This window comes from Monodelphis domestica, chromosome 6 (genome assembly GCF_027887165.1).
Source record: "Monodelphis domestica isolate mMonDom1 chromosome 6, mMonDom1.pri, whole genome shotgun sequence".
NCBI lineage: Eukaryota > Metazoa > Chordata > Mammalia > Didelphimorphia > Didelphidae > Monodelphis > Monodelphis domestica.
The window spans coordinates 32,266,706-32,555,063 of NC_077232.1; the positions used below are offsets into that span (position 1 = coordinate 32,266,706).

At 39.9% G+C, this 288,358-nt stretch overlaps 2 protein-coding genes and 1 long non-coding RNA gene across 8 annotated transcripts; 1 reads left to right on the forward strand and 2 right to left on the reverse strand.

Moving 5' to 3' along the window:
* Window positions 1–2,789: 2,789 nt before the first annotated feature.
* Window positions 2,790–126,978, reverse strand: TTC17 (tetratricopeptide repeat domain 17). 3 transcript variants are annotated; one of them, XM_007497339.3, is made up of 25 exons: window positions 126,700–126,978; window positions 94,167–94,256; window positions 90,956–91,125; window positions 89,463–89,574; window positions 89,086–89,217; window positions 86,874–86,983; window positions 85,318–85,462; window positions 84,439–84,578; window positions 82,462–82,622; window positions 80,952–81,064; window positions 76,657–76,803; window positions 73,564–73,679; window positions 73,264–73,429; window positions 70,021–70,098; window positions 69,637–69,861; window positions 65,432–65,618; window positions 37,045–37,218; window positions 25,470–25,729; window positions 24,230–24,395; window positions 11,768–11,888; window positions 8,945–9,104; window positions 7,651–7,734; window positions 6,873–6,992; window positions 5,442–5,585; window positions 2,790–4,048 (listed from the first exon to the last, which is right to left on the reverse strand). In XM_007497339.3, the coding sequence occupies exons 1-25, from the start codon at window positions 126,874–126,876 to the stop codon at window positions 3,917–3,919; spliced, it is 3,630 nt and encodes a 1,209-aa protein (XP_007497401.1). In that variant the 5' UTR covers window positions 126,877–126,978; the 3' UTR covers window positions 2,790–3,916. The 3 variants fall into 3 exon arrangements, with proteins under 3 accessions (XP_007497401.1, XP_007497402.1, XP_007497403.1); XM_007497340.3 differs by lacking the exon at window positions 37,045–37,218; XM_007497341.3 differs by lacking the exons at window positions 89,463–89,574; window positions 90,956–91,125; window positions 94,167–94,256; window positions 126,700–126,978 and adding an exon at window positions 86,588–86,652.
* An 11,343-nt stretch (window positions 126,979–138,321) lies between these two features.
* Window positions 138,322–173,156, reverse strand: API5 (apoptosis inhibitor 5). 2 transcript variants are annotated; one of them, XM_007497342.3, is made up of 14 exons: window positions 172,931–173,156; window positions 160,121–160,282; window positions 159,037–159,130; window positions 157,199–157,264; window positions 156,461–156,612; window positions 154,825–155,031; window positions 153,488–153,592; window positions 151,491–151,580; window positions 150,335–150,516; window positions 148,644–148,737; window positions 147,377–147,433; window positions 143,023–143,099; window positions 141,985–142,121; window positions 138,322–140,509 (listed from the first exon to the last, which is right to left on the reverse strand). In XM_007497342.3, the coding sequence occupies exons 1-14, from the start codon at window positions 172,997–172,999 to the stop codon at window positions 140,487–140,489; spliced, it is 1,515 nt and encodes a 504-aa protein (XP_007497404.1). In that variant the 5' UTR covers window positions 173,000–173,156; the 3' UTR covers window positions 138,322–140,486. The 2 variants fall into 2 exon arrangements, with proteins under 2 accessions (XP_007497404.1, XP_001362630.2); XM_001362593.5 differs by having other exon boundaries at window positions 138,322–140,514.
* Window positions 173,157–216,776: 43,620 nt separating this feature from the next.
* On the forward strand, window positions 216,777–271,407 carry LOC103097846 (uncharacterized). Of its 3 annotated transcripts, XR_001623137.2 has the most exons (5): window positions 216,777–217,727; window positions 229,280–229,373; window positions 237,647–237,788; window positions 262,199–264,439; window positions 266,863–271,407. It is a non-coding gene; the product is annotated as an uncharacterized LOC103097846 (long non-coding RNA). The 3 variants fall into 3 exon arrangements; XR_008912746.1 differs by lacking the exons at window positions 262,199–264,439; window positions 266,863–271,407 and adding an exon at window positions 241,564–243,637 and having other exon boundaries at window positions 217,190–217,727; XR_008912744.1 differs by lacking the exons at window positions 262,199–264,439; window positions 266,863–271,407 and having other exon boundaries at window positions 217,195–217,727; window positions 237,647–241,554.
* Window positions 271,408–288,358: the final 16,951 nt, after the last annotated feature.

A 288,358-nucleotide genomic window follows, 5' to 3' on the forward strand; every position in this document is an offset into this window, starting at 1 on the left:
GAGCTCTGGAAGTCTTTGCTTCTGCTTTTCCTGTGCCCAGGGCCTGTTGCCATGGTGGGGTCTGCCCTGGTGCACTGTTTTGCTCTCCATTTCCACTCTGGTGCACTAGATCTCTTGTTCTAAGTTGTTTTGAGCTGAAAAATAATTTCACCCTGTCTTTTTGTGGGTTATGCTTCTCCAGAATTCATTCTGAGGCATCAGATCATGCTTCTTTGGGGGATAATTTGGTAGAAATCAGATAGGTCTATGTACCTTCTCCGCCATCTTGGCTCTGTCCCACTCTCTTGTACTTTGGATGATGATTGAGATCAATGTCAAGGGCGCAGTTATATCCACTAGGCACACCTGGTGGAGCAGCCTAGACCTCCTGCCAGTCCAAGGAACTTGGAACTTACCCATGTATAATTAGAATCTATTCCCCAGGACTCCAATTCCCAGCATCCCACTTTTGTTCTCACCTTACATCCGTACATTTTGGAGATGAAGTTTTGTGTAGCTCTGCCCATCTCTCTCTCTCTCTCTCTCTCTCTCTCTCTCTCTCTCTCTCTCTCTCTCTCTCTCTCTCTCTCTCTCTCTCTCTCTCTCTCTCTCTCTCTCTCTCTCTCTCTCTCTCTTCCCCTGATCAACTGGGAAATCAGGCTTTATGTCAGGCAGGAGAATCTACACACGTGGGGTTGCTTTTTGTTAGATAATTAGGTTTGAACTTCTATTTTTGAGGGGTTTATTTTTTTTCTACTTCCAGTGATTATTAATAAAATTTATAAAACACAATACTTGGAGTTACTGGATATTAACTTAAATCTTACACCATCTAAGGATGGACTCAGGCCTTCTTTCTCTCCATCTCCATCTCTGCATTTTCTTTGAATATTTTCTTCTAAGCTCAACCACTGAAACTGAGGACCACATCTCCTACATTCTTGCCCCTGACAGTGCTTACCTCAGAATTGGATGGAGAGCATCAGGCCCAGAGTTGGGAGAACATGGGTTCAAATTTGTCCTCAAACATTTCCTAGCTGTGTGACCCTGGGCCAATCACTTAACCCTATTTGTCTACCCTTTACTGCTCTTCTGCCTCAGAATTGATACTTAGTATTGATTCTAAGATTGAAGATAAGGGGTTAAAAAAAACAACACCTTACTAGGTGCTAAGCATTAGGAATGCAGAAATGCAGATGCAAAAGCCCAGGACCCTGACCTCAAGGATCTCCCACTCTTAACAGAAAAGACAAAACATATTGGAACGATGACTGAAGAGGACTTGGGCAGGTAGTTACAAGGATGGGGAATGGAGCCCTAAAGCAAATTTCCCTAAAACATATCTTATTACATTTGGTGCCCCTCGATCTCCTAAGAATAATAGTGAGCATTTATATATAGGTATATAAATTATAAATACTTATATATATTTATAGATATCTATATCCATCCATCCATCTATCCATCCATCCATCCATCCATCCATCCATCCATCCATCCATAGCTCATCTTGAGATCATGGGAAAAACTCCTAACAATTAGAGCCATCTCCAAGTGGGAGCTCTTAGAAGTAGGTCTCCAAAACTTTCCAGGCTTACTGCCCATGACTTCCCTCCACACATCAGTCAGTAAACATTTATGAAACACCTACTATGTGCTGGTAAATGCACAGGCTACATTCCCGTCAGAGTAGATGGAAGCATGATCTTGGGGAAGGCACTAACAAGGTTAGGAGGACCAAGTTACTGAAGGTGGGATTTGAGCTGAGTCTTGAAGCTGGGCAAACTGAGGAGGAGGTGAAGGGGTCCTGGAGATCTCGTGAGGGGTGGGCAGTACACAGTCTTGGGGAAGAGGGTTGGGACGCCATGTTAGAATTCCAAGTAGGCCAGTGTAGTTGGATCAGCATTCGAATAAAATCTAAGAAAACAGCCAAAGGTTCAAGATGGAACAAGCTGCAAAGACCTCATGTATAAACCTGGTGAAGCCTCATGACCCAAGAAGCGGCCCAGTGAACGCCAAACCCATCGAAGAGTTATTCTTTGGCCAAGGTTGCCTGCGAAGGCCGAGCGGGAGCTCTACGTGGGAGAATCCAGACTGGTGGCTGCTGGAAGTCCTCCGAGACCCTCAGGCTTTCTTTGGACCGTCCTCCTGCCCTTTCCTGGGGTGAAAGCCCAGTAACCACATGGATGGGATGTGAGGACCAGGGAATGGAAGAACTGGCTTCTGGGGTGACTGAGCCGATCTCTCGGGGTGGCTACCCACGTCTGCCCATGGCGAGCTGGGGAAGGGAAAGTAGAATCTCTACCAGCTAAAGAGGCCATGAAGATGGCTTGTCAACCATGGCACCACACCGCCGTCTGGTCTGGTCCTCTCTGGTAATGGGAGGCTGGGGGGGATGGGGAGGCTGGGGGGGACAGGGAGATCTTCTGGGGGGATGGGGAGGCTGGGGGGATGGAGAGATCTTCTGGGAAAATGGGGAGGCTGGGGGGATAGGGAGATCTTCTGGGAAAATGGGGAGGCTGGGGGGATGGAGAGATCTTCCGGGAAAATGGGGAGGCTGGGGGGGATAGGGAGATCTTCTGGGAAAATGGGGAGGCTGGGGGGATGGAGAGATCTTCCGGGAAAATGGGGAGGCTGGGGGGGATAGGGAGATCTTCTAGGGGGATGGGGAGGCTGGGGGCTTTGGGGAGATCTGCTGGGTGCAGCTCAGACTCAATAAAACAGGGGTTCAGGGAGACCCACTTAATCCGGTATCAGGGAAGCAAGCGAGCAAACGCGCACGCAGCACCAGCACCACGAAGGGACCCGCATTTTGCTCATAAACAGCCTTTATTTTTGTTCTCAGTATGTGCCCTTGCAGATCTCTCACGGTCTGGAGGCTCTGCTCTTCTCCGGACCAAAGGGAAAAGCTCGATTTAGACTCGCACAGTTCTAGCCAGCTCGCGCGGAGCAGCCTGAAGTGGAAGGTCTCAGAGAGAGGGAGGTTACGCTTGTACCTTGTTTCTGAGATGGGTAATACAGTGAACAAAATAATCAGTAAAACAGAGACCCGTGGGTCTGCGGAGGTCGTCGAGTGTGCGCATCTACACACACATACGTGTCAGACTCTACATGTGTGTACAGGCGGCACACGCACACACGTGTGCATGTATTTTCAACGCGCACACGCACACATACGTGTAGAAAGCCTCCGCGCACGGGCTCCCGTGGGTCTCGCGATCAGAATACAAATGGCTTAGATGGTGCACATCGCTGATTTTCCTTGCCTCGGTCCCTCCCTCCCAGCCCACCCCCCAACATAAATAACGTTACAAAAGGTCGGATGTTCCTAAGGTGGTTTTTTTTTCTTTTCAAAGATTTTGATTTTTAAATCACTCCCCCCCCGCCCGCCCCGGCCCACCCCCCGCAAACTACCTCTGGGCGTGTAACACGGCAGCATGAATCGGACAAGACTGGGTAAAAGCATGGATTTCCGATGGATGGGCGGCTGGACGTGGCTTCTTGCTGTCTGGTGTGGGGATGGGTGTCTGCGTTTCCACCGACAGATGCTACGACATTAGGAAGCAGGTAATTATCGGGACTGTCCCCCCCCCCCCCCCCCGGCGGGGGCTGGTCAGACGCTGAGAAAGCCCGGAGGGTGGTCGGGGAGGCGGCGTCTGGGGGGGTTCCAGCGCGTTATTTACACAGTTTTCTGAAGCTCCATTTCCCGTTTGGAACAACCATTTCCAAAGAGGCTTCTTTCCGGAGAGGAAGGCGGGGGGTGAGGGGAGGGCGTGGGAAAAGGAACCCGAAGACCCGAACCGAACCTCCTGTCTTGGTCCCCCCACTTATCATCACACACTTGATTACGAGAAGGTACTGGACAAGGATCGGTTTCTTTCTTTAAAAGGGAAGAGCGTGAGGGAGGGAGGCAGAGGGAGGGAGGCGAGCGGGAGGATCAGGGAGAACGGCGCTCTTTTTTCATCAGTAAATGACACTGGATGGTCCGGATTCGATTCTTGGCGGGTGCAAATTCGGGCTGCAGTTTTAGTGTTGATTCGTACCACATCATGGCCTTTTCGAACTCCTCCTGCATCGGGACGGGATTAAATGTGAGCGATAAAAACGTCCCATCCCCGATGGATTCCCTCCAACCCCTGCCGAGGGGCAGAATCCCCCTTCGGTGCCTTTTCAGGGCCATCCCAACAGACCCAACGTGTGAGGTCTTGGGTGTGGCGGCGGCTGCTTTGGGGGCATCCCAACCCCCCAGCAATGAGGGACTCTGCCCCAACGCCCCAGGGGAAAAGGGTGGCAGAAGCTAGCCCCGAAGGGGGCGATGCCGGGGACGCCACTTTTTTTAAATCCTTATTTCCCATCTTAGAATCAAAAGTATATATTTGTTCCCAGGCAGAAGAGGTTTCAATATGGGTTCCCTTTGGTTAAAGTGAGAGCTTGGGATGACCTTCTACTGAAAGGCTATGAAGGGATAATGTAGCCAACTTTATACATTCAAACTCTCTAGGCTGCAAAAAGCCGAATAAAGCAGTTAGTCTTCACAACGCTGTGAGGATGTTGTCTAAAAAGGGAACGTTTGAATGAAGAAAGCCAAATCTCAATTTTGTGCTGCGGGGGTGAAGCAACCCAGTCTGAGGCCTGATTTGAACCCCCCACCTCCAGGATCTGGGTCAGGCTCTCTTGCTTGTCCCCACAGCAGCACTCTTTCATCTTAGAACCTTTATGGCCAAGAACAAGGCCACCGTTCTAAGCAAGGGCCAGGGGTGGCCCAGAATCCTCGCTGTCAAATGTTAGTGTCCGCCATGCCGAGCCTCCGCAGCTCTGAGGCAAACCGGCAGCCAACCTGGGACAGTGAGAGGAACCGTTTCGTTAGGAACTTAGAAAATGCTGCTTTTCCTTCCAAACTGTGGTTGGAATTTTAAGTGCTTTTTGGCCTGCCCACCTGTATAATTGAAAATCTGTTACCCTAAAAAAAAAGAACTACATTTCCCAGGAGCCCACTGATTTCCTGTCCTTATGTACTTCCTGTAAACAGGGGATATTAGGCAAGGACATAAAGGGTCCCACCTTTTTTACTTCCTGTTCTGAGCTTGGTGGTGGTAAGGCAAGCCTTTGAAATAGCTAATCAGCCATGGGCATGTGGTCTTTATTTTGTATCCTCTTTATTCCTTGATGTCTAATGATCATGTAATAAACCTCTAAAATAGAATACTTTTATTATTGAGATTTAATTTTAACTTTTACACACCTTCCACGACCCAGGAACAGTTCGCTGTTCTTCATCTCAATAGGGGCAGCTTTGTGGAAGAGAAAGGACCAAGAGGGCACCTTGCCCCGAGAGGAATGTTGGGCATCAACCCTTGAGAAGTGGAAAAGACGCCCAAGGGGCCCTCCTTCCGCCTCTAGCCCCATTCAGACATTATAAGCAATAGGGCCCAGAAGGAAGCAGCACCATCTCTGCTACTCACCATCGCCACGTAGACATTGGCCAGCGTGAAATGGTTCACCACGAAATGGGGGGCAATCTCTACGGCCATGGTGGCCACCACGATGGCGTCCTGCCAGAGCCTGGCGTTGTGCAAAATGTTGGCCAAGCTGATCAGGGGCACGTCCTGGGCAGAGAGGAAAGAAGAGACTCGATGATGCTCCCAAGCCAGGCCTCCACAATGCTGCTGACCTTGTGAAGCCCCCATGGAGCCCCTCACCTACATCCCTACTATTTAGAGCAGGGGTCCCCAAACTTTTTACACAGGGGGCCAGTTCACTGTTGGAGGGCCAGACTATAAAAACCTAACCCTAACCAGGCAGCAGTACACACAGTGCAGAATCCCCTCCCCCAGATTGCTGCTCACCATGCTGACGTCTTCCCCTGTGCAACCACATAATCCTTTGTGCGGCACCTCGTTCTTGTTCAGTTACTCTCAGAACAAGGTGCCACACAAAGGATTATGTCACCGGAAGTAGTGCTGTATGTGAGTGATGCTGTGCTGCCACATCCTGTGCTCCTCTCACTGACCACCAATGAAAGAGGAGCTCCTTCAGGAAGGGCGGTCAGGGTCGGATAAATGGCCTCGGGGGGCTGCATGTGGCCCGCGGGCCGTCGTTTGGGGACCCCTGCTCTAGTTGTCTGGAGAGCTGACCGAAGAGATCGGGTGGGGGGTCAGAAGACAGCGAGCCAAGGAAGGCACGAGGAATAGCGGGGCTCAGCATTCCCATCAGGACACGGGGCTTGCACGCCAGTGAAGGGGCTGGTTCCCTTCGTCCTGGTAAGGGTGGCTTGTTCGTCTGCAGTGATACCAATGAAGGGCTCCAAGAACAAAGAGAAGCCTGCTCTCCTCCACGCTCTCCCAAGGCATGAGACGAGGCCTATTTCCGGAGCAGCTTCGGGGTACGTGGGGGCGCCAGACAACAGTGGGACGAAAAGTGGGTGGCCACAACGGCTTCTCGAGTGGGGAGGGCAAAGGGCCGGCCATTCCCCACTGAACGTTCCCCAGCATGTGGATGCCGTGGAGGCGCTACTAGCCTAATGTTTCATTTCTTGTCAGCTTCCTGAGGCTCAAGGTCTAAAGGGTGTCTAAAGGATACGTGCAAAAGACAAGAGAGCTGGAAGGAACCGCAGAGGCCCTCTAGCCTGACAGCCCCACATTTGATAGAGAAAGCTGAGACCTAGGCAGGGAAAGCAAAGGACGTTCCCAAGGAAGTGTCACTGGTGAGATTTGAATCTGGGTCTTCTGACCCCAAAGCCATTGCTTTTTTTCAGTGCACGTCTGCTGGTGGAGGGAATTTTGCACACAGGGAGTTCCTCCTCTAGGTGCCTCCTCCCCCAGCCCCCAAAACAAGAGAAATTCCAAAGTGAAAATCACGCAGACACGACAGGATGCACGCACGCTGGTACTCACTTTCATATGATGCGGGGCATAATGGAGGGCCTGCCTCAGACAGTCGATGGCCTTCTTCCCTTGTCCTTTTACTCGCCAGTACAGGGCTGCCATGCTGGAGAGGACCCAGGAGGTCTGGTTCTGAAAGGGAATGGTTGGGGGAAGCTGACCTCCGCTGGGAAACATCCAAGCTCCCATGTGGCGGGGAGGGGGCTTTCTCTGAGGACCCAGCACCCAGGGATGGGCCCTCCCGGGTCTTCCCGTTGACTCTATGAACTACCCTTTCACAAAAGGTTTTCAAAAGGAGAAGAAAAGGTGTAAACGTGTGTCTCCCTCCTGCCTAACACAAGAGTCCCGCGGGACGGTCTCCTCATCTCCTTAGAGTAGCAGCTGTCCCCAGGCCGGGGGCCCTTCATTTTCCGGGTTTCACGGCCCCTTACGAGGCCTGGAGCCCCCTCCTCAAAAGACTGATTTTAACTGCATAGTACGAAAGGCGTAGAGTCACAAACAACCACTGACACGGAAATCGTGACCAAAATACAGAGTAAAAAAAGCCTCCACAAATTCACAGACTTTAGGCCAAGAACCCTTTTTTTCTCCCCTTCCCACAGCAAGTGCCCATTTGGGGAAAAAGAAAATACGATCCAGGAAACGTTTGCCATCGAAGGTCTTAAAGCAGGAGGAAGAAGAGAGGAAGAGGTTTTGAATTCCGAATGGAGTTCACGGAGGGCCCCTTTTCAGCTGAGATGCTTTAGGGTTGCTTCCTGGCAGGGGGAGTTTCCGGCCTGGGGGAACCCACCTTTTCCAAAACTTTGGCGATCCGGGTGCCAATCTGTTCAAATGACTGCTGGGGGTACTTGTCTTTGCCAAGATTCTGTAGCACCTGGAGAGGGACGAGAGAGGGTGGGTCAGAGCAATGAAGATGGGAAAAGGGAAACCCAAGTCCCGTGATTTGGGCAGGGAGACACTGGCAGTGGGGGCACAGGGAGAGCAGAGAGGTTGGCACTCGGGTTCAAATCCTGGCTATGAGACCTTTCAAAAATGGCTCTAGTTGTAGGAGTCTCCGGTTCTTAGGCCCTTTCTAAGTCCAAGACTTCTTTTCTTGTGTTAAGAGAGAAATGGCCCCATAGCCCAAGGGTCTGATCTTGTGCAGCCACCTGGCAAGGAGCAAGATGGTCTCCCTTTTGTATTTGTAGCGTGGCACATGGCAAACACTTAGAGGCTTCTTTCATTCAGTAAGTCATAGGGCCTAATTCTCCCACACAAGTCAGAGGCTAATCCTCCTACAGGCTTCTTGTTAAGGTGTCCTGTGTAAGGCTGATGGAGGCCGGGCTCCCTGATCTCGGTGGACCCCAAAGGCCCGCCGCCACCCCCATTTCTCCAAGACTTCCTTGGCCAATGGCCAGGTTGGGTCTTACTGACTTGCCCAGCCATGCAAAGGAGTCTCTGTTCGCAGAGCCTAAGGTATCATTTTGATAGGGCTCCGCAATGTATTTTTCAAGCCTTTTTCCTCATTCCTTTGTCCTGGTTATCCAGGGTATGTCCTCACATTCCCTGTCCTGGAGCAGATTCTACAGCTGGGATAATTAGGGTTGAGAATGGAAGCTCCATCCTGTCTAGTAAACAAAAACCAAGTCTTGGTCAAGATGTCTGGGGGCAGCGCAGCAACGTCCTTGTCTTTCCCATTGGGGTGAAGAGATGAAAGTTCACCTTGGCCAGGCCCGAGCTGATTTCTCCATCTGGATCAGCAAGGACGCTGGAATTCTGGGATCGGGCCTGCGACTTTCCCACCTTCATGAGGGCATCAGAGAATGCATGGAAAATGGCGACCACCAAAGAGAGATGTCTCGAGCTCTCATGAGATTCAAAGGTGGACCGAATGATTCAAGACTGAACAAAAGGTCACCAGAAGAGATCGTGGACCGACGACTTTACTGTATTGCTAGCCTAGTGACTAAACGGGTTTTTCTTACCCGGAATCCAGTTTCAGAATTTTTACTCATTGCACTGGGCCTGAAACAGGGCAGGTGGCAGGCAAGAGGAGCCTTTGTGACCCTTCCTCAAAGCCATCCCCGCCCCCATGCCCCGCTCACCTCTTTCAGCTGGCTCTCGCCCGTGTAGTGCAGGCTGGCACGGTTGGCCACTCCATGCAGGTGGTCCAAGGTGTGCATGCTGGCAGGGAGGTTGCTGTTACAGAGGGGCTCCATCGCTGGCTCCTGAAGCTGCGTAGCAAAGTCTATGTGCTCGGTGATGCTGAAACATGCAAGACCAACACAGGTCACATGGTGAGCTGAGGGGCAACGGGGCAGGCATCGCTCAATCCACAAATATGTATGGATCAGCCACTCGCTGTATGGCAGATAACACGGGGGAGACAACGTCCCCAAAGTTCTCCTGGGACGGGGGGAGACACGACACGCTCACAGGAACGTGCCAGACACACACTGGGGACCCGGGAGGTCCTCGCGGGGAAGATGCCCTGGGAAAGGCCTTCCGGGAAGGGGTGTCTGAGCCGTCTCAAGGGAAGTGAGGGATTCGAGAGCCGCCGAGGAGTTCTCAGCTTTGGACACGGACGATTCCCAGTTTTCTTTTCACACTCTGTGGAGTACGAGAGTCTTCAATCCACCCCATTTCGTCCTAGTCCTTTCCTCTTCAGGGAGGAGACAATGGACGGGAGATTCTCACGAGGGGATGCTTCTCCCTCGGTCACAACACAGAATGCACCTCCAGGGAGCTAAGAGGTAGCAAGTCACCTAAGCCCTGTGAGCCTCAGACAACTCTAAAAACCGTAAAACAGAAACCAGTATGATTTACTTTGGGGAAGATTTCCACACTGGTGAAATCCTAGGCCCTTAAAGTCCTGAGGCATCATGGGAATATCTGTGGCAAGGAGACATTCATAGACAGGAAGTACCTAAGTCCTCTTTTTAAAACAAAAAACATCAACAACAAAACCCCTTTACCTTCTCTCTTAGTATCAATTCTAAGACAGAAGAGCAGTAAGGACTAGGTAACAGGGTTATAACAGTGACTTGCCCAGCTAGGAAGTATCTGAGGCCAGATTTGAACTCACATCCTCCTGGACCCAGACCTGGTGTTCTATCTACTAGCTCTCTAGCTCCCCCCATACCTAAGTGTTGTTCTCTCTCCTAGAGGAATTTAAGATGCTTGTGGGCAGGGAATACTCTGGGCCAGGCTCTTTTCTCTTCTCCCTGTACTCTCTCCTTTGGTGATCTTATCTGTTCCCATGGGTTCAATGATCCTCCTTAGGCAGATAACTTCTAGATCTACAAATCTAGCCTTCATCTCTTTCCTGGGCGCCAGTCTGTCAACTGGGTCCATAGGCATCAATCTATCTAAAATGGAACTCATTATCCTCCTCCCTCCCCAACTTCCCTATTACTGCTTTTTATTTTTATTTTACTTGTATTTACTTATATATTTATTTATATTTATATATTTTATACCTTTTTAAAATTTTTTGATCCTTACCTTCTGCCTTTAGAATCAATGCTGTGTATTGGTTCCATAGCAGAAGAGCAGAAAGGGCTAGGCAATGGGGGTTAAGTGACTTATCCAGGGTCATACAGCTAGGAAGGGTCTGAGGCCACATGGGAACCCAAGATCTCCCATCCCAGGGCCTGGCTCTCAAACCGTATTACTGTTGAAGACACCACTTACATCTTGGTCCATGAGGATTTGCAAACTCGGCATCATTCTTGACTCCTCACAATCTCTCATCCTACCAAATACGTCCCTAAAAGTTGTCATGTCCATCTCTACAACGTGTGTTGTGTGCACACCCTGCTCTCTCCACACTTACAGCTGCCATCTTATCGCTTCTCACCTCCTAATTCACCCCCCACCTTCGCCTCTCTCCCCACTCCACTCCACTCTCCACGAGCTGCCAAAATGAATGTCCTGCACAACATGATGGACCCCAGCGGCTCCCTGTGACCCCTAAGATGACCGAATAAACTCCTATTGGGCATTTGAAGCTCTTTACCACTTGACCCTCTCCTCTCCTCTCCTTAGTCTGGGGTGTTCAGTGGAAATTGTGTACCCTTTGGACTTCCTCTCCCAGCATTCTTTTCTGGTTCCAGTGTGGAAGAGAGAGAAAGGGAAGAGCCACCTCTGTTGTATACCAACAGGGAAGAGGGAATGCTGGGAGGAGGAGAGGATGCTGGGAGGGGAAGTCCAAAGGGTACACAATTTCCACTTACACAGGGGTCTCCCCCACAATATCCCATCTCCTGCCTCGATCCCTTGGCAAACACTGCTCCCAGCGTCTAGACTGTACCCCCTCTTCACCTCCTGCTTTATTTCCTTCAAGGCTCGGCTCAAAAGCCACCTTCTGCAGGAAGGCTTCCCTGCTAAGGCTCCCTCGTACGGAGCCATTTAGGCACGTGTTCATCGTTAGAATGGAAGCCCCTCGGGCGCAGGCTCTTCCCTGTCTCCTTTCACAGGCTGGGCACACAGTGAGGCCTTAGCGAATGCTTAGCCCAGGGGTAGCACAGTCAGAAGAAGAGCCATTAAAAAAAATTCATGTTGCTGGCTCTGGAGACGGTGTGCCAAGCACGCCTGGAATGCAATCCACTGTGTAGATCAGTGAGCATTCGCTGCTCTACCAAGTGCCTGCCGTCAGCAAAAACGACCAGAAGGCAGGCCCTGACCTTCAGGGAGATGCAGGGAAGTTTCTGTGTTCCTTCAGAGACTCAGGGCAGCGCCTCGGTGGGTCCCTCCGTGCCTGGGGGACCCCGGCCAGGAGGCCCCTCCCTCCCTCCCCCCGTGCCTGGGGGACCCCGGCCAGGAGGCCCCTCCCTCCCTCCCCCCGTGCCTGGGGGACCCCGGCCAGGAGGCCCCTCCCTCCCTCCCTCCCTCCGCGCCCTGGGGACCCCGGCCAGGAGGATACTCACTCGATGTTTTTGGCGGAGACGGCGAGCCAGGTGCTCGCCACCGTGGTGAGTTCCACCCGCCGGAGCTTCACGCACTCGTCGGGGCTGGGCCAGCCCAGGCTTTCGTAATCGGGCTTTTTTCCTGAGAGGACACAGATGAGCTAAATCAGATCGGGCTTCAGACCCAGCGGAGAGGGGGCGCAGGGGAAAGCCCCCGCCAGCCACGGCTCTGCCCCAATCTGAGGTCCTCCGGTGACTCTGGCAAGGTTTGGGGAGACGCTCCTTCTCTGGAACGGTGTGGCGGAAAGGAGCAACCCTGGGAGTCGTCTAAAGCAGAAGAGTGGTAAGAGCTAGGCAATGGGGGTTAAGTGACTTGCCCAAGGTCACACAACTAGGAAGTGTCCGAGGCCAGATTTGAACCCAGGACCTAGGTCTGGCTCTCCATCCACTGAGCCACCCAGCTTTCCTCTCAATCCTATCATTTTATAGATGGGGAAACAAAGGCCCAGAGTTTTAAGTGACCTTTCCAGGATCACACAAGTATGGTGAGATTTTGAATAAGGCTGCTAGTTCCAAACACAACCTTCTTTCTAGTGTATCACACTGCCAGCTGGGGGGTAGGTGGTGTATGTGTGTTGGGGGTGGGGAATGAGTCATATTAAAACTCTAGCTCTGGCTAGTTTTTTCTCTAAAGAAATACAGCAGAGTGGGAGGTAATGAGGCTTTGAAATGAAGAGTATTAATACCTCTCATGGGTGCCATTTTGGGGGGGGGGGTCAAGGGTACTTTCCAAGGCTCATTGTCTGAACAAATAAAAGAATGAGGCCTTTCCTGAAAGGAGTTCCGAGGGAAAACACAAGAAGCTGAAGGAATTCCCGTGAGATGGGTGGAAAGCTTTATTTATTGTAAGCACTAATGAATACTCCCAGATGGTTACAGGGGACAAGCAGGGGAGCTGGGAGAGAGAAGACCGAATGGGAGCATGAGCAGGTTGGCCTTAAGGACTTAGATGTCAATCATTTCACCAACAACCCAAGAGGGACAGGTTGTCCCACCTTTCTCTTCTCTGCCATAAATTCAGCTTAAGAAACTCTGGTGCTTCCTTTTTGCCTCCAAGATAAAATACGAACTGTACTGTCTGGCCCTTAAGACCGAGCACAATCTGCCTCCAGTCCACCTTTCCAGGCTTCAGGTGTGCTACTGTCCGACCCACTGGACCGCATGCCACTGGCAATATGGAGAGGATGAGGAAAGGGGAAGAAAGGATGATGACTCTGAAGCTACAGACCTGCGTGCCTAGAAAGATGGTGGTGTCATGGACAAAGAGGGGAAAGTGTAATGAGAATCTTGAACCCTTGGCCTTCATCTCCCAGAATCCTTTTCCCTTCGTTCATGTTAGCATCCGTACATTATTGTTTTTAAATGGTGTGTAACTCCTCCCTCCCTCTCTCTTCTCTTACGACTGGGGCTGAATTAGCTCCGTTTTTACTCTAGCTTTATATGTTATTATAAATTAATTAATTATAATTAATTACTATTAAATAATTAATAATCAATGATTATTAATAAATATTATTAAACACGACACATGGAGTTATTATATATTGCTTTGACCCCCATTGCCTAGCTTTTACCACTCTTCTGCCTTGGAGCCAATACACAGTATTGATTCCAAGATGGAAGTAAGGATTAAAAAAAAAATCAGTGAGTAAAATGTTAAACTTTAGTTACAGATTAGTGAAAATCAAGATAAAATAAAAATAAAGAAAATAAAGAATTTTCACCCCCATCCAACTTTGTGGGACTCCAGGTCTAGACACAAAACTTTTATGAGTGCAGTTTTATTATTTTTTAATGATCTATATAATATATTTAGTTTATTTGGACCTTGTGGGTCATCGAAAACTCCCAGGTCTTTACTGTATGAACTACTATTAATTTAGCTCTCCTACATTTTGTATTCACCCAATTTGTTATTTTTTCCCCCATTCATCAGTCAATGAATGGCTATACTTTGGAAGTGAACCATATCCATGTTGACATTCTCACTCTAAATAAGCCCAGAAGATATGTCAAAGGTATAGCTAAATTCAAAGGACAGATCAAGGTTCTCTTGGATAAAACGGTTTCCTTTTGTACTCAAAGGCAACAAGAAATACCATTTCAAGAGGCACTTGGTCATTTCTCCTTGAAGGGCTCATAAGGAGCATGTGAATGCAGTCTCCTTTAGGGCAGACCTATTTGTGCCCTTCTTCAAATCTCCACGGATGGCAAGGTGTTCCCTACATAGTAAGCACTTAATAAATGCTTGCTGTTTAGGTGATAAGCAAATGAAGCATCACAAAGAAAATGCCAGCTTATGCACCAACATTTGCTAGAAAAGATGAAGAATTTTCCACAAATTTTTATGAAGTCTTCAAAAATTTTCTAATGAGCACTATTTATTGAAATTTGGTGACTTCCCTGCTCAAGATGGGTGTGAAGACAGCGACACATACGTAGAAAAATCTGGTTCTGGATTCAGAAATGAAGGTGGAGAAACGATTCAAAAGCCTCATGCCTTCATATCATGAGCAGGCCCTTTAATAAGAGAATTTGAAGATACTGGGCTTGCCAGGCACCTGACTATTGACAAGTAGGAAACCACAATTAATGAAGAAGTTATTCCAAATCAATTTTCAATGTTCAATCAGAGTATTAACGGTGATGCTGGAGAAGGCTTTTGGGAGTCCCTTAGACCTCAAGGAGATCAGATCAGTCAATACTTAAAGAGACGAATCAGACTATTAATGAAGTGGAAGCTAAAATATTTTGGCCACATAATGAGAAGATGAGACTCACTGGAAAGGACCCTGATTTTGGGAAAGATTACAGGCAAAAAGAGAAATCAGAGGATGAGATGGATAGAGAGTATCACTGAAACAATGAACAAGAATGTGGACAGACTTAGAGATAATGGAAGATAGAAGAGCATGATGTGCTATGGTCCATGGGGTCATGAAGAGTTCTGCCTTAGAAGACTTGGACATGACTGAATAATTGAACAACTCTCTCTCTCCCTCTCCCTCTCTCTCTCTCTCTCACCATCCATCCATCTTTGTCTCTCTGTCTGTCTCTCTCTCTTTCTCTCTGTCTGTCTCTCACCATCCATCCATCTTTCTCTGTCTGTCTGTCTATCTATAACTATTTTTCCAATAAGAGAGGCAGTATGATATAGTGGATAGAGAACAAGCCTGAGGGGTGGGGGAAATAAGATAAAGACTTTGATCAAGCAACAAGAGAAACAAGAATAATCCCAGAATACCTCCTGGGAATGGCCACAGATGACCCTGGCAGAGGATAGCTTTTGGTGCTGAGGCTTAAAACCTGATTTCCCAGATTTTTATGGAATCCTAGTGTTAGAAGGAACTTTCTCGGCCATCTATTTGAAGTCATACCCAAGGAAGATTCTCTTGACCACAAATCAGACATATAGTCTTCCTACTCTAGTTTGAAGACCTTTCAACGGGGAATGAGATTAGAGATGCATTAGCTTGGAGGTGATATCTTCCATTATCATAGAGCTCTAATTTTTCTTATATCACATCTTCATTTTCTTTTTCTCTCTAACTTCTACCTGTTATCCTGTTACTCCTTGTTTTGCTCTTTGGGGCACCGAGGAGAAAAAAGCTAAACTTTCCCCCCCATGAAAACTCTTTGAATACATGGAGCAAGACCCCTTGAAGTCTCCTCTTCTCCAATTTAAGCACACTAATCCTCATATGATATAATATTGAGGATCTTCAGCATTCTGCTTTTTATCTCTGCTCAATTCCAGCTTATTGATGCTTCCTTAAAATATGGCGCTGCTTAGAACTCAGCAAAACTCCATATATGCTTGGACCAAGGTAAAATACAACATGGCTAGCAACATCTCACTATGGACATCATGCCTCTTGGCACAGTCTAAGAGGGCATTAGTTTTTTTAACTCCCATGAAACACTATGGAAAAGATATGGCTTGTAATTTAAACAACTACAACCTAACCTATTTAAACAGCAAAGATATTTCAATAAGTGATGTAAAATAGGAGAAATAGATCTAAAAATGGATGTCAACAATGATTATAATAACTCTCTGGTTTGTTTTTAAAACCTTTACCTTTTGTCTTAGAATCTATATATTAATCTTAAAGCAGAACTGTGGTAAAGACTAGACAATGGGGGTGAAGTGACTGGCCTAGGGTCACACGGCGATTATAGTAATTTTTAAAAGAAGTTTAATTGATATAAAATAATTGCCATGAGGAAACCAAGAGCCTAGAAATCATGTTGGCTAGCAAACACTTGATGTCTTTGCTAAGCAGAGAGATGGTGGCCAAATACAAAGCTAGTTTAGAACATAAACTTCTTTATAGAGCTGGATGATAGAAAATTGTGAACTCTACAAAACAGGGAAGAATAGTGGAAGGAAAACTACACTTAATGAAAGCTTGGGGAAAGGCAAAGCCATCTCAAAGACATTTAAAGATGGAACTAGAAAGACAACAAAAGAGCAAAATTGGAAAAGACCTGCAGAAATTTTTACAATTAAGTATTTTTGTCACCATCTTTCAGATTCTATCATCACAGTCCTGAATATGTTGAGAAGACAAAAAATAAGACTGAAGAAAACAGTGCAGGAAGACTACAATATACAAAGGAAGGGACCATGCTGGCGATAATGCAATTTTGAGAATATTAAGGTATTATTTGTTGTCAAGAGAGTAAGATATCAAAGGTTTTAAAAAAATTCTGGTGCTTATTATTTAAAAAAATAAAAAAGGGAACCACAAAAAAGAAAAGGCAGCAGGATATGTAGTAAGATCAAGGAATAGTTGATGGAAAACCTGCTGACTTCTTTGGTAAGTAAACCATGTCATGAGAATGGAAGAATGGTCACCGCTATATTAGACTGTCTGAAGCAGTTTGGTGGGAGGCCATGGAGCTGTGGACATGAGCCATATATGATCGATCAGTATAGATAAGCATTGTTGGAGGGAGTGCTCACATTGAGGAAATCATAGAACCACTAGATTATTGAAGTATCACACTGCTGGTTCATACTGACATGGTCACTAAAAATAATCCCTAGGCTGCTATCTAGTCATACCTCTTCCATCTTGTACTTGAAAAGCTGGTTTTTTTAATCCACGTGTAAAACATTAATTCCAACTAAATTTTATCTTATTAGATTCATTCCCTACTAAAATCATTTGGATTCTGATTCTGTTATTCAAAGTGTTACCTATTTCTATCCACTTCCTGTCATCTGCAAATAGGATGAACACATCATTGATATCTTTATCCAAGTTATTGCTAAAAGTGTTCACTATTAATAGGCACAGGGCCAATGACAGAATCACGACACACTCTACTTCCTTCCAACTGATTTAAAGTCATTAATGACCACTCCGTGTGGTTTAACCATTCTACCAATTTTGGATTCATTTAGCTAGATCACTATTTTCCCATATCCTTCCATATTTTCCATAAGGATAAGATAATGAACTTTTTGTCAAATGATTTATTTACTAAAATTTAATTATATTATAGCTAAAGCATTTCCCTCACCTACCTAGTTTAATAACCCTGTCAAAAAAGAAAATAAAGGTTAGTCTGGCATAACTTCTTCTTGGTAAAACCATACTGGTTCCTTAGGATCAAAGTTAAGATCATTAACTTGGTTGTAGATTCTATTTACTCTCTTGCTCTTTTTTTTTTTGGCAATCAAAATAGAGACATTTGCCCTAATCCAGTACTGTGCGCTCTCTCTCTCTCTCTCTCTCTCTCTCTCTCTCTCTCTCTCTCTCTCTCTCTCTCTCTCTCTCTCTCTCTCTCTCTCTCTCTCTATCTCTATCTCTCTCTTTCTCTCTCTCTCTCATTCTCTGCATTCTTCTAAAGATCATTGTTGGTGACTTAACAAATGTATCCATGAGTTATTTCAGGACCCTAAGATACTGTTCTTCTGGACCTTACTATCTTCCTTTTTATCTTGAGTTTTGACTCTCTACTAAACATTTTGTTTTCTTTCTAGTTCAAAGATTTTTCTTCTTGGAAGAGGAAAAAGAAGCAAAGTAAAAAATGAGCATTATCATTTTACCTATCCCTTATGAGCATTTCTATCCATATTTTTTTGTTGTTGTTCTTATTTGTGCTAGCCAGGTTCAGCTCATTATGAGTTTTAGAGTTTCAGACACTGTTCTAGGAGGATCTTGTCATGTTTCTTTATATATCCTCTTATTTACCTGCCCCTCCTTCAGTCTCTGCATATGCATTTGCAAAATCTAAGTTGGTTGGTGGGTTGCCTGTATAGCCATATAATTTCCTTTGGCAACTCCCTCTTTTTTTACTCAGAATAATTTTTCTTTGAGTCTTCAGAATGCCATTCTTGAGAGCTTTCCCTGAGTGGACTTCTGCAGAGTTTGTGTCCATGAAGTTCTACTCATCTTTTCTCTGAACCCTTTGTAATTTTTTTCTTCAAAAATCTAGGGTGCATGACAGTCTATTTTTATCTATTTTTCTTAGAATGGCTAGAGTTCCCATCACATCCACCCAAGAAATCAGTTCTTCATTGTGGAGGAGAATTAGTTCTAGCATCATGGTTCTTTTGTTGCTTCTCTCCATCTTCTGAAGAATGAAATGATCACTAATGCAAGCCAAGACGATTTTAACTATTTTGCTTCCCAAACTCTTCATCTATTTCCTCTTTCAGTGCTATCTATGGCATATTCTGATGACAAATGGCTTGTGTTCAGCTTCTGTTGACTGCTCACCACCATGCTTCCTAGACCTCCTTATATGAATATATCTTCTTAAGAGTCAGCCTTTCTTGAGTGGGCTTTTGCTTTTTAGAATCTCTAGTTTTTTTTCAAAGCTTAGATCAGCTCAAGTGCAAACTTCATGAAGACTTTCTTCATCATCCTAGTTGTTTCTCTCTTAGTGAAATTATCTTTTTTTAGGTGCAGCTGGGTAGTTCAGTAGATAATCAGGTCTGGAGTCGGGAGGACCCGAGCTCAAATCTTGCCTTGGATACTTCCTAGTTGTGTGCCTCCCAGGAAGTCACTTAATCCCAATTGTCTAGCTCTTACTTGTCTTAGAACTGATACTAAGACAGAAGGTAAGGATTAAAAAAAAATTACTTTGTATTTGCTTTGGATGTGTTTTGCTTTTCTTATATGTGTGCACATTGTTTTTCTGAATATAAGCCCCTTGAGGACAGGAGCTCTTTTCTTTCTTGCCTTTGTATTCCTGGAGTTTAGTACATGCCTGGCACACAGTAAGAGCATTCCTAATTAAAAAACAAAAACAAAAAAGTATATCCCTTAAAAAGCCAGAGGGGTCCCATTCCATTAAGCCTCAGGAGATTTCTACAAGGTCAGATTTACCTCCTTATTTTAGGACAATTTATTTTCCTTGTTATTCATATTTTATACATATGGGAATAGACATCTGAGGCCATATATTTTATTGCACACTTTCTTGGATTTTTGCCTTCTGTGAATTTCCCTATCAATGTTTTTTTTTAAACCCTTACCTTCTGTCTTGGAGTCAATACTGTGTATTGGTTCCAAGGTGGAAGAGTGGTAAGGCCTAGGCAATGGGGGTCAAGTGACTTGCCCAGGGTCACCCAGCTGGGAAGTGTCTGAGGCCAGATTTGAACATAGGACCTCCTGTCTCTAGACCTGGCTCTCCATCCACTGAGCTACCCAGTCCCCCCCCCCCACCCCCCTTTACATTTTAAAAGCCTATTTGACTAGATTTTTGACTATTAGATAAAAAATTCCTCACACATACGCATGTGTGCACCCACACGCACACACACATATCTATCTATAGCTCAGCCCTTGTTAGGTTTATACTCCTAGCCTTGGCAGGAATTCATCACTCCTATATTTTAACCTCAATAATCCCTTTTCCAGACTATACTTGTAACCAGTTATTCATATCCCAAATTTTCATCTCTCTTCCAAAGCCCTTGTCTTCCACTGGTGGCAGTGATGAAGTCACTATCTGTGTTTCTTAGCGTCTTCAATTTCTGACACAAGAATTCATTCTCTTTAGTTATACTTTCTAGAGATTAAGGACCTACTTGTATAAAAAATATTATTTATGGTACCTCTTTTTGTAGACACAAAAAATTGGAAACTGGGGGGATGTCCATAAATTAGGCTGAATAACTTGTATTTTGGATTATAATGTTGTCCATTAATTAGGCTGAATAAGTTGTATTTTGGATTATAATGTTGTCCATAAATTAGGCTGAATAACTTGTATTTTGGATTATAATGTTGTCCATTAATTAGGCTGAATAACTTGTATTTTGGATTATAATGTTGTCCATTAATTAGGCTGAATAACTTGTATTTTGGATTATAATGTTGTCCATAAATTAGGCTGAATAACTTGTATTTTGGATTATAATGTTGTCCATAAATTAGGCTGAATAACTTGTATTTTGGATTATAATGTTGTCCATTAATTAGGCTGAATAACTTGTATTTTGGATTATAATGGAATATTATGGCACCACAAGAAATGATGAACAGGGTGAGTTCAGAAAAATCTGGCAAGACTTATATGAACGGATGCAAAGCGAAATGAGCTGAACCAGGAGGACAATGCGTACAGTAACAGAAATATTGTAGGATGATCAATTGTGAAGGACTAAACTATTATCAACAATGCAAGTTTCCAGGATAATTCCAAAGGACTCATGATGAGTCAAAGAAGGAGCCGTCGGAGTCAGACTGCAGATCAAAACATGCCATCTTTATTTTATTTCCTTCATGAGTTTTTTCTTGTATGTACAATTTGCATCTTCTTTCCCAGCATGAGGAATATGGAAATACATATTATATGACAGCATTGGTATGAGCCATATCAGATTATTGGCTGCCTCAGGGAGGGAGGAGGGGAAGGAGTGAGGCAGAGAATCTGAATTGCAAAATGTCAGATAAAAACTGTTAAAAATAGTTTCTGCATGTATTTTTGAAAACTTTTTTTTTTAAGTTTAAAAGATTATGTTTTCTGGATTCCTTCTGTTAGCATTGTTTATGTTTTGGAAAATATTAAACCTTTCAATAGTTAATGTCAGGCTTATAATCAATCAATCAATTCAGTACTACTCCCCAGCACTGAGATCATCAAATAACACTGTAATTTTTAGTTCTAATCTTTAATAATGATCTGTCTCATGATTGGAAAAAGTCACTGGATTTTTAGGAAAGTTATCATACACACTGTGAGGTATCTGTAAGGTATCTATCTGTTCTTTGCTTTTTTCTTAACTTTTTGGGTTGTTTCAATAATGCCACTTTTGCTTGAAAACAAAATTCTCAGTGACAGTCCATTCCTGTAAATCTACTGAAATCTAAAATCAAAATGTAAAAATTCTGATTCTATAATGGGATATATCGGTTTATTTTTCTTGGCTTTGGGAATTCTGTCCATTTGAAAAATGAGTTTTCGATGTTCTTCCCCCAACTCACTAATTAAAATGTTAAAACAGAGATGTTATACACAGAGCCTTGCTGCATACTACTGGACACTTCCCTCCTTGAGGACACTGATGGGTAAGCTTGCTCAGCCAAATGCAACTGCAAACCTACTGTTCCATCAACATAACTATTTTCAATGGCATCAGGAAATATTTTGTAAAATGTCTTACTCAAATCAAGGCATACTGCTAATCTAATTGATCTGTATAACATTTTAAAAATCCTAAACCAACAGAAAACTGAAAATTGGGTTAATTTAAAAAAGTGATGCCTTTCTTCTTATAGGCCACCCTTCTAACCCAATATTTTTTCCAGTTAAGAAAACTCTCTGAAAGTACAGACAGTACATAACCATAGCTCCCCACCTCTCTGGTCCCTTCCCACTTCTCTATGGAGAGAAGGAAAGTATTTTTATTGTTTGTCCTATAATAGCTCAGGATCAAGATTAGAAATGACTTGTTTTCTTGAACCCATTGTAGAGATTAACGCTCATCCTTCTCCTCCTCCAAGGACTCAAAGTCATTTGTTTAATAATCTACTCTAAATCTTATCTTTTCTTTGACAGGATCAATGCCCAGTTTACTAATCTGTAATTTCTAAAATCTACCTTTCCCTCCTTTCATTTATCCTCATTTTTCTTTCTTTAAAAAAAAATCCTTATCTTCTATCTTAAGAGTCAATACTAAATATTGGTTCAAAGGCAGAAAAGCAGTAAGGACCAGACAATTGGGGTTAAGTTTCTTGCCCAGGGTCACACAACTAGTGTAAAAATAGACTTGAATCCAGGACTTCAATCCCCAGAAATCCTTGCTCCACTTCCCCAGAATGCCCTCTAATCTCACTGAATTCTCACCTGGGCCGAGAGCGAGATGGGGTATTTAAACCTGGTTGTGAATAGGCTTGGTCTCTTTTGGACTTCCATTTTGAAGCAGATGCGTCTCTTTCATGATGTGAAATGAGATCTTGTCTAGGCCTCTCTGGCCTAGGCGTGTGCTTTCTTATTCTGTATTTTCTTTAATCCTTAACCTTTAATAAACCTCATAAAAATATAATACTCCTTGCAGAGAGAAACTAATTTCTACCTGCCTCAGTTTCCCTACATTTTAATCTTTACACTAGGAAGTGTCTGAGGCCACTTTTTTTGGGGAAAATTTTATTTAGTCAATTTAGAACATTTCTGAGGCCACTTTTGAACCCATCTCTAGGCCTGGCTCTCAATCCATTGGGCTACCAGCTGCCCTTTATTGTGATTTTGCAAAAAGGGCCAACAATGATTCTACAGGCACATTTGCAAATGTATTTCTCAACACCCTAAGAGTTATTCTCTTGAGCCAAGAGACTTGAACTGATTTAACGCAACTTGGTGATTTAAAAAATTATCTGTTCTTCTAGCTTTGGTTTCAAATACTTCTTAATAAATTATTCTTTCCAGTTTGAATATCTTTTTCCTCAGTGGATAAAGTGGAACTAAAGTTGACATTAAACCATCTTTCCCAAACAGTGGAGCAGCCTTTCTCTTGCTCTTTGTCTTGGTGTAAACACGGCTCCACTGCACTCCCAACTCACTTTGATTCCCTCTTATTCCCTTTTTGTTGTCTTTGGCATTTTTGCAAATCTCAGATCATTCTGGTGGTTCTAGTCTTTCCAATACTACTGGTATAAGTACGTATATTATACTTTTATATTTGTTCTTGGACGTCATTCCCTTTATTAGTTCTTGTCACCTGGTATAGCGAAATGACCCGTAGCGGCTTTTAGGAGATCAGGCTTCTAGTCTCTCCTCTCTCCTGATCTAAGGTAATTCATCTCATCTCTCTAGGGATCAATTTTCAGACTTTACTGCAGAGAATACAACTCTAGTGAGTTGGCCATGCCTGAATATCCAACGTATATATGCCTAAAAGATTACTTTAAGGAAGACTCACACAAGGCAAGCACTCAGAGAGGTAAGAAGAAGGATGCTTTCGAGGTCTCTCTGGAGAACACTGGCATAGGACTATCCTGCATGGCGCCCCCTCCTCAAAGAAGGCCCTTTGCTCCAGGAGCAAAGCAGAATTGCAGTTGCTCAAAAGAAATGCAAAATGTGCATATTTAGACAACTCCATCCCAAATGTGCAAAGGGACTATTTGAGCTCGATCTCCAGGAGAGACTTCAAAGTTTTCAATGGTCTGATCAGCTACAGTTGGACGTACTGTACGTCGACCCTGACATAGTGATGTCATTTTGGTCCTCTGAGTATGAAGGACAATCACCAACCAAGCATCAAATGCCTAAAAGAAGACTTTTCCTCCCTGTTGAAAAGACTACATCAAAGCAAAATACAAATGAAATATAATGGAGTTATTTGATGGCACCAAATCTGATTTAGTAAAGATGCCTTTAGAAAGATAAAGATAACCTTTCTTAAAGCAACTCTATCATAGGGCCATTGGCTTAAGGATGAGTAGGACCTCGTCTCTCCCCTCTTCCTTAATTCTAGTGCCCTCCTTGAGCTCATTTCCTTTAATTTATCCTCAACAGTTTGCATATAGTTATTTCCAGGTTGGCTCCACCATTAGACTATAAGCTCTCTAAAGGCAGGACCTTTGCTTTCATAATTGGTCCTTAATAAATATTTACTGAGTGATTAATTAATTGATTTGAAAAAGGAGAGACCATAAGAGAAGGTATTATTTCAGATTGGGGGAAAAACTGAAACATAAAACCATCATGTAAAAGGGAACAGAAGGCCGACTTGTCTTTTGGTCCAGATGCCAAATGTGGCCACACAATAAAATGGTGAAAATGCATGTAAATAAAGAACCGAGTTTAAAAAGCTAGTTGTAAGCACAGGTACAGAATGCGGAGTAACATTTGTTCTCACAGGCTGAAATCTTTCTTGTTGTAGCTTTCCCTGCGATGGCTGATTTGAACAGTAAATATGATAGATGAGACCGGAGACCTAGAGAACGAAGATGCTTTTACCTGCTGGTCCAGGGGCTGGTATCTTGGGGCCACTAATTTCCAGAGTCTTTTGAAAGCGGTGTTCATTTTCTGCCTGAATCTGCTCCTCGTTGTTTTTCCCAGGTGGTTCCTGAGAGTCCGAGCTTTCTACCTTGGGTTTCTTTAAACGTTTCACCTGGAATGTGATCTGAGAAAGGAAAGCACAAGGATAAATGAGAGCAGCGGCTCAGGGTCTCCTGGGGAGTGGACGGCTGACTTAGGGAAAGGATGCTGGGAAGTAAAGCAAGGCCTGTGAAATCTGAAATAATTAGTCATTGTTTTCTCCCTCTGTTAAGATTACCAAAGAGAGAATATTTAATGCAATGAGGCCAAAGCCAAAGCGGCACTGGGACATTTATTAAGAGACCTAACAGAAGAGAGACTAAGGTATCCAGGTATGTGCAATCTTTATTAAATGAATCTTGAGCCTGGATTGCATGGAGGTTCTATGACCTCCGACAAAGCCAAGGAAGGGCTCAGAAGGTTTTATCAAGGGTGCTGCTGTCCCTGGCCTCGTGACAGAGAACCATCCCCGCTGGGCCCTTTGATGTTCTCCGCTTGAGAACTCAGGTGACTTTCAGCCCAGCCAGATGTGCGAGATTTTCCCAGGGATGGACAACCCTAAGAATGCAGACAGATACAAAAGGGAACAGTGTCTGGAGGCACACTGTGCTGTCGGAGGGGTTTCATTTTTTATTTCAGCAATGCAGTTACAGTGTAAGGAATATTTAGAAAGACAAATCTGGAATGGTCATCTCTCCTTGATTTTTTTTGTTTGTTTGATTTTCATCTAATGCCTTACAGGCAGTTGGAATTGGAGTCAGGAGACCCGAGTTCAAATCTGGCCTCAGACATTTATTAGCTATGTGACCCTGGTCAAGTTACTCTGTAATCTACAGAAGAAGCAAATGGCGACCACGTTAGTGTCTCTGCCAAGAAAACCCCACAGACAGTACAATCCACAGAGTGACAAATGAATGACTGAATGACAATTTCCTCCAGCAACACGACTGGGAACAGCTGAGTTCCTGCTCCCACAGCTCCAACATCGCACCTCCCCCATGGTGCTGACACGTGTTCCTGACCTCATAAGCGTCTCATTTCACCCTTCACTGAAGGCTAAGAGTTGTATGAGACGTATACCGAGATATTCTGTTAGAAACAGAAGGGAGCCACCCCCCGTGCACGTCTCAAACGTTGCCCTGAGTTGGCTGCTTCTTACCCATTCTGTCTCATCATCGTCGTCATCTCCACAGTCGCCAAAGCAGGAAGAGCTGGCCACTCCATCCTGAAGGCCTTTCTTCAGGACCCGGATCCCCTGCAAGTCCATTCGCCGCCCTTTGACCTCGAGCGCGCCTTCAAAGGCTTCGAGAGGCCAGGCGTTCTCAAATTCATCCACCAGAGCCAACATCTCTTCGGACATCTGGGTGTCACTCAGACTCTCCAGCCCATCAGAGCCATTGCTTTCTGCAACCACCGTACCTGAAACACAAGGGCCAGCGGGTTCTTACCAACGGCACGCGACGCCCGAGACACGGCTCTCCCCATGCCCCACTGAGAAGAGATGGGCCGCCCCAGAGCCTCCATTCTGCCGGGGTCTCGTGGGGATGCTCATGAATACCGAGCTCTGTTAGGCTGGTGCGATGCTCTGCAGTCAGCAATTCTGATTAGACCAGGGGAGGAGAGTCCTGTGCAAATCAGGCCAAGGTCATGAGTTTGATTCCAATGGGGGATGTTCAGTTTTGCTCTGTGCTACAGCCACCGGCTGAGACGCTAACCTTCGTCAGCCACACTGCAAACACATGCTGTTAGTTAGAAGGGGGTGTACGGTGGGGGAAAGGGGGGAGAAGGGGAAGAGACATGGAGAGAGAGAGAAAGGTGAGGAGAGAGGGAGAAAGAAAGAGAGAGAAGAGGAGGAGAGGGAGAGAGAGGAGAGAGATGGGGAGGGGGGAGAGAGAGAGGGAGAGAGGAGAGGGCGAGAGAGGAGAGAGATGGGGAGGGGGGAGAGAGAGGGAAAGAGAGAGAGAAGGAAGGTGAGGAGAGAGGGAGAGAGAGAAGAGGAGGAGAGGGCGAGAGAGGAGAGAGATGGAGGGGGGGAGAGAGGGAGAGTGTGAGAAGAAGGAAGGTGAGGAGAGAGGGAAAAAAGAAAGAGAGAGAAGAGGAGGAGAGGGCGAGAGAGGAGAGAGATGGGGAGGGGGGAGAGAGAGGGAAAGAGAGAGAGAAGGAAGGTGAGGAGAGAGGGAGAGAGAGAAGAGGAGGAGAAGGGGAGAGAGAGAGAGAAAAGACAGAAGGTAAGGAGAGAGAGAGAAAGAGAAAGAGAAGAGGAGGAGAAGGAGAAAGAGGAGAGATGGGGAGAGAGGGAAAGAGAGAAGAAGGAAGGTGAGGAGAGAGGGAGAAAGAGAGAAGAGGAGGGGGGAGAGAGAGAGAAGAAGGAAGGTGAGGAGAGAGAGATGAGGAGGAGAGGGAGAGAGAGATGAGGAGAGAGGGAAAGAGAGAGGAAGAGAGAGAGAGGGAGAGAGAGAGGATGAGAAAGTAAGAGAGAGACAGACAGACAGAGAAGAAGGAAGGGGAATAGAGAGACAGAGAATATGAATATATCACTATAAAGGTATCTTCACTAATGGAATAAAACCCCCAACTTTAAATCTGATGCTTAATGACAGTGGATTAGAGGCCTCAGTTCCAAGAGTGAGCAGGTCAATTAGTAAATCAGCTCTGGGAGTCAAATTGTTTCTGAAGCACGGCTCACAGTACCTCCTCTACCACCATCTTGTTTTTTGGCGGTTGATCTTGGCCAACCTACTATTTGTAGAGCCCTTTGAGGTTTAACCTTTCATGTTGACAAGTTGTGTTCCATTAAATGCTGCGATCCTGGAGGGTTGGAACTCAGCTTCATAGTTCTTTACACACCCATAATGCCTAGCACAATGCCTTCCAAAGAGCAGGGCCTAAAAAAAGGTGTCTCTGCTATTTTATTTAAATAGGAAAACTGTCTTCTCATCCTTCCTCATCGTGTGGGTTTCCAAAGACAATGGCAGCAGAACCCATGCTCTGGCAAGCTCTAACCCTACCAACAGCTATGGAAACAATGGAGGGAGGCAGAGGCAGAGGACCAGGCTCAGAGGCAGGACAAGCTGGGCTCCAGCACTGGCTCTGCTGCCCTGGACAAGTTACTTATTCTCTTAGGGTTCCAGGCAACTCTCTCTGGGGTGGAGAACGGGCCAGCTTTCTTTGGAAGAGGGAGTCACATCCTCTGGGAGCTCTGCATGCCAATGAAGTTCCAGGCCCCATCCAGACCCCTCTCTCCTTAACAATAACCATTGACATTCACATAGAACAGAATGGTTCACGAAATACTTTACACACATTTTCCCATTTAATCCTCACAACCCTGAGAAGTTAAGTGCTATTATTATTATTATTATTCCTATTTTACTGAGGTCCTCAGGTTCTCTCAAGTTGGAGAGATGTCTAGTATAAGCCTGGTAAGGAAGGGAATAAATATTAATGATGTGCCTACTACATGCCAGGCTTTGCGCTGTGTGCTTTAGAAATATCTCAGACTGGTTACAGACGGTATCCCCCCCCCCCCTTTTTTTCCCCCTCTTGTCAAACCTTACCTTCTGTCTTAGAACTAATGTGTATTAGTTGTAAGGCAGAAGAGTAATAAGGGCTGGGCAAAGGGGTTAAGTGACTTGTCCAGGGTCACAAATATAGGAAACCTCGATCCTCCCAACTCTAAGCCTGGTGCTCTATATCCACTATGCTCCCTAGCTGCCCCTGAAAGCTGTTTTCTAAAGGATGTGCTTGACCATTTCAGTCCTGACCATCTTTATTCAGCTCATATAATCCCACCCACCCATGGCCCAGATTGGGGGGGGGTCATTTAAAATGCTAGGGGGAGGGGAAAGGGCAGGGGATTTTGGGGAACAGAGATAGGGCTGCTAGGAAGGGCCTTCTGTGCCTTCTCTCTCCCTTCCTTTGCCCAAGTCTTGTTTGCCCCGTAAAGGCAGTGTCATGTGGGTGGGAAGAGCCCCAGCTTTGGCATCGGGAGACGTCGGATGGATCCCAGCTCTACTATGGGCCTGAGGCCAGCCCTCAACCTCTCTAATCCCCAGAGTATTTTCATCTGCTTTAAAAGAGGGATGACATTTGCACTATGGTGAGTGGTTGGGAGAGCACTTTGTAGACTATACACTGAGCTGAGCTGAAGAAGCCTTCTCATTCTAAATATCTGATCCTATAAACGTCCTAAAGATTCTCCCCAGATACATATACTACATGTTTAGTATATGTATCTATGTATGTTAAAAATATATCCTTAATACATTCTTCTGGAGGTATCTGACAAGCAGCTGGAAATATGGAACTAGAATAATTCTTAATCACTTCAGCGAGAAGCGAGAGTGGTGGGTTATGGAATCACAGATCTGGAGCTGGAGGGGGGCCTCACCAATCCCTTATTTTATAGTTGAGGAAACAGAGGCTTAGGGAAGGTAAGAGACTTGTCCAAGGTCACAAAGGTAATAGACCCCCCTCAAGACAGCATTTGAACCCAGTTCTTCTGACTCCAGAGACAAAAATAGAAGAGGAGGTGGCAAGGAAATAAGAACTGGTCAGAGGATTAAGAGACTCAACAAAATAAAGTTTCATAGAAACCAAATGAGATACTTTCTAAAGTTGTCAACTAACTTCCTTCCTTCCTTCCTTCCTTCCTTCCTTCCTTCCTTCCTTCCTTCCTTCCTTCCTTCCTTCCTTCCTTCCTTCCTTCCTTCCTTCCTTCCTTCCTTCCTCTCTTTTTCTTCCTTCCTTCCTCTCTTTCTTTTCTTCCTTTCTCTCTCTTTCTTTCCCTTCCTTCTTTATTTCCTTTTTCTTTCTTTCTCTTGCTTCCTTCCTTCTTTTTCTCCTTTCTTTCTTTCTTTCTTTCTTTCTTTCTTTCTTTCTTTCTTTCTTTCTTTCTTTCTTTCTTTCTTTCTTTCTTTCTTTTTTTCTTTCTTTCTTTCTTCCTTCCTTCCTTCCTTCCTTCCTTCCTTCCTTCCTTCCTTCCTTCCTTCCTTCCTTCCTTCCTTCCTTTCTCCCCTTCTCTCTTTCTTTCCTCCCTGTGTCTCTCTCTGTCTCTGTCTGTCTCTCTCTTTCTCTTAAAAAAAAAAACAAAAAACAACCCTACCTTCTGTCTTAGAATATATACTAAGTATTGGTTCTGAGACAGAAGAGTAGTAAGGATTTCCCAGGGTTACAAAGTGCCCTGTCCAGGGTTACACGGCTAGAAAGTGTCTGAGAACAAATCTGAACCCAGGACCTTCCATCTCAAGGTATGGCTCTCTATCTATTGCAATGTTATATTTTCACAAAAGATTTGGGAAGATGAGGCCTGATAAAAGATCAACTATCGGATATGACAAGGAGACAATTGAGGGGAATCCTTGTAATATGGCTTTTATTCCCATTGCTCTCGCAAAGATTACCAAGGATTCCCTACTTGGAGATTGGGAAATGGAAGAAGTGAGGTGAAGCCCACATATTGAGGTAGGGGGAGCTACAGAAAGAAGAGAGGGTATATGATAGCTAAGGATTAACTAGGAGTCAAGTGAAAGTATTTTTTTTAAGGTAGGAAAGAACAAAATATATTGGAAGTTGTATAATTGAAAATCTGTTACCCTAAAAAAAGAACTACATTACCCAGGAGCCCACTGACTTCCTGCCCTTACATACTTCCTGTTGGCAGGGGATATTAGGGAAGGACGTGAAGGGTCCCACCTTTTTTTACTTCCTGTCCCGAGCTTGGTGGTGGTAAGGCAGGTGTTTGAACTGGCTGATCAGCCATGGGCATGTAGTCTTTATTTTGTATCTTCTTTATTTCTTGATTTCTAATGATCCTTAATAAATCTCTTAAAATATAATATTTTTATTAGAGATTTAATTTTTACAAAGTTAAAAGGAAAGGAAGCCATGAAAGCTTCACTTACAGGATCCCAGCTCTAGAGCTGGATGGGATCTCAGAGACCATCCATCCAATCATTTTATCTTATATGAGGAAACAGAGGTCTAGGGAGGTTACGGGATTTGGCCAAGGTTCCATAGATGGTGGGTAGCAGAATCAGGGAAAAGCAGATGCTATCAGTGTAGCGAGTGAGAGTGAGGTCTCTTTAGGGATGATAAGAGAGATGGATCCAGCAAACAGTAAATTTTGTAATCAGTTTCAGAGAGAGCCTTTCTTTTCTCAAAGAGGAGGGAAAGATGGGAAGGGGATAACCATGTTGACATACATGTAAAAGCTCCCATCAGATAATCTGAATCTTTTCTGCTGAAGAGAACTCTCCTACATATCAAAGGCTTCCATACTAAATCAAGAATATACATTATAATATTCTCATTTTGCCCCTCAGTGGCTGCATAATATGGTCTAGAAATCAATCCTTTCCTTCCTTACCTGATTTTTCAAGTAACTGATCACGGTTGCTAAAAGGTAATTAATGCTGCCAAGCATCCATCCCTCATCTTTGAGGATGATGTCATGAAAAGAAAATAGCACAGTGCTTCAAAGAGCATTTTGGTGTTATTGTCAGGAGGAGAAATTTAGGCCTGGAGCAAAGATGGATGGTTTTGACTTGTGGATGACAGAATTAGGATACAAAATAATTTCAACAGGCCTCAAACAATGGGTCAAGTCTAATAGAGGAAAATGAATGAATCGATCAATCACTCACACATTTATTAAGTGCCTATGTGCCAGGGATTGTGCTAGGCAGTAAACAAATATAAAATCTTGTACCTCGGTTACAAAAAAAACTGTTTATTTACTGGCTGACAGACAGCTCCACTACAGTCTGCTTTGGTCAGAACCCAGCTGGTATACTGCGATAAGTTCTTGGTACCATGTTTTAGGAAGGGCACTGACAACTGGGAATGTGTTTGGAGGAGAGCAACCAGGAGAGTGGGGGCCTTCAGCCTGAGTATACAAAGGCTAGCTGAAGGATCCAGGGATGTTTAGGATGGAGCAGAGGCAAGTTAGTGAGAAGACAGAGGATAGATATCTTCAAATAACTGAAGGACTGTTTTGTGAGACAGGGACTGGACTTAATCTGCTTTCCCCAGGGGGCAGTTCTATGACCAATGGAAAGTTCCAATGGAGAGGTGGGTTTGGGTTCAGCTTAAGGAAGCATTTTCTACCCACTGGAACTGTTCAAAAGTGGAGTGTGTTTCAGAAAAGGTAATGAGCTTCCTCTAAGAGAAAGTCTTTAAGTGGAAGCCAAATGATCAACTGTCAAGGATATTCTAAGAGTAGGCCATGTTCCCCATAGGAATAGGATGAGATGAACTTCCAGAGCACAGAGATTCTGATTCTATGAAATTAAAGGAAATTTAGTGAGAATGGACTGCCTGCTGAGCACCATTCTAAATAGGCTAGAAGATAAAAAGAAAGGAAAAGAAAGGGTCTCTGCTCTGTAAAGGTACTCAATTTTTGACAAATATTTATGAAAGGCAGCTGGTGGTACAGCAGATAGACTTGGAGTCTGGAAGAAGGGAGTTTAAATTTTGCTTCACACAGTTATTAGCTGTGTGACTATTGGGTAAGTCATTTATCTGATCTGCCTCAGTTTCCCTATCTGTAAAACAAAGAACAGCACCTACCTCCCAGGATTGTTGTGAGGATGAAATAAAAAGAGCTATTTATAAGGCACCTTAGAGCCCTACCAAAATACCAGCTATTTCTATAATTACCTGCAAATCTTTAAATCGGTTAAAAAAAAACAAAAAACAAAACAAAAAAAATAGGTATATTTTGCAGGGATCACAGACCAGGGAATGGCCAAAAATGCTAGCTCTGGGCCTGCTTTTTATAAGACCCTGAGCTAAGGATAATTCTTACATTTTAAGATATGATAAAACTTTCTTTAAAAATTCTTAGCTCTGGTTAGGTCATATGAAAACAAGCTGAAGATGCTGTAGTTTATCGCTAAAACAAGCTGAAGATGCAATTTATCGCTAAAACAAGCCGAAGATGCTGTAGTTTATCGCTAAAACAAGCCGAAGATGTAATTTATCGCTAAAACAAGCCAAAGATGCTGTAGTTTATCGCTAAAACAAGCCAAAGATGCTGTAGTTTATCGCTAAAACAAGCCAAAGATGCTGTAGTTTATTGCTAAAACAAGCTGAAGATGCTGTAGTTTATCGCTAAAATAAGCCGAAGATGCTATAGTTTATCGCTAAAACAAGCCGAAGATGCTGTAGTTTATCGCTAAAACAAGCTGAAGATGCTGTAGTTTATCGCTAAAATAAGCCGAAGATGCTATAGTTTATCGCTAAAACAAGCCGAAGATGCTGTAGTTTATCGCTAAAACAAGCTGAAGATGCTGTAGTTTATCGCTAAAATAAGCCGAAGATGCTGTAGTTTATCGCTAAAACAAGCCGAAGATGTAATTTATCGCTAAAACAAGCCGAAGATGCTATAGTTTATCGCTAAAACAAGCTGAAGATGTAATTTATCGCTAAAACAAGCTGAAGATGCTGTAGTTTATCGCTAAAATAAGCCGAAGATGCTATAGTTTATCGCTAAAACAAGCTGAAGATGTAATTTATCGCTAAAACAAGCCGAAGATGCTGTAGTTTATTGCTAAAACAAGCCGAAGATGTAATTTATCGCTAAAACAAGCCGAAGATGCTATAGCTTATCGCTAAAACAAGCTGAAGATGTAATTTATCGCTAAAACAAGCTGAAGATGCTGTAGTTTATCGCTAAAATAAGCCGAAGATGCTATAGTTTATCGCTAAAACAAGCTGAAGATGTAATTTATCGCTAAAACAAGCCGAAGATGCTGTAGTTTATCGCTAAAACAAGCCGAAGATGCTGTAGTTTATCACTAAAACAAGCCGAAGATGCTGTAGTTTATCGCTAAAACAAGCCGAAGATGCTGTAGTTTATCGCTAAAACAAGCCGAAGATGCTGTAGTTTATTGCTCCTCGGAACAGAAAGAAATTCTGTTTGAATTAAGAAGGAAAAATAATGAGAATGTTGATATAATAATACCAAAGAGATGGAAAGGAAGGTTGTTTAAAGGTTTTTCTGATGAAGTAAGGTTTCACCTGGATTGGGAAAGAAGTACAGCAAGTGGAGTGGTAGATTTGAGGAAGACTCTGATGCCAGGGGACGACACAAGGAAATTGAAAATTTGAGGCGATGGATTCGTCTGGGGAGCCCAGAATGGACTGGCAGAGAGACCAGGTAGGGGATAGAGGTATAACTGCCTCCGTACATATGTGAATGTTCGTGGTGTTTTTAGACCTTGGAAGAGGACTGATGACATCACAAGGTGATGTCTTGACTTGGGCAGGAATTGGATTTCAATGAGGTAGAATCACTTGAAGTTCTCTCTTCCAGAGTCATCAAAGTTCAGCAGCAAGACAAAAATCAGGAGGAAAGGACGATGGGAATCAGAGGATGATGACCCTGGTGTCTCCGATGTCTGACTAAGCGCCGAGCACTGCAAAGCAACTATATTTACATAGAAGTGTGTGTGTAATATAGACAGCTTTAAAAAATAGCTTCTGGGAAAAGAAAAACAAAAAAACAAACAAACAAAAAAGAAAAAATAGCGTCTGAGACCCTTGCGGGGAAGAAGTGGGCAGCTTCTCTTTTCTCATCTCCCCCCTTTCTGCACTGCTGGCATCCCTTATAATCAATGTTGGCTCAAAAGGAGGGGGAGTGATCGACGGCAATGGACTTTAGCAATATGAAATGAGAATCTATCTGTACTTTACATTATTTTATTTTATATTATTTTTTATATAATATATAATATTCATATATAACAATATATAATATGGTATATAATAAAAGAATATAAGATATACTATTATATAATAATATATAATGTAACATAAAATTAATATTTTATATTCATCAGTTTTAGTATTAGAAAAGCCTTTCTCCATCCTCAAACTAACTCTTGGAGGAAGGCAGTATCAAGAAGAAATGTGGTATGATGGATAGAGATTGCCTTGCAGCCTAGAAGACCCAGATTCAAGTCCCATTTTTTTTTTAAAGCTTTTACCTTCTTAGTATCAATTTTGATTGGGAAGTATCTGGGGCCAGATTTCAACGTGGGAACATCTGTCTCCAAGCTTGTCTTTTTATCCAAGCCATTTAGCTGCCCCAGATTATCCCCATTTTATAATTGAGGAAACTGAGGCAGACAGAGGTTAAGTAACTTGCCCAAGGTCACACAGCTTGGAAGTATCTAGGGCCAGATTTGAAAATCTCTATCCACTGAGCCACCTAGCTGCTGCACGTTGATCTCTAAAATATAATAGGTTAACTATCTTGCCCAGAGTTGCACGGCTAAGTGTCTGAGGCCAGATTTTAGCCTAGGACCTCCCATCTCTAGACCTGGCTCTTAATCCACCAAGACATCAAACAGCTTCATTATTATCCTCATTTTAGAACTGAGGACACAGCTGTAGACAGAGGTAAAGTGACTTGCCCAAAGTCACACAGCTAGGAAGTGGCAGAGGCTGGCACGTTCTGAATGCAAATTCCAGACTAGAGATAAAAAACAAAAAAAGATAGGTGTGCATGGGGCAATTAGGGGAGCGGGAAGCAAATTTGTCAACTGGCAAAAAGCAAAAAGACCATCAGCCAAGAAGAGGAGTGATTTTAGGATTTCATCTCCACCCATGGAGGAGCTGGTTTTCAGCTGTGTGAATCACTTGGCCCTCAGGCACTGCCTTGTGGCCAAACCTGCTTCCTGATAGTGTGGCAGGCCTGGACTGCTCTCCCTTCTCAGCTAGGTCTGTTGGCATCCTCAGCTCACTTAAGACTTGCCTCAAGAGCTGCCTCCCTGATTCCCAAAGTCACTGGGAAGCTAACTCTGTTCCCCCAGAAATCACTGTATTTTGTTTTTATTTTATGTCTATTCGTAGGATCAGAAGATTTTAGAATTCTAACGACGAGGAGTCTTAGAGATCTTTGAGTTCTGTGACCTCCATTTTAGAGATGAAAAAAACTGAAGCCTAGAAAGGGAGGGACGTGCCCAAGATCATCGATCGAGAAAAGGGGTTTCAGAGCCAGGCCTGGGAGGTGTCCCCAGCAGAAGAATGGAAGCTCCTTGGGGGCAAAGAGGGTTTGGATTTTAGTCTGTGCTCCCAACTCAAGCCTGATACCTGGAACATACTGTAGGCATGACTAGAGCTTGCTGAATTGAACTGATGAATTTCCTAACTTTTTTTTTTAAATTCTTACTTTCCATTTTAGAATCAATACTGTGTATTGGCAGAAGAGCAGTATGGGCGAGGCAATGAGGGTTAAGTGACTTGCCCAGGTCACACGAATGTCTTAAACTAGATCTGAACCAAAGTCTCTTTTTAAATAAACCTTACCTTCCATCTTAGAAGCAGTACTAAATAGAAGTTCCAAGGCAGAAGAGTGGGAAAGGCTACACAATGAGAGTTAAGGGACTTGCCCAGGGTCACCCAGCTAGGAAGTGCCTGAGGCCAAATTTGAACCCAGGCCTGACCCTCCATCTACTGAGCCTCCCAGCTGTCCCTCTCCTAACTTTTCAGGTAACCTCAGGTAAGAAGAAGCAGCAACAGGAAGAGAACGGGCCATTTCACAAAACACACGGGCATTTTTTATTTCTCATGTAAGTGGCAAGCAGACGGTTAGAATTCATTTGCTCCAGGTCAAACCATGTCAAATTAGAAAGCCTCTGAGGCCAAGCTGCTTTTAAGCCCCCAAACACCAAAGCCATGGCCCACGAGCATGCTTTACAAGACTTGGGGGGATGGCATGGGGGGGGGTAAAGAGAAGAAGTAAGAGCTGGGATTACTTTATCATTCACCACCCTTAAAGATTAGTGAAGACTGTGCCTAAGGGCATGCAGATACTTTATTTATTTTCAATCCTTACCTTCTGTCTTAGAATTAATACAAGTATCAGTCCCAAGGCAGAAGAGTGGGCAGGACTAGGCCATGGGGGTAAAGTGACTGGCCCAGGGTCACCCAGCTTGGAAGAGTCTGAGGCCAGAGTTGATTCACTGAGCCATCGAGCTGCCCCCAGATACTATATTAAATTTTTTTTTGCCTTATCATCTTCTTTAATTATCATTATTAAGTGCTTGAAGCACAGTTGCCTTAAAGGAGCTTTCTTTCTTTTTTTCCCCCCAATAAGAGCATAAAGAGACAGAAACACAGTTACTCTGTTTTCCTCTTTTAAACACACTTGGGTAAAGTCTAGCTGTTAAGCCACAAGTCTGCAAACAAGGCACCACCATCCACCGGATGGCAACTTACCCTCACTGCCGGCCCACTACCTAGGAGGAAATAGACATCCTGGTGAGTGTCGGGTGTGAAACCCCACAGGGCAAGTCTGGCAAAGATGCCGAGCCTGGAACCCTGGTCCTAGGGGCAGTCTGGGGAAGAGCCCTGGCCTGCGGGGGAACGAGGCGATTTTGTCCACTCTGGGCTTACAACTTTGCTCTGCAGAGCCTTTTCTGGCTTCTTCAATGAGCTGCGAGGGAAAAAAGAGACCTTTTCAAGCCTGCTTCAGGAGGGAAGGATGCCTGAAGCCCAGGGTGGCCCTCCTGCTCGTCCTAGTCCAACAAGAGAGACAGTGGGCAAACAAAGACTGAAAGGAGGAGGAAGAGGATTTTTTTTTTTGGCTTGACTTCTGTTTTGTCCTGACTGGCCCCCTCCTGCTTCACACGGCACGGTGCGAGACTTCCATTGAGAAAGCAGGACTCAGAGCTTGGGAACTGACTTCTTCTCACAAAGCCCCGCTTGAAAGGTGAAGTTCAACTTACTTTGAAGTCTAAGGGGATCTGAGTCTCTCCCTGAATTCTCAATGGAGATCCTGGGGTGCTCCTCTCTTCCTTTCCCAGAAGGCTCATCTTCAGTAGCGCCCAGGGCCTCCTCAGGCTTGTCAAAATACTTTTCTCTGCCATGGAGGCTGTCCTGGTTACTCTCATGACAATGACCTCGAGGACAAGAGACACACAGACACATTAGAAATGACCCTCTGCGGCGCTGCCGGACGCCACGAGGCAGGAACCAAGAAGGGATGATGCCCTGTCTTTCATCTCTCTTTCAACAGACGCTTTAAGGGGACCAGATTTTCTGGTGGGGCCCAACTTGTGGGAAAGGAAGCCATGGGGAGGGGGGGGGTTGTCATCCACAAAATTTTGGGCCCCTTGATCGGACCCCTCCCTCCAATTTAGAGTGACATTCTAGGCCAGATTTTCTTAAAGCTGAAAAGTTTTAATACATTTTTTTCTCTATTTCTCTTTCTTTATTAGAGACGAGAAGTCAAAAATCAGCACAGAAACTAGAGAAAGTATGATGGATTAGGAAGCGGAAAGGGACTATTTTTTCCATCCTAGAATGAAGCACAGAACAACAGACTTGGGGATGAGGTCTGTGTCATATTAGCTGCTAAACTGCAGTTATTGTATGTTTTGCACAAATTCCCATGTAGACTCAATATCCTACTGCTTGTCTTCTCAAGGGTGGGAGGAGCAGGAGGGAAGGGAGAATTTGGAAAAAATGAACATTAAAATTTTTCTGCATATACTTGAAAAATATTTAATGAAATAAAAAACAGATTTTAAAAGCCACAATTACTCTAAGAAACCCAGGTGGATAGATACTAAAAAAATACCTAAACTCTTAGCTTCCACTTTAAAATCAATACTGGGTATTGGTTCCAAGGCAGAAGAGTGGTAAGGGCTAGGCAATGGGGGTTAAGTGACTTGCCCAGGGTCACACAGCAAAGGAAGTGTCAAATTTGAACCCAGGTCCTCTCAACTCCAAGCTTGACGCTCCATCTACTATGCTACGTAGCTTCCCTAAAGAAGTATATGTCTGACTCTGGAGGCACACCCCAATGAAGGAGCTGGATTCGGTGGCCTTGGAGTTTAGTTTTAGTTTTAGATCTATCGTCATAGAGCTAAGAAGGACCACTTAAGAGGCTTGGGCACTAACGGGAAAGGATCTCCCCTTATTGCTTCGTTCAATGGCTATGACCAAAGATGCAAAAGAATACTGTATAAAGTCTATTAACTTTGATGGAGATCTTATGCCAACTGCTTGGGTCAAGTCTTCCCAGCAACACACACTGATGTCCCAAGAAGACTAGGCAGGATACGGCAGACGAATCCCATAAAACCAGGCCCCTCTGAGGGAGCACCGAGACCAGCCCCCCGTTTATCTTCTCCCATGACTACACTGCCAAAAGTCCAGTGGCAACAGGCTCGGTTAAGAGAATGAGGGAAGAGAGGCCTCCCAAGGCAGGTTTTTTATATTTCTTGATGAAGAGCTTCCCAGCATTCTTATATGGAGTGATGGCCTACGAGAGGGGCAGAAGCTCAACTCCAGCGGAAACTTGGGGAGCTAAGATGAGACACTCTTTGTTACTTCTTGTATTTGGGGTTCAATTTTGAGACTTTTCAATGACATGCTCCATGGTGGGAGGATCCCTGACGATGTGAACCAGGAATCCAAGAATTCTGAATCTCTAGTCCCAGGGGCTTAACTTTTCTAGCATTATTTAATATGCAACTACAAGGCTGAGCTGGTGGTGTGAGCATCCCTATTTTTGTGTGTATTCAGGTACAACTGAAAAAAAGAAAAAAAGACTTTTAGGCCTAACGGTACCAGGAATTGTGAAAAGAGCACCAGACTCATCTTCCTGAATTCAAATCTGGCCTCAGACACTTACTGGCTGTGTGATCCTGGGCAAGTCATTTAACCCTGTTTGCCTCAGTTTCCTGAACTGCAAAATGAGCTGGAGAAGGAAAGGGTGAATGATTCTGGCATGTCTGCCAAGAAAACCCCAAATACGGTCACAAAGAATGGCTCACTCCCATTATACCAATATGAATATATTTACAAGTATACAAAAAAGTACTAAGTTAATACAAGTTAAGTTTTTGGACTTTTGTCAGAACAAATTATATTCGGGGTGTGTGACAGATGAGGGTTTATTAAGACTAAGGATTTGGTCTACTCAATTATGTTCCAGATTTCCTCAGTGCAATATGGTGGGGGCAGAAGTCACCCATCTGCTCCCTCTACTATACGGTAGCCCCAAAAATAGGTACAACCAATAAATAGGGCTAGAATCGAGAGTAGCAGTTCCAAAGATGAATGAATTAATGTCCCCTGGAATTTGGGGGGTTTATTCTATGAAGGTCAAGTTCAGTGGAAGAACTCATTCTATCTGACCTCTATGCATCTTTTGAAACAACAGTCTGCACCTGGACATTCTCTCCTCCCCTAATGCTCTCTTGGTTTTCACATCTGTAGTTTCTCAGCTTTCTCTGCTGGATTATCTTCTCTTGACTAAGCAGTATCCTTCATGACTCTCTCTGGGCCCATTTTCTTCTCTCTACGCTCTCCATTGGTGATCTCAACAAATTCCAGGGGGTTTAATTCCTTCAATAAATATGTCTCCCAAACATCCCATGCCTTCCTCCAGAACTTCAATTTGACATCACCAGATTACTTGCTGGACATTTCTACTTACAAGGCCAATAATCACCCCAAAGTCAATATATCTAAAGTACGACCCGTATCTTCTCCTTAACTTCATCCTTCCCCATTTCTGTTGAGGATATCAACCCTGCTCAGAACTTCAGAGCCTTCTGGAATCTCTTTCCTCCTTTCCTATTACTTGCCAAATCTCATCAATTGGACCTCAACAACTAGTTGATTTTTTTTGTTACTTCTTCTTGTATTTTTGGTCTGACAACCATGTCAACTGAACTTTTAACAACATGGCTCTCCTCCCTCTCCGTCTTTCCAATCACACAATGACCATCCTAGCCTAGGCCCTCATCATCTGCTTCCAGTCTGTCTCCTCTCCAGTTGTTCTTCTCATAACCAACAAACAAATATGTCCAAAACAAACAGATCTGACTGTGTTGCTCTCTTCTCAAAAATCTATGTCGGCTCTCTATTGCCTATGTAATAAAATTATGCAAATTCCTCTCAATGTGGTGCTTAAAGCCTCCCATTTGCCTTTCCGGACTTATTTCACATGCTATCCCTCCATAACTTCTTATGTTCCAATTGGCCGATCCATATCCCTTGAATTCAACATTCCATCTTTGCTTTTTATGCAAGCCCTTTTCCATGCTGGGACTGTGAAGATTGGATTTACCTATCTCCTGATTATAACAATGAAGATACTTAGCTCTTTCTTTATTGGGGATAAAATTGTAATCTCCTGATTGTAACAATGAAGGTACTTAGTTAGCTCTTCCTTTATAGTGAACCTAGAACTGTAAGTTAGAATCTGTTTTCAGATTTTAACTCCCAAAAGGTGTTAAGTAACTACAAAAGGTGAACTTAGCAAAATAGGTGTTAAGTAACCCAAAAAGATATAATCTAACCAGAGAAGGTGAGAACTAAACAGTGGGCAGTCCTGGAGAAAAGTGTCTGTTATTGGTAGATGTGAAAATTTAGGGGAGGTGACACAAGAGAAAAAGATCTTTAAAAGAGGACCAAAAGGCAGAAGGGGATTCATTCATCTGGGCACTAACTCAGAGGAGTGACCAGAAGGCAGACATCTAGACTTCTTTTAGACTGTCACCATTGGTGAGTGAAAAGCTGACTTAGTGACCCTGCCTTTATGGAGGCATGGAGCCTCCAGGTAAGGCCCATCTTCTTGAGACTCTCTTCCCCTGGCTGGGGCTTAGAGATTCTAACTGGTATCAGAAGAAGCCAGAGTTTTTTCTCTCTCTCTCATTCTTTAATATCTTCCTTCTATTGTAACTATTATAAATAAACTACCATAAATTCCATTTTACTTTATTAATTCATTTTGGGATTTAGAAATTAAATCCCTGGCAACCACCTATATAAATAATATTCAGAGTCCAACCACAAAAAACAGACTGTATTCCCTCCTTTATGGCTCAGCTCAGGTGTCATCTCCTAGAAGAAGTCAATTGCTACCCTTAAATTATCTTGTAGATACTTATCTCTGTGAATGTACATCCCTCTTGTAGGGAATAAGTTTCCTGAACGCAGTGTGTGTTTCATTTCTTTGTACATGTTGTATGTTAAATGCTTGTGGTTTTCTGGTTATGGGAATTCCCTCCTTCCAGGAGGAACCTACTGATGCCATCAGGAACATGCTTTCCATCAGGAACCTACTAATGCCATCCAGTCTTAGAGAATTTCTGAGGCACAGGGTTTAGCTGACTTGCTCATGGCCTTCCTCAATCCACATTCAAAACTCTTATCCATTATAAATCCCCAATTGGCATGCACATAGCAGGCATCTGATAGATGTTCACACAACTGAATCACTGAAGGGACAAACCAAGTAGCCATTTTAAAAATGACTTGCATTCCTGAAGGAATGGAGAATTGAATGAGGAGTGAACAGGTCTGGAGGTGCTCCTGACCACCCTCCAAAGGAGGGAGGGCCTTAGGTAAGTCACTTCACACCTCTCTGGGCTTTTTTGGGGTTTTCTACTTATAAAAGGAGGAAGTGCCTTCCAGGCATGAATCTAAGATCCTAAGATTTCTTGGGGAAGAATTTCACACTCCTCAAAGATAGATCTTAATCAGAGGCTAGTAAAGTGGAGAGAAAAGAAGAACAATGACAATCAAAGACATGGTGCCCTCAGGGAGAGTTAGCTGTCTTCTAGCTCTAGGAATTTTCTCAGGAAACTCCCTTACAACTGGACATGGGTTCACAGAAACCAAAGAGCCCCAGCCACAAAGGCAAGACACCCACTTTTAGCATTAGCACTCAGTGAAATACTTTGCTGGTCTTGCTGTCTGACTCTGCTGCCAGCCTGCCCTCCCCTCCTCTTCTCGCCATGAAAATTTAATTGGTTTCATCTTTTAAAATCTCTGCAGTATGCACAGCGCTTCATGGGTAATTTATAAGCTATGATGCGCACAGGACCCCAAAGCTAAAATTAGCTGTTCTCTCTGACATCAGACCGGGTGCTTTTTGATGTAGGCCTGCTGCATTCTAAGAATGCTGCCCTGGAGGGGGGAGGAAGCCTTTCCACCCACCCCGCTGCCAGCCCTCCCTGCACCTGTCAGAAGAAGGCAGGGCGACCGGCTGGGGTGGAATACAGGGTGGGGGACAAGCAGGAGAGGGAGCTGGTTAAAATCAATCACTTTAAAGAGTCCAGAAATAGGCAGCCCTAAAATGGGAGGAAAAATAAATCCTTCAGGGGGAAAATTTACATGCCCTTAAGATGAGAAGAGTTAATATTAACTTTCTTACGCTGACAGCTAAAAAGAGCCTGGGAAAGAGGTCTGGCGTGCTTTGGATGAGCAGAGAGCTAAATATAGAAAGCCAAATTGCCTAATTCTTTAATTACTCCTTCTCCTTCGTTGTCTGATTGGAGAAATGAAGCCCCAAGTTCCTGGCACTCGAGCTCTCCGGGCAGCCCTGGCCTCTGTGGTCAGAAATAAATGTGCCTCCCTGGGTGTCCGGCTCCCCAGGGGGAGGGAGGAGAAGCAGCAAGGACACCGGCAGAGCCAACCATTCATCTCAGACACATGTGACCGTCTGTCTGCAGACTCGACTCTTCTGCTGGACGTGAGAGAAATGGCAGTTTGGGCTCTTTTTAGGTCTGGACTTTCTGGAATAATTACTCAATTCCTAAGGAAAAAAATCATACTAAATGAATACTCTAATATTATTAGGGGGCAAATAGCCATGCTTGAGTAGACATCCTGCACCCCATTTGTCTTGAACCCCTGGCAGAGTGGTTTTCTTTAGGAATAGGACAATACGCTGCAACGCCATTCGTGTCTTGATCTCCAAAATAAGCATTCTAACTCTGGTTCTGGGCACTACACTGCTGTGTGAGTAAGAGCACAACACGAGACCTCTCTGGACCAAAGTGCTTCTTTCATCCATCCAGCATCCCGCCAAATATACTTTGGGAAGTTAAATACTTGGGATCCCAGACTTAGATCTGAAAAGCACCTCAAAGTTCATCTAGTCCAATTCTTTAATTTTTTTACTGATGAAGAAACTGAGGCGCAGAGTTTGGGTGACTTACCCAAGGTCATGCAACTAATAAGGAGCAGAGTTCCTCTGGATTTTCTAAATCACTATGTTGCTTCTTTTAAATTATTCTCTCAAGGGGCAGCTGGGTGGTTCAGTGGATTGAGAGTCAGGTCTAGAGACAGGAGGTCCTGGGTTCAAATCTGGTCTCAGACATTTCCTAGCTGTGTGACCCTGGGCAAGTGACTTCCCCATGGTCTAGCCCTTAGCACTCTTCTGCCTTGGAACCAATACACAGTATTGATTCCAAAATGGTAGTAAGGGTTTAAAAAAAATAAAACAAAAAAATAAAGTACTCTCTTGCAAGGGAAAGAACATGGATCATGTAGCCATGGAAAAATATCCTAAATTAATGAAGTAAATAAAGTATTCTCTTGGGGGAAGCTGGGTAGCTAAGTGGATGGAGAGCTAGGCTTAGAGACAGGAGGTCCTGGATTCCAATCTGGACTCAGACACTTCCTAGCTGGGTGACCTTGGGCAAGTCACTTGACCCCTATAAACTACCTCTTACCACTCTTCTGCCTTGGAACCAATACCTAGTATTTATTGATTCTAAGATGAAAGATAATGGTTTAAAAAATAAATTAAGTACTCTCAATAAACAACAGTTCTTTTAAGGAGAAAAGCACGATGTATCCTGTGGCTGACTAGAGGCAGTGTTGCTCAGTGGGAAGAGAACTACTTCTGGAATCAGAAGAATGGAACTCAAGGTCCTCCTAAGTGTGACCTTGAGAACGTGGGAGCTTCCCTGGGTTTCTGTTTTTTTTTTTCACCACCTATAAAATGGCCTTTGAGGACTCTTCCAGCCTTGGACCTATGAAACTAGTCCCTAAATAGGCACTTTCCAGATTACTATGAGCCCCTTTTGGTCAAATAACCTCAGAAGAATTCATGCCAGTAGAGGATGGTTAGGGAAATCTCATCCTCTCAAACCAATTTTGCATACAAAAACTCGAGGAAGAATATCTTAAAGCATGGCTTGATCCAGATATGTTACAGTTGTTAAAAAAGACTGAATCTTCTTGGTGGAGGAAAGGATCCTAAAGATTAGATCACAGAATACTGGAGTTGGTAGGTAGACCGTCTAGTCCCATCTACCCATTTTAGAGATGCAGACAACAAAGGCCACTGAGTGAATGGGACAGGATCCATGGTTTTTCTTCCTTCCTTCTTTCTATCCCTTACCTTCTATCTTAGAATCAATACTGTATATTGACTATACCAAGTATCTCCATTGTTACTAATCAGGAAATAGCTAAATCAGATCTTCTAAAGTATGGTCTGAGTAGGGTGGGGTAGTTTTGAAATTCACAACAGGAAGAAGAGAGGTAAGGGCTAGGCAATGGGGGATAAGTGACTTACCCAGGGTCACACAGCTAGGACATGTCTGAGGCCGGATTTGAACCCAGGATGCCCATCTCTAGGCCTGGCTCTCTATCCACTGAGTCACTTAGCTTCCCACTCAGGAAACTTTTAATACCCACTCCAGAGTTCTTTCCTGTACGTCATGCTTAATGCTTTGGAATTCTTAGGGCTGATGTAGTGAAGAAAAACTAAAATGTCTTCATTTTTAAATGAAAAGAATATCAAAGGATTCTATTATTAGTGTGGCATAGTTCTTCTTCTACTTGCCTCTAGTGTTCAGAGATGGTAGTAAGTGTGTATCTGTGCTTCTGTGGCTGTAGAAACCATTCATAGGGCAGGCAGGATCTTAGAGGTCCTTATGTTAAAGATGGGCTTAAATGGCCTGGGGGGGGGGGGTTAAGTGACTGGCCTAAGGTCATTTGGTATATAGTAGCACTATGCTCATGCTCAAATCCAGAATTCTTTCCCAAAACTGAGGTCAAATTGCACCCCAAACCCCTAAAATTTTGTTAAGTTGGGTGTGCTGGAAATTAGTCGGATGATGTGCTTTCTGCCTGTTCCTTGGTATTTCCAGGATTCTTTTTTTGAGGGGTGGGGGTATAAGAGAGGATGGCAATAACTGAACGTCGAAGGGGATATCCACTGCCCCTCAAGAGACAAGACTCGAATTTTTTTTTGGCCTTTGGCACAAAGTAGGTGCCTGAATGCCTTAAAAAAAACAAAACTCATATTTCTGTCCTAGTAACAACTTTAAGACAAAAGGGCAAGGACCAGGCAAATGTAGGTTAAGTGATTTGCCCAGTGTCACATAGCTATTAAATGTCTGAGGCCAGATTTGAACCCAGGACCTCCCAATCCCTGGCCTGGTGCTCTATCTGTTGAACCACCTAGATGCTCCACTGAATTCCTTTCATTCATATAATATACTGTCTATACTGTCTCTCCAGACTGCTAATGTAACCTTTCTTTCAATTTCATCTCATCCCTAGAGAGGAGTTAAAATTCTTTTGTCATGAAAACTGGGGTGTGAAGATGGATTTGATAGTATTGAAGGGAAGATGTAGGAAAATCAGTCTCAACAGAGTTGGTGTGATGCCAAGAAGTTTGGATTTGTAGCTGGAAGGCTGGGGTCCAAATTCCAGTTCTGCTTCTTGCCATCTCTGAGACTCTGCACAAGGGATTGGCTTGTGGTCTCAGGATTCCCAGCTGCCATATGAAAGGGCTCGTAAGGCCCTTTCTAGCTCTAAATCTAAAAACCTGAATTAAAGATAGTCCATCTGACAAGGTGAAATTTTAAAGCCTCTCAAAGCCCTTACTTTGGAGGTTGATGTTCAGTCCTACGGCTGCCTTTCTATTATTGCCTAGCGATGTCTTAGAGTAGGCGTCCTGGTACATTCAATTAAATACAAGGTTTGGTGGTGAAAAATACTGCTAGTCTCCCTCCATACATAGTCATGCGTGCCTTTTAATAGTATTTTCCCCTCCCTCCCACCTCCCCTTGACTGTACTGCACTCAAATTATGCAGCTCTAAAATGAATCCCTTTTCTAAACAAGAAGGTAACCTAGTAACTAGCACTGGCTGTGAATATTCCTTTTCTGGTTTTATTATCTGTAACTTTACGTGATGCTGCGTACTTCCTACGAGTCAGAGCATCAGTGACCAACGCCTTGGTTCTAAAATAAATCAGTCTCTCTTTCTCTCTCTCTGCCCCTTCCTTTTCCCACCCACTCAATTTTCACAATTGTTTCAGGTTTCGATACAGAAATTACAGTAAAAAGCGACCAGGGAATTTCTGCTCTGAAAAGCAAGAGTATTTTTGACCCCGTGGCAGGTACCTATTGCCAAGAAATGGCCCTCTAGGCACATTTTGGCAAACCTACGGCACCTGTGCTGGATCATGCTGGAGAGGGGCTGCTCCCTTTTCCCTTGCCACCTCACCTGAGGCATTTCTCACATCACCCGCTCCTCTGTCCAGCAACCCAATGGGAGCACTTCCTCCCTCCCCTCTCTGGGGTAAAGGAGTGGCTCACAAGTGGCGTCAGGGTGTGGTTTGGGCACTTGGTCTCTAAAATGTTCACCATCACTGGTCTAGAACAATTGGAGGAGAAATCTCTTTGGGGGATCAGGCCCATTCTAACATCTTGCTCTTTTCAGGAGTTTCCTATATGTTGTAGCATCAGAGTCGAAGGGACTATATATAACTGGCAAGTGCTCATCTTGGATCACCTGCCAGGTTTGCTGGGTGACTTTTGGGAGGTCAAATCCCTTCTCTGTACTCAGTATCTTTATTTGTAAAATAACATTCAATTACTGGCCTAAAATATAGGATTTTTGGTAAATGGCATGAATGAGATCATTGGCAATAATAATAATTGCTATTTATATAGTACTTAATATCAGACAAAGTCTCTAGAATGGCTATATTTAAAATGAGATCAATTAAAATTTCTTTTTAAGTTTGCCAATTGTTTTATACATATGATCATATCTGAGACTCACAACAGCCCTAAATGGGTAAGTGCTCTGGGTTTTAGCTTCCATCCTCACTCCACCAATCAACAGGCCTGGAGGTTAGGTTACTTACCCAGGATCACTCAGCTCGTATGTGTCTGAGGTGGGATTTGGACTTGGGTTTTGACTCTCAGCCTTGCATTCCAGCCACTAGTCTGTCTTTCCTTTCAAATAACATGGCAATAAACAGAATGACTCGCTTTTGGATGGATCCTTTACTGATGAGGATTGCTAAGATACTTAATTTCTTCTTTTTAAAAGATGTTTTAATTTTTTCCTCCATTACATGAAAAAAACATTTTTTAACCTTTTTTTTGAAAGTTTGAGTCAATCCTCACTTTCCCTCCCTGCCCTCCTGCCCTGAAGCTCTTCAATTTCAACAAGAAGGAAATGTTCTGTTGGATCTGTGTCCATCTAACAACTACTGCCATGGAGCCTCTGTGAGCTTTCAGGGAGTGGTTATATACCGGCTGACCTGCAAAGTGTTTCATCTGGGAGAAAATAGTCAGAATTCAGCATTTGGCTGTCACTCTCTTAGTGGTGTAAATGAGTCAAGAGAGAGTCTAAAAAAAAACAACAACAAAAACCCCTAAATGAAAAAGGCTTTCACAGCCCAAAATCTGCACTGGATTTCCGGCTTCTTGCTATCTTATCTGCGTTAGAGGCCAGGTTTTGTAACATCCTCCTTCTAGCTCATTTCTCCGGCATGTTAATGCCTTCGAAACACCCCCTGCTCCCCAATAACCAAGGGGCCTGGAGTGCCAGTATCATCATTCCTATTTTAGAGATGAAAAAACTGAAGCTCGGAGAAGGAAGCTTACACACAGGGAACAGCAATGGCAGGACTGGCTTCGAATCCATTTCTCTTTCCCTTTCCACACACAATGGGAAGAGCTCACTGGCCAGCTGCATCCCCTTCCCGGACATTTGCACGGCCTTCAGAAAAGCTCCGGCACATAGAATGCGGGCCGTATGCCAGGAAGGCCATCTTGCCTCAGACCCGTAGTAGCGGTCTGCCTGTAGGCCAGCCTATCGCCTTCAATTTCCTCATCTGTAAAACAGGAATATTGTGCTCACCTCCCAGAGGGATTGTGTTTTGCCAACCCTAATGCCAGTGATCACTGTCTTTAGAGTCACTGCATTTGTCTGGAACACAGCAGGCATTCAGGAATTGGCTATTAGCAGATAGCTAGATTTCTGAACTCAGGCTGACTTCAGCACCTAGGACAGCTTACCCAGGACAAGAATTCTGTTCAAGGAAGGCTCCTCCCTTTCCCTACTGGTGGCATCTTCAAGGGGGAAGAGCAGTGGCTTGGAAGGCCCAGCAAAGTCACTGAAAATGATGCAGGTGAAAGCATGCCAAGAAAATCCCTGAGATGAATGCTCTGTGTGTGTGTATATGTGTACACGTGTACGTATGTATGTGTTTGGGATGTATGTGAAAGGAGAAGAGTTCACTGCTATCCCCAAACTAAAATTTAAATACATTCAAACATAAGAGGATTCTGACTTTTCTTTCTTAAGTATGAAAAAAGAGGGACCTAGAAAATCACTTAGTCTAGGGGATTTTAAACCTCAAATCTATGAACTCAATAAAAATATTTGATATTTTGAATTTTGATAATTGTGTTTTAATTTTTAAAATTTTTAAAAAAATTAATTTTTAAATTAAAAAAAAGATTAAAAACCCTTTCCTTTCTGTCTTAACAATTCTAAGACAGATGGGCAAGGGCTATAGGCAGAGTTAAGTGACTTGCCTAGAGTCACACAGCTAGGAAATATCTTAAGCCAGATTTGTACTCAGATCCTCTGGACGCCAGACCTTGTGCCCTATCTGCTGTGCTGCCCAGCTGCTCCTTTGATAATTGCATTTCGTATAACTAGCTTCCTCCATAATTCTATGCATGTAAGATTTTTTTGAGAAGGGATCCATAGGCTTCACTAGGCCAAAGATGTCTGTGTTACACACAAAAATGGTTAAGAATCTCTGATTAAGTCCAAATCCCTCATGATAGAGATGATGCCCCAAGAGGTAAAATGATTTGACCAAAGATGATAAATGTCAAAGGTAGAGTTTGAACCCAGGAATAGTGGATGGGAGTCAGAGGTTTCGGGTTCGAGTTATACTACTATCACTTAATCCTTTCTGACCTCAAAAAAGTTAGTGTCAAGCAGTAGCATTTAACCTGAATAAAACTGATGGCCTTGTTCCTTCTATACTTTTTTTAGGTACTGCCCTACACAGGGAGGAAAAACATCCAAAACTCAGAACTACTAATAACTAGAAGAGGTTCCCCCCAACCCCTGTCTTGCAAGTGACAAATGTTTCCCATTATTGTAGGGTCTAATTAAGTTATCCAAAAACCTGGCATGCTAGCTGAATACTGTTCAGCTCCAGGCCTCAGTTTCCTTATCTGTAAAAAAAGGAGAGGCTTGGATCAAAAAGCTTTTGAAGCTTCTTCCACTTTGAAGTCTATGGTCCCTATGATCCCATATACAATTTTCTTTTCTCATAGATATAAGTGGCAAACACATGGATGCTTTGGGAGAAAGCCCAGCACACTGAAGGGTGGCTAAGTTACAGGTGAGTCTCCCTACACCATGTAGATTTCAATACAGCCCACCAATGATTGGCTGTAGGTTTTCCACTGACTCTGAAGCGGGCATAAGCATCCCTCTGTAAGGACACTTGAGGTCAACCTCAAGGTCTACGAGTCCACAGAGGAGCAGAGACATACCTGATTCATCCACCTCATCTTCCAGTGGTTATTTTCTGCTCAGTCCTCGTTAAGACTAGCCAAAGAATGGCTTAGTGCATGAACGTCGATTTAAAAAAGAAAAGGTTAGCTGCCTCTAATTTCTGTGGCTTAGATGGCGGCGTGATGATACTGGGGGAAGGATGATTGGGGTGAGGAGCACCCTCTTTCCTCTGGGCTGTCCTTCCAGCAATGACTAAGGGCACAGAAAAGTGGGCAGAGCCAGTGGGCCTGGCATATAGCAGATCTTTTTTGTAGAGATACCGTGATCTCACCAGTGAGTCCAAATAAAGATGGACACATCTTTACCCTACGTGATCTGCCTTTGCCTACTCTGCTTGAGTACTACTTCTGCTAGGACTAGTGTGTAAATCTGACAAAGCACACCTATTTAGAGTCTCCTCAAAACTGTGTTTGACCAGGAGCTCACATTTCAAGTTCCATGAATGAAATGACTGTTTAATAGATGTTCTAAAAACTGTTGGCAGCCCCTGTCCTGTGTCCCCTCACTCTGCCTCTATCACAGTCGACAAGAGAACACCACATTGAATTGAAGGTTTTTTTGATTTTTTTCCCCTTGTTCCACGAGTCACCATTGCTAAAGAAAGAATCTATTGCCTAAGTAATGGCCAACACAATAAATAAAAAAACAACCCAACAACAAACAACCCAATGATCCTTACCTTCTGTCTTAGTATCAATTCTCTCTCTTTTTTTTAACCCTTACCTTCCATTTTGGAATCAATACTGTATATTAATTCCAAGTCAGAAGAGCGAGAAAGACTAGGCAATAGGGGTTAAGTGACATCCCCAGGGTCACACAGCCAGGAAATTTTTGAGGTCACATTTGAACTCAGGTCCTTCCAATGCTCTATCCATTGTGCTCCCTACCTGCCTCATTGATGTCCTTTCAATAAACATCTTTTGGGGAAGAGGTGAGTGGATGGATGCAAACTCCCCTTCCCCAATGAAAGAACAGTGTTTTTAGGAAATGGGACCGAGACAAGCACTTTAATCACATCTGTTAAGAGCTACACCTCAATGCCAAATCAGTAGGGTTTTTTAACAGGCAAAAAATGGGGCATCACATTTGTTAAATATCAACCTAGTGAAATCCTCATCCTGTGCCTTTACTCTCCTGACTTCCCTTGAAGTCACCAAGATTGGGGTTCGCCAAGAGTTCCCTGGAAGCAAGTAGCTCAGTTCCCCACCCCCTCCCCCGTTTAGACATGCTCTGCACTCCTCACCATCACATATTCCAGTCTTTGACCCTTGTGGTTTTTAGCCAGAAGGGAGTGAGACTGAAAGAAAATGGCTTCATTTCAGTATTCCCAATGCACTCTCCTTCCCTGGCTCCAGTCTTACAGGAGCAGCAGAACTGGGAGGGCTTGCTCAGCACTGATGTCCTCCTCTCTAGCTCTCCTTCCTTATTTTTTCATGGCTCATTATTTTTTCATGTTCGTGACTTTCCTTATTTTCGTGACCTGCTGGTGCCAGATAAGCAGGGACGGGCAGCTAATGAAGTTTAAGCAGCTCTGAAGAAAATCATTCAAGGGACAATTTGGATGGCGAAATTCAGAGGTTGGTTCTAAAAAGGTCCTTGATAAGAAGATGAGACAAAGTCAAAGAGTTAATAGATTCTCAGTCCCTTGGAAAGGGTCTAAAGTTTTCCTGAAGTGCCACCACCACAAATGAATTGGCACAGGAGACTAAGAAATCAAACTGAATTTCTTTGGGGGGGTTCCAAGCTAAAAGCACGATATGATAGCACCTATGAACAATGGGGAGACCCCCTCTCCTAGCAAAGTGTATCCATGTGCGCACACACACACACACACACACTCTCTCTGTATGTCTCTCTTTCTCTGTCTGCCTTTCTCTCTCTCTCTGTCTGTCTTTCTCTTTGTATGTCTCTCTGTCTCTGTCTGTCTTTCTCTTTCTCTCTCTCTCTGTATGTCTCTTTCTCTGTCTCTCTCTCTTTCTCTGTATGTCTCTCTTTCTCTGTCTGTCTTTCTCTCTCTCTCTGTCTGTCTTTCTCTTTGTATGTCTCTGTCTCTGTCTGTCTTTCTCTTTCTCTCTGTCTCTGTATGTCTCTTTCTCTGTCTCTCTCTCTTTCTCTGTATGTCTCTCTTTCTCTGTCTGTCTTTCTCTCTCTGTCTGTCTTTCTCTCTCTCTCTGTCTGTCTTTCTCTTTCTCTCTCTCTCTGTATGTCTCTTTCTCTGTATGTCTCTCTTTCTCTCTCTCTCTCTCTCTCTCCAAATCTCATTATGCCAGTTGGACAAAGTTTTGGATGGATACCTTTCTTTCAACTAGATTCAACCGTTGCTGGTGCACTAAGTCATGGAAATGAATACAGATGGATCAATGCTATACATTCATCAAATGGGCTTAAATACTAGTGTTTTGATGAACTTATTAAAAAGCATTTATTTCATCTGGGTATCTCGAGGCACAGAATTACTTTTTTGTATTTAAAAAGATTTCTATTTGTGTAGGATAAAGGTATTTCTTTTTAAAACTCTTGGCTTCTTTCTTAGAATCATAGTAAGTACCAATTCCAAGGCAGAAGAGTGGTAAAGGTTCGGCCCCAAAGCTTGGAAGTGTCTAAGGTCACATTTGATCCCAAGACCTCCTGTCTCCAGGTTATGTATGGCTCTCTATCCATCGAGCCACCTAGCTGCCTCATGAAGGTAGTTTTTAAAGGTCCCAAAAGGACTGTGGCATCCCACTAAAAATGCTCCTTTATTTGGAAGAATCTTATCTTTGGATACAGTAAGAGACACCAAGTCCAAATTCTTATTTACTTTAGGTAATGTTCCATCCTTGTTTAACCCTGGAATGTATCCTTCCCCTTATCCCTCCCAGAATTCCTAGTTTTCTTTAAAACTCAGTTCAAGCACCATCTTTTATATGAAACCTTTCTGGATCCCATCAGCTGCCCACACTTCTTTGCCCCCTCATTATCTTGGGAGGGTGGGTGGGAGGGAGGGAGAGGGAGAGAGAGAGAGAGAGAAAGAGAGAGAGAGAGAGAGAGACAGAGACAGAGAGAGAGACAGAGACACAGAGAGACAGAGACAGAGAGACAGATACAGTGACAGGGAGACAGAGACAGAGACAGAGGGAAGGAGAGAGATGGAGAGAGACACAGAGAGAGATATGGAGGGAAGGAGGGAGGGAGAGAGAGAGGGATGGAGGGAGGGAGGGAGAGAAAGAAAGAGAGGGGGAGGCAGAAAGAGAGGGAGGAGAGAGACAGAGATGGAGATGGAGAGAGACAGAGAGAGAGAGACAGACAGATAGAGAGACAGAGAGAGACAGAGAAAGAGACAGAGAGAGACAGAGAAAGAGAGAGAGAGAGAGAGAGAGACAGATAGACAGATACAGAGACAGAGAGAGACAGAGAGAGAGAGAGAGAGAGAGAGAGAGAGAGAGAGAGAGAGAGAGAGAGAGAGAGAAAACATTCTATCTTGATAAGAAAACAAGAGCTTTAATGGTAGGGACTGCTGAAAAATGTTGTAGCCCTAGTACTTGGCACGAGCAGATACTTAATAAAAGTACTTCAGCTAACTGAAGAAATGAAGGCTATCCTGATGCCCCCAATTGCTAGCATTCTTCCCGGCCCTCTGCCAAGAAAGTATTTTGTACGGATTTTCACATATTTTGTTTACTTTTCTGTGTAAATGCTGTATCACTCTAAAATGTCCTTGTGGGCATTTTTGTCTTTGTATATCCCTGGCTCTTAGGAGAGTGCCTCGGCCATGGTCAGTCCTTAACAAATAGATGTTCAATGCTGAATGAATGATAGTCTTGATATTACATACATCTAAGTTTCTCTCCCCACAAAATGCAATTCTATTTTTAGGAGATGAACGAGAAACTGAAAATTAAAGAAAAATGGCATCCCTTCACTATGTTTCTTTTGCTTTAAAAATAACCAAAAGAGAGGAGCAGCTAGGACACTCAGTGGATAGAGTGCCAGGTCTAGAGACGAAAGGTCCTGGGTTCAAATGTGGACGCAGACACCTCCTAGCTATGTGACCCTGGGTGAGTCACCTAACCCCAAATTGCCTAAACCTTACTGCTCTTCTGCCTTGGAACCGATACTGCGACAGAGGCTGGCACATCAGAAAAGTGCCTCTGTCACAATAGTGATATTGACTCTAGGACAGAAAGTAAGTGTTTAAAAAAATAACAAAAAACGAACATACTATACAACATCCCTCCACCTCTGCTCCTGCCTTGAAGATATGTCCCTGCAGGGGTCAAAAAAATACATGCTATAATACCTACTGGGGAGGGTCTAGTAATAGCGAGTATCACCTTCATCCCTTCTTCTCCCTCTCCTCTTCTGTCAGCAGTAGCCACAATGACAATTTGTCCTTTATGATATGGGCAGAGAAACCACAGTGAGCTCCTGGTGCTGTCTGGGAATGGGGCCCAAAACAGAGAGAAAGACATCTAAATTTAACTCTCCAGCCCCGTCAGCAGATAGAAGACTTGAAAATTCGACTGGAGATGCCTTTCACCGGGTGCCCTGGTGCTACAGAGTGGGAGGGTAAGCAGTCCTGTGGCCTGAATTTCAATGAAGGCCTTGAAGAGAACTTGGGAATTTTGCTTTGGGAATCAGAAGTCTATTTCTAAAGGTGGGTAGGGTTTTTTTTTTGGGGGGGGGGGGAACCCTTATCCTCTGACTTAGAATCGATACTAACTTTTGGCTCCAAGGCAGAAGAGAAGAGTGGTAGAGACTAGGTAAATGGGGTTAAGTGACTTGTCCAGGATCACACATCGAGGAAGTGTCTGAAGCCATATTTGAACTCAGGATCCCCTGAGCCACCTAGCTGCCCTGATGACTGCTCATTGTAATGAAATGTTAAACATGGGGCTGATTTTACTTTAGGATTCAAAGTTAGGAGAGGGGAAACAGAGTTTAAAATGTCATGGTTGATACTTTTACTAACCTCACATACCACTATTATCAGCTATCATCACTAGTAAGAAATAACAGCTATTTGGATATTTAGTTTCTTTTTTAAGTTGTTACATCTCAAATGAGTATTTCCCAGGAAAGCTGGGAAATCATTTTGCTTAACTAAGGCAGCCTGAGGTGAAGTCAAAAGGCAATGTTACTTGAAGGGACACTGCCAACAGGTATATAAAGAAACGGTATAGCAAGCCCTGAGTATTACACTGTGAGACGATGGTTTGGCTGCTGAATTTAAGAGAACTTTGTGGAACTGCATCACTCCATGGCAAGAGAGCACTGTGAGGGTCAGAGGGTTCAGAGCTGGAATTAGCATGGGATCACAGGATCAAAGCCTTAAGAACGGAGGGTCACTTAATATAACCTCTCATTTTACACAAGGGGAAACTGAGGTCCAGTTAGCTCAACGTTTTTAAAGTGATTGTCCAGTCACAGGGTAAGAAGCAAAGCTGGAATTTGAACCCAGGGCTCTTTTCCGTTGCACCATGTTCTCTTTGAGACCACCTAGGCAAATCTCCTTTTACAACGGAAGAGAATAAGACCCAGAGGTTTGATGGCCTGAGTTCAGAGAAGAGGAGAAGAATCTGACCAACCAGGTGGGGCTGGGGATGTTGCTGCCCCCTGAATTTCCCATTCCTGAGCCACAATCACATGCTAGCAAACAAGAATGGGGTTTTCCCTGTATCAGTACTAGATTCTTGCTGTTTCTCTCAGTCATCAGTAGAGATGCTTGTTTTTATTGAAGTCTACAAGAGAAGCCTGATACACTAACTTCTTTAAAATGGAGACAGAGGAAGGAAACTGTCTTGCAGTTTTAAACTTTGAGGGGGTAGAGTGTTGTGTAGGCAGAATTAGGATTAACCACTCCAGGAGTCTAGCCAGGGAATCCCTGCAGAAAATAAATGTGATGATAAGCCCAGAGTGTGAAGGCAGGAAAGGAGCATTGGTGAGCTGCCAACTACACACTTTAAATATTTTAGGACTTAACTAGTGGGATTTTCCATTATTCAAATACTACTAAGGCCTCTGCTGTTAAGGATTAATTCTAGAGAAGTTGGGGGCCTTGTAATAAAATACAGCAAACTACAGATACTAGCCTTGAAAATTCTAGAAAACCAGATCCGCTCGAGATATAAGGATGCAAACATACTGTCAAAGGTAATAAATTGGACTTGGGTCATGGGATGGAAGGTTTTTTTTTTTCTTTTCTGCAGCAAGGGTTAGTTTGCTCTCAATTGCAAATGGTGGCAGGGATTGAGAGCTGCTGCATGATGTAGCCAAAAGCTCAACTTCCCCATCCAGATCATACACAAGATTCTTTTGCTGCTGGAATATTCATGTTGAAGGAAACCCTGAATTCAAGACTAGGCCTTCTTTTTTCCTTGTAAGATTTTAGGAAAGGAGTGTGGCAAAAAGCTCATGAAATGAAGACAGGTTTTCTTTTCTTTTTTAAACCGTTACCTTCTGGTTTAGAATCAATACTAAGTATTGGTTCTAAGACACAAGAGTGGTAAGGGGTAGTAGGCATTTGGAGTTAATGGACTTGCCCAGGATCACCCGGCCAGGAAGTGTCTGAGGCCATAATTTGAACCCAGTACTTCCTATCTCTAAGTCTGGGTCTCAATCCAGAATCACCTAGCTGCCCTGAAGACAATTTTCATTGGATAAATGAAGTACTTACATGCACGTAACCCTTCAAAAAGGCCTCCAGTTTTGTTTTTGAAAAGTTTTTTTTTTTAAATCTCTGGAACTACTTAAGTTAATCAAATAAGATGAAATTCAACTGAATGACAGAAAAGCAGCAGCATTTTTGTAAGCTGGACTTCTGAAAGAAATTGGAATTATTTCTCCAATAGGACTGACTTAGAAATGTGTTTAAATTAGTGAGCAGGTCATAGAGGGTGAAGACTCTTCAGACAGCTTTGGGGCAGTGGTGATGCCTCTGAACATCAATTTCTATGGCTGCAGTGACCTTGAGAGTCTCTTCTATTGGGCTCCCTGGGCATCTCAATGTAGCTTTCCTTAAGAAGACTACTCAAGAGGCAGTGGAGTATAATGGTTAGTTGCCTTGGAAGTAGGAAGATCTGCATTCCAGCCTCACTCCTGACACATATGATCTCAGACAAGTCCATTAACTTCTCAATGCTCTAAGCTAGAGGTGTCAAGCACAGCCCGTGGGCTACATGAGACTCACAGCATGCCCAGGCTCAGTTCAAACCAGATTAAAATGTAGTTCTGACCTGATTAAAAAGAAAAAAAAAACAAAAACCACCAAACCTTACCTTCTGTCTTGGAATCAATGCTAAGGTTTCGATTTCAAGGCAGTCAATGGAGAAGGGTGGGCAATTGGGCTTAGGTGAGTTACCCAGGAAGTGCCTGAGGCTAACTTTGAACTCGGGTCCTCTCCACTCCAGGCCTGGCTCTCTATCCACTGAGCCACCTAGCTGCCCCTTCTTTCTGATTTTAATGTCATGAAAAGACATACTTAAACATGTATGGTTTGTTTTCATTTTGAACCCTTAACTTCTGCTTTAGAAGGCTAGGCCTGGCTTTCAATCCACTGAGCCATCTAGCTGCCCCCACACATGTGGTTTTCTAAGTCAATGCGTAGGACTGCAGAGACTCTTATGTATGATTTTTGTGGCCACCATTTTGATTTGAATTTCACTTGTATTGGTAGAGGGAGTTTCCTTATCTGGGAGTTTCTTATTCCATAGGTCCATTCTTGATTCTTAGCAATTATGTGAAGGTTCTGTTATCTCTGGGTGGATTGAAAAAAATCTTAGACAGGTGCCAAGAAAGTTAGTTTCTTGGAATAAATGATCTGTTAGGAAACCACGTAGAAAATGGCTTTACTACAAAATAGAGACAGGAGAGAAGTCAGTTTCTGAATTGCAGAATTGCATTTATGTGGGTTCAATCTTTTATTTTTTTGGACTAGTGTTGTGATTTCTTTGGGGCAGAGACTCCCAGAAAGAAAAATTCCCTTTGTTCATAAAGATGGGAATTAACTTGAGGTCTTAACCAGAATCATAGTCAGTGGAAGTTGGACTGGATCCCTAGTCTTCCCAGTCCCCTTCTAGCTTTCTACCCAGAATTCCATGCTACCTCTTTAGAGTGGCAATGTCTTTAAAGAGGAGAAAAAGGAGAGTCACTGAGAAGAGAGGAAATGTGTCCGCAGAGACTGTCGAATCTTGTGAAAACCAGAGGTGACTAAGTCTGTAGTTTGCATAAGAAGCTAAAAGGTAGACAGCCCAGGAGGAAGATGTGATATTAAGCCAATACATCACAAGGCCAGCTACTAGGTCCTCAGCATACAGCCCAATGGTGTGAAGAAAAGCCCAACACCCAGTGATCCCAAGTTAGACGCTTGGAAGTGGTCAAGGTTACATTCCAAATTTTGGGGATTGGATTTTTGAAAAGATGCTTTTGATGGGGCCCCTCTGATCATTTCAATGACTGCATGTTTCCTCTTCCATAAACAAGGGGGTGGTGGTGCACTGGACGGCTCTAGAGGTACTTGCTACCTCTCGTCTTGACCTAGGAACCCTGCCATTTCACCTGGACCCCACGATGTGGAATATGCTGAGGGAGACAGAAACCAAACCAATGTTTATCTCCTCCTCCTAGTCCTCGAAAATGTAGCCACGTCTTCACCATGAGGAAGAGGACTCTCTTGAGAGTTACACCATGATGTTTTTATGACAATGATTTAGAAATAGCCTGCCAAAGTCAGAAGGGGACTTGCTAAAGGAAGAAGCACTTGATGCTACTCAGAGCTCCATCACTGGCTTTATGACTGCCTAAATGACCTCCCCAAGTCTCAGTTTGTTCAGCAATAAAATACAGTTTTTTTCTCTTGCCTTGCTCTATTCGATACGGGGTGTTTGCAAAGGATGGAACTGAGAAAAAACTTTGAGCTCCTGAACCAAAGAAATCTGCCAGGGAAATCCAGCATATGGTAGGTCTTAGGCCAAGTGAGGTTACAGGAGCTGTTCATAACTAAACCATGCGAGCTGTGTTTCAGCATTTGGCTGAAGGACCTGAACTGCAGGTTTGCTTATAGTATGTTGGTGAAAATGCACTGGTGACGTTCTTGTGATGCGCCCCTGGTGAGAGTAACATCCCGAGCTTGGCCCACAGACTCCTCTCCAGTCTGGGGCAGGAGGAGTTTGGGGCCACTGAGATATAACCTCAGGGAGCCAAATCACTTAAGCTAGCAGCAAAGGGAGGTGGGCATGTTGTTGGTGTGCTAAGTCATAAAATATATATGTTTTATAGGCAGAAATATATAAAAATATTTATTTTATAATGCTGAGAGCAGTAAGGGCTAGGCAAGTGGGGGTTAAGTGATTTGTCCAGGGTCACACAGCTAGGAAGTATCTGAGGCCAAATCTGAACCCAGGACCTCCCATTCCTAGACCTGGCCTGAGTCACCTATCTGCCCTCAGAAAATGTATTTTTTAAAGGAAGCACTAGGATTTTTTTTTTTTTAAAGGCAAACATCTACCATTATTTTGAAGAATAAGGCAGACCTTTGATCATGGGTAATGTGTGTGAGGCAGTCCACAAGGGGGCACCAGAAACCAGGAAATGTTTTTTTTTTTCCCCAAAATTTGGATCATTTGCACAAATGCTTTAAGCTGCAAGCACTTTTGGAAGTACAGAAACAAGGGCGAAAAACACACAGACCAAAATAATAGGACAGAAGGCAATGAAACGAGTTATAGGAAGAGAAAAGATTTATGTAAACAATAAATTTGAATATGGAAACACTGTGCTATGAGAATACATTTTGATGAAATGCAGACAGGGTAAACAAATCACCGGCAAACTAGATTGGAAAAAAGCACATGCACATGACTGGAACACACTTGTACAATTCAGCGATGCAAGTCTGTATGTAACACTGTACCGAAACCCACACATGGTGCAGTTGCATCAGAACATCCCGGCAATGGAAGCTCTAAGGGGAAGTCTACTGGGGACAAAGTACACCATTTACCCAGCTCTGGCCCGTGACAAGCAAAGGGCCATGTGGCTCGGGGCAAGAGGCCTGGGAGGCAGGAGCTGCTACATCTACAGTTAAGACTTCTGCAGGGCACATCTGTGAATCAGGGGCCCAGCCCTTCCCTATGGCCACTTCATCCTCTGTAAAAAGCAGACACACAGCACAGCCTCACCGACACAGCCAACGTCAAAAGATGGCAGAAGGGGGTAAAGAATCCAGCTTGCATTAAGAATTCCCACAAGGCATGTTTGCCTGCCACATAAAGCTTATCAAAACACGCCATTTCACAAGACTCTGGCAACGTCAATGGCTTTTGAACCCCAGGCAAGAGATGTTTGCTTGGACCTCAGAGGAGACGCTCTGGTCTCTTTCCATGCACATGGTCTTTGGAGAAGTAGGAGTCAGGGGTTGGGAAGTCTTCCAGGGTTGCCAAGGCTGACTGACATTAGTCAATCTTCCCAAAGTTAAATCAAAGGTCACTGTTTTCAAAACAGAAACAAACCACTCAGCAGAATGACTGATTGCTGTGGTGGAAGCATAGGTTGATTTCTTTAAACAAAGCCTATGAATATACCTGTCCTTTCCACACGTCCTGCATTTTTTAATCTAATAGAAATTGTAAAGTACTTAGGGAATGAAGCAATGACATGCAAATGCTATAGACATAATGGATTACCATGGAACAGCACGGATAGCTTTGCCACGGTTGAGTCAAGCTGGAAGATTTAATGAAAATGTCAAATAATGTCAGATAATGCACCATTAGAAAACTATCTATATCGAGGTGTTCATCAACCTTTGGGTGTCGGCTTTTGCTCAGCTCTGGACAGCTACCCAGGCTCTTAGTTCACTCCTTACTGACTCTATCCTCATACTTACTGGGCCAAGGACCCATATTTCACTGGTCTGGGTAAGGCCTTTCTCTGATGCAGATGCCAATCTCTCTACACTTTAGAGCAGTGGTTCTCAACCTTTCTAATGCCGTGACCCCACAATACAGCTCCTCATGTTGCGGTGACCCCAAACCAAAAAATTATTTTGGTGGCTACTTTGAAACTGTCATTTTGCTACAGTTATGATTCGGAATGTAAATACCTGATATGCATTATGTATTCTCATTGCTATAAATTGAGAGGTCGAGAACCGCTGCTTTAGATGGTCTTCGTGAGTTGCTGTGACCAAAAACATTCATCTTATCAACTGATGGTCATTTCCCTGGTGGTGAGCCTTTAGACCTGGATAGGCTGGTCCTCGTAAAAAAGAAACCAAGACTCTATCTTGCGACCTATGTTTAATTCTTCCAGTCTGTTGAGCCCTCCCAGTGCTTGCACTCAATTAGCAGAGCTTTAGGGCAGAGCAAAATTTTTATGCTTATATGGTTTAACTCATCAATTCTTGATCATTATAAAAAGTAGGTTCTTAGTGTTTTTCCTTCACTTTTGGGTAATAGCTTTTTTGTCTCTCCTCCTTCCTTCTCAGGATTTTAGTGTAAGGCATTTTGGGCTCTGAAATATAGTTTTTACTTGACATAAAGCTTTTAAAAATAGTCTTTTATAGATATGTATATAAGAAAGAAAGGGGGACAATGAGTAGGAAAGGCGCTAATGTATTTTTGTTATGTTTTATTTTAAGGTTTCATACATCCTAAATTTGGGAAACAAAAAAGTGACTGGCCCATTTCCATAAAAACACTGGATGAAAATGCAAAAGATTTCATCAAATGGGACAGCTAGTATGCCTTTCACAATGGCCAAAATGAAATGCTTGTCAAAGACAAAGGGCGTAACTTCTCCCTTTTGCCAGATTATAGGTTGGACAAATTGAAATGGCTCCATCACATTTTTCTTCCTAGGATCCCTGAAATTAAAGTGGTGATATAGCCATAAAAACTATATACAAGAAATTCTCCATAATAGAAGGATTTATTTGGCCTCTGGTTAAGGCTGAGTGAAAGACAATGAGAAACATGTAACTGTACATTACAAACACATAATGAAGCTGGACAATGGCACTATTCTCTCAAAACACTGAGTTTATAAAGTAGTTTCAGGGACAGAAATTTGGGAAAATCATAAAAGAAAATCCTTTTGCATTGGCTTGAGCAGATTTATATAAGAAATCTGAATCATTGCTAATTCTTTCATGATATTTTGAGATAATTTATTTACTTGCTGATTGAATCAATTGTAAAGGCTATTTATGGAGGCTAAACCATATATAGTGTAATACCCACTTCCCTATATGCTGCTAAAATACATTAAAAAAAATTATGTGTGAAATCAACAAAATACACAAATATTTCACTCTATCCACTCCGCCATTAAAACACTAAACTTATATTCTCTGAAATGGCCTATGCTATTTTAGCTGTTTTAAAAAGAGTTCCAATCAGTATATTTGGGTTATCAAAATTTTTTGGAAGATTAAACAGTGATTGTTCAAAATCAGTAAGTGGTCGGAAAAGCAATTCAAAAATGGGTTTCCAAATGTATTTTATTGTTCTGAGTCTTAAAATGCTAACTTGACTGCATGTAACATAACAACCACCTTAAACCCAGTATGTATACGTACATTTATTAGGGGAAAAAATGTTCTTCTATGGTGAAGGTGTGGCTGAGGACTCTTGTTCTGTGGGTTTGAAGGTTAAGTTTTTCCCCACTCTCTTCTACTGATGGACATATGTGTTTATGCATGCATGGACATGTGTCAGTCTGGATCTGGAATTTCAATGGTGTAGGGAACTAGTGGGAAAAAAACCCCAACAAAACTCCTTCCCTCCTAGCTTTGAACACAGTGTCTGGCCCCCAGTAGTTACTTAATAAATGGGCGCTGGCTTGACTGATTCAGGTTGGTAACTGTTGATTTAGATTCAGGGTCACATAGGGTGTATGTGTCAGAAGAGGACCTGACCTACATCTTGCTGGCCCGAGGCCAGTATCTGCAAGCAAACACAACAGCTTACTAAATCTTCCAATAAAGCAAAAAACAAAAACAAAAACAAAACAAAAAAACAACCCCCCCCCCCCAAAGAAAAAGGAAATAGGCCAAGCCAGGTAGCCAGGAGACAGAGACGCATCTGCCGTTCATCATAAAATGACAGTGCCGAAATGTTCCTTGCTGAATCCATCTTGTTAGTGAGTTTTCTTAAATTACTTAAGATGACTCAGCAGCCTCTAAGGAGGCAGACACAAAGAACTGAGTGGACTGTGTACAGAAAGAACTCTAATGCCCAGACTCATTCACATGCCAGCCATAGGATCCTGGTTTCTTTAAGGCTATTTTACTTTCTTAATTTTTCCAAGAGAAAGGTCAGTAGAGTAATTGGGAAAGGGCAGACATTCAGTCAAGGAAGAACCACAGACAAAAATCAGTTTCCTATCAATGATGACAATCATTTATAAGCCTCCAGAAGGCTAGAGTGTAGGGCGCTAAAATGTTGGTAACGGCAGAGTCTGGTAGCTATCCAAAAGCTTAGTATATAACAGCATTCTAGAGTCTTGGGTTCTCCTATTAGCTATGCTACTGGCCAATGATATGACTCTGGGTAAGATCCTTAAACTTTCTGGGTCTCAGTGGGTCTCCAAAGTGATAAATGTAAAAGAGAGATGATAATCCTTGTCCTGAGTATTTCACAGGGCTGTTGCAAGGGCAGATTTATGGCACAATGTCCATGAACGTCTTGTGAAAACTAGGAAGTGCGAAATGAACATCAGGGATTATCATCATGATCACCACAAGATTGGGGGTCTGCCATGCGGAGACCTCTCTGATGAGCACAATATATATGCCTGGCTTCAAAATTCACAAGAAGGCCTGCTATCCTCAGCCTAGTTACCTACTCAAATATAACCAACACACTTCATAAAAAGGCTAAGAAACTACCATCCTTCTCAAATGGTTCACCCTTAATGCCAAAATGCAGAAGAAGCATCATTAGCAAAGGGATGTGGTGTCTGAAAGAGGGAACTCATGGAAAGTTCCTCCTCCTCATACTCCTGTCACACTGCTGCTCACAATGGGGGCTGCTCCAACTTAATTCTGTGGTCAAGAACTTCGGGACTCAATACACACCTGAGCTGTAATCATTTTCTATGCAATGTTTCTTGTACTAGATGAGTAGAGACTTTGCAATACCCTTGAGGAAAAATACAAGACCAAAGCATTTTCTTTCTTGACATATGAGAGGTGAACTATTAAGATGAAATCTCAGACAACTGCAATACTGAGGGAAAAAAGAATCCCATCTCTTCCAAAGGGATATAGCTTTTAGAAAGAAGAGTCACTGAATACACCCATAAGGAGACCATAATGAGAAAACAAACTGCCAGCAAGTGCAGAAAGGGGCATTCCACGAGCAGCTCAGGGGAAGAAAGGCATAAGAGAAATTTTAAAAGCCCACACTATATCCTTTAGGATTCTTAAATATCCTCCATTTTGGCACCTTTAATGTCCCAAGTCTTTCGCTTTCCTTGGATGCTCAAAAATACAGTCTAGAACTCAAATGCTACTGGACTGTGATTTATAAACATATTGAAGACTTGTGTAGAGTGGAAAAGGGTGTGGACTAGTGAAAAGACTTGGATTCTACTTTTAATTTTGACACTAAATTGGTGTGAGGTCATGGACAAATCAGAACTTTTCTGGGAACCATTTTCTTTCTATGTCAAATGAAATGCGGCCAGGACACTACCTACGATGCCTTCCAGTTTTAAAAAAATTCTAGGATTACTTTATGGAGCAGGGATTCTTCCTGACTGCCAGTTTATCTGAGCCTGCCATGCACCCAAGTGATAAAAAAAGTTCTTAGTCATTACCATGACATTCATTTCTGCTTCTAGCCAAACCTCTTCACCAGCTGTCTCCTTCTTTTTTACTCAAATGCCTACATACATTTTCAAAATTTAAACTGTGAAAGGCCTTAAAAATAAACAAAGACCAACTGGGCTAAGTGGATCTAAACAAGAAAAGTAGTATTAGTAAATTCCTCCTTTTAGGATCATGGTTCTGTCTCGAAAGTTGGCTACAAATAGCTCTACACTCACAAAAAGAGCCGGCTTCAAGTGGTGCCTGATGTTTGTAAGAGGGGCCCTCAATCATGATTTTTACAGAATGAAGATTAAAGCAATAAATGATGCTCCCTTGGCGCGGAAGCATAAAAGAGGTTCTGATGGGTGAGTCTGCACTAGAGCTCTTTTGTTTGAAAGACATTAATTTTAGTTCAAGTTCAGTTGTCTAAGGCACACTGGACTTTCTTCTTGCCTTTACACTCATACACATCCCCTTACTGGAGGGAGTTAACACTCTCTCATTACAATTTACAACTTTAAAGGGAGCAATGGTAGCCTTTGGCCTCATCACCCCATCGTTTTACTGCACAAAGAGAAACTTTAAGTAGTAAACTTCACGCAGGACAGAGAACTCTCAGGAAAACCCCACCCCAGGCCTGTCCATCCCAGCAAGGCTGGCAGACAGGCCAGCCAGCTGGCCTCAGCTTGCCTCTTGACTAGCGCTTGGCAGCTGCTTACCACTGCACGCGGAGGAGGGGGCGGCATACAGAAACGGGTAAAACTGCATGCAGCGGACCAGTTTCAGGCTGCCTTCACACTCCAGGCACCTGGTCGTCACATTCAGAGCCTGCCGAAAGGCCTGAATTGCCCCACTGATGTTCTTCAATGCAAGATAGGCATTTCCTAGGCTCAGAAAGGTCAGAGGCTGCAAAGAAAGAAAAACAAAAGAAAACCAAGTAAATAAGGTAGAGAATTTCTCATTTTCTTCAGGTTCCAAAACACTTGCTGGGCCACTTTCTTTTGAGACACTGGCCTTCAGGAGAAAGGGTTGGAATGGGCAGCCATTTCACTGGCGCTGTCTGTTTCTAAATGTAGGACTACAGGGGACAAGCAGCCAGTAAATAATCTTCTCTTGTGAGCCATTCACCTTTTTAAAAACATTCACACCTACTGTTCTGTCGTTACGTGGATAAATCACCCTTTTCAAGAATGATTTCGGAGAATGTTTACATTTAGTCCTCATAATACACAGCCCCACAAAAGGCAAGGAGCATGAACTATTTCAATCGAGTCTTCTTTTTCTTCATAGCTCTGTACATGGAATGAGGGGTTAGGGGAACAGGAGGGAAGGAAAACTGAGGTAGAAAGCCATAAAAAAAAATCACATTGGCTGCTGCTCACTTTACCAATTCAATTTATTACTGTATGCAAGATTATGACACCATTAAAAAATTCCTTCCTTGAAGGAAGCACGATTGAATTTAAGCCTACTCATTACTTCATGCCCTTTGCTCACTCTCTTCTTCCTCCAACACTAATTCAATTAGCTGGGACAACAGTCTAATGCGAAAACAAAATTTGTGCCATCAGTGATCCAATTTTACAGCAGTAAACTGACATTCAACACATTGGTATTTACTCATAAGAAATGGCTTACTGTAAGAAAGCCAAAGGACAGTGTAACTCTCCCAACTTTAGCTCAAGCTGTAAGCGCTTTTCTCTTCAGATTACAGTTTAATTATTATTTAGTGGCTTAAATCCTAACACACAATTAAGATTGACACCTGGTTTTCCAAAGCGTCTTTAGAGTTTGCATAAAGTGCTGCCATGAACCCTTAGCCAGAATAACAACCATGCTAATGGGCGGGGGTGAGCAATTTACTTCATTATATGGGTATTAGTACTCATGGATTGTCTTTGCTTAATTATTTTAAGATGACATTCAGTTTGGAGAAAGAAAAAATTGCCTAAGAGCTGCCAGGAGATTCCAAGTAAAGTGACTTTACCAAAGTCTTCATTCACACAAGATGGAGGGCAGAGATGGCCCACCCCACGTACTTATGGTCAGTTTCTGACTTAGGTATGCTCCTAGAAATAAAACTGACTCGAGATGGTTTTCATTTTCAAAATAGTCTTCTCAATGATTATTCATCCTGTCTTGTGAAATTGTTTTGATCGTTCAATTTATTGGCAATACTCTGTCCTACAGGGTAAGTAAACAAAGCCAGAGGCTATGTGGGAATTCAGTCTGGTTAGTAGAAGTAGTATCGATAAGTTGGCGGTTCTATCCCCCATACTTTTTTCCTGAAGTTTCCCTAGGTAACATACTATAGAATTATCAAAACAAATTCAATCCCTTTAGTTGTTAACTTCATCTACATTTCTAATCAAGCCTATGAAGTCATTATTGTTCTTCGTAGCACCTCTTCTCTCCTACTCCTCTTCAAAGAAAACCCTCCCCTTAAAACACTGTAGATTGACCCCAAAATTCTTGGGACTGATACAGTGTTGGGCTTTAGGGAGACATTATGAATGGATGATGGTGGCCTTCTTGATATAGTAGAAAGCAACTGGCACTTCTGGAGGACTTTGGATTCAGAAGAGTTCTGGAGAAAGAAAAGAACTGCAAGCCCTGGGAAGAATCCAGAATAGTGTCTTAGCTTTGCCTGGACCCAAGGACAGAGGGAACATTAATTGTGAAATATCAAGGGGAAAAAACTTGAAGACATTAACCGAGTCAGTCAAATAAAAGAAATGTGATGTCAACATAAAGTCACAACGGTGACTCTGGGACTCTGGGATCCATAGGGGGACCCGCCCCCCCCCATCCAAGGGAATCTAAGGAATTTAGCAAAAATATGCCCTGGGTTTAGGCTGGAAGTCAGGTGAATTAGCAAAAAAAAAAGCAATAAATCTCAAAGGTCAGGGCAAAAGAGGATTGCAGTGACTGGAAATAGGGGAAAGTCCAGAAGAGATAGAAAGACAGTTTTAAATCTGCACCAAGCCAAGAGCAGCTGGGTAGCTCAGTGGATTGAGCCAGATCTAGAGACAGGAGGTCCTGGGCTCAAATCTGACCTCGGACACTTTCTAGCTGTGTGACCCTGGGCAAGTCACTTAACCCCCATTGCCTAGTCCTTACTATTCTTTTGCCTTTGAAACAATACATAGTATTGCTTTAAATCAATCAACCAACCAATCAATCGATCTGCACCAAGCCAAGTAAGGTTGTGCTACAATCTACTACATCTGTGTTGTGTTCACACCCTGGGTTTCCCTTGCACAGTAGTAAAAACAGTCTTTTGCTCTTGAACTGACTTGACGAGCTGAAGCAGATTAGGGAAGGGGCCCTAATAGAATAGGGACAGAACAGACTGTGGATCATATGGGTAAAATCTCTGGAGGAGAATACACTGACTCTTCCTCTGCTGTGTTCCCTTACCCCTACACCACAGGGAGGGGGTCCCTCCTTTGCCATATCTTCTAGTGCTTACGCCTTGTTTCCTTGGCAACTAGATTTGCATCTTGCAGTAGGAGTCTTGAATTTTTTTAAAACTTGAGATGGGGTAAACTTGTATATTATTTGGGGGAAAATCTGTATTAGTTAATTTTTTTTAATATTAAAAAAATACTTGGAATCACAGCATGTGGAGCTGGGAGAGCCCATGGAGATGTTTCAGTCCAAAATACCCATTTTAGAGAATGAGACTGAGGCTTGGAGCCAAGAAATGATTTGACCAAAGTCCCAATGGGAGCACCAGATGCAATATTAAAATTCCAGCCCTCTGACTTCAAATCAATTGTCCTTTTTAATCATGCCACACTGTCCCTTGCCATGTTTTATGCATCTTTGGAAGTATCACTCCTACACACTAAGACCCTAGATGCTTTCTTAGTTCAAGTGCACATCCTTTTATCAAATAAAAGGAACTGGCTCAACACTGCAAGGGCTAGAGGACATAGAATAAGGCCACAGATGAGTAAATATTTACTCATGTTTTCTTTTTTTTTTAAACTCTTACCTTCCGTCTTGGAGTCAATACTGTGTATTGGCTCCAAGGCAGAAGAGTGGTCAGGGCTAGGCAGTGGGGGTCAAGTGACTTGCCCAGGGTCACACAGCTGGGAAGTGTCTGAGGCCAGATTGGAACCTAGGACCTCCTGTCTCTAGGCCTGACTCTCAGTCCAGTGAGCTACCCAGTTGCCTCTCGTGTTTTCTTAATAGCTAAGTTTTGCTTTGGGTTTAAAAAAAAAAATTTAATTCCCCACCCCTCAATTACATGTAAAAATAATTTTTAATCTTAAAAAAAACTTTTTTGATAAATGATCACCCCAGTGCAAACATCAATAATATGGAAATAGGTTTTGATAAATGATACATGTAAAACCCAGTGGAATTACGCTTCGGCTCTGGAAGGGGAGGGAAAGAACATGACTCTTGTAACCAAGGAAAAATATTCTAAATTGACTAATTAAATACAATAAATAAAGAATAAAATAAAACTTTTTTTGGGCCAACTTCTCTCCTTCTATCCCTCCCTTGGTCCCTCCCTAAGAGTACATAAGCTGATATAGATTTTACATGTTGAGCTTGGCTTTGTAAGGATAAAAGGGTTCCCCAAACCCAGTTTTTAAAACAAGTCCTGGTATTAAGCAGGAGGCCATAATGTGCCACATGAGAAAAAGCACCAAATGATGGAGATTTCAGCTCCCTGAGGGAGGCAGTAACTGTGGTGTCCTCCGCATTTAGGCCTGTCTTTAAAAAAATGGCACCAATTTAACTTCCATTCATTTTCAAAGGGAAACAAAAGACTACACATAAATCCACCTAAACAGTCTTTGTCCAATCCATATAACTTCTGCAAATCAGAGGCACTGCCTGGGAAAAATGCGCCTGTGGGTAGGCCAATAAATACGTGTGAAAGTTCTCAAGAAACAGAAAGCCTTACCTCAGAGCTATTGATTGCCAAAGCCTGGAGGAGCAGCTTGCTAGCTTCGTGGTGAAGGCCATAGTGCATCAGAAGGTTGGCTAAGTTCACAAGAGGAATATCTTGGTACTGAGGGGGAGCCAAATCCAAAGCTCTCTGTAAGCAGGCGATGGCAAAAGTGCTGTTCCCCAAGGCTCGCCAGTAGAGTCCAGCCTCATTGAACATGAACCACAAAGGCTCATTTGGCTAAGAAAGAAAACCAAACACATGGCCCAGAATTTCCTATTAGTGCAAGCACACTCACCATGGCCAGACTGGATTTTATTTATTTCAACCTGGCTTTTGGCTGTCATTCCTAAAGGTTCAAATCTCAGGTTCCCAAATAAAAAGGTAATCTTTACTCACCTTATTGATAGCGTGAAATAAGAGTGTTCCTATTTCGTCCTCTGTGATAGTATAGTTATTAATACGGGAAAGCAAAATCTGAAAAGCACAAAGCTGACACTTAAAACGACAAGGAAGAAACTTTCAAAGGGTTTGGGGGACAAAAATGCCAAAGATGGCCACATTCACAGGAACCTCAGAGGCCAACCAGTCTAATCTCGTCATTTTACAGATGAGTAAACTGAGATCCAGGGAGATTGCATGTAGTGGCCCAGGGAGACTCTGAGGCCCATTCCTAATTCCAGAGTGTGTTCTTTCTTCTATAACCAAATCATCTCCCTCCCAAAGGGAAGGGCTCTTGAAACAGGTTTCGCAGAAATAGGTGAGGCAGCATGATGTAATAGAAAGACCACTGACCCCGAAATCCCGAGACCAAGTTCAATGCCTCCTTCAGACACTAACTGATTTAACAGGGGCAATTCCCTTAATTTCTCGGTGCCTCAAGTTTACTCATCTGTAAAATGGTGATAATACATGACCTAATTTTCTTGGACTGTGAAGAAAGTGCTTTTGCAAACCTTAAAAGCATGAGGGTCACGTGAGCTATCCAGAACATCGACAATGTTGGATAAGTAGGATGGGAGGAAGAGTCCTGGATTTGAAATCTGAGTAGCAGCATCTCAAGTCAAGATGCCGCTACTACCATCGGGAGTATGAGAAGAGGTATGAGGGAATGAGAGGAGAATGAAATGAAATGGGGAAAACTCGAAGGTCCCCTGTATCTCTAAATCCAATGCACCTGCTCTAACACTCCTATGCTAACGTAAGCCAAGATGTCAAAGACAATATGTTGATTAAAAAATAGTTGTTTTTAGGGGGTTCTCAGATAAGAAATGATCCAACTGTACAGCAATTTAAATGGAAAATAACAAAAACAACCGAACAACTAAAAATGTTCCTTATGTATGACATTATAATGACTCAGCACAGCCCCAGGGAAGAGATAGGAGACACGTCGCCCTCCTCTTCTCTGCAAAGTTGTGGGACTACCGGTGTGAAGCACTACAGATGGCAGCAGAGTTTTAGATGTTTGCCAGTATTGCTGGACTCCTTCCTCCTCTTTTAAAAAAATTCTTCTTTTTTAAGTAATGGCTCCTTGGGAAAGTGAGGGAGGAAGGATAAACTGAGAAGTGGAGGTGATGTATAAACAAAGTATTATCAATAGAAATTTATCAAAAAAGAAAGATTAGGGGGGCAGTTAGGTGGCTCAGTGGATTGAGAGCCAGGCCTAGAGATGGAAGGTACTGGGTTCAAATCTGGCCTCAGATACTTCCCAGCTGTGTGACCCTGGGCAAATCACTTGACCCCCATTGCCTAGCCCTGACCACTCTTCTGCCTTGGAGCCAGTACATAGTATTGACTCCAAGATGGAAGGTAAGGGTTAAAAGAAAAAGAAAGAAAGATTGGACATATCTCTGCTTTGGCTGGAATCACAATAATCTAAAGCTGGAGGGGATTCAGGGAGTCCAATCCCTGTAAAATATATCCTGGTCATCCAGGCTTGGCTTGAAGACCACCTGTGAGGACAAGCCTAATGCCTCCTGAGCTGCCCATTGCACCTGCAGGCCACTTTAGTTGGGCAATTTGTTCTGCTATCAAGCTAAATTTGCTTTTTGGTAACTCTACCCAATTTTTAGTTCTGTACTCTGACACCTGACACAGTAAGTCAATGCCTTCAAATTCAAAGACAGCTCTCATGGTCCCTGGGTCTTCGTGTTCTTAGGCTAAATATCCCGAGTTCCTTAAACCCATCTTCAGGTTAAATGGCCTAAACCACAGCAGGATCCTGTCTGTGGTCTTCTTTGGGATACTCTGTGGATTTATCAACATCTTTGTGTGTGTGTGTGTGCTCAGAACTATAATACTCCAGATTATATAATACTGACTAGGGGAGAGAACAAAGAAGTTCTGCCTCCTTATTCCTGGAAGCTAAGAAAGTATGAATTCACTACTTTAGTTCAGATTTTTTTCTTGGCACTTTTTCTTTTAATGTAGCAAAAGAAAGCATTAGCTTTTTGGGGAGCCACATCATATAGATGAATCATACTGAATTTGTAGTCCACCAACAAACCTTTTATTTATTTTATTTTATTTTTAAACCCTTACCTTCTGACAGGGTGGTAAGGGCTAGGCAATGGGGGTCAAGTGACTTGCCCAGGGTCACCCAGCTAGGAAGTGTCTGAGGCCACATTTGAACCTAGGACTTCCCGTCTCCAGGCCTGGCTCTCAATCCACTGAGCCACCTAGCTGCCCCCAAACAAACCTTTATAAGACGATTGCTATCTAACCAAATTTCTAAAATATTTCACTTACAAAGTTGATTTTTTTGAACCCAAATCTAAGACTTGACATTTAACTCTACTACATTTTCATCTTGTATTCTTTCCAATGCATGTAGCAATCTTTTTGTTTCCTGACTCTGCTTTCCTTTTTAGCTTTGTGTTACATGCAAATCTAAAAGATAGTCTATTTATGCCTTTATTCATTGATGACCTGGAAGTCAAGATCTGACTGAGAAATTTTATATAATACTGCATCCAATACCTGAGATGACAAAAATCCGTGATCCTTCTTGGATATTAACCAGAAATCTACAGGCTACAGAGTCACACCTCTCATTAATTAACATGCCTGTATGAGTAATACCGACATCCCTAGGCTGCATTATATTAACTTGCCAGTAGCTTACAGGTTGCTATATAACTAGCAGCAGATTGTTTTTATTTGGGGGAAGAGTCAGCGTTGAATGTGTGTGTAACACTGGCTCACCTGCACCCTACGGACACTCGACAGATAGCAACTCCTCTACACAAAGAAGTAGGAGTATTTTTCGTGCCACATGCTAACTGACAGGCACTCTCATCACTTCAGGTAAAATAAGCCCACAGACATTCATCATAACACTTGGAAAGAATAGTTCTTCTATCACTTCCCAAACCCTGGAGTCAGAGGGTACAAAGGGCTGGAGAAGAAGACCATTGGGTCCTACTGATGTTTGGGGACCAAGGGAAGGAGGAGCTGGAGGAAGCAGTCGTTGGGCTCACGGGCATTAGTGGACCCTGGGTATCTTCCCCTCTTCCCTCGACTCTCAAGGTTTGTGACCCTCTGCTTCTGGATCTCCTATCCACAGCTCTGTCAAAGTGGGGGTTAAAGAAGAGTTAAGTCAGAACAACAGTGTCTACTGCCAAACAAGGTCTGTCTTACTTGTCGTGCATAGTCATCCGGCATCTTGAATTTCAGGTCCAGATGACTGTCTAGTTCTTTGAATTCAAGATAGGGCGTTCGGGTGCTTCGGATGCCAATTGCTGAGGAGCAGTCTGGGGAATGGGCCTCTCCTCCCAAAAGGCCTAGATCCATCTCTGCCCGAGTCCTGCCACGAAAGAAAGGAATGAGAGTGTAGGCCCTAGAGGAACGAATGTTTCCCTTCTTCAGAGAAGGACCTGCTTGTAGTCAGATGACTAATCATGCAGGATCAGGGGCTTTGCCAAATCTCTCATCACTTGCCTGAGTCCTCGGTTTTCTGGAGGTAAGAAATATGTTGGCAGTTCATCACCAGGAGGGACTGAAGGATAACTTTCTGCACAGTCTGTTCTTTTGGGCCACAGAATATGCTGCTTGTCCTAATAAAGGAAGTTTTCCATCAGATTATTCTAATAAACTGTCTCATTAACCTTCTCAAATGAACTGATAAAGTAACCAAAATACATTAAGATGAGAGAAGATTACTTTTTGTAGACTATATCAACATCAGCACGACAAACTTTTAGTTGGGTCTCAAGCCGAGAGGCATTGTCTGAGCAAAGGCATTGTCAATCAAATGTGGAAATGCACATCGAGTACTTGGCAAATTTCAAAGTGATTTGTAAACAAATGACAGCTGGCATCACTAGTATTTCTATGTCATAGAATGTCCACGGGGAGCGAGCAGGGTGACAGGAGGAATGAATGAGTCATAAAAAATTTTAATTGATGCTAATAGGACAGATTCACATTCTTATAACTCTCCCCACAAACTTTTTTTTAAACCCTTATCTTTCATCTTAGAATCAATGCTAAATATTGATTTCAAGGCAAGAGTGGTTGGTTGAGAAAGGGCAGCAGGTTGGCTTAGAGGATTGAGAGCCAGACCCTGAGACAGGAGGTCCTGGGTTCAAATCTCACCTCAGACCCTTCCTAGCTGTGTAACCCTGGGCAAGCCCCTTAACCCCCATTGCCTAGCCCTTACCATACCTCTGCTTTGGAACCAATACACAGTATTGATTCTAATACAGAAGGTAAGAGTTTAAAACAAAAACAAAAAAAGAGCAGTAGAGACTAGAAAATGGGGGTTAAGTGTGTCTTGCTCAGGAGCAATACAGCTAGGAAGTGTCTGTCGCCTCATTTGAACTCAGGACCTCCCCACTCTAAGCCTGGCTCTCAATCCACTAACCCCCTTGCTGCTCTCTCTCCACAAACTGTTAAGTTTAAGATGAATGGCTAAATATGAAGTCGAGTTCATGGCAAAGCAACCAGTGATGCTCAGAGCTCATTGTGTAGCATTTATCCACTTGTTCTTTGGTGAAACTTTCTTCCTGGCGGCCTTGCTAATATTGCTCCCTTTGAGTCTTCCTTCTGTTTGACTCCTGGTGGTCTTTGCTGGTTTATTTTCTGTATCCCATTTCCTATGTGCAGATGTCCCCTAAGGTTCTGCCCTCAGCCCCCATCCATAATTCCCCTGAAGTCATCCACTTATAAGGTTTCAATGCAAGTATCTGCACACAGCATCCAGAACTTAAGCTCTACCAGCAAAGGAAGCTTCTGAGCTCCAGGCCTATTGTGCTAATGGGCTGCCAGATGTCTGTCTGTAGGTCCTATTAGTATATCAAACTCAACATGTCCCAAATTCAGGTATTTATCTCTCTGTCCCATACGCACACACTCCCTTCCCATTTCCCTCTTTTTCTTGATAACATTCTCTTCTTAGTCACTGAGGCTTAGGCTTCATATCACTTAAACTATTGTAAATAGTCAATATATGGTCCCCCTGACTCTAGTCTCTCCCTTTTTCAAACTATGTCTTATATACCTGCCAAATGATATTGTTAAAATACAGTTCTGATGATATCAGCCTTCTCAAAAAACTTCTGTGGCTCCAGTCACTAGCTTAAGGATAATATTCAAACAGCCTAGTACTTGAGGCCCTCCATAATTTGGCTTCTGCCAACCTCTGTGGCCTTAGTTGAAATCCCTCTCCCTTTAAAAACTATATTTCAGCCAAATTGTATCACTGATGCCCGATGCCATCCTGCAGTGTTGCCCTGCCCTCTTCTCTCTTGCTTCTGATCTCCCTGTTTTGCTCAGGCCGGAGGCACAGGGGCCACTCAGAATGGCATAAGAGCTTTGATCTACTCCATTTTCCAACTTGGGTTGCCCAGCCCTTCTTTATGCAAGGTTCCCATCTCCTCCCTCGCACCGTTCCTAAGGGCTCATCATATATATCAGAGCTGTACTTAATGTGGACACCCAATTGGCTTAGCCTGCTGCAGCTCAGAACTCCTGAGCTCAAGAGATCTGCCATCTCAGCTTCCCCAGAAGCAGGAATCACAAGAGTAGTGCTCTTCTCCATGTTGTCTGTCTGTTTAGGTTGCCGCCTCCTTTGAACACCCCCCTACACTTCCCCTTAATATCTCTGTCTTAGAAATCCTTGAATTGGTCCAATCATTCTAGAAAGAATTTGAAACTATGTTCAACAAAGTGAATGAAATAGTCATACCCTTTGAACCCAAAGATAACACCACCGCTAGGCATCTCTCCCAAGGAGAGAGAAGACAGAAAGGCCCCATTAATAGGTATTGCCTCCCTTCTTTAGCAGAGGTGGGGGATTATAGGCAAGGCTTGTCACACAGACTATCAGATATGAATGATGGTTAATTGGTTTGGCCAAACTGTTTCCCCACAAAAAAAATCAAACCAAAACAGAAAAAAAATAATTTTACCTCCACTGGGAAGGGAAAGGGGGAGAGTCATGTTCAGAATTGAAGGTAATGTTAAAAAAAAACAATAAGAATAAAATGAGAAAAAAAGGTACCTCTTTTCCCACAGGTGGGAGGCCTCGGGGACTGAATATTACATAAATGTCAGATGTGGTTGATAATGTTAGTTTTGTTGAGCTGGGTTTTTTTTTTGGCCTCTTTTAATATTTGTTATAAGAGATGGCCCATTGAGTGGAGAGGAATATATTTAGAAATAGGAAATATGATATGAAAATCAAAAGGGATGAATTTTTAAATATCTTCTTTCCAGAATAAGCAGAAGAACAAACACTTCTATGAAAAGTTAAGTGATTCCTCCTATTGCTTTCTCTAGGTCTCTCTGCTATGTCACATCAGAGTATATACTATATCTTACTTCTTAATATATTGGACTTATTTCATCTGCCCTCCACCAAGACTCTGATCCTAAGGATGGAGATTGTGGTGTTTTGTTTTTTTTTTAATCATATATAATAATTATTACCTAGCAAAAGTCATTGCAAGTGCATACGTTGCTTACTGAATTGTACTGGATATCAGTAGTTAAATGATGTTGCTTTCAAAGAGGGGTTTCCTCTGAACTTACCCTGTATGCATCTGATTCCATGCCCCAGACCCAGAGAACAGAATGGGGAACAGGGGAAGACTTCGAGGAATGGCTGAGATCACTCTGATTTTCATGAACATCTAAATTCACAGACATCATGCTGGAAGTTGATGAATCTTCACCAAACTGGAGAATAAACAAGAGGTAAAATCAAAACAAAAGAAGAATTATGGAAGGACAGAAACATGAACACACTGTTTGCAGATGTGTGGACTGGTGCTTCTGGAAAACAATATATTTGGAATTATGCAAAAAACAGGTCCATACCTTTTGCCTCAAAAATTCTTCTACAAAACACATACCCCAAAGAAAAGCCAAAATATCTATAGCAGCAGCAAAGAACTGAAAATAAATTAGCTACCCACTGATTAGAGAATGCCTAAGCCTATATCACTTACAGACTTTGGCTGAACAAGGGACTTGGTCCATTATGGAAACATGGTTGAATGAGGCCTTGCCAGGAACATTAGACTGAAGACAAATAAGGTCACCTTTAAAGCCTCTTTCCCATCTTGAGAGTCTAGCCTCTAATTGCCCATTTCATTTTTGTTTTCGGGCCTTATTGGAGCTGGGATTTCATCAATATGGGTGTTTCCTCCACAGATACAGATTGCAACTTAGCTACACCTCCTCATTCTGTGCGACTCTTGTCCCTGTACTCCCAGAAATCCTCAGTATAGAGTGGATGTCAATGCTAAGCTTTCCTAGAGTGTTGAGTGACCCTCTGTGGATAACATTGGAATACCAGGTTTCTTCATCAGGTATTCCCCCTCTCTCCCTTTAAGGCAAACATACCTCCTCTTCCAGTTGTATATCCTGCTGGACAATGGAATGCAGTTCACTATGGGACTTAATCCTGAGCTTTAATGTTTTATGCCTCATTCTATACCGTTAACCTATCACCTTTCTGTGTAGAGGAGGAGGCATGTTTCATTGTTAAGCCTCTCAAATCACAACTGTTAGTACATAACAATGAGCATTTTTCTTTGCATTACTGTGGTTGCTGGTGCTGTATAAATTGTTCTTCTGCAGGTTTCATTGTGTCAGTTCCTACATGTTTGCCCAACTTTCTCCAAACTACTCATATTCATTGCTGCTTAAAGTGAAATAACAGTCCATTCCATTCATATGCCACAAATGTTTCCCGTGTCATCCAGTTGATGGGCACGTACTTTCCTTCTAGTTCTTTGTCACTACCAAAGGTAGCTGTTAAAAATCTTTTTAGCACAGATGGGGTTTTTCTTGTTCTATGGGACCTTCTTGTGCTCAGAGTAGAAGCAGGATATGGGCTATGTATACCTATCTAGCTCCCCTTTAATTCTTCAGAGACTGCCACTATCCACAGCCATAGAGCCTCACCGGAACACTCTTACAAAAAAGATGTGCTTTTGTTTCATGGAAGATCATTCAAAGCTATCTAAAAATGTCCCTAAGGCAATACAGCCTGCTCTTCCTTCCCCTGAACAGTTAGGCCCAACTCGCTGTCAGGGGAAGCATCTGCTAAGACCACAGACCTCCAGCTCTATGCTGTAGTCTGAACCATGGGCATTCTTGGTCCGTTTGGTTTCTGTGTGGGCACTTAAGTTAAAATCTTTTGAGTGATTACAGATCTTGTTTAGGAGCCTGTGTTATGCTTCAGAGACTAACACAGCATGATTTTATTGACAAACAAGTGTGTGCAGAAGGCCTTTTTACCTACAGGCAATCCCCATCTCATTCCTCTGTGCTGGACATCCTCCCTGGAAGTGGCAAACACGTTTCCCTTTATTAGTTAATATTACTTATCTAGAGGATCAAAGTTATCTCTGTTTTACCTTTCAAGGAATATTGTAATGATTCTGGCCCTTGCATAGGAGGTACAATGCTGTAAGAGACCCTTTGAGACATTGTCTGGTTCTAATAAAAATGCTTTTAAATAGTCAATAATGAGCAGTGAATCCTCGGCCTATGGGTGATGATAAAGGTATGATCTGTTACAGAATGATGACTATCTAGACTTTTCTCATGCTTTTACCAAGCATAACCCTCATATATGTAAAGATGAGGAGTAAATATCTCTGCCCCTTCCTTCCTCATTTTTTTTTCATAATAAAGCTCAAGATACTTTTTTAAATGATAAATTTTATTTTAGGTCATTTGGAAAAACATGTAATTGTATTTGTTAATAACTCGAATATAATTGAGCTGCATTTTTTTATCTACTTTTTTCTCTGAAAGTCTAGATTGTAATTATTGTCATGACAGATCAGCATTGATATTGATATTGAGGCATAAATATGACCCTAAACTATAAATGATGATGATGTTGCTTTGGAAGAAAAAACGTGAGATGTTTATATGCTTCTATTCTTAAATTTCTTTAGATTTTAGGATCTGACCCTTCATCAATGGCTCAAGATACTTTCTAAATCTCAAAGATTCTCCATTCAAATAGTTCTTTAACACTCCCACAATTACATGGCTTCTAGCACAGAACCCTCACACACATTTGATCTAGATCCTTGATCTCCTTTCCATTTTAATTTTCCTAAGTGCAATTTTCTACTTACTTGTATAAACACATACACTGATGATTTCATCCTTTGCCAGTGATGAGAAAAAGAATTCACTATAGAAATCTCTGCAGATCTTTTCCATTTTTCTTTAGCTTTACATGTCTTCTGGATGATTTACTAATTGTGTCTCTTATGAAGCTTTCTGAAAATCTGCTTCTCCCTCCACTGCCTTTGACTCTATTTGGACCAATGCTTTTCATGATCTCACGTCTCCCCAAGATTTCCTAAACTGCATGTTCTTAAAGCAGTGCTGCCCTTCATTAACATGTCTCTCTTTTTGGTAAGGAGGACACATATTCTGGCTGTTTTGTTCTGCTTATTATAAGTGACCAATTTATATCAATTAAGCTTCCTTAGGAAATGGTGATAATCTTTGCTTATTTATCCATTTCTCAATTTTTTGCTTCAATGATTGTTTAAATTGGGCTGATAGAGTTGGATAGAGCACAGTTCAACCAAGTTCTCTCTTATATTCTTTTAATGTACCATTGAGTCTGATCTCTAAAACTAGCAAGTTGATAGTCTGATAGCACAAAGACCCTCAAATTTAGAAAGGATTCCCAACTCATGCTTTCCTATCTATTAAAATGAATTCAATTTAATTTTTTGTGCTTGACATGTCTAGCTTTTCTTGATTTACTTCCTGGAAAGAACATTCATCATGTACATTTGATTGCTTCAATATATAATCCATAAGCCTTTGACCACTATTGTTTCTTACTCCTGAATCACATTAAAAATAAACCATATTTTTCTTTACTTTGCCCTAACACCAATTTAATATTGAGGATACAGAATTTTAAAGTACAAGGAAATGTAATTTTCAATCTTATTGAATTCTTCATGAAATTTCTCTATATCTTTGTGCTCTGCAACAGATGCCACACCATAAGCCACACTGAATTTCAGAGTGGCTTTTTCAAAAGCTTATCACTACCACCACAACAGGAGATGACTGAATGTCACTGAAAATTAGTTCTGTTGTTGGACACATGACAAAACTAACTCCTCCAACTCTTTTATTTGCCTTTCTGAGAAGACATTATAAACCATACTTCTATTTAGTTGCAATCACCTTCTGTCTGCAATACTTTTTAACTATCTGTTCTGTTTCTCCAATTAATAAGGTTGCAAATTCCATGATTCAGGGAATGTCTTCTATTTCTCTATACATCCCTAGTGCCAAGGACAATGCCTCACACTCAGTAGATGGTGAATAAATGTGTACTGATGTTGAAAATTATTTTGTTGATTTTGGGGTTGCAGCAACAATAAAAATTATTTTTGATGGCTGATGAATTCAGATAACAAGTTCCATGGCAACTAATTCTCTTTCCAAATTTATAATTGATAGTGGTTAATTGCCAGATTAAGAAGATGGAAGCTTTAATTGAAAAATAATAATCCTACCCCAATCTTAACTCTTATCCAATTTTCAAAACAAAGAAGACATGGATGAAATGAAGAATGAAGTTGAACATGAGAAAGTATTTCTGTAGTGAAGTTATAGGCTGCAACCAGGTATGTGAGTAGTTGAGGTCCAACAATATTTGGTTTCAGAAGTTATAACAAATAATCAAAATCTGAAGATTTTACTGAAATTGCTCTAGGCTTCAGAGATGAACATATTCCAATTGAGCGATATGGAAGGCATAAAAGGGAAGGTGTTCTCAAATGCAGGAAGCTCAGAAGTAGTGAAGAGACTGAGAAGGAACACACCTGAACATAGTCTACATTTTCAAAGATATCTCCTCGATGGTAGCGTACAGGTTGGTCCCACTGGCAATGTAAGCTATGTTGCTGGTTGCCCAGACGACATATCTGATGATTCCCTGGGAGGGGAAAGGCCACAAATGGAAAAAAAAGTCAGCAACAATGAGAAAATGTTCTTAGTTGAAGGCAGTTAACTTTTCTGGGTCTCAGTTTCCTCATTTGAAAAATAGGCAGCTTGCACTAGATGGTCCCTGATGGCTCTAAAACTTTGAGATTCTATGATAAGAGATTGGATAGTTCGGTGCTGGCAGTTTCTTTACATACTTCTCCATGGGAAAGCTGTTACAAAGCAAATGACCATTGAAATACTGAAGATTCACAATATGGGTTTCCTAGCTACATTTAAGTTTATAATGATAGTTAACATCTAGATGGCACGTTAAGATTTGCAAAGCACTCTCTCATCTGATCCTCCCTAGAATTCAACAAAATTACAAGCTATTATTATTATTATCCCCATTTCACAGATAAAGAAATTGAGTCTGTAAGAGGTTAAATGGTCACAAGAGTAGTAAGAATCTTAGGCATAATTGGAAATCAGGTTCCCAACCAGTTGCATTGGATTGAGCACTGAAGGCCCTTGAGTCCTCTTCCTTTTGTCCAATTGTCTATATAATCCAGGATGTCAAAGAAAAAAATTGTTATTGACAGCATCAGAAGAATGAGTATGTATAATCCACAATAACCTGTAGTTTGAGGGGAAAGGGAAATGAAGGGTGGCTTAGGGGATTCCTCAAAATCAATCTCTTCCTTTTAATTGTGCTTTCTATGTCACAGGCACTGTGCTTGACACAGGGAATACAGAGTCAAAAAGGAAACACATGCTGCTCTTGTGGAGTGTATAGTCTATTGAGGGAGATATCACACACATATATAAGGATATAAAAAAGATACAAAATAAACTCAAAATAGTTTTTATGGGGGTAGGAAGGCAGTGTGTGGAATAGCTCATGGATACTAAGGGGCAGGGACGAGGAAGGAATGTATGCTGGGCTTTGGGGAGTCTTTAAAAAACATGGAGATGGAAGATGGGAGAACAAAGTGTGAGAAACATCAAGGAAGCCAGCCTGGTTGGACCACAGAGTATGTAAAGCAGACTAATGTTTAATTGGGCTGGTAAAAGTCAGATTGTGAAGGGTCTTCATTGGCCAGCTCAATAGTTTGTAATTTGACCCTAGAGGAAACTGGTAGTGGAGTAACAGCTATGTGGTGGATAGTTTGGAGGAGAGCCTAGGATATAGGCAAGGAGACAAACAAGGATTCTCTGTTATTCTAAGGTCTTGAGCAGGTTCATCAGAACCTCAGGATAAGGAGATCTTCTGGTTCATCAAATGCTGGAAGTGATTCCCCTCTGGTCTCGAGAAGGGCTACTTGATCTGTTCCGGAACCTACCTGCATTTGGTGTTGTTCCCCAGGTCAAACCCAGTTTGAGTCGCTGGATCTAATCAAAGCTTACCTAGCTGGGCCTCTTTTGCTATCTGAGTCTCATGGATGATGTTCCTTAAGATTTGTTCTTCCTGAATCAGCTTGTGCTTCTCTAGGATTTCTTGCTGCCTCAGGTAATGGTCGTGTTGCTTCTGATATTCTTTGAGTTCATTCAAGGTGCGCTGGAGAGATCTTTAAAAGTTTTCACACCAGAAAAAAGTTATAGAACTTTATAAAATGGTCCCAGTCCCATGCTCTCCTCCCTTTTCTAATCAAAGGCTAATAGATTCCAGTTCTCAGAAAAATGCAATTGCTTTTCTTTTTTCTTTTAATTTTTAGATGTAAAATCTATAGTGAAATTACTGTGATAACAGAAAATGAAAAGATCTACCATACTTTGCACAGAACAGGTAATAGCAGCAATCACTTGCAGGCTGGAGACAGACTTATTCAAATACGCCTCATTCTTTTCGTATGGAACATGCTAGGTTTCTGAGGTCATCTAAATACTACATGACAATGCAGACCTGCAGATCACAAGCCCCTACAAGCTTCTTGGTTTACAAAACCCGTGTTGGCTCTATCTCCATGTGCTCCCATTTCTCCTCGTTACTATGATGCAATAATATCTAATCATATCTAACTTTGGGGATGAGTGATTTTGGTGAAGGGAGGATGGGCTTCACAGGAATACTGTAACTTTCCTAGGATATAGGGAACAGTCTGCAAGAGTTGCCATGGCCAAACAGCTGCAGTTACTTCAGTGATGAGACTACTGGAAGGTGGCTAGCTAGGCTGGTCTCTGCATTAGCTTGTTGATCACTGGGTAGGAACAGCTTCAACGTAGGTCTTATGGGTAAAGCTTTGGAGAAGCCAGGGGTACTTCTATGCCAGCCTGAGAAATGCAAGCAGGGAGCCAGTGGAGGGCTGGATCACAGTGTAAAAGATTATTAACAAGTGACAAGCGCCCTTTATTTGTCCAGTGCTTGGTCATTCTTAAAGCTCTTTTATATGTATCAGTGTATTCACTCTTCTCAAAAGCTCCATGAGATAGGCAGGAAGGTATCCTTATTTCCTTATTATAAATGAAAATAGATTGGGGAAGCTCCTTGCCTTGACCAGAATCACATGGACAATGAGCAGACAGGAGAGAGGGGTTTCCTACTCTCCAGGGTCTAAATCTCACTCCACTATGTCTATTCTACCATTCTCCCCTCCCTTTCATCACTTCTGCCTTCCACAGTAGGCCAAGTGTATAAAAGTCTGTGCCTTTGAGAGACTGTAATATGGTTGGTTATATGTCCAAGCTTTTGCTGCTCCCATTCCCAGAAACTTCGCTTTTAATTTGAGTACCCTTTGTGAAGAGGCTCTCTCTTGTGAAAAGATTGGAAGCTCTGCCCAAGAAGGAGTTACTAAAGCCCAGCTCTATATTCATACAACTGAATTGAGTTATCCTCTCTTTCAAAACACACTTTTCTTCAATCTCTTCTCTATAGAGGCCTTCCCAGAGTTTAATGGAACTTGAATTCTTAAATCCTATTCTTCACTATTCCTAATAATAACATTTGACCATAGAGCACGATCTATACTAGATCCATAGCTCACTCTTGGGTCCTGTAATGCTCATTAAGTGTATGCATACAGCCCAAGTGAGGCACGACGTCATGGATCTGGATGGAAAAACACAAGTACAACAGCACCCTACTGTAACACCATTTGTTACAATAGAAGTTTAGCTATATCATAGGTTTGACTGTTTCTTCCCGAACAACTTCATACAAGAGGGAGGACATGATTATATCTCTTGAATTATGTTAAGCTATCTGGAGCTCTGGGGAAAAGGAAGGAGAAGGGAAAGAAAGAAAAAACTGTTTTTGCCTTTTTAAAAAACTCACTTCCAAATGACATTAATATATGCTGGGCCTACTACTTGGCCTATTACTAGGCCTAATATCATGTTTCACAGTGTTAGTAACATCCCATAGTAAAGTCTGTTGCTCCAAGTTACCTATGTTGAGCTTCCAATTTCTGCTCAAGTTTCTGCTGACACAGGACAGCATGCTTCCTCTTTATAGCTTGTTCAAACCCAGGTTTGGCCTGCAGAGCATGATCATAGCAAAGCACGGAATGGTTGTACTCCCCAAGCATCTGAAGAGCAAGAGAAACACATACACACACACAGAAAAACAAACAGAAAAACTAAGTTAAAGATGGTTCAATGTACCCAATCCTCAAATAATTAATAAAAATCTCTGCCCTTTGGTTTGTGAATAATCATTGGGTTGATGAGTAAGCAGACTCCTCAACATGAAGTTAGAATTGTTCCTCTGGTGATCAGCAGGAAACTGATACTATTCTAAAGAGGTATGACCAATTTTTTGTTAAAGAGATGGACACCAAGGTAGCTAGATGGCTCAGTGGATAAAATGCCAGGTCTGGAGACAGGAGGTCCTGAGTTCCAATCTGGCCTCAGACATTTCCTAGTTGTGTGATTCTGGTCAAGTCACTTAACCACCATTGACTAGCCCTTACTGCTCTTCTGCCTTGGAATCAATATTTAATATCATTCTAAGACAGAAGGTTAGGGTTAAAAATAAATACATAAATAAAATAAAGAGATAGAATTTAATCCATCCAGGTAAAACAACCATTATTCATTTATACATTAATATATTGAGTGTTTTAAAAGAACAAAAATTTTTATTTCTCTATCCTGTATATGTGTGTGTGTGTGTGTGTGTGTGTGTGTGTGTGTGTGTGTGTGTGTGTGTTTGTGTTTCTAATGTGGAAAAGAATTGGGGAAGGAGAGAGAAAACATTGGACTAGAAAAAAAGAAATGGTGGCTGCTTTTTTTTTCTTTTTTCATGAATTAAAAAGTTGTATTTACTGCATAGATATTCCCCAAAGTGTAATAGCTGGTAAAGAAGTCACTCTCGTCCAGAGCAGCATGGACCACGATGGCAGCATCCGCAGAGAAGTGGGCCCTGTGCAACACATTGGCCAGGTTCACCAAAGCAACATCTTTATTGTGCCTGAAAGAGAAGGAAGAGATGTTATAAGGAAGAGATGTTACATTCTGTGACCTTACTTTAATGACAGATTTGGAAAACAAACCCATCAGACCAGGGACCAGGACAACTCATTTGCTACAGGAAGAGTCTCTTTAAGAGTTTCCATAAATGAGCCAAAGACACCAGTAAAGACGATGATGTGAATAATAACACTGGCTCAAGCTGATACCAGACTTTACAATTCCAAATGATGTTTTCATATACTCTATCACTTGATCCTAACAGCTGTGAGGTACAAAATTAAATGCCATCAGGCATCCCCTCTACAACCTTACATATTGTAAAGCTGGGATTCAGATAGGCTCAATGACTTGGTCCTACAGCCAGCAATGGGCAGAATCAGGACTCAAACCTCCAAGACGTTCCCAGATGGATCCTATTAAAACAAGGTTCAGGAACGACATTCATTAGCATTTAGGGTGGCAGTATAAGGTGAAACAGACCAAGTCTGGATTGCGGCCTTGTTTGGATTATTTTCAACATAAAAAGAATAGGTTTTAATAGGAAAACCCTAGATTGTGTTTTAATAGGGAAAAAAAAAATTCTTCCTCCCCCTTAACTCAAAACAACTCTTTCCTTGGTAAAGAGCGCAGAGTTTCAGATTTGGATATTCATGATACTGTCATTTTTTCCTAGTGTGCTTATGATAATAATTGTGAAAATTCAAGCCAGATTTTGAATTGCTGTCAATGATGTGAAAGTATGGGCTTCTTCCTAACACTTTATTTCCCAAATATTTGAGACTACTCAGGCTAAAGAAAGAACACAGAGAACTAGCTTATTTGGGGGAGGAGGGGTTATTTTTACAGGTTACATAGACAGGTTAATAAAGATAAGGTTCTATTCCTTTAAAATGATTGCTGGATTTCATATTTTGGCATCACCTTGAATGGCTTTAGTCTACTGGTTAGAAGCTCCTCAAAGCAGGGACAAGAGCTTGTTCTTCTTTGCATCTCCCCAAGAACCTGGTGCTTTGCATTTAGCAAGGATTTAAGTTTGCTGAATGGAATGTTGCAAAATTCACAATAACCCGCTGTGAGGTGTAGTCACATTCTATGGTTTAAAAAAAAATGTGCTATGGATTACCTGCTTGAGGAGAAATTAAACTTGATAGCCTGATCATGATTTCCCCAGGATTGCTGCCAGGTCCCCTGGATGGACAAAGCTTAGTCTAAGGAGAAAGATTCTGCACAGAGTACATCTTTCCTTTGGAAATCAAAAGGGGATTTTTGCATGTCATTTTGAATTTTCCATCATGTTTTTTCTGCCCAATCAAACACTCTGGAGGGATCCTTCCTTGGGGTACATCATCTATTGTTTTTTTTTTTAAACTAGTTTTGATTAATGTGGAGGCAGAAGGGAGGAAAATTACCTGGAAGAAAAGTGGAGTGCTCGCATAGCACATTCCACTACCTGATAGGGTACATTCTTTATTCGCCAGTAAAATGAGGCCAAGTTATAGAGTACCCAGGAAGAAGAGTTCTAGAAAGCAAATAAATGAAAGGAAAATTAAGGCGCATAACTAGACATATTCTTCAGCTTACAATGTTCTAGACCAGTGCCCTCAACACACCAGGTTTATGAAGTCCCATGCAAGGCAAATTAGCCTAGGCAGACAATAGAAAGTCTAATTAAACACTATATAGCATAATATAGAGAGCATATGGACTAGAAATGCCAAGCAACATTTCTGATCCCTAAAAGGGTGGGTGAATATTCTGGACTCAAACAAGTGAAATCTATATTTATGATTTATATTGAACCAGAATTAAGATGGACATCTCAGGATTTCATCAAGATAAAGGGTATAATCTATGCCCAAATGCACTGGAATGGACCATTACCATTGGAATGGAAGATTCTTGAGGGCAGGGCGATCTCACATTTGTCTTTATATAACCAGTGCTTAGCAAAGTGCCTAGCACATATTTAGGAACTTAAGAAATTCATGTTGATTTTAAATTTCAGTGAAAGAAGTAATTTTGTCAGAGGAATGTTTACAGTCTAATTCAAACCTCTTGGGCCTCTTAAAATATATCTTTGAAGCTTAGTGAGAGATGTTGTATATTTTAAGCAGAACTAAGCTGGTTCACAAAAGCTGCTCATCAAAAGCCAGCTGGCTTTTCTACTGTTAGAACATTTTTAGAATATCAACAATTTGAGATTCAAAACATTGGATGATGCAAATCTAATGGATTTAATGTCTTAATACATCTACAAATAACACACAATTCCTTCGGCAGTACTGTGCAACAATGGTACATGCATGATTTGGTAAAGAATACAGGGTTTTTGGTCAAGAGAAATTTCCTTTATATAGCTGACTTTGGTCCCTAGCCTCTTTTATTAATGGCCTTGAGGAGTTCTCCAAATCAGTTATGACCTTTGGGTTCATAAAACATATTTCATTTCCATACAGTTTTTATCCCACAAAATAGGAGAAAAGTAGCATAAACCTAGATATCTCTCTCTCTCTCTCTCTCTCTCTCTCTCTCTCTCTCTCTCTCTCTCTCTCTCTCTCTCTCTCTCTCTCTCTCTCTCTCTCTCAATTGTGTTACTCTAACTAGGCAAAAACATATTTTGAAGCCATTTTTTAAAATTCTAAAAATGTATCACTCTACTTCCACATTTTCCAAAAGTTTCTTTCAAAACCTGCTCATGTTATAAAGATATACTTGATAAGAAGGGTTAGCACTTGTTTAAAGGATGTAACCAGTTTCATTTTACATGAAGTTTTTCAGACATTTGGACCCAGAGTAGTTCTTTCAGTTTTGGCTTTATATGCTTAGGTCGATTTGCAAGCCTAATATAAATAGTCCACTCAGCTATACACATGCAGTCATGTGAGAAATTTTTTCAATTCTGGGCCAAGTTCTTCTCATTGCCCACTTCTGGGCTCCTGCCAATACCTGGTATATTTTTCTGGAACGAAAACTAATTTTAACATTAGTTAAAAAAGAAAACAAAACAGAATTAGGAAGTTAACTCTGCTACAAAAACAATCATTTAATGCAGTTCAAAACCAAATAGAATTTCTTTTGGCCCCTCTCTCTATCTTAGTGAATTTCATGAAATATCCATGTTTTCCTGAATGCTACATATATATGACCCAGGCCTATTTTACTTTTCTCTTTAGAAGTAGTTCTCCCATACAAAAATCAGGAGAAATTGATATTTATAAAGTTTGTTCTAATTCAATATATTTATTTTATTATATCCCTTATGTAGGAATACAAAAAATGAAAACTCTTGTTTTCAACATGGAAGATAAAAATCTAACCCACCAGCCATATTGTTGACTGCAATTAAATTCTCTTGTTTTATGGGCATCAATTTAAGAAATTCAAATAAAACTTCCTTCTCTAGCCTCCAAAGCTAAACCAAACCTGTGCTATTAAAATGTTTTTTCCTCTAGTCTAATGTTAATTATATGCTTGATATCCACACAGGAAACATTAGCAATCGTCTTCACATAGATACAAGAGAAATAAATATTTTCCAGAAGAGCAATACCACTAGTTGAAAGGTAATTGTTGCAGAGGGTTGGTCTTTGGGGTTTGAAGTAAATTGGTGGGAACTCCCACCTTCATTAGCCCTTCATGGATGCGGTGACCGATGTCTTCTATACTCCTTCCTAATCGTCTGGATAAGTATGTGAAGATTGGATCCTCTTTAGGTAATAGAGGTGCAGAAAGATTAACTCTTTCTTGTACACCCTGGAAGAGAAGAGAAGAAAAGATTACAACAGAAAAAAAAACCAACAGAAAAAGAAAGCAATATAGAAGTTCTGATCTATTTAAAATTCTAGCCTAGGTGGAGTTATTTTTAAAATTAAGGAAGTTACACAAAACTGTTTTGGAAGCAGAGAAAATAAAATCTAAAATGTTGAATTTTTTTTTAATAGTAATGGGCTTTTAAAAATGGGAATTGGTCAGAAAAATTCTTACCATTTTCTACTTACCCGTAGGTGCTGAAAAGCATGTATGCTATATGGAAGCTCTAGAATTTTTGTACAATCTGGTTTCTTAAGATCTGGAGGAACAGGAGACTCTGTATCTATATAGTCTTCAGGGCTGGAATGAAATTTCAGGCAATGTGTCTAACAATCCAGGAAGTATTTATTAAATGTACACCAAAGGATTTGTGCCAGATGACCTTTCTTCTTAGTTGAGTTATAACCTTAGAATGCTTCAATCTTCCAACCAGTATGTCAACATTTATGCCTTTCTAACAACACAGCTGTTCTTAGGATCAAAGACTGAGTCTAAAATAACAGTGATAGGCTAAGAATGGCAAAAAATAATATTTAAAGTAAGGAACAATGGCAACAGTTTTTCCAAATGTTTAGTGGTTAAACTTAACTTATCCTTTCTACATGAGTAATATTGAACAGGATTTGATGGCTCTAACTATGGTTTAGCTTTGAAGAGAGGTTCAGTTTTGTTTTACAATAAGTTCTATTGATACAGTTCGTTTTTATACCACAGTCATTTGTGCATATCCACTGCACACTGTAATTCTTTCATCACTCTCAAGCCAACATAGTGCCTGTCTCTGATAGTGAAATGTTCTTGCATCCCTATTTTTCCTACTATCCCCTCCAAAGAAGAAAGCTGTGTCCTTCAAGACCACGAGTGCCCATTACATGGGACTCTTTCTCTTCCTCTCATATTGGCCCTTTTCCTGATTAAACCTCTAGAAGCCAGTGCTTACCCCAGTACCTCAAATACCCCAGACATTTAACAATATGGAGATAATAGAAACAGTGGTACTTGAAATATTGGCATATTTTAGAGCACGCACAGTTTAATGTCCTTAAATTCAATTGTAACTGGCCCAAAAGGTAAAGCCAAACTGATGATTGGAACCTGGACAAAGAAGATATCTGGTCAATCAAAAAACAAATCCTCTACAACAATTAAAATGAGAGGGGAGGGGGCAGGAATCTTAATTTGGGGCCTATGAACTTCAAAAAAATATTTTGATAACTGTTTTGAAAAACGATTTCCCTTATAAACTTATATATTTTATTTAAAGCATTTAAAAACATTTTTTCTGAGGAGGGGTTCACAGGTTCATGGGCTTCACCAGACTATCTGCAAAGGGGTCCATGACAGGGACCGCCTGCTGTAGATGGATACAAGAAACTGTCATTTTAGGACAAGAGCAAAACATTATTATACAGCTTGAGGTGAAAAATGAGAGAATCCAGGGAGGACAATGGGAGATCACCTAGCATTAATGCTGAATGTTTAAGAAATCTGTCTGGCAAAATCAGGCATCACTGTAATTTGTGATTTAAAGTGTTATTTTGAAATTTTTCAAATTTCTGTGAGAGCAAATAGCTGCGACTTAAATGAGGTTATGATGATTTCTAATGAAATTGTGACTTTTATGTGAAAGAATGTTTATCTTATGATATTTGACCTCCAAGTAGGAAAGCTAACTCATTACCTGACATCTTTGCTTTCCAACGTGATATAAGTACCATCATACAGGTCCAGGTCCCCAAGGGGTACCTTGGCTTTGATGCAGTCTGGATCTTCCTTGTTATGCCTTTGCTCCAGGCCTGTATCTCTGTCCTCATTCTCTTCTATGTGGATTTTTTGAGCTACTAGTTGCTTCTGGTGAAATGAAAATATAGAAATGGAACATATTTGTCCACCATAAGCACAGTACAATGGCCCAAAAGAAGCAGGAGGTAACCTTTTCACTTACCACATTTGCTTGGTGAAAGCTACTGTTTCTGAATGCACTTAGCTACAATCATTTCCTCAGGCAGACATGTACCATGATAAATTCTATTCTTGACTGCTATATCAATAACATTCTAAAAATGATGGGGAGGGCAGAAGTAATTACATATAATATGCATGTATAGCTGTATTATACGTGCACACGCACGCACATACACACACACTCCTATTCTATGCTAGATTTCTAAATGATATGATCTTGTTGAATGTCCTCTGCTTAACAATGCGACAGATATATAAAATTAAAAAGATCTTAATTCAAGGTAAAAAATATAAAAAAGAATTGCTTAAATATAAATAAAGCAGTACTCAAAAGACTTAAAAGTGAATATTATCTATGGAAATAGGTCTTGATCAATGACACATGTAAAAACGCAGTGGAATTGTGTGTCGGCTATGGGAGGGGGGTGGGGTGGGGGAAGGGAGGGAAAGAACATGAATCATGTAACCATGGGGAAAAAAATTCTAAATTAATTAAATAAAATTTTCCATATTAAAAAAAAGGTGAATATTATCACATACTTTTTAAGTGATGATGGCAACAGGATGAATAGCTATGGAAAGGACTTCATATCAAAGAAGAGTCAGAAATGTTTTATTATATGTGCATAGAAATTCTGAAAAAAACAACAACTGAAAAGCCCTAAAACAAAAACCTTTTTCCCCTAAGAAATGAAAAAGGGTTCATGTATTTTAATATAATCAACATAGATGATGACAATAAGGTCAAGTCAGAGCATCCTTTCTCCTCCTCCCATTTCCCTGGTGTCCTATTTATATATTTAAATTCAGTCATTTTATAAGAATCCAGGAGACAATGCTACACAGGACAGAGATGATGGTCTCGGCCTCCAGAGATCAGAGTTCTAGACTTTGGGCCAGTTGCTTGACCTTTCTGGGTTTTGGCTAAGATGACTGTTAAGGTTCTTTCTAACTCTAAAATGCTACAATCCCACTCCAGTCTCCACCAGAGATTTGCTTCATTTCTTTCTGCGTTTTTTTGGTACCTTACATGTCTTTCACTTAAAACCTGGAGTCAAATCCATTTCCTAACCTTCCTGTGACTGTTAAGGGCACCATCATCTTCCCAAGCATCCAGGCAGGAAAATTTGGGATCACCCATGACTCCTCACTCCCACTCACCCCACATATTCAATCTGCTGTCAAATCTTCTTGTTTCTCCATTTATAACATCTTTAATAGACATCTACTTCTCTTCAGCTCCACAGCCACTATCTAGGTCAGATCCTCAATATCTCTCACTTAGACCATTGCAATAGCCTTTTACACTATCTCCTGCCTTGAGTCTCTTCCCACTCCAACCCACCCTTCACTCAGTTTACCAAAGAATTTTTCTAAAGCACAGGTATAATATGTCAATATCTCAACTGAATAAAGCCCACTGGCTCCCTATTACCTCCAAGACCATACATAAAGACCTGCATTTAAAACCCCTCACAAGCTGGCCGTTCCTCATTTCTAGTTAACTTTCATCTACTCTGTATAGATCTTGAACGTACCTTGTTATCTACATTAAATATCAAAATGGGAACACACTGGAGGAAAAGACAATGTTTGTGCCCCCCGTTTTTTAAATTTCAAAGAAAAAAAAATTAAACCCTTACTTTCTATCTTAGTATCAACTTTAACACAGAAGACTGGCAAGATGTAGGCAATTGGGGGTGCAATGACTTGCCCGGGGTCACACAACTATTAAGTGTCTGAGACCAGATTTGAACCCAGGTTCCCTAGGCTCCAGGCCTGGTTCTCTATACACTGTTCTACCTAGCTTCCTCTATGACTTCCTTTGAAAAGCCAGCACTTATCAGAGTGTTTGGGAAACAGTAAGCACTTAATTAATACATCTGTTTACTGACTGATCTTGACCTTCCAAATAAGGATGTTTACCAGAAAACTTATTAAAATAACCTGATACTGTACTGTTACTATGAAATAAAATCAGCTTGAGGCAAATATACTTTCAGAATATTAAGTCCAAAATTAGGTAAAAAAAGCAAATATGTTTTAAAAAGCAAAACTAGATTTTTGTCAGAAGCAATACATTTCACATTTCTAGGGTGCAAAGTATTTTCCCAAAGAATGATTTTTACCTCAAAACTCATATTCAACAGGGCCTTGATTTGGTATTTTAGAATTTATAATAAATGATTTCTGCTACTCTGACAATATTTTTCTTCGAAAGAGATCTTTATAAGCATTTTCTCCCTAACCTAAATGACAAAGCAGGTAGGTAGCTCAGTGGATGGAGAGTCAGGCCTAGAGATGGGAAGTTCTAAGTTCAAATTTGGCCACAGATATTTCCTAGCTGTGTGACCCTGGACAAATCACTTAACCCCCATTGCCTAGCCCATACCATTCTTTTGTCTTGGAACCAATATGCAATATTGATCCAAAAACAGAAAGTAAGGGCTAGAAGAAAAACAAAACTAAATGACAGCCTAGTAAGGTACAAAGGTTGCAAACATGTGGACATTCCTGACATCAATGGAGACATCTAAGTATGGAGACAATAAGTGACTACGTCAAGGTTATAGTGAGTTATTGAATGAATCAGGTACAAACCTTGGTTTCCTAACCTTGGGTCATTACAACATACTATCTTTTTACAATTTCTCAGATTGGGTTTTGTATTACTCAGTTAACTCTTTTTCTCCCCTCTCCTTCCTACTCTACCCTTTGTTTCTTAACCTGGAGTCCATGAAGTGAAAAAATTTTTTTGGATAACTGCATTTCACTATATTTGGTTTCCTTTCTAATCCTATGCATTTTAAAAACATTATTCTGAGCAGGGGCCCTAGGCTAATGGGAGTGCCTGGGGAAAGGGGAAAGAGGATCTAAGATTTGGGATTGTTTATTGTTCTAGCCTCTGCTCCAACCCTCAAACTCACCTCCAGTTCTCTGAGGTAGTTAACTGTTGTTTCTTGTCTCATCAATATGACCAAGTCATGAGGATGCTTCAAGTTCATTGGGGAATCCACCTGCCAAAAGAAAGAAGAAAACAGAGTGCTGGGAAATTTGTACATGATCTTTTAATATTAAACATTTGGCACTCAACTAATAGCAATGCTCAGATCTATCTTACTGCTAAAAATTAAACAGATGCCCATTCTTAACTCTATTTGAGGGACATGATAGTTCAATTTTTACCCATAGGAAAGCAAGCAAACCAACTGTGATTTTACTATAAAGGTGGACAGAGGTGACTGCAGCACATAGCAGCAGAGAATAAATTCAGGTAGATTAGAGAGGCTCTGAATAGGGTTCTGACAACAGATTGTGTCTACTTCTGGGAGATGTACTTAGTATAGAAAAGCCAACGTATCATATAGAAGAAATCAAGTAGAACAATGTAAACTGGACTTCATCTCTATGTTGACTTTAGAGGGAGACACTGTCAGAAGATGCTCTACCTCAGACAGTTCTGAGATGTTCTGTAAACCTACTCTTAGATATTGCTTTTCTAAATGTAAGACCCCTTCCGGTGGCTACTGGAGGGACTGAATTAGACCAATATTAACATTATTTATCAATGAAACTATAAGCAGAGACATTGAACCCAAAAGGAAGAAGGCTGACAGTCAGGTCCTCCATGGAGATGGAAAAAAAGGATTTGAGAGTTGGTTTTATTCTTTGTGCAAAAGCAACCAAAAAAAATTCATGGAACATTTGGTCATTTTCCTTTGCTATGCACATTATGAGTGTAAGGAAAAAGAATATTATAAATATAATTACAGGTCGTGGTTCAAGATCTGTTGCAGTCAATAAGGAGATAGAACATTCCTAAGGACTTAATAAGACCCTTCAAATTAAACCAACATACACACTCAAAACCTGGCAACATTCATGCAAAGGTAGACATAGGGCAAGATGGCTAATAATGTAGTGGAAAACAGAGCAGGGAATTTAGAAAAAATGACCAAAGGCTTAATGCCATGAATATTTTCTTCAGAATAAGTTGAATGTCACTGGATGTAATTAGTATAGAAAAAGATATAGTAAATTTTATTTTTTTGTCATGTTAACAAACAACTGAGATTGGCTGTAGATGTAAGTTAATATCCAAATGAACTTTGTGTGTACAGTCAGATAAAAAACTTGTTAAAGAAAATAGTCAAGTGGCACAGTGGATAGAGTACTGGGCCTGGAGTCAGGAAAGCTCATATTTCTGAATTCAAATATGGCTCCAATCATTTAATAGTTGTGTGACCCTAGGCAAGTCACTTAACCCTGGTTGCCTCAGTTTCCTTATCTATAAAATGAACTGGAGAGGAAATGGCAAACCATTCCAATATCATTACCAAGAAAATATCAACTGGAGTTCTGAAGAGTCAGATGTGACTAAACAACAACAAATTAAAAGAATGGAAATGAGATTGCTGTTCAACTAAAATATTCTTACCAGTCTTAAAGTGTTGATACCAAAATATAGGAAATGGATAAAGAAACAGGCATTGATAGACTGTAACAGCTTCTTAATTTTCGCTCATATAAACAGATTATTACAAAGAGGCAGGAAGAGCTTAGAAATCTACCTTAGCAAAACACAAGATTTTGTCACATAGAGATATAGGGCATCACACGTTTAAAATATGAACTCGTCTGTAAAATCATGGAGAATTAGGATGGAGGAGAATTAGAAGTAACGGTGGCTTCTAAAACAGTGAGAAGCCATGGAGAGAAAAATGGATTTATAGGAAGCCCAGATCAACAGAGTTATTTAAAGGTTAAATTGAAAGGAAAATAATAGGCAAAACAAGTGGGAGAAATCTGTTAAGATTTCCTATTTTCTGAATCAGTGATGGGAAGGCCACCACATTCTGAATACCAAATCACAGCCCCTGATTGGGTGCATACAAAAAAATAAAAAATGAAATGGCAGAGGGAAACCCTAGGAAGGGTAGCTAGATGGGACCAAATTCCATAAAGACAATCCAGGCTGGAAGCTTTAAGAAAAAGATTCTCAAAACTGCTAAAAGAGGGGATAATATTACATGCTTAAAAAAATAAAGCATTGATATTATTACCAAAAAAAGTAGATGAAAAGGACTCAATAACTACTGACTCATGTGCCTACTTTCCAAGCTCTAGAATAATCACGGAGAAGATGTGAGGATAATTTACACATGTAATGAGGCTGTTCTTGAAGAAAGTATGAGAAAGAAATAGGCTTTCATAAACATTCTACCACAGATCACATATCTTTATGTGATTGACTAAAAGTTATGAGGACTACAAAATATCTTTGTGACTAACGGCAGCCTTAAAGGTTCTCTTCTAATAAGGTGACCACGTGCTTTGGGGATGCCAAGGAAATGGATGTCTTATTTCAGGAACTAGATAAGATGGCTGAAAGAATTCTAAGATTAGGAGTGCTATGATTCTATAAAACTGAAAAACTTCCAACAAACCACTACAGCTTTTCAAGGCAATTTGATGAAATCATGAATTGATTACAAATGAAATAACTGATTTTGAGTATTAATTCTATGATGGAAGATAAGGATTTTTTAAAAAGCCTATCATAATAGTCTCAGTGTTAGGTCTTATTTGTTCCTTAGTAAGCACTTTGCTTATACCTGAATTTTAACTCCTTTCTTTATCTCCTCCCACTTATATACCTCAAGTTTTTATTTTTATTTTTTGAAGAGGAGCCACATTAAATCATTAAAATAGGTACTTGGTTGGAAATTAAACACCAGAACACTTGCCTCTATCAATACCATATGAACTTTCCATAGCTCATTCTACTACTGTGAGAACCTCATTTTTCAAATTATACTTCCTGGTCCAACCATATCTGGAAAACACTTTGGGATTATTTAGGAAAAGTTATTAAGCTGTTCACACCCTTTGATCCAGTGATCTCACTATATGATATTTTATACCTCAAGTAAGACAATGATAGAAATAAGGACCAAAATAGTCATAGCAATAAATGACTGGGGGATTTCTGGGCAAACTGGGTCACATTAATAGATTAGAATACTCCTGCATTGTAACTGATGACTACAAAGAATTCAGAAACATAGGAAAACAGCGAAGAGTAATGAAGGCAGAACCAGAAGAATAACAGCTACAGCGATGACAATTATAACAATGAAGACAACACTGAAAGAAAAGAGAAATTTGGGTCGAATACAATATTGGTTCCATTTGGGATTAAAATATTCTTCCTTTCTGTTAAAAATTGGTAAACTATAACACAGAAATTTATATTATGGTATAGGTTATAACTGTTATAGATTGTTCTGTCTAACCTATTTTTTATCAAGGAAAATAGTATGTCTACTGAAAAGGACTCTGACAAAAGAAAATTTATCAAGAATAGCTCAGATCATAAAAGAGCATCACTTCTTCCTCCAGGAGTTCTTTTTGGGCCTAATATGCCCTTTCACACTTTCCTTTGAGGCTTCACATTTTTCATTTTTGGCATTGTTATCCTCTTCTGAGTTTGTATATGATCTTTCCTGTCACTGAAGTGGCGTTCTAACATCAGTTTGTTTTTCCCCTGATATTTGCTCCTTTTTCCTGCCTTTTTTTGGGTGTCCTTGTCTCTATGCTGAAGTTCAGCATAGGTGGAGGAAGTAGTGTTCTGAAGTTGTATTGAGTTCTACTCTGGTGTTTAGGAGTTGCCTGTCTTTGGGTCCTGCAGTGTGCACTCTGAGGGGGCATCCTGGTTGGCTCATTGTGGGGAGAGCTCCAGCTGCCCTGGCCAGGTCCCACTTGTGTTGGACCAAGATGGACTCCCTTCCACCTTGTGCCAGCTCCCATGGGTGCCAAGTATTTGCTGGATTGCTCTCTCTTCTTACTGCAGTGAGATGGGTCTTTCCTGCTGTCATCTTATATTGTCTTAGGCTAGAACATGCCCCCCTTTCATTTGTTCTACTGCACCAGAATTGATTCTGAGAGGTGCGTGCGTGTATGTGCATGTGTGTGTTGTTTCAAAGTGGGTTTGGGCAAGCTCAGAGCATTCATTCCTTACTCTGCCATTTTAGCTTCTGGAAGAGCAAGTGTCCCCACCCAAAAAACAAAAACACTTCCTCAAAGACTATACCTCAAGGCTTCACTTTTTAAGGTGTTCAATTTCCTCCTGTCTTTGCAACTAGAAATTCGTTTGGAAATGTAGATCAAAGCTTAAAAGATACTTTAAACTAAGAACTGAATTCTGTGAGCTTACTTGCTTTTCCACATTTATTAAGCATGTAGATATTGCAAAGGGTTCAAGAGAAAGACAAGATGCTACAGGGTCCTCCCACACAGCTCACAGGCTTTCTCTACTCCAATGTGGGTAAGGCAGAAAAAACTCCTGTGTCTAAGCAGCTTGGAAACTTGTTCACTAAGTTACCGCCTACCCCTTTACTGCCCCATCTTTCGCAACCCAGAAGGCAAAGAAGTAAGTTTGAGTTTTGTGAAAAGTCACATGTGCAGAACTATGCGAAAAGCTCAGGCGGGCTCATGGTATACTGAACAGATTGTACTTTCTCAGTATTCCTTAATGAAGCAGAACTCAGAAAACGCACTCAATCCAATCTCAGCTTCGGGCTGGAGGTGTAAAACTCGGGTTTGGGAGTCTGAAGGCCAACAATGGCCTGGAGAGCACGTGTTTGCTCAGGCATCAATGGGATAAAGTACAAGTCACTGAGGAGCAACAACAGGAAGCCCTGGGAGAGGTGTATTTACAAAGCAGTTGATAAGTGGAGGGCATTTAAAGCCAATTATAGGAGTTACAACTGCCAGCTGTAGCCAGCATGGGACTTTTCAACTCTTCAGTACTTTGATTCCATTTTCACTGCCAAAGTAGGCCTCCGGCTACATTTCCCAGCGAGGACACAGTGTGCTTCTGAACCTGCTCCCTGTTCTCAGAACCGAGTCTTAGAGGTGAGCTACCTAATTCTGGAGCAGTTATTAGAGAAGCAACAGGATGTCTGTGCTTCATGGAGCCCACAGTTGCTCCAATGGTATCTGGTGCTTGGCAGCTGTTAAGCTGGCAGGTGCAAATTCTCCAGAATGCCTTTCTGAAAGTATGCAAGCTGCACAGACAGCTGAGCTGGCACAATTCTCTTAAAAGCTCTGGGGAACCCCACGTTCTAATGGATTTGATCAGGAACCCAGAACTTGGTGTTGTTTTCAGACAAAGCAACAGCGGACACAATCACAACTGGGGCCTCAGAGTAATCAGATGGCAGGGCCAAGTAGAGGTACCAAGTCCAGGAGAAGACTTTGCCGGATAGATATACAATGAAGTTATTTACTGACAATGAGACACTACCAGGAGAAAAACTCCCTTTACCAGTGAGGAAAGAGCCAATAGTGTTGACTTCTAAAACCTCCTCTCAAGAACTGTCCTGCAGATGGAGATAAGAGGTCCAGACGCACTACTGAAATGTCAGATGGCAAATGAAATAAGCAGAGGACATTTCAGAAGGAAGAAGGGGTCAAGTTTAGAAAAGCCGGTGCTCTGAGTTGAAAAAAGCCTCAAAGAGATCGCCTAGTACAATTGATCCATTTTACAAAGGAGAAAAACTACAGTTGCCTGGCCCAAGGTCTCCCAGCTAGTAGGAACATCCGTCTCCTGACTCCAAAATCAAGGCTCTTGCTTCCATGCAAGTGGTGGTCAGGGTTCACAGAGGAAGTTGAGACTCTGCCTAAGTCTCTTGCACATAAAGGCCTCTCAGATGCCACCAGTCAGAAATTAAACTGGGCTTTTAAGATCTTTTAAAATACAACATGCCATAGAAGGGCCATAATATTTAGTATGAAATTATTTTTCAGGAGAAGTTTAGTTTTGATAAGGAAAACCATAGTAAGAGCTTTGGACATGGAAGGAAGGCGGACAACTAGGAGATTAGAGAGGAGCATGGAAAGGGAGGTAGAAGATCAGGGGAAACTTGTCTACTTTGTCATTTTAAGACCTAATAGCTAACAACAATGGGAATAATGTAATATCTGAATTTCAAGAATCTTAATCACTATTTATGTAGCTATCAAAGGACACAAATACTACCTTTATTCAGGTTTGGGAAGATCTGGGTTTGAATCTTGTACTTCTGATGCCTGAATTTTCTCCCAAATGTCACAGAAAATGCCTTCATTCTGGAAGGTCACTCTCAGCCCTGAATTTAACACTTTGGGAGGATCCTCCAGCCCTGTGGCTTTCCTTTCTAATTGGCAGGTTCCTACCAGAATTTCCATTTTAAGGAGGAGGCCAAGGCAAGCAAGTCTTCATTCCTTTCCAGGAATGTACTCCTCTGCAGTCTTGACTATCCCAAACTTTTTCTATGATGCCCCTTACACTGGGTGCCTTTATCTCTCTCCATTCCTTCCACTTTTCAGTTTCCTAATGCATTGTCTTCTCCCATTAGAATGTAAGTTCCTTGAGTGTTGAAACTGTCTTTCTTTCTGCTTGTAATTTTATTTCCAGTGTTCAGTACAGTGCCTGGTATATAGTAAGCTCTTTCCCCACCCCATGTTTTATTTTTTATAGTTTTTCCAGATTACATGCAAATACAATTTAAAATGGAATTTCTCTTTCTGTCTCTTGCTGTTGGGCTTCATTGGTGTCAAATAGAAATGCTGATAATTTATGTGAGTTTATATTATATCCTGTGACTTTGCTAAAATTATTAATGGTTTCAATTAGCTTTCTGATTGATTCTCTGGGGCTCTCTATGTATACCATCATATCATTTGCAAACAATGTTAACTTTGTTTCTTCATTCTTTATTTTAGTTCCTAGATACAATTTTAATAATCATTTTCTGACATTCTGTAATCCATATTATTTCTTTCCCTCCACATAATATGATATAGGAGGTACATGTGCTATCACACAGTACATATTTTCATGTTCATCATGTGAAAGAAGACATATTGCTTATACTAGAGAAAAATCCATGGAGGAAATAAAGTGAAGAATGGCATGCTTCAATATACATTTAGGCTGTCAGTTTCTTCTATGATAGAGGTTAATGTTTTTTATGAGTCCTTTAGAGCGCCATCCTGGATCCTCGCATTGCTGATAATAGTTAAGCCATTCACAGCTGATCATTGTACATTATTGCTGTTACCAAGTACAATATTCTTCTGATTCTGCTCATTCCACTTTGTTGGTTCTAGCAACAACCAAAAAAGACATTTTACCCAGCATGACCTGCCTATACTTTACAACCTTTTCCTTTTTGAGGGGAGGCTTATGTATCCGAACACTTAGCATAGTGCCTGACAATAGTAGGCACTTAAAAATATTTACTGACTACCTATTTAGAACATAGCTGACTCTGGAGAGCAATTTAAAACTATGCCCAAAGGACTATAAAACAGTACATACCCTCTGACCCATCAATACCATTACTAGGTTTATATGACTGCACATGTAAAACTTATGTGAGATTCTTTCTCACATCTCAGTAGAAGGTGGGAGGAAAAGAATTCAAGACTCAAAATTCTTTTTATAAGGTTGGCAACTGTTTTTATACGTAATTAGGGGAAAATGAAATTATATATTTTTAAAAAGAACATAACTAAATGCTAGAATCTAAGCAAAATCAACTGTCAAAGTAGATATAAAAAACTTAGGAGGGATGTGAACTGGAATGACCTCAAAGAACTGATGCAGAGTAAAAGGAGAACCAAGAGAACCTTATACACAGAGATGGAAACACTGTGGCAAAATAGAATGTAATGGACTTTTCTGCTAGCAACAACGTAATGACCCAGGATGATTCTGAGGGACTTATGAGAAAGAAGCTATCCATATCCAGAGAAAGAATGGTGGGAGCGGAAACACCAAAGAAAAATAACTGCTTGATCACATGGGTTGATGGGGATATGATTGGGGATGTAGACTCTGAATGATCACCCCAGTGCAAATATTAATAATATGGAAATAGGTCATGATCAGTGACACATGTAAAACCCAGTAGAATTGCTCATTGGCTACAGGAGGGGGGTGGGAGGAAGGGAGGGAAAGAACATGAATCAGGAAACCATGAAAAAATATTCTAAATTCATTAAAAATTTTCAAATAACACAAAAAAAACTTGGGAGGAGCTTCTTATGTCTTCTTTTAAAGTGAATACTATTTCTCACACAATTCTAGAAGTTTGTTAATCTGGGAAATCCATAGTGTATTATCCATTTAATGATTGAACAGCTATAAGTAAAACTGTCCATAGGCCATTGTGGAGGAGAAAGTCCATGTGGTAATGGTACTATAATACCACCAAGTATTCGAAGCACCAATGGAATATCTCATACATTGAGTAGATAGTTGACATGGGATTTATGGAAGGACACTGGCAAAAAACATATTGGATGAACTGTGGTAGGCACTGGCAGAAGAAGTAACGAAACTTATTAAATCACAGGCCACTTAAAATTCTTAATGAATTGAGCTACTAGCTATTTCTGGAATTGGATACTTTCTCCACCTCCATGTGTCTGCACAAACCTTATCCTACATCCTTATCCCCATTTCTTCTCTCAGAATTCTAGTCTTGCTTCAGGGAAAAGCTGGTATGGTAGACTACCTCCTCTGGGAAGTTCCTTGAACCTCTCCATTACTAATATTCTCTCCCTCTTTGAATTACTTATTTGAATTTCCCTCTCTGTGTACATGTGGTATCCTTTTGACTATAAGCTCTTTAAGGGCAGATTGTTTCATTTTTGTTTCTACAAACTAAGCACTTTGTATAGGTCCTGTGCATAGTATGTGCTCATCCTTCTGATATAACTGCTGCTTTTGACACTTGAACCTTCTCTTCCTGCATACTTTTCTCCTCTAAATTTTTATGACAGTGTTCTCTCCTGCTCTCCTTCTCAACATTCTCTGCTAATCTTCAATTAGGCCAAGTTCATTAGCTGTGCACATCCCCCTAAACTCAGTCCTGGGTCCCCTTTTCTCTCCCATACTATCTTACTTGTTGACCTCAAAAACTAGGGTTCAGTTATCAATTCTTTGTAGTTGATTCCCTTCCTTCCTTCCTTCCTTCCTTCCTTCCTTCCTTCCTTCCTTCCTTCCTTCCTTCCTTCCTTCCTTCCTTCCTTCCTTCCTTCCTTCCTTCCTTCCTTCCTTCCTTCCTTCCTTCCTTCCTTCCTTCCTTCCTTCCTTCCTTCCTTCCTTCCTTCCTTCCTTCCTTCTGTTTATCTCAACCTTTACAGAAGTGATACTATTTTGACATCCAGTCTTACATCATCAATTATTTTGAACCAGATGTCCCAGACATTTCCATTTCAACAACATGTCCAAAATTGAACTCATTCTCTTTCCTCTAAAATCCTCCTCTTTCCAGCTTTCTTATTACTATTGAGTGCATTATCATCTTCTCTGTCTCTGAGGTCTGCAACTTCAGTCATCTTCAACTGCTCACCTACTCCTATCTCACATATTCAATCTGTCACCGTTATCTTGTCATTTCTACCTTTATAACATCTCTCATAAACGTCTCCATCTTTCTATTTTCACAGCTATCACCTTGGTGCAGACCCTCATCAACCCTTATCGAGACTACTCCAATAGCCTACCATCACCTTCCTCTTTCAGTTCCCTCTCCTGTTTCAGTCAACCCTTCACTTAGCTGTCAAAGGGATCTTTCTAAAGAGCAATTCTGCCTGCATCATGCCCCTACTCAATAAACTCCAGGATCAAATAGAAAACCTTGCTTGGTATTTACAGTCCTTTACACCCCAGGCCCTTTCCAGGCTTTTTTTTTTTTAAACACAACTCTCTGCTTTGGTCACAAAGATTTTCTTCCCATTCGTCTTATACTACCTTTCATCTCCAGATTCCATGCCTTTTGATTGGCTGTCCATATGCCTTGAAGACTTTCTCCTCACTCACTTAAGAATCCTGGCTTCCGGGGGTAGCTGGGTAGCTCAGTGGATTGAGAGCTAGGTCTAGAGATGGGAGGTCCTAGGTTCAAATCTGATCTCAGACACTTCCTAGTTGTGTGACCCTGGGCAAGTCACTTGACCCCCATTGCCTAGCCCTTACCACTCTTCTGCCTTGGAGCCAATACACAAGTATTGACTCCAAGACAGCAGGTAAGGGTTTAAAAAAAAAAAAAAGAATCCTGGCTTCCTTTAAGACACAGTTCACATCCCAACAGCTACTAGTGGCCTCCTAGTCCACTTACAGCTTGTGCTTGACCTCTGAAATCACTTTCTATTTTCATTATCTTAGAGAGCTAGTTCTTTGCATTTGTCTCCCTCATCAGAATGGGGCCTTCTTAGGGGAGAGGCCATGTTTTTGCCTTCCTTAGCACAATTAGTGGCATATAACTCTTAATAGAGGCTTATTGACTGTTTTCCTCCTGTGTAAATATATTTTTTTAATAAAATAATTTCTTTATTTTATGTGCATTTTAACGTCTCTCCTAATTATCCTACCCTCCTGCTATTGAACCAAAAAGAAAAAGAAAATAACTCTATAGATAAAACAGTAATCATAAATATGCAAAGAGCAGCAAAACCCATTGCCTCATTGGCTGTGCCTCAAACTGTCTGCTTCTTTCTACATTTTGAGTTTATCACTGCTCTGGCAGAAGACAAGTGGTGCATCTCATCTTACGTGTTCTGGGTCTGGGGTATAGCATGGCATTCATCAGAGTCGAAAGTCCTTCCAAGTCCTTCTTTCTGTACAATGTCATTGTTTTTGAAGCAAACATCCCTCTGGTTCTGCTCACCTCTCTTTGTACCACTTCAGGGGAAGCTGTCTGGCTTCTTCTGAAATCGTCTATTTCCTCATTTTTATGACTAATTCTTTAACAGATATTTGTTAGATTGATTTTGTTGACTAGCTCATTGATTGGTTCAGATGTAGAGCTATGAGATGCCTTTAGAGATCAGCTAGAAAGTTCAGTGGTATCAAACTCAAATAGAAACAGGGGCCACTGATCCATCAGCTCCACAGTGACTTAATTTTAAAATATAACAGTATCTCTGTTTTGTCTTTTTATTTATTGGCCCAGGAGCTGAGTGTTTTGACACAGCTAATCTAGTCCAACCCCCTTATTTTTTCAGAAGAATTTGAGTCAAAGCCCAAAAGAAGCCCAAATAAGTAATTGACCCCAGATAATTTGCAAATCCATTCCTTTTTCTACTATACCACACTTTAATACCCTTTTAAAGCCTATACACAAGACACTGAAGAAAAAATATATGATTAAAAAAAGAATTTCTCTGAAGAAGATGATGATAATAATGGTAATAATGATAGTCAACATTTCCATAGTGCTTTAAGGCTTGCAAAGCAATTTAATACTATCTCATTTGATCCTTAAAACAAGACTGTGAGGGCGATATCATTATCCTCATTTTAGAGAATGAGGATAGAGAAGAAAATGAGGCTGAGAGGGGTTAAGTGACTTTCCCAGGGTCACACAGCTAGGAAATGTTTGAGATCCAATTTAAATTTGGATGTTTCTGATTTTCTCTAATGGTTAGGCAACCTAGTAACCTAAATACTCATAACAATACAAGGTAGGTTATTTTAAGGGCATGAAGAAGCACAACATTTTGAGAGATTTCAGAGACATGAGCAGCCACATCAGGCTAGAGGCCATTTCATCCTTTGAAGGACGGGTAGGATTTCAACAGGAATGTCTGTGGTGGGGTAGGGGGAATATAGAAATTGAAAAGCATTGTCAGCCTGGAGCTCTCTGTAGCCCAACCACTGAGCACAGGTTACTAGGCTTCAGAAAAGTCCACTATAGTTCAACACAGGATTACAATATAGAAACAATATAGAAACATAGGTCTAGAAGAAAGAGTGCTTCCTCAGAGAGCAATAAAGACCTGAGTTCAAATCCCAACTCTGAAACTTAGTAGGCAAAGTATCCTGGGAAAGCCCACTTAAATTCTCTGTTACTCTCATTTTTAAAATGGGAAAAATACTATTTCTACTGTTTGTTTACCTCAGGCCTGGTGAATAAAGAAAACATAAAATCTTAAGGTACACTATAAATGTCAACTACTTTCATTACTCATCATGATCTTGAGTCACCAATGAAAAGCGACTTATAGTGCATATTTAGGCTGTATGTACATGCCTTAATCCAAAATAGTCACCTTTAAACATTTGGAAAATAACTCCCTACAACAACTTATTCCTCTAGAGTTCCAGAAAGCTAAGTTTTAATGTAGTCATGTCAAAGAATCATATATTTGGGGAGAGCTAGCCTCAAGGGATCTTAGACATAATCAGATCCAATTCCCTCATTTTACAGGCTGAAGAACCTGGCTTCCAGAGAGATTAGTTGGTCTAAGGTTGTGTAGCCAACTAGTGGTGGACCCATCTTTATAAATATAAAATAGGTAGCAGTTAAGTGACTCAATGGAGAGAGAGCACTGGGTCTGGAGTTGGGAAGGCCTGAATTCAAATCCAGCCTCAGATATTTCCTACCTGTGTGATGGGGGGACGGGGGGGGGGGGGTAGGGGAATAGGGGGAGAAGAGAAGTAATTTAAATGCTGACTGACTCAGTTTCTCTTTCTGTAAAGTAGGGATAACAATAGCACCTACCTTCCAAAACAAGACAATAATTTTTTAAAGTGGTTGGCCTGTTGGCCTTTGTTTTGTGATGAAGAATGAATGGTTTGCAAAAAACTGAGAGGTGCAAATGTCAGAGTGAGTGATTGACAGGAACATGTGACTAAGAATCACATGGGAGCCTAAGGCTGGAGATCTAGGATAAGATTCTAAGCCCCAAAGGTCAGACATCTTTTCTTTCCTGAAGGACTTTGGAAAAACAGGTATTCTACTTCTCCTAAAGCCAGATAAAGAAGGAAATCTTTGAATCTAGCTGCTGGCAGCTTAAGGAAAAGAAGATTGAAGGCATACATCACCTCTGGACCTATTTGGACAGCAATCTACTGAAGATCCTGGCCTTTTGATTGGACTCCTTATGTGAGATTTGGCTATGGGGAAAATTATTGTTTAGCTTAGAAAGTTAGTTTTAGATAGTTTATAGACATTCGATTTTAAGATAACTAGTGTAATTTCCCCTAAACCCCTGTTCCTTCCTCCCCTTCCCAACCAATCAATCTGAATTATTTATATGTTCCCTCCTGTTCTTTCCTCACCAAATTCCCAACATAACGGTTTCCTCATCTGTAAAATCATCTGGAGAAGGAAAAGGCAAACCACTCCAGTGTCTTTGCTAAGAAAACCCTAATTGGAGTCATAAGTCAAGCACAACTGAAATGAATGAACAATGACAGAAACTTGATATAGTCTCAAAATGTACATATATACATACACACGTACATAAAAGAGCACAAGAGAACACTATACTTTTCTTTTTACAGATACATATTTTTTTGCAATCATATATAAAATCAGTAAATATTTGACTCAGCTGGCTCCCTTTCATAGATTTCATGTGCCACTTTTAGTAATTAAGCAAGATATTTGTTCTTTAAAGAGCTCTCTTGGACCATCTGTACCTCCTACTTGAAACCACATTTCTATGAACTCAGCAAATTCACAAAGTAACAGCTGGAGATGTCGCTGTGTAAGGGTGACGACTACAGAATCAGGCAAAGGGCAAACACTAAAAACTCAAAATTGTAATACGAACAAAGGAATTTCAGAGCTACCTTAGCAAGAGAAAGGATTACTTCAACTATATACTGATGTTTATTATTGAGACCTTTGGTTTTCACACAGCTTTGATTTCTGAATCTCTCAGCTCCCTCATTCAGTGAGTGATTGCTTATAACAAAGGAAAAGTGGTAAAAACAGTTATCAAAACCATACATCAACCACCTCTGATATTCTAGGCAGTATTTCACACCCATGGTCCCCACCCCTGCAAAGAAGGGAGAGTGAAGTGTTTTCTCAATTCTTTACCTGGATCAAACTTGCTCTTTATAATTATGCAAAGTCCATTGGGGGGGGGGGTAGGGGGTCCTAGTTACAGTGTTATAGTAATTGTGTATAGTTTTCTAGCTTCTGTTTTACTCTGTGTCGGTGCACATAACTCTTTCTATGCCTGGAATTCTGCATAGTTGTTGTTCTTTGCTGTGCAATAATATTATATTGCATTCACATGCCTCGATTTACTTGAACATTCCTCAACTGATGGACAATTACTTTGTTTCCAGTTCTTTGCAACTATACACACCCACACAAAAGTGCTATGAACATGGGGATTTTTTTTAGTGTTCTTGATTTTCTAGGGATTATTGATACTCATTTTTGATGGGAAACGGGACATATCTGTTTCCACATGCACTAATATTTTGGTCCATTTAAAATTGATTCTTCTTATTCAAAATAATTTTATTTACCATTTCAGGCTGAACCTAGTAAGTTACTTGAAAATGCTAATGGAAGTCTGTTCTATCCTACCTTTCCATGAAGTCTAAACGTGACAAACAAAACCTTAAATTTTCTTATGCCCACAGTAATTTTTTAAAATACCAGAGTATTTGTACCTCTAAATGAGAATTCCTTTTGACAAAATTCCTACTCCAAAGTACCATCCATTATGGCCTAACGGTGATCCTGGGCTCTTCATGCCAGACCAGTAGACTACACATTCCAGCAGTTTCTTTTAAACTGAAAAGACTCAACCCAGTGATAAATTATGTGTGCTACCTGAGACCCAACGTAGTCCAATATGCACAAGGTTGTCATCAGTTGGCCACTAGACAGCCCCTTTGGCTAAGGGCAGCCTGGGAAACAAACATACATTTAAATGAGCCTGAATCCTTTATAGCCAGTCCCTTTCTGCTTCTATAGTGATGATGACAGTGGCTGAAAAGGTGAGGAATCAGTTGGTAAACCGTTTAGAAACAGTTAGCAATTAGGACCTAAACCTGAGAACCTGTTCAATGCCCAAGGAGTTGGCATACAATATATCAATATTGCTCTCAGTATAACAGAAACCAGAACACAAGGAAGTTACAGTTAAATTGAAGGATGGCTTGTAGGTATTCCTAAGAGAGGCATTTAAGAGGGCTGGAGTGATTAGTTTTATCTTGTGCCCAAATTCATCAGACACAGACAGGGCTATCTTGCCTTGTAGTCCTCCTGATTACCATAAACAAAAAGACTGCTAAGAAGATAACAATAACTGCAGTTTAGGTGCCAACATCTGTTGCAGCAGACAAAAAGGTAGAGAAAATTTAGTACAAGATCCTCCAAACAATGTCAAGTTATGCATTCATAGTCAGGGAATTCAATACAAAGGGAAGAATGGGATAGATGCAACAAAAAAGAATGTCAGAAAATTTGGTTAAGGACACAGAACCAGAAAAAGATCAGAGGCTTACAGAATTCAAGGAAGTCTCCTGTCAATTGTCTTACATTCTTCCTTCAAAATGAAAGGTGAACATGTGGCAGATTTGCTCAATTTCCCCAAAAGCTAAGGGGCCTGGCAAATATTAAACTGCCACACAAAAAGGCAACTGACTAGATCTGGGGGCAAAAAATTACTGATGTGTGACTCATTTCTGAATCAGGTGTGAGTGTACAGACAGACTCCTGACTTGTTAGGGCAAAGATAAGAATACCCTGAAGTAGGAAGAAACTATCAACATAAGAAGTTAGCTATGTAATCATTACATCCAATCTGACTTATTCAAACAAACTACTGATGCCAAAAAATTGGAGAGGAATCGTGGAATCTATTGACATAGATGCTTCATATTTTTCTCCAAAAAATTTAACTGATATAAAGCACTCATCACAATGAAAAGGTCTTACAGAACACAGAACTCTTGGTTTTCTTGGCAAAGGGGCTGAACAGACAAGAGCAAAGCTGATTTAAAATATAAACCAGTACACTGAATTTAAATTTTTTTCTCTGAAAATATTTCAATATAAGGTTTCTTTTGTGGTCCTATGTATTCTATTTTATGCATTTACAAACATTATTATGAGAAGAGCATCAGAAGCTTCATCAAAATGCCAGGAGTATAAGACACACAAAAAAGTTAGAAGCCCTGATAAATAAAAAAAAAAGTATAGAGGCAAATGAACACGGTAGTGAAGTATTGGACAAACCCAAAAATCCCAGTTACTGGAGTAAAAACTGTCTGACAAAAACCAGTTGGGAAAACAGGAAAGCAGGCTGGAAGAAACTCAGGATATGACATAAAGGATGCCATTATAAACAATTGGAGAAGCAAGAAAGAAATTACCTTTCAGAGCTAAGGAGGGGGAAAAAAATTCCTGATCAGACAATTGATCACAGATAATAAAAATAGAAAATTTGATTTGCATAAAAAATATGCAGCTAAAATTAGAAGGGAAAGGAAACAAATAATCTTTGTGGCAAGTTTCTATTAGGTTCTCATCTCCAAGATGTAGAGGGAAGGAACCTTTCACCAATTAATAAGTGATCCAAGATATGAATAGGCAAGAAATCCAACCTATCAATGTGTATATAAAAAATGCTCTAAGTCATTAATAATAATAATAATGGCAAATTAAATCAACCATTAGGTTTGACCTCCTACTCATCAGATTGGTAAAATTGACAAAAAAGGAAAATGACAAATTATTAGAGGGGCTGTGGGAAAACAGAAACATTAATGTAGTATTCACAGAGCTGTGAATTGTTCCATCCATTAAGGAAAGCAGTTTGAAATTGTGCCCCTAAAGTTATTAAACTGTAAATAACCTGTGACTACTACACCTCAAAAAGATCAAAGAAAGAAGAAAAGGATCCATATGTCCAAAAATGTTTATAGCAGCTCTTTTTGGGGGTGACAAATAACTGGATGCTAAAAAAGTGCCTGTCAAATGGGAATGCTTAATAAATTATGGCAAGTAACTCAATGGAATACTATTGTGCTGCAAGAAATGAAGAAGGGAATAATTTTAAAATAATCTGGGAATACTTGAATGAACCAATGAAAGGTGAAATAAGCAGAACCAATCAGTTTATTCAATGTCAACAATACTGTAAAGATGAACAACTCTGAAAGACCTAATAAGGGCAGCTAGGTGGCACAGAGAATAGAGAGCCAGGCCTGGAGATAGGAGGTCCCGGGTTCAAATGTGGCTTTAGACACTTCCTAGCTATGTGTCCCTGGGCTTAAATGCTGATTGCCTGGATCTGAATGCAAGTTTTCATGACTCCAGGTCAAACACAGTCCACTGCATCACTTAGCTGCCTCAAATGAGACAACTGAATTATAAACCTTAAAGTGCTGTAGGAGTACTAGCTATCATTACTGAAATGGTAGAAAATTATGGCTGTCCTTAAAAAAAAAAGTGGAGAAAAATGAATCTGCATAGACCTTGGCGTGGGACTCAAGTCAGAACAAGATCTTTTTACAATGAAAATGGAAAAAAAAAAACAACCAATGAATGAAAAAAGAAGCAAGACCTCTATTAGTATATCTATAATAAAATTTCCCCCTTTCAATTAAAAACGGAGCTACTGTATGTGGATTCTAAACTCTTGGTCTAAAAATCTGGATTCTAAAATTATCTCCATGAGGAAATGGAAACAGTACCAAAGGAACTAGACAGGCAGAAAAGCTGACTTGAAGCAAGTATTTACAACGGAAATTCATGATAGAAGCAACACAAGTTTTGGGATGTTGAAGGGCAGGTTTCTTAAAGCAACTGAAAAAAGATGCCAAATGGCGAGTATTACAATTGACACAGGCAAATGATAAGACATGAAGAACTACCAACTCAAATGCCTATATGCTCATTTCTGCAAAATTTCACGAAAGTAATCTATGTACATGTTGAGGTTAGCTGTGATGAAAATGTGACGAGGGAACTGGCAGGCTTTCGGAGATCAATCAAAAAGTATATATTAACCATCTATGTACCAGGAACAGTGCTAGGTGCTAGGGAACAAGTACAATGACAGAAATGCCTATAATAACTATACCCAGCACAAATATAGTGAATACATAAGAATATCTACAAAGCAGCTAACAAGATAATTTGACAAAGAGGACACTAACAAGTGGGGTGATTAGAAAAGGCTTCAACGCAGAAGATGGCATGAGCTGCGTCTAGGAGAAGGCCTTTGTGACAGAAGAAAGGAGGGAATGCAGCTCAGGTATGTGGGATGGCCCAGGCAGAAGAATGGTCAGGAGATGGAATGTTGTGTATGAGAAGCAGAGAGAAGACCAGTTTGGTGTCAATAGAATGTAGGTAAGGGTGGAATGTCCAACAAGGGTGGAATGATAGGCTGGAATCAGGTTATGTACATCCAACTTCAAAAGCTAAACAGAGTGGGGGTTGGGGAGCATTGGTGTGGGGGAGAGGCTAGGTGGACACTTCCAAGCTGTGTGACCCTGGACAAGTCATTTAAATTGCCTATTTAATTTAAATTTAAATTGCCCATTGCCTAGCACTTACCTCTCTTCTGCCTGGGAACCGATATACAGTATTGATTCTAAGATATAATGAAAGGGTATAAAAAATGAAAGGGTATAAAAAACCTCAAAAGTAAACAGAGGGGCTTATATTTTCTTCTAGAAGCAATAGAAATGGATTGAGTAGGGTCATATGATCAGAGCTGTGTGTAAAGAACATTACTTTGGAATGGTGTATGACTGGAGGCGGGAAGAACAATTAAAAGGTTGTTGCAACAATTTAAGTGAGAGGTAATGAAGGCCTAAACTGAAGTGGGAGTTGAATGAGTGGATGGAAGGGGTCTGTTAGATGTGAAGGATAAAGGGAAGAAAGAAAAGGCAATATTTTACAACTGACTGTGTGGGGTGAGGAATCAAGGGCAATTCTGAGGTTACAACCTGGGAGATCAGAAAGACAGTGGTTCCATTGAAAGAAACAGGGAAATTTGGAAGAGGGGAAGAGAATAAGGTCAGTTCTGGACAGGCTGAAATCATAACCCTGAAATTACTCAACTGATAAAGTTGCAGATGATACAAGATACAATTGTTTTCTAGAGGTTGATTATTTAAAAACACATAATTCTGTTGAGGAAAAAAACCTGAAAGACTCTTTTCCAGAAGTGTTTTGCTAGTCTCTGCTAAAAATATGAGTCATTGATAAATTCAAAAGATAATTTTTATCCAACAACCTCCTAATTATTTGTATCAAGCAAGACACAAAGTAGGAAAATATATGCATAGAACAAGTTTTTCCATTATCATCATCATAAAATAAATTATGATAATAATGATACATATTATACAGCAGTATATGCTAAGAACTGTGCTAAGCACTTAACAAATACTCAAAGCCTTGAGAGACAGGTGTTATGATGATGCTTATCTTACAGATGAGGAAAATGAGGTAGAGAGTACAAGGATACTTAGATTTAGGAAGATCGGAGTTCAAACCTGACCTTAGACACTAGTTGTGTAGGCAGAGGAGTCACATAACCTCTGCCTGCCTCAGTTTCCTCAGCTGTAAAATGGAGATAATAACACCCATCTCCCGGAGCTGTTGTGAGGATTAAATAAAAGAATATTTGTAAATATTAGCACAGTGCCTGATACATAGGAGGTAGTTAATAAACATTTGCTTGTTTCCTTTTTTAACACCAATATTCTCCTGGCAGTGAGTACTATGTAGCTATAGACCATGGATCCTCACAACCTCCCAAGAATCTAAATAGGAGGTAATCCAAATAGCAATGGAAAGATGTATGGTGTGTGTATGGTCCATACTTTATTACCTATGAAGACTTGGCCACAAGGAATGGCATAAAATAACCTATTCTCTGGAATATGTATGACATTTAAGGAGATAAGCCAGTCAAAGGTAGCATGACACTGTTAAAAAGAGAGAGGAAAGAAAGGCCTTTGGGCTTGTTGGATGGAATCCTCTTTCCAGGTTTTATGGGAGGGCATTAAACAAGCCACATTGCATGAGATATGGATTAGAGATACTCAAGGCAAAGACTTTCCTCTAAAATGATATTTTCTTTTATTTTAGCTGCAATGATTTTGATTATGTAAAAGCTTTGATTTCATGTAACTGAAATGGTTTATTTTATCTTTTTGGATCATTTCTACCTCTCTTTTGGTTAAGAATTCTTCCATTAACCACAACCAAAAGGTACCAGACTAGGGTGGCACTTTTTGTGTGTAGTAGTATGATCTTTTATGTTCAGGTTTTAAGTCCATTTTTAGTATATGTTAGGTGTCACAGTGAATAAAGTGATGGGCCTAGAATCAGGAAGACTTTTGTTTTTGAGTTCAAATCTAGCTTCCAACACTTCCTCACTGAGTGACCTTGGGTAAGTCATTTAACCCTGTTTGTCTCAGTTTCCTCATCTATCAAATGAGCTAGAGAAAGAAATGGCAAACCACTCTAATATCTTTGCCAAGAAAACCCCAAATGGGATAACAAAGAGTGGAAAATAAATATACAACAATAACAGATTGTTTTATGTTCAGGTTATAAATTTATTTTTTGTTATGTTGAAGTATATGGTACAAGGTATTGGTTTGAACTTAATTTCTGGTGAAATGCTTTCCAGCACTTTTTTGTTTTAGATTATCTAGCAGTTCTTGCTAAAGAGAGAATTCTTTTTCAAGTAGTTTGTATTCTTGGGTTTTCAAATACTGGGTAATTAATTTGATTGTTTCCGATTCTTCCTTATCTATCTGTTTTGCTAATACACATTAAAAAAATTTTTTAAAGCCCTTCTTTAGTCTTAGAATTGAGGTAACTGGAGTTAAGTGACTTGCCCAAGGTCACACAGCTAGGAAATATCTGAGGTTAGGACCTCCCATCTCCAGGCCTGGCTCTCTATCCACTGAGCCACCTAGCTGCCCCACTTTTCTAATTCTATAACCAGTACAGAATAGTTTTAATGATTACTACATGTTAATATAATTTAAAGCTGGGGGAGTGTTATTTCCACTCCCATGAAAGCTTAGATCATTTGTCCTTTACCATATGAATTATATGATTATCTGCCTTTAATCTGTTACACATTTCTTCTATGCAAGGATCTTTCTCATTTTGAATGGATTGTAAAAATATTTATATGGATATGGTCCTACTTTTAAGTTTCAACCTAATTATTTCTTACTTTGCATTCTCATTTTCTAGGTCACTGGAATATACCATTTAACATTAACGAAAATCTTAAAGTATATTAATCAACTAAAATATTATTATGAATTTGAATATTTTTACTACAGTGAGTTGGTTTTATAAGACTGATCACTATTTATATAAAATCACTTAAAAATTAGAGGGGGGGGGATTTTATTTGTCAGATACCCTTTACTTATGCAGATGAAGGCCTCTTCTGTAGGGTAAGTCTTAGAGAGTTGCCTGGGAGTTACTGAGAGTTGTGGGAGACTTGCTCAGGGTCACATTGCTAGTACTGTATAATTGGAAATCTGTTACCCTAAAAAAGAACTATATTTCCCGGGAGCCCACTGACTTCCTGTAGACAGGGGATATTAGGTGGGGATGTGGAGGGTCCTGCCCTTTTTTAGCATGATGACAGTGAGCTTGGTGGTGGTGGTAAGCAAAGGGCAGGAATTTTTTTTCTTAAACCCTTACCTTCCATCTTGGAGTCAATACTTGTGTATTGGCTCCAAGGCAGAAGAGTGGTAAGGGCTAGGCAATGGGGGTTAAGTGACTTGCCCAGGGTCACCCAGCTGGGAAGTGTCTGAGGCCAAATTTGAACCTAGGGCCTCCCATCTGTAAAAGTGGATTGGAATCCAGGACTTCAATCCCCACAAGCCTTTGCTCCACTTCCCCAGAATGCCTTGTAATCTCACCTGGGCCGAGATCGAGAAGGGATTTAACCTGATTGCAAAGGTTTTTGAGCTCTCTTTTGGACTTCCGTTTTGGGGCAGATGTGGCTCTTTCCATAATGTAGGTGAGGTCTTGTCTAGGCCTCTGGCCTAGGCACGTATTTTTTCTTACTTGTATATTCTTAAATTCTCAACCTTTAATAAACCTCATAAAATATAATACTCCTTGCAGAGAGAAACTAATTTCTACCTGCCTCAGTCTCCCCTAAATTTTAATCTTTATACATCTCTAGGCCTGGCTCTCAATCCACTGAGCTACTCAGCTGCCCCCAAAGGGCAGGAATTTTAAATGGGCAACTCAGACATGGGCACATGATCTTACTTTTGTATCCTCTTTATTCCTTGATTTCTAATGATCATTAATAAATCTCTTACAAAATATAATATTCTTATTATTGAAATTTAATTTTAAATTTTATAGTATTTGTCTTGGGCAGGACTTGATTCCAGATCATCTTGACTCCAAGGCCAGCTATCCATTTTCTGTATTACACTGCCTTTTAAATAAGCATATTTCCTAAACTGAGAAGTAAATTAACAGGTTTTCAAAAACAAAAAATATTTCCCCCCTTCTCATAAATGTGGACACACATTTCTAATGACAGTCATATGCTCCAGTGGATTTATATTTATCCTTTTAAAATCATATGAAAACAGAATTACATTATAAAAATGATGGATGACTCAATTTTTACAAAGAAATTTTAGCTCATATGGGTGAATATTTGCTTATTAGGGCATTATGGAAAATCAAAGGCTGAATCAGCAGTCAAGGAGTTGCTTAACTTTGCTCTGTACCTTAAACCATAGTAGATAATACCTGCTTTCCAGTTTGTTCTTCTGAAGAAGGCAAAATCAATATGATTCTCAAAGGAGAAATTTTTATTATGTAACTGAAAAATGATACAGGGATTTATAAACTTTTGAAGAAAGGAAACTTTTCATACTAGCAGAGATGTGATGCTAAAATCACTGTACATAATTGAAATCCTAAGACTTTATAGGATAAAATCAGTCTTACTCTTTTGCTTACTCTTTTGCTCTTCATTTGCTAACTACTAATGGATGTTAAGACCTTAAAGAGAACACTGGATATCACCACTTATTCATCAAAGAATGAGAAAGATTCTACACAATCACGCACTGTTGTCTTCCTTATTAAAATCCTAGCATATGTGATGTGAAGATTAATAAGAGGAAGTGATGATACATTTTAATCTGGAAACAAAAGAAAGACTTCCAGTTCCTTTTATTACCTACTAACACCAGAGATCTATTTATTAACACATTATATATGGTTGGTACAATTTAGGGATAAAGTAAGAAAGGACACTTGGTTTACTGGATAGCAAGTGAATTTGATTCATACTATCTCTAGAAATCTTACTCTCTCCTTCTGCTCCAGATATGCTGGTGGAAATGACTTGCTATCATGACCTGTATCTGAACTAGCTACCTCTCCAACTAACTCCTCGCGCCTGAACCACCTGCCAAGAAGGTCCTACTTGGAATGAGAAGTGCTGTGGATTGGAATAATACCCATCAGATTAGAGTCTAGCTGAGAGCTGGACCTACAGAGAATGCCCAGTAAGATGTGTTAACTGGTCACAAAAGAAACCAGCACACATTCCCTTTTTTCCTTCCTATTTAGACACTGTAACTATACATTGTGTTTTATTGAGCTCCGGGTTAGCAAGAAGCCAAGTAGAATCAGAGATTTAGAGCTGGAAGGGATTTAAGGGCCATCATGTCCGTCCAATCCCTTGTTTTACATATGAGGAAGCTAAGATGTGTTAAAGTTAGGGGACTTGACTAGGGGTCATACAACGAGTAAGACCTGAAGCAGGATTTGGATTCAGGCTTTTCTTTCCTGAAGTTCTGTCCTATCCACTATGCCATGCTGTCTCTAAAACGTCACTTCCTAAAATGGAGAAGACATAATTCTTTTCTCTGAATCTCGTTTAATTTCAACAATGGATAGGTAACAAACATTTATGAGATGACTACTATGCACTGGAAGGAAGGGACTACAGAAAGAATCAATTGGTGAGTGGGTTCAACACCTGATAGGACAAGCTCTTAACTGATGCTAAACCAACCTATTCCTGAAGCTCAAGAGAAGAAAGATACCTTCCTTGGACCTCAAGACGGGATGATTCCCAGGAGCCCAAGGAAATTAAGTTGACTTCCCTGGAGCTTTAGGTGAATCGTTACTTACAAAGCAGAAACCAAGAAAGCATTGATTAGATTCAAGAACTGTGTGAGGCATTCATCATCTGTCAGCTCAACAGAAATATTCACCTGAAAGTGTCTGTTTCCAGAGCAACTGCTCAGTATGTGAAAAAAAAAATAAAAGCTTCCAGGTCATCTACCATTCCTGTACACAGTAAATGTTCTACCTTGGAGCTGGAGAGGTAGGAAAGCCTGGGGAGTTACTGGGACTGGAAATTATACATACACACACAATTGTGAGTCATCTTCATATAAATGATGAGAACTACAGAGAGAATAGAAGAGGGGAAAGGAAGAGGCCCCAGGCAGGACCTAGGATGGCTGGAACTGAAGCAGTCTGGCTACCGTGGTAGTTCAGGTGAGAGGCAAGTGATGAATGCCAAAACTAAGATCAAGGTCATGTGAGTGGAAAATATTTTATAGTCCATAATCATGCACTCAACTAAAGACAAAAGACTATTACAGTAGCCAATTATTTGGGCTCCCTGCTTTCAAGTCTCTCTCTCTGTGCTATTTCATCTTCTGTATAGTGTGGCTAAAGTATTTTCCTTAAAGTCCATGTCCGTCCAGGTCACTTCTTTACTCAATAAACATGGTTAGCATGGGGCAGCTGGGTAGCTAGGTTCAAATCTGGCCTCAGACACTTCCCAGCTGGGTGACCCTGGGCAAGTCACTTGACCCCCATTGCCCAGCCCTTACCACTCTTCTGCCGTGGAGCCAATACACAGTATTGACTCCAAGACAGAAGGTAAAAAACAAAACAAAACAAAAAAACCATGGTTAGCTTCCTATTTACTTTTAAGATCATACATAAACTCGTGTGTGGCATTTAAAGCAAGCCTTCTTACATTACTCCTTTCTTCCCAATCCACACTGGCTATTCCTCATAGCTAACATTCTAGCTCCCTCCTCATCTCAGCTTCTTGGAATTTCAGGTTTCCTTCAAAACTCAATACAAGCCATCTTCTATATGAAGCTTTTCCTGATCACTTCCACCACATCCTACCCTCTATTCTTTTTGTATATACTCTCTACATAGATAATGTATATATGTCTTCCCATTAAAATGTAAGTTCCTTGAGGACAGGGACTATTAATTTTACATAAATAATTAGGAAACATTTCCAAATTTTCTTTGTGAAAGAAATTACAAAATTACAAAAGTGGATTATTTGAAGAAAATGGATTGATAATGATCATTCTATTATTTATAATTAGCCCCCAAATAATGTGTAGTGTTTCTAAGAGCTAATGAATCATTACTATGCCCTCTCAACTTCTTTGTAAATCTTTAAAAGCAGATCTTTAAAAAGGAAACACATAAGGGATACTTAGTATATATAGGTATCTATGTGTTGTTTCCTTGAAGAATATAAACTTCTCAAGGGCAAGGATCTGTTTTTATCTAAGTGCTTAAGAAATGCTTGTTGTTTGAGATAAAAACCAAGATAGTGAATTGTAAAATATAATTTATTGCTGATATTATAGTAAATACCTTGAGGGCAAAGGCTTATCTTAACAAACTATGCTGCAAATAGCTGAAGGAGCTGCAGAGTACAGTGCTGATTTTCCCAATCAAAATCAAATCATTTGCAGAAAGACCCAAATTTACCCACAGAGCTCACAAGCTATTAAAAGTCCTAAAGATAAAAGATTTGGTTTACTTCCTAAATCGAAATCATCAAACTGTTATTTTAGTAACTCTTAAATGGTAGGAGGACTTTCTCAACCCTCCTCCTCCAGGTTCTATTTCCTATCATTTCCCCACTCTCAATTACTTTGTATATATTTTAGGAGAAGGGACCTTCCGGGCCATCCAGTTTCATCTCCCAATTTTATAGATGAGGAAAATGAAACCCAGAGAAGGAAGAGCCTTGCTCATGATAGGAAACTAGCAGAGCTGAGCTTCAAATCTAGTTCTTTCCAGTGTGAATCCACTGTTCCACACAGCTTTTCTTTGTGTATATTGGTATTCTGGATAGGATTTGGCTCCTTAAGAGAAAGGACCAGTCATTTTGTTTTTTTACTCCTAATGTCATAACTCATATTTGCCTGATACACGCTTAATGACTGAATGAATATATAGATCAATTACCAAATAACTCTTTGGTAAGATTACTATAATTTCAAAATGTTCATAAGAGGGGGCAGCTGGGTAGCTCAGTGGACTGAGAGCCAGGCCTAAAGATAGGAGGTCCTAGGTTCAAATCTGACCTCAGACACTTCCCAGCTGTTGTGACCCTGCACAAGTCACTTGACCCCCATTGCCTACCCTTACCACTCTTCTGCCTTGGAACCAATACATAGTATTGATTCCAAGACAGAAGGTAAGGGTTTAAAAAAAACGTTCATCAGAAACCTCAATTATTGACAAAAGTTAAAAGAATATTTGCTGGAAAATAATAAACATTCAAATCTCACATTTGATTTGAATTTTAGAAATATATTTATGTATATCTACATACATAACAATTCAACAGGATTAAGCATCCTGTCCTCCTTGGCAGTCTCTTTTCTCTGAGATTCCAGAATACCGCTCTTTTCTTGGTTTTCTTCCTATTTATCTGTACCCCTTCTTAGACTCCCCTTTTCTAGGTCCTCCTCCAGATCATGCTCCGTGATCATAGGTACCCCCTTAGGGCTCTGTTCTGGGCCCTCTTCTCTTCCTCCATACTACTTTATTTGGTTCTCATCTGTTCCAGTAGATTTAACTACTATTTCTACCCATCTTGCCCTAATTTCTCTGCTGACTTCTCTCAACTCCAATTACCTTTCAGATATCTTATTATTACATTGCTCAAAGACTCCAAAACAAAACTCCAAAACAAAGACTCCAAGAACTCATTATCTTTCTCCCTAAACCCACCTCCTCTCCAAACTTAACTGTTATTTTAAAAGGGACACCATCCTCCAATACCTTAAGCTTGCACCCTAGGCTACCTTCCCACTCCTCCCTATCTCTCTGCTCTTCAATTCAATCTATTACCAAAGCCTGTCAATTTCACCTTTGTGTCAGCTTTGGGAATATGTCCCCTTCTCTCCTCGGACCCCGACACAACTCTAGTACAGGCCACTGCAATAGCTGCTGGTGGGTCTGTCTGTTTCAAGTCTTTTTTCACTTCAATCTGCCCTCCATTCAGCCACTATAATGATTTTCCCAAGTGCAAGTCTCATAATACCTCCTTCCAATAAAAGAGTTGCTCCTTGTTACCTCAAGATTAACTATAGGGGCCAGCTAGCTGGCTTAATGAATTGAGAGCCAGGCCTAGAGAAGTGCGGTCCTGGGTTCAAATCTCACCTCAGATTTGATCATATCTGGCTGTGTGGACCTTGAGGAAGTCACTTATCCCCCATTTTCTAGCCCTTCCTACTCTTCTTTCTTGAAACTAATATATAGTACTCATTCTAAGATGGAAGATAAAGGTTTAAAAAAAAAAAGACTTTTAGGATAGCCTATACATGTATGTATAAATTATCCTAAAACATTCAAGATACAAATACAAAATAATGATTAAGATGGAAAAGCATCTGTAATAAAAGTTACAAAAAAGGGGAAAATTTGAGGAGCTGTTTTTTTCCATTATAATGATAAAGAATTTTGAGTGGAAAACAGGCCTCTACAAAAGGAATGAGCTAAAAAGAGTATATCTGAGGCAAAGAAAAAGGCAGTACCAATGACTCCTCTTAATGTAGATAGAAACCCCCAACATAAAAATGGGTTGCTTCCCCAAATTCACTTGTTAGCCCACTGTTTGGAACTAGAATTGATTTCTCTAGAACAAGTTATTGGTGTTATAAATGGTTGTTAGAGTCCTAGTATATCCTTCCAAGGTAGGTGAATTATATAGAAAGAAAGAAAAAAAGAAAGAGAGAGAGAGAGAGAGAGAGAGAGAGAGAGAGAGAGAGAGAGAGAGAGAGAGAGAGAGAGAGAGAGAGAGAGAGAGAAAGAAAGAAAGAAAGAAAGAAAGAAAGAAAGAACTCCAAAGTTAAAGGCTATAGTCTTTCTCATAGGTGCAGGCACAATATCACACAATCATATATAATCACAGACTAATGAGCAGAAAAAGCCTTGGGAGGTCAGCAAATCCAATTCTCATTTTCACAAAAAAGAGAACTGAGGCAGAGAGAGAGAGGGGTTAGTGTTGGTGGCAGGATGTAGAATCAGGCCTTTCTGAATCCAAACCCAGCTCCCCCTGGCCACCTAGCTGCCCCATTAGCATCATAAATTAACAAGGAAATGCCTGCATTTGCTGTGCAAGGATAAAAATTGACAAGCAAATGCTCTCTTGGGAGGAAAAAAAACTGCTTACCTCATTGAATGCCTTCATCATTTGAGGTTATAGCAGACTGTCCTGTTTAAATCAATGCTTCTGGCAATGCAGATATTTAATTGATGAGTACTTTAAAAAATATATTATAAAAAATGATGACCTCCTGTGCATTTAAGCCAGACACTGAAATATCAGGAGGATTTCAAATATTACTATCCATCTGATTTGCTAAAGACAGAAAATTTACAAAGAATCACTATAGCCCTTTCCATAATATTTAAGCTATTAATTTGGAAAGCAAATTCACTTTTCTGCTCTTTATTATTTCCAAAAATACCCCACAAAAACAAAAACAGGTGACAAGGTCAGATTTGACAAATTCAACATATGGTTTCATATGGTAAGACTATGAAAAAGAGAAGACAGAAATTTACACATTTTTTCTCTTAAAAAAACAAATAACAGAAAAAATCCAGTTTACAACTCAAGAAATTCAGTCTAACATTGAAACTTTCTTAGATTTCACTGCTAACAATCACCTGAGGATAATCCCATTGTGTTAATGCAGCTTATTCCACACAATCCACAAATATAAAAGATGCCATAAATGTGGGGATTTACAAAGACACAAACTCTACAGGGTAACAACTGCATGAGGCTTATTAAGATATTATTACCAAAAGAGAGAAGCAATATATAAAGATTTGGATATTGAGATAGAAGAACTGAATTTGAATGCTACTTATGCCATTGCCTTGACCAGTGAATTGAAGCAAGTCACTTGGTGTTGGTGGACTTGCATTCATCTTTTTTTTTTAAACCCTTACCTTCTGTCTTGGAATCAATACTGTGAATTGGTTCCAAGGCAGAAGAGAGGTAAAGGGCTAGGCAATGGGGGTTAAGTGACTTACCCAGGGTCACCCAGCTGGAAAGTGTCTGAGACCACATTTGAACCCAGGACCTCCTGTCTCTAGGCCTGGCTCTCAATCCACTGAGCCACCCAGCTGCCCCCAGCATTCATTTTTAAATGAGGGGGTTAGGGACAGCTGGGTGGCTCAGAGTAGTGAGAGCCAGGTCTAAAGATGGGGGGTCCTGGGTTCAAATCTAGCCTCAGCAAGTCATACCTGTGTGACCCCCATTGCCTAGCCCCTTATCACTCTTCTGCCTAGGAACCAATACACAGTACTGGTTCTAAGACAGAAGGTAAGGGTTTAAAAAATAAAATGATAGCTTTGGACTAGATCCCTAAGTTCCCTTCCAGCTCCAAAATTCTATGGTCTTAAACACTGATTTAGCTGGAAATAGAAAAATTATTGTATTCTCTTTCTACAGTGGGAGCAAGCACAAAACCAACAGCATGCAAATATGACCCCTTCAGAATTTGACAATTGAGCCAGAAGACTGGATTAACCTTCTGTAGAGGTTGTTTTAATAAATGTTTATGGAACCTGGCCGGTAAGCTCTGCGAAGCTATAGTGGCCCATAATGCATAATGTTGTCAATCTAACAATCTGGCTACTGCTGGATTAAAAAAAAATTAAATGCAGCCAGAGACAATGGATTCCTTGAGGGCAGGACCTATTTGTAGATCTCCTACACACAACAGGCACTTAATAAATGTTGCTAGAATTTAACTAAACCCATAGACTGGCCAATGGGACAAAGGGCCAGCAGGTGCTTGGACTGGTCAGTCAGGGCCAGGTCACCATCTCCAAATTTGGGCCTCCACACTGACTTTTTTCAAGTTGAATTTTGTTTCCTGTTACATTGTAAAGCTGGGAATCTTGTTAGTATCTGCATAAAAATATTGAGCCTGCAGGAATGCAACAATGTAAATGTAAAGCAGTTCTTCTCACTCCCCCAAAGGATTCACACCAACTAGACCTTTGCAAAGTCCTTCTGCAGAGAACAGAAGTTTGCTTTCTTCCCCAAATGCTTATCTTCTTCCATACAGTTCAGAGATTATCAGAACAGATCCAGGAAGCCCTCAGGTTTGGTCACTAAGGGCAAGGAAGGAGGAAATGCTCTTCTGTCCACAGACAAAAAAAAGGCACTGATTGTAAAGGATGAAAAAGAAGTGCTGTCTAACAGGGCAGGGCCTCTCTCATCCCTTGGGTCAAGTTTGTATCTTCCTGATGGACTACTTTCTCAGGTCAGGGGTAGGACATTGTCATGAAGGAAACTCACTGTCACAGGGTGTAAATAGCAGTGGCAGAAGAGCCAATGGAAGGAAGCCAACGGAAGGCTCCCCAAATTGCAGTAAGTATGACAATTCTCTGTCTCATTTCAGAAGGGCCTCAGGGAAAACAGAGACCAGGAAATAAGAACTGGGTGGAGCACACACAGGATTGGCTCTCACATGGAATTTCAAGCCCTACTAAGAGATGGATCTCTCAAGGCTGGTTTCTAATATCTTGGAGATAGCCTTTTTTTTTAAGTTTTATGTAGGGTGGCCACTAACAAGGAAACATGGGAACTTTTCTTATTGGAATTGAAAACAGGGGTGACCAATCTCCCCTTCAATGAAAAGCACATCATTTCACCAGCTAGACTGTGAAAAACAAGTGATTCTAAAAGTAAAACCATCAATATACTCATTCAGATAAAATCTGACATCAAATGGCAACTCCAGCCCCAAATGAATAAATGTTCAAATCAGGATTCATCCCATGTTATCAGATGCAGAGAATGGTGATTAGAAAACCAAATTGTTACACAAATTGTTACAACTGGGCAGATTCCACAGCTGCCAAACATTTCCTAGACACTTTATTATTCCATTTTACATGACAAGTGGCTTAGGATAGAATAAAAATCTTATAGCAGAATACTAAATAAGAGTATTAAGTAGACACTACAGATGAAATATACTAGCAACAACATATTTTGTCTCTGGGTATGCACTCTATTTGTTGAATGACTTTTGAATCAAGAAAATATAGTGGGGGCAGCTGGGTAGCTCAGTGAATTAAGAGCCAGGAGGTCCTGGGTTCAAATGTGACCTCAGACATTTCCCAGCTGTGTGACCCTAGGCAAGTCACTTAACCCCCATCGCCTAGCCCTTACCACTCTTCTGACTTAGAATCAATACATAGAATTGTGTATTCTAAGGCAGAAGGTAAGGGTTTTTAAAAAAAGAAAAGAAAATATAGTTTTGGAGAAAGAATAAAAGATAGGAGATACAGGAGACTCCAATATTCTCAGGTATATTAAGGGAAGTCAATTCAATTTTCTTAATCTCGTACAGCAATTCTGTGATTTGCAAAAAAACCTTTTCCTCACAATAATGTAATACGCGGGGGAGGGACAGACTTGTGACCTCACTGGTAAATGGAAACCCAGGTGAGGAAACTCTTCTACCAAAGCAGGTGGGCATCTTCTTAGTCTTTGAGATCCTTCTATGCAAAGAAGTCTTAGAGACCCATATGCAGTAATTTCTTATCTTACAGATCCTTCTGTGGCAACTTCCAGACTAAAAGGGCTGCACGGGGACCTGAGAAGTGGTGACCTGGTCATGGGTCACTCGGTCAGTGTTTGACGTGGAATCTCTATCCACCATACACCCCAAGATGCTTTTCAAGCCTAGCACCCAACAGGGGCATCACAAATACTTTGCTGACAGACTGTTTTGTATCCCCAGTGTGTGTCTGGGCATCTAGTGAGTGATGACTAAGTGCTTGGGGGCCAAGTGCTACGCTCCTGCCATCGAATGAATGGGCGCCAGAGAGCAGATCCCCGGTCAGTCTGACCAGCACGCCACGGCGCTTGCTGCTCAGAGGCTCGATCTGGAGCGGGGTCTTGGATTTGAATCCTGCCTAGCCCATCCTAGACATGAAGTGTTGGGGCTATTCCCCACTCCGGGCAGGGCTGGCTTGCCCGCCTAGGGGGTGTCATTCCGAGCCGCTGCCTGAGATCTGGAGGAGGGGGCGGAGGAAGCCCCGGCGCCCAGGGGAACCCGAGTCCGCCCGCTGATCCCTTTACTGGGAAGGAAACTGAGGCCCGAGCCACGCGGCGCGGCGTGTTTGGCCTGGGTTGGGGGCACCCGCGCCTTTAGGCGGGCTCGCGACCCAAAGCGCGCGGGGGGAATGAGAGAGGAAAAGGAGGCCGCGCGCTTTGCGGAGAACCCGGAGGCGCCGGGGCCGGGGCCGGAGCCGGAGCCCGGGGTCTCCCGAGAGGGGCCGCCGCCACCGCTGCTACCTGCTGCTGGATCTTGCCGTCCTCCGTCACGATCCAGTGGGTGGTGGCCGAGGCGCCGCGAGCCGCGATGCCCAGGAAGACGGAGAGGCCGAGGAGCCAGTGGGGCCCCGGGGCAGGCCGCAGCCCAGAGCGGCCGCGGACCCCTGCCGCCACCGCCGCTGCCACCACCGCCGCCATTTTCCCCCCCCAGCTCCGCTGCTCGCGCCGGAAGCGGAAGTACGGCCCCGTGGCCCGCCATCTTGGTAAGGGAGGCGGTGGCAGCGGCGGAGGCGGGGCTTGCGGGGCGGGACCGGGAGAGTTTCCGACCAGATACCGTCGCGGGATCCCAGGACCCTGGGGACCCCGCCCTGGACACTCTTGCCCCATCTCGTCTTCCCTCTCGGGTAGCTTCCTCCTCTAGGGAGCGGCTGAGCTGGGCGGGGAGATGCGTAGGAAACTAGAGGGGTGACGGGAGGACCAGGCACCAGACTGCCCTGGGTAATGCACATTCCTCCAACCCCGTAGAATTTCAGTTATACATTCATTCATCCACCCACTCATTCATTCTTTCTTCATTCACTGGTTCTTCAGTCTTTCATTCTACATTCACCTATGCATTCATTCATTCTGCGCGGTGTGCTGGGAGGACTCGCCCCATCTGGGGGAAGGGCTAACCGAGCCCCGGCTAGGTTCCTCTTCCACCTTCACCCATATCTCTTCTGGGGCTCCAAGAAGCAGGGGCCACACCCCAGCCAGACTGCCTCAAACCAGGTTGAGGGGAACCAACTGGTCTCCAAACCACCTGGGACTTAGTGGGGTGTCTGCTCCTAGACTTCCCGCAGGGGATGGGGAGATGAGAACAATTTGTTCAACCTGTCCCAAGACCTTAAAGGCAGAGGAAGCAGGTGCCCTGGAGCCCTCAGAGCTTGGTCAGACATCCAAGACGCCAAGTCATCCTGACTCAGTGACTCGGGAAGGGAGAGTGAGCTTCACAATTTCTTGCCACTGGGCTTCACTATAATCCTATTCATCCTCAAGTCAAAAGACATCATCACCCATACCATTTTCTCAAGGACTCTCTCAATTTTAGGAATTATAGGCACAGAACTAACATGGTGTACCTCCCACCATCCCAAAATTTCAAACAAACTTTGTGCCCAACCCGTGGCAGAGCCTTCCAAATTGGTGTTAGACTGATCAGCCAGAGTAGAATACACTATATATACAATGACCCCCAACATCTTAATATCATTTTGATCCTCTTCCAGTACAAATATATACTATTCATATAATCGGTTTTTAAAAATTATTTTCAAAATAAATTTCCAGGTATCTCAATCACTTCCTCCCCTTCCTGTACACAGGAGGCAACACCCCACAAAAAGATATGTATTTACATAATGTAATTATAATACATATAATGACACATTATATAACAAATTATGTCTTTCATGTTTCTATGTCAGTTCTTTCTCTGGAGTTGGACATTCAAAAGTTATTTTCCAAATATTAATTTTCTAACTGTATATAATGTGTCCTCTTGGTTCTGTTTGTTTCACTCTTCATTATTTCATATAGGTCTTTACATTTAACTTGTTCACCATTTCTTATCACAATGGTATACCATAATTTGTTCAGCCATTCCCCAATTGATGGATATCCCCTCTATTTCTGGTTCTTTGCCACCACACAGGCTCTTTCCTTTCTTCCCAATCTTCTTGGGAAACAGACTGACAATTCTGACATGAGTAGACAGAATTTTAAAACTCTTGAGCATAATTCCAAATATCGCTCCAAGATGGTTGGACCAGTTCACAGTTCCACCAGCAGTGTATCAGTGTACCTCTTCTTCCACATTCCCTCCAAAATTTGTCATTTTCCCCTTTTATCCATCTGATTGATAAGATATCTCTTATGTTCCTCTAATCTTGGCTACACTACCTTTAATTCAATGTAATAATAATTGTTCATTTTACTTTCTCATAGTATTCCCCATCTCATTTACTCATAAATTCATATCCATAAATCTGGTAGGTAATATGTTCCATTTTTCTAATATGCTTATGGCATCTCCTTTCTTGTCTAGGTCATGTGTATATATATATATATAATTGAGCTTAATATTTTAGTAAATGGGTTAAGGTATTGGTTTATGTTTAGTTTCTGCCAAATTCCTTCCAATTATCCCAGCAATTTTTACCAAATACTGAGTTATCCCTAAAACTTGGATCTATACTTCTGTCAAATACAAGAAGGGTTACTATAATCTTTTACTACTGTCTATTCTGTTCCCTGAGATCAAAGGTGTGGTCACACTGAGCCTCATGGCAATGGTCTTGTAAAAACAAGATATCTTTGCAAAGGCAAAATTCTCTTCTTGTGACCACATCAGGAATTCACAGGGTTAATGAGTACTGAAACCTTCAAATAAAAGAAATTATTTAGGGATCAATGCTAAATTGGTGAGAAAGTATCTGGCTTAGTTTAGCTTCCTCAAAAGGGGCCTATTCTAGCTATCTTAATCAACATTGCAAGTAGCCTTATAATTAACCTGTAACCAATGAGAAGGAAGCAAGAGATAAGCTCACCAAGTCTTATAAAACATGGCAGTTTCCCCAGAATCCTCTCTAACACCTCTTCCATACTCATAGTCATAAGAACAACAGGTGGCTGCCCAGTAACAAGAATTTTAGCTAATCTGTGTTGGAACAGGACTTGTCATTTTAATATGACCTATTATAATGTTTATCACTGATGGCAGTAAGATAATGAATTGACTTGCAAATAAAAGCTGAAGCTGGAAGCCCCAAATGAGGAGGGCTGAGAGGCTCTCTCTTAAACCTATCTTTGCCTCTGTTTTTCTTCTTCCTTTCCTTTTTCTTGCTCCCCCACTATATAACTCATGTCACCAGCCCCTCTGCAGTTCAAGAACCTGACTGGTGTTTCTTATGCCAGACATAACACACTGATCCACTTATCTCTTGGTACCAGATAGGTTTTTTTTAACCTCTTACCTTCCATCTTAGAATCACTACTGTGCATTGGTTCCAAGGCAGAAGAGCAGTAAGGGCTAGACAATGAGGATTAAGTGACTTGCCCAGGGTCACACAGCTAGTGTCTGAGGTCATATCTGAACCCAGGACTTTCCATCTCTGGGCCTGGCCCTCAATCCAGAGCCACCTAGCTTCCCCCTGTACCACATATAGTTTTACTAATTACTGTTTCATAGTAGTTTTTTTTTTTTAAAACCCTTACTGTGTATTGGCTCCAAGGCAGAAGAGTGGTAAGGGCTAGGCAATGGGAGTCAAGTGACTTGCCCAGGGTCACACAGCTCGGAAGTGGCTGAGGTCAAATTTGAACCCAGGACCTCCTGTCTCTAGGTCTGACTCTCAATCCACTGAGCCACCCAGCTGCCCCCTTGTTTCACAGTAGTTTGACATTTGGTACTGCTAGATTTCTTACTTACTTGTTCTTTGTTCAAATCATTCATCCATTCATGCTTCACTTAGCATTCATTCATTCATCCATTAATTCATCCTTCCATTCCTTTATTTCACAGGGTAGGCTATCCTGGTGGATACACATCAGCTAATCAAAAAGAATTTATTAAGAGATTGCTGGTCAGGTGCCTATGTTTCAGGGATCCATGAACTTGGGTAGAAAAAATTCAAGCAATTATGTGCTTACTATGTACTAGGTAGGCAGGAGAGGCTGCAGAGTTGAGTAGAGCTGAGGTTCTTAACCTAAGTGTCTAGATTTCAAAATTGGGGTGGTGATCTCTGAATAGTAGGGAAAACATTAAGTTCAAATCTTGCCTCAGGCACTCAATGAGGGGGCTGGGTTTGATGACTTAAAAAAAATATTCAAAAGGCCCCACAAAGTGCCTTTCACACATAGAATTCTGAGAACTCCTCCCAGCTACATTTTCTATCCTCTGAATAATTAAAACTATTTAAAATTGCTCAGACTGGCATGGGACATTGTACTCCCAAATTATATAAGTATTTCAGGCCAAACTGTAAGCAGGAAAATTCCTTTGCTTCTTTGCATTCTTGTTAAGGCTACAGAAAGGTTGGGCCTGGACTTCAAAGGCTAATAACAAAGACCCTTGAGAGAATTATTCTCCTTGGATTATCCTTTAGGTTTTGAGATGGGCATTGAGATAAATCTTCAGGCTACCCCTTGATACCATGGGTAGTATCTAAGACATCTATCAGTCCCCTAAACTCCGAGGGTCACCCCCTATGTCTTCAGGCAGACCCCAGGCAGATGACCCCCACCCCTACCCCACCATTGCACTGAGTGTATTGTCTATCATAAAGGGTATAGACTCTAAAATTGCTGTCTTCTAGGAGGCAGCTTTCCATCTATGCTGTCCTCCCGGCCAAATTCAATGTGACGTTCCAAATTAATAAATTTCTTTTTATTTCTAAGTTAAGTTTAAAAGGCACCCTTCCCAAACCCAGGGGAGTTCACTTCAAGACCCCCACAACAATACTAGGCAAAAATATCACTGTTTGGTTCCCCCCACCCCCGCATTGTACTTAACCAACCAACTTTCTCTTACCCTTCTCCCACCTCAGCTTCTCTTCCCAAACATAATCAGAGTTCTGGCCTTGGAAAGCTCCTATAAAAATGTAAAATAGTTGATGCTAGAAAGTTATCCAAATGACAGATAACTGAACCATAGTACAATTGCTAGTTGCACAAATATACTGGTAATGTCAGTCAACAAGCATTTCTTAAGAGCCTTAATGAATAAGTTTTCATTCATTATATAATTTATATTTTAAGATCATTTTGTTCTAGGCACTGTGCTAATCCCTGAGATACAAAGAAAGGCAAAAGACAGGCCCCGCAATCTCAAGTTCCTTGCCACTTCAAAGGGAGCTGTCAAGTATTCTGGAACACATCCATTCTCTTTCGTTTCCCTTTCCCTATATGTCCTTGGGAAACAAACCCCCAAATGGAGCTTTTGGTCTAATGAAAGAGACAACAGGTAAACAGATGTGTACAAAAAAGTTGTATGTAGGACAAATAGGAGATAATCGAACAAGGGAAAGCATTAAAATTAAGAGGGATTGGAAAAGGCTTCCTGTAGAAGATGGAATTTCAACTAGGACGTAAAGGAAGGCAGGAGGCAGAGATGAAGGACATCATCCCAGGCATAGGATAGTCAGTGAAAATAGCTGATAAATAGGAAAATGGATGTATTTTGGTACAATGTTATATACTGTTTGAAATATCAGTATTGTTACAAATCATTTTTGCAGCAAAATACTTGTGATTATCAGTTATGAGATAAAACTTCATTGAGCAATAGTGCCCAAATAGCTTGTTCAGCTATAGTCTCCTCTGGCTAGACCAAATCTTTATATTTTGTTCAATTTTAGTTCGCATATATTAGGAATGATGTGTATAAGCTATGGAACAGCCTGGGGGTGGTGAGGACAACTAAGATAATGGCATTATAAAAGATAATACCACACACACACACACACACACACACACACACACACACACACACACACACACACACACACGGCATGGCCGAAGGAACTGGGATATTTAGACTGTACAATAAGGTATACATAAAAGCTCTTTTCAGGGCTTTGAAGGGATGTCACATGGAAGATTAGATTTCTTCTGTGTGGTCCCAAATGGCCCAAGTAGCAAACAGGTGGAAGCTATTAATAGAAATTTTAGGATCGAAATGAAAGAAAAGCATCTTTTGATAACAGTGCTACAGCAAAGTGGATTTTGCCTCACTAGAATTCTAAAAAGACGATCCTGGATAACTCAACCCCTCATCTAATATATTGTAGAGGAAATTCTTGTGGAGGTATGTTGGACTAGATGAACTCTGATGTCCCTTTCAGCTTTGTGATTCTGTAACTTGGGTTCAAATACAGGTTTTAATAACGGCATGACCCTGGATAAATCATTTAGCTTTTCCTCATCTCTGAAGTAGAGGTCTAGACCTGATGGCACCTAAGGTTCCTTTTAATCCTAAATAATTTGACATAAAGCTAGGTTTTAGATAATGGGAAAATAAATGTTCAGAATAACAATTTTTCTCTACAAGGTCCAATCTTAACTTAAAGCATAAGGGTCATTGGCTTGTGAGGCAAAAACTGGTTTAAAAGAGAAAGCTTTCGGAGGCAGTTGGGTGGCTCATTGGATTGAGAGTCAGGGCTAGAGAAGGGAGATCCTACCTTGAAATCTGACCTCAGATACTTCCCAGCTGTGTGACCCTGGGCAAGTCACTTGACCCCCATTGCCTAGCCCTTACCATTCTTCTGCCTTTGAGCCAATACACAGTATTGACTCTAAGACAGAAGGTAAGGTTTGCGGAGAGAGAGAGGGAGAGAGAGAGAGAGAGAGAGAAAGCTTTCCTGATGGAAAATTTGGTTCTATGATGGTTGGGAGTAGCCTGAGGAACTTAATTGAATGGAATTGAACAAAAATTGTCTTCATGGCTTTGGTTACCATTCCAACTTCTCCTTTTTGAGCCAGACATGTGCGTTCATTGGTTTAGCAAGAGTTCTTAACCTAGGGTCCACAAACATTAAAAAAAAAAAACAAACCCAACAACCCCGCCCACCTGATTAATGTATTTCAATAGATTTGGTTTCCCTTGTAATCATATGTATTTATAAAACAAATCACATTTGGTGGATACTCTCAGTAAGGAAAACTCCCTCATCAGTGCAGATAATCTTAGATCTTAATCAAATATTCTAGACTTCGAAGCCAGTTTTCTATCTACTACATTGTGCTGGCTCTCCACAATTTAGTACAGAAATTAACTTTTAAAATAGGTCAGATAATTGAGACAATTGCCATGAGCAGAAAGGGATCTATCCAGGTCAGCCATCTCTTATCATGTTATCATGAGGGAATATTTTATAGAAGAGCATGGTAGTCATGCCCAGAAACAATTAATTGCTGCTTAATTATCCTTTATGGACTGATTTATCAATTTATGCTTACCTTTCTTGAACTAAAAAAAAAAAAAACCTTATCTTCAAAAAAAAAAAAAAAACCTCTTCCATCAGTCTTAAATCAATACTGTGTATTGATTCTGTCAACTGGGAATCTAGAAGCTCCCAAACTTGTAGCCTGGAAAGATTTAATGAACCCCTGTTTACTTAGCTTAAAGGTTAAAACCTCAGGTTTGACCCAGTTCCTGTGAGAATCTACCCTGAAGGGAATCTCAGGCTTAACAATCCACTTCAGATGGGACTAAGCCCAAACCAAAGCCCAGTGGTTCTTTGGTACAGTAGGCAGTCTGTCAGTCTTGAATGCAGAGGTCCCTGGGAAAGAGGGTGTGATATACTGGGAGAGGCTTCTGGAGACTAGAAGAGTCACTCAGCTTCAGCTTGGGCTTAGTCTCCATCTGAAGTGGACTGTTAAACTTGAGATTGCCCTCAGGGTGGATTCTCACAGGAACAGGGTCAAACCTGAGGCTTTAACCTTAAGCTAAGTAAACTGGGGTTCATTAAATCTTTCTAGGCTACAAGTTTGGGGGCTTCTAGATTCCATGTTGACGGCTGACAATTCCAAAGAGGAAGAGCAAGAAGGGCTAATGTAAGATTAAACTTAATATCCAATAACTCCAAGTATTACATTTTATAAGATTTATTAATACTCACTTGAAGTAAAAGAAATGAAAGGACAAAATTAAAAGCCTGAGTAAAGCCAGCTTTCGCAGCCGTGTTCCTGGGAAGAGAGCGAGAAGCAGGCTACATAAAACTTATATGCTCCCTACGTTAGTGTGTAACGTGAGAAAGAACATGGGAAGCTGGGAGAGTTCTGGGATACAAATTCAAATTACACAATCCCCCGTGATTCCATTGGGAAAGGAGCATGTGGAAATTTCCGGGATTTACATGCCTAATTTCCCCAATGAATCAGTACACATAACCAACTTATATCTCTAAAGATCTTTAACTAGAAGTACATACAATATTACAGTTCCTATACAATAATTTGGGGATAAGGGAAATAAAAGTGAAAGAGAACAAAACCAACGTGCATTGACAAAAAGGCAATTAGGGGGCAGTCCCCTTTGGCATGAGAGGTTACATTCAAAATAAATGCATTCAACCCAACACAGTTCAATTTCATTACATCCTAAAGTTCACTCTGGATCTTTCTGTGCAGTGTGTGGTTTCTGCAGGCTTCTCCATGGCACCTTCTCCAAACAGTTCACTTTCTTGATTTGGGGAGGTAGCAAGTTTCTTATCCTAAAATTATTCTCAAAAGAATTTAAACCTTGGGATTAAATCACTTGCCAAGGGTCAGTTAATGAAATATTTCAGGCCACATTTGAACCCAGGGCCTCCCATCTCCAGATCTAGCTCTCAACCCACTGACCTGCCTGCCCTTGATCTTTCTAATATTTTTGGCTTGAACAACTTGGAGAAATGACTTCCATGTTTACTATTTGCAGGAGGAAGTTTACCTTGAAACTATAATGGGTTTGTTTTGGTATCCTTAGTTTTCTTGAATGTTTGACATCCATATTAAGTAGATCTGTGTTCCATGATATGGACGTTCTGCCCATAGCTGTGTCACCTCATGGGACTCTGGTCCATGTCGACCCCTAAGTTCAGGGATAAGTAACAGGCTCATGTTCTTCAGAGGTTGTCAAGATTCAATGATGCATACTCTTGATAAGTAACCAGTCCATTGTTTTTGTTAATCCTAAGTGTCTTTGTGATCTTAAGACTTCTCTCACATTTCAATAAGAAAATATTAAATCTTTTTTTTGGCTTGGTTCAAACAGAAGCTACTCCAGCCACATCATTTCAGTTGGTTGTTCTACATTCAATGCCTTCTCTAGCACTATATTCCTGAGGTGTTGCAAACAGAACTATAGGTAATTCTTCATGGTTTATCTGAATTTTTGTCCCAGTGTCCTTTTTGGAGTTTTGTTTCAAACTTCACAAATTGTTTCACAGGATTAAAAGCAACCTAAACAAAAATAGGAATTCAGGCCTCAGTGCAAACAAAAACCTACCAAGGATGGTACAGCATTCAGTTGTATAACAGATGATGCATACCCAACTCCTGTGCAAAGACTGATGCCTTTTGGGAGCTATTGACCGAATATTCATGTTTCTCAGATCCCTTCTGGACTCTAATGTAGAGTCCATAACTAAATTCAACCAATAATGATTAGTTATAAATCCAGTGTGAAGCACTGGACTATGTGCTGGAGTCATATAGGCCAAAACTAAATAGTCTCTGACATATAGGAACTTCCGTCTTCTATTGCAGGAACACAAAACTCACAGGCAAAGGCCATATAAGGTAGAAAAACATTTCAACTGGGGAGATCAAGGAAGGCTTGGTTGAACCCAAAGTATCGATAAAATTTGGATTTATTTAAATACTTTCCTTGAAGTTTGCTTCCATTTACTCTGTAGGTATCTCCTATGTACCTTTTTATGAACATTTTTTTCTCTATTAGAACCTAAGCTCCTAGAGGGCAAAGGTTGCTTTTTTCTTTTTATCTCTAATGCAGACAACAGTGGGTCCATTCCTTGCCAAATTTCCTCCTTCTTCCTTCAACTCAATATATAAAATACTTCTCCCTTACCTCTCCTCATATATCATTACACCAAAAGTTCACCATTACACCAAAAGTGTCTTGTTATCATCTACTTCTGTTTTTAAGATTACAAGTACAATGGAACAATATTACACAATTGCCATGGTCAAGCTTTGGGAAGTAACTCCTCTATGTCCCAGGAGTAGCCTGCATATGGGACACTCCTTATGTCTTGATTTTTCCTTGATAAGTCTACCATCCTTATGAACGTCTATGGTCATACTTCTGTGAGGTCCAGCAAAAATGGTTTATCTCTTGGTTCCAAGGACTCTTTTTACAGGTATTAGCATTTCTTCAGATATAAGACTTGCCCCATTGCAATAGTGTAACACATTATTAATGCCAAGGATTAGCCTTATCAAGAAAATTCTTGGGCTGGAGCAAAGAAAAATAGTATTAAGTCTTTGCATTCCCCACAGAGAAATGTCTGACACATAGGAGATACTTTCCAGTTGTGGAATGTAGGTGTTTCTACTTTGCACAAACTCATCACTTTTACTCTCTCAAAAAGGCTCTTCATGACTTCCTCATTTCAGAACCTGAGCTTCCCATCTGTCAAAATTCTTTTATTCTTTTAAACTCCTTAAAGCTTTCCAAAATTGAATTGCAATCTTCCTTTTAGGTTCTTTCAAACTATTACTTCTCCCTACTTCCATACCTTACCATTCTTGATGCTGTAGTCTTGAAATCTAGAATGTTTTCCCTAATCGCTGCTGTCGAAACCCTTCTTTATAAGTTTCTTTCAAGAAACTCAGATCTTACCTTACCCTCCCCCCTCATTTCCCATGGCTGTATTCCTTGCAATATCTACATTATGTACTCCTGGGGAACTCATTATCTTGAAAGATAACATCAGCCTTAATACTCACACATCATCAGTAAGAACCTCCTGCCCTGGGATGCCTCTGATTAGAGAGCATAGAAAGCATCACCAAACTACCATTTAAGGAGGGCATTTAGTTGAGCTATCTTTTCATTTCCCATTTAAGTGTTCTTTGGACTGCTCCATCAAAACATCTTCTACCCCTCCAAGCTTCCTTTTGTATTAGTTTCCCTCATTAGATTATATGCTCCTTGAGGAATAGGCACTTTTTTTGCATCTGTATCCCCCAGTACTTAGCAAAACTTTCATTCTTTTGCATTATTTCTGTATTCCTTGCATCCTTTTTTAGAGTATACCTATAGTTCAGAAATTTTGAGCTGAGTGGAATCTTGGCAAGATACCTTTGTGTTCAACACCCAATTTTACAAAGGAGAAAGCTGAAGCTCAGAATCAAACAGGCAAAGAGTAGATCTAAGTTCTCAAATGGATTTCAAAGATAATACTCTACTTTTCTACAAAAAGTAATGCAAACCAAGCCCTAGAGGGCAAACACATAAGTAAAAAAATGGGGGGAAAGCCCATGAAAATGTTAACACCAGTCCCAATCCTGCCAGATTCTAGGGTAGTCAGAATTAACATTTCTGTAGTACTTGACCCACAGTAAAGCCTTTTCAAGTTTGTTTCATGTGTACAGGTAACTCTGGTTTCTCCTTCAAAGAAGACTCATCAGAGTACCAGTTCTAACAGGTCTGACCAAGATGGCAAAACTTTGAAAGCAAGCCTCCATGGCTTATGGTACAGCCTCAAGGACTATGAGGGAATTTATAATTCAGCCCACAAACACCACCCAAGATCCTGGAGGGCCTGAAAATGCAATCAAGTCACACCTAAAAGATCCTAGCTTTTACCCTTGCAAATATATGGAGGCTGGAGATCAATAGCAAATATCTGCCTTCAGAACCAAGGTTCAATAAACAGCTTCCCCTTTCAGGCTTTTTTGATGGTGCCATTTCTGTCTATGAATGATTGAGAGATTTAGACCAGCCCGTGGGTTCCTTGCCAAGTCATTTTCCCACCAATCATTTTAGGGAAAATAAACATTACCTATGAAGATTCAATACAACTACAGAATTTCCAAATCATACTGGAAAAGAGGGATAGAATCTGAAGATGTCATAAATTACAACACAGAGACACAAACAAAATTACAAAATGAGTTTATTCCAAAAGCATAGGGGAACATTTACATTTGAACAAGGTGATAAACAGGTGTCTTTAAAAAAGGAAAGAATCAGCATGTGAAGTTTTCATTTTCAATTTTGGAGCAAAAATAACCCTCCGATAATGAACACTATTGCCTTTGGAAGGACTAACAAGTAGGGAAATAGTAGTAGTGGTATAGGAGAATAGAGGAAGACAGTCAAACCAACAATCAATGAGCAAAATCATTTCTGCCCAGTTCTAAAGATCTAAACATGTACTTCAAATGAATAGAGGAAAGTAAGAATAATAATGTCCACATTTACAAAGCTGTAGTCCCAATACAGTTTCTACATTCAAAGTGGCCTTCAGGCTACCTGCTGGTCTGAAATCCAAAGGCCAGACTAGCTGGCCACATGCTTCTCAATGGCAACTATCTATTCCTATGTTTGTCCAGATTCCAAGAGAGCTTAGGTTCAATTCAGAAGCTTATGGAATGTTTGAATATTATTGCCACCACTCCAAAATGATTAATCACCCTGCTCACTTGTTATCATTATTTTAGCCTTTAAAAAATATTTTTTTTTCCCATGAGAATGTGCAGCAGTACCAGTGTGGGGGTTCTGCTTTTTCCTCAATGCAGTGTTAACTACTAAAGCACAATAATGAACATTAATGAAGACACCTGCATTGGAATCATAAGCTATTCCCCACAGAGACATGAAAACACCTAGAAAATGTCATCCAGGCATTTGATTTGGGAGTGAAAGCTAGGGGAGGAGATACTAACTTCTGAACCCCAAATTATGAAAAAGCTATGCTATTAAAAATACCGATGCCATCTGAAAACTTCTCCAACTTGAAGATTTGCTTCATCCACTGTTCTAAGCTATTTAATTTGAATTTTGATTAACCTGAGAAGTTAGAGATTCCAAAAGTGGCAAAGCAAAACTAAGCAAGCATCTTTTCCTCATTCTCCATTCTTGAAATAATTTTTTCCAGGGAAGCTCTGGTCAACAGAATACTAGGTGATACCACCCCTAACGTGAAGGACGCTATTAAAGTCAGATTTAATTTTTGGTTAAAAATTTCCAAAACAGTGCTCCAAAATATGGTTTATTTTTGTGTATATAGCCTTTATGTGTCTTTATTTTTAAATAACAATAATGTTAAATGCAAACTGACTCAAAACCCATCACTGGCTGGGGGGAAAGTTGACCAATTTACTCCAAAGAGGACAATCACTGCATCAGACTACCCATTCCTGGAGTGCTTCTCCTTTTTATTGATTTGTTTTGTATAATAAAGTTTCACAGCATATATATATATATGTGCACACATATATTTTTATACTGAACATTAAAACCCTATATTCCAAACAAGTTTGCATCACAACACATGGAGAAGAGTTATTTTATGTAAGCAGTATAAAAGCAACTTACTTTGCCCCATTAATGTCATTCCCAGAGTTTATTAAGTAAATCAATGTCTGCATTTAAGAAAAAGCTGGTAAATATTTTTCCTTTTGTGACACAGAAATCAGTAGGGCTGCATTAGTGCCTGGCAGCTCAGTTGAAAGAAATAAAAGCAAAAAGGACGTGACCATTGAATATTACACTCTTCTCCATATATTGGGTGGAAGGAGGATGGAGGGGAGAGGAAAACCACTAACACATCATAACTGATGTGAGCCTTCATGAATGACCCCTTCTATCACTTATCAAAGCAGACTCTACATTGTATTACATGTTTTAGCCACAAACAGCTCTCCGGTTAATATATAAACTGTCAAGATGTTTTAAGGGAAACCACATACATTGTAGTTTCCAAGTCTGAATAAACCCTGAAGACACTGCAAAAAAAAAAAGCAAAACAAAACAAACAAAAAACACTGCAAGATTGCTGACAAAGCATCCAAAAATACAGCTGTGATTTCTCCTTGGACACGTCTGTATTCCGTTAGAAAAGTAGATCAAGACATACAAAGGTATAAAGAACATTGAAGTCTTTACCTGAAGGCAGCAGTCTTTAAAGGGCTATTCCCAGCAACCCAATGAGTGGTAGTTTAAGAGTGTTTTAAGCTTGTGACAGCGCTGAAGAATGTGATGTATTCAGTAGAGTCTTCCCCGACTACGATTTCCTCGTCCTCCCCAACCTCGGCCACCTCTACTTCCCCTGAAGCCCCCTCTCTGCTCTACGAAAAATCGAACAATGAATTAGCTCTCGTTCAGGAATTGATAGTACAGTAAACAGGGAAGAAACACTGGTTCTGAGTGCAGAACAGGAAGGTAGGCCCTACAGGAATAGTGCATTCCTAGTGTAGAATAGGTGTAACATGCACTCTGATGCATAAGACTGACCTTATTTTTATCACTATATAATAAGTTGCAATACACACTGTGCCACCTTATTATTTGTGCACCTTTAGTTGGCCTAACATCAACAGGTAAATGAAAATTGAAATGCTTTTGGTACTATAAAATTACTTCTATATTTAATATTGAATGGGCATCAAAAACTTTTTAGCCTTTCAAAAAAAGATACAGCGGCATTTGTGTAAAAGTTTCATGGTATCAAATGAATAAGAATAGGATTCATTATTCACAAAGACCCCCAGGGTAAGAGCAAGAAAAACAGGTGGGAAAAATAAGGGTATACTAAGATATTTATCTATTCATATATACTTTATTAAGAACTGCTGCCTTGAGTGGAACAAGTGGGCTAATGATATTAGGAAAATGTTCAAAGCACAATGAAAAACAAATCTGCAAACTTTTAAATGTAAAGTGCTTTAAAGAAAACCTCACATCTCTTGCATTTTAGAGGTAGCCTGGTGTAGTACTGAATAATGAGCTGATGATCTCCAAGTTTCACCATATCTGGTGGGAGACCAAGGGAAAATTCTATAAACTCCCAGTGCTTCTCTCTCTTAAGTGAAAAGAAATGCAGATCCAGATGTGTGTTATTAATGTGAGTTTCCACACTGGGAGCTCTCCATCTTGAAATAATAACCCTCCCTGCTTCCCAGTCATGAAATTCAAAGGCCACAAAGTTAACCCCTAGAGAAACTAAAGTAATGTTAGGCCAGGTAGGTACACAAATCAAATACTTAGCCACCTGATTCTTCAAGAAATACTTGGGGGAGGGGGGTATTGGTGGGGGCGATGTGGGGAAGGGAGAGAGGAGAGAGGGCACACAATGAAAAGCAGCTTGCTTGGAAGAAATAAGCTTTCTTTATATGCAAGCCTATGCCAAATCAGTTCATATAAATCCCCCTTAGAAGCAAAAAATGCTCACTCCCCAAGAATCCTAGAGGACGGATGTTACTACCTAATACCTCCACTCCCCAAGTAGAAAGGAATACAGTGCCAGTTTCCACATACAGTATATTAAGGTAGATTCTCTCAGTGCCTAAACTACTCCTTGATTTCAAAGTTGGCACCTTTGGTAACTGCCCATGTGCTGTCACCAAAACCATGAAACTAAGTGGAAACTCCCTAAAAGATTATCCCAATGGGCAGGACGTTGCTGTGTTACAACCAGGAAGTCACTCAGGCACTGAGGGAATCTGGGTCATGATATCTAGATGTAACACTTGATTTTAAGTGTCATGTTTTCTCAGCCTAATTCCACGTGCTACTTGTACCCAAACGCCAACGCTCACCATAATTAAAGTTGCCCAGATTGCTGCTGTATTTTCCACTAGGAGGATTATATATTTGTCTAGCATCTCGTTTTGGTCCTGCTGCAGCTTTTTTGGGTGGTGAACCTGAACTTGTATCTTCATTTGTCCTCTTTTGACTAGAAGGAAACGATAAAAAAAAAAGAAAGAAAAAGAACACTTAAAAGTTCTATCCTTTTGTTCCATAATCCACGGCTACCAATTTGTGTAGACTCAAGAAAGAAGTCACTGAAGCCAGCATCAAAACTAACAGATACATTAGAGGACAGGACAAAATGTCTACACACTGGAATCTTCTAGCTAACTTGTGTTTAGTTAAGCATATGAGCAATAATAATAATGCTCACTAGGGAATATCATCAACTGCCCCAGCCTGCCTGGGAAAGGACAAATATGATGAAATGTCTGGTGAAGGAAGGGCCTTAGGAACTATACATATGTGTGATGTTTGATGTAAATACTATATAGATGTATGACCTCAGTAATACTTAGGGGAAGGAAATGAGAATAAGCATTTATAGAGTATGTCCACTATGTGCCAGACCCTGTGTTAAGTGCTTTATAAATCTGATACCATTTGCTTCTCACAACAACTTTGGGAAGTAGGTGCGCCATTGTGACCCTCGTTTTATAAATGAAGAAACTGAGGCAAAAAGAAGTGACTTGCCCAGGGTCACATAGCTAGGAAGTGTCTGCATTTGAACTCAGTTCTACCTGACTCCAGGTCTAATGCTCTATTTGTTGCACTATTTACCTGCCTCTAATATTACTGAGTAATATTCCTTCAAGGAAATTTATTGATCTGCAGAATAAGCTAAATTCTTTCAAAATGTAGAGAGCAGTGAGGAAAGCCCTATTCAATGCCAGAGAAACAATTCTGAATTACTAGGAATTTACTCTATAGGCATTTGTAGTATGAGAATTGAATTGGGCAATTTAGATTTACTTCTAAGAATCCTTATGCATTCTACTTTGACAGGCTTAAAAAGAGAACAGCTCAACCGCAAAGACTTTCCTTACCCCATCTCAGCCTTCTGTACAGGTTTCCAAGACAATGTCACTGTGCTCTTGTAAGAAGGAGGAATGTGAAAGAGATCCTAAAAAGATAAAATAGAGGGTCAAGTTTCCAAATTCAAACCAACTTCCAAGGAATGCAGAAGTCAAGATGCCAGAATCCCCCCTATTTCTCAGATGACCACAGCATTAGCTTGAATTGACCCAGCCATGAGTTAAACACAGTTCTTGATCTTTCAGCTTTCATTATCATTTAGAATGGAGAATTCTAGAAGAGAGTCTCACCCTGAAAATCTTTTGGACAAGTGATTGAATCCTGGTCTCAAAATGAAAGTGTTCAAGAGGAAGGTCATGTGAGCAGACAAAAGTTGGAAAGGTCCTTAACAGCCATCTGCTTCTCATTTCACAGAGAAGGAAATGGGCTCAGAGAGGACTTTCCCATGGTCAGAGGGAAGAAATGCTGGAAGGCAGGATCTGAACCCAAGTCTTCCTGTCTCCAAACTCAGCATATTAAAATACCAAAAACACACTGCCTTTTAGCAACTCAGGCCACAGTTTTCTGTATAAATCTGCCTGCTACTTTAACACATGCATGGCGCTCATGGCTGGGACCATAAGCAATTATTTCTTTATTTCTTCCCTTATCTTTTCTCTTAGAATCAGTACAGTGTATTGGTTCTAAGGCAGAAGGGCGGTAAGGGCTAGGCAATGTGGGCTAAGTGACTTGCCCAGGGTCACCCAGCTGGGAAGTGTCTAAGGTCAAATTTGAACCCAAGACCTCGTCTCTATACCAGGCTCTCAATCCACTGAGCTACACAGCTACCTCCTTGCAAACAGTGATTTCTAAGGGACACTTCAGGTTTCAGAATGAGTGGCACCTGTGCCTTCATACAAAGAAGCCCACAATGATATCCACCCTTCTCTATGAAATACAACCATTTCTGAGGTGCTTAAGCAGGGCCAAGACCAGTGAACACACACTGGAATACAAGGAGAATCCTGCTGGGGTCTTATGAGGGAAGAGAAAATTGTTCTGAGACTTAAGGCAGAGAAGCTGATTCAAGTTTTCCTTAAGCTCTTTTTCCTTAAAACTAAAACAAAAAAACCCTTACCTTCTGTGTTTTAGAATTAATAGTTTGTATTGGTTCAAACGCAGAAGAGTAGTGGGGAATAGGTGACTTGCCCAGGGTCACACAACTAGGAAGTGTCTGAGGCCAAATTTGAACCTAGGACCTCCCCATCTCTAGGCCTGGCCCTCAATCCACTGATCCATGTAGCTATTGCTTGTAACCTTCTTTCTTGAATATTTTCTTTTCAATTATATTGTGAGCTCCTTGAGGACAGGGACTGTCGCTACCACTTAGCAGTGTGTCTGTCACATATTAGAGACTTAAATATTTACTGATTCTCTCCCTCATCCAGGTGACTTTCATTATAAAGAAAAAAGTTAAAAAAAAAAACAACACACTGGGGGGCAGCTGGGTAGCTCAGTGGATTGAGAGTCTGGTATAGAGACGGGAGGTCCTAGGTTCAAATCTGGCCTCAGCTACGTCTGAGCTGTGTGATCCTGGGCAAGTCACTTGACCCCCATTGCCCAGTCCTTACCACTCTTCTGCCTTGGAGCCAATACACAGTATTGACTCCAAGACGGAAGGTAAGGGTTTAAAAAAAGACAAAAACACACACTGAAATGAGGGAGCAGAAAAACCTCCCAACACACCATGCTTGAGAGCAGATTCCACAAAGAGAGGTATTTTGTCATCTCTTCAGGGAAGCAATTACCAAAGGGCCCCTATCTAGCAAAGGTGAGTAGTAGGTCTAATAAATCCAGGGATAGCACACTAGGTCATGCTGCCTCTCACTCATACACAATATTGTTCTTAATAAAGCATTTAATAAAATTGTCAGACGACTAGATCCTCAGATTTGTCCCAATCTTATACCACAATTTTTGTTGATAAAAAGAAAAATTAGATGCCAAAGCCTTTCTTTTTGGTGCACATCTAAAAATAATGGCTTGAGTTCTTGTTACTAGAAACATATTCAAACTAATATGAAGAAAAAATGTATGATTTAACATATTAAGTGTACACCGACAAGCAAAAATGGAAATCACCCATGCCAATCTTATAATATGATAAAAATAGAATTGGCATAGAAGTATAACTTTCAACTGCATATTTAGATATATGTATTTTATAATTCACTTTTGGCCTTTCCTCATTTTTTTGTATAGTAAAATTTATAACAATAAAAACTACTTGCTTTCTTCAAAAACAATACTGTTCTTCCAGTACTGTGGAATAAGCGACAGTAGTATTAACTCCCTCTTCCAAAAAAGGTAGCTAAGGTACCAAGAGGGGAAGGGATCTGTCCAAGGTCACATAGCAAGTGAGTAACCGATCAGAACCTGGGCCTATGTATCTTGACCTAAGCTCAGGATTCTTCCCCCTATTCTGCTTTCTTAAATGATTCTCTGGGTTTTCCTATTCAGCAAACATTTCTCGGGCAGCTGGTAGTAAGTACAACGGAAGGTTTGGATAACAGTTCCTTTTAGTCTGAGCATGGATCTAAGAGGGGGCATAAGACAGAAAGCTAGGTAACTATGAAATAGGTGAGAACACATCTGAATAGGAGAATATGGATAATAAAATGCTATGTAAGGTCTGCAGAGGCAGCTTGTTACAGCTACAGGAGGAATTAAGGAAGGTTTGAGGGTAGGTATCTACATTGGATTCTAAAGGGAGTAAGAGCTCATTTGGCAGAGATGAACAGGAGCAACTCTCTACAGAGTAGAGTTTGTAACGTGGTCACACGTTACAATGAATGGGAAGTGTGAGAATTTATTTTTCATGTAGGGTATTAATTTCTATATATGAGAGAATTACTGTTGTTGCTATGTCTGAGATCTGGGTTGGAGATACCATCCAGCTTTTGCTGCTGCATGTAGAAATTTTCTCTGCCTTTGGGAATCCCAAGGAATGCCAACCTCACCCCATAAATGAAGGGGAGAAGGAATCCTTTCCCACATAGGTGACCTGTGCAGGGATGAGATGGAGTGGATAGTTTGATGGATCACATCTTAATTAGTTATCACCAATAAACGACATCTCAGGATAATCAAAGGAGGGCTACTCAGCTCAGATTGTTTCTGGTCCTGAGAGTCATGGAGAAAATTATATCACTTTACTGGTTATGATGTTGACTTACACCAATAAACCATAAACTTGTATTCTCACCTGAAAATAAGTCTCTTAGATAATTTTAATTGTAATAGAAGAGGTAAAGGGGTAGAGAATTTAAAAAGGCATTAATTTGATAAAAAAAAAAGTTATTTTTTAGATTCAAATATGGCCCCAAGAGCCTTTAAGGACCCTCCCAGGAAGAAAGTTAGGATCTTGAGTCAAAGAAACTCAAAATTTGCTTAGGGCACTACAAAGTGGTTCCATTGTAATGCAATTCTGGAATAGATACCCTTGGGGCCTTCAGTAAATAAAGAGCATCATTGAATTCAGAGATCAGAGGATTTTAAAATGAAGTGGGATAAAAGGAACATGGGGACAGGAGCATTCCAAGGTGATATGAGATGTGATCACATGAACTTCTCTCCTAAGGAACCAGGAATAAGTGTGTCAGGTATAGGGGGCAGAAGAGGGTGCTGGTGCCTGAACAGGAGAGTTGGCCATTCCCTTGTAAAAGACAAAGCTAAGGCTCAGTAGAAAACTGGAAACTTCAAATGGTTTGAAGAAGTGATCAAGAAAGGAAAGTCCAGTGTGGTCCAATGAAACAAAGTCAAGTCAACAAAATGAGTCCTGTTCCACAGAAAGGCACAAAGGAGAGGCTGATTGTGTTTCTGTGGCAGGTCAGGCATTTTGAAATCTCAAGTTGGCAAGAGTGGCAGTCAAATATAGTGATTTGAACTTCAGAAATGAAAACTCAAGACATGAGGCCTCCCTCTACAACTTACTACTTTAACCAAGATCAAGCCTCTAAACCAGTCTGAATTTCCATGGGCTCATCTGTAAGTGGGGATAACAATACCCACTCTAAGGAGCTGATTTAAAGATCTTATTATTGTGACTTTTTCCAGATATAGGTTGTTGGTTCCCTATAAATGAAACAGGACTTAGTCGTCATGTAAAATGAGGACACTGTTTTTACATCATTTAGGTTCAGTTACTGGGAAAGAGTGTTGTATATTTTAAGTTTCAAATATATGATATTATTATTAGCCTGTTTCCCTTCCATTGTTCAAAATGAATTCTGCAACACCTAACCTTGGAAGGCATCACCAAAAATAAAGACAAAAGTCACTCTACCTGAACATTCAGAAGGAAAAATAGAGAAAAGGGAGAATTACCTTGATTAAAACATTGATGTTGTTCGTTATTTTCAAAGCTACGACTTTAATTTTGTTCTGCAAAAGGATAACAATGTAAGTGGCAATTTTAACAGCTTCTTTTATGCATTTTTAGTTCAGAAATAAAACACTTTTAAGAATCATATTAATTTTCCAGAACAATTGTTATAAAAAGGGAATTCCCTGGTTTAATTCTAGGTTTACTGCTATACCTTGGTAATTACTGAATAACTATGTAGATAGTTCTACCTCATTAAACCTTAATGATGGCACGAGAGATTGAGATCCTTCTCCTTACCTTGACTGATCTGATCAATAAAGCCTGATATACAAGTTAGATCTAAAGTAAATGGGACAAGGTCACAGGCACTAAGAATTGGCACAAATCAATGGATATTACTTAAAAAAAAAACACCCCCCCCCCAAATAATTTGCCCTATTTCTGTGGCAAAGGAGTAAGTATCTGGCAAAAAAGTAGACCAAAAGTGGCAAGCAAATACTACAATATAACTAGTCTGGTATAGCTTAACAGTCAATCTTTTCTGCATAAAATTCAAACATTAAGTACCTACTGTGTACATGGAAAATAAGGATAAGACCCAAGTATGAGTAATTGGGGTGGGGGTGGGTACATGCCCCAAAGGCATTTTGGAGCAAGTATAGCAAGAATTGTGTTTTAGGAAGGTCTATTTTTAATACCATTTACTCAAACAGTCTATTTGAAATCGATAATTTTACATAAACAGCTTTATTTCACATATCATTACCAATTTAAAGATAGAAACTGCAATGTGGAATATGGAAGTTCATTTTCAAAACAATCTTAAAATTATACTTTTATCCTAAAGTATTTTTTATACTATCATTCTGACATACTAATATTTAGGTGGAAGGAGGTCAAGTTAATAATGTAGTGTAATAGCAGTATTTAAGTTATAAACTTAATATCAATAAGCTTAGCGCTTCAACAAAACATCTTGCTCATTGGAAATGTCAAAGAGAATATTTGGCAGGAATCGCATGAATAGTTAACATAAAACTTTCTACTATACCATTCTGAAAACAAGAAACCCATTTTATTTTCATGAGATGCCAACACTATTTCTTGGGCTAAGGCAAAATGCTAGTGAGATTTACTAGGTCGCTTTGAAAAAAAAAAAGGCATTTAAGAATGAACTCTATACATGCATTCAGCTACTTATCTAAGCTGTGGTTAAAAATAGTATGGTAATAGCTTTCTTTCTAGGAAGGTGATTAGCATTCTTACCTCTTCTGTTTTTAAGGCTTCACCTGTTTTCCCCTGAAGAGCCAAACGAAGTTGTCTGATATAAACCTGTAAACCTCTGGCAAAGTACTGCAGCCTAATACAAAGAGGTGGTTGTTAATTCCTGAACTTTCATGGCACCCAAGAACATTATTTATTAAAAATATTATTATATTTTTATTATATTATATTATTAAAAAATAACTACCAAACAGTGAAAGCCTATATGGTATTTAGAGCCAAAGAAATCAGAAGAGATAATTATTCAGTTGATATGAGTAATATATATATATATATATATAGCCAAAACTAGCTTTATGTTGGGTCCTAAAAATAAGTTCCCTTCCTTGATTACACAGGGATGGTCTAGGAGATTAGAGATATCAAACTTGAAGGCCAGAAGCCTGAAGTGTGCCCCAAACCATATTAAAATGCAAGTGGGAAATAATAAAGTAAATAAAAATCCAATAGAGCATAGATAATGTTAATTTGTGGTTTTCCAAGTCAGTATGTGCTGGCAAGGATCTTTTCTATTAGTTTGTCACGTAGTAGGTTGAACTGAGTTTAAAAAGCTTTCTGAAGTGATCTGATTCCTTAACTGATTTAAGATGCTTTGATGAAATCTATTTACACTGAATGCTGCCCCAACTTTAGTTTGGAGGCCATTCTACTAGGAAGCACTAAGATTTCATTTGTGTTCATTCAGTTAACCCTTGGCTTTCAGAGACAAATATAGTATCAACTTCAGTCTTTTAAGAAGTTTTAATAAAATCTATTGAACTAGGTATGCCAAGTCAATCAATCAGACTCTCCAAAATCAGGACCATTTAATCCAAACAGGAGCTGGAGTAGATTTGTAATCTCACTGGAACAGGAAACTTCTAAGAGAGGAAACTCCCACTACTGACACAGGTCATGATACTCAGGCTTTTGCAACCTTAGGCACACAGTTATTTGGGGTCTTAAAAGGTTGAGTTACTTGCCCAGTTATAAAGTCAATACAAATCACAAATGTAACTTGAACTAAGGCTCTTCCTGGGTCCTAAAGATTATCTGATAAGCTCAGAGCCTTTCAATACCCTTCTTATCACAAGGTACCCAGAAATGAAACTATCTCAGGTGTCACTTGACTCGGTCAGAGAGCACCAGAGTGGTCATCCTCCTAGTCCCTGGCTCCCAGACTTCCTTTAATGCAAAGTCCAACTACAGTTGATTTCTGGCCTACCTTATCCTTGCCTTGAATGCTGAGTAACCTGCAGTCTGCCTCAACTTTCCCAAATGCACAGCTAACCTCCAATTTATTGTCCTCAAGAAGTGGGACTTCAAGGATTGGGTTCCTGTCCCATCCTTTATTGACATTAGGCGAGTTAGCTTCACCCCCATTCCCATCTCTACATATCCATTTAATAGCCCTGCTGCTTCTGAGCATTAGGTTACTCTGACCAGACCTGCTCTGGGGAAGCCCTATTGGCTCTTTGGGGTCTATCCATCCCTTCTTAGAAGCTCACTCTCCTTAGGCTGGCACGCTCATAAGCCTTCACCTTGTGACTCCATTTACTTTTTCTGTCTGAAAAACAGGACAGCAGTTACTTAGCCCTCAGCATGAAGAATAGGGATAGTCTCTTTTCAGAGATTTAGTAAAGATAACTCCCCTGCTGCCCAGGATTGGATCCCTTTGATCAGCCACACATCACCTGATTTTGAAGTCTTTCAGTTTTTCTGCATTCAGCTTAGCTGTCAAAAAATCTGGAAGTTTTCGGCCCAGCTGGTGAAAACTGTACAACAAACACTCCACGTAGCTGAACTGCAACTTGGGCTCTTCATTGCCAGCATTTTCTCCATTTTCAGCTTCTTCGGGAGGGAGCGGCATGTATTCCTGATAGATAAAAGTGAAAAAAAGTGGTAATTTTCATATGAGGTTATGTTTTCTTTTTACACCTTTAATAGGAAATACACTGATGAGAAACTAGGCATGTTTGTAAGTATTGTTGACGAAAAAACTAATAGAATCCTGAACCCTGGAGAGTAGTGATACTTGTAGAGTGACACCAGTGTCAGGTAGTTTTTGTTTTAAAACAAGTCTTTACTTTTCAAGTATGGCTATTCACAGTTGCAAAAATTCACAATTCCTAACTTTGGGGTTCATTTGATTTACATGGCGCTCAGACCAAATCTGCAACTGTCGCTAAACAAAGGTATCACACGATGCTCCTGTGAAAAGGTAAGACTAAGGAATGTCTCTTAAGAACAGGGAACAGATAATTTATAGATGTATGGGAGGACAAAGATAAGAAAAGCCCTTGCTGAGAAGACAATGATGGGCACAATCCATATACTTACTATTCTATTGAGTTATCAAAGCAGTAGGATTAAATGTGAACCAAGAATTTCTTTTCTGGTACCTAATTATACTTGGTGTAGTGCCACTGATGGCCAACTTGGTACTATCACAATAAGGCAAGGCAGTCCTGGGGCCTCATATTATCAATTTCAAGACCATACAACATTTCAAGAAAGATTTGAACTACGTCTTGAACTCAAATAACAAATTTCATGAGACTACTTTTGATAAAGGATTAAGGAGGAGGCTGTGATAATACTCTCATATGGCAGTTACAGAAAAAAATGACTATACCAGACAAGGCCAAAACTACATATTTATTAAAAAAAATTTTTTTTAAAACTTTATCACCCTAAAAGCAAAGTAAAACTGTGGTTTTGGAGTAAAGGACTAGCAACTAGGAAATTCTATGGTTAAACTATATTTTGTGGTAGCTAAGAGAACATTCAATTTGAAAAATGATATTAATAATTTTAATTGCATATTATTAGGGGGGGGAGAGTTCTTACCAACAATTTATCAAATAGTTTCTTTAAATTTGTTTCTAATTTTTCCATGTCACCACAAAATGAACTCATCTCTGCAAGTAGTTTCAATACCTAAAAGAAACATTTTGTTAGATAAGAATCTTGGTTAGAATTAATATTTGTTAAATTTTCAAATAGTATTAAAATTAATATTAGTTATCAACACAATGAATTAAACTTGCTTTGCAACTCCAAATTTAAACAAATAGAAGGTATAAATGACTTAATTTTTTAAGCAGTTCTTTTAAAATACTCATGACACTGTTTGAATTTTCTAAGTTTAGGTCTCTGTCTTTATAGTCTCATTGTTGTCCTATTCCTGGTTTTGTAAATTTCTAGACATCCTGTCATTTTAAAAGTCTATTCATTGTCATTTATTTATGTAAAGAGAAATAGAACAGAAAGATATGTGGCATAACAGCTAGATGGTGATAGGCCCCTCCCCTCCCCCCTTTCTTCTTTATTAAAAAAAAAAAATTCTTTGTGACAAAGAAGAGCACTCAAGGAGGGAGGGAGAGGAGTTTAAGGGGAAATTTAGGTGACTTAAAAACCAAAACTATTGAGGCAATAGGACCAGGGCTGGAGACAGGAGGTTCTAAGTTCAAGTGTGGCCTCAGACATGTTCTAGTTATATGACCCTGGTCACTTAATCCCTATTGCCTAGCCCTTGCTCTTCTGCACTGAAATACTTAGTTTTGATTCTAAAACGACAGAAAGGTTTAAACAACAATAACAGAAAAGATATCAATTAAAATAATTTTAAAGATTGTGCAAAAATGATAGGCAAATACAATTCCTTAAGCTTAAGGGGATACTTTACAGTTAAGTATAGATGAAAGAATTTAAAGAAGTATATAACTGAACAGATATTTGCTAATATTATTAACCAATATATTTTTATTTTTAAACTTGCCTCTAAGTCATAAAATTAACTCCTGATAAAGACATGCTATTTTTTTTGTCTTTAAGAATTATGAAGCCGTTTTGGTAGTAATTAATAATTTCAATACTTGAAAAGATTTCATTAATGGGAGTATTGCCCTTCTGACCCCTAAATATCTTAGTAGATGGTTTCATAAGCTTCAATTGCCACAAAACTCACCAGCTCCTAACTGACCTTTTGGTCCCTGACACATAAAGTTGTTGATTAATGTCACTGGCTAATTGGTTGGTAGATGAAAAGGTTTTCTGGACTTTGCCACACTGGCTGGTCTTCAAAAAACAATCAGGGTCATGCTACCAGTTTTCTCAGCTGTTTAGGGTACACACCTATGGCACAAACTTAAAGAACTCAGGGCCCCTTCCAAAATACAAGTCATCAGAGGAGGACTTTATTGAAATAGTGCCTGTAGGACTAATGTAAAAAGTACAATAGTACTTGTGATGAAAAATTACTTGTAGCTATTCCTGAATGAATAGCCCCCCCCCCATTTTGTAGCTAAGATAGAGTAAAATATGAGCTGCAAATAGTATTATCTACTATTTAAATGTATAATATAAACATTAAAAAGTGAGCTAATACATTTCAAGCCTAACAATATAAGATATGGCCTAGACTTGTGGTTTAATTGGTAAAGGCAATTCCCAGGAGAACAAAGGCCCTCTACCAATGCAAGTGTGCTAACTCCCTTTTATCACACTCCTTGCTATAATAATCCCTGATGATAGATTGTTATAGTGGTTACTGTAACAAAACCTGGAATGATTGATTATGCATTGTACATTATTTCAAAATCACTTTCAATATAGCAGTGCTTTCCCACTATTAGAAGCTACTAACTGCTTGATAACACTGTAAAAGGGGTTTTTCCCATGTACTCATTTGTGGCACTTTATGACCTAGGAAACTTCTGATTAAGCAAGATGTTTAAATCATTCTAGTAAATATCAAAAAATATGTTCTAGAAATTAGAATTATAAATTTAAAGTCACTAATAAAAGGAGAATATATTTCATTAGTAAAGAGAAATTTAATTTACCTCTAACTGTATATCAAGGCCTTCCACTGGGGTAGTCAAAGAGCCAAGATTGGGCAGAACATGTTCACAGAAATAAGTCACGAACCTTGTGGAATGAACATTTTTCTGTAAAAAAAGGGAAAGATAATGTTAGTCATTTAGTACCAGCACAACAGATTTAAATCCCAGTCAAATTCACTAATGAAAAGACATAAAAATCCAACCACAGAATGCATACTAACTTGAAAACAAATGGTAAGAAGCAGCAACATTTCTATGGTGCCTACTATGTACATGCCAAGCATGCTGCTAAGTGCTTTCTTACTATTATGTTCATCTCACTGTGCTGCCCATGTCCATATCTTTTTGGTTCTCGAACAGCAGGAACTGATCTGGCTGTATGTCACAGACAATTCATGTGTGACTTTTGGAGGCTTATGTCTAGAATATTCTCCCTTCACACCTCTGCTTCTTAGTATCTTCAGTGAAGCCCCAGTTTTTAAAATGGCCTTGTTTTTCTTAATCCCGAGTGCTAGGTTTTCAGATTCAACCCCTAGGCACAGTGCTTTAAGTCTCTTCCAGTCTCTTAATGCGAGTGCCCTTCCCTCTGGCATTTATCTCACGTCTACCCTATGGGCACATGGTTATTTTCACACTATATCCATGAGACTACAAGCTCCTCAAGAACAGGGATTGTCTTGTCTTTCTTTTATATCTCTAGTGCATAGCACATGATGGGTGCTAGATAGTTGTTGAATTGAACTTAAAAACCTTTCCCTCCCTCCCTCCTCTATTTTGGAAACCATTCCAAGAAGAGCAAGGGCTAGGCAATGGGGTTTAAATGTCTTCCCCAGGGTCACAGAACTAGCAAGTGTCTGTGGCCAGATTTGATTTCAGATCCCTTGATTCTAGGTTTGGTTCTCTATCCACTAAGCCAAGTAGCTGCCTTGTAAACTTTATACTTTTTTAAAAAGGAGCACCCCTTGAATGGTCTCTAATTGGAAGTACAGTCTTGGGGGTAGATGAAGTCTCATTTAGCCCAACTTTTATAGGAAGTATGAACTTCTCACAAGTGATTATGGAGCCTCTGCCCAAAGGCTTTGAATGACTACCTACCTTTACCTACCTCCATTTTCTGACTGAGATGTTTTTCCATTTCCATTTTGGATCATTTATATTAGGAATTTCTCCTCATAACTCAGTCGAAATGTGCTTCCCTAGAATTTTTGTCCTACTTCTGCAAATTGGGCCCAAATAGAATAAACTGAATTCATCTTCTACAGTATTTGTCTATCTCTGTGTATGATTTCAGTTACTCAAAAGTTTAAAAAAACAAAACAAAACAAAAAACAACTTACAGAGAAGAGTGGTACTGCCTGTCTTGTGCACTGTAAAAGTCTGTCCACACAGTCTGGATCTGCTGGGTTGAAAGTTTGCTCCAAATCAGCTTGTTCAGCCACTAATTCAACGAGCTGCTGCCTTCCACTGACTGTCTGTAAACTTTTTAACCCAGAGAGTATCTTCATGAAGAGGACAAATTCCTCACCTGTCACATCTTCAAGGACCTTTAAGAAATAAATCCAGAATATGACATATATATATATATTATCACATAGCAGCTAAACTAGTGACCAAAGTTACTGGTTCCTGAATCAGAAGTCGCGTCAGTAGGACCATGTGACATCACATTAAAGAAAGATCAGTGCCAGGGCCAGAGCTCCCAGTGTAGGATGTAGCTGTGCTTCATTCAGTTTAGCTTCCTATATTTAGAAAAGCATTGCTCTGGTTTATGGGACAACATTTCAATGGAATGGAAAACAAAGAGAGTGTTCTGATAGGTACTAAGCAAGACACAAATTAATGCATTCGGAGGAAATCCATGAAACTCAGTTAAGTAAAAGCCATGACAGTGAATACCTGAATACCAATACCTGAATAGTCACAAAATGTTCTCTAAATATATGTGGGAAAAGAGGGAGATGCCGCACATGCTTTCAAATGAAGTCTGTTAACATCACTTGGTTTGTTTTTCAATGTGAAAAGGGACAGTTCTATCAGAGAGGATATTATTAGGAAATGATTGTGCTGCAAAAAGGAAAGGGATTCTTAGATCCAGAAATACCACTCTTGGGTTTGTTTCCCAAGGAAATCGGGGAAAAAGGAAAAGAACCCATATATTCCAAAATATTTATAATAGTATTCTTTGTAGTGGCTAAGAGCTAGAAATCAAGGATATGTCCATCAGTTGGGGAATGGCTTAACAAGTTGTGGTGGATGATTATGATGGAACACTACTGCACAATAAGAAACAGGCAGGCTAATTTTTGAAAAAACTTGGAAAGATGAACATGAAATAATGAAAAGTGAAATGAATAGAATCAAGAGAACATTATCAACAGCTACATAATTAAAATGTGAAGAATTATGGATGTCCACCTCCTGAAAAAAAAAAAAGAATTGACCAATAGAAACACAAAAGACATAATTCATCTACTTTTTTTGGTTGGTTAATGCCTTCTCTGGTGAGGAAGAGGGAGGGTGATGGCTGGGAATTTATTCTTTACGGTCTAAAGAAATTTAAGGAAAACAACAAAAAATGTCTTTCATATGAATAGCCAATCCAATTGAAAAAGAGTATTCAGGAGGCTAGTGGGTAAACTGACTTTTTGAGGATTCTAGCTTCCCAACACCTATGTTTTCAATCCAGCGTGATCCAGTTGGAGTAGAGGTAAGTAAGGAATTTGGGAAAAAAAAGGGCATCCTTTGAAGTAAAAAAGATTGTTCCACAATGGACCTTTCAGAATAATATCCATAAGTATTTCATTACAGTTAAATTGATTTAAAAATGTATCATTAATTTTTTTTAATCATCATCAAAATAAGACACTTGGGCAATAAGAAAGCACATTGACACCCTTGGTCAAGGCTGAAAATATCACTACTCACTTCAAAGAACAGAGTCTTTACACTTATTAATAACGGACTGGCATTTACCTTCTTAGACTCAGTTAATATAAGTTCTTCTACTTCCTTTGTTAAGACTTCATCTGCCAAAGTCTTAAGTTTTGTAGAAAGGAATTTGATTGCTCGTTCTCGGACAATGTCTTCCCCTTGAAGAATTTGGCTGAACAAGCCCCCCAAAGTCCCTGAAAAACACACAAAAAAGGATAAACAAAAGTAATGCTAACAATGCTATATTGTCCAAGATAAACCAGAGCAAAACAAAATGTACTTAAAGGCCTCCCCAGGAGAAATAGAAAGCATTTATTCCCAAGTCAAGTAGGTGCCAACAAATTACCCCGAATTCTGTGAATTGCCAATAAAGTCTGGATCAAAATGAGAGCTCTGGAACGTAAAGATAACCCTGTGTATGTATATGATTGTCATGTACTCCAAATACTATATATATGTTTCTTAAAAATGAATAAAGTTTCATGTCAAGCTGCTAAGTCATAAGAGAAAAACACAAATTCTCATCTCTGCCATTATTTCTGAAGGTCTTATCAATTATGCATCTAAATAGTTTAAAAATATACATACACACACACACACACACATACATACATATATATAATTTCAATAAACTTGGAGAACCAATCTCAAAGTAAAATTTTATTTTGAAGAACACTACTAAATTCTACATTACCTTCTTAATCCCTTTAGGGACTAAGGATCCCACATTAAACATGCTCTTCCCTATTAAAAAAAAAAAGAAGGTAATTGATCCATTACCTTTGGCGTCCATCTTAAATATACTCAGCAGGGCATTGTTCACCAGACTAAATTCTGCCGAATCATCTAGAGAGAAATTGCCACAAAGATATATAATGAGATAAAAACCAAACAGAAAAACCCAAAGTGTAAGCCTGTTTCATTTCTAATTTCCAGGAAACATAATCTTTTCCTAGAAAAATATGAGTTATCTTCTCCATGCAGATGTTGCTCAGGTCCCTTGTCTTTCTCCTGAGCTACAGTCATCTAACACGAATTGCCAATTGGACAATTCAAACTGGATTTCTCAAATATATCTCAACCCTAACATGTAAGTATTAAACATTTCAGCTTTCTCTGTAATTCTGCCTCCCTCCTAACTTCATCAAAGGCATCAGTAACCCACGACTGCGACCTCAAGCATCAGTGGCTCTTCTCTTTCCTTCATCTCACACATTCAATTAGGTACCAAATCTTTTCCAGTCTACTTTTGAAATATATCTCATATTGGTCACCTTCTCTCTATAGGACCACCATGCTAATTCAGGCCCTCATTCTCTCAGACTACTGCATTCAATCTTTCCTTTTCCTCAAGTCTCTTGCCTCCACAAACTATCCTCCATCAACTACCAAATTGATATTTCTTAAAATGCAGATCTAAAGGCCACCCTCTTACTCAACAAGCTACAAATACAAAATCCTTTTTGGTTTTGAAATCTTTTTACAACCTGACACTACCCTAAATACCCCATCTCATTCTGTATCTTTCTTGCTTTTCTGTATTTTACTCCCAAGTCAAAATGGCCTTTTCTGGGTTCCTCCTTCCCTTCTCAGTCAGTGTGCTTAGCATAGTGCCTGCACTTAGAAAATGCTTGCTAATTTATTGAGGTAAGTTTTGGCTAAATGTAAAAACTTCCAAGTTACTTAAGCTTTCCTTGTTTTCCCTTATGTCCAACACAGCACCTCTCATCTTTCAGTTGTGAACAGGTTGCTCCCAGCCTAGAATCTCTTTCTTCTCATGCCCCAATTCTCTGAATTGCAATTTTTCTTTAAAGTTCAGCTCAAAGTGTTGTCTTCTTGAGGCCTTTCTTCATCCCCCACAACCACTGGTGTACCCTCTTCTGATTACTTTGTTTCTAATTTGTATGTATTTATAAATATATGTGCTGTCTTTCTCAATAGAATGCAGTTCTTGAGGACAGGGTCTATTTCATTTGTCTGTCTATCTAATTCCCAGGCATAGCTTTTGGTATGTGGTAGGTACTTAATAAATGTTTGTCATAAACAAGAGCTGTGAGTACAAATTAAAGAGTAATCCAAATTGTTAATTTGGACTTAATATAGTTTGTCTTGCTAGATAAACATGAAAAACTATAGGCAATTGGTCTTCATTTGGTAATAAGCAATACCATAATTAGACATCCCAAAAAAACAAAATTATCACCTGGCTGTTTTTTTTAAAGGAATAAACACAACTAGAAGGTAGGTTAGGCCATTAGCCACCTCAAACTAAGACACCTCAGTGTTTAACATTGGTAGGGTTCTTAGTAGTGAGGGGCTGCTAAATATTTAATGACTGGTTCTACAGGAAAAAACATGTATACTGAACCTTTTAAGTTTAATCTGATTAATAATTTTCTTCATCACTTCCCTAGTCTAAAGAGCCACCATCACAAAAAAAGACACCCCGCCCCCCTCCCCAACCAATTCCCAAAGTATAAATGCTCACAGTGAAAATTTACAACTCTCTCAAGCTGGTCAAAGACGGTTTTAGTATATCCTTAACTATCAGCCACACAGAATCTGTCTTTCAGATGGCAGAAATATAAAGGTAAGAAGAAGACAAGCAAACATCCTACCTGTTTGCAGAAGCTGGGTCAGAATGTCTGCCACTCGGGGAAGGTTCTCTCCTGTAGCAAACTGAGGGAGTTCTTTAATCGCTTGTCGTCTGATCTTTTGTTAATGAAAGAAAAAAAGTAACAAGAATTCATCATTTTAAATTTAATCTTATGTGAAAAAAGTTATTAATCCTAAAGATACTTAGATAGTACAGATCTTATGTAATCACCACAACAGGAAAACAATATAAGCATAGAGAAAGAATTTCAGTAGTTTGAGCCTCAGAGGTAGAACACATGAAACACATGACTATTACAGTTTTAAAACTCTGCTGCTGGTACTGGGTCAATGAAAGGTTTATAAGAAAGGTAACTAAATAAGACAAAAAGGAAAGTGAACTGAACACTGTGGGATCTGAGATGACAAAAGCTGCTGCTTCTACTTGGTAAACTGATTCCTTGGTGGTTTCTAACTTTACTATTCTGATTCTGATGAAATCATGGATTCCTAAAAGTACCAAATTAAACAGACACACAATGTGTGATAAATCTTATGGCAAAATATGCTGCTATAGCCAATTTCAAGTCAATACAAAGATTTCAGAAAACCACATACACAAAATTCACAATATCCTATATATACTGCTGGGTGTACATACAAATGTACTCACAGCAACAGCAGTCTGCTATTGTGGGACAAGTATGACTAAGGAATGAGAGGATCTTGGTCCATATTTCAGCTTTGCTACTAATTATGTGAGTATGGGTAATTTCCTTTAACATCTCTGAATCCTAATTTCCTCATCTGTAAAAGGAGGATAACAATACTCGTACCACTTACCTCACAGAGTTGTTTCAAGGAAAGTGCTTTGAAAAACTTAAAATCAATACAGTAATGTGAGTTATTTGTTATTACCCAGTAAAATGGACTAAAGAGCGAATTATCTTTTCACAAGTATAATAAAGCCTGCTAGTATTATAAGTATTATAAGATATAGGTTTGATTTCCCAGTGTGCTTCTGAAGCTCAACATATCCACCAGAACTGCCAACTACAGAAAATGCTTTCAGTAGAACTCCTAAAAAGTTTGTAATAAAATACTTACTGACACATCTTCATCTTCACAAAGATCGAGTTGTGCATTAATAGCAGAATCGGCCAATTCAGGGAAATGACTGAAGAATTTTGGAATAAACTGTGCTGCTAATCTTTTTTCCTTGGTGCCTCCTTTCACACCATCTAAGATCACCTGATAGGCATCTTTGTGCTGAAAAAAAAGAGAGAGAGAAAAGTTGATGATTGGGAATTGTAAGTGTAGGACTATACCAAGATTGAATGAACTTTATTATTTAGGAATTTTACAGTGAGAAGAAAGAGGACTATCCTATGAACTTCTTCTTTAAATGAGCACTATCCACTTGAAACAATATACTTTACCCATTTTAGGAGTCAGATGCCTTCAATTAAAGTTAAAAAAAAAATCAAATTGCCTAAGTAGAAGAAATATTGCCAACTATTTCAGGAACTATTATCTCTCAATCAGATATATAGTCCAGGATGTGCAATTATCTCAAAGTATATCATGAAATTTACACCTGCAAATGTACAGATAAAATGGATATATATGTGGTCATTCTGAAATCACACAACTTCAAGGATGTTTGGGAAAACCCATCACCATTGTGTAAAAAATAAGACTTGAATTCAGGACTCCAATCCCCAGAATCCTTTGTAATCACACTGAATTCTTGCCTGGATGAGAACACAAATGATTATTTAAAGGAGTTCTCCACCTACTGAGGATCTTTTTGGACTTCCATTTTGGAGCAGAGGCGTCTCTTCCATGATGTGAAATTATCTTGTCTAGGCCTGTCTGGCCTAGGCACGTGTTTTCTTATCCTGTATTTTCTCTAATCCTTAATCTTTAATAAACCTCAAAAATATAATACTCCTTGCAGAGAGAAACTAATTTCTACCTGCCTCAGTTTCCAAATTTTAATCTTTACAGTTGGGAGTAAGCCCACTCTCTCTAGCCCAGGTATCCCACAATCCATTTGAATCATCTAAGCAGCAGAAAGATTGACCACTAGTTGGGGAAATCTTTTCTACTTTTCCTAAGTGGCTAAACTGACTACTTACTTACAGTGTTTGGATGAGATTGAAACGAATAGTTCTATTCCTTATAAAGAGAAGGCTAAGGGCATCTGAGTCTCACCATGTGCAGTGCCACTGTCACCTGACCTAATTATATAATCCAAGGAAGGGCCCCCTTGGATTTGTCATCCTTCTTGCCACTTTGTCCTTTGACTTCTTTGCATCTGTTCTGTAGCACTTTCTTTTAGAAGTTTCTCCTAATTAGTTAGCATACTCCTTGAGCACAGGGCCCCCTGTTTTGCTTGTATCCTGAGTGTTTGGCAAATAGTAATCTGTTGAGAAACACTTTTTCATTGATTCACTCATTTCAAAAGATGGGGAAAAACCCCAAGAGTCAAGATCTTATACCACAGAGTCACTGAAATGATTCGTTAAGGGGGCAGCTGGGTGGCTCAATGGATTGAGAACCAGGCCTAGAGATGGGAGGTCCTGGGTTCAAATGTGACCTCAGATACTTCCTAGCTATGTGACCCTGGGCAAGTCCCCCATTGCTTAGCCCTTACCACTATTCTGCCTTGTGTGAAGATTAAATTTAATTCTCCCCTGATTGTGAAGATTGAATTGTAATCCCTATTTTTAGAACACCCTACTTAGAGTATGGAGATCTGCTCATTTTTAGATCTAATCACCAAAAGTGTAAACATCCCACTTAGTCAGGGAGGTCTGTGACCCACTGTGTGCAGTAGTGGGTGGGGAATCAGAATTGACTGACTGCCTTCTGGGCAGTCCTGGAGCAGAGTGTCAACTGTGACTGGTAGATGTAAAATTAGGGGAAGACACAGGAAGTTACACAAGATAAAATGTCTTTAAAAGGGAGTGACAAGTTCCTGAAGGATTTCAATTCTTCATGCTTTCAGAGTTTAGGCTGAAGAGGGGCAGAAGGATCTGCTGACTGGACCTAAGACCCTGTTCCTTTAGACTGACATATGGTGAGTGAAAAGCTAACTCTTAACTGCTGGATAGTCAGAAGAGACTAACCTCAGGAGAGACCTGTCCTCTTAAGAGCGATTCCCAGAATCCCCAGGGCCTTGGCCTCTCTGGTTAAGAACTAACTCTCCCTGCCCAGGGGCCAAGAGCAAATTACTTAGTGTTTAGGCTATCTTACCTTATTATCCTCTTTCTGATTTCTTACTTCACTCTTTCTACACTTTGTAAATAAATTGTAAATAAAATCTCTTTGGAATGAAAATTCCTGGTGACCATACTCTTAAATAATCAAGTCCAATCCTTTAAAAATTAACCCCATTTCCCCCTTACACTTGGAACTAATACTCAGTATTGAGTCTAAGAGGGAAGGTAAGAGTAAAAAAAAATGATGCATTAAAATCAATGCCCTACAACAAAAGCAGAGTCCATATTTAATGTTCCTCCTTGAAAGATGCACTTTAACCACCCCTCCTCCCTCTTAACAGAATCTTAGCTTGGGAAGGGAACACACAGTCTAAGTCTTGAAGAATGCTTTAAACATTGTACCTAGCATGTGGTCAGTCAGCCTTTGATTACTGATCTCTAATGTAGGGAACCTATTATTTCTACATTTTGCTCATTCCAGTTTTGGATAGCTTTAATTTTTGAAAGCTTTCTCAACCCCCCCTTTAATTATTAGGATTTTATTTTGGTAAAACCCGAGATGACTGACCTGTATTAAATTGACTGAATTCACCTTAATATTGGAGTCTAAAAAAATACTTCTGGATCTTGACTTTGGTAATCATATATGAAAGGTGTCATTGCCGCCTTTGTGTCATCATCTAAGGTGTCATTTGTAGTACAGCATAATGGGGAAAGGGCTGTATTGAATCTGACAATTGAGACTGAAATCCTGATTCTAATTAACTACTTTTGTGGGGCAAGCAAGATAACTTTCTAGGAATCAAATTCCTCATCTGTAAAATGAGAACAAGGATCGTCCCTTTGCAGCAAAATGCAAATACATACCTGCAAATTTGAAAAGCATGCCATCTATATCTTTATCAATGTTAAACAGTCTGGGATTAAGCACAAATCTGTGGAGAACTCCACTGGAGATCTTCCAAGTTGACATGGAACAACTAATGATTATACTTTGAAATATCAGCTAGTCCAAATTGCTCATCTTTCCTGCAGGAATGGGACACAAGATCTTGTCAAATGCTTTGTTAAACTCTAAGCCTGTAATGGCAAACCTATGGCACACACAGACCTCTCTGTGGGTACTCATGCCAAGGATCCACTGTGCCTATCCCTTCAGCAGAGTTCACTAGAAAGGATGGCTCAGGTGGGCTGTTCCCCTCTCCCCAGGGGGAGTTAGTAAACAGAACTCTTCAAGACTGCCCCACCCAAGTCGGAATACAATGGCCTCTTAATTACCTGGGTAAAACAGAAATAATTTATTCCTTTACTATTAGAAGCAATCAGTGTCTTTACTATACAAAGTATTTGGGGGATTTGGGGATGTCTTTTGAGTTTATACTTTTAAAATGTTCAAAACTGTAGTCTAGTGATTTAGGAATAAGTTTTATGAACCTGAGGCTAAGCTAATAGCCTCATAGGCTCCCTTCCCCAGTTTCTTTCACAAGTAACCTTTGTGGCTTTAATTTCCATTCTTCTCCCCCCTCACCTCTAATTAACCTAACCTGTTCAATTTGCATTCAAAAGGATGCAGGCTTGAAGCTCTGGAAAACACAATAGTAGTTTGTCAATCTCCTGCATCCAAATTAAAAACCCGACTTCAATCCTGGACCTTTTGCTAAAAAGGTTAATTTGGAGGATATCCCCTTCAGGAAGGCTGGAAGTGATGGGGTGAATGTGTCAGGTTTATGTCATTTAACCTGAGGGTTATATTTTCCTATAAATAAGGGGTTTTCCTATAAACTGGGGCTTTTTTGCTTTCCCCTAGGTTTGTGGGGATCATAACTCATATAATTAGAGGGGAGCAGAGTGCTTGCCCCTCACCTCTCCCTCTCCCCAAGTTTGACAACATCACCTGCCCAGCAGTCTAATGAAAGTACTTCCTACCTCCCCTGGATGGGGTAAAGGGGGGTTGGGGGGAAGCAGTTCACAGGCACTCAGTGGGGGGCTGGGAGGAAGGCATGGGCATGGCAATTGGTCTGAGGTGGGGTGGGGGTGGGGGGCCTGGTACTCCATCTCTAAAAGGTTCCCTATCACTGCTCTAGGCAAATTATCTCAATAGCACTGCCACTATTTACTAGTCAGGTAAGTGTGCCCAAAAAAGGAAATGATGGTAGTCTTAACAAAACTTTACAGGTTCTCTGTGACCACACTTCCTTTTCTAGATATTCAGTCCTAGAATGTAGGCCAAATTGAAGTTAGGCCGACTACTCTACAGTTTGCAGTCTATGCTCTCTTTCCTCTCTTGAAAAGGGTTTTTTTTTTCCTTTTCTGAAAAAAGAAGCTTTTTTCTTTTCTGATCCTTTTCTGAAGTGATACTAATTCAGTTCTTTACCATTTTCCAAAGATCTCACCAATCTCCTCGACCAGTTTTCAGGCTCCTTAGATATATGGTTCAATTTGGCTTGGTGATCTGAACTCCAGCCATTTTTAGTCTGTTCTTCCCCTTCACCCATCAAACTTCTTGGCGGAGAAAAAGAGAATGACAAGGCAAGAAAAATAGACCAGCTCTACTTTTGCTTTCTCTCTATCATTTCACCCTTCCCACCCCAGTGATCTCCATCTTTGGGGTTCCTTTTTTCCCAATCTCTCTTGAAAGTTCCCCCTTTTTTCCTGGGATTTTTCTTGCCAACATCAGATCACTTTCAGCTTTCCCATCCAGAAAAGGAAATGACATCATCTCCTCTGGTGAACCACTAAACTGTGCTTCAAAGTTATACCTTAGGCCTAACCTAAATCCTTTGCTTGGAAAAATTATTTAAAACATAGTTGTGAAATTGAAAGCCTAAATGGAACCAGAGAAGATGTATGTAAGTTTTAACTATAATTTTTTAAACAAATTAAAATCCCAGATACTAACAAAATGTAGTCTATAATATATATAGTCTATAATAGTAGTCTATAATAACAGACTTGATACCTTCTATCTCAGACTATCACTGGAAGGTAAGGGATCTACGGATAATTTCAATTGCGGCAAGCAAACAATGAAGTTAGAGAAATTAAATCATTTTGACATCTAACAGTGTTTTAACTTTATAGAGACTAGAACAGAAATGCTATTAGATCTGTATTTAAAAGGGTTAGTTATGAAGATAAATAGAAAGTAATTCAAGGGATGTCACTAATGTATTTTCTATAGCAGTCAAAGCAGTTTGCTCTCCTTTTAATAGGCTAGTTTCCTTCTTTCTACAACTCTCAGACCAACCTGTATGTATTATGGATGCAGGAATAAATAACTGTGTTTTATAGAGCTCCTTGAAGAACCAAGCCAACAAAATGCTGTATCTATTCTTCTCTTTCATCTACAGGGCATAAAGATCTTTACAGGCAGTAGTTTTCACAATACTTTCACCAGGTAGATATTATCTGCTTCACAAAGCAGGAAGCATACTCTCAAAGATGCCTTCTGGAGAGCTTCAATTTGAGTCAATGGCAAAGAGAGGGTAAAACATGCTCATGACTGGGTTAAGGCATTGTTTTTTGTCTTATCTTTTTCCAGTTCAATGGAAATATTTCAGATATTGAAATAAATGAATTGCCTCTTACACAAACAGTAAATCAAAATTAACATTAACACCTATGTTTATGCTCTTTGCCTGAGCAATCCATCTGACCAAATGAATGAAGCTCCAAAGAAAATCACTAGGGCATTGGAGTAAATGCTTCATCTGCAATCAGATTCAGGTCTCTTAACCTACCACAAAAGAAACATCCCCAGGCAGCTACATAATTCCAGTTATTAGTCAGAGTAGTGATTTACAAAATAAAACTAATTTTTAAAAGTGGTTCATGAACCATCAGATATTAGATGGAATGGAATGTATTTAGGGTCAAAGGTGGTGGAAGGAGCCAGACTGCACCCAATGAATTATTTGGAAAATTAGATAAAGTTAACATGTGGATAATACCCAGCAGCTATGGTATCACTTTTTCTATTGAGGGAAACTCACTTTGCAATTCACACAGAAGTAGGTTCTTTTTCATAAATTACTCATGCATTGCTTGTATTAGAGTAAATTTGTAAGTTTTTCTAGTTCAGTTTTACCAAAAGATACTTAAAAGGTGGTGACTAATGAACTATATAATCACTACATTTCTAAGCTTTTCCATCTTCTTAGAGCAACGGAAGAAAAAACTAGTAGGAAAATTTAGGGTTGGAAAAAACTCCATAGTCCAATAACAGATTTTTACTAAGTAACAGAAAACCTTAAGATAGCTAGGCACTAAAACCAAGAATATTCTGACCAGAAGTCAGATTTTGAATTGAAGAGGGGATGGGGGATAGTTTTCTCAAAAACAAAACAACTCCCTCCGAAAAAAAAAAAAAACTCCAAACCAAAAAATATTATAATAAGAACTACAGATGATCTTATGTTTAAAAATCCCTAAAAGAGAAAAAAAAAACCACCTAAGAAACTAATCACAACTTGCACAATACTTCCTCTCACACCTACATAGATATGTAGCTCTACTGGACTTGTGGTTTTATTGGTAGAAATAACTCCTGGGTGAAAAAATCCAGAGTGAAAAAAATTCCCTGAACCAATGCAGGTTAACACCTTCTTCACAACTTTTAGTCTGAGAAAGCCTCCTTGGGATACCTTTTGGTATCCACTTTTAGTTACCATTTTTCAGTTTTCAGTCATTATGATTACCATTTCAACAATGATTTAATAATTTTCATTGTTTTTAAACTGAGAATTGTTTTGTATGTTAATTTACAATTCTGTTATTTCTTCACCCTTGGTTATGTTTCTATAGTGACTACACACTATCCTAATGAATTTTTTTAATCAATTACTTGTAGAAAATTATGTTAAAATTTTGTAATACACTTTTCTTGGTATTTTATTCACTAGTTTTTCTTTCAAATAGTCAAATTTATTATTTTCCTACTACAAAGAATGTGGTTGGTAGGTAAGAACTGATCATCCTTTAAACAATAAAATAAATCTATTATTTCATTTTCTTTTAATTAAAAACATTTTAGTATATAAGAGTTCAGGGAGCAATTTATTGTGGTATAATATTGTGGTGTGGTGTGAGATAACCTGAACTCATTTCTCATTGTACTGTTCTCTACTGTTACCATCATTATTCGCTGAATAATGATTCTATTCCCTTCTCTTATGTGGCAATTGATTTTTCAAATAGTAATCTATTTTATAGGTTGAATAATATTTTGGAGATTTCTATTAAGTTCTACTATACTATTTTCCCATTTCTTCCCCAATATAAGACTGAGTTTTATAATTATATACTATTTTTATTATAGATGATATTAAAATAATATATAATTATGTTTTTAAATTACAACTGAGAAAATCTCCCTTTATTATGTGTTCTTCCAACCTACCCAACATCTCAATAATCTTCCCTTTTTTGTTCTTCTATCTAAATTTTGCTCTACCACACACAAAAATGTCTATATAAATTTTGCTAACATATACAAAAATGTCTAGAATCATAGGGAATCTAAGAGTGACAGAGGATTCAGAATAGTAACAATACATCTGAAGCTACTTTATATATTTGAGACAGCTAACTCAGACGGGTCATTCTCAATGGCCTCTCCTCTTTTCTCTTGAGATAGACCCTTAAGTCAGCTGCCAGGTTTGGAACCTCAAGAGGACCACAGTCTTACTTTTCTGCTCTAAGTTCCCTTGGACAGAGGATCAAGTATTTATAAGAGGAAATGCTGATTTGTGTGGGTGAATCATAAAAAGTGCAAATTCTTAGGGAAATGGACCTGGGGATATCCCTTCTATCACCTGCCCCTAATAGTCTTCTCTAGATTCAGGAGACTGAGGAGGAAAGATAAGTTGATGCACTTTTAAATTAAATTCCTATCATTAAAGGGAACAAGAATACAGAAATGGTTGCATGGGATTTTTTTTTTCAGGAAAAGAGTACAGAGACATAAATAGAAAAGCAGGTTCTGTATTAGAGAGAAGGAACAATTCAGTTTGCCTGGAGCAAAGATACATAAAGTGAAATGATAGAAAGATAAGACTGGGAAGATGGAGGTACCTCTTTGGGGAAGGTTTTGAAAGTCAAGTCAGAGACCTCTATTTGAAAGACAAAATGATAGGAAGCAGAGGTGGGTCATCACCAGATCCTAGCATCAGTTCAATAATAGCATATGAGTTGGACTAGGGAGGGATGGAAAAGTAAGAAAACTTTTCAGGTTAGGAGGCTAACACAAGAAAGTGCAGGCAGAAATAAATGAAAGTCTGTCCTTGTGTGAGAAAGAGATGGGAAATATATTGTGATGGCTAAGGCAGATGAAAGAAAATAAAGAGTGAATGTTAATCCCAATACTTCCCACATGAGAAACTGGTTGAATGATTTTACTGTGGGCTGTAACGATTAAAATTTAGGGAATATGGGGAGACTGAGGCAAGATAGAAATTAGTTTCTCTCTGCAAGGAGTATTATATTTTTTTAGAGGCTTATTGAAGATTAAGGATTAAAGAAAATACAGGATAAGAGACACGTGTCCAGGCCATAGAGAGGCCTAGACACAACCTCACCTACATTATGAAAAAAAGCCACATCTGCCCCAAACGGAAGTCCAAGAGCCAAGAGCCAAGAGCCCCTCAAAAGCCTTTGAATCAGCTTAAATACCTTCTCCATCTCGGCCCAGGTGAGATTACAAGGCATTCTGGGGAAGTGGAGCAAAGGCTCGTGGGGATTGTAGTCCTGTATTCGAGTCTATTTTTTACATTTCCCTATGTGATCATTTTTGGAAAAATTAATTCCCCCCCCCCCAAAGGATCATAAAAACATAATCAACTTAAAAGATTACAATAATGTGAGGATAAGAGATAAAAAAAAGAATAAAAACAATAATTGCTGAACGCATTGACAAAAAGCCCTTTAGGGGGCAGTCCCCTTTGGCATAAAAGTACACATACAAATAAATGTTCAATCAACCACACCCAAAGCTCAATTTGATCTTGTGCAGCTTGTGGTCTGGAGGCTTCTTCATGGTGGCTTCTCCAACAGTTCAGTTCTGGATTCAGAGATGTAGCATCTTCTTTACCTAAAATTCTTCTCAAAAGGAATTTAAACTTTGCAATTTACAATAATTTTTTTTTACAGGGCAAAATTGTGAAGTCCGAAGAAGCAGCTTAGTTTTGGACATAATATAAAATCCAGTGCTAGAATGAACTTTAGAAATCATGCACTAGCTATATCTTATTAGCTGCCTTCTTGGGGAGGTGTGGGAGAAAAAAAAATAAAGAGTAGTAAACAAAATTTTTAAAAACTTAGCTTTTGTATGTTTATATTTATTTGTGTATATTTATTTGAAGAAGGAATTATATATGTGCAAAAGTTGTCTTTGGGATAATACCAATATTCAAATATGAATGTAAATTCTTAAGAACTTAAGATTTTTAGTTTGTAAAGAGAGAATACTTTAGTTATAATAAAAGCTATATACTATTTTTAAAACTCTAAAACATCAGTGTAGTCAATTCTCTCAAGTTACAAATGAGGAAAATAAGGCCTAAGATGGCTAAGTACCTTGCCCAAGGGCATCCTGGTGACCCTGGCTGTGGTGTTTTCAACCATGCTGGGAGTAAATTTTATCTGGGAGGAAGTGATAGATGAAGCCACCACAGGGGAAAAGGGGTGCCAAAGAAGAGATTAGAGAAAAAGATATAAGGCCAATTGGCCAAAATCTTGGAAAATAAACCTGTAGGGTCAAAAGGAGTGACATGAACAAGAAGAAGTTGTTAGAGACATAGAACCAGGAGTTTAGTATCTTGAAGTTAAGGGAAAAGATAGTAAGGAATGTTCCTTCCTATCAAAAATTGCAGATGCCCAGGTGGGTAATGGGAAAAAAAAAGACTGTTATGTTTATCAATAAAAAACTCATTGATGGCTTTTGAGAAAATGTAGTACTGATGAGGCCTGAAGGCAGTTTGAAAGAGTTAAAAAGGGAATAGTTTTCTATGAGTTTCTTTTTCTTTCCTTTTTAAAACCCTTACCTTCTGTCTTGAAGTCAATACTGTGTATTGGCTCCAAGGCAAAAGGTAAGGGCTAGGCAATGGGGGTCAAGTGACTTGTCCAGGGTCACACAGCTGGGAAGTGTCTGAGGCCAGATTTGAACCTAGGACCTCCCATCTCTAGGCTTGGCTCTCAATCCACTGAGCTACTCAGCTGCCCCTCTATGAGTTTCTATGAAACTAGTTTTCAACTTTTTTTTTGGTAACGAGGAGAAAGATATGATAGTTGATGAGTAAAAGGATAAAGGGAACCATGTCAATTTTGTAGGCAGATGAAGGAAGAAGGGAATAATAGAGGGATCAACTAATGATAATAAAAGAATGATAACAAAAACAAGGTCCTAGAGGAAGAAAGTTAGATATAATCAAAGGCACAGCTAGTTTCCTTTTAAGAAATATGAAAAGGATGTCTACTTAGCTGTCTTGGTCCCTTCCTCCTTTGTAAAAAACTTCCACAATTTAAGGGTAATAATAGAAAATTCCTTGATCAGTTCTCATGTTTGTATACTGTGTCCCTTTTTCCCCCTTAAGGGTAACAGGAAGAAATTGTGTTATGGGTAAATCTAAGTACCATACTCTAATGTCTATTTTCTTAGAACTCAGTTACTTCAACATGAGGAAAACTCACTTCATTGTGGCAAGGCTTCTAATAATCTGAAATTGTTATTTTACATTTGAGCCACTAGAGTGGTAATGAAGGTACTTAGCATAGAACATTTATTTAGAGAACTACATTAAGCACTTTATGTAAAATAATTTGTAGTTTTACAGGTAAAAATGCCAGAACAACAATCCTCAATAATTCACAAAAAATTAATCCTGGTTTAGTTTCTTTTTCTACCTCACATACTTTAGACTCTCCTTCCTCTAGCTGGTCTGTATATAAGGAAAAATAAACTTGCTTTCAACTGTAGCAAAACAATAAAGTAAAACCACACAAAGTATTTCATCATCAAATTTCCATTAACATGATCATAGAACTTAGAGGTGAGGTTGCCTAAGGTCATGCAACTAATAATTGTTTCAGACAGGATTGGAACTCAAGTCTTCCTTACTCTGGAACTCTTAACTGTTATTTCCTTTTATTTAAGGACAAAGATTTTGGCCCCTCAGAGATTCTGTCTCATGTCTAGCAATGTCCTATCAACAAGCAATCAATAATCGATATCTCTCCTCTCCTTTTTTTGCTTATGTCTTTCTTTGCATTCTGAGTTTAGCACAGAGAGGCTTTGAGGCAAACAGCAAGAACCCAAGAAATACTTTTTAGCTAATTGATGACAAAGAAAATTAACTTGAAGAGGGAAAATGAAGTTTTAAACATACCTCAAACAGGCATATGCTTATTCTAGGGTTTACCAAATAAACCTGAACTAGTTATAAAGGAAAAAAAATCTCTCTTGACAAAAGAACTTCCATCTTGAATTATGTGTCCTGAAATGGCAAAAACTGCACCAGGGCTATGAAAATTACTGTAGTTTCTCAATGAGTAATAATTTTTAAAATATTATCTTTCTATGTGGACATCTAGAGTAGATGTGTTGAAGACTCATTTATCAAATAGGGGTAAATATTGAAACAACCTATTGTTGTCTTACAAATTTCTGTCCTGTACATGACTACTTCTAAATGCAAACAATTTTTTATGAATCAGGATCATTTCTTAGGAAATTAAGTCCTGGCAGAGAAACCAAGTTTAGCTTAGACGCGGGCTCCAATAGGCAGAAGAGGATGGGGGCCAGCAAGGTGTTTATCCACCACCCAGAGAGAACAGTTATGGTGAGAGCCAGATGTATAGGGAGGGAAATGTGGCCTCAGATACTTCCTAGTTCTGTGACCCTAGGGTAATCACTTAGTATCGATTCTAAGATAGAAAGAGTTTAAGAAAACAAGTTGCAGTGAGGGGAAGGGAAGGCTGGGGGTTACCGGGAGGGGGGGGTCGGCCCCGCCCCCCAGCTCTTTATCCAGGCTGGCTGGATGGCACCTCCCAAGCTGGAGGTATGGAACCCTGTAAGAATCAGCCATCGAGACCTCGTTTATTAGTGTTTCCAAGCACTGACCTGGGCTCTGCAGGTCAGGGACGGTGTTCCTGGCCCCACAGCGCTGACATTCGCTTTGTAAAGCCTCCTCCAGACAGACAGACAGCCCGACCTGGAGACAAGATCACTGGGGGAGAGCGATCGATGGATCTATCAATCCGAGCCAGAGCTGGAAAGGGCCCCGGAAGTCATTTTCTTATTTTTACAGGGAGGGAAACCAAAGCATGGCCTGAGTGGCCTCTTACACAAAGACAGACTAGCGCTCTGGCCCAAGTCTAGGAATGGGAAGGAAAAGAGAATACCGAGCTCCAGGTCGGGGCTTGGCCGCGCAGTCTAGCCCTGTATGACAGGCGGGGAGACTGAAACGCAGGAGGGAACCGGAGGAATACGGGATAACAGGGGAAACGCCGAGGCCTCTGCCCGGCATCGGCCGCGTTTTACACCCGGGGAAACCTAGGCCTGGCCCGAGAGTCGGGGAGACTTTAAAGACGAAGAAACTGAGGGTCGACGAAAGGGGCCCAGCGCAAGGGAGCCTGGGTAAGGCCGAGGCAGGGTTCAGAGTCAAGAGGCCGCCGAGGCCCAGCCGGGCCCGCTCACCTGTCCCACTTGCTCCGTGGCGTCGGCCAGAATGCCGTAGTTACGGTAAAGCTCCGCGACTGTCGGCATGATGGTGGGTGCGCGCCGGGCTCGGGCGCCGCTCCCGCCGCCGCCGCCGCCGCTGTGCCGGGGCTGCCGCCGCCGCTGTGCCGGGGCTTCCGCTCCGCCGCCACTGGCTCCCGCCGCTACTACCGCCGCCACCGCCGCCGCTGCGCACAGGCCCGCCTGGCGTGCTCCGCCCCGCGCCCACGGGCCGACGTGATGACTACAACGTAAAACGCGATGACGTCGTAAACGTGATGACGTAAGACCAGTCGGCGGGCACGGCCGCCATTCTGAGTGTCTCTGCTCTGGGGCATTCCTTGCGCCTCTTAGCGGCCGGAGGAGCGACAGCGCGGCAGCTGTAGCCACATGTGGGGCGGGGCGGGGAGAGAATCCTTTAGGTTGTGAGAGCCAGGTTGATCTCAAATCGTCCCATCTCTGGCCCCTTTATTCTGCTAGAGAGACTGAGGCTCAGACTAGGGCAGGACTCTATAGTTGGAGGGTGCCAACTCCTCCAGATTCCTTCTTGAAGAGACAGAAAAACTGAGAAGTTGTAGGTTACGGCTAGAGAAGCAGATGGGACTTAGTCAAGACCAGCCACTTTTTCTTCTTTTTAAAAATCCTTTGTAGATATTGTGTATTGGTTCAGAAGCAGAAAAGTGGTAAGGACTAGGCAATGGGGGTTCAATGACTTCCCCAGGGTCGCACAGCTAGACTATGTCTGACGTCCTCTAGGCTTGGCTCTCTATCCATCGAGCTACCCTTTCCGATGAGTTTTAAGGCTCATTGAATGCATTAATAACTTTTAGTTAACCAGCTAACAATGATCATTCCTCTCAGTCCCTCACCTAACCTACCTGTGAAATTAGGAGATGGGACTATAGGATCTATAATCCATCCAGCTCAATAAATTCTATCATTTTACTCTATGAACTGTCAAATAATCATTTTGCTTAGTAATCAAATACAACTTGATTAATATCGATCTGTATAGTGACCAAATTAATTAGGTACAATTATCACCTCCATTTTACAAATGAGGACACCAAGGCTGAGGTTAAATAACTTGACCCTGGTCTTACATCCAGAGGAAAGTGTCAGAAGCAGGATTTGAAACTGTCTTCCTGATTTTGGGTCCATCACTATTTCTTCCACTCCGCAGAAGTAAGGCTTCAGGGTGTATGGAATCAAGGACAGTAGAGAATGCAGTGAGCCACAGAGGATCTAAGACTATACACTTTCCCCATCAACTCATTAGAGCTAATTCATAGAAGTATTTAAAAGCAATTCACATATCAGACAGCCAAATCTTGTCTGAAAGTGGGTCTGTGCTGTATTTCACTAAGAACCTTTAATATTTGTGATGTCCCTTGAAGCACTCTTCTTCCACTCAAAAATAGCAGGCAAGTAGTATGGAAACTCAGAGTGAGCTTGCTTTTAGATCTGTGTGAGTGTTTTAGATCACTCAGTTCTAAAACTCTCATTTTAGACTCTACACAGTCTTTCCCTGCCTACTTTTGACTGACCATGTGAGACTTGGTGATCTTTCTTCTGACCACGAGTAACTAGATATTACTGTGGAATGATAAAGGATCTTCTAGTTGACAGAGGAACCAGGAGAACTGATAAGGGAGGAGAGGCTGAGCTAGAACTGAATATGCCTATAAAAGTTTTGGAGTAGACAATCTTGCCCTTTTTTCTCTCTGGTATTTTCTGGGTGAGGAGGACCACTAATAGCTGCTAGGTAAAGCCACCTGGCCTCCATATGTCCTTGAACTTATGATGTCTCTTCTTCTGTTGTGTTTCTTCTCTCCTGATCTTGGGTAAATGACTATTTTGAGATGGGGGTGCCCAGGCAATTGGTGAGACTAGAAGATCCATTAAAGCCATTCTAGGGTCCCACTGACAACTGATTCAACAATGATCCCAGTCGTGGTAGTACCTATTAAGGAGGCAGATGCATAAGTCAACCAGTCATTTTTCAATTATATAGTCCAAAGGTGAAACAATGAATTGGTGGAGGGTTCCAAGCTTAGGAACCCCTTGAGGAAGCAAATCCTGAATCTATGCCTGAGGGCAGCAAGTAGGGTAGAAGAAAGTAAGTCCAGAGTGAATGTAATACTTTTCCTCTTTCCTCCCTCCATTGATCATTTCATAAACCTACCTCAGCCATACACAAAGATAGTCACACCCTTGATTATGCTATCACCCACAAATGTACCTCCTCTGTTTAAGAATTCTGAAATCTCCGGCAGCTTGATGGCTCAGTGGATTGAGAGCTAGGACTAGAGATGTGAGGTCCTAGATTCAACTCTGGCCTCAGACACTTCCTACCTGTGTGACTCTGGGCAAGACACTTAACCCCCATTGCCTAGCCCTTACCACTCTTCTGCCTTGGAACCAATATGTAGTATTGATTCTAAGGTGGAAGGTAAGGGTTTTAAAAAATAATTCTGAAATCTCCTTATCTGACCATAATCTATTGCCTTTTCAATTCTTCCTCTTCCTTCCCTTACCCAGACATTATAAACACTATGACCTCCAATCCCTTGACCTCTCAGTTCTCTTGGAGACTATTTCCCTTACACTAGCCACTCTCTCCTCTTCTTTCTTTGTTCTATGAATTTTCACTTGTGAAAGGAAATCCTTTATTCCCTTTGTCTATTTTGAGTTAACACTAATTTAAGTACCCCTACTTAGATTGTGAAGACAGGATTAATTCCCCTTTGTCTACTTTTGAATTGAATCAACAAAAGATTGAACAACCTACTTAGTACTAGGTGAGAAGCTAGCAAGGTAGTTAGAGGACTCACAAGTTATTTACTTAGAGAGCTCTGCCTTTTTCACTCAGTCCCAAACTAGTGAATTCTATGATCAGAGTTTATACTCTCAGAAACTCAATCAGCCAGGAATCTGTGAACCTTTTTGATGAGTATTCAACCCTCCAGAAGGTGAGAACTGATTCCCACACACACTGCCCTCTGGGCAGTGCTAGACAATTTGGAAACTGTGAGTGGCCCCTGTGAAGAGAGGCAGGGACAAGAAATAACCATATAAAGCCATGAATCCTGTGACTTGGGTCAGTCTTGTGGAGATAGTCTCCTGACTGGAGAGAGTCTTTGAGGGAGCTTAGCTGGAGACTGTGGCTTGGATTGTGGGCTTAGAACTTGACTCTAACTTGGACTATAACTCCTGGACTACTTTGTGGGATGAGTGAAAGGCTAATTCCTTTCCTTGTTTCTGGAGAGACTAGCTTCCATCTTAGAGGAGGCAGCATGATTACTCACTACTGGCCTTCCTTATTGAGATCTAATTAATCTCTGCCTGGATTAATATAGGATAGTCAACTTTTCTCTCCCCTTCACATTTCTCTACTTTATTGTTTCCTCTCTATTTTGTAAATACATTTCTGACTCGTGATAAATAAATATTGGCAACCACATACTCTCATACAATTATTGTCCAACCTTTACACTATCTTGACTCCTTGGTGAACGAATTCAATTCTACACTATCCTCCTCTCTTGAATCTCTAACCCCCTTATCATATCCCTGATTACACTTAAGTTTCTGCATTTCCCACCATTTATCAAGTTTGGTTCTTCACATGTGATGCTGAGCCAAAGATGGAGAAGAAAATCATGCAACTCTTCTGACTGAGTCTACTACAAATTTATGTTACATAATCTAAATTGAGGTATCATCGCTGTTAGACAATCTCCCTTATCAATTCACTCTTCCACTCTCTACAGTAGCTCTTCTGAATCTTTTCATCCCTCCTTAAACTTCCAATAGCTTCACCTCCCCCCACTCATCTGAGAACCTTGCCTCATATTGTATAGAAAAAATTGAGGCCAATTGCCATGAACACCTCTTATCCCCTTTTCCTCAGTTCCTATCACCCAGGTGCCTTCTGCTACTCTCTCTTTCTTTACCCATGACTCACATGATGAAGCGATTTTACTCTTTACCAAAGGTAACCCTCCTACTTCAAGTTCAAGTGATCTCATTTCATCCCAACTCTTCCAATAGATTGCCCCTCTGTTATTCCCACTCTTTCACATATTTTCAGATTTTCTATCTTTTTTCTATTATCAACAAACATATCTATATCTCCCTTATTTTGAAAAAAAGTCATTTGACCCTTTTGTCCCTGATAACTAGTCTCCTATTTCTCTTTTGCCTTTTGTAACTAAAAATCATTGGAAAAAACATCTACAATAGATACTTCCATTTTTTCCCTTCTTACTCACTTCTTAATCCCATACAGCCTGGCTTACGACCTTAATATTCTACCAAATTGCTCTCCCCCAGGTCACCAATGATCTCTTAGTTGCAAAATCCAATGACCTTTTCTTAGTGCTTTACTCCTTGAGCTCTTTGTAGCCTGTCACACTTGATCATTCTCTCCTTGAACTCTCTTCTTTTGTGAAGATTGAATTTGGCTCTCTCCTGATTGTAACAATGAAGGTACTTAGCTCTTTCTTGATTGTGAAGATTAAATTGTAATCCCCTGTCTATTTTTAGATTTTAATCCCCAAAGTTTAAACCCAGTACTTAAAGTAGACCTACCCATTTTAACCACAAAAGGGTATGAACTAACTACAAAAAGGTGTGAACTAACCACAAAAAGGTATGAATACCCATTTCATACATTGAGTGGGAGGTCTGTGACCCATGTGTGAAAGAGTGGGCAGTCCTGGAGAGGAGCATTGACTCTGATTGGTAGATGTAAAATTTAGGGAAGGTGACACAAGAGAAAAGGTCTTTAAATAGTAGAAACAGAGACACACAGGGATGAAACAGTCATTTGGGCTTAGGGTGATGATCAGTCACTCGGAGTTGGACTAGAGGACAGTCACTTGGGCTTGTAGTGAAGACAGACACTTGAGGAGAGAATGGAAGACAGACACTCAGACTTGACTGTGGAACTGGACCCTGGGAGGAGCTCGTGTAGGGGACCTCAGACTGCTTCGTTTTAGGTGGTCACTGTAGTGAGTGTAAAGGCTGACTTCCTTCCTTGCCCTTTCTGGAGGTGTGAACCTTTGAGAAAGGCCCATTGTCTTGAGACTCTTTTCCCCTGACTGGTGCCTTAGAATTTCTACCTGGTTCAGAGGAAGCTCTCTCTCTCTCTCTCTCTCTCTCTCTCTCTCTCTCTCTCTCTCTCTCTCTCTCTCTCTCTCTCTCTCTCTCTCTCCTTTCTCTCTTCCTTAATATCTTCCCTCTATTGTAAATAAACTACTACTAAATTCCATTTACTTGAGTAATTCATTTTGGGATTTAGAAATTAAATCCCTGGAGATCACCAATTAAATATTCAATCCAACCATAATATAAAATCTAACACTTTCTAGGCTTTTGGGACAATGTTATCTCCTGGTTCTTCTACCTACTTGACTGCTCCTTCTTTGTCTCTCCAGATCATGACTTCTATCCATAGGTGTCCTTCAGGATTATGTCCTAGGTCCTCTTCTCTTTTCCCTCAATACTACTAAACTAAGTAAACTCATCAGCTCCCATGGATTTAATTACCATCTCTACTTTTTCTTAAGCAAACTGCTGACCTACATCTCTAACAGCCCTACAGACATCTCAAACTCAACATTCATTAGACATCTTTAACTCAATATGTCCAAAAACAGGACTTATTCTCTTTCTCCTGTCAATCTGGAAAAAGCACAGAACTACTAAAGTAGTCAGCAAAACCCAATCTTTAATCAGGAAAGAGATAGCATTCAATATTAGACCACCACATAGAGTCAAGCTCTTAAAACCTCACAGAGCCAAGGTCTCTGGGACTCTGGGAACAGTGTCTCTGAGAGAATGCACCACTAAAGATGATTCTCTGAAGAACAATAAAACATAGATAACTTATATATTTTGGGGGGAACTCAGGACATCAAACATATATTGTGGGGTTGTAAGCAGATTTGGGATAGAGGCTGTAGCCAGAGGCTGGGGTATCAGGGAGTGGTATACTACAATGGATAGAAAAAGTATGGTTCCTGCACAGGTGTTGGTGTTCTTGGTAAGGATCTCTGATACAATGAGGGAAACTTATAGGACAAAAAGGGTACTTAACATTTGCCAGCTATCTGCTAGTCCCAGGGTGTATGGGGGTGTATGGGGTGCTCAGGGAGGGGTAGCATCTCTGGTATGGAGGGCTTGTCGTGCCCTCTTAGGGAAGCTCTCCAGCCTCTGACCCTCACCTGACACCCAGCTCTCACTTGTGGCTCCCAGTAGCTGCTAGCATGCAGCAGTGGCCACACCCCGGGCAACACCTTCAACAGGCCGGCTAAACCTTGTGAGGGTAGCCAGTGGGTCATTGATCCCTGGTGAACCAGGGCTTTGCTCACCCAGCATGTGAAGACTGTTTTGGCGGAACAGACGGAAGAAACCAATAAGAAGGTTCAACGGCTGATATGGCGATGCAGCAAAGCACTGTGGAGTGCTTAGGGCGTGTTGGAGCACAAAGGACAACACGACCATCCAATGCAGCTGAGGAAGTCTCCAGGTGTAACGATTTTTTGTGCCAATGGACCCAGGCTGCCAACGCTGAGAGAGTGGCTCTATCTCTGTGCATCGACTTTTCCACTTAAATCTCCTTCACGCACAAGTATCTTTGTGCACACTCATCTATACAACATAAATGAAAATGCACAAAGACAATTGTCATCCTCGGTTACTGAGAAACTACTGCTAGTCCCACCTAAACTGGGATCATTAAGGTCTATTGGTTCAGTATGAAAGGTGTGAGTCTTGGACTTCCCTAGGATTGACAGGGGCAAAATTTGGGTGCCCAAAAACCCAGTTGACACTCCTAAACCTTGCCCCCTCCTGACTTCTCTATTATTGTAGGAGATAACACTATTCTTCTAGACACTTGGGTCCAAAATCTAGAGGTCATCCTGAATTCCTCCCTATCTTTCGTTGCCCCCTCCCCCCATATATAAACTGTTGTCAAGGCCAATCACTTTCATTTTATGCCATCCCTCAATAAAACCTGCTGCCTTCCTCTGACACTGCCACTTCTCTGATGAAGACCCTTATCTCCTAATAATTGGATTATTGTAATAGCTGCTGGTGGGTCTGCCTACCTCAAGCCTCTTCTCCCTCTATTCAGCCACTAAAGTGTTTTTCCTAAAATATAAGTCTGACCATGTCACTTTCCCCCAACTCAGTAAAAGCTACTGGATTAATATAAAATGCTCTAGCATAGCCTAGCCCCATCCTACCTTCCCATTCTTCTTCCATCTTATTCCTGGTCACTACATATATTCTTTGATATAGTGACACTTGCTTACTGGATTTTCTGTGGCTCTGAGCATTTTCTCTGGATATCCCCTATGTCTGGGGTGCTTTCCCTTTTCTGCTTCAACTCCTGATCTCCCTGGCTTCTGTTAAAAGGAAAATTCTTTGTTTCGGTTTTTGCCTTGATTAATTAGGCAGAACTCAGGAAGAAGAAAATGAAAAGGAGTTTATTAAAATGAGAAGTTATTGTTAAATAATTATTAATATTAATCAGTGGGTAGAAACAGAGTGAAGGGAGGTCAGCAAGAGATTCAAGACAGTCAGCTTTTATTAGTAACTTTCATGATGAGATAAAGATAATTCAGAAAGGTACACAACAGTAGGAGATGAGCCATTTCATCGCAGCTCCTTCCCAAGGTAACAGGTACATGATGTTTAACAGGTAGAGGTACAAACATCACAGGTGCCGAATAGCAGGAAATACAAAAGCTGCAGACTGGAAGATGCCTTCCCCAACAGAATCTCCCTCAACTGAGCCTTCCCCGACAATGCTTGACAGGTAGGTCTGGGAACAGGGGTCAGCATGACTTTCAGTATTCAATACTTCCTTTTAAATCCCAATTGAAATTCCACTTTCTATAGGAAGCCTTCCCCAACATCTCTTAATTCTAGTGCTTTCTTTTAACTACTTATTTCCTACTTATCCTCTATATAGCTTGTTTTGTATTTATTTGTTTGCATGTTGGCTCCTCCATTAGACTGTAATCTTCTTGAGGGCAGGAACTATTTTTTGCTTCTTTTTGTATAGTCAGAGTTTTATAGAGTACTCTGCCACATAGTAGTAAATAAGTGTGGATTAATTGATTGATTGACCAATAGGAAACTAGGAGCAGAGAGCCCTGAAGATAAACACAGACATCAGTGGATATAGAAAAATTGCTACCCGATAGAAGGAGTTTCAAGGAATGTGACCTTGTGACCATCAGAGAAGGATAGCAGCTAGGAATTCAGGAAAGGCCTCCCAGGAATCAGGAGTTATACATTTACCCTCTAGCCTCACATGTTCTCTACAGTTTGAATTCAAAATCCCATGAACTTGTATGTTCTTGTGGTAGAGATGTACCCCAGACTTTGGGAAGGGGAATTTTTTTACTGCCTTAGTAAAAGTGACCACTGCTAAAAAGCTAATTGAGGTCTGTTGGTTGATTGAATAGGGAAGCACACCAGTGGGTACTTCTGAGCTATTCCAGCCCATCAGGATTATCCTAGAATCCTGAAGGCCTTCTTAATCAACCGGGGAATGTTAGTGTCCAATTTGCTTCAGTAGGATTATAGAACCATAGATTCAGATTTAGAGCTGAAGAGGTCAGTGATTCCAATAATCTCATTTTACATTCTTCTTCTAGCTCTGTTTCTGACTGTCCATACTTCTCTACCAAGACCAAATAGCTTTCTCACTCTGGAGTATCCTTTCTGCCCTTTGGGCCCCTTTTTTCTGATTGGTGTGTTACTTTTAGAATCACAATTATGAGAAAGTACCCAAGCCAGCCATGTGCTCTCCTTGGACACTCTCCCATTTCTCCTGACTATCTAGACTACTCTATCATGATCAAATATCCTCCTAACCCTGGAAGATCCTGCTGCACCTTTAGCTTCCTCCTTTGATTGGTGAGTTCCTACTGGAACCACCATTTTGAGAAAGTGTCCAGTCATATGCCTTTCCCAGCCTTGTTCCTGACTTTCCCAACTTTTTCACCATACTCAGCAGTTGTTTTAGTCTAGAAGACAACTTTATCTACAAATAAGGAAACTTTAGGTCCATAGAGGTGAAATTACTTGCTCAAGATTATAGAGAAAATCAGTGGCAGAGCTAAATGGTTGCCTGACCTCATCTCTGAACTGTAGCAAAAGAAAAGTGATCCTTTGGCTAGGTTGTTCTTTCAGTATAGTCCTTCCTAATCAGTGTGGGATGGCATTGACACCCTACCCTGGGGACAGGAGCAAATACTTACAAAACTGGAGCCACTGACTATTACACTCATCCATCCTAGAAAATCAGCATGATATGGTAGATAGAACACTGGATTTGAAGATGGGAATAACTCAAATTCCTCTTCAGATACTTGCTAGTTATGTGACTCACTTTCCTCATCTGTGAAATGGGGATAATGATGTCAGTAGGTTTTGCTTCACAGGATTACTGTGAGTGTTCAATGAGATAATATATGTGTGGAAGGTAGGTTAGGGGTGATGTGGGCTGATAGTGGGCAATAAGGGGTAATAATAGGAATGGGACCCTCATACTCTGAGATCTTGCATTTCTCACTAGTTGACATTAGTTAATCAACTGCAATACCTGTAATTTCAGCATTAATCAAACATGAATTATAGATTGTTCAATTATCCACTCTGTGTGTAAGACCTGTAACATTCTATGCTAGGCATCAGCTTTGTACCTTCTCTGTTATATTAATTGCTTATATTGTTAGGAATAATTAATTACCTATAGTGGTCCACCAGTGTACTATACTCCTCATGTTCCCACTCTGGAAGGTCATCAAGATCTCTCCCTGACAAATGATGACAAGGTGGACAATGGAGAAATTTCCACCTGAGTTTGGAAAGGGAGATGCTAAGCTCCCAGAACACAATAAATACACCAACCCTGATCCTCAGGGTATGGTAGCTCCATCCCTTGGAGGAAGAGGTGTGAATTTTAGATTTTGTCCACCCCTACTTAAGGATTAAGTGTTGAGGAGGATGGCCTATGACTGACATGTGCTAGCAAGTGACAAATAAGAAGCAACTGACAGATTCCCTGGGCTGCCCTGAGTCAAGCTTAAGCTGCCTTTGGTACATGTGGGATGCAGGAAGTGATGTAAAGAACGGTCTATATATTTTGCATCATTTCCTCTCTTGGGGTGCTCTTGCGCTGGCTCTCACTCTCTCTCGTTGGCTCTCTCTGTCTTTGTCTCTGTCTCTGTCTCTGTCTCTGTCTCTCTTTACCTCCTAAAACGTTACCCTCCTAGGAGACCCCCCATCTCAGAGGAAGCCTCGTGGCTGGTAGCCGAGCTAGATTGAGAAGGCCCCTTGGCCAAGGCCACTGAACTCCTGCCTGGCTTAGCCCGGGGCTGGAGCAATTTAAATTCTCTCTCTCTTCTTCTTCTTCATTTCTTCCCTCTTGTAATTAAACCACCATAAAAATCCCAAATTGATTTGAGTATTTTATTGGGATTGAATTAATCCCTGGTGACCACTAGTATAATATATTTAGTCAATAACTCCTAATTTTACCCTTAACAGATGCTGCCCTATAGTGGTGCTACTATTCCATGCTATCCTCTCCAAAGAGGCTACTCTACCAGCCCCTGGGTTTAGTCATTGGCCCTAGGGTTACCTGATTAGCCCCCAGGCTATTCCACCAGCTATTAGGCTATAATACCAAAAAACCCCACCTCTTCTTTGAATAAGATTCTTTTCTTCCTTCTGGACTGAATGGACTTTTGAGTCCCCCATTCTTGGGGTGAGACCCTGCTACAAACCTGAGTGCTTTTCTCTTACATCATTGGGAAGCCTGAACAATTTAATAAGCTGAATTTGCTCTGAGGAACTCCAAGTTGGAGATCTGGCTTAGAATGAAAACTTTCAGAGACCACACTAGGGCTAATCATACTTTTACTAAAAATCAGCAAATGATACATGAATCAAGAAGACAGTGACAAATTAGATCTAGGAAGAGCTGGTACTCCCATTTCCTCTACTCTATAGAGGCATGCCATCATTTGTCCCATTAGTCCAGTCCCCAGGAGGGAAAGATCTTTTCAGGTCAGAAGAGCAATCAATGGCTTCCTTAACACCTCAGTGTAATTGCTTTTATCTCTAAAATCTGGATGCTGCATTAGCCAGAGAGGGAAAGAATAGGGCAGTGGTCAAAATAGGGCTTCTTTCTGTGACTTGATACTAAATGTATCTGGACTCTTCTATTCAGTTTATTTTATAATATTATTATTTTTTGGACTTCTTAACTGTAGACTTTCCCCACCCCCATAACTTCCTTGCTATATTATAAAAAAAAAAGACTAAACCCTTACCTTCCATCTTAGAATCAATACTAAATATTGATTCCAAGGCAGAAAATCAGTAAGGGTAGGTAATGGGGGTTAAGTGACTTGCCCAGGGTCATACAACTAGGAAGTATTTGAGGCTAGAGTTGATCCCAGGACCTTCTGTCTCCAGGCCTGGCTCTTTATCACTGAACCATCTACCTGCCCCACCTCCTAATTAAATTCTTAGATGACTTCCAGGGTCTAGGCAGGTCTTGGCCAAAGCCCACACCAGGTGAGAACACTCACACGGAGGAGGCTTTTATTTGAAACTTCTACTTCTGACTCAAAAGTCCGTTTCTTCCTTTAAAACAAGGCTTAAGCATCATTTAATGCCTTAAACCTCTCCCAATCCTCTGCCTCCCAAAGTGTATGCCCTTCTTCTCAGACTACTTTGTATTTAAAACCTTTTTATATTTGTATTTATTCACTTTATATTTAAAGAGCTGCATAAATATTTATATGTACTTGTTATCCTTCCCATTAGAATGTTAAGCTCATTGCAAGCTGCAATTGTTTCCTTCTTTGTTCTTCAATGCTCAGCACCTAGGACAGTGCCGAGCACATTGTATGTAGCTCCTCAGTATTTCCCCATACCTTATAGGTGAGGAGGAAGAGATTTCTAAGGACTTTGTAAATTTTAGAGCACTGTATACATCTCTCCTGTCTCTCTACCCGCTCATCTCGAGAATTGGTATTCTCTAGATGCTCTTGTGGACAACCTGAATCATGTAACCATGAAAAAAAATTTCTAAACAAATTAATTAAAAAATTTTAATAAAAAATAATAGCTAGCATTTATAGAGTGCTTTATATATAATAAATACACATACACACATAAAATCTCATTTGATTTTTATGATGCCTATGGGAGGGAGGTGCTATTATTATCTCCATTTTACAGATAAGGAAATGGAGGAGGACGGAGGTTAGGTGACTTAGATCATATGGCTACTCAGTGTCTGAAATCTAATTTGAGCTCTGGGTTTCTTGACTGCACGTTCCACACTCTAAGCAGTGTCTTGGTCCTCCAAATGATGATCCCCTTGAACTCTTGGGAATACTTTGATAATGGAAAGAGGGCATGGGCTGAGTATCAATTATATTGTAAATGTTTTATCCCCCAAGTCAAATGTAAGTTCTTTGAAGACATAGACAGGTTTTCATTTGTATCCTTAACACTAGCTGTAACCATAGTGAGAACTTCATAATTAGATGTAATTTCTGAAATGCAGGCTAATTCACTCTCTTATTCCTCTCGCCCATCTGTACTATTTGCTTAAGATACAACTTCTTTGTATACTTCTAGATGAGTATTTGTATGATTTTTTAAACCCCTTACCTTCCATCTTGGAATCAATACTGTGTATTGGTTTCAAGGCAGAAGAGTGGTCAGGGCTAGGCAATGGGGGTTAAGTGACTTGCCCAGGGTCACACAGCTGGGAAGTGTCTGAAGCCAAATTTGAACCTAGGACCTCTCATCTCTTGGCCTGGCTCTTTATCCACTGAGCCATCCAGCTGCCCCTTGTATTTGTATTTTTTGAAGATCTCAATCATCAAAAATTCCATCTATCAATCTCCCAGGAATGGACTATTATATAAAAACAAGTATATATAGAAATATATTCACATGCTCAAATGAAATGTATGTTAAAAGTTTTGCGAATTAAATATTGATAAACAAGATAAAAATATAATTCCACTGTGGTTTCTATGATTATTGTTACTGTTATTTTATTATATTACTATTGGTATTGTTGTTATAGGTAAGGAGTGATGAAATAGATAGTTTTCTATACCTGCGGACAGGAAGGCCTGAGTTTAGATCTAATTTTAGAAATTTGTAGCTCTCTGACCCTGAGTAAATTGCTTAATTTCTGTTTGCTTCAGGTTCTTCATCTGCAAAATGAGGATAATAATAAGACCTACTTCCCAGGGTTGTCATAGGATCAAATGGCATCATATGGTAACTGCACCTAAGCACAGTGCCTGGTATATGATGCATTATTGTTGTGCAGTTGTGTCTGACTCTTCGTGACCCTGGATAAGGTTTTCTTGGCAAAGATACTGGAGTGGTTTTCCATTTTATTCTCCCTTGGATTAAGGAAAACAGTGTAAGTGACTTGCTCAGGGTCACACAGTTAGTAAGTATCAGACTGGATTTGATCTCAGGTTTTCCTGATTCCAGGTCTATTATTCTATCCATTGAGTGATCCAGCTTTCTCACATGGTACATAGTAGGTACTACATAAATGTTAGCTATTATTGGATAAATTTTAGGGTTTAGACTGAATATATATTTTTGGTTGGTTGCCAGGGATTTAAATTCTAAATCCCAATGAAATACTCAAGTCAAAATGGAATTTTATGGTGTTTTATTTACAACAGAAGGAAGAAATTAAGAATGAGGGAGAGAGAGAGAAAGGGAAGAAGATCTGCTCCGGCCTGGTCTGAGCCAGGGGGAGTTCAGAGGCCTCAGCCAAGGGGCCTTCCCAGAAGATTAAATCTAGCTCAGCTTCCAGCCACAAGGCCTCCTCCAAGATGAGGGCCTCCTTGGAGGTTTGTGCCTCCAGAAAGAGCCAAGGAAAAGGGGAGTCAGCCTTAACACTCACCATATGATTGTCTCAGGGAAGCAGTCTGAGATTCTACACTGGAGCCCTCCAAGTCAAGTTCCACTGCCCAAGTTCCCTCTCTCAGGAAGTGAAGCAAAATATAAAGGCAGTTCTTTGCATCACTTCCTGTGTCTCACATGTACCAATGGTGGCTTAAACTTGGCTTTGGATAGCCCAGGGGGTCAGTCACTTGTTTCTGATTTGTCATTTGCTAGCATAGGTGGGTCACAGACCATCCTCCCCCACACTTAATCCTTAAGTGGGGGTGTATACATTCCTGGTTGCTAAAATTCTGAAGACTAAGCAGGGTGGAGTAAGTCTAAAATTCACATATTGTTACTATCTCATTCTTTTTTATGCAATTTAGATAATTAGTCTAAGAGCAAGTTACTTTCCTACATTTTTTTAATCCTTGCCTCCCATCTTAGAATCAATACTGTGTATTGGTTCCAAGGCAGAAGAGAGGTAAGGGCTAGGAAATGGGGCTATCAATGACTTGCCCAGGGTCACATATCTAGGAAAAGTGTCTGAGGCCAGATTTGAACCCCAGACCTCTCATCTCTAGGCCTAGCTCCCAATTCACTGAGTTACCTCACTGCCTCTACTCTCCTATGTTCTTGGTGGTGGTGGTGGTGATGATGACAATATGGTGGATAAAGAACTGGCCTTGGAATCAGAGACTTTGGTTCAAGTTCTCCCTCTGCTACATACTGATTGAGTGACCCTGGGACTTGATTGACAAGTCACTTGACCTTCCTAGGGATGTGGAGCTGTGGTTCAGTATCTGAGAGGTACAGGAAAAAAGAGCCTCTGCAGTTAGAGTTCCTGGTTTCATTCTGATGCACACTATCCTTGAGACCTTGGGTAAGTCACTTAATAACTCTGAAACATTGTTTACAAAGCTGTAGATGACTGATTGATCAAGTCATTTGACTTCCCTGAGCTTCTGACCCTTTGGTTATAAAAAGAGGAGGATGGATTATGGAGCCTTTTAAATGACTTGACATCCACTAAAGATTCTAGAGCAGAGGAGTGACATGGTCAGAGTTGGCTTAAGGACTGAAAGTCAGGCAGTTCTTCCCTGTAAGATACATTAAAAGCAAACAATACTGGATAGAAGAGGTCCTGAGTTCAAATTTGACTTTGGACACTTCCTAGCTTTGTGATTCTGGGTAGCTCACTTAACCCCCATTGCCTAGTCCTTACCAGTCTTCTGCCTTGGAACCAATACACAGTGTTGATTCTAAGATAGAAAGTAAGAGTTAAAAAACAAACAAACAAACTTGTCCCTGCCCTTAAAGGGCTTGCTTTCTATTAAAAAGATCATTTTAACAATTAAAATAATAGCTAGTATTTAGGATTACAAAGCACTTGATATATGTCTCTCTGAGAGGCTGGTGCTTTTATTAGCTCCATTTTACAGATAAGGAGACTGAAGTTAAGTGAAGTAAGATTTGAACTCTGGTCTTCCTGTCTCCAGTACTCTTCTCTATCCATGATATTGTACAGTCAGAAAGGACCACACTTGTATTATGGGGAAAATATTCCCATTAAGTTCCTGAGATAGGTAACTGCTGCCAAATGACCCTAGCACAATGCAGAGATCCAAGAAGTTAAAATCTAGACTTTATTATGCTTAATCATAGGTTCAGAGCTCAGAAAAATATGATCTAATTAATGCTTCCCCTGCCTCCCCCAAACCCTACCTTCTAGCTTAGAATTAATACTGTTTATTGGTTCCAAGGCAGAAGAGGGGTAAGGGCTAGGCAATGGGGGTCAAGTGACTTGCCCAGGGTCACACAGCTGGGAAGTGTTCAAGACTAGATTTGAACCCAGGACCTCCTGTCTGGCTCTCCATCCACTGAGCAGCCCCCTAGCTGCCTCCATCTGATTAATGTTCTAACAAAAATTATATAGTTTCCAGTTATGTCAGAGAGATAAATAATTTTTGATCATATGGTAACCTCATACATCCTCAGACCATGAAAGTTAAATAGACCGAGTTTTAGAATCTATAGGTAAACTAAAGCTAGTTCCATATTAAAAACTCAGTTTGCAAGATTTAGAGTTTATGATGGGCTAGTTGGGAGGGTAGAGCTACATATCACAACCCATAATCCATAGGGTTGGAGCCAATTGAGACCCTTCCACAAATAAAGCAAATTAAATTATTTTGGGAAGTCTTAATTCTTTTTTTCCTTCCTTTTTATACCCCAAACATATGTAATATAACTGAAATATGAGGGCAGGGAGAGAATGGAGTCTTCCCTCCCTGCTGGGTCAAGACCAGACTGAGGTAAAGGTGGAGTTGAGTCAAGAGGAGAGAGAGAGATTAAGTCCAGTTCATCTCTTACACAGAACATCCCAATAACCTCCTAACCAGGAGAAATGACTCTGAACTCTAAAGAATTTGTTGCTGTTTAGTCATTTCTAGTCATGTCTCACTCTCTATAGCCCTCTTTGGGGATTTTCTTGGCAAAAATGCTAGAGTGGTTTGCCATTTCCTTTTCCAGACCATTTTATAGATGAGGAACTGAGGTAAACAGAGTTAAGTGACTCACCCAGGGTCACGCAGCTAGTAAGTGTCTGAGGCTGTACTCGAACTTCCATCTCATTAACTCCAGACCCAGTGCTTTATCAATTGTATGACCTAGCTGCCCCACCCTAAATAGGAAATAAACATTGTCTTATGATGCTTGTAATTGATTCAATATAGATGTGAGAGAGATTGAGTCAAGGATAATTTTGATGTTATAAACCTGGGTGACTGGAAGGATAGTGACACCCTTGACAGAAACAGAAAAGTTAGGAGAGAGAAGGATTTAGGAGAAAAAAAATGACTCTTGTTTCAGGCGTGTTAATTTTGAAATGCCCCTGGGAAATCGAGGGAGGGATTTCCAGCCCAAAGTTGGTGATGGAGAATTGCAGCTCAGGAGACTAGATCTGGGGCTGTAGATGTGGGAGTCAGCTCTAAAGTGATAATTGGTGCCAGGGGAGCAGTGCCTTAAGCAATATGCGTCATGTTTCACAACAAGGAAAATATGAAAACATGTATTATATAACAATACATGTATGACCTATATCATGCTACTTGCCTTCTTGGGGAGGAGAGAGGGCTGGGAAGGTGAAGGAGAACATGGATCACAAAACGTCAGTAACTGAATATTAAAAATTGTGATTAAAAGTCGACATGTAATCTGGAAAATAATTAAAATTAAAAAAAAAAGGAGAGAAGCCCACGCGCATGCACACACACACATGAACATGCACTTGTCCTCTCTTTCATGCTTTTTTCTTTCTCAAGATTTCCAGATCTTAGCTTGTCTGTATCTTTGGTCTACAGCCTTTACCACTTTGTCTACAAGAATCCTCTGTCTGCTTTGGAATAGAAATCAAATTTCTACTTTTCTCTACATCCTGAAAAGCAGTAGCACAGTCCTTTATGGTAATAGCACCAATATTAATTTAGGACTTTTAGAATGCTAATCATTTTTACTTTTTCTCCAAATACACATAAAAACAATTTTTAACATTCATTTTTCTTTTTGTTTTGAGTTCCAAATTCTCTCCCTTCTTCTGACCCTCTCTTTCTCACTCCTCCCTCTACCCTCCCCACCCCTCAGATCGTATACAATCTGACATAGATTTTACATGTGAAATTGTGCAAAACATTTCCCCATATTGGTTATTTTGTGGAAGAGATCTCAAATTAAAAAAAAAAGCAGAAGAAAATGAAATATAGTCTGTTTCAGTCTGCATCTCAGAAGGGCAGATGGCATTTTTCATCATGACTCTCTTGGATTGTCTTGGATCACTGCCTTGCTGGGAATAGCTAGGTCATTAAGAAGAATCAAGAAATCAAGAAATATTGCTGTCACTGGGTACAATGTTCTTCTAGTTCTGCTCACCGTCACTCTGCATTAGTTCATGTAAGTCTTTCTAGATTTTTCTTATAGAACAATAATATTCCATTGCTATCACTCACCACTTGTTCAGTCATTCTTCAATTGATGGACAGCTCCTCAATTTCCAATAAATCATTGTGCTAAATGCTCAAGGAGATTTTAAATCAAAGTCTCTATCTTCAGGGAGCTCACAGAAAAACAAGGAAATAATATATCATTGTGTATACTCCTAACAATTGAGATTATATGATAAGTGCAAGAGAAAAGTTAAAAAATGTATGTGATATCAGAATAAGGAGGTTTCTGACAGTGGTGCACAGGTGAATGTTTACCAGTTGGCTGACTGAAAAAATAAACAAACAAACAAACAAACTGTATGCAAGATCAGCTTTTAAATTTAGTTTATATCATTAACATTTTTTTAAGTTTAGTTGGTTTCATTGACATTTTCTTGATCACTTTCTTAAGGCTAAAAATCAACAGGAAAGTAAATTGAATCCTGATTTGAAGGATTTGTCAATTTCTCTGGTGTAAATGTTGTCATTGAAAATTTAACTATTGGCTCTGTAAGCTGGTTAGAGCTGATTTCAGTAAAATCCTGTGTTTGGCTATCTTTTTCAATCCCAGGGAGTCCAATTTCTGCCACCAGGGGGAAAAAGGAGAAAGAAGGAAAGTGAATGCCTACATTTTGCTCATTAACAGTTGGTAGCTATTGATAACTTTTAAACTTATGATGTCTGGGATTTTACTTGCTCAGACCTCTTGTCCCTCCACTTTGCTGATGATTCCACCCCCAAGTCCAGTTACCCATGTGGCTTAACCAAATATTTTTTTCTTTCCAGTGCTGGGAATTTTCTCTCTTTTCTGTTTATATGCTTTAAATAAAATAAGCATACCATGTAGCATTTCTATTAGTTAATGTGGTTTTGTGACAGGCAAATAAAATTTCTAAATTGAAAATAAAAAGAAAAAACCATAATAATAAGCTCATAGACCAAGCTACTTTGAAAAAGAAAGACAAATGGCTTTGTTTGAAGGTGAAAGGGAGTCACAGGAACCCTTCTGACCTTCCCATGCTACCCTAGTGCTAGTCTGACCATGGAGGACTAATGCCCCTTGTCTACAGGCAGGTTAGGGTAACATTTTAGAGATGTGGTAGGCTCTGAAGACAAAAGGCTAAGACTTAATATAATTTTCTTCTTTTTTGTCTGAGGCCAGATTTGAATTTAAGATGAGTCCTCCTGGCTCCAGGCTCAGCACTCTATCCACTGAGCCACCTAGCTATTATTGTCCTTCAGTCTTTTCAGATTCTATATGATTGGATTTGGAGTTTTCTTGGCAAAGATACTGGTCTTTTTTTTTTTTTTGCTCTTTCCTACTGTGAATTTTAAAAAGTCTCCATCTTGGTCTAGCACCCAAAAATTGTGCTACACTACACAGGCATGTGCTAGTCAATGACAAATCAGAAATAACTAACTGCCCACCTGGGCTGTCCTAAGCCAAGCTAGAGCCAACCATTGGCACTTGTGAGACACAGGAAGTGAGGTAAGGAACAGCCTCTGGAATTCGCTCACTTCCTGTGGAGAGAGCTAGACGGGAGTTGGTGTTAGGAGCTTGGACAGGGAGGACGCCCTCGCAGACAGCTTTCCTTCAGATCAGTCACGTGAGTTAAGGACTGATTCTTTCCACCTTGGCCCTTTGGGCCTAAAACTCCCTCTGCCTTGGTCAGAGGTTGAGTAGTCCCTTTCCCTTTTCTCTTCTCTCCTTCTCTCCCAATCCTTTCCCTACTCCCAGTGTGATTAAACCACCATAAACTTCATTCTGACTTGAGTGCTTCATTTTAGGAATTTCATAAGTAAATTCCTTGGCGGCCATTGTTTAATATTACATAAATCCTGTAGCCACATTTTTAACCATTACAGTGCTCATAACCTCTCCCAGAAGCCTAAAATTTCTACCATTACAGTTTGGCGTAACCACTTCGGGGAAAAAGAACTATATCAATCTCCTGATCTCCTTACTAATCACCTGGGAGAGGTCCCACCCCGGCTACCCTCTCTGGCTCTTGGCCTTGCTTTAGTGCTTCGAAGGTTTCTAGAACCTCAATAAATTTCCTGAATTTTCTTGCCCTTTCACCCCACTTATTACTCACTCCGTCAGTCCTTTTACCAAATACCTTGGCTTAAAGACACAGCTGCCAGAACAGGTGAGTATAAAACACCTTTTCTCTCTTCCCTTTTCTCCTTAAGTTAAATTGGGGTCAACAGGATTTTTTTTTCCTTCTCCTCTTTGTCTCTCATTTCCGTATCCTTTTACTTTAAGGAGGTGGCTCAGTAGATTGAGAGGCAGGCCAGACTTACCTAATCAACTGATTAGCCATTACACTACTCCAGCTCATTTTGCAGATGAGGAAACTGAGGTAAACAGGGTTCAGTAACTTACCCAGGTCATATAGCTGGTAAATGTCTGTGGTCAGATTTGAACTTATGTATTCCTGACTCCAAGCCAAGTTTGCTTTGGTATAAAGCAGGTTGGAGCAGCTGGAGAGGCTTTCATAGATGCTTGACTAGTGAATCACTTTGCTCAGCTGAGTTAACTCAAGGCATTCTCATTGCTTATCCTTGTGGAATATTCTCCTGCTGTGGTTAAGAAAATCTTGTTCATAGTTGAATGCTCTAGGAGCATCTCATTTTGTTTCAATATTAAACCTAAACTACCAGGAGACTGCCCTGAATCAGGTCCAGTCCAGAACATCTGGTCCCCTGGCTGTCACTATCTTGGGGTTATGGATCCCTGGGGTCACTCCCTGGTCATCTCCCTGGATCGGTCTAGCCTGCAGAGTGAATCTTTCAGCAGCTGCTCCTGGTAAGGGATCAAAGGTGCTTCTCTGCTTACTGTGACTGCTTCTTCCACCCTTGCTCATTTTTCCTCCTTGTTTCACTTTGATCTGGTTCCCACAAGCCCCTTTCCAAGGTCAGGGTCAGTGGCACTCTGGATCATTTGCCCCCCAGGTTAAGTCTGATGTCCCTTTCAGAGCATTCTTTGCTGAGTTAATGGTATTTAGCCTTTAATTAATAGAATAGCCTCTCTCTCTCCCTCTCCCTCTCCCTCTCTCATCACATACCCTGACACCATCACTATCTTGACATCCATCTGTTAGTGCTTCAACTATTATTGGCCTCTGCTCCCAACTCCATTTGTTTGTGAGATGGACTCTGTTTAGAGATTTAAATTATTGAGGTTTCATAAATCCAATTTGGGTTGGCCAGTACAATCCGACTGGCGGCTCAAAAAAATATGTAGCATTTGTTATTTGGGTCATTTGCAGTCATATCCAAGTCTTCATGACTCCATCTGGGGCTTTCTTGGCAAAAAATATTGGTATGATTTACCATTTCCTTCTCCAGCTTATTGTAAAGATGAGGAAACTGAGGGAAATAGAGTTAAATGACTTGCCCAGCATCACAGAGCTAATAAGGAACTAAGGCTGGATTTGAAGTCAGAAAGATGAATTTTCCTGATATTATGATCTGTAGAACACTTTACAAATACTATCTTTTTCCATCACATGATCCTTAGGTAGTCGGTGTTATCATCTTCATTTTATGGACAAGGAAGCTGAGACAAATAGAAGATAAGTGATTTGCTCAAGGTCACATAACTACTAGGTGCCTGGGTTGGGATCTGAACTCGTTTTACTGACTCTACACAGCCCATTACAGTATGTTCATGGGAGAATGAGAATAAAATTTAAGGCCAGATTCCTCTTGAGAATAAGATAAGTCCCAGAATGAAAGCACAAGCAATTTTATTTTCACTTTCTAAAAGGTGGTGGCCTCCATTTTATGCCCAAGAGGTCTATGTATTTATTTTTAGTTATTTTAGTTATTTATTATTTTATTTATTGTTGGAACTAGAGCTCCCTATTTCATCCAGATTAGAAGTACAGTGATCATTCACAGGCCCTGTCCCAATTCTAACTGGCATGGAAGTTTTAAGATGCTCGTTTTTTTCCCCTTCTAACCAGGACCAGAGGAGGAAACTGAGGCTTAATGAGGTTAAATAAATTGCCCAGGCTCACAAGGCTAGGAAGCATCAGAGGTAGGATTTGAACCCAGATGCTTTGACTCCTGACTATCCTTTCTTCCAGTCAGGCCCTCCCCATTTTAGCTGGAAAGTCATTGTCCTTTCTCAGATAATTTTAGAGAAACCCCTTAATATTCTTGACGAAGATAGCCAGTGAGCTGGGCTCTGAATAGTGACAAATAAATAGAAATAATAAGACCCTATGAGATAGTGCCCATCTTCTTACTTAGCTATCCCCATTCCCATTTTCTGACAAGCCGTGCCCTCGATGGCAGACAACAGATGGGACTGGACCAATGAAACTATGAACACGGGAACGAATAAATACTTACATAGAGTTTTGAGGTTTATAAAATCCTCAACAACAGATCCATTTTACACATGACAAAACTGGAATTTGGAGATAAATGCTCAGAAGGCCACAGCTAATAACCAGGCTCAGACTGGGCTAAAAGTCAGGGCTCTTCTCCCTGAAGGTCCAGAGATCTTTCCCCTCGCCACAGGTGTGTCTGCAAGAGCTTTTCTTACTCATGGTGTAGATTTCATAGTAATGAACACTGACTCTGAGCATGAGAGGAGATGCCGGGGAGAGCTTGGGGTCCGGTGACAGGTGCAGTTGTGATCCTCCCAAGTTTAAAACCCAAGGAATGTCTGCTCTGCTACTATCTCTGAAAAGAAGCCCCTTAGGGTGGAATCCCAGGATGTGCTGGTGTTTGGGTTGGGTTGGCTTGGAGGGGTTGGGGTAAGAGCATTACTCAGAGTCAAGGAATATTAGGGAAGAGACTTATAGATCATCGAAAAACCACTCCTTTCATTTCAGAAATGGGGGAATTGAGGTAGAAATTGAAAGAGTTTAAGTAACTTGCTCATAAGAGTCCATAGAAGTGATTCTGGGGAAGCCACACTACCTATTAAATAGGGGTTTAAAGCTGGACGTGATTTTAAGAGGTCATTTATTCTAATCTCTCTCTCTTTCTTTCTTATTACCCCCTTCCCTTCCTCCTCCCATCCCTCCTCTTTCTGGCTGTCTCTTTGCCACTCTATCTCTTTCTCTTCTCTTTCCTTGATAATTTTTTTAAAAAATTCTTATTTATTTAATTCTTATTGCATAAATAATTCTTATTTAATTCTTATTTTTCCCCTTAAAACTCATCCTTTACAAGAAAAAAAAGGGTGGAAAAAGGCAACTCTGCAAAACTAACCAACAAATAACCTGAGTCTGATAGTATACATGATGCTTTATATCATAGTCCTCACCTCTCCATGAAAGAAAGGGAATGCATTTTCTTGTCTCATTGAGGGCAAGATTTGTCATTATAATTAGAAATGTTCTTGTTGTTGCTGTCCATCCACCCCTTACTCTATTTTCCTCATTGTCAGTATAATTTTGCTGGTTCTACTAACTTTAATCTGCATCAGTTTATGCAAGTCTTTCCAGGTTTCTTTGATTTCCTTCATCATTTCTTAAGACAGAATAATATTACTTGGCACTGATGTGTATCACTGTTTGTTTAGTCATTTCCCAATCAATGGACATCTATCTATTTTGTTTCCAGTTCTCTGCTACTACAAGAAAGTCGCTATATATATTTTGGGGTTTGTTGGACCTACTTTTCTGTCTTTTGCCTCCTTAGGATACATACCTAGTAGGATTCTGAGTCAGTGTATTGGGCACTTAAATCACTTTTTAAAGTATATTCCCAAATTGGTTTACAGAATAACCAGACATTCATAACTCCGCTAACAATGGATCAATGTGTCTGTCTTTTCACAGCCTCTTGAACATTAGCTGCTTTCATCTCTTGTCAGTTTACTGGATTGGGGGCAAAACCTTAGAATCATATTGATTCATATTATTTCCCTCATTATTAGTGATTTAGGACAATCATTCATATGACAACATTTACAGTTCTTTTGTGAACGATCTACTTATATACTTTAACCATTTATTCATACTTTTACTATTTATTCACTGGAGAATGTCTTGGTCACATATTTTTTCTTATTTCCTTACATATCTTTTATATCTTTGATTCTTATCGCAGATTTAATATAAGCTCTCTCCCACCTATTTTCCTATTTGACAACTTCCTTTTTTTATTCTAATTATATTGATTTTGTAGGCACAAAAACTTAAAAAAAATTTAACAATTACTTTCTATCGTAGAATCAATATTGTGTATTGGTTTGTAAGGTGGGAAAGGGGTTAATTTTTAAAGCATTGGATTTGTATTTTAAGAGTGTGGTTGCCAGGGAAGAGTGAAGCAAGAAATCAGAGAGAGGATAAGGTAAGATATCTAGCCTCAGTACTAAGTAATTTATCTCCACCCCCCACCCCACCCCAGCAGGGAGAGTTAGTTTCAGCCATCCAGCCAAGGACCTGGAGAAAACGCTCTCAAGAGTAGGTCTTTCCTGAGGCTGGTCTCTTCAGAGAAAAACCAGCAGTTAAGAGTCAGCCTTTCACTTACCACGTGTCAGTCCAGTCAGCAGATTCTTTATGAGCCTCACCGTCTCAGGACCAGTCAGCTCCAAGGAATGAAGAATTCATGCAGTTTCCACTTCCAAAAAATGAAGAGCTGTCTCTCACAGGAAGTGACAGCTCCCTTTAAAAACATTTTCTCTTGCATCACTTCCTGTGTCTTCCCCTATTTTTACCTCTACCAATCACAGTTGATGCTCTGCTCTAGAAATGCCCAGTAGGCAGTCAGTTGATTATGATTTGTCACCCACTATCCCACATGTGGGTAGCAGACCTCCCCCACTCAAGTGTGAATGGGGTGGTTGCACCTTTGGTGATTAAATTTAAAATGGGCAGATCTTCATACTCAACTTTAAGTATCATGTTCTAAAAATAGACAGGGGTTACAATTTAATCTTCACAATCAGGGGAGAGTTAAGTATTTTCATTTTCACAATCAGGAGAATTACATTTAATCTTCACAGGTTCCAAGGAAGAAGAGTGGTAAGGGCTAGGCAACAGGTTTAAGCATGCTGGTCAGGGTCACACAGCTAGGAAGAATTTAAGGCCAGATTTGAACCCAAGACCTCTGGTCTTTAGGCCTGGCTCTCAATCCCCTGAACTACCCAGCTTCCCCCATGAAAATCTTTTTAATTTTATGTAACTGAAATGATTTATTTTATCTTTTATCACATCTGTCCTTTATTTGGCTAATCATTCTCCCTTTAACCATAGCTATGAAAAGTGTCTGCTAATTTCCTCATTTTAGTAAGGAGGAAGTTGAGATTTTGGAAGATTACATACATTACTTAAGTTCATATAGCTAATAGGTGACTGATCTGTAAGTTGAACTCAGGTCTTCTAATTGTTTGAAATTCACAACATCATCATTGATATAATGGAAGGGCATCAGATCTTAGAGACAAGGCTAGTCCATCTAGCCCAATCCTCTCGTTTAATTTTTTATTATATTTATAAAGTTTTATTGATGTCTTTAAAAATTCATCCCATAATTGCTTTCCAGTATATTCTTATTCACTAAATCTCATCCTTGTAGCAAAGATTGGCTCAGTGAATGCATTTGACAGCTTATGCACCATTCAAAAGCTACTATAGTCCACCATTTTCTTGTGAGGAGGAAACTGTATTTCAACTATTCTCCAGGATACAGAATGATCTTAATTATTATACTTATACTTAATATACTTATATGACATATATACTTATACTTATTATACTTAATATAACTATATGTGACATAAAGGAAAAAGTGCTGGACTTGACCTCAAAAAAATCTTAGTTTAAATCCTTTGATCTCCTTGGGGTTTAGGTTCAATGGTAAGTTCATTGAATCAAAGGGTATAAACAACTCAATATGTACAACTACCTCATTTTATAGAAGAGAAAATTAAGGTTGTAAGAGGAAGAATGAGTTGTCCCTACTCATACAGCTAGTTTGAGGTACAGATAGGGTGCAAACTTAGGTGTTTTGACTCTGGCTCAAGCTCTAAATTCTATAATCTTAGCTCCTTTTAACAGATGAGGAAAGTGAGTTTTCCAGAAATTATGAGATTTGTCCAGTAATGTAAGGAGCCAAGCTAGGAGTAGAACACAGGTCTCTAAACTCTGGAGCTAGCACTCTCTTCTTCATTTTGAGGGACTTAGCCTGCTCCATGTTGAGACTCATAGTTTATAGGACAATAAGATCATTGATTGAGAACTGGAAGGGACCATAGAGGAAAATGCCCCTCATTGCAGCTAAATAATTTGCCTGAGATTTCACTGGTGTTAAGTAGCAGCATCAGGATTTGATCATAGGTCCTTATCCTCCAAATTCATTGTTATTCTTTTGCTTAAGCCTTTCACTGAGCCATGAAGTGATGAATGATGATGGAATTTAAGTGGTGGTCACAGTCTAGGATGGGGGGAATAATACACAGGTCATTTCTTTTTTCACACATTTAGACTTTTGTTTCTTAGGAAGATTTATTTGCTCTTAGAAATGAGGAGGAAATGGTGGTGGTTGGTGGAAGTAGGGTAGACAATAAATAAGAGAATATGCAAGATGGGGCTTGATGTGCATCCTTGCTTCAGGAATTCTATCCTTCCTTTCCTCGCCATGATGTTGGCAGTTTAGAGGTCCATGCAGTGTAGCATTGCCCTCAATGTTCATCATTTTGAATGAAAGCTATAAGGACACTGAAGAGAGAGACAACGTGGGTGGTTTGTACTGAAAAGGTTAAGCTGATGTAGTATTTAAAGTTGGAAGGAAATGGAAATCATCTGGTCCCATTTCCCCATTCTATCTAGGAAGAAACTGAGGCTCAGTGAGACTGAATGACTTCTCCTAGGGTAAAGATAATTTTAGCATTGTGACTTAAAATCTAAATTTAATTGGTCACCAGGGAAAATCCAAAATAATAAAATACCCAAGTCATCTGGAAATTTATGGTGATTTAATTGATATAGTGGAAAGAGATTAAGAAGAAGGAAGAAGGAAAGGGAGTAGGATTTCTCCCACCTGGCTAGTGCCAGAAGGAAGACCAGAGGCTCTAGAAAGTAAGGAGGAAGGAATCAGCCTGAACTCCAAAAGGGCTCAGCCAAGATGTCTGAGCCTGAATCAGCTCAAGGGCAAACTCACCGCCAAACGCAGACAAATAGCTGCCACCATGCCAAGATGTCGGAACACTTAGCAGGCTGCCAGCCAGAGTCAACTCTCCAGGGAAAGAGGGAGAGAGAGGAAGTGACGTGCTTTACATAGATGGTTTTATGCCACTTTCCTGCATCTCATCTATACCAATGATAACTTAGCTTGACTTAGGATAGCCCACTGTTTCTGATTTGTCATTTGCTAGCACATGCCCGTGTAATGTGGGTGTGCACATTTCTGGGTGCTAGACCAAGCAAGATGGAGAGAATCTAAAAATCACACTAGGTCTCATGGGTAGAAAGTAGCAGATCTGGGACATGAATTCAGGTTTTCTGATTCTGTGTTTTTCCCAATTTTATTTCTCAAGGCTAGAGCAGTAAGTGGCAGTTCTGATGCCTGGAAAACGCAAAACAAAACGTACCTGGGAACAATAAGTATAAATGATGCCTTCACATCAACTTTTTAAGACAAATTCAATTGTGTGGGAGTTGTTGAGGGAGAGACTTAGGAAAAAACTTGGATCACTCAGATATCATTGTTGAAGAAACCATTGTTTGGAGAGGGAGCAGGGCAAAGTTGGGTTGGACTGAGGGGCATCTGGGGTGCAGTTGTGGCAGAAGATAATCCTGGCATTGACACTGGGCTATTAGTTGAGATGATAAATAGAGGAGAGAAGCACATCAAGTGAAAGCTTTCTATTTCAATGAATAATTTTTCCTAAATAGGTGCTATGACCAAATTTTTTTTGTTCTTGCTGAAGTACAAGTATTATTATAATCTTCTAAACTTTAGCACCCTAGTTCACAGCACCAGCGGCTCTACCTTAGGTACAAACCTGATAAAAGTCATTTTTAGATACAAAATATTAGTTTTATAACAACTGATCTTTTTTGTTACTGACATCTTAAAGCACTGATGCTAATGATAATAAGCTCCTATTTACTTAGTGTTTTATAGTTTAGGAAGGGCTTTCTTTACCTAGCAAAGACTGAATGGTACTTGAGAAAACACCACTGCCAGGAATTTAAATCTTTATTTTCACCCCCTACTCTCTCTTTTTTAGTTTTTTTTAAAGCCCTTATCTTCTGTCTTAGAATCAATATTAAATATTGGTTTCAAGGTAGAAAAGAGTGGTAAGGGTTGGGCAGTGGGGTAAAGTGACTCACCGAGGGTCACACAGCTAGGAAGTTTCTGAGTCTGGATTTGAATCCAGGACCTCTCATCTCTAGGCCTGGATCTCCATTTACTAAGTCACCTACCTCCTCTTTAGGTATTTCTTTGAAGCAAACCCAGCTTAATTGTCTCAATTTCCAAGAGAAATGTATGAGAATGGAAAGAAAGGAACAAGGAAACAGGATATCTATCACTGAGTAAGGGGTATACACATTGATTCCAAGGGAAAGATGGGAATAATTCCCTCAAAACTCACTAGTCATGGAAAAACCAACACTTGTCTGAATAGTGTAAGCAGTTTTCCTATTTATAGCACCCTGATAAATCTTTGGTATTGTAAGGATAATTTTAGGGTTGTGACCTAATCTAAATTAATTTTGGTTGCCAGAGGAAATCCCAAATAAAATACCCAAGTCATCTGGAAATTTATGGTAATTTTAATTAATATAGAGGAAAGGAATTAAGGAGAAGGAAGAGAAGGAGGGTATAGGATTTCTCCCGCCTGGCCTGTGCCATGAGGTCTCTGAAGAAGATTAGAGGCTTTCTAAGAGGAAAATATTTGGAAGGTAAAGGAGAAAAGAATCAGCTAAATTCCAAGAGAGCTCAGTTAAGATGCCTCACCTGAACTAGGCTACTTAGCTTCTCCCCATATAGTATCAAGGAAAACTCACCACCAAAATGGGCAGTAGCTGCCACCATGCCAAGATGCCAAAACGCTCAGCACACTGACAGTCAGAGCCACCTCTCCGCGGGAAGAGACCAGAGAGAGGAAGTGATGTGAAATATATAGATAGTTTTTACATCACTTTCCTGCATCTCACATGTACTAATGGTAGCTTAAGCTTGACTTAGGACAGCCCAGGGGTCTGTCAGTTGTTTCTGATTTGTCATTTGCTAACACAGGTCTGCCAAAGGCCATCTTCCTAAATACTTAATCCTTAAGTATGGGTGTAGACATTCCTGTTTTTGTTAGACTAAGTAGGGTGGAGTAATCTAAAGTTCACAGTATAAAGGGCTGAGATTGTGAGATACAAGTACTCAAAATCAGATTTCAAAGAATGGAGCCATTCTGGTTTGAAGATGTCTTGAGATTAACACAACCAGCTGAGACAGTTTTTCCATAGACAAAAAGCTGTTCCCCAAAGAAAGGTGATGAGCAGTATTTTCTGACAGAAGCCAGCAAAGGAACTAAGAAGGAGATAGCCACAGAGGTTGGTTGCCTTATAATCAATCAGTCAACTTTTATTGAGTACCTACTATATGCCAGGCAATGGGCTGAGTGCTAGGGATACAAAAAGAAGCAAAAGACAATACCTGCCCTCAAGGAATTTATAAGCTCATAAATTTAGAGCTGGAAGGAATTGTAGAGCTCAACCCTATCATTTTACAGATGAGGCTCAGAGAGATTAAGGGACTCGTTGAGGTTCACACTTTTATGAATGTCTGAATATGTCTTTCAAGTCAAGTCTTCCTGGCTCTGAGGCTGGTACTCTCTTTACTACGGATACTGAGACATGATAGTGTGCTAGAACAGGAAGTCCTTTGATTTATCTCTTGGACTACTTGATCCTTTCATTGAGGTCCCTGCCAGCACTCAAATGTTGTGATTCTATGATTCCAGGTTAATTCAGGATGAAGACGAAGGCTTAGGTGTAATTGTTTTCTGCACTTGCTACTATTTGTTCTTTTGAACCATGGCCATGGGCTCAGATATAGGAACTTTCTTTACTCTTTGCTATTTCTACCTTTACAACATCTCTTACATTTGTTCCCTTCTCTCTACTCACTCATTTACCATCTTAGCTCAGGCCTTCACTTAGATTATTGCAACAGCTTCTTTATTGGTCTCCCTAACTCATCTCTTCCCTACTTCATCCTAATCATGTTGCCAAGATAATTTTCTTTAAAAACAGAGCTGACCATGTGACTTCTCTACTCAAACTCCAGAGGTTCTTTATTGCCCCAGGAGAGAATATAAACCCTGCTGGTCAGCTTGTAGGCACACCTATGTTTCCAGCCAATAGGTCATGATATCCTTCAGTGAGATCTTTTTTCCTTCGTTCGTTCGTTCGTTCGTTCGTTCCTTCCTTCCTCCCTCCCTCCCTTCCTTCCTCCCTCCCTCCCTCTCTCTCTCTCCCTCTCTCTCTTTCTTTCTTTCTCTCTCTTTCTTTCTTTCTCTCTCTTCCTTTCTCTCTCTCTCTTCCTTTCTCTCCCTTCCTTCCTTCCTTCCTTCCTTCCTTCCTTCCTTCCTTCCTTCCTTCCTTCCTTCCTTCCTTCCTTCCTTCCTTCCTTCCTTCCTTCCTTCCTTCCTTCCTTCCTTCCTTCCTTCCTTCCTTCCTCCCTTCCTCCCTTCCTCCCTTCCTCCCTTCCTCCCTTCCTCCCTTCCTCCCTTCCTCCCTTCCTCCTTCCCTCCCTCCCTCCCTTTCTCCCCTCCTCTCCTCTCCTCTCCTCCTCTCCTCTCCTCTCCTCTCCTCTCCTCTCCTCTCCTCTCCTCTCCTCTCCTCTCCTCTCCTCTCCTCTCCTCTCCTCTCCTCTCCTCTCCTCTCCTCTCCTCTCCTCTCCTCTCCTCTCCTCTCCTCTCCTCTCCTCTCCTCTCCTCTCCTCTCCTCTCCTCTCCTCTCCTCTCCTCTCCCTTCTTTTCTTTCCTTTTCTTCCCTTCTCTTTTACCTCAGAATCAATACTATGTAATACTAGGCAATTGAGGTTAAGTGACTTGATCTGGATCATACAATTAGGAAGTGTCTGAACTCAGGACCTTCTCTTTCTAGGCCTGGCTTTTTAGTCATTGAATCACCTAGCTGCCTCCTCTATTTTCTTCACATATGATATTTCATTTCTGTCTTCTTAGCTTTGCTCAGGCCATCTCTCATGCCTGGAATGCATTCCTTCATTGAGTCTCTCCCTTCTTAGAAGATACAACTTAAGTATCATCTTCATGAACCTTATGCTGATTGATTCAAATGTCTTGTAATTAACTGCTTTGTGTGCATTTGATTTTTTTACTTTGCATTTATACTGCATACACACACACACACCTTCTTGTCTCACCCAGGTACTACAGGCTTCGTGCAATAAGGGATGGTTCTATCCTTTGTATGTTTTCCTAGCCCAGTCCAAGACTGACATCTAGTAGGTACTTAATAAATATTTGCTGATTGGTTTTTTATATCCTTTCATTTATGAATGAAACTGCTACATGTTTTGAGTCTAGTTTGGTGACTATCTTTGGGGAAATTCCAGATGATGATGTAGCCAAAGTTCAATCTGGAGAAGGCAACAGACCAAGGATTTGAGTGATCCTCAGAAAATTCTTGGGTCATTTATGTTAGGAGGAAGCCTTTGAGAACAGAGAGTTTGATATTTTGTCTTTGTATCCCTAGGGCCTAGGGTTCTTTGTACACAGTAGGTACTTAAAGCATTAGGACTGTTTAGTTATTTTTTTTCAGTTGTGTCTGACTCTTTGTGACATCATTTGAGGTTTTCTTGGCAAGTGGTTTGCCATTTCCTTCTCCAGCTCATTTTGTTGTTGTTGTTGTTGTTCAGTCATGCCCAACTCTTTTGGACCTCGTTTGGGTTTTTTTTTCAACAGAGATACTGGAGTGATTTGCCATTTTCTTCTCCAATTCATTTTATAGATGAGGAAACTGAGGCGAACAGGGTGACATGACTTGCCTAGGATCACACAACTAACAAGTATCTGAGACCAGATTTGAACTCAGGAAGATGAATATTCTTCATTTCAGGACTGTAACACATGCTTCTTAGATTGAATTGGCACAAGAGTGTATTCACAACTGTGTAAAGCAGAGGACATAAGTATTATCAATCTCATTTTCAAGATGAGGGAACCAGCTATCCAAGAAGGAAGTGAGTTGCCTATCATTGTACTTTGTCAAAGGACCATAGATTTCTCTTTTTAAACCCCAACTTTTTGTCTTAGTAACAATTCTAAGACAGGCAAGATTGGGGTTAAGTGACTTGCCTAGGGTCACATAGCTAGGAAATGTCTAAAGCCATATTTGAACCCAGGACCTCTTGACCTGAGACCTGGCATCCATTGTACCACCTTACTGCTCCCATAGATTTAAAAATAGATGGGACTCCTAGCATTGATACCCCAGAAATCAGCACCTTCTACAGATCAGGGCTGGATATATTGTTTCATTTGCTCTCTAGAATGAAAAAGAAATAATAACAATGCAGATTAAATCAAATTAAAATTAATTAAATAAAAATGTATTATGAACACTCTCCATACCCCCACCCTGAGATCTAGTTGTTAAACATTTACTAGTAAATTATAGCTTCCAAGAATGAAAAAAAAAATCTACATGAAATAACGCAAAGTGAAGTGAGCAAAGCCAAGAAAACAGTATTTACGACTACAACAAGGTTAATGGAAAGAATAATTACATATAGAAATTAAAAGAAAATGTTGCAAAATTATGAAGAGCAAGCTTGGTAAAAAAAAAAGAAACAAGAGAAAAAACTGTCACTCCACCCCTCTGCAGAGCTATGAGGTCAAATCCACAAATGTTGCAAATTGCATGTATTTTCAGACTTTTTTGGTTGTTGTTGATGTATTGATCAGTTAAGCTGCTTTTTCCCTCTTTTTTTTTCTTTTGGCTCAAATACAATATTATTTGCTATATGGGATGATTCTCTGGGAGGGAGAATACTAAGGGGAAACCATGATCATGGAAAAAATAAAATACATCAATAAATTATTAAAAAACCATTTTCAATATCTAAAATGTGGAATCTTTGAAGCAAGTTTATTTTAGTTATCATAAGGAATTGCTCTCCTTTTCCAGCAGATGGAGATAAAGACCCATCATTTTTCTTGGTGACCAAAAAACTCTCCAAATCAAAATAAAATCCCCAAACTCAAACCTGCAACAAAAAAGGGGGAAAAAAGAGTTTTCACCTTTTACTCCTTTCAAATAGTTTGGGGTTAAGTGGAATGGGATTCCTTGAGTTTAAAGTGAAACCAGTGGGAACTCTTCAGACCTTTTTCTTTGGGTATGCATTTTTGAGTGTGGGGAATTTGGGGAGATCTGGTTAGAAAGCACTGTCACAAACATCATGGAATGTGCCTTGGATTTGGAGTGAGAGAACTTGGTCTCATATCTTTCTACTCCTTGTTCATCTGGGTGACTTTCAGCAACCTTCTTGACATCTCTCCAAGCTTCAGTATTCTCATCTATAAAATGGAAGGGATGGAGGAGGTCTTTTCCAATTTGAACTCTTTTATCTTATGATAAAAATCAGAGAATTTTAGTTGGGAGGGACCATCTAGTCCAACAGAGAACCCCCATAACAACATAGTTAACAATTGGAGATCCAGCCTTTGTTCAAAGAATTTCAGTGAGGGGGCAGTCCACTCTTTGAGGTGGTCCATTATCCTTTGGAGGGTAATGAGTGGATAGAATAACAGACTTGGAGTCAGGAAGATCTTGGTTTGAATTCTAACACAGATCCTGCTGAACAAGGCACTTAATATGTCTGGGTCTCAGTTTCTTTCTCTCTAAAATTAGAAGGTTGGATGAGATGGCTTTTAAGGTTTCTTCTTCCAGCCCTAAATTTATGAAACTATAGTTTTTCTTGACGTTACTCATTGCTCTTGGTCCATCCCTTGGGACCAGATAGGATACATCTAATTGATCTTCTATGGGTCAGTCCTTCAAATATCTTTTGTTTTTCATATATTTACTTTTTTACTTTTTATATTTTACATGTATTACATATAATATTTGATTGTGGATCATTTATCTTTTTTCCCCCTAGGTTCAACATTTCAACTGAGTTGTATTCATTTCAGTATTTACCAAGGATCAATAAATGTTTTTCACGCAGGTAGATGGTTCAGCTAGGTGGTGCAATGGACAGAGGGCTAGGGCAGGAGTCAGGAAGAATTGAGTTCAGACACTTACTAGCTATGTGACCCTGGGCAAGTCACTTAACCCTGTTTGCCTCAGTTTCCTCTGTGCAGTGAGTCATAGAGGGAGATGACAAGCCAGTTCATTATCTTTGCTAAGAAAACCCCAGATGGAATCATGAAGAGTTGGACATTACTGAAACAACTGAACAACAACAGGTGATACAATGAAAGCCTAGAGTCAGGATAGACCTGATTTCAAATCCTCCCTTTCCCACTTAGTAGCTGTGAGAACCTGGATGAGTCACTTAACTTGTCTCAGTCTCAGTTTTCTCATCTATAAATTGGGGATAATAACAGAGGGATGTTGTAAGGACCAAATTAAATCATATATGTAAAGTTCTTTTAAAAACTTTTTTAATAGAGGCAGTTGGGTGGCGCATAGATAGCATGCAGGAAATCCTGAATGCAATCTGATCTCAAAACAAAAATTGTGCAAGTGCATGGGGAAAAATGCATGATATGTAGTCTATTTTGGTCTGAACATAGGACTCATAAAGAAGAGAAAATAAGTCTGGGCAGATAGATCAGACCTAGATTGTGGAGGGCTTCAAAAGCTCATATGAGGTTTCTGGAGTTCACGAAAGAAGAAATAGGGAATCACTGAGGGTTTTTGAGTAGGGAGAGGACATGATCAGAGCTGTGCTATGGGAATATTATTTTTTAAATTAAGTTTATTTCTTTAATTAATTAATTTAGACTATTTTTCCATGGTTCCATGATTCATGTTCTTTCTCTCTCCTCCTCCCAACCTCTCTCCTGTAGCCAATGAGCAATCCCACTGGGTTTTACATGTATCATTGATCAAGACCTATTTCCATATTATTAATATTTGCACTAGAGTGATCATTTAGAGTCTACATCCCATGGGAATATTATTTTAACAGTCACATGGAAATTGGAGTCATAGAATCTCAGAGTTGAATGTGGCATCCGAGGCCATTTTGTCCAACTTGTACCTGGACAAAAATCTCTTCAGTTTCTATTTTGAGAATTTCCCAACTTTCCTGGACTGTGTATGTGAATCCTTTAATCTGTTCTTAGAAAAAATTGTGCTTGGATTTCTTCTTCTCTATCACAAATTCTTTGATGTAATGTTCAATGTCCTCCAAGGTTCTTGCTATTCCCATTCCAGCATCTAGTTGCTCCTTGTTGGAAAGAATCCAGGCAGATGTTCCTCTCTTTGGTTTCTCCAACTTTTCAAGGATGAATCTCTGCTAATCATTCTTGTAGTTCTTTAAAAAAAAAAAAGACTTTTCTTAAGTCTGCCTCAGATATAGCCCTGGAGACGAGATTAGTTTAAATAAGAGTTTTAGACTTATAAATAAACCTTAGAGAGGTTTATGTAAACCAAGTAACAAGTATAAGAGAGGAAGTTTCACCCATAGGCATCCCAAGTAATGTAATATAATAAAAGGCTCAGAATGTAATCAGTGTAAGAAAAAGAATTTCACTTCTCACTTAGCTGACATGGTCAAAGAAATCAATCAAAAGGTCCAGAATGCCATCACCAAGGTCCTAAGGAATTTTCCTATAGCCTGCAATATGTGAATAAATTCTTAATCAGCTCCAAGGGATTATAGGGCTTTGGCCACTGGATTAAAAGCAGCAAACACTATTCAGGAAACAAAGCATCATGCGATTGGTTGAAAGAATCAGATGTTCTATGTATAAAAATAACAAGTAAGTTTGGGAATTTAGAGTAGAAGTTTCAGAGTTTGTTGGAGTTGGAGCTATAAATGGAGAAAAAAAAGCAGGTCACTGTAAAAGAATCACTCTTTGGGGAAAGAGGGGACTTTCTTCCCTTCCTCCCTTTTACTGGTCATGGCATCAAAGAGACTTGACCACTAGAAAATAATGTATCCAGTGAGGAGCAGAGATACACATTCTATTTAGATGTATCTGAAAAGAGTCACCCAAGAGAAGAGGCAGCTTCAGAAATTCTGGCCACTAGTGGGAGAGAGAAGGGCCAGCTATGTACTTAAGAAAGGAGCAGCTCCTTTGAGACCAATTAAGCAACATACCTATCAGACAGCTAAATCATAAGGGAGTTTTGTGAGGACTCTACAAAGAGAGAAAGGACTTCTGGTAGCAGGAATTGTAATCCCCTTTGTCACACAGAGAGACTACTCAGATGCATCATTACCCTTGTACTTTAATTTTCAACGCCCTCTTCCCATGGATGCTGTGAATAATTGCAGACAATTGTGTCCCAGGGTTTTTTGGGGGGCATATTTTGTACCAATTGTTCTTATTATAGTATCTTAGTAAATGCTTTTGCTAAAAGCTAATCAATCTATTAGCTGATTGTTAATGGGAAGCTTGTGGTGGGGGATTGTGATAAATTACGTTAGAAATATAGTAAAAGGGGAAGCTAGGGAGCTCAGTAGATTGAGAGTCAGGTCCAGAGATGGCAGAGCCTGGGTTCAAATGTGACCTCGGACACTTTCTAGCTGTGTGATCTTTGTCAAGTCACTTGACCCCCATTTCCTAGCCCTTACAGCTCTTCTGCCTTGGAACTAATTCACAGAATTGATTCTAAGATGGAAAGATAAGTCAAAGGGACATATGAGAAAGAACACTATCCATATCCAGAGGAAGAACTGTGGGAAAAGAAACACAGAAGAAAAATAATTGCTTGATCACATTGGTTGATGGAAATATGACTGGGAAAGTGAACTCTAAAAGATCACCCTAGTGCAAATGTTAATAATAAGGAAATGGTTCTTGATCGACAGCACACGTTAAACCCAGTGGAATTGTGTGTCACATACGGGAGGGAGGTGGGGGAGAGAAGGGGAGGAACATGAGTCTTGTAACCATGGAAAATTACTCTAAATCATCTAATTAAATAAAATTTAAAAAATAAAATGGAAACTTAAGGAGTAAAACAAAAAATGATGTATAGTATACCAAAAGGTTGCCCCTAGAGCCCAAGGCAGTTGTTGATCTTCTGGGGATCTAAACTGGGCATGTGAGAACAAGTTGGGTGAATATTTAAGAGGGGTTATGACATGACATGGAGATAAACAGATAGAGTGATGCAAGATCTGGAGAGTTCAAATAAAAAGATGGCAAACCCTGGCAATTCTCTCCAGCCCCTATGTCAGTGGTTCTTAACCTTGGTCTATAGATCCCTGGGGGACCTAATGCTATAACAAGAAATATTGTAATTTGGTCATTGCATATTTTCTTAATCTCCAGATATGATTAGTTCAGCTATTGGTAGGTGGAGGTTTGAAAAATTTGACATTAAATATTCTTAATGCTTTAGAAGGTTGAAAATCATTGTGCTGCTCTCTTGAATGTTTCTCTTTTATTTTTAGGTCCCTATCTTCTAACCATTTTCCCCAGGGCATTTCTTCTTCCTTATCTTTTAGGGACTGATAACTTTATTTATAAAAATCCCAGCCCATGTGGACTGGGATTTTTATAATATATTTTATTATATAAATATATATATAAAATATTTTGTAAATAAAGTTATCAATCCATATATATATTAATATATATATGTTATATATATATATATATATATATATATAGTTTAGTAGTATTATGGTTAATGGATTTTACTGGCTACTTTTCCACATTGAGGTGATGGTTGACATCAAAGGACCTGGAAATTCAAAGAGATCACCTTACCTAATTGGGTCAGAAAATTATAGTAACTAATTTGAAAATCAGTAGTTGTTTATAATCAATGAACAAGCAAATCTACAATGTAGTAGTATTGTGTTAGATTCTGGGAATACAAAGAGAGAAAGAAAATAGTTCTTTTTTAAAGTCCTTGATCTTAAAGAGCTTATATTCTATTTATAAATATATATATATTCTATTTATAAATATATATATATATATATGTATATATATTTTTTGAGGGGGAATGGAGTAGTAGCCTGGCAGTGGGACCAGGAAAGGATTTGGGTAGAAGATGGTTATTGAGCTGAGCTTTGAAGTTAATAAGAGATTGTAAAGAATTAGTATATTGCAGTCATGGAATATTCCAGTGCTTAGACCTGGAGATGGTGGGCAGGATATCCTGTGTGAAGAACAGCAAGAATGCCTGTTTGGCTGTCGTTGTAAAGGTGAGTAAAGTACAATAAGGCTAGAAAGCTGGATTGGACCCAAGTTGTAATAGCCTGAAGTGACGCATAGAATAACTTGTATTTGGTCTTAGAGATAATAGAGAGCCACTGGAATTTATTCAGTAGGTGATTCATATGTTCAGACCCATGATTTAGGAAAATCACTTTGTTGATCTTGTGAATATTAGATTGGAGAGGGAAATGACTTAGTAAATGCCTTTGTTAAAAGCTAATTAAGTCTACTGCCTGATTGTTAAGAGTAAGTATATCTGTGGGGGCTAATGATCAATAGTATTAGAAGCACAGCCTCTGAATTTTCATGGATGGAAACTGACCTGTCAAAGTTTCCATATGGTTGGATTGGAAGCAGTAAGAGAATATCTGTGTATGATTCCAAGACTAAAATAAGGCAGGGGATATTTATAGAAGGTTCAAGGGGTCCCTCATTGGCTACTCCACCTTTATACTTTGCACCCCCAGTGTTTAGCACAGTGCCTGATCTGTAGTAAATGCTTCATATATTCTTGCTGATTGATTGATTGATGGAGGAAGCCCTTAAATCAGGAAACAATAGGAGAGTGATGAATAAAAGGATGAGACATCCTTGTTGTCTTTAGCCAGACAGTCTAGAAAAGGAAAAAGAATGGAATCTGTTGAAGAGAATTGGATGGGAGGACAGTGAAAAAGAAGGAATGGGAAAATGCTTGCTGCCCGCCATTGGGGTTCAGCTGAAACTTTAGCCCTGTCCCATCCCTGTTTTCTCTGGCTCCCATGACAACTGTCCTCATGCACATATCTTCCTGCCTGCTGTCACTAGTGAGTTGACAGGGCTCCTTTGTTGGCTTCCTGAGGGAGCGGATGAAAAACACATTGGGAATTCATCAAAACACCGGGGCTCTAACTGTTCCTGAATGAGATGGAATTAGAAAATGGCTTTAAATTGAAAACTTAATTTTCAATTAGTGTACATTCAGGCAGGAGTGGGAGGGATTAAAGGACCTGCTGCTTGTTTGGGTAATGCACTTTTTAAAGAGACATGCTTGCCGGCTATTAGTTTGCTTCCCCGGCTCTTCTCCCTCCCACCACTCTAAGTGTTTCTTGCCCTATAATTTAGCAACCACTCACTCTCAAGCCTGCTGGGTACTTGATTCCTTTGTTGGCTAAGAAGCCGATAGCGGTGGCAACAGCTTTTAGTCTATAGCCCTCATGACTGGTTTGGTGTTGTTTTTCAGTCATTTCAGTCACGTTCAACTCCTTGTGACCCCTTTTGGGAATTTTCTTGGCAAAGAAATTGGTGCAGTTTGTAGTATTTTCTTCTTCAGCTCATTTTACAGATGAGGAAACTGAGGCAAACAAGGTTCAGTGACTTGTCCATCTAATAAGTGCCTGAGGTCAGGGTTGGACTTGGGATGCTGAATCTTCCTGACTGTAGCCTCAGTCCTCTTTCCACTGTTGCCACTTAGTTGCCCCCATGACTGGCTTGGATATATGTCATTGGAACTTCATGCCCTGTGGAGATTCAGGTCAGTCACTCAGTCAACAAACATTTATTGAGCATCTACTATGTACCTGATGAGCATGTCATTAGAAAAGACACAGGCTTGTTGGTAGTTTTTGTTTTTAAAGACTAACTTGGTTTTTCCCCCTATACTTTACTTGGTGGCAATACACTCAAAGAGGGTGCTCTGGGGGACTGTTGGACGTTGGGCTGGAGGGGCCAGGAGGCAGGAGGCAGTCAGGCAACAAACAGAAACCAGAAATGGTACCTGAGTGGGGTCGCCAAGGTTTTGTCCCAGGGGGCCTAAACTTAGAGGATGCAGAAAACATTAGTAATCCTTTAATCCTCCCCAGCATAACAAGAACTAATTATGAGCAGGGATTGCTTCATGCTTTGTACTTATATCCCTAGTGCCTGCCAATCAGCAGTCAATAAACACTTATTAAGCACCTACTCTGATATTGAAATTCTGAGAGATTGGCTTCTGAGTAAAGAAAATAAATGTATTGATTAGGCTAGCAATAACCAATAAATTAATAGGTCAATGATTCTCTCTCTCCCTCTTTCTCTGTCTCTGTCTCTTTCTCTGTCTCTCTGTTTCTGTCTCTATCTGTCTCTGTCTCTTTCTCTATTTCTGTCTCTATCTCTGTCTGTCTCTCTCTGTCTCTGTCTCTCTGTTTCTGTCTCTGTTTCTCTCTGTCTCTGTCTCTTTCTCTTTCTCTCTGTCTCTGTCTCTTTCTCTGTTTCTGTCTCTGTCTCTCTCTCTAATTCCCAAATCCTGTTGCATGGATCCATAAAAAACAATTTTGGGAGCCTATTATTTAGCCTTCCCCATGACATTTCAAGAAATCTCTGACTGGTGGATAGCCAGTGAGGAAGTTTCCCATCATACTTTCAATTCCCACCCCAATTCCTTGAGTGATGGTTGACAATGACATGCCTGGTTCCACCATATTCCCAACGTCTAGAAGGAGGAATCGAATTCTTCCCAGGTAGGAGTGACCTTATTCTATGTTTCTCCATGGGAAGTTTAAGGACTTGGTTCTGCAGCTAGCAGCCATACCTTGGGGTCAGGCTGGTTCTTGTTTACTGAGCAAGATGAACCCCTAGTGTCACCTTTCTATCATTCTACAATGGAACGTATTCTAGGGTGGGACATTCCCCAAACTCCCAAGGAACAAAGGAATGAGTAGGAGGGTCTGAGAAACTGGTTTGGACTCCAGTTCAAAGCCCAGAATTAGAAATAATTCAATATATTAGAAATACATCCTTTTACTATTATGTGCTGGGCACACTACTAAGTGGGGGAAGCAAAGAAAGGCAAAAGAGCAGTCTGCTCTGGAGATCACAATATAATGGGGGAGACAACACACAAATGGCTCTGAACAAGATATAGACAGAAAAAATTATGATGATCAACAGAGGGAAAGAACTAACATTAAGGGGGATCAGGAAGGGTTGCTTGTAGAAGGAAGGATTTTAGCTTGGACTTGAAGGAAGCTCGAGAAGTCAGGAGATGAGGATGGAGAGCATTTTGGTCCTGGGGATCTGCCAGTGAAAATTCCTGGCATCAGGCAAATAAATGCCTTTTGAAAGGGACATAAAGGATACTACCAGATCACAGGATATATGTGTGTGAATAAGATGTAAGAAGATTAGCTTCCTTTTTGTTGTCATGCAGTCATTTTTCAGTCGTAGCTGACTCTCCTTAACCCCATTTGGAATTTTCTTGGTAAATATAATTGAGTGGTTTCCCCATTTCATTCTGCAGCTCATTTTATAGATGAGAAATTGAGGCAAATGGAGCTAAGTGACTTGCTCAGGGCCACGTAGCTCACAAGTGTGTGAGGCCAGATTTGAACTCAGGAAGAGGAATCTTATTGACTCTAGACCTGGTGTTCTATCCACTGTACCACTTAGCTACCTTTTACATATTGTCAGTGCTTAATAAATGCTCTTTGATCAGTAAGAATAATTAGTTAAACATGAAGGTCCAGGAATTTCCAGTCCCATGATGTTGCTTCCCCAGCAGTGACTTAATGGTTTCTACCCTCTCTTAGCCTATGTCTTCAGCTGTTTTTTTTTTTTTAGGGAAAAAAATTGCTAGTTCAATTCAGTAATGGAGAGAACACTGGCTTTGGAATCAGGAAGAGCTGGGTTCAAATCCTAGTCCAGATACTTGCAGATAGAGCACTCAACTTCGAGTTAGAGAGATTGAGTTTGAATCCTGTTTCAGACACCAGGACTTAGATGCATGATGCATATCATTTAATCTTCTCAGGCTCAGTTGCCTTATCTATAAAATGGATGCAATAATAGCTCCTACCTTATAGGTTTATTGTGAAGATGTTGTGCTTTTCAAATCTTAAAGTGCTATAGAAATATTGTTGTCGAGTCATTTCAGTAGGGTCCAACTCTTCATTGCCCCATTTAGAGTTTTCTTGGCAAAGACACTAGAGTGCTTTGCCATTTCTTTTTCCAGCTCATTTTAGATGAGGAAATGGAGATAAACTGGGTTAAGTGACTTGTCCAGGGTCTGAGATTGGAAATGAACTCAGGTCTTGTTGGCTTCAGGTTGGGCTCTTTCTCAACTGGTATGCCTAGCTATTATAAATAGTAGTAGTTATTATTAATCTTCACTGTTAAGTGGTCTACCCTACCAACTGGTCTTGAGGATTGAATGCGTTTCATGTAAAGCATTGTGGAGGTCTGAAAACTGTATAAAATGGGTTTGTTCTCCTTTTCCTCTTCCTTCTTCCCATTAAGTGGAGGAGCCAGACATTTCTAAAAATAAAAACAGAACAACTTCCGTCATACTACCCTGATTGAAACGTCCTCTCTCAAAACTGCATATTTATGAGCAATGGTAACTGGAAATCACTAATTTGACTAGCAGTGCACTATGTCCATTAGTAGTTTCCTCCTATCATTATGTGCCTTAAAACTATAGTCTGACAGAAGCAGCTAAGTGGCACAGGGAATAGAGCACCAGACTAGAAGCCAAGAGGACCTGGTTTCAAATCTAGCCTCAGACACTTCCTAGATGTGCCACCTTGGGCAAGTCACTTAACCCCATTGCCTAGTCCTTGCCCTTCTATCTTAGAGTGTTACTAAGCTAGTAAGAGTTTAATTATATATTTAAATTGTATAATTGTATATTATATTATTATATATTATAAAATGTAATAATATATACAATAGAAATAAAGATTTATTTTTATTGTAATATATACTCATTTATACTTATTTATTTTTGCATTAATTGCAATAATGCAATAATATGCATTATTAAATGCATAATATATTTATATATCATAAATCTATTATATCATACATCTATTAATATAATATATTAAAATAATACCCTCTTTTAATTATTTATATATTTATATTTATATTTATATATATTTATATATACATTTATATATATATTTATATATTACACAAATTATATATATATAAATTATATAAAAATATTATATATTATAACTATATAACTATAAAATATTATAGTATATATAGCATATTATTATGATATATGATATATTAAATTATATATACTCATTAATATACATATATAACATACATATATAGAATATATAATAAACAAATATATTATACTCTATATAATCAACTGTATATAGAATATTTAATAAATAAATATATTATACTCTAATCAACTGTATATAGAATATATAATAAATAAATATATTATACTCTATATAATCAACTGTATATAGAATATTTAATAAATAAATATATTATACTCTAATCAACTGTATATAGAATATATAATAAATAAATATATGATACTCTAATCAACTGTATATAGAATATATAATAAATATATGATACTCTAATCAACTGTATATAGAATATATAATAAATAAATATATTATACTCTAATCAACTGTATATAGAATATATAATAAGTAAATTATACTCTATATAATCAACTGTATATTAATGAGTATATATTTATATTTAATATATTATATTTATATAAAATATATCATGTGTCTTTATTGTGTATAAATACATATTTATACAATTTGGCAGTGCTTGGATCTGCTGCTTTAGACCTTAAGGCAAAGCGGATGTGCTTGGGTGGGCTTTCATCCCCATCCCTTTGACTCTTCTTCCATGCATGCAAGCTGGCTGAGAGTGTTGGTAGGGAATGCCCCATGCCAGCAGCAGGCCTGGCTGCTAGGCTTTTTCCTGAGAGCCCGTGACTTGGATGTTTCCGAGCCCTCCCCTGACCTTGGCTCTTGTCCTGGCCCTGAGCTCTCAGAGACATGTGCTCTCAGCGGCTTCCTAGGGACTAGTGCCAGCATCCTTTGCCTAATGCTTACTTAGCTATCTGCCATCTTAGTGGGTGAAATCCGGAGCCAGTGATCATGGATCTCTGCCCAGAGGAGATGGGCTCCCATCAGCCAACCCTCCCTGGATGAAATCCTTCCCAAGGTTAAACTCTTCTCCAGAGAAACAAACACCTCTCCGCTGTTCCTTCATTAGTCTTATCACTGAAATGAGCCTCTTGAGTTAATCCCTTTCCTCCTCCATCCAATCTGGAGCCTTCTGGCCACAGTTTCCAAGGCTTGCAGGATTTAATTATCCACAATTTGGAAAGGAAGGTAAGAGAGAAAATGAAGGGCTCAAATGCTAAAGGAAGATGAGCTTCCCAATCCCTTCCTGGAAAGGTGGTGGATGTATCGAGATGAGGAGGGGGTGGAGAGGATGCTTTTGGAACCAGCTTCTTTGGGACAAGTGCCATTGATTTCCAAATGTTTGATAGCACCTCTGGAAGAGAGTTGGAATCATGGAATGCTAGAGCTGGAAGAGACCTTAGAACACAGAATGCTGAAAGACAAAGGACATTTAGACCACAGGATCTTAAAGAATACTAGAGCAGAAGTGGATCTTAGAGCACGGATGTTGGAAATGGAAGGAAACGAATCGGATTGTCTTTAAGGACATGAAGGACTTTAGGACAGTGAGTCAACCAGCATTTATTAAGGATCTCCTCTGTGGGAGACATTGTACTAAGCTCTGGGAGTACAAAGGAAGGTAAAAGATAGTCCTTGCCCTCGAGGAGCTCACAATCTAGTGGGGGACAAACCTCTCTATAGAAACATGACATATAGATGATCAATAGGAAATAATCAAAAGAGGGAAGGACTAAAATTAGAGCAATTGGGAAGGAGAGAGAGGGAAAGGGGACCTGATTTACCACTCAGATACTCAGGAACATACCGTATGATTCATGGAAGGGCAGTGCTGCCTTGGGGAGCACAGGGATGTGGGTCCATTCATCAGGAAGGGAAGGCGATAGCAGGAAGGAGGGGAAGGGGTGTTCCAGAGTATCCTTCTGAGAGTGGGGTTCTTTTGCTCTGATTCTGGACAGCCTCTCTGGAGCTGACCAATTTGCATGTCAGGGGTAAGGGCACAATATTATTTTGGGGGTTTGTTGTCAGGGAGGAAAACAAGTTGGTGGTAGATAAAGTATTATTTGTGGGATCCCGTTGGAGTAACCCTTGAATAATTTTATTTTCGGTATTTTTTCATGAGCTTGTTCCACGAGCCTATGGCCTCTCTTAAGGGGAAAGACCACCAGGCCTGATCTTAGAGCTGACTGTACTTCAGGTATGTGGGGTGACTAGAGCTGACTTTAGATAATTAAATTATTATCGGCAAAACAAGATTCCAAGATAACCCCAAGGGACTCATGATGAAAAAAAAAGAACAAAACATGGAAAGGAACTGTTGAAACCTGATTGCAGATCAAAGCACTCCATCCTTCACTTTATTTCCCTCATGAGTTTTTGATTGTATATGCTATATCTGTCTTCAGTTATGACATGGGGAATATGCCTGAAAGCATTGGTGTAACCATGTCAGACTATTTAATGCCTGGGGGCAGGAGGGAGGGAGAGATCTGAATTACAAAATGTCAGAAAACAATTGTCAAAAATGTTTCTGTATGTATTTGAAAAAATTTTAATAAAAATAAAAAAGAAATATTCTTAGAACCTAGCACAAAGAAAGTTAGAATTTGAAGGGATCTTAGACTATAGAGTAATATATAGACTATATAGAATGTTAGGAATGGAAGGGACCCGAGAGCAAATGTCTTCTGAGGTGGAAAGGGTCATAGAATAAAACACATAGGAAATGGGAGGGACCTTGAAGATCTCCAAGTCCAGGAGTTTTGGATATTTTTTGCATTATGAATCCCTTTGAAACTTCCCATTGTTATCCTCTTTCTGTGCTGAGTCATTCAGTCAAGTCAAATCCTTCATGATACCATGGATGATAGCATGCCAGGCATTTCTCTCCTCTTTTGACTTCAAAGGTCTGTCCAAGTTCATGTTCATTGCTTCTGTGACACTATTTATCCATCTCATATTCTGCTGTCCCCTTTTCTTTTGCCTTCAGTCTTTTCCAGGACCAGGCTTCCAATGAGTCCTGGCTTCTTGTTATGTGGCTAAAGTATTTCAGCTTTAGCATGGTTTGCCATTTCCTTCTCCAGTGGATTTCCCTTCCCTTCCCTTCCCTTCCCTTCCCTTCCCTTCCCTTCCCTTCCCTTCCCTTCCCTTCCCTTCCCTTCCCTTCCCTTCCCTTCCCTTCCCTTCCCTTCCCTTCCCTTCCCTTCCCTTCCCTTCCCTTCCCTTCCCTTCCCTTCCCTTCCCCTTCCCCTTCCCCTTCCCCTTCCCCTTCCCCTTCCCCTTCCCCTTCCCCTTCCCCTTCCCCTTCCCCTTCCCCTTCCCCTTCCCCTTCCCCTTCCCCTTTTTTCTTTACTTTCTATCTTAGAATCAATACTAAGTATCAAAGCAAAAAAAACGGCAAGGGCTAGGCAATTAGGGTCAAATGACTTGCCCAGGATCACATAGCTAGAAAGCAACTGGGGCCAGATTTGAACCAGGAACTTCCATCTCTAGACTTGACTCTTTATCCACTGAGCCACCTATCTGTACCTCAATGGCTCACCTTTTTTCAGAACTCTTCACTATGATCTGTCTGTCAGACATTTTTCATTTCATTGAGCTATGCCAGCCCCTTTGTCATGTGAAGTAGTGATCCAGAAGGGATCCTTTGCTTCTAATGATTACTTAATTCTTGTAAAGTTCGTCCTTATATGCAGGGAAAATAACTGGTTTCCTACATTTGTAACTTAAAAAATTTATTTATTTAGAATATTTTCCAGGTTTATAGGATTCATTTTCTTTTCCTCCCCTCTTCCCTCCCCACTCCCGGTGTTGACAAGTAATTCCACTGGGTTGTACAAACTACATTTATAACTTCTGATAAAATTTTTCTGCCTCTAAAATTCCTTCCTCTACTCATTGATGATGCATACAATTCCATAATTGGAGTTTAACTAATGAATTAATAATAAAGTCTTATTAAGCACCTACTATATGTGAGGGCTGGGTGCTAGGTGTTGAGGACTTCTACTTTCCTCAGTGTATCTGTGTTGTCATCAATGTGTCTGGTCCCTGCATTGGTCCATATGGTGTGTGTTTCCTTCCTGGGTGATTCTTGTCCATGCTCTTCCATGAGTTCATCATAGAGGATCCATCCAAAGTTCTGGAGACTTTCCTTTCATTTTTGGCATGCTTCATGGGTGCCTCTGTACCTTCAAGTCTGGGACATGACTGGTCCATTTCCATTTCTGGTCCCACCTTTCCTCCATCCTTTGTGTCACTTCTTGAGTCATAGGTCATTATGGGAAGGAGGCTGTAGCTGCTTGTTTCCATCAGATATTTCTCTGCTGCCCTATGGATCACATTTAACTTTGATTGCTTGGTGTTCTAAGATTCACAGTCATAGAGTATGACAATGGGAATATGTGTGTTGAAAAGATAAATGTCTTTGGAAAAGGAGATCATCTGAGAAAGACTCAAAGATTAATAATAATAATACCTAGCATTTATGTAGCTCTTTTGGGTCTGCAAAGGACTGTACATGTTATCTTATTTGATCCTCATGTCACTCCTGAAAGATATGTATATATATATATATATACACACATATATATACGTATGTATATATATGTATATATATGTGTGTATATATATATATATATATATATATATATAGTTTTTTTGGAGGGAAATGTCAGGAACATCTCTGGGTGCATGAACATTATCTGATAGGTAAGGAGAGATCCAGACCAAATATTCTTGGGAAGTTTAAAGAGGAAAAATATTTTCAGCTTGGGAACTTGGGGAAAATATCATTGGTCTAAATGTAGAAGGGAATTCTTAGATCAGCCAGTCTGACATCTTTATTGCAGGGGTAAGAAATTATCAAGGGAGATTAAGTGCTAAATTAGGTCCAGCAGATTGTAAGAGACAGTGTTTGGATTTGAACCTCGGTCTTCTGGCTCTAAATTCAGGCCTTTTTAAAAAAATTTACACACCAGATCACCTTCCACCTGGATAGTGACTGACAGTAACTCCCTTGTGTCTAAATCACAAATCCAGCTGATTCCTCTGCTCGAGAGAGGGCAGGAAAGTGCTAGCAGGGCCACTGAGGAAAACTCAGACCAACACTGAAATGGGAAAATACCAGGTCCCAATTATTCTTGCTCTGCTCAGAAGTGTCTGGGTACAGCACCTAATTAGAAGCTGGCCCAGTCTCTGCACTGACATGACTAGTGTTATTTAATATAATTACATTACATTGAAATGATGAGTTTTCCCTTAATTGGGAGTTATAGTATAATTGGTGTCTGTGTGGTAAAGTTTGTGGGACCAACTACTAATGCTCTTGATGCTGAAACTTTCCAGCATGTTGGTTTAATGAATACCAGTCCCATCACCCAGAACAGACAAAAGAGCACCTTGTCTCTGGGGCATCAGCCTTGAATTTCCTTCCTTTCTTGGACCTACTCTGGGCCAGTCCCTTCATCCCCCTGTCTTTCAGCTTGTGCATTAGACTGTGAGCTCCTTGGGATTAGGGAAACTGTTTTTTGCCTTTCTTTTTTATTTTATTAAATTTTTTATTTATTCTTATTTATTTATTATAAATAATCTGCCTATTATTTTATTCCAGGGTTTATCAATAGCATTTGGCACATAAAGTAAAGTTTTAAGATGCTTAATGGACTTGACTTACTCGTCTCTAAAATGGGGATAAAACCATTCAGTGAGGAAAGGGCTCAACAAATCTTAAAACATTTCTAGAAATATGAATTGGTATTTTAAATCATTTGAGGACAGCCAGGCTATTTCTTAGGCTTGAAAGCACTTTGCCTTTTTTTTTTCTGTAAATACATCCTTGGCTACCTTCTTCCAGCCCATTATAATTCTAATCAGGGCTTTAACTAGTGATTTTTTGCTCTTGAGTCAAGTGGCCCAAAATATGTCCTCAATTCCCAGTTGCTTGACTGAGGCACCTGGAGGCTTCTGTTGAGGGGAGGGGAGACAGGAAAGCACTCAGGTTGTGGCAGTAAGGGGATGGGGACAGAAATTAGAAGGGGATCGATTTCTATCAGTAAATATTTCTGCTAACTCAAAGCTGAGCTTAGTTGTTCCTACAGTGCTGGAGGTACACTGTCCACACCCTCTAAATTTCAGCACCCTGGCACAAAGCCATATTCCACTTGCCTTAGTTACATTTCCTTCTTAGTCCCTTTATTCACGATCTGCTTTTTCAGGAAAGTGTCAGAAGGACTGTAGCACAGGGGAAAGAATAATTGATCATAAATTGAACATCCTAGCTCTGATGCTTATTATCTGTGTGATTTATAAGTTGCTCTTTGCCCTTTCTGGACCACATTTTTTTCATCTATAAAAAAGAGAACACAAATGAGTCCTAGGATCTCTTCTCGCTTTTAATTCATGATCCTTTTGTGGTAAAGTTGCCTCAGTTTGCTCACAGCAAGATCAGAATAGATGCATCCCCTTCTCTTCCCCAAGGAACATTCATTTCTACTAGAAAGGAAAGCAGAAGATTGGGGGTCAGAAGCTAGCTTCTCTGTGCTCCTCAAAGAAAGCAGGTGCAGGGCTGCTTCCCTCCTTAAATATAGTTAGTTCAGGGGATGTAGTTTTCAAGTTTAAGCTAAATTCATGATGGTTATTTTTTTAAGAGGATCAGAAGGTCCCAAGTTTATATCCAAGGCATGATTCTTTCCCCCCACAATTCCTCCACAATGAACACACACACACACCAAATAGCAAAGAAACCCATTTATCCAAATCGACAGCAAAAGAGAAATCAGAGGAAGTATATATATATATATATATATATATGCATATATATATATATATGAGAATATATACCAGATAATACAGAATAAAGGAGCTCTCAGAAAAAATACCAGATTTCACTCAAGAGAAAATACTCTGAAGTCTCTAGTATAGGAAGTTGAGGAGAGAGACATGATGGAGATGACCAGCTTTTTCCCAGTCTTTTTCTCCCTTTGGCAACCTGAAGAAGAGTTGGCATCATCCCTCTCCTCTTCTCTCTTGAAGCTGGTACCTAAACGTATTGAAGAGAGTGTTGAAAGCAGAGCCCTTTCCAGTCCCCCTTCACACAGGTGGAGGGCATTGGGTAATGAATCTCTACCATTCAGTCCTAAACCAAAGGGCTTTGGGGATTAGTTTACTCTTTGATAAACTCATTCATAGAGAGCTACAAACAAATATTTCCTTTTCCAAGTCTATTTCTGTTTTAACAACACCAGAGACCCATCTTTGTCAATCAAGCTGAAATAACACTTCCTCTATGAAGTTTTCACTGATTCTTCCCATCCCCACGAAGATGGGATCTTTCTGGCCAACGAATTCTCATTTAAATTTTGAATTTGATTTTTCTTTTATGACTTTATAGTGAGAGGCAACATAGTTTAGTGAGTAGAGATCCCTTTCACAGTGCTGAGATTCTGTGCTCTCTGTTCTAAGATCCCTGCAAACTGGAATGTTCTATACATAGTAAAAATCGATCAGCTGCAAAATCAGTTCATGAATCTTCATAGTATTCATCACCATCCTAGTGAATAGATCCAGAGCCCCAAGTATAGAAATTAGTATTGGGGCCATGCTGGAAGGTCTTCTGAAATTTCTCAATTTTTTCATGCGAGCAAAAAAATTTTTTTTTGAAAGAATCATTTGCTGTCTCCCAACAAAAGCTTAAAAGCATCTGTTTTTGCTGAGTTTATGGTAGAATGAACATCTTCCTCCCAATGCTCCATTAACTCCTGGGAAAATAGCAAAAGGGCCTGGTAACTGTCTTTATGTCCATCTTTCCCCCTCTTAGAGATAAGAAAATGCTTTTGGGTTGACGTGGAAGGCGATTAAAATCTGTTTCCACTCATTCTCTTTGGACAACATGCCTCAGCTCCTGCCTGACTAAACCCAACATCTATTGAGTTTCCATGACTCTTTGGTATAAGAACTGATGTGCAGACAGGAAGGATGAAGAGAAGATTTTAGTCTTTCTCCATAGCACATCTTGGGTAGTTCAAGCCAAGTCAGTATTATAATGAATGGGATATTGATTCTCCTCATAAAATGAGCTTATTAGTCAGTAAATAGGCAGACCTCCACAGAAGGAATTTAATAAGATTTAGAGCAACTAAATGGATTCATAAATGGAACACTGGGTCTGGAGTCAGGAAGACCCAAATTCAAATCCAACCTCAGATATTTACTAGCTGTATGTACCAGAGCAAGTTATTCAACCTCTCTTTGCCTTAATCTATTGGAGAAGGAAATGGCAAACGACTCCAGGATCTTTGCAAGAAAAGTCCATGGACAGTATGATCCATGGGGGTCACAAAGAATTGGACTTGCCTGAACAACTGAACAAAGGAGTTGGTGAGAATGGTTATGAGTAAAATAATCAAGAGACTCATTTTTGGGTAAAAATATCAGTTTATTGATTAGGCTAGCATACATCCAATAAATTAATTGGGCAGTGGCTCTCTTAATGACCAAAGATGCCAAAGGTTCTTTATTCAGAACTGGGAACTCATCAGATACTCCAAGGCATCTCAGATTAGTGAATAGTTAATGAACAGATTGTTTATCAGGACTTTCATCTCTCCCGTGGGTACTGGAATTACATAGGCAAGAAGAGCCTTTATCCATTACCCAGGTTTTGTTCCTAGAAGTTCCCAAGAACAAAGGGAGTATGAAAGTCAACAGATTGAATGGAGTCCTCTAATCCAGGACTCTTACATAGGAATAGATTGGGACCTCTAGAATCTAGGACCCTGACATAGGAATTAATGCAGCATATTAAAATGAATTTTTATAGGATCTTAAAGATTTTCTAGTCTTTTGATCATAGATTTTGAACTGAAGAGATCCTCAGGGGTCATTTAATGAAACCTACTCACTTTACAAAGCAGGAGACTGAGGCTCAGACTTGACTAAAGTCATTTAGGTAGTAAATAGGAAACCCAGATTGCGAATATGTGTCTTCTGGGTACAAATCCAAGGCTCATTTCCTTGAAGGTTTAGCAGTCTTCATAAGTTCAATCACAGGCAAGAAAGAAAGTGAAGGTTAAGCCAACTAATCAATCAATGATCATTTATTAAGTGCCTACTATAAACTGGGCACAGTGCTAGGCATGTAGGAATACAAAGACAAAAATAAAGTCCTCTCAAGGAGTTAATGTTCAATTGGGGATCTGGGATATTGTAGATATGCAGATAAATAAATATGAAGTTATATAAAATAATTTAATAGAGTGCATTAGTAATTGGGAAAATCAAGAAAAGCCTCAAAGAAACTGTGATATGTGACTTGTGCTTTGAAGGAAGTGTGGGTTGTAAGATGGTTTAGGTGAGGGAAAAATGTCATCCAGACTGAGGTGCAAAGATACTGTGCTAAGAAATGGAATATTGCAATGTCATATAGGAGGACCAGCAAGTATAGTGGTTTTATCCTCCAGGACTAAGTGATAACCAAAGCCTAAAGACAGACAAATGAATTGTTTCCTTTTTTCAGTTGGAGAACTCTCATAATATCTATGACAGTCTAGCATCACAGGGCTGGAATAAAGGCAGAGTGATAGTGAAAAGGATATTGAACCTCAAGTTTTGTGGTGCTTTGGTTCATATCCCACTTCTGACACAGCTGTGTGCTCCTGGGCTGGTCATTTATTCCCTGAGTCTCAATTTCCACATCTGTAAAAGTCTACAAAGAAATGTGCCTATTTCAGAGAGGAAATACCCATTTGGAGAAGGAACTTGTCTATGGTCCTGTTTTCTCAATGTTGGTAGTGCTTATTTGACAAGGTTAACATGAGAATACATCTAGGTAAAAAAAAATATTGAAAGTGATTTGCAAACCTCAGAGTGTTTTGTGAAATGATTGCTGGTCCTGCAATCAGAGGTGCTGAGTCCACTTCCATTGTTCAGAGTGACCTTGGACAAGTCCCTTAACCTCACTGACTCTCAGTTTCCTCATCTGTGAAATGAGCACTTGGTCTGGATAGCTTCAGGAGTCCCTTCTATCTCCAAATCTATGAGCCTCTGATCCCAGGGATAAATGTCAGTAATTCTGATTCATGCTCACTTTTTCTTTATGAGACCAAATTAGCTCACTTCCAAGAATCATGGCTTGCTACAATTTGGAAGAAATCATGGTATGCTATATTTAAAAATTTAAGTAGCCCAACCTCATTCTCTGCTTTCTTTATTTGGGAGGTTAGTTGGGGAATTCAGGGCCAGGGAGGGATGAAGAGAAGACAAGCTCAATTCCTCTTGGGTAAATTGATTTGACTCTTCTTTGTTATATCTCCTAGACCTAACTAGGGGTATTCTGGTACCTGTTCAACACCTGATCCTTGGGGAAAAGTGCATGCAGGCAGTATACAATTTAAAAAAAAAAGCCCAATTCTTACATTCTGTCTTAGAATTAATCCTAAATATACCAAGGCAGAAAAACAGTAAGGGCTAGGCAATGGGGATTAAAGTGACTTGCCCAGGGTCACACAGCTAGCAAGTGGTCTTTCTTTCTTTCTTTCTTTCTTTCTTTCTTTCTTTCTTTCTTTCTTTCTTTCTTTCTTTCTTTCTTTCTTTCTTTCTTTCTTTCTTTCCTTCTTTCCTTCTTTCCTTCTTTCCTTCTTTCCTTCTTTCCTTCTTTCCTTCTTTCCTTCTTTCCTTCTTTCCTTCTTTCCTTCTTTCCTTCTTTCCTTCTTCCCTTCTTCCCTTCTTCCCTTCTTCCCTTCTTCCCTTCTTCCCTTCTTCCCTTCTTCCCTTCTTCCCTTCTTCCCTTCTTTCTTTCCTTCTTTCCTTCTTTCCTTCTTCCCTTCTTTCTTCCCTTCTTTCTTCCCTTCTTTCTTCCCTTCTTTCTTTCTTTCTTTCTTTCTTTCTTTCTTTCTTTCTTTCTTTCTTTCTTTCTTTCTTTCTTTCTTTCTTTCTTTCTTTCTTTCTTTCTTTCTTTCTTTCTTTCTTTCTTTCTTTCTTTCTTTCTTTCTTTCTTTCTTTCTTTCTTTCTTTCTTTCTTTCTCTTTTTTTCATGATTCAATGATACTTTGCTTTGCTTTAATAAAGTTTCTTTCCCTTTTTTTGATTCTTCAAATGAATTTTCAATTACAAAATAATAAACTATGCCCCTAAAGAAGGTTTAGAAAATGATAGCCATTGGCACAGGATGGAGAAGCTCACAGGAGGCAGAGGCAGGGAGTAGCCAAAGCAGGGCTTACAGACTTTTGTGGGCAGATAAAGGGGTCTGAGGTCAAACTTGAACCCAAGACTTGTTGACTTTAGGTCTGGCTTTCTATCCACTGAGCCACCTAGCTGCCCCACAGGACACACTATTAAGTTTAATCTGCATTATTTACATTTTCTCTTCTTTTTTAAATCTAGAAAATGAACAAAATAAATCAGGTTGTGATTTGTAGCATTTGCTAATTTCCAGGGTGTAAATTTTCCAATTGAAAATTTAACAATCTTCTCTCTTCAGCATACACTCCTGAATTGCTTATATTTATGTGATGTTTCACCATTAAAGACCACTTTATTAATAGTAGAAGTAGTATTGATAGCTCCCATCAATATGTGCAGTGTTTTAGAGTTTATAAGAGGTATCATCTTTGTTAAGATTCATAACAACCCTAGTAGATGTGCCCATTTCTAGAGAAGAAGACTAAGGTTTGGAGAGGAGAAGGGACTTGTCCATTGACCCCTAATAGTTAATGGCAGAGCCCAGACTTTTCAGGTATTCTAACACATAAAAGTATGATCTGGAAGGGACCAACTCTTCCAGGGTTTCTTAAAAAACACTTAAAAAATCCCTGTCTTTGGTATTGGTTCCACAATAGAAGAGCAATAAAGGCTGAGGCAATAGGGATTAAATGACTTGTCAAGGATCATATTGCAAGGAGGTCTGATTTGAACTCAGGATCTCCCATCTCTAGGCTTGGCTCTATCCACAGAGTCACCTATCTCTCCTTATCAAGGGGTTCTTAATCTTTTGTTTTTATATCATGGGTACTTGGACAGCCTGGTGAAACCCTCTTGACGACAATGCTTTAAAATTCCCATAATAAAAGACATAGAATTGCAAAGAAAACTAATTATATTGAAACAAAGATCTACTTTTTATTTCCCAGACTGAGTTCATCTACAATTTTCCTAGTTCAAGATCACCATCTCTTCTCTTTGAAAAGACTTTTCTGTAGTAAAAGTAGAAAGTAGCTCATATAAACTCTGGGATGTTCTCTATAGCCCTCCAAATTTTCTCATTAGCTGCCTAAAATTGCACCAGGAGTCATCTGGGTTCTGAAGACTTTTTTTTTTCCCCCAAGAGGACCCTTTTAATGCAAATGCTCCCAAAAGGGATGATGCCTTAGTGAATACTCCCTAATAGCCACAGTGGAGGACAGAGTAAAGATAAGTCTGATTTAGGAAAAAACTCAGAAAGGGCAGGACTCCAAAGAATAAATTTCCCCTATTGCCCCATTTGGCCTCAGGGGTCCCCCGGCTCCTCCATGTTTTCAGTCCCCAGCTCTAGGAACAGACATGCAGCTGGGTGTCTCAGGCAGGCTCCTTCCTTCAGCTTTGCTCCCCAGACAGCTGCATCCTACTCTCCAGTCCCAGTGGCCTCCATCCTCTGTGGCCTCTCCATCATCTTTATGGGCTCAGGTATTAAAAACTAGGAAGTTATTAAAGCTGAAGTTTGGTAATTCCACTGAACTTGAGAGCTTTTGAAAGAGATTCATTCCCATGGTGCTCAGTTCAGACCCAGGAATCCTCCATTATCTTTACACTGCTGGTAACTAATCAGTCAATGCTGAGGGCAGTAGACCTGGATGTCCACTTTCTTTCGTCCGAGCTTCTCCCAAAACTTGCCTGAGATAGAAAAAGCAGAGGCTCCTAGAGGGCAATTGTAAACTTTCTTCAGTAATATGATGCATCCAGCTGGAAAAGGTAGGAGGCAGTCATTTGCATATAATTTGATTATCATTTACATACAATTTACATGAAATCACTGTATCTTCTCTGCCCACTTCTTGGGTTGACACTCTATTGTTCTTCCCTTGAAAGTTCCATGTCTTGATTTTGTTCTCTTTTACTTTGCATTCAGCTACTGCCAACAGGCAACCTTAATTCTGCCTCTCCACACCTCCTCCCGCCCCCCAGCCACTTATATTAGCTATCAAATAGAACCAAGGAAAAAGGTAAGATATAATAATCATAAGAAGTAACATTTATAGAGCCCTTTCATATATTATCTCATTATCTTCATAAAAACCTTGGGAAGTAGGGGTTACAGAGGTATCTGTCTCATTTTCCCTCCATTACTCTGCATTTGTTTATTTGGACACGTGTTCCCTTGGTAGAATGTAAGCTCTTTGAGGGAAGGGACTATTTGTGTGTGTGTGTGTTTGGCCCAAAATATGGAAGTAGAAACTGTTTAAGAAATGCTTGTTGAATTAAAATCCCTGTTTCACAGATAGGGAAACAGAGTCTCTTGACAAACAAAATCACTTGGTAATAACAGAGATTATAGCAGAGGTGGGATTTGAACTTTGTCCTTACCTGATAGTCTAGGTTCAGGACTCTTTTCATTACACCAAATTACCATTAGAGAGTTGAACTAGAGAGCATCTAGTTCAACAACTTGGTTTCACAGCTGGGGGAACTGAGGCAGAGAGAGGTAAAAGCACTTGGTTAAGGTAACATATTTGGTTAGGGATAGAATCAAGACTAGAGCTCAATTTGACCCCCATCTCTGCTGTAAATCAGGTGGGAAAACACAGTAGTGGCCTCTGCTCCCCAACCTCTTTGCTCCTCTCAGATCCCCCAACCCACTCTTCTGCCTTCAAATATTTGATGCTGAATATAATTGCTATCAGAAGTCTTCTTCTGTAGGGCTAAACATTCTCTATTTTTTTTAGTTATCCTCAGATGGCATGACTTGAAAGCCTTTCACCATTTGGGATAGTCTCCAGCTTGTAAATGTCATTCTAAAATATGGTGCCCAGAATTGAATACAGTACTTCAGATTTGTTCTTACTGGGGCAGAGGACAGTGGGACTATTGCTTCCCTAACAAATAATAAACACAATGGAGACTGTGGCAGAGCCAGAATAGGGAGGGATTTTGTTTCCTCTCCAGCTTTCATTGGAAAGAACATTAGATGTTCTTGGAGCCAAAAGGCATGGGTTCAGATCTTGGCTCACTTGCAGTCCCCAGCTGTAAGTGAAGCCAAGGCTATGTCATGATTTTTGCAGGTGGGTGAAGTTATTAAATTCAATTTCAATCAATCCAATGCAGCTCTGAGCCCTTATTTTATGTGAACCCAACACATAGGAATTCAGGTACCTGAGAGTGGCAATCGAAAAAACAAAGATGAGAAAATATGTAAAATGGAACCTTGTGCTAGATCCATGCGCTTTTTCCAAGTGGTGTAAAGTCTCGCAGCAGTTCGCCCAATCACTTCTCATTCTTGCTCTGAGAAGCATTATTGTGAGTCATCACTTTTTTGTCCAGAGTTTTTGCTTGTAATAAGTCATGTCTGAGTCAGAGCAGAGATCCTCTTTGTTTCATTAATGCTCTTTAGTTATTAATAATTGCCCCAAAGTTCAAGAGTAGTGATGCTGATAGCTCTGATAGGTCTAAGAAAAGCCGTTATGTATTTATCTTAGTTCACATAAGAAATGTTTATTAAATAATGCTGTTCCTTATTATGTGTGATTTGCAATTTACGTGAAGAGCTTTGGAACGTATTGGTCTTGTACAACTAGCTCTTACTCTATTTATTGAGACCCTACAATGAATAGGGTTCTGAATTATACTTTGAGGGACACAATGGTAATTCCTGCTCTCAAGGTGCTTTGTTCACTTACTGAAATGAACATTTATTAAGTATTCTCTGTATCAGGCTGGGGATTCAGAGACAAAGAATGGAAGATCCTTGTCTTCACAGAACTTATATTCTATTAGGGAAAATGACACACAAATGTAACCAGGGAGCTTATTTACCTAAGACTCTCTTCAGTGATAGACATTAATTACTAAATGCTCCATGCTTGCATATAAGGAGAAGAACTGAACAGAACTTGGAAAAAGAGAGAATCTCATCTTTTGGCTTCCATATTTAAGAGAGAATGCTCCCCTGGTTCTAAATTCCCTTCAGGGAGGGGTCCTTGAAGGGGGACAAGTCTCTGGCAAGAAACTGATATGTGGAGGAGCTAGGGCTTTGATCATGTCCCTACCCACAACTTACTACACTCTCAACCTTGGAAAATTTCTCCTTGGGTGAGATCTTGCATTCTCTTTCTTGATTGAGCTGAGATATCACTCCCAGTGGGAGAGCTCATTTACTTTGTGATTTGGCTGGCATAGTCTCATCTATATACCTTCTCCGATTTCTGTTTGCTATTGCCATGGATAAATGGGTTAATTTCCCATTCACTATGTGGGGTTTTTGTGTAATTGACATTGGATGGGAAAAAGTCAATCCCATGGCTCTATAGTACCCTTTGGGGAACTCTTTTCCCATTAAAGAGAGAGTGAACAGGAGCACAGCTTAAATCTAAAATTCATTCCCCTAGATAAATAATATTTAGAGAAGTGGAAATAATAATTCTAGTTTGAGACTCCCTCTTTGAGGAGAGGAGAGGAGAGTGGCCAGCCTTGTAGTTCCAATCTCCTACTTCTCCTAGGAAGAATCATTTTTACTTGATAGAGGTATTTATTCTTGTCTCCTTGTGAGTCACATCTTGATAGACTCATGTAGACAACTGTAACTTACATAGACAAAACACACTTTATACACATAAATGCAAAGACTATAAAAAGCAAATAAAAATAATTTGAGAGGGCAAAGGCAGTTGGGGGATCTGAAAAGGCTTTATGTAGGTGTTGGCACATGAATTAAGCTGACAATTTTGATTTCTATAAGTCAGAAGAAAGATTTATAATTACTAACATTATTTAATGCCTACTAGGTGTCAGCACTGTGATTTACAATTATTTCATTTGATTTATTATACCCCACTTTACACGTGAGGAAACTTAGGCAAAAAAAAATAGTTAAGTGACTTGTCCAAGGTTGTGCTTGAGTGCCTGAAGCTGAATTGAACTAAGATCTTCCTGACTCTAAGCCCTGTACACAATCTAACTGCCTCAGCATCACCTGTGAAGAAGAATAATAAACTAGTCTGAAAAGAACTTAAAGAGTGTTAAAGAGAATTACATGTTATAAACCTAGGAAAGGAGACTGAAGCCAGATTGCCCTCCAGCTATGAGAATAAGGAAAAACTTTACATAGAGGTGATTGTGTTATAATGGAAATACCTTGGAGTTGGAACCCCTGGGTTTGATTTCACACCCACTCCTAAGCAGTATGAATAAACTTGGTCATCACTTAAATTCTCAGAGCCTCAATTTTCTCACTTGCCAATAATGAAGAATTATAGAATCTTGGGGGCAGCTGTGTGGCTCAGAGGATTTAGAGCCAAGTCTAGAGATGGGAGTTCCTGGGTTCAAATCTGGTCTCAGATACTTCTTAACTGTGTGACCCTGGGCACGTCACTTAATCCCCATTGCCTAGCTCTGATCACTCTTCTACTTTAGAACCAATATACAGTATTAATTCTGAGATGGGAAGTAAGGGTTTAAAAAAACCCTATAGAATCTTAGATTATGAAGAGTCTTTGGACATAATTTAACCCAATCCCTACTTGATCAGAAATGATATCAATTGGAATTAGAATATCCAATGAGTGTCTATCCAGTCCATGCCTGAAAGCCCCCAGTGATGGAGGCTATCTTCTCACTATCTCATTATCTTCTGAGGCAATCAACTCATGCCACTTTCATATCCTTCTGGTTGCCCATTGTCAAAATAGAGAAAATTTCCACAATTTGAAATGAAATCTACTTTAATACAATAAACCCTCATTGGCTCCTCTTCCATGGACAACCCTTCAAAAACTTGAAACAGTTATCTCTCTCCTTTAGGGATAAATATCCCTGGTTCCTTCAACCTATTTCCAAAAGTATGGTTTTAGAGTTTCCTCACCATCCTGGTTGTCTTCCTTTAGATAAGTTGATTTTAGGAGAGTGATAATGACGTTGGTTTTGGGTTTGTTGATCCTGTGGTACCATGGAGACATCATATTGAGATACTCAGTAGAGAAAAGGAAATGCAGGACTGGATAGAGCTCTGTAGGGAAGCTTGAATTGGAGATATAAGTTTGGGAACTAGCCTCAGAGATCTAATAGCTGAAATCATTTGAGTGGATGAGATTCTCAAGGGAAATCTTAGCTTAGAGAAGTAAGAGAGCAGAAGACAAAATATTAGGGAATGTATACATTTAGATGGAGTGTCTTGCCTTCCAGGGGTGGAACCAAGAGGGTGGAGTGATCCAGAGCAGCTCTTTGCCACCATGAGAATCCTCTCTGAAAAAGATTAAAATATTGACACAAAACGAATATGAGTGAAAGAACCAATAAGGAGACAGAGTGAAACAGCTTTCAAGAAAGAAAAACCCAAAAGGTAGGCAAAGGACATCTGGAGCACTTGGATGAGAGGAGAGCAGAGCCAAGCAATAAGTCAAAGCAAGGAGGGAAGTGCAAGCCAAACCCTGCCATACCACATCTGCTGTTTGAGGTGCGGAACCTATCCCCAAGCCAACATCCAGATCCTGAGATTCTGTCTGGGCAAATAGTGGTATAAACCAACCCATACTCCTTGAAATTTCAAACATGTGGAGGAGTCTGGAGCCCTAGTCCAAAGAAGTCAGGGTTTGAGATAAGGCCTTAGTTCACTGGGGTGGCTGATAGTACTAAGTAGTAAGTACTGATCTTTTTGCCTAAAGCTCAGGGCAGAGCTCCAAGACAGGACAATCAAGGGTGCACCTGATTGGATCAAGTACACAATGAAACCAGAAACCTGAACCTGGGGCTAGAATTTGATCAGCCCCTGATCTGATCAAAAGCTTACATCTAAGCCTGAGGCAAGTCTTTAAGCTATCAGCATCTCAAGGGTCAATTGAATCAACAGGGAGAGAGAATTTTCAGAGCTCTTAGTCCTCAGACCACCACATTATCCCCAAGGTTACCTATAATTAGATAGGAAAAATGAGCAAACAACAAAAAACAAGCATCTAACTCTAAAGAATTTTTATGGAGACAAAGAGAAAGGTACAGACACAGAAGGGGACAGTGAAGGCAAAGGAAACACATGCAAAGTCCAAAAGAAAAATATGGATTGGACACAGAGTTTGGAAGAGCTCAAAAAAGACTTCAAAAACCAATTAAGAGAGGCAGAGGAAAAGTTGGAAAGCGAAATGAAAGTGATGCAAGAAGAAATGGGTCAATTGAAAAAGGAGGACCAAAAACTGACAGAGGAAAAATAAGGTCTTAAAAATCAGAATTGATCATCTAGAAACTAATGATTTCATGAGAAATCAAGAAACAATAAAACAGAATCAAAGGAATGAAAAAACAGAGGAAAACATGAAATATCTTATTGAAAAAACAGTTGACCTAGAAAATAGATTGCAGAGAGATAATTTGAGAATTATTGGATCTGTTTAGAGGGCAAAAGGAAGAGGACTCAGTAAGAAGCTGAAAGAAGAAAAAGTTGATCTGGAAACAGATCTTTGAATTCTTGGGTATCACCATGAGATATATGCTGAGCAATTCAAGAGTATAAATTATTTGCAGTATATGGGAATAGGAAAAACCAAGTTGATTAAGAGTGCCAATTGTTCAGACTATGACATACAGTTAGATTTTAAGTTTTTTTTTTAAATTAAACCCCTTTCCTTCCATCTTGGAATCAATACTGTGTATTGGCTCCAAGGCAGAAAAGTGGTAAGGGCTAGGCAATGGGGGTTAAGTGACTTGCCCAGGGTTACACAGCTAGGAAGTGTCCGAAGCCAGATTTGAATCTAGGATCTCCCATCTCTAGGTCTGGCTCTTAACCCACTGAGCCACCCAACTGCCCCAGATCTTAAGTTTTTAATATTTTTCATGTTATGTTTTGATAGTTTGGTAAAGCCTATGACCATGAACCCCAGGTTAATAAACACTGTATATGGGAATTCTTTCAAACACTATAGAACTCAATGCATTTCTGTACCTTCACATTCTATACAAAATTCTATACATTCTATGTCCTCTTGTTATTCTTCAACCTGAGCTCCATCCCACATGCTGGGGACTTTCTCCCAGATCAGTAGTTCATAATCTGGGGGGATGGATTCCATAAACTTAAAAAAATATTTTGATAACTATATTTCAACAGAATTGATTTCTTTTGTAATATTATGCATTTTATTTCATTCATTTAGGGGCATTATTCTGAGAAGGGGTCTATGATTCAAAATAAGGCTAAGAATTTGTGGACATCAGGGGAGCTAGTAAGGTCCTGGGTTCAAATATGGCCTCAGATACCCTGAGCAAATCACTTAACTTCAGTTGTCTAGCTCTTACAATTCTGCTTTGGAACCAAAATTTAGTATCAATTTTAAGACAGATGCTAAAGATTGACAAAAAAAAGAATCTTTGCACATTGATGAGATAACAAATCCATCAAAGTAGTCAAGTAACCTCTTAAAGCTTTTAAAGAGCCATTACATTTTAAAGTGGTTGAGGAGTTCAGATTAATAGGATTACACCAGACCTGGCAAAGGGTTTTTAAAAAAATTAAATACAAAATTATGAGCTCTCATGGGATGATGCCTACACCAGAAGCATTCAGGGTTGTGGTAGAAGCACTCCTTACAGGTTCAAAAGTGGTGATGAGCATTTTCAGCATGAGCATTTATACCTTTGAAATTGGCAAATTCTACAAATAAATATTTGATTGATTGTTTGATTTGTCTAGACTTTAAAAATGGAGAAAATGTGAATAATGCAGATTAAATTGAAAAGTATGTTGGTTGTAATTTTTTTTTTGGAGAACTGGTTGTTAAACATTTACTAGCATATCTCTTCCTGCATCCTACTTGCAAATTCAGTTCCTTTCTGATGGTTTCTTTGCTGAAAGAGGAAGTATGAAAGAGTGAAAAGTGGGTGGACCTGGCATCAGGAGAGATATGTGTTAGAATCCCAATGTGACTAAATCACTTAGCCTCTGGGAGCCTCAGTTTCTTCATCTATAAAACCTGTTGTATCTAGTTCACAGGGTTATTGTTAGGACCAAATGAAATAATATGTGTAAGGCATTTTGCATGCCTTGAGGGCTCTAGAAATGCACATTATTTTTACCCAATTTCTATGAGCCCTAGAATATATTAACCTAATTTCTCCCCTTGTCCATTTGTGTGTCATAGTTCACAGTGTTACAGACAAAAAAGTGGTTGCCATAAACTGTTACAGACAAAATATGGGTTTCAAGACTGTGAATTGCCCAAACTGTAAAGATAATTTTTAGTGTCTTGATTTCATATCAAAAATAAGTGGTTGCCATGGGAAAAATTCCCAAATATGAAATACCCAAGTCAGCTGGGTTTATGGAGATTTTAATTAATATAAATGAAGGAATTAAGGAAAGGGAAAGAGACAGAGTAAGAGGAAATAGGAAAAGGCTAGGGCCTAGGCCAATGGCCTAGGCCTTTCTCTTTAAGAGAGAAACTAAGTCAGTCTTTAATCACTCACCACAAAGTTGTTCCAAACAAAACTCTAGTGTTCAGAGAGATCCTTCAGTTCAGCTACCGAGAGACCCAGCTCTCAGTTCCTGACCTCCTTTTAAAGAGAATTTTCTCCTATGTCACCTCCTCTAAATTTTCACATCTACCAATCACAGTAGACATTTTCCAAAGGACTGACCATTCTTAATTGACATCTTTTTATCATCTTCTTAATTCACATCTTGTTATCACCTTCCCTGAGTAGACTAAAACTTCACACCTCTTGCTAAACTTGCCCTTTGTAAGTTGCTTGACCTTTTAGTAATTAATTTGACCTTCATAGGTACTTAGCACCCTTTTGTATTAGATCTAAAAATAGACCACCTAGCTTAAGGGCTTTTGCCTCACTATAAGTATTAGTTAGGGACTTTTTAATTGTTCAGTAAGGAGTTTACAACTTTATCTTCCTCTAAAATATGCCTAAGTATGGGTGGAGTAATGTTAGAGTTCCCAATACATTCCTGATCAAGTATCTCCATTGTTTAAATGGGAATAGCCTTAATCAAATGTTTTAAGGTAGAGTTTGAGCAGTTTTAAGATTCACAACAGAGTGCTGGTCCTGAAGTCAGGAAGATCTGAATTCAAGTCCAGCCTCAAACATTTACTATTTGTATGACCTTGAACAAGTCACTTAACCTCTGTCTGTCTCAGTTTCCTTAACTGTGAAATGGAGACAATAATGGCGCCTACCTCCTAAGGTGGTTGTGATGATCAAATGGGATAATATTTGTAGAGCACTTAGTATATGGCATCTAGTAAGTACTTAATAAAGGCTTGTTTTCTTTCTTTTTTTTCCTTAATAGCCCATGTCAAGAAGATTCAGAGAGCATAAGTCTAGAGCTGGAGGGAATCTTGAGGATCATCTTGTTCATTGCCTCTCTTTTTACAGATTAAGAAATTTAGACCCAAGGAATTTAGGAGATTCTGTTCAAGGTCTCAGAAATAGTAAGTTCCAGGGGCATGATTTGGACCAAAGTTCTCTGGAGTATGGTGGGGGTAGTCCCAGAAATGACTATAATATAGATAGAATCCAATGGCCTCAATTAAACTTGTACCTTAGACTCTATAAAGTACCCTTCTTCAAACAGAGGTATAGAATTACTCTTCCTCATTTAACAGAACAGGGGCAGCTAGCTGGTACAGTGGGTAGAGTGCCTGCCTCATGTAGGTAGAGTCAGTAAGCCTCATCTGAGTTCAAATCTGGTCCCAGACACTTACTAGGTGTTCGACCCTGGGCAAATTACTTAATCCTGTTTGCCTTAGTCTTCTCATCTGTAGAATGAGCTGTAGAAGGAAATGGCAAATCGGTCCAGTATCTTTGCCAAGAAAATCCCAAGTGGGGTCCTGAAGAGTTGGACATGACTGAAAAATGACTAAACAACAATAATAACAATAAATTTAACAGATAAAGAAACTGGAACTCAGATAGATGAAATGATTTGCCCATAGTTTCAGAACTAGGCTTCCAATCTTAAACTTTTGATTCTTCCTGATAAATATCTCTAACTGGATGTCCCTCTGGCATCTCAAACTCAACATGTCAAAAATGAAACTTAACTTGTTTCTGCCCAAACATATTCCTCCTCTAGACGTTCTTATTTCTGACAGTGATCTCTCTGGACTTTAGTCACCTTGTTTATAAGGTATTGGCCAGGGCAATTTCTAGAATTTCTTTGAGCTCAATTTAGAGAGCCAGGGGGAAGAATACTGTTTGGAACATCTGGCTTTAAATCCTGACTGTGTCACTTTCTATCTGTGTGATATTGGGTAAGTACCTTAGTTTCTGTAACTCTCAGTTCAGAGCAACCAGAACACTGGTCTTGGAGTCAGGAAAACCTGAGTTCAAATTCAGTCTCAGACACTTACTAAATCTGTATGATCTGGGCATGTCATTTAAACTCTACTTGCCTCAGTTTACCCATCTGTAAAATGAGCTAGAGAAGTGGCTAACTACTCCAGTATTTTGGTCAAGAAAACTTCAAAGGGTTTTTCTTGACCAAACAACAACAAAACTCCTCAGTTTACTCAAGTATGAAACGGAGCATTCAGACTTGATGACCTCTAAGGTCTCATCTCATTCTAAATCTAGGACCCCTAATCTTCCTGATGAGTAGTGACCTTAGATTTGTCCCCAGTGCTAAACAGCGTAATTTGAGCTCTGTTGTTAGACAAGATTGTGGTATTTTAGTATTTAGAGCTAGAAGGAATGGATGAGAGGATCTTACTTTATAGGTGTTGAAAATGAATTTATAACAGGATAAATGATTTCTCTAAGGTCATACAACTGACAAATAGTACAGTCAAGATTCAAAACTTTCTGATGTTAAGTTCAGTTAGGCAGTAAATATTTACTAAATACCTACTATATGCCAGGCACTAAACGTGAAAGATTATACCTGCCCTAAAGGAGCTTACAATCTACTAGGAGAAGACAACATAAAAACAGAGGATGAAGAGACAGTTAGGTGGTTCAGTGGACAGAGAGCCAATCAGACACTAACTGTGTGACCCTGGGCAAGTAACTTAACCCTGTTATGGGGCTTTTAGGAAAGTGGAAAGGGTTTATACACAAGGGAAAAATCACATTTAAATAACTTGAGTTTATTAACAGAGAAGGGGAAGATGTTGGTGAAGGACTAAGGGGAAGGGTAGCATTTGACTTTTTACCCACTATATTTGATTATCTAAGCTTACACTGTCTAATTATCTTCACTGAAGACTATTAAGAGTAAATCCCACAGTAAACCCAGAATCTCTCACACACAGAGTCAATGGTTGGTCAGGTATCAGGAATCCCAGTTGTGGTGTTCTCAGATGTTCCCAGCAAGGTAGAGGTCTTTTCCCTAGTCAATCTATCCACCAGGAAGACTGGAGATTTTCCTCTCACCCTCAGCCAGTTGATTCTCAAAGGCCAGTTGCTTGATAGGTGGTTTGTTCAGGGAGTCTCAGCTACATACCTTCCTTCTTCACTTTCAGCTCCAGACTGAATCATTTGGAAATTGCTCCTTGGAACTCTGACCCAACCAGCTCAGGAAAGATTCTAAATCTTAAGACCTGCCAATCATTCTTGCCACTTCTACCTTCCCTTGCTATAATCCTAACTGCCTAGCTCTTACCACTCTTTTGGCTTGGAACCAAAACTCAGTATTGATTCAAATATAGAAGATAAGAGTTTAAATAAACAACACAAAAAGAGGATGAAAGAAGAGGGGGAAAGGATAAGATTTAGGGATGTGAAATGCGAGGTGGATGCTCTGAGTCCCTTCCTTAAAGAGAAGATCTAGGAGAGTTTCTATGTCCACTCTCAACCCCCTCAAATCAGAGGGAGGGAGGGGGTCAAGGGGCAGAGGACCCTGAGGAGCTGGGAGTTTCAGAGCTGATTTGATCATGTAGGAAGAGTTCCTGGAGATCCTGATGAAGTTCGGGTGAGTAGCCAGATGAGAAATGATAGAGGATCTGACCTGGACCCTTTCCTTAAATAGAGGATCTTGGAGGAGTTTTCCTCTGTGCACCCTCCACCCTCTCTAAACAAAGTGAGAAAGGGACCTGAAGGGCAGGGATCATCATTCCATAGCCTTCTGGGCAAACCTCTGAAGTCTGGAGGATGCAGACTTTGTAAGGTGGCAGGTGGGAACAGTATCAGTAGCTGCCTCACATTAATTTTTGTATATAGATGTTGCCGTGGCAACCATGCTATCAGCAGCGATTCACAGCATCATAAATGGAGGGACCTCAGAGGCTATCTGGTCAATTGACTCATTTGACATATGAGAAACTGAGGTCCAGAGAGATGAAGTCATTTCTCCAGTGATACATAGATAATAAGTAGCAGAGCCAGGATTTGAACTGAAATACTCCGATTCCATCACTGTAGCCCTGCTGCTCAATAACAAAATATAAGGCTGAATGTGATAAGGTTGAAGTAGGACATGGGACCATTCTTGATCCCCCTTAGTGTTACTGCCTTCCCTTTGTCAACAATTTCCAATTTATCTTGTACATATTTTGACTGTACACAGCTATTTACATGGTCTCCCCCATTCGACTGTGATCTCCTCAAGGCCAGGAACTGTCTTTTACCTTTTTTTTTCCTTTTTTATATCTCCATGTGCATCTAGAACATAGAAGAGGTCGATTAAATGTTTATTTTGTTGTTCAGTCATTTCAGTTGTGTCTGACTCTTCGTGACTCCATTTAGAGTTTTCTTGGCAGTGATACTGGAGTGGTTTGCCATTTTCTTCTCCAGCTTATTTTACAGATAAAGAAAATGAGGCAGAGTTAAGTGACTTGCCCAAAGTCATATATATATAGCTAGGGAGTGTCTGAGGTCATATTTGAACTCAGGACTTTAAGCTTGACATTTTATCCATCACACCACTTAACTATCTCTTGCATTAAACATTAAATGAACTGACTGACTAGATCTGGAAGGAACTTTAAGGTTTACCTAGTGGCTAAATGCCTAATGGATAGAATATTAAATTTAGTCAAGAAGATCTGGATTTGAATCCTGACTTAGACATTTTCCAGTTATGTGACCTTGAGCAAGTCACAATTTCTCTACCCTTCAGCTTCCTCATCTCTAAAATGGGGATAATAATAATAATACCTCCCAGAGTTGTCGTAAAGATTAATTCACATATGCACAGTGCTTTGCAAACTTTAAAGGAGTATATAAGTGGTCACTACTCTTATAATCCTACTTTCATTCTTATTGTAGATCCTGAAACAGAGACCACAGAGACTAAGTGACTTGTCTGAGATGGCCAAAGTGGTATCAGAGCCAAATTCCAAAATTCCAAAGGGTAGAAAGAGGAAAAAAGGAGCTATCACTAGCCATGGCAGGCAAGGACATTGGATTAATAGTCAGAGGTTTAGAACGTTGATCCTAAGTCTTTGAGTCTGTTTTCCCATTTCTAAAAGAGAAGTAATGAGAATACTCTCCCTACATACCTTTCTTAGGAGGATAAAATGATGTATAGTGCTTAAAATCACTTTGTAGCCTGTAAAAGACTATACCAATATAAAGGATGATAATCAGATGGGAGAAGGAGGTGCTAAGAAAGGCAGAGAGTGATTGAGTTGACTTGGCTGTTGATAAAGGAAACAGGCATGTCAGTGAGATCACAGAGGTTTACTCTCCCCCCAAAATGGCCAGCTGACCTATTTGGTCAACCCATCCTGATCCCTGGATATCTAATGTCCAACTGGCCATCTCCTTAGAGAATTGAGGAATTGGGATCAGAATCCGGTTCACTACCCACGCACCCTGTTGTAATAGCAAATGTAGAGGATTGAATCAGCAGCCTCAGCTCAGGGACAAATTGCATTTGGAAATTGTATTTATGTATCAAAAAACTAATTACTGCCAAGTTCCACCTCAGTAACACTTGATGATTTCATTATTGGATCTAATTGGACTTCTCTTCAGGATAAGGGTGTGCTGTCTTTTAATTGCTAACGGAGATTGAGAACAGAAGAATGTGAGAGGGTTGCTGGGGCCTGAGTGTGTGTTGTCTCTTCCCACCTCCTAGCCTTTTATCTGTTTTCTGGTCCCTTTGATTAACTGGTGTGGGACTCCCTTGACCCAAGCCAATGGGACGGTGGAAAAGAACACTGGATTTGGAGTAAGACAGACATCCATGGCTCAAAGCCTAACCCTGCCACCTAGTACCTATGGGATCCTAATCCTATTCCTTAAGCTTTCTGGGCCTCAGTTTCTCCATTTAGAAAATAAAGATGTTAGAATAATCTCTCATATTCCTTCTAGTTTTAAATCTATGTTCCTGAATTAACCACAATGCTTTCCCCCTTCGACATATAATTTCATGAGACAGAAAAATGTCACATATTATTAGAAGTTATTTTTAAAGGAAATTTTGTTATACTTTGGAAGATTTACAGGAGGTCATGAACAAAGTTGATAGAAGATCAGAAGGTGAGAATGATTTCTAATCACTAATGGAAAAGGGAGTTCTGCCATCAGTGAAGTCACACATCTATTGAAGTATTGTGATCTGGCCAATGGTTTCCTGGAGCTCTGGGCTGGCCTGAGTAGAGCTTCCTCTCTTCTCCAGCCAAAGAGTGAAGCTGGTACTTCATGCAAAAGTATTGGGAGGGCAGGGAAGTTTTCCTGCCAGTAGGGGAAGAAAGCTACTCTCTTTTTAGCCCTCTCTCTGGTGAAAGGACCAAAGAAGAGATTTGATTGGAGAGCTTTGGTGGGGTTCATGACCATTCTGAATAGAGAGAGCCCTGAACTGACCAGGCAAATTCTGAACATTCTAAGTCTGGAGAATCTTATAGGTCCCTGTGGAGATGGGGCTCATCAGAAGGGAAGCTACTTCAAATGTTTTCTCATTTGAGGTGTTCTCAGCCCATTCAATCTTCCAGACTCATAATATTTCTTGCCCTAAGGTTGGGGTTCCCTTGAAAGGGGATTCTGAACTTTTGAATTCCTTCTAATAGGACTTGTAAGAGTTAAATTAATGTCAAATACTTCAAGTATTATATTTTAAAAGTTTATTATTTGACAAAATAGAACCATGTGACCAGGTTTTCTGCCTGCTCAAAATGCCCGCTCCACCAAAACTGCCAACAGGAAGGAAAGAGGGCTAGACATGGAACTTCACCCAATTGATCCTGTCTATGTCAGCACCTAATGACAGGAAGTGAGTGGGATTCTGGGAATTGTAGTTTTTGTTGGGGATCATAGTTTTTTAGGGCAACATATTCTAATTTCACAGACTTGTACAGATTGTACAAGTCAGTAGTACTGTAGGGCAAGGTCCTTTGCTTCTCCACCATGTGGCTGTGGAGCTGCTAAAATCACTTCATTTTTTGGCTGATAAGGTGACATAGTTGCTGTTCTTTTCCTCCCTCCCTCCCTCCCTCCTTCCTTCCTTCCTTCCTTCCTTCCTTCCTTCCTTCCTTCCTTCCTTCCTTCCTTCCTTCCTTCTTCCTTCCTTCCTTCCTTCCTTCCTTCCTTCCTTCCTTCCTTCCTTCCTTCCTTCCTCCCTTCCTCCTTCCTCCCTTCCTCCCTTCCTCCCTTTCTCCCTTTCTCCTTTCTCTCTTTCTCTCTTTCTCCCTTCCTTCCTTCCTTCCTTCCTTCCTTCCTTCCTTCCTTCCTTCCTTCCTTCCTTCCTTCCTTCCTTCCTTCCTTCCTTCCTTCCTTCCTTCCTTCCTTCCTTCCTTCCTTCCTTCCTTCCTTCCTTCCTCCTTCCTTCCTTCCTTCCTTCCTTCCTTCCTTCCTTCCTCCCTTCCTCCCTTCCTCCCTTCCTCCCTTTTTCTCCCTTTCTCCCTTCTCTCCCTTTCTCCCTTTTCTCCTTTCTCCCTTTCTCCCTTTCTCTCTTCCTTCCTTCCTTCCTTCCTTCCTTCCTTCCTTCCTTCCTTCCTTCCTTCCTTCCTTCCTTCCTTCCTTCCTTCCTTCCTTCCTTCCTTCCTTCCTTCCTTCCTTCCTTCCTTCCTTCCTTCCTTCCTTCCTTCCTTCCTTCCTTCCTTCCTTCCTTCCTTCCTTCCTTCCTTCCTTCCTTCCTTCCTTCCTTCCTTCCTTCCTTCCTTCCTTCCTTCCTTCCTTCCTTCCTTCCTTCCTTCCTTCCTTCCTTCCTTCCTTCCTTCCTTCCTTCCTTCCTTCCTTCCTTCCTTCCTTCCTTCCTTCCTTCCTTCCTTCCTTCCTTCCTTCCTTCCTTCCTTCCTTCCTTCCTTCCTTCCTTCCTTCCTTCCTTCCTTCCTTCCTTTCTTTCTTTCTTTCTTTCTTTCTTTCTTTCTTTCTTTCTTTCTTTCTTTCTTTCTTTCTTTCTTTCTTTCTTCTTCTTTCTTTCTTTCTTTCTTTCTTTCTTTCTTTCTTTCTTTCTTTCTTTCTTTCTTTCTTTCTTTCTTTTCTTTCTTTCTTTCTTTCTTTCTTTCTTTCCTGGTTACTTTCAGAGAAATAGAACAGTGCTAGAACCTTATACACAGAGATGGATGCACTGTGGCACAATCAAATGTAATGGAGTTACTAGCAGCAATGAAATGGTCCAGGACAATTCTGAGGGACTTGTGAGAAAGAACATTATCTACATCCAGAGAAAGAACTGTGGGAGCAGAAACACAGAAGAAAAACAACTGCTTGATCACATGGGTCAATGGGGATATGATTGGGGATGTAGACTCTAAATGATCACCCTAGAGTAAATATTAATAATATGGAAATAGGTCTTGATCAATGACATATGTAAAACCCAGTGAATTGATTGTTGGCTACGGGAGGGGAGGGAAATAACATGATGCATGTAACCATGGACAATTTTTCCTAATCAGTTAAATAATAAAGAAAGAAATAGCACAGCACTGAAGGATTTGGGCACTCTGGGTTATGAAGCATTTGCCTTTTTGATTCCCAATCAGGAAGACCAACTCAGTGTGAATCTTTTAAAATAAATGCCTTCTTACTCTCTCATTCTGTCTCTGTTTCTCTCTCCCCCATTTAGTAAACATGCCAGGAGTCTTCAAGCATCTCTTTCTGGTCCTCAATTTCCTCAGCTGTAAAATGAAGATAATCCTCTTACACAGAGCTATTGCAAATAATCAAATGAGATTGAGTGTTTAAAGTGTTTTGCAAACCTTCAAGCAATGCCAACATATCAGTTATTATTACAAAACCAGTTAATGCTAATAATAATTATTAATGTTAGCATTTACATTGTGCTTTAAGGTTTGCAAAATACTTTACACATATGATCTCCTAGTCTCATAATAATCCTGGGAGGTAGGTGTTATAATTATCCCCATTTAACAAATAGGTAAATTAAGGCAGACTGTGTTGCCCACTTGAACTTGGGTCTTTCTGACTCAATGGATACATTGTGCCACCCAGCTGCCTACCATGATTTGTTTGGGCTTAAAAAAAATAACAACTTCCAGGGAACATCCTGAAGAAAATACACATTAGTCAGCCTCCTTCCAACTTCTCCATATCTATAGTAGATTCTGGGATGTAGCAGTAAGGTGGCTCAGTGATACAGCAACAGCAATCAATCTTTTACTTCTTTAGCAACCCATAGTGCTTTGCAAGGAATAGATGTATGACTGATGAATTTCTATTGATTGCTAATGACCCTGAGATACAGCAGCATCCCAAATCATTCCAAGAAACACTGGCTATGCCTGCTCAATTGTACTTAATTAAGGCAAGATCAATAGCATTTATTTATATATTTTCAGTATCATTTTTCTTATACATTTAAGCTTATTTATTCAAATAAGCAAACAAAATAAAATGAAACATGAAAGTCAGTTGGTCAATGGTCAGTAAGCATTTATTGAGTGCCTACTATGTGCCAAGTGCCAAGCTAAGAATGGGGGGGGGGTCATAAAAAGGGCAAAAGTCGGCCCTGCCCTCAAGAAGCTCACAGCCTGATGAGTTTCATTTTTTATTTTATTTGCATGAGGACTAAATCTGAGATTTCACTGGAGTATAGTGCATTCCTGGTGAGGAAATTCCATTTACTAATGTAGGTTGGCAACTTGTCTGCATACCAGAGTGTTTTTAAAAAAAAATAATCCTTACCTTTTATTTTAGGAAGAAGAGTTGTAAGGGCTCGGCAGTGGGAATTAAGTGACTTGTCCAGGGTCACACAGCTAGGAAGTGTCTAAGACCAGATTTGGACCCAGGTCTTCTCATTTCCAGGTCTGATTCTCTATCCATTGAGCCACCTAGCTGCCCCCCAACCTAGAGTTTTAAAGTGTTTCCTGGAACATTGAGAAGTTCAGCAATGTGCAGCTATTATGTGATATAGGCAAATCTTGAACCTAGGTTTTCCTGGCTCCAACAACACCTCTTTATCCATGTTGTTGAGTCATTTCAGTTGTACTGACTCTTCATGACCCCATTTGGGGTTTTCTTGGCAAAGATACTTGAATGGTTTGCCATATCCTTTTCCAGCTCATTTTGCTGATGAGGATACTGAGACACAAACAGGATTATCCATTGTACCTGCTTGTCTCCAGTTTCTCACCAAAAATCAAACTGGAGAAACAAATGACAAACTACTTAGATTTTTTGTCAAGAAAACTCCAAATATAGTTACTGTTAGATTCTATTGGTGGTTGACTGAATATATTTAATTTTGTGGTCACCAGGGATTTAATTTATAAATCCCAAAATGAATTACTAAAGTAAAATGGAATTTATGGTAGTTTATTTACAATAGAGAGAAGATATTAAGGAAGTTAGAAAAGGATAGAGAGGGAGAGAGACCTCTGGCTTCCTCAGAGCCAGGTAGAAATTCTAAGGTCCTAATCAGGGAAAGAGTCTCAAGACAATGGACATTTCTCAGAGCTTTACATCTCCAGAAAGGCAGGGTCACTAAAGTCAGCCTTTCACTCACTAACAGTGACTGACTAAAAGGAAAGCAGTTTGAGGTCTCCTGCACGAGCTCCTCCAGAGACCTAGTTCCACAGCCAAGTCTGAGTGTCCATCTTCCAGTCTCTCCTCAAGTGTCTGTCCTTCCCTCCAGCTCTGAGTTACTGATCCTTCACTCCAAGCCCAGGTGACTCACTGTCTTCTTCAATCTTTGTTTCCTTTATTTAAAGACATTTTTCTCTTTTGTGTCACCTCACCTAAATTTTTAAATCTACCAATCACAGCAGATGCTCCTTTCCAGGACTGCCCACTCTTTTACAAGTGGTCACAGACCTCCCACTCAATGCATGAAATGGGTGTTTACACCTTTTTGTGGTTAGTTATTCCTTTTGTAGTTAGTTAACACCTGTTTTTGGTTAGTTCATCTTTTATAGTTAGTCAACACCTTTTTGTAGTTAAAATGGGTAGATCTACTTCAAATACTGAGTTACCACCTTTGGGGATTAAAATCCAAAAATAGATTGTGGATTGCAATTCAATCTTCCCAATAAAGGAAGAGCTAAGTATCTTCATTGTTACAATCAGGAAATAGCTAAATCCAATCTTCACATTACCAAGAGTCAAGTACTCCTGAAACAAACATAATTAGGAGATATAACATTCATTTGTTTACTCCTTGTGAGTAAACAGTTTTCAATTTAGAGTCTTAGAAAGTTTCTAGGGGTGCCGAGAGGTTATGGCTTGTTCAGTGTACGTCAGAGGTGGATTTGAACCCAGGTCTTCCTCACTCTGTGGCCAGATTTTGTCAAGTTCTGCCAAGGCCATACAGCCAGTATTTTTTTAAATTGTGGGATGAGGAGATAAGATATAGCTTGAAAGTCTGATACCTGCCTGGCACACTATTGTTTTTTCCAAATTGACTCAAGATTTTGTTGTTTAGCTATTTTTCAGTCATATCTTATTTTTTGTGACCCCATTTAGGGTTTCTTGACAAAGATACTGGAGTGATTTGCCATTTCCTTTTTCAACTCATTTTATGGATGAGGAAACTAAAGACAACAGGGTTAAATGACTTGGCCAGGGTCACCCAGCTATTGTCCAAGGCTGAATTTGGAATCGGGTCTTCCTGACTCCAGGACCAGCACTCTATCTACTGTACCACCTAACTGCATTTTGATATGTATGCCAAGAGAAAGCACCATGCTGGGATGGAAAAAATTCATAAAAATGAATTAAAATTTCAATAAAAAAATAGAAAATTCAAATTAATTGGCACAAGAAAAAAAATTCATGACAAAAAAAAAGGCATTTTCTCAAGCCTGACTATTGAGGTTACCAGAAATACAAAGCTCATGCCAGATCCTGAGTACTTTTGGCTAAAGACTGTTTGCTAACAGGAGCCTGGCTGGTGAAGTTTCCTACTCCATAGTCAGTAGAAGATGATGTAAGAAAGAGATTTAATCCTTTCGGAGCATTTTGATTTTCCCACTTGAAATTCCCCCTTCTGCTCAGATATGGTGTTTAAAAAATGATGGGAATGAGACATAAATCTACCCTAAGAAATTATATTTAAACATAAATGTTATGCAAAATATATTCAAGAGTTTAAAAATGTCAAATTGAAGCAAATCAGTGTGAATGTTGCTCTTCTTAGTAATCTTTTTTTCCTTCTTGGAACCACAGATGTAACTCCAAGACTTGGAGTAGGGCCAGACACCAGCTGATTTCTTTGCTTTGTTTTTATTAGATTGTCAAAATAGCTTCCTGCTTTCTACAATTCAAATTTTAAAATTTAATTTTATGCAGTTAAAGAGGAAAATTTCACATATGATTTTCAACTAACAAACACTTAAAACTAATTTTTTTGCCATTTCATTTCAAGAGATTTCCATTGTGGATCAATTGAATTATTTCCTACTTGTGAATATTTTATTTTCTGATACTGAGAAAGCTTTGTTGTCTTCATACTTTTACTCAGCAGAATATCTCTGCAGAGGACACACTGCCTCCTTCTGGATTATCTCTCATTTTTCATCTGGGTCAAACAATGAACCCAGCTCAAAAATAATCAGTGTTGGGGGAGAAAGATGATCCAATGGAAAGAGCACCAGACATGGAGTAGGGAGGACCTGGGTTCAAATTTGACCTCAGATTCTTCCAAGCTGGGTGACCCTGGTCAAGTCACTTAACCCTTTTTGCCTTGTCTTTGCCCTTCTGTCTTAGAGTTGTTACTAAGAAAGTAAGGATTTAAAAAACTTATCAGTCTTGTACCTCTGAATTGTTGAATTCATAGGTCTACAGTAAAAGAAAGAAAAAAAGGATGTCTAAATAAAACTGAATTTCTTTTCAGAGAGACATTTGATCTTTGCTTCATTTCTATTGCCAAGTGTGGGCAAATGCAAAATATTTTATTTCTTGTTATTTTTTTATTTTTAATTTTTATTTGGTCATTTCCAAACATTATTCATTGGAAACAAAGATCATTTTCTTTTCTTCCCTCCCCCCCCTCTCCCATAGCCCACGTGCAATTCAACTGGGTATCACAAGTGTTCTTGACTCGAACCCATTTCCATGTTGTTGGAATTTGCATTAGAGTGTTCGTTTAGAGTCTCTCCTCAGTCATATCCCCTCCACTCCTGTAGTCAAGCAGTTGCTTTTCTATTTCTTGTTATTTTTGAGATCAAACCCAATAATTCTCAATGTAATGGCCTGATTAAAAATTAAATCCCCAGCTTTGCTGAATGTAAGCACCCTGAGGGAAGGGAGTGCTTCATTTTTCCTTTTGTCTCAAGTACATAGCATTTATGCTTTAGCAGGGGGTTCACAAATGTCTGTTAATTCATTAACTGATCTGAACCTCAGGTTCTTTATCTGCAAATAGAGATAATAATACCTTATGTCACAGGGTTATTGGGAAGCAGATTATAAATTCAGACTTTACTGTAAGAGAACTGTTGCTACTCAAGGTACTTCCAGATTGTAAATCACTTTTACAATTTACTTTTAATTTCATTTTTGTAAATTTCTTTTAGTTTAATTGTGGAGTGAGTGAATTCTTTGGACCACTGAGAACAGAAGCAATACCTGAGAGCCTTGAGTAAAGGCTACCAAAACCATTATAATAAATCAGGATTCTGGAGAATTAGTTCATATGTAGATCTAGAGCACTAGAAGGTGATTGATTTATCTACTCACGTTCAATTTGCAGTGAGCTGTTGTAGCTCAACCTTCAAGCACCACCTGGTGGCAAGCAGGGAAATGGCATGTTGCTTAAATTCACAGCACTAGTAATTAATCCTGTTTGTGGTTCGGGTGTGACAAGCACACCCAAATGTTCCAATAATTTTCATTAGGGTCGTATGACAATCCTGTCAGGTAATCATTATAGCCATGTTTAGACTTAAGAATTTAAAGCCTTGTTTAAGAATTTCTGAATTGTATTGTTGCCTTTGTTCTCTTCTTTTTTTAATTTTTGGCATTTTCCTTGTTATACTGATGCTTTTGGCTACTTATCCTGTATTTTCTTGGTTTTTAGGGTGTCTGAACACACCTTCCTGGAGTGGCTATTCTCAGGGTCATGACCCTGCATTATATTTCTCAACAAATGTCTGTTAATTCATTGATTGGCGATATCTTCTATTTAAATGGTGATATCTTATATTTATACACGATCCTGTAGTTTGTAAATGTCTTTCACATACAATTTTATATTTGGTTCAATGATCTTACTTGATATGTCATTTCTACCCAGTCCTGGACCCTCATGACTATCCCTAACTTGTAGCCATTTTAACCGGAATCTGAATTGTAACCTGAACTATACTGTAACATGAATCTGATTATTTTTCTTTGGTTTTCTTCAATCATTATCTCCTTCCTTCTCTGATTATTCTTTGTGGCATTGAACAAACCCTGCTTTCTCAAAGTTTGCACCAGTCCTAATTAAATATTTAATTACAAGTCCTATTTTTTCTTACCAAGATCCTAATAAGACAAAATGACTTTGAGTAGAGGTCTAGTAATGAACTGTGTGCCCATCTTCTAGGTACTAGTCTTTGGAAAAATGCATTTATATATTGATTGTAGTATGAGAAATTTTTTGGCCATTGAAATTCTCAAAGATCATTCACCAAGTTATAGTGGGGTTGTGCTACATGTTGGAAGAGGGAATGTTCACAAAGATGGAACCACTGATCTTTGAAGTACCAAATTTTTCTATCGTTCTTAAGATGATAGAACTCAACTCTATGGACTGACCATGCCCTTAGAAACCATTTTGCCACAAGCACCCAAATGACAGCTTGATTAAAGACAGTGTTGACACATGGAGTGACCAATTCCACCCCCTTCTGTAGAAACCTATGAGGAAGTATTACATATATCTAGTTGAAGTTGCTCTAGACTCACACAAATGCTAGAGCTGGAAGAGACTTTATATATTATCTAGATGATGGTACAGGTGAGAAAACCTTAACCTCCAAAGAGTAAGAGATTTACTCAAATTCTTATTCCCAAGAACAAATGGTCAAAAAACTTATACCATAACTGGTTACTAAGCCTATATGATTTCTTTTCAGATTCTCTTTGAACTTTCAGGTTTTTTGGTGAGATGCCCAGTGACTTCCACTGTCTCTGTGTGGTAGGGCTTCCAATGTGAATGTTCTCAAGGACATTTTTAGATAGTCATGAGTAGGTAGAAAGTATAATCTGCTTTGGGTGGATTTTCCAGGATATCTGTCTTAGGACCATTTTCTTGGGCAGTGGATATCTCCTCTGAAAAGGAGGGCTATGATCAAGACTGGTAATAATAAGCTAACCTTTGCACGTAGAAAAATTACTACAGACCCACCAACTTTAGGGCATAGATGTTGGCTCATTTCACGAGTAGTGATGATGGCTGTATGATGAGTCATTCTGACTCTTTTGATCAGTCTCCTATGTGCCTAACTAACAGCTTATGTTCACAAGATGACCTTTGGAGGCAAGGAGTATGGTCTATGACCACAGAACAGAGACAACCAGTCTACTGAGGAACTAAACCAGCAATTTTCATTACATTTTTGCCTTTGTATCTGCTTAGGATAGTGTCTGGCAGTAGAAAATACTTAATAAAAGTTTATTGATTGATTAGAATTGGAATATGACCAATTGAGATAAATGACACTGGATCTTGCTCTGTCATCTTCTTTGTCACCTTGAAAGGGGCATTTTTTGGAGAGGGAGAGGGAGAGGGAGAGAGAGAGAGAGAGAGAGAGAGAGAGAGAGAGAGAGAGAGAGAGAGAGAGAGAGAGAGAGAGAGAGAGAGGGAGAGGGAGAGGGAGAGGGAGAGGGAGAGGGAGAGGGAGAGGGAGAGGGAGAGGGAGAGGGGGGGGCAGGCAGGAAATCAGAGAGATGGGAAGAAGACAAAAGAAATGAGAATACTGTCAAAGAGAAATGAATATTTTGATTCCATCTGCAAGAGGAAAGAGCTCTGGTGATTCACTAACTTTGAGAGAGGCAGTTTGAGTCAGGAACTTAGAAACTAAGATAAGCCACATGACTACTGAACAAATAGAACCTCTCCTCTCATTTCCAAGAGCCAGTATTGCCTTCATTGGTATCCCATTGTTTTTCACTTTCCACCAAACTTCTTTTGTTACTGAACCATTATAACTGGAAACTACACTCCTCTGATGATAGAGTCAGGTTCATGATAAGGGCAGAAGTTGACAGTGGATATGAGAATGATGGTGTCTTATATACTGTTGCTTTTAAGGTAGCAAGTCCCAAGAGAGGAAAAAAAAATACTTCTATGGATGCAGAAGTATAGGATTCTGTGACTTCCTACCTCTAAGACAGAAAGAATAAGAAACTCCTTTCTTCCACTAGCTGACCCTCTTTTCTTCTGTCTTTATAGGTGTTTCTTTTATGCTCAGAATCTCTCTCTTTGATAGCCTTGGGCTTCCATCTTCTAGTCTTTGTTCTGTCTAGAAAGGTGGAGTTGAATCTTTTTTGTTCAGACTTGTGGTTTCTTTAGAAGCAGCTAGGTGGTGCAATATATAAAGCACTGGGCCTGGAGTAATGAAAACCTGAGTTTAAATTTGACCTCAGATATTTGCTAGCTGTGTGACTCTATATAAGTCACTTAACTGCTATATGCTTCCGTTTCCTCAACTGTAAAATGGAGATAATAATAGCAGCACCCACCTCCCATTGTGGTTGTAAATGTCAAATGGGATGATATTTGTAAAATACCAGCATGGGATTAATTTTTGTGAATTCTATTTTACATGTTATTAAATTCTCTGCAATTTAGTATTGGAGACTCACCTGGTGTGCTAGACTTAAGTGAACTTCCTGCACAATTAGAATGTGTCAGAGGTAGGACTCAAATCTAAGTTTTCCCGATTCCAGGGTCAGCTTTATATCAATTGTACCATATTTTAAGATTTAATTTAATTGAGTTAAAATGTTAATTTAAAAAATTGAAAAAAATTTCTTGTTTTCCCAAATTGCATATTATTTTACTTAAACATTCATATTTAAACATTTTGATTTCTAAATTCTCTCCTTATTAATAAGACAAGCAAGTTAATATAGGTTATACATGTATAATTATACAAAACGTATTTCTATATTAAAATGTTGTGAAAGAAAATACAACACAAAATAAAACTAAGAAAAAATATACTTTAATCTTCATTCAGATTAAATAAATTCTTTCTCTGGAGGTAGATAGCATTTTTCATCATGAGTCCTTTGTAATTGTATTAGATTAATGTGCTTTTGAGAATAGCTAAGCCATTCTCAGTCAATTATTAAAAAATATTACTGTTACAGTGTAAACTGTTCTTTTAGTTCTGCTCACTTTACTTTGTATCAGTTCATATAAGTCTTTTCAGGTTTTTCTGAAAGCATCATTATCATTTCTTATAGCACAATAATATACCACAACTTGGTCAGCCATTTCCCATTGATGGGTATCCCTTTAATTTCCATTTTTTTACCATCACAAAGAGAGCAGCTCTGAATATTTTTGTATATAAAGGTTCCTTTCCTTGTTAAAAAAAATATCTTTGGGATACAGACTTGTAGTGCTTCCTGGATCAAAGGGTATGCATAGTTTTATAGTTTTTTTTTGTTTTTTTGGTAATAATTTCAAATTATTCACTGGAATGGACAAATCAGTTCACAACTCAAACACTAGTGCATTCGTTAGTTTCTCATTTCCCCCATAACTCCTCCAACATTTGTCATTTCCCTTTTCTGTTTTATTAATTAATGTGTGAGGTGGTACCTCAGAGTTGCTTTAATGTGCCTTTCTCTAATCAATAATGATTTAGAGCATTTTTTCATATGACTATAACTAGCTTTGATTTGTTCACTTGAAAACTACCTTTTTACCTTTGACCATTTATCAGTTGGAGAATGACTTGTATTCTTATAACTTTGAGTTAGTAAGCTCTTTGTTTTAAATGTCAATGCTTGTACTTAATGTCAAGAAATCAATTGCCCAGGTATAGATTAGTGGAAGCAATGATGACCAGTAGTTTGTATTGAAAAGACCAGAGGGGTTTAGAGGATTAGAAGCTCAATATAAGCCACCAGTGCAATATGGTAGCCAAAAAGGAGTATTGTGACTCATGGTTTTCTAGTCTAAAAGAGATGATAATCCTGCTGTGCTCTGACCAGATCAAACAACTACTGGGCACTTGATTTTAGAAAGGACAGTAATAAACTGGATCACATTCACATCATCAGGGTGTCTAGGATGGGAACATGTTCTCCAGGAGATTAGAGATCTTATTATATTTAGTATCTCAGGGTATTTACCCTCAGGATGAGTTGGCTTAAGGAAAGTGGTACTGGAAGTGGTGGTAGTGACATGAAAGCTAGCTTCAAGAATTTGAAGATTTTTCATGTGAAAGAGAAACCTGACTTACTCTACTTGTCCCTAAAGGGAACCAAGAGCAATGGAACAAAGCTGAAAGGGAGATCTAGGCTTGGCATAAGGGAATGTTTCCTATATATTTGAGAGTTGTCCAAAAGTGGGATGGGGTGGATACCATGCTTCCTCCTTTTTCTAAGCCTTTAAGTAAATAATAAATTTATTATGTCACACATGAACAAATCACTTAATCAACATTCTGTGATCATTCACTATATTACTTCCACAGAAAGGTTTGTGATGGAGATGAATGACATGGACAGGGTGATCTGGAGGTAAGTTCCCCCTGACCTGTGGGATGACCAGCTAGGAGAATCATTGTTGCTTTTCACAATCAATCACAATTACGTAGGAGATGGATAATGAAACATTTTGTAGGTAGGTATGGGGTTAGAGGGCAATTTAAGACAGACCAGAATCAGGAATTTCCTCAATTTCCAAGCTACATTTTTCTTGTTTCATTAGGGCAACTTGGTGATGTTGCCTGGTTATTGCAAACTTACTAAACCAGTGAAGTACAGTAACTCATGTTTCTAGAGGAGTGATTGATTGAGGCTTGTGTGTTTGGCTATAACAGTGGATGTGGGGCTAAGAGGGAAAATGAAGGAGGTAATGTTTGAGTTTTAATTCTGTGAATGTAATCTTTTTTTTTTTTTAGTGTAATAATCTGGGAGGGTTAAAGTGGGGATATGTGTGTTAACCCTGTAAGTATTTGCTCTTATGTTATTTCTCCTGTACTGAGAAGAGAACAATTCTATTAGTAAGGGAAGTTAGAGGGATAAGTCACACAGAGGGGGTTCAGTGGGTGCCTCATCTTTTCTGAAGGCTGCTCTGTAGCCTTCATCATCCTAGACTGTGACAATGTCAAACAGTGGGGGTATGATGGCTCTCCACATATCTGGAACTGTAATCAGTAAACTCTCCCACTGATCCTGGAAAAGGAATGATGTTAAGCCACTTTCTTATGGTTCCACTCATCATCCCTGTAATTTTTCAAACAAACTTCTTGAAGGTAGGGATTCACTTCTATATTTCTATTCCCAGAATTGATCACAGTATTTGACATTTAATAAATACATTTTTGTTTATTCTTTTATTCATTTATTCACTCACTCATTCATTCAATTCAGTTTACCTAAGCAGCCTCTCATAACATTGCCTATAGGTTCTGGAGCTATTTGTTTTCTAATGGAACAGAGGCAATTGAGCATAGTTTCTGTGCAGTCTGGTGCCTTTTAAAGAATGTGAAACTGAGGACTTATGCTGGCCTCCAATGGCCTTGTTTTAATTGCAATTTATAAGGCAGAAATGAATTGCTTTAACAAATGGCTTTTGGAAGCCCTGCTGCCGTCAAATCAAACTTCCTTTTCTTGTCGGGCTGCTGATGGAGATTTAAGTCAAGTGCAATTCACAGTTTCGTCCTTTTATACCAATTCCCAGAATGCACTGCTGGGCCTGTAGAGAATTCCCAGCAGTGGCTGGCATGCAAACCAAGGTGAGGAGAAATTAGTCTGGATATGAGAAAACCCCGCAGGGCAGCAACTTGAATCGGATCTTTCTTGGAGGCCAAATAAATGGATTCTACACTTCTGTGGGAAGTGTGGCTGAACTATGGGGAAAAGTCACTTTTCTTGGCTGAGGTACAGAGGTCAGACATGGTCAGATGCCTGTCTTCAGTAAGAGAAGTCTGATGAAAGAAGGTTAATTGCTTCCTTTTAGACATTAAAGATATCCCAGATAATAGCAGGAATTTGGCAGAAGGTAACTTGTCCAGTGTGTCTGCCTGTGCATATTTCCTGTTTGGAGGCTAGAGATACCATTGAGTCATACGGAGCAAAGCTAGATACTGATGTTTCATATTATATATCACTAATTTTGTAATCAAACAATCCTTTCTCTAGGTCTTACTGGTCAACCTGACCAACCCAGCTCTGTTAATAAACCTACCTTTCTTCCATTCAGCTGCTTCTCACTTAGGAATACCTGAGCTAAATCTGGTCAGAGACATTTATTACCTGTGTGGTCCTGAGCAAGTTGCTTAACCTCTGTTTGCCTCAGTTTTCTCATCTGCAAAATGGGAATGATAATAGTGCCTACCTTTCAGGATTGTTGTGAGGATCAAATGAGATGATATTTATAGATTGCTTTGCAAACCTTGAAGTACTAACAAATTCTTTTATTATTTTTTCAATGCAGGGCAGCCCAAGTTTAGATTAGACTTTGAAAAAACATGAAAGCTGTAAAATAATAAACTAAACTTTCAAAGGGAGCTATGGAGGCTCCCCTCGATTTAAAAAATATACTCCATCAATAAGGGCAAATTATTTTCACTTTCCAAACTATTATTTCCTCATCTGTAAAGCTGGGATAGTTACATATGCAGTACCTACCTTCTAAGGCAGTTAGGTGGTACTATAATGCATAGAGAACTGTGTGACCCTGGACAAGAAGCTTAACCTTGTTTGCCTGATTTCCTCATCTGTGAAATGAACTGGAGAAGGAAATGGCAAAAAACAAAACAAAACAAACAAACAAAAAACAAAACAAAACCCACTTCATTATCTTTGCCAGTAAAACCCCAAATGTGGGTACAAAGGGTTGGACATGACTGAAATGACTGAACCTTACCTCATAGAGTTGTTGAGAGGCTCCATTAAGAATGGAGGGCTTGTTGGGAGTAAAGGGAAAAATTGCCATTCAAGAATTAGACCTAGATCCAATTGTTATGTGACAGGGCAAATTTCTCTTCCTTCCTTCCTTCCTTCCTTCCTTCCTTCCTTCCTTCCTTCCTTCCTTCCTTCCTTCCTTCCTTCCTTCCTTCCTTCCTTCCTTCCTTCCTTCCTTCCTTCCTTCCTTCCTTCCTTCCTTCCTTCCTTCCTTCCTTCCTTCCTTCCTTCCTTCCTTCCTTCCTTCTTTCCTTCCTTCCCTCCCTCCTTCCCTTCCTCCCTCCCTCCCTCCCTCCCTTCCTTCCTTCCTTCCTTCCTTCCTTCCTTCCTTCCTTCCTTCCTTCCTTCCTTCCTTCCTTCCTTCCTTCCTTCCTTCCTTCCTTCCTTCCTTCCTTCCTTCCTTCCTTCCTTCCTTCCTTCCTTCCTTCTTCCTTCCTTCCTTCCTCTCTCTCCATGTGTGTGTATGTATGTATGTATGGTGATTTTGGGGTCATGAAATTCCTCACTTTGCGGCCTATCCATTTAAGTATCATTTAAAAACCTTTGCCTTCCATCTTACAATTGATTCTGAGGGAGAAGAGTGGTAAGGGTTAGCCAGTGAGGATGAAGTGGCTTGCCCAGGGCTACATAACTGAAGCATCTGAGGCCAAATTAGAACCCAGGACCTCCTGCCTCTAGACCTGGTGCTCTATCCACTGAACCACTTAACTGTCCCTATTAGGGCAAGTTTCTTAACTATTCTGTGCCATATCTAGCTTAGTGGAAAAACATAGATCCCAACACGTACAATGGAATGGAGGAGAAAGACTTTGGTTTAAAGGTGGCATCATACAAACGTTAAAAGGACACAAAAAGAAATGCTCAGTTGCTAAGTGGTGGAGGGTCTGACAGAACCAGAATTGGGTCTTGGTGGCCTTGCTAGTCCCAAATGGCAAATCTGTCTGGCCAGATGCCACCTTCCCTTCACTTGGGCCTTGTTATTTTTGGATTGAAATCACCAACATGCATCACAGCTGCCTCTGTAAATCAGGCTGACAGTCCATTAGGAGACAGATGATGTGCTCAAAGCAGACCTGGTGCAGACTGGCCAGGGCCTTTAACATGCTTCTGCTACTGGAAAGCCCATAGCTTGAAGGGCATCTGGCTCCCCTCAGCTCCCTAGAAGCCCAGGTCTGGCTGCCCCAAGGTCCTGTGACTCCATGGAATCTCACTGGAACCTCCAAGGGAAGGAGGATGTACCTTGAGAGTAAATAGCTGATAATCACCAAGATTCAGTCAGTCAACAAATATTTACTAAATGCCTACTATGTGCTAGGTACTATATTAAGCACTGGGAATACAAAGAAAGGTAAAACCATGGATTTATATAGCATTTAAGGCTTACAAAGTACTGTATGCATCAGATTTTTAGATGCAATAACTCTGTAAGGTAGGTAGTAAAAGTCTAATCAGTCAGTTAGTCAATTTGACAAATATTTATTAAGTCCTTTGGTCATTTAGGTGGTGAAGTGGATAGAGTGCCAGCCCTGGATTCAGGAAGACCTGAGTTCAAATCCAGCTTCAGATTCTTACTGGTTGTGTCACAAGCCTCTTAACCCTATTTTCTTTATCAAATGAGTTTGAGAAGGAAATGAAAACTATTTCATTATTCAAGCCATTCCAATATTAATGCCAAGAAAACCCCAAATGGGGTCATAAAGAGTCAGACATGACTGAACACCACCACCAAAAAGCATGTGCTGTCCTTTGCCCTAGGTACTACAAAGACAAAAAAAGAAACAATTTCTGACATCAAGAAGACTCTATTAAAGGGGAAGCAACAGATTAAAATATAAATAAATATAAAACAATTTTTTTGCCGGGCAAGGTGGTCTTAACAACCAGAGATATAAAGAATAAGTTCTAGGAAGTGATCCTTGGGCTGAACTTTGAAGGATTTATAGACAGAAGTGAGGAGAAAGTACATTCCAGACATGGGAAATACCCAGGGCAAAGAGGCATGGACATGGGAGATGGAGTGTTATATATGGGGAAGAGGAAAAGGAGGTAAGCCACTTTAGCTGAAATTGTAGTGTGTGTATGAAAGCAAGTAATGCATAATAAGCATGAAAAAGTGGACTCTAGTCTGACTGGGAAGAGCTATAAAGGTCCCATGGAAAAATATTATTTTCTTTTTATAGATGAAGAAACAGAGGTTTAGAAAGGCTAAGAACTGACTAGCCCCTAGGGAATAGAGCTGGTAAGTGATAGGCTGTTGTATGGGTCTTCTGGCAAATTAAATATTACTTAGGTCATTCTTTCAATGAAAGTCTCAGCTTTTTGCAAATGGTATCTGAGTTCTGATGACTAGCTTTCTAGATGCCTTCCTGCAGAAAAAGGAGTCAAGAAAATGTCTTAAGCATACTTGACTGAACTTGGAAAAAATCAGCAAGTATCTGACATTTTTTCCCATTATCCATCCCTCTTGCTTAGCAGCCAATGGGAGTGCACAGGGGGTGAGGTGGGCAGCTCATAGATGGCAGAGTTGGGGGGGAGTGGTGCACTTGGGCCACTCCCCTACCTCTCTTGTACTCACTGAGGGAGGACATTCCTCATATCCCCTTCCACTCTACTCAGCAGCCCAATGGGAGTGCTTTCTCCTACCTCTGTTTGGAGTGAGGGGAGGCAGGGCACTCCTGGCACTTGGTGGGAGGCAGGCATGGCGTTTGGTCTGGGGGGGCATTCCATCTCTAAAATTTTCGCCATTACTGTCTTAGCATGTACCACAGTATCTGGCATACTGAGGAGATAATAAATATTTGATAACTGTTAGACATATTCCAGTGCTAAATCTATGATTACAGGAGAGTCTATGATAGCTCTTTTCTTTTTTTTAAACCTTACCCTCTATGAGAATTTTTTAAAAAAGAAAAAAGAAAAGGACATATATGTGCAAAAATATTTATAGCAGTTCCTTTTGTAGAGGCAAAGAATTAGAAACTGAGGGGATGCCCATCAACTGGGGAATGACCAAACTAGTTGTGGCATACAGTTGTAATGGAATACTTTTGTTTCATAAAAAACGATAAACAGAATGAGTTCAGAAAAACCTGGAAAGACTTATCTGATCTGATACAAAATGAAGTGACTAGAACCAGAACACTGTATACAGCAATAGAAATATTATATGATGATAAATTGTGAAGGACTAAACTATTAGCAACAAGATTCTAGGATTATCCCCAAGGACTCATGCATGATGTTTTTATCCAGTCATAGAAGGAACTGTCAGAATCTAAGTGCAGATCAAAACATACCACTTTCCACCTTATTTCCTTCAAGAGTTTTCTCTCATTTGTGTGATGTGTCTTCTTTCACAGCATGAGGAATTGGGAAATATGTACTGCATGGTAGCATTGGTATAACATCTCAGACTGTTTATCATTTCTGGGAGGGGGGAAAGAATCTGGATCACAAAATGTCAGATAGCAATTATTAAATTTTATTTCTACATGAAATAGAATTATTTTATGAAAATAGAAAGAAAACGAATGGCTGTGACTGAAAAATTCACCTCTCTGAAGGGTGCCTAGTGATGAGACTCTTCATGTATTCAGAGTGATCTTCAGATGAATTACAGTCCATCCTTGAGTCCATACTCCGAACCCTTTTAGTAAATAGAGTCTCCATGAACTTGTTCTTTCTCCTTGCACAGTCTTTAAGAACTCACAATCATCTCTCTGCACTGATGAGGCATCAGAGAATGGAGGACAACTGAGTGGTTATTTCCTTAGTCATTCCTGATTTGTCAGATTCCCCCCAGAATGTCTCTATCCTGACTCTCTCCAGCTGCATTTTGTCCTCCCCCCCTCCCAGTCAAATTCATTATTATTCAACTTACTGAATACATATTTCGATTCAGGGTGATTATCATTCTGAGTATTTATTTGTATTGCTCAACTCAATCTATCCTTAATATACATGAACAGAATGGGTCTGCTATTAGCCAAGTGCATTATGCAAGCAGTCTTATTGAGACAGAAGTCTCCTGGTGATATAAAATAGAACCAGAAGGCCCTGCATTGCCTTCTGAATTGATGACAATATGTGATTAATGCTTTTTAAAAAGATGTCAAATGAACCTGTGAAATCACTGCTACTAATAAATATTAGAAATGAATTACTCTGGGAACTCTGATGGCAGTGGTACTAAGTCATTTGCATGCTGATTTACATATTAGAGAGACTGGAAGCTCTCTTGAAATTATTTTGTATATCCTTCATGTGTACTTCAGCCTTCTATTTCTGTATTCTTTTATGTTGTATCCACTGAGTAGACTGTGTGCTCCTGGAGGACAGGGGCTTGTACAATGTAATTGCTTAATAAATGTTGGTTAAATTGAATTGAACCGAGTGCTCCTTATTTGTAAATCCCCTATTCTAGATTCAAGATCCAGGAGATCTTGTCTGATCATCTCAGAGCTTCCATTCAACTCAACAAAAATGAATTAAGGATCTACTATGGCCAAGACATCATGCTAAGCCCTGGGATACAAAACCTTTGCATTAAAAGAACTTCTTTCTATGGGAAGGAGGTAACATATAAATAAGTTAAACCAATGTATGGATGAAATAATTTCAAGAAGAGGAGAGAATGAATAGCCAGGGCATCATAGAGGAGATAAGCACCTAGAATGTTTCGTGAAACACATTAGAGAATCCAAGAGGCAGAGGTCAGCAGGGTATGCATTCCAGAGATGGGGGACCACCTGTGCAAAGACATGGAAGTGGGAGATGGAATATCAGGAATGAGAACAGCTAGTAGATTTGACTGTCTAGAACAGAGAATACATGAAAAGGATTAAAATAAAATAAGGATAGATTTCCAAGATTCCTGGAGGGTTTAACAGTCTATGAAGCTCCACATCAATCACAGCAGTTGGGGAAATCTGAGCCCCACAGATTACTTTTAGAAGACTGAAAAATAACTTCTTTAAATGCCACTAATTCATTTCCTGGCACCTGTTCGAAAGTGTTTCTTAATCTTTACCAATTGAATACTGAATGCCAACTGAAAAAGGCTTCTGGCAAACTTGAACCAGAAAGATATCTGGCTCTTAGAGAAAGGTATTCAAAGAAGTTGAAGTCAAGGATTAGGAGTAGTTGCTTAGAATGGAAAGGAATTCCCCGCTGTAAACAGGTGCAATTCAGCAGACCCTTGATGCTAGTTCAAGGATGACCCTTAAGCTTATTGGTGCATTCTTGGGCATGTTGGATGAGTGTTCCTGTAACTACAAGTGATCAGTGACTAAATAGTGGCTCTGTTAATAGGAATGGGATTTATTTAATCTCAATACAATGTTAACCTCTTTGAATAGAATAAAATAAAATGTTCTTCCTTCTAACTTTTTCTGGCTAACTTTACAAGTAGTCTTCTTTGATAGTAGTTTGCTGGATCCATGAGTTCATCAATGTATTTTATTGAATCTTTTTGTTTTAAATTTAAATCACAGTAATTCCCTGGTATACATTGCTCCATTGAACTTTTTCTTTTGGTGATGAGAAATGGTGAAACAAAACCAATCAATGTAGCAACTCTAAATGAAAGAATATGATATATTCTGTTCCCAGAGTCCCCTATTTCTCTAGTGAGAGAAAAGAATTGTGTTTCATTGTTTGTTCTTCTGGATAAGAATTGCCAATTAAAATTAATCAGAATTTTTTACTGATGTTTTTGTCTATATTATTGTAATAATGATGCATATTTTCAACTGCTTCTATCTTCTTCCCTCTTTTTCAGTTAATATCTCTTCCCTTGCTTCTCTGAATTTCTGATTTTCATAATTGTCTTATGATAAAATAAAACTTTGTTTCTTTCATATATTCTTCAAAATTGTCTTGTGTGTGTTTTGTATATATGTTTGTAATAATAGCCAGCATTTATATAGTATGTGCCAGACACTGCACTAAACACTTTATAATTATTATCTCATTTGATCTTCTAACATCCCTGAGAGATTAGTGCCATTATTATCCCTATTTAACAGATGATAAAACTGAGACTGAGGTTAATTGTGTTGTACAAGGTCACAAAGCCAGGAAGTGTTTGAGGCTGGATTTGAACTCAGGTCTTCCTGATTCCAGGTCTGGTGTTAAATCCATTGCACTACTATAATCAATAAAACCAATCAGTGTTTATTAAATAAGCACAATAGGACAAGTACTGTGCTAAGTGCTAGGAAATACAAAATGGGATGATAGTCCCTGCCCTCAATGAGTGTATAATGTAATGATGGAAACATTATGCAAACAAATATACACAATGCAAGCTATATATAGGATATGTTATTCATCCTTAATTTTCAAAGAGGACCAATGACCTCATGGTGTGATGTCTTGACTTACACATAAATTGGATTTAAGTGAGGCAGAATTGCCCAAAGTCATCAACTTCATTTTCTCTTCCAGAAGCATCAAAGTCCAGTGGCAAGACAAAAGTCAAGAATAACTGGCAATGGTCTAGGATGGCAGTGGATGACCTTGGCATTTTCTGTGTTTGATCAAACTCTAAGTACTCCAGAATGCCTGCTTCAACTGCCTTCATGGCAAAACGTTCTTATCCACCTATTCTTCTGGGGGATGTCTTCACATGCTTGGGGTAGACACACCCCTGGCTTACCAACAGGTTTGAAGTACATCAATTATCCTCAATCTGGTTTAGCCTGTCAGCCAAGATAGTAGCTGCTGTAGTACATGCTATAACTTTTGGAGCTATAGGTGGGAGTATGGTGAATGGGGTACACCAAATTGAGCAACAAAAAACAAAGTGAGCAACACTGAAAAGTGCTCTACAATCCCTCTCACCAGAAGAGCTAGTCCTCCTGGAATATCTCATAGATGCCTATAGGCTAAATAATAAGTAATTAATAAAAACAAGGGACTAGGATTCAGAGGAGATGGGATTTTATATAGGGCTCAAATGAAGCCAAGAAGTCAGTTTTTGAATAGAGGAGGAAGAGCATCTCAAGCATGGGGAATAGTTAGAGAAAATTCCCTGAGCGAAGAGATGGTCTATTTTCTTTGTGGCATAGCCACAAAGTCAGTGTCTCTGGATTGAAGAGTATGATTGGGGATTAAGTTGTAAGAAGCCTGGAGAGGTGTGTGGAATGGCTAGTTTATGAAGTGTCCTTCATTTGAATGAAAACTCCTTGAGGGCTGAGATTTTTTTTTTGGTACCTTTAGTACAGAAGCCTGTCTTTGACCTCATTGGGGGACCTGCCTATTGGTGGAAACACCGGGTCAAAGGGTATGAACAGTTTAATGACTTCTCTCTTAATTATAAATTGTTTCTTGAAATCCATAGCTATACTAACAATACATTAATGATCTAGTCTCCCATAGCCACTCTGATCCTGAGTACTGTTTCCATCTTTTACCATCTTGGCCAATTTTATGGATCTGAAGTAAAATCTAAGAGTTAAAAAGCATAACTTTCTTGTTATTAATGCTTTGAAGCATTTTTCCATATCCTACAAATCTTTCACAAATGATCTCAGCCAAAAGAGCTGGAGGCCTTCTTCTAGGCCAGGAGTATGTATTTCCTTATGCATTTTATTTAATGAATTTAAAAACATGATTCTGAGAAAAGGTCCACAGATTTTACCAGATTGTCAAAGGAGTCTTTGACATTAAAAGTCTAAGAACTTCCAATCTAGGTCTTTTAGCATTTCTTGAGTTGGGCTATTCTGTTGTTCCTAATATTCACCTTGAATTGACTCATCTAATGATAAATTTCCTGGTTATGTTTTTAAGGTCATTTCTTATATATGGACTATCAATAATGATATACATATTATTACCACAAATTACAATTTTGGTAAAATGATCATTGACATTCCTTCTCTCCATTTTTATGTTCGATGGTTATAGAATTCTATCATTGGACCTTTGCTGAAATTTAGACTTGAAAATGCTTTGAGACAGAGGACCTAGTAATTTAGGATTGGGTGAAAATATTTCAAAGTCTATGTACCTGAAGTAGTTCAAGTCTACAAAAAAATGTACTCTGTGTATATCCATTCTCCTCCACCTGAAATGCCTAGTACATTGTTCTTTAATAATTGAAGCATTTTTTGGTTTGAGTCCTCCCTCCACTGGTGCAGTTTTCAATTTCTTATTATGTGATGGTCCATGACAGTTCAGTGTGGACAAGATCTTCACATAATCCAGTGGTCAACTGTGGTGATGATGACTTTATCAGAACTTACTGAAACTCCTTTTCAGACAACAGATTGTCTCTTGCCCTGATTGTGAAGACTTTCCATATCCTTTGGACTTGACATAATATGTATTCCTTCAGTAGAATCTTTAAGAGTTGAATTTCCACACCACAAGGAGGCATGAGACTAAGATTTTAGTGGATGTGGATATAGGAATCTACAAATGCTTGTTGAATCTAATTGAAAACTCAAGTTACTTTTTTTGCTCCCTTGTACCAGCTCCTTTTTCTTTTGTGTTTAAAGGGGTTGGATGACAGGAATAAAGCTCAGTATGTGTCCAACTTCTTTGAAGAGACTCAGGCTCATGCTGTGGATTATAACAACAGATCTTGTACAAAGTACTATAATCACAAGGTGTCATGGAAATTGTTACTAACCTAGCATAAAACTCTCAGAAAATGTTTGCTGAATGAAGGAGTGAATAGCCTATGTGCTCCTCAGGGAACATAATGATAAGAAACATGCATGGTTTCATTTGGGGGACATGCATTTGAAAAAAGTGTATTCATATGCTATTGGATCTGAAGGACAAAGACAGCAGTAGATCAAACATTCTTCTTTCTTTGAATCTTAAATATTTAAAATCTTGAATACTTCAGGAGCTTGGTTAATGGAAATTTGAACAAATGATCCATACCATTGGTATTAACAATGAGAGGAAATAACTTTGTTCTGGTAAGAGAGAATATCTACTTCAATGCGCATCTTTCAGTTGGGCAGCTTTTCAAGAGAGGCTAAATTTCCAGGACTTTAGTATATGATGTTCAAGCCATGGCCTTTTTCTTTAAATAACCCTTGCTCAGCTGTCTAATTATTCTTTTCCTTATAGGATATCCAACAAAGCAGACATTGTTACCTTTGTCATGATTAGGGAGTTTGTGGTGTCTGCTAAGAATTATGTAGTACAAGGAAAATATCCAAGCAAAGAGAAGAAACTGTCCACGGTGCTGAAGCATGAAGGATTATAGGATCAGAGATTTAACACTAGAAGAGACCTCAGAAGTCAAGTCCAACACTTCTCACAAGGTCATACTAATCATCAGTGGCAGAGCCAAGATTCAAGTCCAGGTCCTCTGTATCCAAATGTATTTTACTTTCTACTGTGTCTTAGTGTTTTCTCCAACTTTCTGTCTGCACATTCTCTGTATGCAGGAGTAGACTATACATAATAGTAAAATGGAATGATAATTATTAATGATATAATTAAACTAAACATTCAAAGTCTGAAGATAATGGCAATGAAATAATTTTCCAGTTGTTAAAAGCAAACACCTGTCAAGTCATTTCCAAAAAGTACTAGGATTCACAGAATTATATTTTGTCTTATATCCCAAGTGTCTCTCACAGTGATTGGAATGTAGACTTAGTAAATTCTTGTTTAATTAATAAGTTGATTATGGAATGATAATTTGAGGGCATCAGAGATAATGGAGATCAAACATCTCTTTATACAGATGAGAAAACTGAAGTTCAAAGGAATGAAGTGACTCATTCCAGGTTATACAGCTAGCAAATTTCGGAATCATGATTCCAACTCCAGTTCTTATTCAACTACATTGATATTTCATTGGATCTGTAATTGATGTAGGTGTTTCTTCCAATGGTGCAGACTCTATTCCTTTTCTTCCAATGGCGCCCATCTATTCCTTTTTGTCCTATGTGATTCTTTTCTGGGTTCTGTAAATTGTCCACTGGGGCTCCATTCAACATGCTTGAGGCCTTTCTGTAGATATATGAAGTACATGGGCTGTCCCTCAGCTATTTATTTCCCTAAAAATGACTGGCTGCCCAATTTGGCCTTACAGTTTGTATTAAAGCAGAAAGTTGGTACTTGTGATGTTAGTAGAAGCATGAGGGTTTATAACTATGCAAGCATAGTTAAAAATGAAAACAACATATATGCTCACTATAGGATCAGGTCCACTTATGTGAAGGAGATGTGTAAATTAGCAAAGTCTCAGTGAAGAGACCCTCAGGGGAGTCTGAATGGAGAAGTCTTACACCTTAAAGGTGGACTTGATAGGAATAGGATATGGGTATCAAATGTGGGAGGAGCATTCTTAATCAGATACAGACATGGTGGAAAAATTCCCTAGGGTTGCTTATAAATCCTAGTCTTTGATGGAAGTTTTATAACTGGGACTACATATTGGGTGAATGTTTGAAGTGATAATTATGGATTCCAGGAGTTGGTTATTGGCATGGCTGCTCCAGACAGTGGAGATCCTCTTCTAATCAAGAAATAAGATTGTTTACATGTTTGACATAGGATCAGAGTAAGTCAGGGCAGTGAAAAAATATAGACTGTGGTGTTGCTTACATCTTTATGATTACTGGGCCCACTTAGCCTAAGTACTTCCATGTTGTAAATATGTTTGTTGGAACTATGACATACCTATGATACATTTTTAACAAATCACAATGACCACACAGGCTAATCTCTTTTTCCAGGTCATACTACTTTTTGATAATATCCTCTATATTGTTTATTTTTAAAACTTCCTTACTGGAGGCTTCCTGAAATCTATTCTCACTGACCATGTATTGCCCTTTAGGTGAGTGACAACTTTAATTCTTTATAGGCTATCATATTCACTACTTTGCATGTAAATAGCTTTGCCAAAAGAATATTGGTATATAAATACATTTCTTTGTTCCAGGTATGTTAGAGTTATAATGCACATTTTATTTCATATCTTTAAGATTGACCAAGAAGACAAAAATGGAAAATGACAATTGCTGAAGAAACTGCAAGAAGGCAGCTTTCCTGGTGCCCTCTTGGTGGAACTTTTAGTTGGTCTATTCCATTCTGGAAAGCAATTGAAACTATACTGAAAAATCACTGAACTTAGCAAAGGATTGGTAATTTCAGCAGTCTCTTATTCATTCAATCAATTGAGCAATCAGCAAACTAAATGTCTTCTACATGTGAGGCACTGGAGCACTGTGCCATGCAAATACAAAGACAAAAATGAAATGGAGCATGCCCTAAGGGGACTTGTATTCTTTTGGAGGGCATAAGATATACATGTAAGTATTTATAAAATAGATATATAATAAATACAGAGTATTTTTTTGGGGGGAAGGCATTAACATCATGTAAGAGGCAAGTATCTGACTCAGTGGAAAGAGTGTCAGGCCTAGAGTCAGGAAGATTTATCTTTGTGAATTCAAATCTGGGCTCAGACACTTACTGGCTGTATAATCCTGGACAAGTCACTTAACCTTATTTTCTTCAGTTTCCTCATCTCTTAAATGAACTAGAGAAGGAAATGGCAAACCACTCTAGTATCTTTGCCAAGAAAACCTCAAATGTGGTCACCAAAAGTTGGGCATGACTGAAAGGAGTGAACAATAAAAAGTGATATTTGAGATGAGTTTGGGAGGAAACTAGTGATTCTAAGAGTCAGAAGTGAGGAAGAAGGGCAGCCTAGGAACTAGGTGTGGGAAACCCTTTTATCAACAGAGAAATGACTCATCTGTGCCTTAGTAGATTTGTCCTAGAGAATTGCCTGAAACAGAAATGCTAGCTGACTTCCTTAGAGTCACATAGTAAGTGCCAAAGGCAGGATTTGAATAGGTTTTCTTGACATGAAGTCAAATGCTCTAGGGTTTTCCATGTTCCCTCCACCAGATAAAAAGAGGTGAATGATTAGTGGGTACCAAGGTATGAATGTTTAGAATTCTTTTTCTAAAACTGATTTTGGTGAGTTCAGTCAATATAAAGAGGGTAGACCTATAGGGCAGATAAGGAGTAGGTTATTAGGTGTGATTTTTAAATCTCCATCTTGCTTGGTCTAGCACCCAAAATTGTGCACACCCACACTATATGGGCATGTGTTAGTCAATGGCAAATCAGAAATAACTAACTGCCCACCTGGGCTGTCCCAAGCCAAGCTTGAGCCACCATTGGCACGTGTGAGGTGCAGGAAGTGAGGTAGAGAACAGCCTCTGGAGTTTGCTGACTTCTTAGGGACAGGGCTAGGCACCAGTTTGTTCTAGGAGCTCGAACAGGGAGGAGGCCCGCAGGCAGCTTTCCTTCAGATTGGTCACATGAGTCAAAGGACTGATTCTCTTCTTTACCTTGGCCTTCCAAGGCCTAGACTCCCTCTGGCTCTGCCAGAAGGTTGAGTTAACCTCTTTCCTTGTCCCCTTCTTTCCTTCTCTCTCTTCTTCTTTTTACTCCCATTGTAATTAAACTGCCATAAAACTCCATACTGATTTGAGTGTTTCATTTAGGAATTTCATAAGTGAATTCCTTGGCGACCTTAAATTAATATATATCAGTCTTTAAAAGTGATTTCACTATCACATAGGGAAAGTTGGAGATAGGAATTTGAAATCTCATTGTCTAAATAATGTATTTTTCATTGATTGATTAATTGTTTGATCAATATATTTCCTGAGAGAAGACAGAGATCTCAGACCTCAGAGGAGTATCAGTGCTTTAAGATCAGAATGGAGGATATTTCTTTCCTCCACAAAGTAGAAATCTATAGGTACAACCTCTAATTATGTTCCTGGGACCAAAATGTGGGGATCTATGTGTGCATTTTGTGAATTTTAGTTTTATTCCACCATGCTTAGTCTTTAGAATTCTAGCAACCAGGAATGTATACACCCCCACTTAAGGATTGGGTGTGGGGAAGAAAGGCCTATGACCGACATGTGCTAGCAAGTGACAAATCAGAAACAACTGATTGATCCCCTGGGCTGTCCTAATCCAAGCTTAAGCCACCATTGGTACATGTGAGACACAGGAAGTGATGTAAAGAACTGTCTTTATATTTCGTGTCACTTCCTGTGAGAGGGATGCTTGATGGACTTGGCCCTGGAACTTGACCCTGGAGGAGCTCAGCGTGATATCTCAGACTGCTTTCCTTGAGACGGTCACATGGTGAGTTATAAGGCTAACTCCCTTTTCCCCTGGCTTCTGGAGGGACCCCTTGGCTGAGGCCTCTGAACTCCTGCCTGGCTTAACCCAGGCTGGAGCAATTCAATTCTCTTTTCCCTTTCTCTCTCATTCTTAATTTATTCCTTCTATTGTAAATAAACTGTCTGCATAAATTCCATTCTGACTTGAATATTTCATTGGGATTTAGAATTTAAATCCCTGGTGACCAACTAAATTTATATTCAGTCTCAACCCCTAAATTTACCCTTAACAATTTCATTAGGTCAGGGACCTGAGTCTCTCTCTGTTCATTTTCTGTCCTTTAATGACCTCAGCTAGTATACAGCTGGGAAGAGATCATGGGGCTGTTCTCCAAGCTTCCTCTAGTTCTTGTCTCACTCAGGGACTTAATGTGCCGTTTCATCAACACATTGCTCAAATGTTCAAAACTTATTTTGCAAATGGTGGTATAATGAATATCCCTCAACTGGAGCAGGGAGATATAGGGGTGGGAGGGGAAAGTAGTGAGCATAATGAGAATAAACTCTTTCTTCAGGAAAAATGTTATCATCAAAGAGCAAGTTAATATTTCTTTTGGATTAGTAGGAGATTAATATCTGATGTTTGACTTGATCCAAAGCAGCTTTTGGATCATGTTTTAATTCCCTCCATCAGTGTTAATAGTTTGTACGCATCAACAAATATTTGCAGAAGAGTGGAATGCATACATATAGTGTTTGATTTGATTCTTTATCTTTTCTAAGAGACAACTAATTTGAGTCTTACACTCCTGCACACACAGTTATTTTCTGCTAATAACTGACCCAAATTGTCATAAAGGCTGGCCAGTGCCAAACCTCCTTCTACAATGATCATTAGGGCTCCAGTTTGGGGGAGTGGGGATTTGGGGAAAAATTAAACAATTTCAGCAAACATTTATTAAGTACTTACCGTGTGCCAGGCACTGTTCTTGGTGATGGGTATAAAACAACAATAACAAAACAGGTCATAGACTCAAGGAGCTTACTTTCTACTGAAGATAGAAAATGTATTCAGAGATGAACAAATATAGAGTACATTAAAATGATATAAAGTAATCTCATGTGAGAGAGATAGTATTGTGGAATAGTCAGAAATATTTGGGTTCAAGTTCTTCCTCTGACAATACTAATTGTAATAGTCAAAGGAATTGTAGAGGATTGAAGAGGTACTGAGGATAAGGAAAGGTTTATAATAGGGAAAGGAGGAGTTGAATGGTAGTGAGGTCCATCCAGCGGCCTCTCTGAGGATCCAAGGTCTCTCTGTCCAGATGTGACCACCTGGTCGGATAAATGAAATGAGAAACACCATATATTCAAACCACGTATGCAGGCATCACACATAGTGATCTGCCATAGTGCTATGGTTCGTTTATTATATAGTTTTTCAGATACATGCCTCTTTGACACAAAATCAATCTTCTACGAATGTGACACTCTACATTCTGATTGGATATTATCAAAGCACCTAAACAACACTCTTGTGATGTTACTACAACAAAGAATTCTGTGATCATTTACTACATTTCTACAATACTCTGTGATAGATATGATTGATGTGAATAAAGCCTTGACCTTCTGAGAGGATCATTGTGCTTTTGGTCAGTTTTCACTATCAATCACAATTGCTTGGGAGTGTAAACCTCAAAATTTCTTAGACTTATGAATGTTAGGGGTTTCCCCCATTGGGGAATCTTCTACTTAAAAAAATTCCCTAGCAGATAGTGAGAATTCTACTTGAATGTGAGGGCTCCTTGCCTTGGGAATATCCCTACTCCACCCTACTTAGGACTGCTTCAGGACAGAGAGCTCCTTGAGAACAATGAAAAGTGCTTTGACCCCTGCTTATGGAAAGGACAGGAAGTTCTTTGAGTCACGACTATTTTAGAATTGATACAATGGGATACTAAGTACCTATAAAGGTGGGGCAACTTGTAAACTACTTAAACCTAAAAGGATGATAACTTATTCAGAGGTTTTTTCTTAATGAAATTTGTCGACACAGCAGCATTTTTTTTTCTGACTTATTAAAGAGATTAAAACTACTCAACTGTGAATTCAAAATGGGTGGTCCTTTAGAAACATCTACAGTGATTGGTAGATGTTAGGACTTAGGGGAGGTGACAGAGAAGATTTTGCCCTTAAAAATAAGAGCTCAGGGAAGAGCTGGGAAGTCATTCTGAAACATTCAGATTGGAGAGACTCATTCTGAGGAGACTGATTCTGAAACATTCAGATGGAGGAGGGAGCTGGTGAAAGCAGCTGAGATGCTGCTGGCCTGGTGTCATTAGAAATCCTTACTTAGATAGATTTTATGGTGAGTTTTAAGACTCAGGTCTAGGCCATATTGGCTTGAGGCCCTTCATACTTATTCCTTTTTTACTCTTTCTCTCTTTCTTTGATTACTCATTGTATTGTTAATTAAAATCTCTATAAAACCCAATTGACTTGGGTATTTGAATAATTGGAAATATTTCCCTGGCGACCACCTTATATTTGATTTTAAAACCCAAGACACTGTAGTGAAATATATTTCTGCGGTCAAATTTACTCACCCTCTCTTATATCTATCACAATTTATATCTTCCACTATTTTAATCACTACAGTTTAAGACCTCAACCATTTTAAATCTCACAGGAGATGAATAACAAAACATCTTCATAACTAGGTGTGAGGACTTAAAGCAGACAAGTTTTGGGGGTTTTCTAAATTTACAAGTTCTGTTTTTCTTGTGTTACTTTGAAGTGCCTGGCAATGCTTGGTTTGTGCTCATCAACAAATTCATTGGCATGTGATAACTGTAGGGAAAGATTTATTATGGTGCTCAAGCATTTGGCCAGTGTTTATTGTAAAGCCTTGAAGCATATCTTGTGCTTGAGAAAGGAGGGGTTATGTGCAATAATCTTTGGGCTTTAATTCTGTAATTGCAATCTTTTTTTGGGTACAAATCTAGGAGGATTAAAGTGGGGTATATATTTATTGATCCTATAAGTATTTTCTCTCATATTATTTCTCCTATATTGGGGAGAGATTAGTAATCATAGCAAGTCCATTAGTGGGGGAAGTTGGGGAGAGAAGTTACAGAGGGGGTTCAGTGGGGGCCTCAATTTCTGGGAGCTGCTTTGCAGACCCCATTTTCTCAGATTTTGACCTTGTCAGCCAGTCAGGGTATGATGGTCTCCAGCAGAGGGGATAGAGGGAATATGGATGCTAGTGAGGTAAAAGGAGAGAGATACCCCCTGCTGAGAGACTGTCTGTGGAAAATGGGGTTATCGAGAAATGAGCCAATTATGATAGCTTGAGGGGATGTCTTCTCTATGGATTGATGTTGAAGATACCCCAGAGCAGGTAAGCATGGACGACCCCCCTGAGGGACAAGCCTACCCCTAGACCAAGGTTGCCTGGCAGGGGTCTGATAAGGACTGTTTATGGTTGAATGGCTGTCCTTAGGTTCTGTTCCCTCTATGTTCCCTTGAAATGAGAGTTCTCCTCTAATCTGAATGTGGGTTATTTAAATAAAGATGAATTTAATAACAAGTTTGGATAGGGATGGTATCAGGGTAGAAGGAAGAGGGTTCCCTATACTTCTCCCCAGATTGGGCTTGAGTCTCTCTCAGTTTTTGAGCTGAGGCCAGCCTCAGAGGTTGGTGGAGGGCTTATTTTATTCCTGTCTATGCTAATCTGTGCTAGCTTTCTTAAATTAAAAGTCTTTAGCAGTAGACAGCAAGAGGAAGAAAAGGTTCTGATCTTCAGAGCTGGTTGGGCCTGTCTCTTTGGACTGAAGCCCCTAAAGATTTGCCTTACATTCAAATCTTTCTCCTTCAGTCCTTTTGTTAGATGGCATGATCACAGGAATCCAGGTAGAGCACACGGTAAAAATCAGGAATAGAGGTACTTCTATCCAGATACAGGGAGAGACTACTCCTTCCAAGGGCCAGGAAAAGAGACATCCCGAGAGCAATTGTCACTCTCCAAGTCACCCCTCCCCCCACAACTGTTATCATTGTCAATATCTTTACTCCAATATTCCAACTGCTGTCTGTTCCTCCTGAGTGGCAGAAAGATCCAAAGTTTGATTCAGTTTTCCTTTCCACATAATGTATGTACCCATATCACTAAATCTCTCAATGCTCCCTAGATATCCACTAAACTTAAAAGTTATACCCAGAGTGTACCCATCTTCATTGAGGGAGGGCATGTTTATACTGGAAGTTCTTCATATAGATAGAATCACAAATCTGGATCAAAATAAAAAAAAAACACACACACACAGGGGGATAACACTAATACCTGGGGTGGGGATGGGATGTTAAGAAAGACCTTATGAAGGATTGGTGGTTCCTGCCACTTCTTGAGTTCTTCCAGCATCTGAGTCCAATTTGCTGGAATTCCTGAGTTTTTTCTTGGTGTTCATTGGTCCTCCTCTGTTCCATTTTTTCTTTGTTCATTACCTGAATAGAAGCTGTCAATTGTGATTTCTTTTTTCTTTTTCTGTTGTTTACTCATATTTTCCCCCTTCTTTCCCCCTCCTTATTGGCTATATTCCCTGCTCCTCTGTTTATTTGTTGGGTCTGTGAGTTGAGGCTTTTCTGCCCAGATGAGGTTTCTTCTCTGTTCCAGTGATTAATTGGATTAGGCTGATAGAGCTGATCAGTTGTATTAATGTGCCTTGAGACCAGATCTTCCCCAGAAGCCAGCAGAAGCTGAAGATGAAAGTGAAGGTGTGGAGGCAATAGGTAGTTACCCTCCATCCTCCTTTCTACTCCTTTCTGTCAGCCTCCCAGTCTGAGCCCTGAGCTTTCCGTGGTTATATGGAGGTATTCCATCGTCACTGTAGCCTTTGCCTGGGATCCCGCTCAGTCAGATTCCTACTTTGGGTCTCAGCACAGTAGGTTGGGGAGGGGTATTGGATCTTTCCCTTATACCCCAGAATTGACTTTATCTGTGTACCTTTCAGGTTGGATTGAGCAGTGGAGACCCTGGCTCCACAGTTGATCCTGGCTCTCTGTCCACTCCACACCCTTGCTCCTATGGTTTTCTGTTAGCTTTATGAGACTGAGTCCCTCTGCCCTCTGGAAGTGGTTTTTTTTTGCATTATTGATAAACTGGATTAGGCCAATGTAGCTGATCTACAGGGCTGAATGAGCCCTGACACCAAAACTTCCAGAGGCAGAGGTCCAAGATGGAGGTATGATGGCTGAAGGCAGCAACTAACCTGTTTTCTTCTCCGCTTCTCTTCTTCAGCTACCTCCTTGCTAGCTGTGGTCAGAGCCTTGAGTTTCACATAGTTGTAGTAGCAAGGCACTCCATCCAGGTTGGATCTCTCACTCTGAGATCCCACAGACCTCCCAAGTCTCAGCACAGTAATTGGGGGGAGAGGGGGAGCTGGGACCTTCTTTCTTTCCCTTAAACCCGAGAATTCAACCTTCTCTGCATACCTTTTAAGTTGAATCCAGCAAGAGGGTCTCTCAGCTCTGTCTTCTTGTTGGATCTGGTTTTCTGTCTCTCTTGAAGCAATTTGTTTTTGATTGGTATGGAAGGATTTTCACAGAGAAATTGACTTTTGCTGCTAAGTCGCCATCTTGACTCCGCCCCCTGACACTTCTTGAAATCTTTCCACAAAGGTTCTTCTATCCAACCATCTCTATTCTACTTGAAGCTTGAACTTTACTCCTGGGTATCTAAACCCTTCACCATGCCCCCATGTGCTTATTATTTCTTCCCTTTCCAGTGCCTCTTCATATATTATCTTCTCCATTAACATGTAAGATTGTTGAAGGCAGAGACTGTCTTGAGTGTATTTGTATCTATAGAGTTTAGTATCTGATACATAGTAAATGCTCAATAGATTCTATCTCTGTCTTTCGGTGTGTAGCTGCTTCTCTCTTGCTCTCAGATAGGAGTGATTATCATATGGTCCATGAGTTTGCCTTTAAAAACACTTTGATGACTGTATTCCAATATGATTGGCTAATTTAAAATTCTTGTGTTTTGTTTTATGCATTTAAAAATGTTATTATGGGAAGACTATAGGATTCAACAGATTATTGAAAACATCTAGGACATAATAATGATTAGGAACCTGTAATCTAGGAGGATGACCTTAGTGATATTTTAAAGTAAGCTGGAGAAAGAGTGTCCTTAGAGTATGTGAATTTTCCCGCAGTCTTTCAGAGAAGACTAATTTCCATAAAAGAAAATTTCTGATAAATCTTTTCCTTCTGTTCAGCTATTGAATTGCAGGCAACAGAAACCCCTCAAAGGAACCAATGTCTTAGCTGATTTTTAGCAACAAGATATCCAGTTGTTTCTGAGGGCTAATAACATTAATTGTTGGTATCTTCCAGTCAAACCCAGCTAATTTCCTGTTATAATCAGGACCAAATGATCTTTAGTTCAGAAGTGATAATATGAGTCTCACTTGGCATTCAAATAAATGCATCCAGAGTCACAGAAGTTAGAGGTGATGCAAAAAACCTCGTTAGTCCTCTTATCTTTCCTTGTTTTCAGGGCATAGTCCTTTAATCTTCTGCTGATTAAGTCTAAGAATAAGTGTGCAGGCAAGATTCTAATAATCTTACTATGTTATGTAGAATACCATCTTTCAGAAAATGGAAATGAAATTTGCCCTTCCTTGCTGAATTAGTTAGATTGGGTTTCAATTCTTATATTTAATTCAATTTAAGAATCATTTATTGAGTGTCTTCTCTGTTCTAAGTGTACAGACAGTAAAAATAACAGTCTGTTCTCTCAAGGATCTTAATATTCAATAGGATAGACACGGCACATACATGAATAAGTATGATACAAGGTAGAATGCAATGTAGGTAAAATAGAGGTAAAGACAAAGAACTCTAAGAAAAATTTTTCTGGATTCTTTGGCATCTGCTAAAAGGATAATTTTACTATATGGGAGTTACTGTGAGGAACTGAACTATGACATAGGATATTAGTCACCACTAAAGGAAGATGGATTCTTTTTGCCATCCTAAAAGTATTTTTCAAGGAAATTACCATAAAAATATTCACCAGAATGTCAGGAGTATACCAGTTCTTCCTATCTTTGCCTCATAAAAGATCATAGCATTTAGAAGATAACTTTTTAAGCATAATGAAATCCTAAGATAAAATGATACAGAGGAGATGAAAATTCAGGTCTGGTCATCATAGAGTCTACAGTAAAATCAGCATGTGGGTACCCTATTTAATAGGAGGAAGCTAGGTAACTCAGAGAATAGAGCATTAGGCCTGGAATCATGGAGACCTGAGTTCAATTCCAGCCTCAGACATTAGCTGTGTGAAATCAAGCAAGTCATTTGACTTTTGTTTGCCTTGATCCCCTGGAAAAGGAAATGGCAAACCACTGCAATATCTTAGTGAGTTAGAAATGGTTGAACAACAACAGTTCAACTTATAAATAATTCAACTAGGTCTTGAAAGGTAATGTGGTCTATTGGATGGATTAATGGACCTGCCATTGGGAAGACCTTGGCTTTGAAACCTGTCTGATACTTATTAACTATGATCATGGATGCACCATTTAAACTTACTTTCTTCTTCTATAAAATGGGAATGATAATAACAATAATAATATGTGTAGCACTCAGAGCATGGTGTTGGGAGGATCAAATGAAATGATGTATATAAAGTACTTTGTAAATTATAAAACCTTATTTCAGTATGTTACTTTACACATTTGTCTCAGAGACCAGTGATATACAAAAGTGTTGAAAGCTTGGCATTAAATCTTAGATATCTGGGAGTTGGGTCTTTTTTCCCTCCCCTCAAGAAGCTCACGGTCTTTGCTCATTCTTTCTTATGTTGCTAATACAAATTCCTTTCCTATGTGGTCCACTTCATTTTGGTTCTATGCTACACACTCATCTCACTGTTTTTCTGCACCATTTCCCAGGGCTCTGTCCTTATGTCACCTCATAAGAAGTCCAGAGTCCAAAATAGCTTCAATTCCCTAGGCTTCAATTCCCTAAAACATGTGTTGTTATAGCAAAATGGAAATGTTTTAGGATTGCTCATAACTGCAGAAGAAATGGCTCACTTGCTGTCTTCCTGGTCATTCAGGCTCCATGCCTTTTCTCACCACCCTTTGTCTCATCCCCCTAAGTTGGTAGCCAACCTTTATTGGGTATATCCCCAGATGATTCCTAGAGGAATTGACTGTATAATTGATGGTGAAGCTATTATAAGAATAAAGGAAACTGGTTTGGACCTCTGGAGGACATGAATGGTTCTATCAAGGTATGAGGAAGAACAGCCTCTATAGGAAGGGATCTAAGATGACAAAAGGAAGATAAACAGCCCTGAATGAAAGGGTGAGTAAAACCCTGACAGTCCAAAATTCCTTTGGAGGAACCTGAGAGTTAAGCATTTTCTTTCTTCTCCTTTTTTCTCTTGTCTGCCTCATATTTCAGTTTTATTGTTCCTCTTTTGCTGGCCATGGTGCTGAATTATGATGTGCCCAAGACTTAGTTTAACCTTAGCTATTCCCTGACCCAAGCTTTCTTTTAAGGTGGAAAATTACTTAGTTGCTCTCTTTTCTTGAAACTATTTCTATTATTTGCTATTATTTTCATAATAACATGATTCAGTTTTTTTTTTTACTGTGGTGATAATTATTACACCTCTGTGGAAATGCTGAAAACTGAGTCTAACAAATGGAGAACTGGGGCCATCCTTACCCAGAAGTTCAGAGACTAAATGTAATATATTTGAGTGAGGCAAGAAGAGCATCCTCACACCATAAGAAAGATATATCTGTGGTGGGCCAGGAGGGCTCTGGCCAGCTTTTGCCTTTAACCCTGGATGGTATAATTTGCTACTTATTATGTGAACATGGAGATAAGTGGTGGGTGGGGACCAGAAACAACAAAAAGGTGTTGATTCTGGCCTTTGGATGGGGGTGGAGTTATGGATTTCATTCATTGCATTGTGATCTTTAAGAATTCTAAGTACTTATGATGTTTGGGTCTTTTTGAGGAGGGGAATCAAAGAAGTTGCTCTTTTTTAAGTAAAGACTTCAGGACAACTGCAAAGCTGAGAGTGAATTATAAAAGACAGGCTTCTCCAGTAAGGGTGGCAAATGGGAAAGGACTGTGCTCATACATGGAAGGAGAAGTTCCTTTTCTGTAGGTGGGGCATAGTGTAAAAGTCACTATCCTGGAATCAGGACTCAGGATCAAATTTGGATTATATTTACTATCTGTGTGACCTTGGTAAGGTCATTTAACCTTCCTTGTTTCTTCCTCTATAAAATGAGGGATTGAACTAGATGCTTCTGATGCCCCTTCTAGCTCACGATCTATAATCCTATAAATAGAAAATAATTAGGGGATTGGATTTTAATCACTGTTAGTTGCACTAGTTTAGAAAACTGAAGTTTTAGTGTATGCATTTCTACTTTGCTTTCAATTCTTTAGGGATTTGTTATTCCATGTCACTGATCACTGACTCAGATTGCAAACCTTCCATACTATAGTAGATAGTCTTTAAAAGTTGCTGAGGCTGAAAAAAATCAATGCTTGGCAGCCAAAATTCTGACCTTGAGTCTTTCTGAACTTATTTAGGCTAGTCATTGAATGATACACAGTCCAACATGAGACTGCTACTTGAAACTTTGAGAGGCAGCATGGGACAGCACATAGAGTAGTAGGCTAGTTCAAATATCATCTCAGATACTTAACAGCTATATGATCTTGGGAAAGCCACTTTCCTTCTGCCAGCCTCAGTTTCCTCATCTGTAAAATAGGAGAATTGAACTCAGTGGCATTTAAGGTCTCTTCTAGCTCTTTAGAACTTTCTGTGCCCTGATGGGACTTGCACTCTCCTGGTACAGCCTCCAAGAACATAAGGTAGCTTTCAGGCCAAGGCAAGATATTGGAGGAGGACTTTAGAGAAGGTATCACATACATCATGGCAATTTGTAGAGACCTGCCACTGATAGGCCATGTACTTGGACTTGTTTTGTTAGAGGTTGGATTTCTAGTCCTCCATTTTTACCCTCTTGCCTGAGCCACTTTGCAACCAAGGGTTAGGGGCAATCATTGGTGAGGTGCCTGGCTGTGTTTAAAGGATACGGCCTGTGGCATTTGAGCAGGACAAAATTAACTGGTTTGTATGGTTCAAATTTCTGACTCTGGCCACATGAACATTATCTTCTAACTTGGTGCTTTCCAGAATTTTTTGCTGTTAGCCTGAACTGGACACCAGTGAGACTTTGGGACTTTAAGTCCCAAAAGGGATTTACTCATTTTTAAAAGGATGAAGTTTTCATATAATAACAATGATCATGATACCTCTAGGATGTTCCTCTACTGTCTTATGTTGTTTAGTCCTTTCTCCATTCTACCACATGTGTATGCATGCCCTTAAGTACTGTAAACTCATGTATAAGTCAATAGTCAATTGGCTTTATTTTCCAAGTATTAGTATGGCTCAGCTCTGCTAACATCCTTAATTCCTTTACCCTCTTCATATCATGCCATCTGCCTCTTGCCAAACCTTGGGCTCTTATTCCTGTGATCCTGGGTTATGATTGGTGAGCATCTTTCTGATCTTTTCAGAATTCTGACCCACCATACTGCTTCCTGACCATCTCTTTGTCATGCTGCCTATTCTCCAGCCTCCCACCACCATGTCAGAATTTCTGACTTTAGCTTTAAGAACAGAAATCAAATTAGCATTACCATTCCCAGCAAGGACATGGGAATCCCAAGGTGCCTAGTCAACATTCCCACGGACTTGCCTATCCAAAACACTCCTCCTTACTTTCCATTTATCTAGATGAAGTATCTTTCCCTATTAGAATAAAAAAAGCAGCTAGGTGAAAAAATCCATAGAGCATCAGGCCTGGGGTCAGAAAGACTCTTTTTCATTAGTTCAAATCAAGTCTCAGATACTAGCTGTGTGACCCTGGGCAAGACACTCCACTCTGTTGGCCTCAGTTCCTCATCTGTAAAATGAGTTGAGAAGGAAATGACAAACCACTCCAGTATCTTTGCCAAGAAAACCCCAATAAGGAAATGAAGACACATCTGTGATGGAAAAATGGCCAACAAATTAGAAAAAGAGGTACGTGGGAGTGGGAGTGGTCTTACTGCTTGTATTATATCTCTAGTGCTACACACAGTGCCTGTCTTCTAGGAGACACTTATTCATTCATTCATTCATTCATTCATTCATTCATTCATTCATTCATTTGTTTATTTTCTCATTGAAGAGTTTTTGGGTTCTCAAAGACTATTCCCATTGAGCATAAGCCCTAAACAGAGACTACCCAGCTGCAAAGGCATTGAGTAAAAACAAAGCAATAGACTAAGTGGTCATCTAAGTGACCAGCCCAACTAAATTCATAAAGGATCATTACCTGGTGGGTTGACTACCGAGGGATGATAGATTTTTTTTTTTTAGTGAGCCAAGACAGCTCACTAATACAACAGCTTAAGCATTGAAGGTGTATGAATGTGTAGAAGGAGAAGACAATTTGAAGAAATCGCCACTTTCTAAAGTATGGAAATATTGAAATAAGTGTGGCTTAAGGGATAAAGGAAAAGGTGAGGGTGGAGAAAGGGAATGTCAATGACTTCTGGAACAGAATCCTAATCTTTTCGAGGTTACCCCAGGCAAAAGCAGGGCCTGCAGCTGCTCATTAGAGCAGTTCTCTGATAGTTAATTACTCTCTTGTGAAGGCTGGGTGGAACAATTGGAGCTTTCATGCTTAATAAAAAGCAGAACGACTCACCTTTTACCATCTTGTCCAGAGCTATTTCATCTGAACATAACGAGGCCAAGTTGCTTTGATATTAACTATCCCTTGAAGGACTTGGGTGCTCTTAAAATCTGAAGTTAATGACTTTGTGTCTCACAGTAGGGCATGGGACTTCTTTTTATCTATATGTTGAATAAGCCAGAGACCCAGAGCGACAGAACTATTGGTTACTGTCTTCCTTTTGTGAGTTGATTACATATTGTGTAATTAGAATTTTGCTCCCCAGAACTCTCTTTCCCAGCTTCCCACGTTTCTTCTCATGGTACGTGCTAACGTAGGGAGGATGTATTTTGAGTATGACTCGACCCTCCTCTCACTTTCCCAGGAATGCTGTTTATTGGAGGCAGGAGAACTCATCTGGCTTTACTCAGGTTTTTGCTTTTGTTCTTTTATTTCTTCTATTTCAAGTGATTATTAATAAACTTATAAAATATAATACTTGGAATTATTGGATATTAATTTAAATTTTATAATATTCTGTAATAATTCTAAACATTGGAGATGCTGTGTTTTAATAAGAGAGGTAGTTTGGTGCTATGGATAGCGATTTAGTCTTGAAACTAAAAAGACATGAGTTCAAGTTCTACTTCTGACACATACTGGATTGTGTGACTCTGGGTTTCGGAGAATATAGCTTTGCATTAGAAGATGTCATTTCTCATCTAGGAGTTTCTTATATTGATGAATCACAGGTCTAGTTCCTATTTCTGTTTAAAATACTAAAAAGTGGAGCAGCTAGGAAGCTCAGTAGATTGAGAGCCAGGCCTAGATATGGGAGATCCTGGGTTCAAATTTCACCTCAGAAACTTCCTAGCTGTGTGACCCTGGACAAATCACTTAACTCCCATTACCTACAGTTAGGGAACTGTTCTTCTGCCTTGGAACACAGTATTGATTCTAAGATGGAAGGTAAGGGTTTAAAAATGCTAAAAGGACCAGGGGCAATTATGTTGATTGCTACAAGAATCTAAAAAAGAATTAACAATAGTTTTTTATAATTTTACTATCATTTCTCCTATCTGTGCAAACACACTTTAAATACAAGTAATTAACAAGTTGGCATAATTTTACCACTGTTTTGATTTCTAAACATATCTATTTTTTTTCAAATCTCCTTCTTACCCCTCCCCCCAAAATACGTGGTTCTGAGCAGTAGTCATATAAAGGAGATGCAATCATGAGTCAAATGTCTTCGGTACCAGCATAATAAAGATTTTTCATCCTTCTACCTCAATATGAAAGCTCTGTGTCAGTGAACCATTTGACACAGCTTGGTCCTTCAAGATATTCTTAAATTCTAGTCCTTCTGGTGTGGCTGCTATTTTTATATTCTTTTTCCTCTTTTTTTTTTTACCAAGTAATTTCACATCTATTTTCTTGTTTTATTCTTTGTAGATGATAATCAATCAGCAAATCGATCAGCAATTATTTATTAAGTGTCTACTTTGTGCCTGCCACTGTAGATAAGTATTAGGAATATACAAACACAGGACTATAGCATCAGAGTTGGATGGGACCTGAGGGGCAATCTAGTCCACCACCTTTCATTTTATAGATGCCCAAACTGAGGTCTATGGTGGTTAAATGACTTGTCCAAGGTCAAACAGATAGTCATCCCTAGGGGTGTGAAGCTTTAGTTGTGGCCAAGTCTATTAATGAAGGAAAGGAATAAGCAACATGAGACTTATTGCAGGAACATCCTAAAGGTGTAATGATCATTGTTATTCCATGAAAACTTTATCCTTTTAAAAATAAGTAAATTGCTTTTGGGACTTGGGATCTCAACGTCTCACTTGGAATTGCTTATTACAATGAAATTAGAATCCAGTCCCATCCCATTCCATGGGCAAGTTACAAAAGGCAAAGTGAAATAGAATGCCTCCTCTCAAAGAGTTTGCATCCTTTTGAGTAGGTACAGATGTAAATATACAGTTGACAGTCAAGTCAACAAATGGTTACTATGCTCCAGAAGCTGTGTGAAGTTGAAAAATGCAAATAGAAGCAAACAGTCTTTGCCTTTGCACAATTTATATTCTACTAAAGAAAGACAACCTCTAAAAGGAAGGAGAGCAGAAGATAGGAAGGCTTAGGTGCAGGGGCTAATGTAGAGAAGTTAGGGGTATAGCTAAAATGGAAATAGGTAAAAGAACCTGTGTATACTCAGATGACTAAATGCCAGGTAGTTTGAGAAGAACGAGAACATAAACAACTGGGAGGATGGTGAAAGAAAAAAGAAAATCTCAGAGAAGAGGCACTGGAGCCGAGCTTTGAAATAAGCTAAGAATTATGAAAGGCTAAGGTGAGATGGGAATGCATTCCAGGTGTGGAGGAGAGCCTATAGAAAGGCAAAGAGGGAATTTAGGTAACTAGCAAGTGGGCCAGTTTGGCTGGAATTGGGTTTGAAGGGGGAGCAATATGAAGTAAGTTTGGAAAAATAGTTCAAGGGGGAGGTCCTATATTCCTACTTCAAAAATTTGAGAGTCTGTATTTCTTGATGAATCTGTTATTCAGTGGTATGAATTAGGAATAAGCAAGGCCTAATAATATATATCAAATCAACCAGTTAGCCAAAGGCTTTTTACTAGGTGTGGAAAATCCTTAGTTAATTTAGAAGTCCTTGAAATCCATTGGATTGAAATGGTACTGGGCAGGAAATATGTTGACATTGACTAGGGGAGCTTGTCCATGCCCTGATGATTTTGTATAAAATTGGACACCAATCTGGAATCCATTTGAAAATCCAAAAGTAGGGAGTAAGGAAGGGAAACTTTAGGAATTAAACTAGAAAGAATCAATGTCAAAAATGCATCAGGTAAAGGAGAAAGAAGAAAGTCTGAGCTCTAATAAAGAAGGTTGCTGTTGAGTCCTACAGGCATCGCAGAATGGAAGATTTAAGGACAACCTCTGAGTTTTACCTTGCTCCTCAAAGACTGAGGGAAATTCCAAGAACATATCCTCCATTTAACTATTAATTATTACAATTATATTACACTATCAATAGACACCTATCTAAATGTTTCAGATAACCTGAATTTTGCTTCAGTGATGAAGAGGCTTGGGGTTAGCTTTTTGTTATATTACTGTTCAGTTTCAGTCATGGCTGACTCTTCATGACACCATTTGGCTTTTCCTTGGAAAAGATACTGGAGTGGTTTGCCATTTCCTTCTCTAGCTCATTTTAAAGAAGTCAACAAGGGTTAAATGACTTGCTTAGAGACATACAGCTAGCAAGTGTCTGATCTTAGATTTGAAATCAGGTCCTCCTGGATCCAGTGCTGGTGCTTTATCCACTGAGCCACCTAGCTGCCCAGTTAGGGATAAATAAAAAATATAAATTAGGTGGAGGGCTAAATTTCTACTCAAAGGTTAGAAATTTTCCCGAGTGCTCTGAGTGAGTGTGATTGTACTCTCAATTTTTGATTAATATAAACTCTTTGAAGAGCTCCCTCAATCTTTTGTTTATGCAGCTTCTATCTATTGATATTTGCTATATTAGAAATTAAAATGCATGTGTATTATTATGAAAATAGTTTCAACTTCAAGAACTCTTTCAAAGGCTCCTCAGACTATACTTTGAGATTGACTGTCTTCAAGAAGCAGAGGAATTAGCTACACAGACCTAAGGGGTTATTGTACTGCCTCTCGCCTTAAGATGAGTTTATTATTATAACAGGATTTGGGTGTCTATAGACACAAAAGGAGTAAGAAGGAAAAGGTAGTATTGATTATAGATGATCAACTCTTAACTATTGGCTGTCTTGACTTCTGCTGACTGGCCACTTATACCCTCTGCAGGGAAACCCACAGGTTTATTTTTGTTCAAAGGCAAAGATTTAAAAAGATAAGCTAGAACTAGACTGTGAAGGGCTTTGAGTGCTAAGTTGGGAGAATTGTATTTGATGCTAAAACTAGTAGGGATCCACTGAAGATCCTTGAATAGAGGAGTAACATAATCAGACTTGTGTTGTAAGGAGATCATTTTGGCAGTGTGTAATTAGAATCTGGTTCCTAGAACTCCAATTCCCAGCATCCCACTTTCATTCTCATGTTATATCCTTATATTTTGTAGATAAAGTTTCTGGGACCCCACTTTCCTCTCTCTTTTCATTTGAATTTGACAGGGAAAAATTCTCTTAACTCAGGCTTTTATTTTTTGCCTTTTATTTCTTTTTACTTCAAGTGATTATTAATAAATCATATAAAATATAATACTTGGAATTATTGGATATTAATTTTAATCTTACAGCAGCTATGTGAAGGATGGATTGGAAAGAATAGAGACTGGCATAAAGGAGATGGGGGGAGGTAGGTGGCTTGGGGGATTGAGAGCCAGGTCTAGAGATGGGAGTTCCTGGGTTCAAATCTGGCCTTAGACACTTCTTAACTTTATTACCCTGTTGAAGTCACTTAACACTCATTACCTAGCCCTTACTATTCTGCCTTTGAATCAATACATAGTATTGATTCTAAGATGGAGGTTAGGGTTTAAAAATAAAAGGAATAAAGGGAATCAATGAGCAGCCTTTTATAATTGTCCCAGCAAGATATGATGAAGGCCTGAAGTAGGGTGGTGCTCATGTGAATGGAGACAGTGGAACAAATGGGAAAGTATATATAGAGAATTGATTTTTGGAACAAATGATCATTATCTATCTATCTATCTATCTGTCTATCTATCTGTCTATCTATCTATCTATCTGTCTGTCTGTCTGTCTGTCTGTCTGTCTATCTACCTACCTACCTACCTACCTATCTATCTATCTAATCATCTATTTAATCTGTCTATCTCCCTAATAATTTCTCTCTTTTTTCTCATGTCTCTCTTTCATTCTATATACACAGTCTACCTCTACTTAGAGAAATCTATATATCTGTATCTCAAGATAGAAAGATTTAATAGGTAACAATTACCTAGTGCTTTAAGGGTTTGTAAAATACTTTATACATATTATTTTTTTTATCCTAACAACAAAAACCTTTCCAGGTAGGTGATATTATCATCCTTATTTTATAGGTGAGTAAACTGAGGCTGAAAGAGGTAAAATGACTTTCTTAGTATCACACAACTAGTAAGTGTCTGAGACAGGATTCAAACTCACGTCATTTTGACTCTAAGTATGACATTCTATCTACCATGAGGATAATATCAATTTCATTCTGTTCCCACATGGTTTTGATTTTTCTTGCTGGATCAGGGGTTCTTAACCTGATGACTACTAACTGGTCTTTAAACATATATTGACATATGTATTTCAACATAATTGGTTTCCTTTGTATTTTATTTTATACATAAAAAAACCTTACCTTCCATCTTAGTACCATCAGTACTGTGTATTGGTTTCAAGGCAGAAGAACAGTAAGGGCTAGGCAATGGGGGTTACAGTGACTTGTCCAGGGTCACACAGCTGGGAAGTGTCTGAGGTCACATCTGAATCTTGGACTTCCTATCTCTAAAGCTGGCTCTCAATCCAGTAAGCCACCCAGTTGCCCACTATTTAATGCATTTAAAAACATTCTGAGAATGGAGTACCTGAGCTTCCCCAGAGGGATCTAGGACACAAAAAAGGGAAGAATGCTACTTCTACATGTTTTGAAAGCCTATTATTCCAC

Bases quoted from the DNA above. Each gene is read 5' to 3' on its own strand.
- TTC17 (XM_007497339.3), bottom strand. From the start codon at position 126,876: ATGGCGGCGGTGGTGGCAGCGGCGGTGGCGGCAGGGGTCCGCGGCCGC. The intron at 73,680-76,656 runs GTAAGTTCAGAG...TTCCTTTATTAG, and splicing joins TGGAATCAGATGCATACAGG to GACAAGCAGCATATTCTGTG. The intron at 4,049-5,441 runs GTGAGTAGCAGA...GTCCCGATGCAG, and splicing joins CCAATGTCTACGTGGCGATG to GAGGAGTTCGAAAAGGCCAT.
- API5 (XM_001362593.5), bottom strand. From the start codon at position 172,999: ATGCCGACAGTCGCGGAGCTTTACCGTAACTACGGCATTCTGGCCGAC. The intron at 155,032-156,460 runs GTAAATGCCAGT...TATTTCTTAAAG, and splicing joins TATTAACTGAGTCTAAGAAG to GTCCTTGAAGATGTGACAGG. The intron at 151,581-153,487 runs GTAAATTAAATT...TGTTTCTTTTAG, and splicing joins GCCTTGATATACAGTTAGAG to GTATTGAAACTACTTGCAGA.